Raw genomic sequence first — 288,358 nt, forward strand, 5'->3', positions numbered from 1 at the left:
AAAATATTCAGCCCTCGGAGTTAATTGGGGTCAGTGTTTCTTTCCAGTGTTTCCAGCTTAAAGATATTAGATATCATTCTTTTCAAGCCATGTATGTTTTTAAAGCTATTGCAGTAGTCCAGCCTTGAACCTGGTGCCTGACTCCACATGAATGATAGAGAAAGTGTGTACTCAGATTGAGAAAGCTGCCCGCTGGCTAGAGCTCCTGGGAAAATGGACAAATGTGCCTGTGAACTGTAATGGTAAAGTGCTGCCAGGGTACATTACATGACCTCCGAGGTTCTCTCTACCTGCTTATCTGCATCAGTACTTCACAGTACATTTATTGTTCCTTTCCTTTATGTCAACTGAAAATTCAGAGGTCTAATCCAGTTTCAATATATTACAGCGACCCTCTATTTTTAAACCCCTGCTCTTTCTGTCTTTGTGATATCAGTTTCATATCGGACACCTGTGAAAAAGCAGGGTTTCAAAAAGACTGGCTCAACAGTTTATCTCTGTAAAATGTGTCTGCTATAAATGCCTTTGAAAGGGGTGAGCACAGTGGTTATTGCTATTGCCTCACAGCTTTGTAGATCTGGGTTCAAGTTGCAGTTTGACCCTTGTCTGTGTGCAGTAGATATGTCTTTCTTTTCTTTGGCATGCTAAAAATTTGCAGAGCAAGTTCATTAGCTATGCTTTGGTGAATATGTTAGTACACTGCCATTCTGATCAGTGTTGGTTCATGTCTTTCCTTGTACCTAATGCCACTAGATTAAACATCAACGTTTTACCATCCTGTTTCTAAAAATGGATGTTTATTCCACATTCCCGTTCATACCAAGCCAAACTGATATACATTTCCAAGTGTTTGTCCCCTTCCAAATGAAGTAATTTTCTCAGGCATTGCCAGCCTAGTACTTTGGGCAGTAGGCTACATTGCCATTCTGCAAATACATACTGTAGCACATTTTATTAAAACGTTGTGGCATGGTGGTTAATGCTGCTGTCTTAAATCTCCATGGAATATGAGTGTGAACTGCACCCTATTTCAATATAACATAAAAACGGGTGGTATAGTGAAAAGTGCTGCAGCCTTACAGGACTGAAGTCTAAAATTTAACCTGAACATTTCTGATGAAATTGACACTCTCTCCGTTAATCTTCATATCTCCTCTACTTGCCATTAGGTTAACTGGTGCCTCTAAACGTACCTAATGTGAGTGTATCCAAGAAATTCAAGTGTATTCAAGAAAGTGATATATATTTTATTCCTTTTTAAATTGACATTTTGCTTTGAGCTCCATGTGGCCCGATTCGTCCCTTGCATTCTGTGCTGCCAGAATAGGCTCCAGCCACGACCCAGTGACTCTGAATTATACGGAGTGAGTTTCATACTTGAGTAGTTCTCTATGCAGCTCTTAAGTGTAGTTTCTCATACCTTCAGCCAAAAGTGTAACTTAGAGATAAATACTTGCTTTAAACACAAATTAGCTTGTTTGGTGAAAATACCCCCCTCCCTTTATGCAACCATTCAGCTGTGTGGGAATGAAACTAAGGAGCTGCTCAAGCAGTAGGTTTCTTCAAGCATTGTTGTAGGGTCCATAGCTTTATTCTTGCAATTTAATGAAAAAACACAGAACCATGGTGAAGGAAGAAGGAAGTAAGTTTGCATAAATTCTTACTGCTTCAGGGCTAAATATCCCCTTATCAAAACAAGGAAGACATGCTTGATATCAGGTCAAAGCAGCATATGAACACAACCTTACCCTAAAGCTGGAAATAAAATAGGGTCTTAAGCAGACATTTCCCAGAAGTTCATTTTGCATATCCTGGTGTTTCCAAAGGCTAAGTAAATAAAGAATTAGCCTGGACTAAAAGTGCCCATCCATGCCGATTTAAAAATTCAATCCCACTTTTGACTAAAAAAACCTATTCAGAAAGCAAAGACAAATAGCTCTTACATAAAAACTTGAGCTACTAAAGTGCTTGCATGCTTTAAGTTAAAATGTGTACTGCGGTTATGAAAAGCACATGTAACTGGACAATAGACACCAATATCAGATATAACTGGGTAATGCTGAAAGACTTATGCAAAACATAGCCCTTAAGTGGGCATTTATAGGTATTCATTGAAATCAACTGCCAAAACAGTCTTGCCTCAGTTACTGTGAAGTGAGGACAGTATTTGCACCCTTTGAACCATTTTGACTTTTCTACACATGGGGCAATACCTTTACCAAAGGCAACTTATAGATTCAGATACAGCTGTGACCTTCCACACATTAAACTGCAAACTAAACCCATTCATAATGTATAAAAGTATGAATTACAATGTTGAGGTTGTAGGCAATGGGAAACCAGATCTGCTCCATATTTCACCGCTTGCATTTGAACAAAACTGGGGGTTTATCTATTGGGTGAAAGATTGTGCAAATCCTGCCTTGCAAGAGAAGTTTTAGAGAAAAGAAAAAAAACTCCCAAGTCAAAAAATGGTGATAAAGAAATAAGGAAAAACTGTTTACTGAGCAAGGATCATTTACCCACAACCACAAATCAGTGGTTCTCAAGATGCAGCAGAGAGGCTTAACTATGTTTAAAGTGTGCCCTGTAGAGGTTAAAACATGTTTCACACAGTTGCAGACAGCGGTAATTGCACGTTTTTAATTGCTCAAAGTAACAAAAATTACACGAAGAAAGCAACCTTTGAAGATGGTCATTATGCATGACACTATTTACATGGGGGGAAAAAACACTTGCATAAACAGACAAACGAACATTGAACAGTTACACTAAAAATTAATAAATAGCTTTTTCTGACAGGATATTAGAAAAATACATCTGCTACCCTATAACCCTTTATAGCACAAGATGGTAACATTCAGTGGGTATTTAAGGAATTAAAGCCATTAGGTAGGGGCACCACTCCCTTTTCAGACTGACATTTACATATTGCATATAATACTTTTCTCTAAATAGGCCTAAACACTGATTAACTGGGGAAAAAGTTCATTGGCAAATGAATCATCCCAAGAGTGGTCTGAACACAAGGAAGGAGAAGTATCACTGAAGGGTGAAGGGGATCTCTCAATTCCAGAGTCACTGGCAGAATCCATTAAAAAACTAAAATAAGACTCTGCAGCATTGCATGACACCTGTGTTGCCAAAGTCAAGAAATCATCTACTCTTAGAGTTTGGACTTCCTCCTCATCCAAAGGTTCATCCTTCACACAGACAGACAGACTCTTCTCCTCCTTATCCTCCTCCTCAGTGTCCATAACAGCAAAGGTTGCTTCTTCAGGCTTCATTACTTTGGCAGATTCCTGACCCAGTTTCAAAGATGCATCTTCGGCCAGGGGCTTGGTGTATATGTGGTCAAAATGGATCAGTTCATTAGAGGCTTCCAGCTTAACTGGTGTGGACCCCAGAGACGCAGAGGTGGGGGTAGGTATGGGATCTGTTTCTCCAGCTTGAGGTTCTGTGACCTCAAGAATGTCAGGAGATGCATCCTTGAGTAATATTGTTGGGTCAAGGATGTCCAGAATACCAAATAGGAGATCAGACTGAAATGAAAACAAATACATATTTACTGTGACAGAAAGGGTATGTACTCTGATTGGACCTACAAATACATATTTACTGTGACAGAAAGGGTATGTACTCTGATTGGACCTAACTGTCAGGGGGGGGGGAGAAAAAAAAAAACTTGTCGTTAAACTGAAACCCTGCCTAACTAGCATCTTATTAAACAAGTACAGTAATTGCATATTAACCTTGTTACAGCACAAAAACAGATTACTTTCCTCAAATTCTGCCACTGAGGAGCATATAACATACAGTACCTAATTTGTGCCCAAGCCAAACTCTAGAATGTTTTTGCATACCACAACCTCCACTATACCACTTTCAATCTAATATAAAAAGTGGGCCTCATTGCACTATATAATACTGCAACCCAGTTATAACTGCTTACCCAAATCTTAACAGTCAGTTCCTAACTTGTACAATGCATTAACCAAGAACACTTACCTCAGAGTCTGAAGAGCAAGAGCTGTCAGTATCCATGTGGAACTGCTCAGTTTTGAAGACGTCTGGGCCTGCACCTTCTGCAGAGGCACACATAGTCTGAGTGCTGCGGACTCAGAAGACCCGGTCATCAGACTGATCACTTCTCCATGGCACTGCTCCACCTGTGGAATAAGAATTGTCAACGGTCACAAGAGCATTTGGGTCATTCTGGATAGACAAATTTTATTTTCACTGTTTTTGACAGCATATTCTCAGCCGACACTCTAGAGCTCCAGCACCTCACCTTACAAAAAAATTCAACCAGAAAGAACAGACAAAATGGGTTTGCAGAGTAATATGGACTTAGAACTGCCAGGTGGTCTAAATTAAATAGTTGCATTACCATCATACTTCCTTTAGCAACATTTGTTTGATCTCTTAAAACTCCATGTGATTTTAATGTCTAATCACTAGCTAAATGTTTAAATGTTTCCTGTGCTTTAGCAAAATCCCATATATAAACAGCCCACACTTAATTTTGCTACTCTTTAATTATTATGTCCCTGTTAATTATTAATTATAAGCATTGGTCCATTTTACAAACATCCATGTATTAAGACTTTTGCTCCAATCGGGACTATAGCTTATCCAGACATCATGATAGTTGCCCTAAATTCATGGTGTACACCAAACTGAGAAAGGCTAGAGGGCTTAAAATTCATCAACTATTAATGTGTAGAATCTGGTTAGCATAACAAACTTTATAGCCTCCATCAGAAAAACTATCACTTCTCTTTTTCCAGTACCCAGGGAACACAAACTCAACATAGCTCAATCAATACTAAGTGAAATCTGCACTGATTGAAACCGTTGTTAAAACAGAAAACTGGCCGAAGCCAGCTGCTGCATTCAAATTTGGGCAGACTTTTTTTTTTTTAATAAAAAAGGAAAATGCATACTGCCTGGAAGGCCAGCGATATCCATCTCACTCCCATCTGATTCCCAGACTAACCAAAAAAAAAAAAACTGCTTTCTAGAGACAATAGGACAAGATGCAAAACAATGAAAATTACCTTTTTCTCTTCAACTTCCAATGTGTCCAACCCCAGCCTTTGTCTCAATTCCTCATTCTCTGTCAAGAGACCATGCGTTTTTTCTCGTAGCAGCCGGTTTTCGATTTGAAGTTTCTGGTTCTGTGCAATACATAATTGAGGTTACTGATGTGTGGCCAAAGCAAAAATGCAATCAAGAAGCTGACGACAAGGAGACTAACTGTACCTCCATTTCCAGCTCTATCACTTGCTGTTCCAATTCACCCATTTTTGCTTTCTTTCGATCTCTTGCAGTCTGTGCTGCTACCCTGTTTTTCAGTTTCCTAATTAAAAAAAAAACACCCATAGAAATAATTTAGAGGCAGGCAATTTTAACAGGCGTTCAAGATTTACAGACTACAAAAAAAGTTTCCAATTGACATCACACAAGAGATGGAGTTGCCAGGGTTCCCTAATACATCAAAGTTGGACCCCACTGCCACACAGTTACCATTATCAGTGGTAGCAGTGGTCGGATGCAGTTAAAATCAACTAAATAATCAGCTGTCTAAAATGTCTTATGACGTGCTTTTACTTTGTCCTCTACATTTACCTCATAGGAAGATCTGGTACGACTAGTGGCCTTGTGAGACACACTAGCACAAAAAAGTTTGATTATGAAGTGGTTACTGAACTATAGATCACGATCCACTAGGGTGGGGAATTTTATGCTTGTCACACTTAATATTGGCAAGCTAATCTATTCTTTAATTACTACTTTAACATTTCTTTTCTGGGGAAAAAAATGCAGCTCTCATTAGTGCATTTAAACTAATACAACGTCACTTCAGATCCTATTAATGGAAGAAGCTAGGACAGCACAACGCTTGCCTCCTGTCCCACCCCTCCCGGCCATCTTGCCACGCAGGCAACGGCATATCCAATGTCTATCCGTGACGTTATTTGTCGGCGATGACTGTATGTCACCAGCCCGGTGTCAACACAGTACAATCGCTCTTTCATTTAGCGATACACGCACATAACCCACAATTTCACCTGACACAGCCCCGTCTCGACTCTCCTACCTCCGCAATGCCTTTTCTTCGGGGCTCAGGTGTGTAAGACGCTGCCGCTTGCGCACCGGCTGCCCGGATCCATTGGTGTCTGAATCCGAGGCCGCCTGAGGAGTGGCCGGTAACATCAAGGATACAGAACGGGTAAAGCCGCCCTGCTGTGACGGCGTTGTAGTCTGCTTTCCTGAGATGAGAAGAACTTTGTGGGCGCCGGCTGCGCCAGAAGAAATAACAACCATACTGCTTTTCTCTTCGGCGATTCCTTACACAGTCTGATGCGAGATTAGCAGCCCGAAATTTCTAAGGTCGTGTATCGCGGTGATTGGCCAGTGGATTGGCTGACGTCAGAGAGAGTAGTACCTATATTGGTCGAGCCGCTGATGTAATTTGCATGGGATGTGTCGTTAGTCGACAGACTCTGGACTTGTTTCTTTTCAATCTCCGCAACGTCACGGAGAGTTTTCTTATTGTTCTGTGAAATTTATTTTTTTTGTTTCAGTGGAATCACGTGAAAAAGTATATGAAAAAGAAACATACATTATAAAAAACGATGAATGATACTCCTTATTTGATCCAGTGATTTTCTAACTTGTTTAGCAAGTTCAAGTGTCACGGGGAGAATGTGCCCATCCAGGCGTCAATCCCTGAATAGGACGACAGTCCATCGCTGGACGCACACTCACACATACCAGTTTATTCTGTTTAATTATTATAATTATAATGCTAATTAGAAAAGGAGAGCAACATATAAAAAAATATTATGTCAAGCCTAGTTTTAGACGTTGCCTTTAATGGGTAGAACTATTCGCGGACACCGTACCTAACAAATGACTTTATTGTGTGTAACTGCTTAAGTAAACAAAGTTGGGGTTAATCCAAATAACATTTGATGCAAGCAAGAAGCAACTTTGAATAAAAAAAAACAGCATGACATACTGGCTCATTAATTTTATGTGTTTATTCCAGTATAGGATTGCACGAGTCTATCAAGTGGCATGTTTTGAAAGCATTTACCAAGTACTTTAATTAGGTTATTATTTTTTTATATTGCAGCATATACAGTAAGTGTCATTCAGGTTTATTTTTATGTAGTAAATTAAATTATTTGTATTTTATTTAACATGTTCTGTGTGGGATAACACAGCTGCAAAACAGGCTTTTTGATTTTCTGTTGTAGTGTATTCTGTATGAAATCTTTATGTTCTACCAGAATTTCTCCCACAGTTCAAAATGATGTAGCTAAGTTTAGCATTGGATAAATGAAAATGGGCTTTTGTGTCAAGACGTTCCTGACTTGAAATAACAGTGTAGCACTGGACTATAATTCATAAAATACTAGCTCAGTCTACAACAATGAGTGTCCCTATGCAAATCTTACATATAAACTGCAACTCTGTATTAGAGATAGTGTTATCCATAAAAGGGTACTGTATTAAATAAAGGTTGTTTTTATCTAATGCTGCCAGGTTAAGCTGCAGTTTCCCACAACCCTGTCCTGGACAAAACTGATTTATAAAATGGATGGATGTCCCATGCATTGCATATCCAATGAATATCATTTGCTTAAGATGTCAGTAGTGGGAATGGTATAGAAGACAGACTTGTTTTTATATGGCAAATGAACAAGCTTGTCTATCCTGTTCTCACAGTTTGTTCAGAATAATTTCCGAGTTGATATGTCAAGGTCCCCAAAGTCCTACTTGCTTCACTTTTATTTACTTGTGCCCTGCTTATGATGGCACAGTGCTGTCTTGTGGATCTAGCATCCCAGTTTCAAATCCCATACCTAGGTGTTTTGTATGTGGAGTTTGCCTATTCTCCCCATATCTGCATGGACTTTAATCCCGCATATACACACACATATATATATATACACACATATGTGTGTGTGTATATATACAGTATATATATTTACTGTATATGTATGTATGTGTGTGTGTGTGTGTATATATATATATATATATATATATATATATATATATATATGTATGTATATGTATGTGTGTGTGTTTAAGTGGCAACTTCAAATTGGATTTCTGTTTGTGTGCAAATTGGGCTCTGCAATGTTCTGTTGCCCCATCCAGTGTTGTTTCTTATGATGTGCCCATTGTTGTCATCATACTATCTGAAGCACCCTGACTGGGATCAAGTGGGTTTGAAAGGTTGTTACAATACTTGGAGAGTATCCCTTTTAATTTGACTCCAACCCCCACCGCCTATTTGGGAATCCTCACTTGATGTGGCAGGAGTCATCTTCAGGATGTGCAAAGCCACTGAATACCAGCAGCTGGCCAGGCTGACATTTAGATAGCACAGCAGATCTACCCACAAGGCAAATATTGACATGTCTGGCAATGGCAGGAAGCAGGATTCTGTGAACCCCTCAGAATCATTTTCACACCCATAGGACAGTGTTTGTTAAAGGGGACTTGACATATGCAGGTGTCCGCTTCCGCCCCTTACACACACACAGACACACACACACGCAAGCTCCTGAGCCTGCAATTTGATAACTTTTTTATATGTCACAGAATTAACACCTGCTGGTCTTTTTTATCTCCTAAGGTGCACTTTCAATTGGTCAGGCAATTTGCATTCTAAATCTAGCCCCTTTCATATGGAGCTTCATAATATGATACATTTGCAAATATGCATGAATACAGCTGATCACTTGTGTTTTTTTTGGTGTCCCAATCTCTAAGTCTATATCCCTTCTCCAAACAATGGCTCACTGTAAGGTGCACACCTTCACTAGTCACAATGAAGGGTTTGTTCATGTGTTACTTTTCTATCTAAACTATTTATTAAAAATAAATATGTTGTGTTATTAAAATGTAATGTTAATTTGGTGTACTGATTCTGCACTAATGGTTGACATCTCTGTTGCGATATTTCCTAAAATAGATCACACATGATTTAGTGTAAAACAGAATATTGCACGTAGTTTTAGAGTGTCGGGTCCAGACCTCAACCCTGAGTTCTGATCTGTGTGGAGTTTGTACATTTTCCCTGAGTCTGCCACATTACAATGATGTGCGTGTTTGGATATTTAGCACACCCCAGTATAACTGACCATGCCCTGCAATGGACTAACATGATTGGTGCCAGTACCTTACATTCTTGAATTTATGTGTGAATAAAAAAACAATTGAAGGATTTACAATGAAAGGACTTACTAAATGCATTGCAAATGTAGTGATTCTGTTTCTAAATTATTTTCACTTTAGGCCTTAATAAAATTTTTACTTGTGATTAATGAATTTTAACTCCTTCAGGATTTATCATATTTTTGATTGGACTGATTTTAATCTTTTAGTTATAAAAATTTGTGTTTGACGGCTGCATTATAACTCTTCTATAGTAATGCATTTACCTAACATTTAGTTGAAAACTGAAGGACTTAATGACAAAAATAGAGTAAAGGCTTCCGCAAAAAGACTCCATACCCCACACTTATTCCTAGATGGAATGCAAAGCATGATGGGTTATATGTTTCCCTTATGAGACAGTTGGGTGGAGCGAAGTAGACAGGAATTTTGCCCAGCAGCCTTTAATCAGGAGAAATAAAACAGAACACTCCCATTAACCTTTGGTCTTCAGACCCTTTGTTATTGCTGAGAGCTGAGGCCAGTGATAACAATGAAGCAATTGCTTCAGCTGATGTAAAGAGACACAGAAAAATACAAAATCTCTGTATATAAAATGATAATGTCTGTCTGTCTATCACACAATTACCCACAACCTAGTGGGGCTAAAAAATTCTTTATTGAAAGCTGAATAAGCTGATATGTTCTGGAAATTCTAAAAAATAGGTACTGGCAAACTGGTGGGTGGAAAAGATTTTGTAAATGAAGCACAGTACCTGCATTCCCATCCAGTGATAATCCCTGGATTATTAAGATCTTCTGTTTGTAAACACCTGGTGCAGAGGTTACTGTTGTTTATATCTAGATTTTTGTAACATTTAATTTTAGGACTGTAAGTCAGAGTGTTTCACTAGTAAAGAAATAAGAGGATGTTAACGTGATCATTCGTCCTTCCACTCTTTTTAATGTAATCTATCCATTAGAGTCCCAGAAGGCTACCTTTTTATGGCACCTTTCATATTCAGCTGAGTCTTTTATGAAATATATTTTATGTAGCACCATTTGTTGTGAGAAATATCACAAAGTGCAATGCAAGGCTAATTATTAGGGGGCAAACATTAATGTTTTTTTTTTTTGTCTGTATGTATTAATTTCATCTAGGACTTTTAAGCTGTGCCTTTGAGACTTAACCCATTGCTGTGTCCCAGTTATCATTCCTTCCAACATGCTTACTTTATTTATATTTTTTAACAGAGGTATTACGACCATAATTTGACCTAGCAGCATCAGGCATTAGGCATTAGGTAGAAACAAATCAAACGCAGAGTATTAGTCCACTGCAAAGTATGGAGGGTTTTTTTTTTGTTTTTTTTCAGGCTAGGAGGACTCATACATTTGAATCAATAGTCAAATCTTTAGGGATGTGAGAGGAAAAGCAATGTCCTTGATGAAAACCCATGCAGACATGGGGAAAACTTTCAAACTTCATACTGTTTCCAAACTGAGATTCAGGTGGCTGAAGATGTGAGGTAGCAGCATTCCCCTCCATCTTTTTTCCATATTTATTCTAATCTGATCATTAAAAGAATGTTGGTGGTTAAGAGCTGTACTCTAGCCTAATGTCAACGCAGTATCAACGTCATCTGTGTTATGAAAATGGTGTTAAATTTCTGCTTGGTAACCCTGTTCTACTCTGGCCTATATGTTAGTTTATAAGAAATATACGTCAGCAAGCCATGTAGGGCTAAGTGGCAGCGAGTGGTCACTGTGACATTAATGCATACATAATACAATTAAACAGAAGGAGATGAAGAAGGAACTTAAGTCTCACAAAATCATTCATCTAATTCACCCCACACTCTACATTCATTACACATTATACCTGCTTGTTATTCAGATTGCCAGACTAATGCTCCTTCTGCTTGAATGCACTGTTCCCGGGCATGTTGGGTTTTGCATTGATGATTAGGAACTTATTTACATTTCTGCCCCCAGCTTGTCTACTGTCTTTGTGCAAAAAAGTGCTGACTATAGACTTCTAAGCAGATAAGGCCTAGTTATTTCTTTGGTGTGTGAATGGGATCCCAAAGTTCCATGTTGAAACAGACATCCTTCTAGACGATAGTGCCTGGGCCAGGATTTCAATCGGTTAGTTTTTTCAAAATATGAACAGTAATTGCTAACTGCACAAGACACTGTAGAAAATATACATTGATAGTTACTTTATTCACTGTTAAAGGTGGTATATAAAATTAACTTAAGTAAAATGCATGTTATTTGAATGTCCTCCTTGTGCCTTTGTGAGTTGCTCTCTGTAGACCCTAATAAGATATACAAGTTAGATTCATTGATAACTGAGTGCATGAGTAATCCTTGCGAAAGACTGGCTTCCAATCCAGGGTTGGTTCCCATCTTACACTCAGTGCTCCTGGATAGGCATCCCTCAACCCTGCACGGAATGAAAATTAAATAGATGATGGCCTTGTGTATGCTCGACAGCAGGCTGTCATCCCATCTGGACGTGGTTCCTGTCTTTTACCCAGCACTTACCCTGTTGTGATCTTGAATAGGATGAATCATGTTAAGGCATAAACAAGTAGATGGCATTAGCCATTCCTAAGACTCCTATAGATCAATTTGAAAGAAATTTCATAGTCAAACATAAAATACTCTCCAGTTCAAAAAAGACTTTATGATAGTGTTAACAAAAGAAAAGTTATTTATCAAGCACTATGGTGGTGGATAGGGTACACAACAAAATGGTTAGCAACACTGACTTGCAACTTCAGGTACCTAACTTCAAAACCTAGGTCAGTCGCTGCCATGGAGATTTTTTTTTCTCCTTCTCTGTATGATTTTTCTCTAATTCTTATTTTTTATTTTCTCTCACATTTCAAAGATGTGTGTTTTGTGTGTCTGATATCCCATTCAGAATTGCTTCTTGCCTTGCAGTCAACGCTGCCAGCTATTGAAGAAACATAGGCTGTGCAGGTGAGGCGAATGTACCGGAGCTTATTGACTGACTTTTTTTGTTTCATTAGGCTTTTTTATTATTGAAAGGGTTCATGGTGTCATTATGTTCTCATCTCCATGTAGCTTATAGGCTTGATATATCTTATTGATTGTGGTCAGTTTTTAGTTGAATGTAATTGAATTAAACATTTCTATCTATTACAGGAAGCTAATTTATATTGTTTGCACCCGGACTGACCACATTCTAGTTATGGCAGCACTAGCTGCCAGGGTAAGCTCAGGCTTTCTGTGACTATCAAGTGGTCGAGGAGCTCTGAAATAAAATGTGATCATCATAATACTCTGTGTCGGAGTGGAATGTTGTCTATGGCATAGTGACTAGCACTGCTGCCTGAGAGACCTGTGATCAATAGTGGGCTTCTGCCTGTGAAAAGTGTTGCATACATAAAGTTTGACTGACTTGTTGTGTCATTTTCTTTGTTTGTCTAATCATTGTCGAAGGCAGTGGGGCTTATTATTTTGGAAACACAGTTCATCGTGAAAAGCATTACAAGATTGATTATGTAGTAAACCTCTTTATGGCACAAGGACTTTGTAAGGCACCATAGTGGTGCAGGGTTACTTCACATCCTGGTACTCTTACTAACTGTGTTGTCTCTGTGTTGGAGTGCTTGGTTTTCACTGGCTACTCTATTGTGTTCTCACATTCACAAAGACATTCATGTAAATGAATCAGTCTCTGTAACCTGTTCTAGTAGAAGTGAACATATCCTGTTTTGGAATGGCATTTATTCCAGATTTTATTCCGGTACTTTAAGAAAAGACTCTTCTGCTCCTTGATGGGCATAATTTAAGCCATTTCAGAAAGTGCTTGAATGGATGGCCTATCTTCACAACAAAAGGAGCTATATTAAAATCCACCCTGACTGCATTAAACACCTTGCTGCCATGTTCATCCCCTCTGTGAATTATGTAAAAACACGGACGGAGACGGACTGATCTCATTTGATGAACAAACTTTACCTGTTCTCTGCAGCTGTCATCTCCATTCACCAGTACCTTTCATCTTTTTTGCCGCAGCCTTAAAAGCTGCCTTGTTTCCATTTGGATTGCTTTCCCACAAACACAATGGCCCCGGTATTTCAGTTCTCTCCCCAGCCCCCACTTTAAAAGCTAGTAAAGCAGGTGTGTCTCCTTAACACCCCAGCCCCTAACACCACCATCTTCCACAGCCGTAACACAGCTGGCTTCAAGCCCAGGGTTGGTGGTGTGTTCATCTTGCTCACTGGCGAGATAAAGGCACATTGTCGAGACGGCATGCATGATGCACCACGTGCTGACCTCTATCTCCATTGTCTCTCACCAGTTTGCGGTAACCCCACTTTTGAAGTTTCACGTTAATAGTCGCGGTATATTGTGCAGCTGACTTGGGTGAAAAGTTAAGAGAGGCAGTAATAAAACATGCATTCAGTGTTAAATTTACTTTTTAGCGTTAAAGTAACTCTTCGAAGTGTGCATGGAAGGAGTGTTTTCATATATATTGCCTGAAGTGTCAATTGAGCACAGGTGATTTGCTGGGTACTGGACCTAGGTGGCACCTTGTTTCTTGCCCCCACCCTGCCCTCTAAGAAAAACGATTACAAAGGTTTCATACCTGCATGAAAAGGTAAACCAGATGCGCCGCCTCAGGAAAAGGCTGTGACCCATCACCTGTGATGACCTGGGCCATCTTCATTCATTCAGGTTCAGGTGATCACTGCCTGTATTTTTGTGGGCCCTCAATAGGTGTGTACTTCTTGATTTATTTATTTGTTTTTTGTATTGTATGTGTGTCATCTGTTCCCATGAGACATGCAAGTAAAACTTTCCTTGTACTTATGTGGACTTGAGAATACATTTGAACTAGGTAAATTGATTTTCTTAACTCAATTATTCCAATATAGGTGGCCTAGGGGCACAAGACAGGAATCAGCTGTAGACAGGTCATGCTGAGAGTCAGTGTAACTTAATGGCACATCTTTGGGATGTGGGAGGAAAGTCAGAGTGCCTAGAAGAAAACTGATACATCCACAGGTAGATAATGCAAACTCCACATAGGCAGTAGCCATCTGAGTACAGATCATTTGAGAACTAACCACTGCAGCCTGAAAATAAGTCTGTGTATCCACTTGGTAAAATCAATCTGGATAGAAACTGGCCTACACGATGTCTGACACTTTAGTGAGAAATCATTCCAAATGGAGAGCTATTGAGTGATTTAGTGGATCAGATTTAAGTTGTTAGTATTGCTTTAAGTGCCTATCAAGATTACAGAGAAGTTTTTTGCAGGTACTCCAGTATTCTCACGCATACCAAATTGTGTTTGTTAGACTGACTATTGCCTCTGAATTGGTCCACTGCTGTCCTATTCAAGAATGCTGCTATGATCTTGGCTTTACACGGCCTAGTGAGAGAGCAAGTAGGTTAAATAAAAGAATGTATTTAAATTTGAATAAGCAGGCAGTTAAACATGGTGTGAGTGTTCAGCTTCTAAACTTTATTCACTTTGTAACAGTAGTCAGTCTAGTGAGTTTTCTTTCTCATTTGCAACTTTCTTGCAAGCTGCAGCCTTCACCTATAAAAACATCTCATAAGGTTCAGAGTAGCATTATGACATGCCATGCTATCATATTTGGACCATGCCTTCACAACCCTGTCTCACATCCATTTTCCACCACTGGCACAATTTCATGGCAGCTGGCAGAAAAAAGAACACACCCTGCATTTCATAAGCGATTATTACAAAATAATTAACAGTCACATAGTCAAAAGGCAAAGAATGGGCAAAACTGGAAGTTGTTGTATAGCATATGTTAAGGTGTTGCATGTACATACAGTTAGTGATTTAAATAATAGCTTCTTTTAAATAAAGGCCTATTTACATTTCATCCCAAGTATTAATTTCCTCATGCCTTACAGCAGAAAAATGCTTCTTCAGAGGCACAAAGTGAGCAAGCTTGTGGTGTAGTGCTTTGGCCACTACACTATACTGCTGATAGACAGATGGATAGATAGATGGATAGACATGAAAGGCACTATATAATGGGTAATTGGTAGAAATAAGTACTTAGGAAAGACACTGAATAAGATAAATAGGTAAATGCTAAAAGTTAGATGGGTAGATTGATAGATGGGTAGACATTGAAACAATATTGACCAAATCCCAGCTCATCACAGTAAGCTTCCAAATCAGTTTTTCAGAACATTCTTCAAGGCTGTTTGAACATCATTACCAAAGCCTTCAATCTTTTCTGCTGCCACTGTGACAATGACATCACTGATGATCTCAAAGTTGACCTGAGGGATGTTTTGCTGCTTGGCATGACTTGCTACCAGACCCTTCACAATTTCCATACCCCTTTCTCTTGCAGGATTTCTGCCAGCTTTCAAAGCACAATTTCCCCATGGGCCTGGAGATCAGAATTGTTGTTCAGTTGCTCTTTGGAAAGGCCAGGAAACTTAGAGAATTGCTTCTGAATATCTGGATTGATCTTAAACAAGCGCTGGAGAACAATTTCCCAATAGCATTTGGGATTAGCCTCCACAGGAGCCCAGAAACTGAGCATGGTCTCAAAATCCTCAACACAAGCACACATTGTGGAGAGACGAATGAATAAATGAATTTGTTCTGTACTTGTTATATTATTATTGTAATATTGTACTATTCTACTGTATTAAGGATTACTTGTGTTCTGTTCTATGTATTGTATTGGATTAACATCCTTTTTTTGACAGCCACTGCATGCATAACCTACCTGGAAAGGGTCTCTCTCTGAATTACCTTTCCACATGTTTCTTCTATTTTGTTACCCACAAGGATTTTTTTGAGAGTTTTTTCTTGTCTTCTTAGACAGTCAAGGTTAGGGGGCTGTCAAAACACAGAGCCTGTTAAAGATCATTGTGGAACCCCTTGTGTGATTTATACAAACTTCTTGTGTATATCTATACAAAATAAATTTTAATTGTACATGAAAGGCACTCTTAATATAAGAGGATATAAAAAGACACCAAATAAAATGAATAATTATTAGATATTCTCAGATAACCCATTTATCCAAGGCAATTTGCAACACTGGTATTCATTACAGTTGTTCTCATACATTATTATAACCGGAGTGCATACTGTTTAAGTGACTTGCTCAGAGGCACACAGTGGGCAAAATTGTGATTTAGGGTCTATTTAGCCACTGCACCTCACTGATAGACAATGAAGGCAGATTTGAAAGGCACTATACAAGATAGACAGATTCTTAACATGTCCCTAACTTGTTGACCACCAACCCCTGGCTGTCCCATTTTCTAAAAGGATCAGTTCTCCTTTACGCTTCTCCGGAAGAAAGTAGTGATCTTCTGAGGGCAGGGTGGCGAGTAGAAAACCAGTATGATTACGAAACTTGTTTCAGTTTGGGCGTTGTGGTCAACCCCCCATAGAAAAGGGCGGGTAAAGGCAGAGTCAGATCTACGACAGGTTTGGGTGGGGGTGGTACTCATCAGAATGCAAAGCAGAACTTGCTTCATTCAGTAGTAGTTTCAAATTCAAAGGGCACTCCTTAAAGATCTATTACTTGAGTGTTTCTGTGGTTTCCGCTGGCACCACATAGAGAATCTTTGTGGCAAGTGGTGGTCTCACATCACATCGAAGGAAGACTGAGGGCTTTCATTTTAGTGATGGGGGCGTTTAGAGTTATTAAAGATGTTCCAGCAGATCTACCGATAGTGGTCGTGATATTAAAGTCCGCCTCGGGATACAGTTGGACTGAAGACTGTCGAGACTAGCATGTTTACTCTCGGCGTCATGACGTATCCACACCTGTAGCCCCGGCAGCCCTGCTCGTCTGTTTTGTACTCTGCATTTTAAATGGCATCAAGCAACTGCTGGCAGCCTCTTCGCCGACACATCCAGTAATATGTCAAATTACGCAACTTCGTTCCGGGAAGGTTTTTTTTTTTTTCAGATAACAGCGTTACGTTTTAACAATTTTCTTTTTGTATTTCTAAAAATATTTTTGATGATACCTACCATAAAGACCGAAATGCCATAAAGGAACTGAAATGGTAGTGGAGTTAGAAATATAAAGCATATTGTTTTAAATATTTTGGATTAAGCCTGTATGTGAATACGTCGTCCAGAATTATGCAATGTGGGAGGCACAAACACAGAAGGTCTGCCGAGTTTACGGAAATTGGTGTTAAGATTTGATCACCAGCAGTTCACAGAGTGTTCTCGTAACAGCTGCAAAAAGCGCGACTGTGCACACAAATTTACCGCCTTCTCTTTCTTCTCCTATAGCCTCCTGGGGCAGAGCTCCGGTTTTCCTGCCACATCCCAAAGATGAGTCTAAATTTGCCCTGCGTCGTCCAGCACTGCTTCCCAGATTGCGCCCGGTGTGCTGGGTTCAGGCCGTCCGCGATCCCTATTTGGACTTAGTGTGTTTGGTAATGGATGTAATGAAGGATTGTGCTAAAAGCGACTGATAAAACAATTCCTCTTCAATCCCATTTATTCAATGTGGAAGGAGGGAACCAACCCTGGACGAATAAATAATTACTTCGTTTATATAGTATCCGACATGGAAGATGTTTATATTTTATAGCATCCGTTATATAACATCAGACTTTAAGTATTATATACAGTGGTGTGAAAAACTATTTGCCCCCTTCCTGATTTCTTATTCTTTTGCATGTTTGTCACACAAAATGTTTCTGATCATCAAACACATTTAACCATTAGTCAAATATAACACAAGTAAACACAAAATGCAGTTTTTAAATTATGGTTTTTATTATTTTGGGGGAAAAAAATCCAAACCTACATGGCCCTGTGTGAAAAAGTAATTGCCCCCTGAACCTAATAACTGGTTGGGCCACCCTTGGCAGCAATAACTGCAATCAAGCGTTTGCGATAACTTGCAATGAGTCTTTTACAGCGCTCTGGAGGAATTTTGGCCCACTCATCTTTGCAGAATTGTTGTAATTCAGCTTTATTTGAGGGTTTTCTAGCATGAACCGCCTTTTTAAGGTCATGCCATAGCATCTCAATTGGATTCAGGTCAGGACTTTGACTAGGCCACTCCAAAGTCTTCATTTTGTTTTTCTTCAGCCATTCAGAGGTGGATTTGCTGGTGTGTTTTGGGTCATTGTCCTGTTGCAGCACCCAAGATCGCTTCAGCTTGAGTTGACGAACAGATGGACGGACATTCTCCTTCAGGATTTTTTGGTAGACAGTAGAATTCATGGTTCCATCTATCACAGCAAGCCTTCCAGGCCCTGAAGCAAAAACAACCCCAGACCATCACACTACCACCGCCATATTTTACTGTTGGTATGATGTTCTTTTTCTGAAATGCTGTGTTCCTTTTACGCCAGATGTAACGGACATTTGCCTTCCAAAAGTTCAACTTTTGTCTCATCAGTCCACAAGGTATTTTCCCAAAAGTCTTGGCAATCATTGAGATGTTTCTTAGCAAAATTGAGACGAGCCCTAATGTTCTTTTTGTTTAACAGTTATTTGCGTCTTGGAAATCTGCCATGCAGGCCGTTTTTGCCCAGTCTCTTTCTTATGGTGGAGTCGTGAACACTGACCTTAATTGAGGCAAGTGAGGCCTGCAGTTCTTTAGATGTTGTCCTGGGGTCTTTTGTGACCTCTCAGATGAGTTGTCTCTTGGGGTAATTTTGGTCGGCCGGCCACTCCTGGGAAGGTTCACCACTGTTACATGTTTTTGCCATTTGTGGATAATGGCTCTCACTGTGGTTCGCTGGAGTCCCAAAGCTTTAGAAATGGCTTTATAACCTTTACCAGACTGATAGATCTCAATTACTTCTGTTCTCATTTGTTCCTGAATTTCTTTGGATCTTGGCATGATGTCTAGCTTTTGAGGTGCTTTTGGTCTACTTCTCTGTGTCAGGCAGCTCCTATTTAAGTGATTTCCTGATTGAAACAGGTGTGGCAGTAATCAGGCCTGGGGGTGGCTACAGAAATTGAACTCAGGTGTGATACACCACGGTTAAGTTATTTTTAACAAGGGGGCAATTACTTTTTCACACAGGGCCATGTAGGTTTGGATTTTTTTTCCTCCCTAAATAATACAAACCATCATTTAAAAACTGCATTTTGTGTTTACTTGTGTTATATTTGACTAATGGTTAAATGTGTTTGATGATCAGAAACATTTTGTGTGACAAACATGCAAAAGAATAAGAAATCAGGAAGGGGGCAAATAGTTTTTCACACCACTGTATGCATAGAATTTCCCAAGTGGCTGTGGTAAATAAAAAATGAACGCATCGTGAATTGAGCAGAATTCCCCAAAACAAAACTTTGCGATCATATAGGTTTTAATCGATATGATGTTAATCGTGACATTTTGAAAAACACACGACCCAAACATCTTTTTTATATAATACGCTACCGTGGCTGTCCGTTTGTCTGTCCAGGATTTTAAATCACCTGTAGCTCGCAAACCGTTTGACCTATTGACCTGAAATTTGGAACACATATACAGTACTACGTGACGTCTACTATACGCTTTTGGGATGATGATTTTTATTTCTCATTTAATTTTAATTTTATTTTATTGTAGAACCAACACTCAGCAGTTCCCAGCAGGGCGGCCGTGTGGCGCATGTGTACGGGCACCGTTCTCATCCCTACCACCTTCTTCGTCACTTCTCATACCTCTTCATATCATAAATCATTCTTGAGGCAGATTGAAGTGAAAAATTAAGGAAACCGTAGGCCCTACTAAGTAATTGCAACACAAACACTGCCTTAATCCGTTTTAACGCGAAAAGATGCCAATCGAAGAAGAGAAGAAGCGGGCCGCTAGGGCAGAGAAAAGAAGAGCTGCTCAGGAAGTAGCAAGCACATCAACCTCTGAGCAAATGAATGCTGAACGTACAGAGAACGAATATGAAAACTATGAATACTCGAGGCAAGTGCATTCACTGTCGTTAATAAGTGTATTTTCGGGATCGAGTTAGCCGCTATAATTGTAACATTCATTCATACCCAAATATGTACCTTACCTATGTGTGTGTAAAGAATACTGATGAGATATGAAGCATAACCAGTAGTCAATGTGCATGCTGGCTGCCAATTGAATAGTGAATAAGCTACTCTTTTGGGTTCATATACAGGTATTTTTGAGTAGATTTAATATACTGCACTATTGAGTAAACTTAATTTTTTAATTTACTCAAATTTACCTAAAATAAATGAGTTTGATTAAATATAAGTAGTGGCAAAAATGGTTTAATTTTACTCCGATTTTCATTTTTATTACAGTACTCAAAAAAAGTGAGTATGTAACGCTGGACAGTAATGACTTTATAACAAATACATGCTAAAAATCCATATATCTTTATGTATTTGAACATACACAGATAGTCACAACAACAGAGCTATATTTTCAAAGGAAAATTAAATCAAATGTCTGAGGATATTTTTTACTGAATTACTGACATTCAAAGGTCAATGAAAATTTTCTTTTCTTTTTTTAAACTTTCTTCAAAAAGTATATCTCAATCAAATAATGTCTCAGGAATGAGTGGTAAACGGGAAGGAAACAGAGAGTGAAAGAGTGAAATCCTGCAGCAGGTGCCGCTCTTCAAACACTTTCTGCATTTATGCCAATATACAGTATCCTCTTAAGTGAATGTCCACCTTTTCACTACTTTTCAGTATGTGATAGCGAAAATCCTGAAATAAAATAGGACATAGGAAATCAAACATCGCTAAATGTTAAAAATTAACCAGAAAATACATGGCCTATGCAGAACACTAATTAAATAAGAGGTCAAATAATACCGTGACGGTTAGGCAAACGTCTTTATATGTTGTTTACAGGTCGTAGTTTAGGACAAACGCCTTATCGTTCTCTAACTTATCTCAAAGTGTCATTTTCTTTTTCAGTGTAAATTAAAAGTTTTAAACAATAAAAAAAAAACATATGAACATACGTAACTATCCGAGAAATGTGCTTGCTTTTTAAAGCAAACCAACGAGGTAAGTTGTTAGAAAGACGCTACCTTGCCCGCCATGTTTCCCCATGAAGGGAAAGGTTTCGTGAAAACAAATATAAAAAATGTTTACATATTAAGAAAAATAATAAGTTAACATTATTCTTTATTTTTTTAATGAATTAGAATTAAATAATCAAGAAAAAGGGTAAAACCCATTTTTATTAATTAAGGTAATGATTATTTTGCGCAGAGTTAGCTATTTTTTAATATTATTTTTCACACATGCAAGATTTATTTTTTACAGTGTGGACGGTTAAATAGGTAATTAAAGGTGTCTTAAAATTTTGGGAAAATAGAGGAACTTCAGATGTGATGAGGACGCATTATTCCCTTTCCAAATGAAAATATTAAAATTCCGCTACCTAGGAATTCACTGTAAGACACCTTTTCAGTATAAGTTCAAGTCTTAATTAGTTTGTCGGGATTAGACATAATTCAGGAAAATGTCTTAATTTTTTTTTGTGAAGAATGGCAAAATCCACCTTTAAAAACTCCACGCCCATGTGCTTTTTTCCTAAACCGCCCCCACCCCAAATTTTCTCTAGCCGGTCCACTTTGAATGTTCCAGGTTGCGGTATGTCGTTTCTCCTTATGTTGGTGTTACCGGTGTACCCAGAAGGAAGTGTTTCATCTCGCAGGGCAAACTTGCATCTAGAGGAGTCGCATCACATGGCTTGATGGCAACTCTGGTCTGTATCAGGAACTGAAAAGGACGGCTGCGAGGGCTCTGAAGGCAGATAAGGAGGCGTTTTTTGCTAGGGAAATCTGTGAGCAAGTGATACACCGTCTATGGTCTAGTGACCCATGGCCCACTTACAGAGGAATCGAAGCATTACGCACATTCGAAATTGTTCCTCGGAGAGTTGCAGTCAGGGCAGCTGATGGAACGCTTCTTACATATGACACTGCAGTTGTGACCCGCTGAGCTGGCTACTTTGAGCAGCTGTTTAAAACTGATCCTCAGGCTAGGATGTTGGATATCTATGGGTCCACAATTCTTGAGGCTGATCCTCCAATTAGCTGTGAACCACCCAGTCTCACCGAGATTGCACAGGTGGTGAACCAGCAGAGGGTAGGGAAGGCTGCAGGGATTTGTGGTATCTGAGGTGAACTTCTCCAGGCAGGTGGTAAGGCTGCCCACCTGACATTGCAAGCAATCTTTGCTTCCATTTGTGAGACTGGTGTTATCATAACTGACTGAAAAACGGGACTTTTCGTCTCTATCTGAATAGGGAAGGGTGATAGCCTGGATTGCGGCAAATACAGGAGGATAACACTGCTCTCGGTGCCAGGTAAGGTCCTTGCTAGGGTCGTCCTCAATAGGATCTGTGATCACTTGCTAACCTACCAGCGACTGGAGCAGTCTGGTTTTACGCCTAAGAAGTCTCCCATCAACAGCATCCTGGCACTGAGAGTTCTCATGGAGTGCAAACGTGAATATCAACAGAGGTTCTTTGCACCCTTTGTAGATTTTCATAAAGTGTTCGACTTAGTTGATCGAGCTGACGCATGGGACATCCTGAGATTCTGTGGGATCCCCTTAAGGTTGTTGGATAGCATGGCATGGCTGGCCTGTACACTGGTACTGTGAGTGCTAGGCAGAAAAGAGACAACCTCTGTGTTTTTTCCAAGTTCATTCTGGGGATTGTCAGGGGTGTGTTCTTGCTCCTATTTTGTTCAATGCTTCCATGGACTGGGTGTTGGGCAAGGTCACGGGGTCCAGCGGCTGTGGTGCATCTTTTGCCGAAGAATATTTACTGATCACTTTGCTGACTTCTTGGAGTCAATGGAGTCTCAGATCGGGGCTTTCAAGAGACTGAGCAAGGAGCCTGAATGTCTGGGCTTGCAAGTGTCCTGGATAAAAACCAAGATCCAGGCCTTTAATGATCTCTTGGGCACAGCCATCAGCAGTGTGTCTGTCTGCGGAGAGAGTGTTGACCTTGTCGAGAGGTTTACTTACCACGGTAGTGACATTCGTGTCTCTGGTGACTCTTCCTAAGAAGTTAGTAGATGGATTGGGAGAGAATGGGGGTCATGAGGTCGCTGGAAAGGGGTGTGTGGCACTTCAGTTATCTATGCAAAAGGATGAAGGTGCAAGTCTTTAGAGTCCTGGTGCTTCCTATTTTGCTTTATGATTGTAGGACATGGATGCTATCCAGTGACCTTAGATGAAGACTGGACTCCTTTGGTGCTGTGTCTCTTCAGAGAATTCTTGGGTATTGCTGGTTTGACTTTGTGTTGCTCATGGAGTCCCAAGTGAGGCACATTACCTGCATTGTGAGGGAGCGTCAGTTACGGCACACCGGCCATGTGGCGTGATTCCCAGAGGGCGATTCAGCTCGGTAGGATTTACGTTGTTGAGGACCCGAGTGGGTGGACCAGGCCAAGGGAACGCCCATGTAACACCTGGCTGTGGCAGATAGAGGGACATTTCCTGAAGTTTGAACTGGACCACGTGTCTGTCTGGGGGGTTGACAACTGGGATCCTGAGCTGTTTCATCGTGTGGTGTGTACGGCAACGTACTGTAGCAGTGCGTGCTCCCCAAATGACCTGACCTGATAAAATAACCAAGGATAGATGGGGAGAAAGCAAAAGAAACTGAAGAAAAGTCTTCAAACACAGAGAAAATACAAAACTGATATTGTTGTCATCCTCAAGCACGCCGTGTGGTGTAGTGATTAATAAGGCTTTGGACTTCCAGCCCAGAAGTAGTGAGTTCAAATTCTACGACTGACACTCTTTGATCACAAGTAAGTCAATTAACATGCTGTGCTCCAATTGGAAAAACAAAATAAATTAAACCAATTGTTGTTGTAAGTCACCTTGGACCAAGACATTAGCCAAATAATAACTAAAAATGTTTTTTGACTTTCGCATCACTATATTATATTATAACAGAAAAGAGTTTTTACAAACACAATACGGCGGCACGGTTTACCAGTACTGAAAAAGAACTGAAAAAACCCAAATTTTTAAATGGTACTCTACTAGCATTTTGGGATTTTGCTCTTTTCTGTTTAAATCACCATCTCTTCTTTGAGCTCTGCCTTCATGAGGTGTTTGATTGTATTAGAAGTATCACATTGAGTGAACTGCCACATTTATGTCAAATTCGCTCATGGTTGTCTCCACACTTATAGATTATATGAGTGTCTAGCTCTGATTCAGTTTTTAAGAGATAGCTGTGTTAGGGTGGCCCAATGCCACATGACTTCAAGTTGGAGAGCAGGTCAGCTATGACGTCTCATTGCCTCTGAGGGTGTAAGTCAAATTCTAAGACTAGAAGTGTTTATTGTATTTTTTGTATCTATGTCGTATTCCTATCGTGGCGTATGACCAGTGTCCTTGCCCGGCTGGGACACCTCTACGGTGGAAGGACCAGGGGAGAGAGCGTATCCAGAGCATTACCTCTCCCGGAGCTCTAGGTGGCAGCCCCCCTGGGTTGCAGCAGTGCCTCGGACTCCCACAGGGCTCCATGAGAACTGGAGTTTGGTGCAGCCAGCAGAAGGAGCCAGCAGCCACTACTCTGGGAGCCAGAGTTGGGTGGAAGAGGACGAAGTTTGCCAGGAGGAGTGGGGGCGGACAGAGAAGGAAAGAAAAGACAGTGTTTGGTTTAGTTTTGGACTTGTGCTGTGACTGCACTGTACATATGGGAAATGGAGGAAAGTGTTTCCTATGTGAAAAAGAAAAAAAAAATAATAATATGTGCCCTAAACTTGTATCCCATGTCTGCCTGTGTTGAGTTTGGGTGGTGGTGTGCCCCCTGCTGCTCCACACTATGTATACTGTACTTTTTAATTGTGGTTTTGGCAGCTGTTCAAGTAAAACTTTAATTGTACTGAGTACACAGGACAACAAACCTGACTTGACTTCAGCACAATTTCAATTAGACCTTTATTACAATGGGGTCGCCATCCAAAAGTAATGCATTATATAGTATTAGGGGTTTGCCAGCAGCTTTAGCCTCACACCACAGTGATATATCATTGAGCTTTCAAAATACATAAACTGTGCCTAAATTTAGGTAGGATGGTGTGGCTATATTAGCAATCACCATTCTGAATTGAAAAAAAATATATTTTTTTTCCAACAATTTGTTTTAACTCTATAAACATAAATGTTAGTTTGAAGAACCTGTGTGTCATTTATCCCATACAATTTGTATGAGCACAATGTTAGCAATCTTGTGTTAAGGTTTACACATTTGATGTAAAAGCCTGGCAATTTAGTTAAATTAGGGAGACAGTTAACACTTTTGTCTGTAAAGTGCCTTTTACACATTCAGTTTTAGTCACAATTTATGAGGATGTGTTATATATAAATATGAAGCATACTATTGGGAAAGTGACTTTGATGCTGTAATGGGATGCAAGTGTGATGGGGAAAATCTGCCAACACTGTTTTGACATTTATATATACAAGGAACTAAACTATCAAGCCACACACCAGTATCCTCATTCTTTGTGTGTGGTTACATTTTACTATAACTGACTTCTGAGGGCACTGGACTTTCCCCAAGTTTCTCTTGGCAAAAAAGTCATAGAATGGCTACAATCTTCAGTCACTTTTGACCGCTTTTTGACATGTCAATGACAGTGTATTTGCTGATGGAAACTGCGCCTTTTCTTGGCATTTGACATCATTAACAGGCAGTAAAATTATCAGGGACAGTTTGCAGAATGGAAACATCATTTAGCACAATGAGAAGTGTGAAAACTTGGCCAAGGTACAAGTATGTTACATGCACAAGGAATATGAACTATGAATTATTGGTTCATATTGAACTAAGATTCACAAGTTTAAAAATGAACCAACATTTGTGGTTCACAGAAATTTTTGCCCTTCTACAAAACATCCTGCAGACACCAATGCCCATGATAAATAATAAATAAATGTCCTGCTCCCTGTGTGGGCTAGCATAGAGTCAGATTAGATTAAGCCAGCTAGGGAATGTTAAATGTGTAACCAAATAGGTAAAAAAAATGTTCATCCACCCATTTTCTAATCTACATTTCCAGGTTGTGCTACAAGAGACAGATATGGTAGATACTGTATATAGGGTAGTCCAGATCTAATTATGCAATTTTTCACTACGCTATAACATATTAAGTTTATTACATAGAAAATCGCCCAAAAAATCCCGGACCATCGAGAAGTGTGTGAAATGACGACATGAAGAATCATCTTTGGACCGAACTGGAATCATCCCAACATAAATCAAAGTCATCCAGACGATCTAGATCTGCATAATTAGATCTGAACCACCCTGTACTGTAGAGTATTTGAAATGTATGATAGATAACTTGATAAGAAGGGCACTGTACGACAGATAGATTTGGAAGGATCTGTATTGCCCTGCCCACCTTTGTGACCTGTGCCATACCAAATCTGAGAAACTCTGTGTTGCTGATGGAATGTTGCACCTCACATGAAGGAGCCATTCTGTCACGGTTCAGCATACCTCCAGCCAGGTTGTGTTTTTTCCCCAGAAAGGCACTTCCTAAAAAATGACAGATTCATTTTCTGAAATGTTTTGTAATAGTATTCATTGTGGAGGGTAATACTGTATATTATATATTTTTGTTGGTTTAGAATGGAGCTTCTTATGGGGTCTGTAGTTTTTGAATACAAGAAGTAATCTGCTATGCCACACCAGTATAGGCCAACGGCTCCTCCATAGATATAAAGGCTCATAGAAGGTTTGGAGCAGCCTGTAGATAGTATTCAGGAATGTATCCCAGATGCGGTTGAAGTGAACAGTGGGTGCCTGGAATCGGGCCTGTCCAGTTGGAAAATGGCACCAGATGAGCTTACCACAAAAGATTATATGGTGGGTGAATGAATCTCCATGGTCTGTCTTTGTGCCGTCATGCTATCTGCAACAAGCTGTAGCCGCAAACAGCCACCATTTGTAGCCACTGTTTGGGTCTCATAATAAAAGATAACCCAGTGACACTCCATGGCATTCCAGGCTCTGCACACTTTGATAATAGCTTAAACACCATCTCTAACGGTCAGTGTAATGGATGTCATTAATGCAGGTCCATGTGTTTGAGTTCATGTGTGGTGATCCACGGGATGGCCTATCATTTAATCACATGATGTGGTGCTGTTTCAATGGAACTCCAAGATCCTTCCAGACAGAACTGAGAGCATCCAATACAGTAACTGTTGCTGCCATCATTCAATCCTTTATGATGAGCTCCCTCTGTTGGCGGTCATGAGCATAAGTACAGGCAAACTGACTGGAATGCCTTGCCAATTTGAAGTTTATTGCCAAATTAAACTAAACCTTTTTTTTGGCAAGATGCTTTTGTAAATATGTGTACAAGCAATGTTTTGATATGATTATCCTTCAAGGTATTATACTGTATAAAACCATATGGGCTGGTTTTGTACAACTCTTTTCCTAGAGCTCACTATTAAAAGCACTATATAAATGGAGGTTGTGTGAGGTATGGTGCAAAGCTCTCTTTTGATACAATCATTATTAAAGGGCTATAATGACAGGCTAGGTTACTTGGTGGTTCTAAATGAATCTAGCATGAGGCCAGGTCATGGATTCCCTTGTGAAAGTCGTAATGCATATAAAAATTGACAGGTGGGTTTTATTATCACTGTTTTTTTTAAAGGCAGCAATGTTTGTAATAAATAAGTGGTCCTGTAATCATCTGGGTCACCATTAAAGGTGTTATATTAATTAAAACTAATAGGTGGGATTTTGTGGTGAAAAAAATAACAGGAAGAAAGAGGACCTTGTGAACAATGAAAGGCACTTTATAAATTAGATTCAATGACACATTTTAGAGTAAAACCACGCTGCAATATTAAAGAGAATCCAGGTTTTATTGTGTTCCTCAAAAAAGCACATACACTTTAGCTTTGGTATTTAAAATTGGAGCAGTTGTTGACTGTTCCCAGGTGACTAAACTGGCTAAATTGGAGCATCAATTGATGGTATTGTAATAAAGAGAACAGACATTCTCCTACATCCAATATTTAAGGGCATCACCAATTTCAGATACAATCAAAATAAGATGATAAGAATAGACGAATCACATTTGAGACAGTTTCATTAAGCTTGGGCTGGCACCACACAGATCCTGTCTCTTAGATTTTAGTCTCACAGTTCATACATGTTTTCTTGTTTATTGGTGACTCTAAATTTGCCCTTTGTGTCTTTGTGTGAGAGTGGACAAAATTGCATGAGAATCCTTCCATGGCTACTTCCTTACTTACACCATCTGGTATCAGGCTTGAATCCCTTGAAAATTATGCTGGAGTTTGTTTTTTTATTGAGTAAATGTTGCTCTCTAGTGGATGAAATCAGTCACTACAGAAGTGGCTCATGTTTTCTTCCCTGAATCCTCTAGAACCAATTAAAAAAAAATATACGAAAGGTGGTGTGCAGAATAAACGCACTGTCAAATGAAGTCAAAATGTAGGACCATAAAGGAAACAAATCTAAATAAATAAGGTGATTAGCAGCTACAGTATGTTGAAGCTTCTTTAAAGGACGTAAACCAGCAGATTTGGTTGCAAGGTTGGAATTAACTTTGACCAGAGCAGGTTAGGGAAAATGCACTGGCCATTACAATGGCATGTTACTCAATACAAACTTGAGAAGTAGTAGTATATTTAGAAGTGATGCCAGTTTATTTTAGACAAAACTGATAACACATTCAGGACAATTAAGAGCCACCAATCATCATAACATGGGCCATGAGAATAAAACTGGAGTATCCAGACCACCACAAGCACACACACATAGAACATACAAATGGGGTTTAAACCCTGGGACTGTAAGGCAGCAGTGCTAACCACTGTGCTTAGTTTTTATCATTCTCCTTAAACACACACCCCAAACTGTCAAATCTGCTACATTGCTTTCGAGTTCAGTGTGGCTGTTGACTTTAAGATCACAAAGCTGTCTTCAAATCATTTATTTTTAGGAAGTGCTTCATAATAATGTAATTACTAATGTGCTCCTTGAATGGTAGATGTGAATAGACTCCATACATACTCCTATTGGAGTCACTGACAAGCATAGATGGATAGGTAGGAAGTGATTGCTAACAGATAGAGGGCCACAGGGCAGGAGTAGAGCCTTGAAAGGCCTAACCAGTTTAAGGGTGAAATTCATAAACAGTGGAGTTGCTGGAAGGTAGGCATCACTTGGGTGGTGGCCTGATTTCTGTTTGTAGTAGTACACCTAAAGGAGTTATAGGCAGGAAAATGGGTAAAGGAGAGAATTATATACAGTAAGTCCTTTGGGAAAACTGGGCAATATTGCTTCTGGACACTAGTGGAATGGTGATCTACCAGTCATGGACATCAGTAAAGGGGTCTGGTGAGACCATGGATGGTGGTCAATAGGGCAGAGTACATCCTGTCTGCTACAGTGCATCTCATTGTTTCATCTCAACAGAGGATTGACTGGAAGGTCTTTGTTTTCCTCAAGCCTGGTAGGTGGCAGCACACAGTTTCTGAGTGGAAGTGAGGAGGGGTCATCTGGGCATTTTAATGAACACAGCCCAGAGACTACCTATACAAATTGAGTCTTTAAAGGTTGTGTGTGGCCTGGGAAGTATAGTGTACCCAGGGCCGTCATAGGTCCCTGTGGCTTGGTGATCCCGAAATTTATAGATTCACCCCTGAGTTTTGATATGGTTCAAGGCCTGATTATAAGCTACCTTGTTATTCTGGGTGAGAAGGGCTGTTATAAGGTAGGTGGATGGGCTCCTAAGGAGAGATTTGAAAGGCACTAAATATTTGATAGATTAGCTGATTATGAAAAGTGTTATATAAGATATGTACATTGATAAACTATATAATATATAGACATGAAAGGCCCAATATAAAAGAGACATGACAGGTTGATAGATAGGTACGGTACAGTGTCACTCTGTCTTGGGGATCCCCTGTGCCTGCAGGTTTTTGCTCCAACCAGATTCCTAATCATGGACAACACCGGATAAAACTGAACTCATTTAATTAGCTGGTATTTTGTTTTTCTTATTTTACAGTCAGAAAAGCACAGCAGCATGATTTTTACATTTATAAGACATTTAGAAATATTTCTGCTTTTTCAATAGATATACGTAAATGCTTAACTCTTTTTTGTTAATTTCATTATGTTTTGCCCTTTCACTGTGTAGTTTTTCCGTTTTGTTGTATCTTATTAATGACAATTAAAAATGAGCAGAGAAGACACACTGGCAAACAGCAGTGAATAATCAAAGGCTTGCAACTACTTTAGCATCAGGCCCACTAATAAGTAAATAATGCATTATTTAAACAATTAGAACACCTTGAAAAGTAGAATGAAAATGAAAATGAAAAATACTGTTAAAAGAAAAAAAAACATAATTCCCATATAACTGCTTGGTACATTTTAATATATAAATAAACTTAGTTTTCTAATTTCTAATTTTATATTGTTCCCAAAACACAGAACTTGGTAAATAACACATCACTTAATTAGCCCAGGAGTTTGATTAAAAACAGAAGCTGGTTGGAACAAAAACCTGCAGCCACAGGGGGTCCCCAGGACCGAGTTTGGGAAACACTGGTACAGTACATAAGTAGAAAGACAGATATAAAGGATACTATATAAGAGATAATAAAGGCAATTTCATAGCATAGAAAAGATAGATAGCACTTTATAACAGATACAAACAGTGCTATAAAAGATGGATATGAAAGGCACTATTTAGTAGGTAAATTGGTTGTTATGAAATATTTTTAAGGTAGACCTTTCAAAGTACAGTATGATAGTGAGGTATGAAAGGAGCTAGATAACATGAATAGATAATTAAATACTGATTATATAAGAGTGGTAGAGAGATATGAAAGGTGCTATATAAGATGTAGGGAGATACAGGAAAGAAAGAACTATTTCTTTTATTGTGCCGTTCACTATTTTTAATTGATTTTATTTTTATTATACTACACAGTGAACCAGTTAGTAGCCCAAAACTCAAACAAATGTTGAAACATAATTCAGTCACAAAAAAGCACATCCCTACAGTATATACCAATGGTATGTAAATGTAAAGTTTAAATATTATAAATAGATAGATAGATACTTTATTAATCCCAAGGGGAAATTCACATAATCCAGCAGCAGCATACTGATACAAAAAACAATATTAAATTAAATAGTAATAAAAATGCATGTAAAAGCAGACAATAACTTTGAGTAATGTTAGCATTTACTCCCCTGGGTGGAATTGAAGAGTCGCATAGTGTGGGGGAGGAACAATCTCCCCAGTCTGTCAGTGGAGCGAGACAGTGAGAAAAGTCTGTCACTGAAGCTACTCCTCTGCCTGGAGATGACACTATGCAGTGGATTCTCCGTGATTGACAGGAGTTTGCTTAGTGCCCGTCGCTCTGTCCAGCTTTATTCCTACAATAGAGCCTGCCTTCTTAACAAGTTTATCCAGGCGTGAGACGACCTTCTTCTTTATACTGCCACCCCAGCACACCGCTACGTAGAAGAGGGCACTCGCCACAACCGTCTGGTAGAACATCTGCAGCATCTTATTGTAGATGTTGAAGGACGCAAACCTTCTAAGAAAGTATAGTGGACTATGACCTTTCTTACACAGAGCGTCAGTGTTGGCAGTCCAATCCAATTTATCATCCAGCTGCACTCCCAGGTATTTATAGGTCTGCACCCTCTGCACACAGTCACCTCTGATGATCACAGGGTCCATGAGGGGCCTAGGCCTCCTAAAATCCACCACCAGCTCCTTGGTCTTGCTGGTGTTCAGGTGTAAGTGGTTTGAGTCGCACCATTTAACAAAGTCTTTGATTTCCTTCCTGCACTCCTCCTCCTGCCTACTCCTGATGCAGCCCACAATAGCAGTGTCATCAGCGAACTTTTGCACGTGGCAGGACTCCGAATCATATTGGAATATAAGGAAAGGATAATCTAAAGTAGATTAATGTAGCAGTGAACTTAATAAAATTATTGTAGAAGCATTGTATTACCCTGTTCCAATATAAATGATTATACCCATGCTATCCTTCTTGACTCCACATTTATTTCCATGTACTGTATTTGCTTACGTACGCTTCACCTAAAAATGACCAGCAGAGGTCACTGTTGAGTAAGGGCTGGCGACCTGCCCTCCTTTCTAGGGCTTTAGTGACCTCATCTGGCTGTTCCTTCTAATGACAGTTTACTCTACTCAATCACCTAAACTTTCTACAATACAGAAACAATGTTAGATTTATTTTCTTTAAAAACATTACAGCTGTAAAAGGCTATTCTGGACCTCTTATTTAATTTATAATTTGTTTTTCTTTGCATGTAAGTAATTTAAAGGTACAGCTTTCGTATGAATGTGTGCAATAGAAATAAATGTTGTTGTTGTTGTTAAACTTTCTGTACCCATTACAGGGTTGTAGACCATTTTAGCCCATGCTGTATCATCATACTTATAGGTATAACTTGGGAGTTGGTGGCCAAGGCCATCTTAATAGCATTATAGGCCCCTGGGCAAAGCAGTGCACTGGGGCCCCTACCTATATAACCACTCAGCAAGTCACAACATATATAGATTAGCATGGGGGTCCTATGCTCGTGGGGCCCCCAGGCAAATGCCCAGCATGCCCATGCGTTAAGACAGCCCTGTTGGTGGCAGGTTTGGCACTCCAGGCACTGTAAAAAACCTTACACTGTTCCATTCCATTCAAACTAGTGTGGTGCTGAGGTGTCACCCATTGCACAGCTGCACTTGTTTCCTAATTTGGGATCTTAAGGTGGTTCATTTTGTGGTGGGTTTGGCAATGTGCTATTTTAGTGCATGCTCCCAACCTCTGTATCATCAAGTGCAAAGCTAGAGCCTTCCCAGACAGAATGTGAGTGCTTCACATGGCACAGCTACATTCACCCACAATAGATAATTTAATACACATATTATTCAAAGGAAACACGGGACAGAAATTAAAACTCCACACGAGCTGGGAGGCAGAAGCAACAGCACCAACCACTGCACCAGCATCCTGATAACCAGCGTAAATCATAGGAATAAAAAACTGACACCACCTTATGTTACCTCTGAGAATCATACACTGAGAGAAAGTCTGTTTTACTGTTTAAAGTCACTTTTGTGTTTGTGTATGTAAATGCTGCATGGTTTAGTCATTTCTTGTTAATACATTGTAAATATGTAAATATGTAACGGTAATCTGAGCATGTACACTGTAAAGAGAACTTTAGAAAAATGTTCCAGTTGTAACTAACAGTTTGTTGGGGTGAGCTCCTTAACATCATAGTGAATTATAGCCCAGACAAAATGTCCACATTTCTGAAGCCCTGCATGCTTGTGCAGATCAGCACTTGGTTTGATTATTAATTATAATTGGCTCTGGTTACCTGCAATTGAAAACCTATTGATAAGGTGGAAAGATGGATGAATGATATGATCAGTGATGGTACTATTTATATCTGTGCATTGCTAAAAAATAATAGAAACAAAGAAGCATTATAATGCAGTATGGTTATCATTATGCCAGCAATTTCCTATTGGCTGCAGGCCCTTTTCTCTAGAGCAGACTTTCTACTGTCCAGGCTTGAAGGCACAGAACTGTGGCTCATTAGTTCAGCCAACCAGTACCACTGGGGATGAAGACATGTGTGCCAGTGATGCCAAGCTGCCAGGCAGCATCCTTCTCCCAGGAATTACAAAGCAGATCACTCCCTCTGGAAAGCAGCAGGATGAGCTTGTAATGAGCTTTGGGCTAATTTGTGATCCCGGCAGTGGTGACAGTTGCTGTCAACTGGCACCACTTGGGGTGGTGTGACATTCCGTGTCTTGTGATCCCACTCTTCTTTCTTAGTTTCTTAGCTGCACTGAAGGTGAAACAGTGGCATGGGTGGGGGACAGGGTAAAGTAGCAGTTTCATGCCAGTAGGGTGCCATTTTGGAGGTTGTCTAGCTTTTGCACATTCTCTACTGTACTCCAGTGACTTCCTCTCACTGACATGAGTGTGGGTGTGTAGTGTGGGTGCAGACACCATTGGGGCACATTTCTGACAAATCTGCAGGGGTGCTAGTTATGGAAGCCTAATTAAAAAACAGCAGAATTACAGAGACCGAGTGTGTATTGAAAGAAATTATTATGAGTAAGAAAAGTAAAATATAGAACTAATGTATAGTATTCTGCTTTCAATAAAATGTATTGGAGAAACTAATATTTTGACTATGATGGGCACTATATAAATACAGGTAGATGGATTAGTTGGTAAATAAACTGTATAATGTAAATAAAGGCTGGTTAATGGAACTGTAAATATTTCAGTATATGTGCTATATGAATGAAAATGACACACTGTCTTGATAAACCCCTTTATAAATAAGGAGCAATATGAAGGATTTGACAAGTTAAAGGTGCTATAAATTAAAGATAGGTTGGCCTGATTTGTTAAAGTCTTTGGGAAAAAGTAAAAGTAAAGGAGCTTATTTTTGTACAGTTCTTTGGAGGAAAATGTACCACATCCAGCACTAAAAAAAACTTATTTTGTTTAATGATTCACCGTACAATCTTTTTGAGAAGTCCTTTGGGGTGGTTCCATGGACCTGGTCACTTTCTGAATGGAGATGCAGGCTCTGCTGGTGGTTGTGTACACCTTTGCCTTTAGATGTTCTGGTTTCCCACCACATCCTAAACCATATTGTATGTGTGAGGTTGGCTGGCAACTGTAAATTGGCACCGTATGAATGACTACAGGTGCCAGCATGCATGTGCCTTGTGTTGAGCTGGCATTTTCCTTTCACTCAGTTCTCTCATGGTAGGCACAACAACTTTGTTTCCTTATGAAAGGTTCTATATAAATTAAAATTAATTAAATCTATTTTTAGTAGAGCTTTCTGTACTATACATATAGGCATTAGGTGACACTCCCCACCTACCCCACCTGGATAAAAATTACTTTAGACATCACCAAATGGCTGTGTATTGTATAAATTGTGCCGACCAGCATTTCTTACATCAGTTAGTACTCAACTGAGCACTGAAATGGGCAAAATAAGTGACCTTGACTTTGAACCTGATGGTAGGACTCATCGTGGACAGTGCTGTATACACAACTAAAATGATGGATTAATGTAAATGATTCTATATAAAGACTGAATTTGTAATAACTTATGGTTACTATGGAAAGAATAAAAAACTTACTCTGTGCTCTGACCCCCATAGGTCACAAGAAATGGCAATTTCCCCATGGGAATTAACAAAATATATCAAATCAAAAAATTCAATAAAAACAAGAGCCCTAGTCTTATAAAGCTATTTGTACTAGCTTTCACTTTGATAGGTGTTACATTGGTCATAGGGGGGTCAGTTCCTCACTGTGGCATTCCTGTGGTTCAACTCTCAATCTTGGATTTTCTTTTGTCACTGCATTTTTGCTGAATATGTTTGGTGTCCTAAACTTTGGCTGTTTAGAATATTTTGATCACATATATTAGCTTTGTTGCTTTTATGTTTCCTTTTGAGGCACACTTGTTTGTTACTTTTTTTTAAGTTTGTTTTTCTTGAATTTTTGTAAAGCTAAGTTTAAATATAAACTAAATATAAAGTCTTGAAAGTTGTCCCACTACTATGACATCAGGGGGTCATGCACCTGATGTTCAAAAAAAAAAAAAAACAAACAAAACACATGGAGCATAATACACAGCCCTGGGATCTACATAATTAATATATACAATAATATAAGAAAGATTATAAAAAATTAACATAATAGGGAAATGATATACAATAAGAAAAAATGACTACTGACAAAACGTATTGTTTACAATACTGCAGGAAAATTCAATAAAAAGGAAACACACTTGAGCCAGGGATGAAGTCCTGACTATTCCCTAACTTTTCCAAAAACTAATATTCTCAAACAGCAAAATATTTTTCCTTTTTGTAAAGAATGTGACAGATGCAGCATTCGTGAGCTGTGAGAGTTTTCAGAGTTTACCACATGTAATGTCTCCTTTTCCTACTTCATTGCGTTCACATGAATTTCAGGTCACAGTTGTTGGAGACCCACTTGGGTCAAACAAAAGGTAATTTAAGGAGACTGTGTCTATTTTTTTCATGAATATAAAGAGAAAATCTAAACAAAAAGTGCCACTTCTGGCTAACCAGATTATTATTTGTTTTATATTATTGAAACCATTTTGGGTAGATCAGTAGATAAGCACCCTGTATTTGTGGGAAATACTATTTACTGACCTATCACAAATGACCATGAGCTTAAAGAATACACAGACACAACAATACTAAACACATTTTGATGGGTCAGTCCGGAAAAACAAACTTCTGCCTACACTGTGCCAGCATTCTAAACAACTGAAAAGTGATTTTATTAGATAACATACTTCTAAAGAATGATTAGACATGTTCAGCCCTTACTCACAGTTACAGTGTTTGTGGCTTAACTACCTTTGGGGAGGGAGAACAAGATTTTGACACAAAAGCAAATTCAAGTAAGAATAATAAGAAAGAGACAACACTGATAATGAAAGTTATTTCAAAGCCACATGTAAAGTATTTTTCGAACCAAACAAGAAAGGAGATCCATAAAATCTAAGTTGATTTGTGAATATTGCTTTAATAAGATAGTAGATACATTGTCAAATACAAGCATTTTGTGGATACATTTGAAACACAACTCCCTGTTTTGCTTCAATGCTTTCTGTTCCTAAGTCATTGGCCTCACCATCCTAACCCACATGACCTACGTTTTTTTTTTCCCCAATATATATAGTGTAATTTGTTTAAGGTGCTATATAAAATGACAAGTGTTTGTGGTAATGTTCATTCCAAAAAGGTACTTTATAAAAATAAAAGAAGCCACTTTTGTGTAACAAAACTTATTAGGACAGTAACAGTGTTTCCTGTGAAAGGTACAGGCTGTGTTACACACACATACACACTCCACCCCTGCTGTATCCCCTACTCAGTCTGTTTCTCTTGTATTTCACTTGACTGCCTTCCAGAAAGCCAATATACCTCTGCTTTGAAGAAATTACCTTTCACTACTATGTCTGTGTCAGTTGCCGCAGGGTATGTCTGTACAGCATCAGGATTACTGAGCAGCTCTTTTTAATGCTTCAGTTCATGTTTATTCTGTTCAATTCACAGGGTCAACTACAGGAATGCAATGTTAAAAAATGAGATGTTCTTTTTTTCACTCTGGCATGCGTAAGTGTGAGGAACTTATCATGCATGTGTGTAAATGTCTTGTATAAACCTACATATTCAAGTCATCCAATCTAGGTTTATGCTAAATTTTTATTCTTTTCAGAGTTAGCAAGGTGCTGAAATTTCTCCAGCAGCAATAATTCAAGGTACTGAATAGAATGTCAGCCCATCAAATACAGGGGTGTGTATCTACTGTGATGTGCTGTACAATGTAAAGGGAGGGAGGATCTTCAGAATGAGAGTACTAATCTACACACTCTGAAGAGGTAAATAGATAAAAGCACTGAAGTAGTTTCAGGAGAACCTCTCATGAATTTAGTGAGCATCTAGGGGCCTGAGCAACCTTAGTCTATTTTGCCCTGTATCAACCAGTAAAAGCCAATGGATAGATCAAGTAGAATAAACAGTTCCTAGTCATCATAATGTTCCCTCTTTCTGTGTAGACATGGTGGGATAACTAAGGTCGAGGGAATCTGGCTTTGGATGGCAATTTCACAATTTTGAATCATGAACCAAGTTACCTCCACCCAACCATTCATCCTCCCATTCTCTGTACAGTATCCTCTTTTTATATATCAAGTTTGCAGGGAAGCCAAGCCTGTCTCACAAGCATGTGACACAAACAATTAACAAATTAATAGCTGCATCTTGTCTGACCAGTAAGAGGTAGTCTAAGGATGCTGCAAATACTGTATGAGAGATGATTGACCATACATTTATGCTACCTAAACATTTATGTAAATTTTAGTTTCTGCTAGTTCAAAATTGTTTCTGTTTAATTGAATATGAATCATGGAACCTGTTTATTGCTATCTCAGCAACACACTCCAAACCATAAACAAATATATATATATATACTTGTCTTCATAGACTAGAATAAATTGCTCCCACCTGGTATGGCATGTCAGGCAGCATGTAGGGTTTCCTTTTTGAGCAACCTCCATATGTAAGGTGAAATTGTCTTAACCCAGAACGTGTGTTGTGAAGGACTGAAGGACTTTCTTTGCTGGGTGACCTCTAGTCTCCATCATTTTAGAGGAGAGAATAGTTCTTGAGGTATCAAAAACAATTGCACGTAATTCCAGAGGATCTTAATGGAAGAGGCCATGACAACTAATACAAAGGATACATGAAAAGGATACATAACATACATACAGTTAAATAAGATTTTATCAGCATACATACTACACATGTATATAGAGAGCAGTGATACTGTATATGTGGCAATATGATCTTTCAAATATATTTAAAAGTGTTGAATTTCTATACTGTGTGCTGCATAGCTTTAATGGCATCTCTGCACACACTCGATAAATGGCAGTAATGTCCAAATAGCTTTTAGCAAGGAAAACGAACAGAAAAAAAAGACTGCACTAAGTCTGACAAGCTTACAAGCTTTTCATCTAAATCTGACAAGTAGGTGGCTTTTTCCCCTTCCCAGAGCTTACTCTCCTTCTTTCTTCCCAACATTTGTGGCCAGTTGGAAATTGCTACATGTCCAACAAGGTGAAGACAGGAAACAGTCTGGGAGATAAGTAGAATGTATCTCAAAGGGGCAAGAGTAACGATTACCTAAAGGTCGGACCAGGGTCAAGTACCCATAAGGTGTTATTCACAATATAGAGAATAAAACAACAGGTCAAAATTTACAAAAGGTTGAGAAACGCCTAACAAAGATTTGTTTTGTGTGAACCACTCTTTATCTCTTTAAAAATCCAAAAATTTCAACAAAGTGAATTACGCATAAAAATGTAGCATTGTTATCACATGATGGCAACAGCCATAGTAATAAATAACAAGATGGCCATGCCCGTAAAGATGCCAAACAAAATGAAATCTTATTCAAAAGTCCTTAATGGGCCAGGTTTGCAAGGCATATTCAGGGTTTCCTGTTTGGTTCTGAGGGCAGAGACCTACCTTCCAATCTACCACCTATCAGAGCTGAAACAGTTTGTTGCCAGTCCCCCAAGCCCTCATTCTCTTAGCTTGTATCTGCTGGTGTACCTGTTCTGTAGAGTCCTGATGGAATGTTGCTGGCTTCTTGACAGGGTGACATCTTTGTCTCTCTTGGATGTGCTTCAGGAAGATTCCCTTGTAAGGTACACCTTTATAATGACAGGGATTATCCATGCTGCTAAGGAAAAGTGTTCATTGTTTGCCAGTATGAATTCACCTTTTTACTTGGCTGCACTTAAGAGAATGATTTTTGGGTGTACCTTCAGGTATGATCACGCCTACCCAACAAGGCACAGTAAACAGTTCTTTCTTGAGGTGGTCTTGTAGGATTCTCATACTATTGACCAACAGCTTTGAGTGGGCCTACCACCATTGAGTGCTAACATTGGCATGAAGTGATATAATAATCATTAGTGCGAGTTTCACTCTTTCTTTATGTCACTTTGGTCTTACCTGCCTCTCATCCTGTACCATCAGGGTGGCACCTTAGATGCTAGAATCACTTTGCCAGGTGTGCAGCACTGTAGAGCAGATAAAAGGAGAGATAGAATACACAGAATATGTAGAATATACTGTATGGAAAGATTTTAAGCACACATACAGTATTATCTATAAACTGATTCAGTACTTCTACTCTTTATGTGGAAAGTGTTTACAAATTTTTGCATTTCTGTTGTGTTATTTATTTACTGACATGTAGATACAGTACATTAACTTTTTAAGCAATGTAAAACAATATTATACTAAACAGTATTAGATGTACAGATTGTATTTATATTTTTCTGTTGATACTGTAAGCTGTATTTTCAAATTTGTGCCTTTTGTGTTTTTTTCACATGAATATTTATGATTTATTCAAACTGTACTATAATGGTATATAGTCAACTAAAAAGGATTTCAGATGGTTCCAAAAACAGAGTCTGGATCCCATTCCAGCCATTAGTTTGTGTGGGATATGAATGTTCTCTCCACACTGGCTTTTTTTCCAGGAGCTCAAGTTTCCTTCCACATTCCAAAGACATACAGGTCAGACTGACTGGTGACTCTAAATTATCCTCATGTGTGTATAGGGCCTTGCATGAATATGTCCTGTATTTGACTAACACTGCATCCAGGGTTGGTCTCTGTGAACCTAAAATTGGATAAAGTGGAGCAGAAAATGAATGGAAGGGTGTATGAATGAAAGAAAACATACATTAATTTGTTAGTATTTTACCTTAAGGCATCTCCTTCCCCCAGGTCTCTCTCTCTGTAGCTGCTTGCCAAAATATGAGTTTTCTCAAAGTTTTTCTCAATGAAACTACAAAATGTTTTCATCTAACATTTCTTGAAGTTATCTTTCATGTAATAGAGAATGATCCACATGACCTTTTTTCTCTCTCTCCATATTTGTCCTACTGTCTTATTAGTTGTTTTCCTCCATGTTCCTCGACATTCCCCATTCTAGTTGTTTTTTTCATTCTGTTCTCACCAATCTTGTGTCTGATCTGTTTAACTGTACACTCAACACTATCTCCTTGTTGTTGTTTTCGAGTTCTGTGATCATTTGAATAGCTTGTAGTCCTGCCCTTTTTTAGAATGTATTGAGGTCATTACACTTCTAGACTCAGTCTTGTTCCACTCCTGCCATTGTGTGGAAAAAACAAACTTAGGACCGACATACACCATGCAATTTTTAGACCATCTGCTAGCTCCTGAGTGATTTTCTAATCAGGACAAAATCAGAAGTAAGTAGTTGAAAATTGTGAACGTCACTACTCACAAGCCTGATTCCAAGCCTGATTTATTGGATTCCTAATTTTCCAAATAATTTGAGCTTGATTGACTTGAGTTTGTCAGGTGTGAGTAGCCGTGCAAGCAGATTATGTGCAAAATGGCTGGGCTAAGAAATGTCATGACTGAACCTTCAAAGAAGAAATACTGAGAAACATAAATTTGCACTGCACTGCATGTTTGACTTTTATCAGAGTTGTAACATAGTCTACTAGTCATAGGTTACAAGCTAATCAAGCTAATTTGATGACTAAATGTAGCTAGTTTAGCTTACTATCAAAACAAAGAAACACATCACATCATTCTTCACAGTGTGAAATTTTGCAGGTGATGTGAGTCTCACCCATTGGTTTTGCCATACAATCTTAAATAAAATTGTTCAGTCTGTAACCTTTTGTGAGCCCATTGTACAGCATATACCTACTTGTGAGCACCCAAAATATTGATGTCATAACATATAGAGCATGCCTACCCTTAAAGAAAATCTGTTTGACTTGGTTTAGCTTTTTTCAGGGTACTGTTATGGTTACCTCACGTCCATCTTTCTTCCATCCTACAACACTCTTTGTACATTTTATCTTCTTCTGATTAGGTTTCATGTTCTTCGCCCCACAATTTTCAACAGTTTTTGCTGGAAAAATAACAAACCAGAGAAGAGTAGCACTTACTTTAGATATGCAAGTGTTGTGACTGATAGTTGTTATGGTTGTTTTGAAAATAAACAAGTTGCAGGATATTACATTTGATGAAAAACTGATGAATTGTACTTTAAGGGCTAACATAAATTGCAGTGTAAGAACATACAGAAATTGATCCACTGAAATCTATATTAACTAGATAATCAGATCGAATTTCTAACTAAAATAGCCTGAAAGGCTTCATCAAAATTTACCTTAATGGTCATGGTACCTTCTTGTTTTTCAAGTGGGCTTTTGCTACAAAAGAACTCTTTTCCCTGTATTTCACAAAGATTAGATCAGTTTGTGTGTTACTACATAATTCCCGGTACAATTACATTACATGTTGCTTTTCCACTGGATCGTCAGACTAATAGCAGGAGTCACTGCTGGCAGCGCCATGGATTCCACCCAAGAAAATCTATAACATAGTAAATCAGGACATTCTAGAACCAAGAATAGTTAAACACACCCAACTATACCTGTAGTATTAATGTAGGAAAAAAATTAAACCACACAAGCCAGTACCTGTAGTAGTGAAATCCTAACAGAAAGACAAAGGAGTTTGATGAGCATACACTAAGTGTGATAGATCATTGAATTGGAAGACAGAGAGTTAAGAAATCAAATATGTATGCTAATATAGTGCATGACTACACTAACAGAGGAAGCAAACTAGCAAAATTGAACTGAACTTCTTTACAGTACAAGATGTTGGCCACACTGCCAATATGGCTTCTTCCTATTCAACATTGAGATGATCCAAGCAGTAAGTCTGGACTCCATAACTGCCCTTTACAGATTAGAAAAAACGTCAGATCTCTTTGTCCTGAAAGGTTTTACATGAACTCACAATCATGCAGCGACTGCATTTGTTGTTTTCTCATATGCATCTGTACCTGTGGTGTATGAGGTAAGCTTTTACAGTGGATGCCAAGAAGCATGAGTTGGCAGGTTCAAGAGTTGGCAGCCTAATTGTCTGGCTGCAGTTTTTTCATTAATTGCATGCACTCCCCCTATAACAACCAATTTTTCATGCTACCTGCCACTTTTTCTTTTGAAACTCAGAGACAGACTGACATGTTTTACCAGCATGCCACCTAAGCGTGATGTCACTGGGATATTCAGCTAAGTCAGCCAAAGGTCTGTAAAAGGAAGAATGGAAAACTGCTTGATGCAACCGATTGGTGTGCCTCTTCAGTTTGGTATACCGCGTTCTTGTGGAGAGCTGCCAGAAGGATGTGGTTCGTTATTCTTCAAGAAAAAGATGCGAAAATGATACCTTCCAGATAAATGGTGCCCTGGTGTGCAGTTGCTATGAATGTGGAGTAAAAAACAAAGAAGAAAATTAAAGAGTTTGTCTGCTCTCCCACAAAAAGAGGTCAGGGGTTCTTCCATATTAGACATTTCTGAAAATGGCCTGGGAGGAATGAATTCCATCATTTTCTTTCCACGCAACTGCCACATCAGAGACATTTTTCTGGTGTCACATGGTTTGGACGACTTTAGAAACACAGAAAGATGGCTGCTGGAGCCAGTGTGTCCTCTACTGCAACCTCCTAACTGTAATGCTCTTATGCTTGAGTTTTGCCTTTACTTTAGGTTGGAAAGCATTTTTTATTCTTATCAAGCTGTGTTAATGCTTTGTCATTTGTGTAATGAATGTTTTGGGAATTTTTTCCTTTGTTCCTTCAATCACAAGAGGCCATATTCAGTAAAGGTGACATACAGATATGCCTTTCTTAAACTGGGTTAGATGATAGATGGCCTTTGTAATAAGGATACACAGATTATCTGACTTGCAGTCACTACCCAAATGCATAGTAAAAAGTAAAACTATGGTGATATTAGGGAGACCTGGGGCCAGGGTTGCTCTTATGAATTTTGTTACCATTTGGATTGCCTTTTCTGACCCAATATTTTTGCCTGGCACAGGTCCTTCAAACTCTTATTTAGAGGGTCCATTCTGATCACATGTACCTTTCTGAGGGGTATACTGACTCTGTAGGTGTCATCTGAATGGTTCCTTCTGACCAAATATTTTACCAGGCTGGAACAACCATATCTGAATGTTCAGTTTTAACACAATGTGAATGGACCTATTTAAAATTAATCTTAACAGTTCTTTCTGCAGGGTTAACCCTTGCTGACCTGGCACAGGCCATTATGATTTTTTTTTGTAAGGTGTCATAAACAGAGACTTTAAAAGTTAAAAGGTTGGGGTCCCACCTTCATTTCCTCATTTATTAACGTACAAGAAATCAAGGAGTCAAAAGAAAAACTCAAAAGTAGAGACTGTCTGGACGGCGATCTGGCTTTGTCAACCCTCAAAAGTTTGCATCCCACAGGGAAGAGTGCTTCTTAAATAGTGGAAGGACCAGAAGGGACAGGACTTCCAGAGTCCAGGAAGAAGTGACGCCATGGGACTTCCAAGGTGTCATTCTGCTTTCTAAGGTTTCAGAGTAAAAAGATGTTAATGACTGTACAACACCATCACTATTACCCCCCTCATTTCTTACCTGAACCAAGCCTTCAAAGCGACAAAGGGCAAGTTGGATGACTCTTGAAACATAAAATGGCCATTTTTAAATGAAATCTGCTTAGCCCTTTTACAGTTTCTTTTCTACTGTGTTGGACGATGACTCTTTGAACACAGTTTAGATGACCTGCTTACCCAATACACCTAACTAGCTTGTTCCTTTCAATTGTTTTAACATTCGCACTACCTTAGAGGACTGCGGCTCATGGAAAACTTACTGGATGACCCACTCTAATTCCATGTGCTCAGCTTTGGGATACATTAACTTTTTAAATATAATTTAGATGTTCTGTTCTAATATCATATATTGTCCTTCCTAGCTTTATAGAAAATATTCTGGATAATCCTTTCATACTTGACCTCACTGGCCTGCTTGGGGTGATTCTGAATTTTTTGATGAATAATTTGGATGGGACCTTCTGATCTCATACTCCCCACTGGGTGGGTCTTTCTGTCTTTTTAATTTACATATAAACTGAATAGCCCTTCTGACTCATTAAAAAGAATTTGGATAGCTCTCCCTGACCTCATAATTCTTTCTGGGGAAGTTTATTTCTGATTCCCATGCGCCCTGCTGGGAAGGTTCTTGTGACTCTTTAATTTAAAAAAAGATCATTTGATTGGTACCTTAATTAACACCACTGCCTCACAATTCCAGAGCAGGGGTTCAGTTCCTAGTCCTAAGTCTTCTTTTTATGTGAACCTGGCATGTTCTTCCCACATTCACATAGGTTTTATTTCACATGCCAAATACGTATGTGTTAGGTAAACCAGTAGCTATTACATAGTCTGGTATGAGTGATTGTGCCCTGCATAGGACAAGCATCAGTTCCAGAGCAGATTACTGGCAGAACCTTGAAAGGCTCTGTCTCCCTAATCCTATGCACTAAAGAAGATTGAGCAAAAAATTGAAACATTGATGGAATTTGGTAGCCATATCTGATTTTAATGTTGTGTTTTCAATGCCTATCTCTGACAGAACGGACATTCAGCATTCTGGATTTACAAATACAGTCTGCATTGTCACACTGAATAAGAACTTGCTTGAGTACACCACTTGGCACCATTGTGATTCCTGCCATGCCTCATAGCCGTTTGCATCGGAGGTTGTAAATTATTCATGTTACTAATAATAATTTTTGCCCCACCATATAGCCTATTCTGCACCAATAAATCATTAATTTGCTCTGATTTTGCATTAGTTTCTTATTTGCCTGAGTCTTTGTAATATTTACACTGACAATGGTCAATTTATCTCTGTATTCCACCAGTTTGGAAGAGGTCAACTAAAACTTCTTTATAAGCTGTTTTCTGAACACCTTTTTGGACTAGTGCTGGGAACTTGGAGTAAACAATCATTGTGCCAGTTTTTTGTAAAAACCTCTTAATTCAAAGTTCAAGTGAGAAAACTGTAGAAAAGCAACACTGGGCCCTAAGTTCTCTGCAGGATATGTTGACTTGTGATGCTTAGACTTTACTTTCCATTCATCCACCCACCCATCTACCATGCTATATTATTGTCAATGTGGATCTGACTCTATGTCATCACACTCAGGCATTAGGCAGATACCAACTCTGGATGAGGTGTCAGTCCACTGTAAGCCACACCTATGTATACATCCACACTCACTCACACTGGGGCAATTTAGATTTCCCACTTAAAGCGCTATCCAACTGCAATGAATGCTGGAGTAAAAGTGACAACAGAGCTAAACAAGGTACTCATTATGCAGCTATCAATCTAGGTGACCCCGATTAAACATAACAAGACAACTAATTTTGTAGATGCTCCGACCATAATAAGAAGTAATGTGCTGGTTGTTAAAGTTGCTAAAAAGACACATCTGAGGAGATTTGTTTCAAGCCTGATGATTTTTTTTTTTTTGGGGGGTTACAATTGATTCCACTATGGGTTGTCTCCACTTGAACAAATAAAGCTGGGGGTTCAAAGTTTGTCAGGTGGTTAAGGTGTTTTAACACAGCACAAAAAAATGTTATATGCTTTAGTTTTATCTGAAAAAAGAAGTGAGGCTTGGACTTAAATAGTTATACAGAGTGCATCTACTATAAAGTTGGTTTTTGCATCTGAGGAACTTGCCACAAAGTGTATTGTGGGTTTTAACTAAACTTGGACCACAGTGAAGTGGATGTACAATGAAGTCTGGTTGTAATAAATTTTGAATTGTAGAGTATAGTAGTGAGGCTCAATGTGGTGAACCACTTCTTTGTAGTGAACCCTAATATAATGGTTCACCAGGTAATAGAGTGTTTACTAATATTTGGCTTCTGTGTGATGGACAGGAATTGCCTGATGAACCATTAATTCACATTTTTATTATTTTATTTTTATTTTATGTAGGGTGTGTGATGTTCAAGGTAGTCAAGATTTTGCTAATCTTGGGATTCTGTAAGTTGAAGTGGCACTTCTTTGCATAGCATTAAGTCAAGCTTTCATTGATTTTGGACCTGAAAATAGTATTGATAGTAGCTCAAAGTCTGCTTTTCACTAATCTTGCTGTAGAGATGCATGGTTACTGCAGAATGCATTACAAACTGTACTTTTGACTATTCTTATTCCTCATGAGTGCACTGAATTGGTAGTGGTTTATATGTTTTGCAGGGTCTGTCAATTTTGTCCTATTCTATTGTGAAATCTTCGACTTCTCCGACATTTAAGGGCTTCCTGGAGTAGTGCCGTCACCTGCAGGTGCATTATATATGCCGGTCTTGTTTTCTCTTGTCCCTGGCGTCCTCCCAGGTGTGACGACTGATGTAAACATGCACCAGCCAAGGGGCAGGTGTGCCAGCTGCAGCAACTTTGTTTGCTGCTATGCATCAACCCCCATTGGCCCACACACCTCGGATGGAATGGAAAGGATGGATGACTTTTGTCCGCATTTGGCCAAGTACAAACACAAAAGAAGGAAAAGGCAAAACATATTTGCCTTCTGTTTCTGTCTGTGACAACTGCACATACTCCCTTTTGCCAAATCAAAGGGAAAAAGCTATACCTGGCCATCGCCAAATGCATTCAACAATATAAATGTTAGGTTGTGAGAAGGAATTTCCTTGCCTTTCATTAGCTTTTGTATATTCAAGATTAAACATGTCTGTCAGGAATTGTGGGTAAAATAAACAGGCCTCCCAGAAAGAAAGAGAACATGTGACTAAAGAATAAACCTGGGAGAGGGAGGAGCAGGGAGAGCACCCCAGAAAGAATGATCCAGTAATGGAAAGAAGTGCTACGACTTAACACTGTAAGCGAATGAAGGGATGCATTAAATACATATTCAAATTGCATTGAAAGACTAAAAAGCAAAAAAAAAGCCATTTAGTTCTCTATAGCACTCTTCACAATAAGATAGTTCATAGTGCTGCAGACAATAAAATTAATTGGGTGAAAGTTTTAAATTCTGCTAGGTTATGACAATAATTAATTACTGCAGAGACTTAGTAACCACTCAGATGAATGTGACAGATAAACATATTGCTAGATAGAGGAACTTAAGGGGAAAAAAAGATTGGCGCTTGGTTGTCAAGGCATGATATCTACTAAAGCATACTATATTCCTTGTTATTAGAGGGCTTGTTACTGCTCCTTTTGTAGCATAGCCGATAGCCAAAGTGCCTGCATTTAAGAAAGCAATTGTGAAAAGATTTACTCATTATATGTACAGTGGGATGCAAAAGTTTGGGCAACCTTGTTAATAGTCATTATTTTCCTGTATAAATCGTTGGTTGTTACAACAAAAAATGTCAGTTAAATATATTATATAGGAGACACACACAGTGATATTTGAGAAGTGAAATGAAGTTTATTGGATTTACAGAAAGTGTGCAATAATTGTTCAAACAAAATCAGGCAGGTGCATAAATTTGGGCACCGTTGTCATTTTATTGATTCCAAAACTTTTAGAACTAATTATTGGAACTCAAATTGGCTTGGTAAGCTCAGTGACCCCTGACCTACATACACAGGTGAATCCTATAATGAGAAAGAGTATTTAAGGGGGTCAATAGTAAGTTTCCCTCTTCCTTTAATTTTCTGTGAAGAGTAGCAACATGGGGGTCACAAAACAACTCTCAAATGACCTGAAGACAAAGATTGTTCACCATCATGGTTTAGGAGAAGGATACAGAAAGCTGTCCCAGAGATTTAAGCTGTCTGTTTCCACAGTTAGGAACATATTGAGGAAATGGAAGACCACAGGCTCATTTCAAGTTAAGGCTCGAAGTGGCAGACCAAGAAAGATTTCGGATAGACAGAAGCGACGAATGGTGAGAACAGTCAGAGTCAACCCACAGACCAGCACCAAAGACCTACAACATCATCTTGCAGCAGATGGAGTCACTGTGCATCGTTCAACCATTCGCGCACTTTACACAAGGAGATGCTGTATGCGAGAGTGATGCAGAGGAAGCCTTTTCTCCGCCCACAGCACAAACAGAGCCGCTTGAGGTATGCTCAAGCACATTTGGACAAGCCAGCTTCATTTTGGAATAAGGTGCTGTGGACTGATGAAACTAAAATTGAGTTATTTGGGCATAACAAGGGCGTTATGCATGGAGGAAAAAGAACACAGCATTCCAAGAAAAACACCTGCTACCTACAGTAAAATATGGTGGTGGTTCCATCATGCTGTGGGGCTGTGTGGCCAGTGCAGGGACTGGGAATCTTGTCAAAGTTGAGGGACGCATGGATTCCACTCAGTATCAGCAGATTCTGGAGTCCAATGTCCAGGAATCAGTGACAAAGCTGAAGCCGGGGCTGGATCTTTCAACAAGACAATGATCCGAAACACTGCTCAAAATCCACTAAGGCATTCGTTGAAGAGGAACATGTACAACATTCTGGAATGGCCATCTCAGTCCCCAGACCTGAATATAATTGAAAATCTGTGGTGTGAGTTAAAGAGAGCTGTCCATGCTCGGAAGCCATCAAACCTGAATGAACTAGAGATGTTTTGTAAAGAGGAATGGTCCAAAATACCTTCAACCACAATCCAGACTCTCATTGGAACCTACAGGAAGCGTTTAGAGGCTGTAATTTCTGCAAAAGGCGGATCTACTAAATATTGATTTCATTTCTTTTTTGTGGTGCCCAAATTTATGCACCTGCCTGATTTTGTTCGAACAATTATTGCACACTTTCTGTAAATCCAATAAACTTCATTTCACTTCTCAAATATCACTGTGTGTGTCTCCTATATGATATATTTAACTGACATTTTTTATCGTAACAACCAACGATTTATACAGGAAAATAATGACTATTAACAAGGTTGCCCAAACTTTTGCATCCCACTGTATTTTGCCGGTGGCTGATATCTTGTTATAAAAAAAATCAGGTCTGTTGGGCCTTCCATCCATTTTTTTCTACATACTCTCTAAATACAGGGTTGGGATAAGCGGGTGCTTATCCTGGCTTAAGACAGAATAGGAGTTGCTAATGAATTACTGGTTTATACATACACAACAAGGAAAATCACAGTTGCCACATAAAGCTGGCAGCATGTTTTTGGATGATGGCATGAACTTAAAACATATATGCGTTTTCACACCAGCTTAGATCAGTTCAAGTCCAATAAGTGCCTGAGCCCATCTCAACAGTATCAGGCACAAGACAGTAACCAATGCTGGATGAGAAGCCAGACCACTGTTGAACAACAATATTTATTCATTCATAATAACCAATGAACATTGTCTTGTTAATCCGAAATGCTTGCCTTTCAGTTGTATTTCCCCAGACCACTTCAACTTGCTTCAATTGAAGTGGAGATGCAAAATTTTCAGTAGAAGGTCCTATTGTGTGTCTAAATTCTTCACCCTGTGACAGAGACCGAGCCCAGGAACCCTGAGCATAAATTTCATTTTGCCCACTTATACTTGCATTCAAATTTTTGTGCTTGTGACCAGAGGTCAGTATGAGGGTGAAAATACATTTTGAGACTGCCTTTTTATTGAGGATATTGACCAAATATGTCTCTGCTACTACACTGTCTGCAATGGATTGCTTATTTACTTTTCTGACATGTGTTGAGCATTAATTCCTTGAGGTATCTACACAGTAACCTATACCAGTATACAGTGGAATTACAAAATGCTTAGGTATTACACCCACCCAGAGGCTTGTGAGTATCACCAATTCCTTTCCAGGGGTCCTCCTCATACCACTCTAGACTGGGAAATCTGGTTTCAAATCCAGTGTTGTGTCTGACCATATTCAGCTGTTATTATTTTAGACTCCTACAGGAGTCGCAGCTCTGTCTTCATTAGAATTTTTTTTTCCCAAAAGGAAGTTTCCACTGCCAGTTTGTATGTCAGATCTGTCCCACTCTCACGTCACCTGACTAGAACTGCAATTTTAATTTTTCACCTTGTTAATCTTACAAATTGGCAGGACTAGTCTATCTATTGAATCTTAACCTTCCTATTATGTGAGTTATTATGTGGAGTAACATCTAAAGTTTCCAATTCAGCCTTGTTGCAATGTAACACATCTGTCCCATGACTGAAATACCTACTGTATATTGGTAGAAGTCTTCAGTTTATTTTCTTAAGATGCGGTGCACAACTGGTGTTTTCATTCATCTAACTGCTAATTTCTTTCTGACTCAAATACAGTCCAGTCCGATACTGTTACTGCTGGGATAGCCTTTTGACCTCCTGGGATTGATTTTAAAGCACAAGTCTGTTCATTCAGTTCGACCTCTGAATTATGGTGACTTCTTGAGCAAATGTATTAATTAACCTGCCTTATAAAAAATATTTGCATGGTTCTCTCTATGAAAAAAAAAACATAAAATAAAAATGTCTCTTAGTTTTCTGTTTGCAGATGTACACTGCCACAGAGCTCCTCTAACTCCTACATGTATTTGTCATTACACATATACATTTGTAAATTGCTTAGGCTAGAGAAGCTCTGCCTATTTCTGTGTTTGTTGTAAGAGAATCAAAAGACAATGATAAAGAGTTGGGGTACCAATCTGGTATCCCCGTATAATTGGATCACTGTAATTTAGAAAAGACCCCTCAACAGTTATTTGCTTATTTTTTCCTACTTTGCTGTGATCCAATTGTATATCCATTCAGGACAGAACTGACAAAGATGGAGGAGCTTCTGGTTTTCACCCCTCCTAGTAAGAAGAGGTGGGTACAAGTGGATAGGCACCAGAAGTAACATCAGCTGCATTATAACTGTCAGTCCTCAAGTGTGCAGAGGGAAGATGGAAGACAGAAAGGCATTAAGAAATTGCACCAACACCAAGTGTGGCTAGAATTACAGTCACTAGAGCCCTTCAGCTGTCCCCTATGCACGTGCACGTGACCCTATAAACTGGGTTAAATAACTTTGACAATGCTGTGCTGTGTTTTATTATACAGTGCATCCGGAAAGTATTCACAGCGCATCACTTTTTCCACATTTTGTTATGTTACAGCCTTATTCCAAAATGGATTAAATTCATTTTTTTCCTCAGAATTCTGCACACAACACCCCACAATGCTAACAGGAAAAAAGTTTACTTGAGGTTTTTGCAAATTTATTAAAAATAGAAAAATTGAGAAAGCACATGTACATAAGTATTCACAGCCTTTGCCATGAAGCTCAAAATTGAGCTCATGTGCATCCTGTTTCCCCTGATCATCTGTGAGATGTTTCTGCAGCTTAATTGGAGTCCACCTGTGGTACATTCAGTTGATTGAACATGATTTGGAAAGGCACACACCTGTCTATAGAAGGTCCCACAGTTGACAGTTCATGTCAGAGCACAAACCAAGCATGAAGTCAAAGGAATTGTCTGTAGACCCCCGAGACAGGATTGTCTCGAGGCACAAATCTGGGGAAGTTTGCAGAAAACTTTCTGCTGCTTTGAAGGTCCCAATGAGCACAGTGGCCTCCATCATCTGTAAGTGGAAGAAATTCTAAACCACCAGGACTCTTCCTAGAGCTGGCCGGCCATCCAAACTAAGTGATCGGGGGAGAAGGGCCTTAGTCAGGGAGGTGACCAAGAACCCGATGGTCACTCTGTCAGTGCTCCATAGGTCCTCTGTGGAGTGAGAAGAACCTTCCAGTAGGACAACCATCTCTGCAGCAATCCACCAATCAGGCCTGTATGGTAGAGTGGCCAGACGAAAGCCACTCCTTAGTAAAAGGCACATGGCAGCCCACCTGGAGTTTGCCAAAAGGCACCTGAAGGACTCTCAGACCATGAGAAACAAAATTCTCTGGTATAATGAGACAAAAATTGAACTCTTTGGTGTGACTGCCAGGCGTCACGTTTGGAGGAAACCAGGCACTGCTCATCACAAGGCCAATAACATCCCTACAGTGAAGCATGGTGGTGGCAGCATCATGCTGTGGGGATGTTTTTCAGCAGCAGGAACTGGGAGACTAGTCGGGATAAAGGGAAAGATGACTGCAGCAATGTACAGAGACATCCTGGATGAAAACCTGCTCCAGAGCGCTCTTAACCTCAGACTGGGTTGACGGTTCATCTTTTAGCAGGACAACGACCCTAAGCACACAGCCAAGATATCAAAGGAGTGGCTTCAGGACAACACTGTCCTTGAGTGGCCCTGCCAGAGCACAGACTTGAATCCGATTTGAACATCTCTGGAGAGATCTTAAAATGGCTGTGCACCGACACTTCCCATCCAACCTGATGGAGCTTGAGAGGTGCTGCAAAGAGGAATGGGTGAAACTGGCCAAGGATAGGTGTGCCAAGCTTGTGGCATCATATTTAAAAAGACTTGAGGCTGTAATTGTTGCCAAAGGTGCATCGACAAAGTATCAAGCAAAGGCTGTGAATATTTATGTACATGTGATTTCTCAGTTTTTTATTTTTAATAAATTTGCAAAAACCTCAAGTAAACTTTTTTCACGTTGTCATTATGGGGTGTTGTGTGTAGAATTCTGAGGAAAAAAATGAAATTAATCCATTTTGGAATAAGGCTGTAACATAACAAAATGTGGAAAAAGTGATGCGCTGTGAATACTTTCCAGATGCACTGTATATAAACAAACATGCACATTATCTTAATAGCATATATAAACAATTATATATATATATATATGTATATATATATATATACACACAGAGATACACATAAAGTTAAATACAAATGCACATAAGTGCTGAAACACTTCAATTGCAGTGAACAGTATATATTATAAAAATAGACATTACTCAAAGGTTATGAAATATTACCAAAAATCTTAAATGTTTTAAGTAACCCACATGTTAACCTAGTCCAGATGGTAAGCAGTATACTTGACAGCTGTCCTCATTCCAAGTGAAGGGCTATCAGTTGAAGGTTACTTTTATTTCACTTGGCAAAAAAGAGACCCAGTTACACCCTCTGCTGGCCAACACATATAATGTCATGTTCCATTCTTTAAAATTTCTTGGAACATAGCTAGATTTCACTGCGGTTGGCTGGCGCCCTGCCTGGGGATTTGTTCCTGCCTTGCGCCCTGTGTTGGCTGGGATTGGCTCCAGCAGACCCCCGTGACCCTGTATTAGGATGTAGCGGGCTGTATGATGGATAGATTTCATCCTGTCATACTTTAAGAATGCATTGAAGTTTAGATTTATTGCCACATGTACACTTGCCCTGCTCTGGGTACACAGGCTCATTGGATGGATGGACAGAGTGTAATAAATTGCATACTTGTATTTGTCACCAACATGCAATATATCACCAGTCTGCAACACCACAACCAGCAAGCATTAATAGTCATATACAGTAGTGCCTTTCACACCTACCTATGTATCTGTTATACATGTGATACAATAGAATACAGTCACATAAACAGTTTTCTCTGAAGTTCTGAAAGGACTCTAATGAATCTTAACTATGAAGAGAACACCGTTAATGCACTTATCCAACACACTTCAAATAAAGCCCGGCAGTGGTCATATTGTAAACTGATGCACTTCTCTCAACCAGGGTTTTCTATTACAGATTCATGAGAAGTCGGAGTCTGTCCTAGAAACTTCCAGTACAAGGCAGGAACAAACACTATAAGGTAAACGTCTACATTGCAAAGGCACACTTAATTACATATCCCAAAGACAGGGACTAAGCTGAGAATTTAACCATAGGCCCAGCACTTAAAGAAACAGAGTTAAAGTAACTACTGAAACTGTGCATCTCTTAAAATATATATATATATATATATATATATATATATATAAGCAAACTTATTTTTCTTATCTGTTATATTCTGTAGCAGCGCAAATAAATAGAATCTGGTCAAAGTAGCATAACCCCTTCCATTGTAATGGCATCATGCTGAGCTGGGATGAAGAAGGTGCAAGGCTGTTCTGCGAAATACTTGTTGTGGGGTAGAGGATTACACCATGGAATGCCAGCCTGACATGGCAGCCACACATGTATAGATAATTTCCAAACTCCCTTTCACTTTTGTACAGAGGTATTAAAAAAATAAATGTTTTTTACATGCCTTTTAGCAATCTTAACCAGAGATGTGTGGTATAGCGTGTCAAAGAAACAGTTGCCTGAGCTTTTATTTCTAAGCTGTAAATTCTCACACCCTAGAATACCTGTCGTCACTGCTTACCCTGTATAAGCCTGCTAGACATTGGAGATCATCTGCTGCCTGCCTTATAACTGTTCCAAAGTTCCACCACAGCTCCCTTTTAAACTGTATATAGAAGCCAGGTGCTGGGTGCGGCTGGATGAAATGGTCAACTTGTTCTTTAAAATGTCACTTCAATTATGGCCAAGCATATAATGCACTGGATCAAAAAGCACGAGGCCACTTTGTTATTTCCCACCACTAGCACTCTGCATGACAGTTGCCTGCTACGGCATCAGAATAGAAAAGGTTCTGCAAATAAAGCACATCCGGGTAGTGTTCACTATAGAAAAGTACTACAGTAAGTAAGGTTTCTTGTTTATATGTGTGAGATTCTTTGCTTCTATATTACATTAAAAAATACATGGTCTTAATGTGTGCTAGTAACTGACTGTGTTTATAGATTTTAATGGAAACACCACCACATTGCATTAAGTGTTATTGTATGTGATGAACATTTCATTTGGCTGTTAATTTTCAAAAACTTTTACACCACTGAATGTGTAGAATTATTTTATTGGTAATATAGATTTCACAACAAATTGTCCTTTTTTGTCAAACAATGAAAATGAGCAGCATGAAGTAAAACTGATGACTGTAGGCCAAACAAATACTGAAAGATTATGCAAGATTTCAGGAATACGCAAGCATGAAGTGAGGAGGACATATGGTACATATGTTTGTCTCTCTAATTTGGAAACAGATATACTAGATGTTAGACACCTAAAGAATTACATGGCTTTTTAATAACCTAAAGGTATGAATTTAGCAAACAAAGGTACATTCAGCTGACTCGTGAAAAGTCCAAAATATCTGTTGCATACTGAACAATTTGTTCACTTTCGAGTTGAATTTGAGACTTAAATTAGCTATTATTAGCAATGAGGGTATGTGTCTTATAGTTAAGGTGCTGGAGTATGACAGTTAAATGATTACCAGATCAGTCCCTAATACTATCTTTCTGTGTGAAAATCACTTAACCAGTCATTCCTTAGGTTGTGATAACAGAAAACAATTTGGGTATAACATTTCTAAAGAACCTTCATGTGTTTTACACTACATGGTTAAGGTTTTTTATTTTGTCATGCACAATATTTCTTCTGAGTTGCATCCTTATCGACAACAGCAAAACTGGTTAAAATTTCACAAATGTTGGACTTAGGAAGATTCACTACCCAAATAACATTTTCTGATGCACAAAATGAATGTGGGCGGCACAACGTTTAGCACATAACACCCGCAGATCTAGGAACCTGTTTGTGATGTTTTCCCAACACACATCCCCCAAAGTGCATAGGGATGTTCACTCTATTGTCAATCATATCCCAAAGACGTACAGTATGTTATGTTGACTGAAAATATTAAATAGTTCAGTGTGAGCTGATAAGCCCAGTAATGAACTGGTGGCTCATTGTCCAGAACTGAATCTTTTGCTGCTGTCACTGACTATTGTAATAGGTTAAATTGATTTGCAAGGTCACTGGGGGGAAGAAAACAAATATTTTACCACATAACATTTTGAAATAATGCCTTATTTTTTATACAATCAAGTTTAATCAGAAAATAGAAAACAATTTATTGAGCCAATGTAATAAAAATTAAGTTTTAAAGGGAGCCTCTGGAAAAATCAAATGTAAGGCATGAGCACTCCAATAATATAGCTATAAGGGCATTTCAGAGTTGGCAGTTCACTTAACCTCCATATTTTATGTATTTAGAAGCAAAAACAGAATACCCTGGAAACCCATACAGACACCAGAAGAGGACTACTGGGACTGAGATTTGTGCCAGCCATTGACATTACCTACTGTACCTCCATGCCACATATACACAGAATAGTGTATACACACTTAAAATTAGCAGTGGTATGGTGGGACAATGGGTATCATTGCTATCTCATAGCCCTGGGTTTTAATCCTTACCTGGCTAATGGTTGTTATTTCACAGAATTTAAGCACTCCCTCTACATCTTAATTACTTGAGAGTTTCTTTTAAGTACATCACAAGTGTGCATATTGCCTGTGGTAAATGGAACCCCATCCAGAGTTGGTTCATCCTTTCACTAGGGTAATGGATAAAAGAGATTAACCCAATCTTTTAATTAATATGGCAATTAAGAAACTAACAAATCTTCAAATACGTTTTCTTTAATTTACAACACCGCCTCGTTTCATATTTTGCTGCTTTGTGTGGTTCTTTTTGCGTTGCAGAACAACCTGTGATATTACTCGTGGAAGCTTCAGTCTAAGGGGTGGGGAGTTAAATATAGCACAAAACTAAAACGTGATAGTCACAAAAAGCAAAGTGGGCGCATCAAGTAGGCTTGTGTGTCAAAATCAATCACTGCAGGCATATCTGGTGATGGTGCAAATACAAGAGACACAACAACATAATATATGGAAAGTAAACGACAAAATTATGAGGCCAAAGATAGCCGCAGAAACCCACATAGTGTATCGAGTACGAGTTTTTCAAATTGATAGTATGACCTGTATGGCACAGAAAGAACGAACCTATGTACAATTCGAAGCGAGTGGTCAGTAGCAGGGCAAGTTCATGCCTACCCTGGAAACCCATACAGACACCAGAAGAGGGGAAGGGGGTTTCCGTTATTAACATGTTATGGGTTTTGACTGACTGATTATTTACATGTTATAGGTTTTGATTACGTTACCGACAACATGACAGCCCCAATACTCTCTGTTTTCAGGACACACGCGCCTTGCATCCGAGGCCCTCGCTCGCACACCGCGGACCGGCCACGCGCAGGCGCCCCTGTTGACGTCTGTGCGCGAGGCAGCGCGATCCTCCTTAATTACGCTGGCAGCTGACATTTGGGAGTGGAAAATGAGGGGTCATGAAGATTGGTGGGTGGGGATAACCCTTTTAGAAGAAAAAAAAAAAAAAAAAAACCTAAAGTGAATCACGTGTTCCCAGATCAAAGGAGATCCGCTTTGTGAAGCTGGAAAGAGGAAAAAAGCAATCGAGAGAGAGGGAGGGAGAAAGAAAGAAAGAAAGCGAGCGAAAAGGAGGGGGAGCGAGTGAGCAGCGCTGCTTGAGCGCCGACTGACAAGATTGCTGTTGCAATGGAGAACTAATGAAGTCCAGCGCGTGAGCGAGCCCACCTCAACTTTCTCCTTTGGGATTTTACTGTACTTCCACGCTCTGTGTTCCCCCAGAGAAAGACAAGAAACCCTCCTGGACAGTATGCCCCGATCGGCGCCGATCCTGCCGGCGAGATGATGGTGTCTGCGGCGCGGAGGCGAGGGGCGCAGTCGCTGTTGGCGCTGCTGCTACTGGCGGCCGCCGCCGCGGCTCTAGCTAAGGATACCGCCTTCGTGGAAGTGGTCCTGTTCGAGTCCAGCCCCAGCGGGGATTACACTACGTACACCACCGGGCTGCAGGGGCGCTTCTCCCGAGCAGGGGCCACCATCAGCGCAGAAGGAGAGATTGTGCAGGTAAGCTCGTACAAGTTCTCTCAACTTTCCTTGCAAATCGCCCGGCAGACCGCCGATAACTGGTCTAAACTTTCTTGTCTGTCTGTGGGCTAGGGTGAGTGGCGCGGGGGGTGATAGATCAGTGGGGCAGAGTACTTACAAGATGGCTTCTATCTTAGTACAGGAGTACGGGTGGACCTGGCCCTGCTGTTGGACTCTCGCACTGACCCTCGAACAGATGCGCTGGGGTGCGCGGCTTTGGCCTCAAAGTGAACGAGTTACACGAAGTTACACACGCGCGCCCCCGTACACTCACACACGAGAAACACTCGCACTCTTACAACTCTGCGTAGTCTTCACGTGGTGCGCGGCCGCGTGAGCGGCCAACTGTTTATTCTGCGTCATTGGGACCTTGCGGAACTCTGGTCGGACTGTTAACGGCAAGCTGATGCACCCAATATTAGGTTGTATCCGTGTATTCAATCATGATTTTCCAATTGTGCCTTTTTTCCAGATGAAATCCTGTTGGTAGCCTCCTAGGAGCGTGTGTACGAATAAATAAATCCGATTACTCTGCGCACCCCTGATAGGTAGGGTTTCACGTGGGGCGCAAATGTACACCTGGACGGATTTTCAAGTCGATTCGTTTAGTGCGTTTCCTAGAGTTTGGTTTTTCGTGGCACCCGTCCTTTGCTTCTGGATGAGTATCTCGTGTGTGTATCCTGTTTTCCTGACAACAAACACCTTCGTGCATTTGTGTTTATTTATAGATGCATGATGTTAGGTTCAATTTGACGCAGTCCATGCATCGTAGAAGTGATTTGGTCGCAAGTTCATTCCTTATTTGCATACTTAACGTATTGAACTGCTAATATTATTGTACCTTCATGTGTGGTATCCGAGTGTTTGTTTTATAATGCCTTGCATTTATGCATTTACAGATCCAAGTGTATTAAGCCGATTGGATTAATCTTGTTAGCAGTATTTGGTAAACATCTGCAGTCTTGCTGAATTTTATACATTGTTGCTTGGGTTTTTTTGTTTTGTTTGCGCAGCAACTGAACTTTACGAAAACTTTGTGATTTCACGTGTACTCAGTATTTGATACTGAATGTGTGTGCGCGTTTATAAACCACTTTTTAGCGATAAGCACTTCCCTCTCATTAACATAGATATTGTTTTTATGTGTTCTTTACACGTTTCTTTTTGTCACGCAAATTCCTTGCTTACCAAATATTACAATGAGGATGTTGTCTCCCAATAAAGTTCTGCGTGCAAGGACTTTTTCTTTATGTATTTGATTTTCTCCTCACTCTTTTATTGATTATATGTTTGAACTCCACAGCCTCCGAGCTGATTTCGGGCTTCCCTACACTTTTAACAAGGTTAAGCGGGCCCAGGCATTGCGGGTTTGGACAGATTGTGGTTATGTGCTTTTCGATCAGATGAATTTAAGCTATTTTACTCCCTTCTGGCTACAGTTTAATAAGCATCTTAGCGACCATAAAACGGCCTTCTTGCTGTTCCTTCAAAGGTTTTTAAAATAAATCCGGTTTGTCTAGACGAGCTGGGGAATAATCCTAATTCAAACATCAAAGATGTGCACACGTTGTGCTTAACTCTTCATTCTCCAGGTGTCCACTTCTTCTTCTCCTCCTCCTCCTCCTCCCCCCTTTTTCTTCTCACTCTCACTCTTTCCCTCCCTCCACCTGCCACCCAATCGCCCGCAAATACCATCGTGTGGCTGGAAAGGAATCGGTGGCTTTGAAAAGAGGGAATTTATTAGGGAAATGTGTGTCCTGAATGATTAAAAGCAGCGCCGGGAGGAACAATCTTTCACAAAAGCATTTGCCTCCAAGATAAAAGTTGAATTGTTAACCGGCAAACGTGCGCTGCATGAAGTTTGGGAGCTTAGGGGTTGAGATTTTCAAGGTCAGCTCGTTATCTGAACACTGGTAAGCGCCTCTGATGGGATCTGCTGCCTAAATAATCCCCTCCCTCCTCAGAGTTAATGTTTGAAGTTAACGCTCCTCACATTTCTCATCCATGGCCTCTTTATTTCCGCCTGAGTTTGTTTTTTTAGTTACGTTTGTGTAAAGGATTACTGTCATTTGAATAAGCAATACATTTTTTCTCCTCTCCTCCTAAGAATCGAATGCCCCACTTATATCCTTTCATTTGTACGGTCATCATGGAATCTTAGCACTGGAAGCACTGTATGCCCCACAGATGTCCCGATTCGGTCTGTTCCCTGGCACAATTGTTTCCCAGCGTGGAAAACAGCTCATCATAAGGGCCAGGCGGCTGGCTTCATATGTGCGTGCTCCGATTTAGGAGTCAATATTTAAGAACCCACTCCCTCCCTCTCAGTCGTCCCTTTCATTTCTACTTCAGAATGCCGCCTTATCAAGTTCATACCTTTCCATTAAAGGACTTGTCAGGTGAACAATCGCGAGGTAGAAATCTACACGCAGATGGTATTTTAATAGCTCTCTGTGTTTGAACAGTTATTAAAAGACCAGAATTCATGTTTATTTTTTCAGAGATCTGAGTAAACTCCAGACTTTTCGTTTCACTGCCTTTGGCGCACGCATCCACTGAGTCCATCCATGCAAAAGCCGAGTTTTTAATCTTCCTATTAAACTCTGCGTTCCAGTCTAACTTGAACTCTGCTTTTGTCGGGTGGGGGGCGTTGGTTGCAGGGTTCAGATAAATGCACGCGTAAATTAAAATAATCCCTCTTGACACCAAAGCTGGATGGGGCTCTCCAGTACAAATGGAAAGTGACGTCCAGATATGTTCTGCTTGCTGGTTCTTTGATCAAAGAGTTATTGACCTTTTTCCCCGCGGCTAATTACAAAGCTTTGTCATCTGGCCATGCTCCATCGGGGGCGTGTTTTTTCTTTTTCTTTTTGCTATAGAAGGTCTTTGCGCCAATGCTGCCAGATTAGGCTCCGGCTCCCCATGATCCTGAGTTGATTTAAGTAGGTTTGAGAATGTAAAAATCACGTACCTAAATACCATAAATCCAGAAAGCAGTCAGTCACTGATTTCTCTTCCGTACAGCACAATCCATTTTTTTCAGTCCCATTATTTTTTAATTTATAGCTTTCTAGGCTATAGGCCCACTGCTCTGGAAGTATTTTACAAAACTGATCATTTTAAGGGCCGTTACTTTACCAGGAAAGATCTAATAAGGCCAGTTTTCAAGATTAGGGGATTTAGTACTACCACGAGTCCAAACATTTGGGGGAAAAGCTTCCGCTGTTAACTTCATTAATTCGTTTGGAGGCGTTTGCTATATCCCGATCTGCTTTTTTTCAAACGGAGCAGAAGAGCGGTGACTTGCTTGTTACTTTCCATGTTCAAGACGCTTTGAGCTTTTCTGTCGATTCCTTGCAGAATGAACCGGTTCAGTTATCTGTATGGGGTTTGCATGCCCTCGCTCTGACTGTGTCGTTTTGTCAGGTCACTCCGTTTTCCCCCAACATCTCAAAGATCTGGTAACTGGTCACTTGAACCTGTCAAATTGGACTTAAACTGAGTTCTCCCCACTTTGCGCCCGACGGTCTGCACAGGCGCTATTCTCTTCATGAGATTAATGGGAGATAATGTACAACTGAGTTCACACGAGTAATTCTTGTTAGTGCAAGATTTAAATTTGCATTATGAGTGGCGCTATAATAGTAAAGGCTGAGTCTTTGATATTAAAAATGTCTTTTGCCTTACACAGTATTGTTGACGTGAGTGCTACATTTTAGTTGCAATCAGAAACTAATGCAACAATTATGTACGGTATTGGCTGTGTAAGGCACTATGTACACTTCTGATTATTGTTTCTTTTGAAAGGCTGTCGTACTCGATATTCTGATAATGAACACTGTTCACTACAGTGGGTAGATTACGATGTCGTGGACCCTTGTAATTTGGTTCTTTCGGAATGCAGCGGCTGAAGTTTACCGTTTATTCAGCAAGCCGCTTACATGCCAGCCTGCGCTACAGCCCTTTTTACTGTACTGCTCCCTGCTGGGATACTCCACTGCCCATTGTGGTTTTCAACGTGTTGTTTGGACAGTTCTGACAGGCAGCGTGAAGTTTCTAAATCTGAAGTGCCCAGATGGGGGTTGGAGATATTTGGGGGGCGAGGGGAGGTGATATTGTTTGGTTAACCTCACGTTTGTGGAGGTTTTGTCGGTCTACCATTTAGATCATACGATCCTTTATTATATTTGCGGTCGCGATTTGTTTTGGTTCTGAAATTTTCCAGGGAAAAGGAAGGTGTATTTTACATCGCCATAGTTTTTTTTTCTCTCATTTCGCCTTAGCATGTAAAGCCTACAGGGCAGACCAGCCAAAATAAATAAATGAATCTAATTCCCAGCTTGCTTCCCAATAGATGAAAGCAGCACGGCAAACGCAGCTTGGCGAGAATGCAAGACTTTTTTTTTTAAGTATTCCTTCTGAATGTTGCCATCAAGCGGAAGCATGGTGTATTTATTTATTTACTTATTGCTATTATTTTAACCATAACTCTAGGTGGGATAAAACGGCCAGTTTAGTTTAAAAACGGTGTTCTGGCATGATGGTACAATATTATTTAGCCAGGAATAGGCTTCTGTAAAGACCGTTCATGGAGTGTACCATCGGTAAAAACAAAACATACCATGCGCAAATAGCAATAAAATAAAACATTAAGTAAAACAAACGTTTACAGTGCCTTATATACACAAAATCAATGGAACATGTGATGAAGCATGTAACTTTGTGCATTTGGCTGACATCTTTATCCAAGACCACTTTAGAAAGATCAGGAATTTAGCAACTATTTATTTGTTTGTTTGTTTGTTTTTAATTCAAAACAAGTCACCTTAAGATGCTTGATCCTGGTTACAGAGTGAGGCATGAATGAGAAATGAAGGATAAGCCTAGTGACTTAGGGTCCAGTGCCTTAGAAACTACCAAGATTTTGATTAAACAGAACCTCTTACTGTGAAAATTATTACAGGGCTCTTTAACCTACAAATCAGTTTAGTAATACTAAGTAAACAGAAACTCCCATTCAAAGATTATCTGGTTAACAAGATCCCTAAATGATTAAAAAGTAATACAATACCATAAAGAAATTACTGATAGTAAAGAGAAGTTTAGTGGGATAATTTGAAGCATTCTTGAAAGTTGTCTTCTGTGAGGTCTGTTGGTACATAAGCTGCTGCTGCTGGGATGTTTTCAGTCCATCTATTTGATTCGATGACAGACTTCATAGACAAAATCAGATAGCAATGCAAGAAAAGTGAATCCCTAATTAAGACTGTAAAAATCAATCGTATGAAAAAGGTAGTATTTTATATAGATCCTTTCATCGTGTCTTTCGGGGTGATATATTAATAAGAGAGTCAAAAAGTGAGGCATGTGAAAATAACCAAATAAATTAAACACACAACAAGACATAAAGGTAAAAGCTGTTTATTGTATGCTGAGCCTTTCTTGTTAAACCTCAAAACAAGCAACATTATTAATTAAATAATAGTACAATAAGAGGTAACATTTATTACATGTGCAAATAACTATTAATCAAGCCTAACAACCATTTTATAGTGTCCAACCTGTTGAATGTTTTCATAAGGTGCTTTATTAATTGAATTACAGCACAGCAGTCTATTCATGTTCTGTGCATGCTTAGTCTTGGATTAATGGTGGGAGGGGGGCAAGGGTCGCAGGAGCCTGTTCTAGAGGAAGCAGATACAAAGCAGTAACTACCCATGCACTAGATTGACAGGTCATTGCTGAGTACACTTGTTCATACAGTGAGAATTTGAACTTACAAAATGACAGGAGGACAAAACTGTTTTGCATAGCACCTTTTTTACAAAATTTTACAGGGTGCTTTGTTAATGAAATAGTGATATAGTTCTTGATAAAACCTATCATATAATAGGCTGACCTACCATAAAGGTAAAACTATTTCTCTTACACGGCACATTTCATGGTTGTATGATCTAGCATACTGTAATATATAAGGTATAACTGTGTATTTTACATGGCACCTTTCATGGTGTGGGAGTCCAATCCAGGATTGATTACACATACTTTCTTTTGCTTGTTGCTGTTGACTAGGTTTTGGAACTCAATGACCCTATGATGGAATTAGCTGGATAAGAAAATTGAATTGATGTGTAGGACTTCATGATATACACCAATATCAAGGTGCTTTAGCAATCCATAACTAATGCTTTTACAAAATAAGTAAAACGTAGGTGAAAAAAGCCACTTGATTTTATACTGTGCTTTTTAATATGAAACTTTTAGAACAAATTGAATTATACATTACTAGAATTAAACTTGTCAATTCCAGGCATTCTGAACATATACTAGGAAATAAACAATATTTCATATAGCTTTTTTCTTAGTGAAACTCTGCGCAAGATACAATGCAAAACAAGAAACAAAGATACTGGAGTCAAAAATGTACTGTATATAATAACATTGAACAGCATGAAATATATATAAGAAATAATAATCATTATTTTATATCAATCTCTTTCATAGAGCTCATAATCTCAAAATAAGAGCTAATGTGTATCCAACATTTCCTGTCTCATGATTAGTTCATCCTAATGCTTACTAGGCCATCTGAAGTGCAATGGCACTTCATATACTATGGTGCATGTATGTACTGGCCATAGTACTGTCATGTGTGCAGTGCAGTCAGACAAAAAACTTTCAAGGACAAGCATGCCACTTCCCTGTGTTTTTTTTTTTTTTCTTCTCAAGATTAACTTGCTCAGTACTAGTTTTCTAATAATGGGACCTAGCTTGGATTGCCTGCTTATGGATACAGAGGATGGTGCAGTGGTTAGCCCTTCTGCCTTGCAGCCTTTTGGGACTCTGTATTCATTACACATTTTGCATGTTTTTCTCTTGTCAGTGTAGGTTTTTCCCAAAAGCTTCAGGTTGATCTTGCATCCCATAGATGCACATAAGGTGATTTTAAATTAATGTATGAGTTAGTGTGTCCTGCAATGGATTGATAGTATCAACAACTGCCTGGTACTCAACATTGCGAAAATGGACCCCAGCACCTATTTGATCCTGTATTAAACATGGATGACAGCACATTAGCTTTTGTGTCCATGTTCTACTGAAGTGTAAACTAAACAAGGTGTTTCATCTGAAACTCCATCACGGCCTTCTCTCCCAAGGTCTATTTTTGTGGATTTGAGTCTTGACCTGAACTTTGGGTGGGGGGTTGTGATGCTGTGTCAGCTTGATTTGTACTTTGACTAATAGCGTCTACGAGGAGACTAACATCATGAGGGAGTAAGCGGAAGATTGTTTGCTGGTAACATCTCTAAGAAAATGGTATTTTCATGATAGAAGCAGACAGTTAGTGTTGGAGTTTCTCAGTCTGTTGTTGTGATTCTTGTGTGGGATCCAAGGATGGGCTGCACACTTTTTTTGCTCACTTTTTACACTTTTTTTTCCTCTCAAAATCAATCTATAATTAACATTAGGTATGTTTCACTGAGCAACATTGTTTTTGCATTTGATTCTAGATTTCCATGAGATTTATGTTTTACCAAGCTGGTTTTAAAAGGAATTTCATAAAATAGGAAAGCAATTATTGGGGTCACTTTTCCTATTTTGGAATAAAGGATACAGTAGGCCTGTTCATATTTCAGTGTGTTTACTGAAATTTGTGTATTGCAAATTGCCCATTGTTGTCAATATTTGTACTTTGTATATCAGAAAAAAGTGTTTCTGATGAAGTTTGCTGGCATGGAAGAAATGTGTGTAAAGCATAGCTGGGCCTTTCCCACAATTTGCCTGCGGTTTGGAAGCAAAAAAATTGATAGTAAATTGTCAACTAACAATGGCAAATATTTTTATAAAGTTCTGTATTCAAGTAATTGTATTAAAAATAATATGTAGCCCGAAATCCTATTTTGTAAATGTAGTTATGAATAGTTTATAGGATGTGCACATATGAGACTAGATTAATGTGTTTATGGGTTTGATTTGATGAGTGTGACCTGTGATGGAACTGGCAAAGGCATTCAGGGCTGCTTACTACCCTGCATCTGTTGCATGGTAGGGACAGACCTAGAAAACATCTTTGTGTGCAATATATCCATCTATTCATTTTTCTAGCTTGCCCCCACAGTTCATAGATCCTTAGAATTTAAGAAAACTGGGTAAGCACCAACTATAAGGCTCAACTGTGTGTGTGTGTGTGTGTGTGTGTGTGTGTGTGTTTTTTACCAGACCAAATACAAACTTCTTTGTCTGACTATTGGAGCCACCCTGTCCCAAATATTGACTCTGTGTGTTAGTACCATGAAGAGGCATTTAAACCATATCCTGGCGTTAATTCTGGAATAAATTCCAGAGGGATGTCCAGTGTCTGAGGCACCCCATTAAAATTCCAAGTTTATTACAAGAATACATCTTGCCTGAAGAATGGGCCCGAGTTGCCTCGAAAGCTTGCATATTGCAATCTTTTTAGTTAGCCAATGAAAGGTGTCATTTTGCTTGGCTTTTCTCAAAATTTATTAGGGCAATCATGAGTCTGATCCATACCCTGTACTGGGTCTGTGGGACTCCTCCACTGTCATGTCTACTATAATCTCCCTCTCACTCTTGACTCGGCCTTCTTGAGGTACCCTTAAAAGGCTGTATAATTCATATCGCTAAACGGTTGTTCTAATGTGTGCTGACATGCCAAACATATATTAATCCAAAAAGTGAAGACTATGATGTATAGACCATATTTTAGTTCCTTTTTTAGAGGGCCAATTATGTGCATTTGCATTGAAGAACTTTCTGTTTTTTTGTCAGTTTATATTGGCTACCTGTTGTCACGTTTCAGAAAACTGGCTAACAGGTCAGGGATATCCCAACCAACCTTCACTCTACCTTGCCTGCTGAGGTGTAAACCATTAACAAACTGACTGAGGCGCTTCATCCAGTTTTTGCATGGTATGGGTACATGTACACATAACATAACGCATTTTTGTCAACATAAAAAGGCAATTTCACAGCAGTATCCAGTTTTCCTAGCATAAGTGGAGCAATTTACTGCACTCATATTTCAATAAGGGTACCTAGTGAGAATGTAGCTGCTTTTGTTAAGAATAAGCAGTGACATTCCATTAACACATAGATAACACAAGTCTTTTAATTTCACTCGCAAAACCCCAGCATATCATACTATAACTGACACTCAGCCTGTACTCAGTGTTGTAGTGCCTCATGGAGTACAATCTGCTCCCCCAGGCTTAGATTAAACAAACCTGGTATGTTTTTCACTTTCTCTCAGCCGTTAGCATTTTGGATTAGGAATACTCAACCTGTATCACTATTCAGGGCTTGAATTTCAATGCATGATTTTGGGAATCATACCTGTTGTTTAAAAATCCTGCATTGTTTAACTTAATACACATCTGTACTCTACTAAGCAAAAATGCTTTTTTATTGCCATTTTTATTTCATTATGGAGTTAGCTTAGAAATAACAATGCATGATTTGTCCATATTTTGAGCAGAATCCTATAAAATTGTATTGACATGCAAATGATGATAAATTGCTTTTTAACCTTAACACGCACACGTACTGGTCCCGGGACATAACCGCGTTTTAAAAACGTTACAGTAATGTGTGCATGCCCATCTGCCATGCATCTCGACATACTACCCATCAAATGAAACTTCAAAGTCTCGTCTTACCGATGATATAAACCATTTTGACACACAACAACCACAGCACTGACACTAAAGCCTTTTTTACAGAGAAGTACATACTTTTAAGAGTTGACTTTCCCTACCTTTGAAGACCCCCTGCAAGTCAAACATCAATATTTCCGAGCAGTATTGATCCCATTCTGTCCGTAAGGCTCCAGCGAATATAATCCAGTAAAACGATTAGGTTCAAAACACACGATATATCCTCAAAGGGACAAAAACTCCAGAAAATGTTTCATAACTTGAGACTAGCTACGCAATTTTTTTTCATTTCTATTGATCATATTAGACGTAATTTGTTTCTGTCGGCGATAACATGCTACAGCATGTAACACGGAAATGTTAGCTTCTGATTGACACCTAAGTTGGCCAATTACGACGGGTCTGGGGTTGACTGGCACCTCTCATAGCCAACGAGTGTCACAGACAGCTGAACGATGACGTACAACTCCAAACCCTGGTAGAATCTACCAGTTTAATTGGACACTGTGACTGACACTCAAAACTTACAGCCAATGAGCAGCCGAGCATTTTGATATGTAACTTGCCATACTAACTTGTAAACAAAACGATCGGAGCTGCGCGAAGGTGGCATTTGTGCCAGTCTGCAGAGTTGGTGTGTGGTTGTTTATTTTGATTTCGGCAAGTTTTTTCGCATTTTAAATATGAATAAACTTACCGATAAACGTAAATACACGCTCGATTAAATAATAGATGCATGTACGCGGCGTGAAAGTAATCAATCGGCCCAGGAGACGTCTAATGGCAGAGAGCGACATGTGACACGCCCTTGTGCTTTCTGCTTGCTAGTGATTGCTGCCATCAAGTGGCACATGGAAAAACGCTGAGCTGTGTTGTAACAGTTTGTAAAAGAAATGTATATAGTTTGTGTGTATTTTTATAACTAATAGAGTGACACTGTGTGTAGATATAGATTCCTTTAGGTGTACGCTTTCAGTAGAGCCCTCAATGATATATGTGGGTTGAAGCATTCAAAAGTTATTACACTTTTTCCATACGTTCCAAAATGTGGATAATGGTCCCTCTAAAAAGCACCTGGGCATGCCCACATAAAAACTGGCGTAAAAAATGTCATTTTTACAGGTATTCTTTTCAAATTTGAAATGTGAGTAGTCAACAAGTTATTCTGTTGGTACATAGTGTGTTTCTGTCCCCACCTACCTACTGCAGCTTTATTTTCCTTTATTTTCATAAAACAACTTGGGCGAGAACAAAAAAAAATGTTTTTTTTGTGAGTTCTAATGTGCATAACTTTTGATCAGTCACACTTACAGTGATTCTGACTACCAAGGGTGAAACTAGAGAATGTTACCTTTACAAAGAGACCAAACATGTGTCTATACTCCAGATAGTTCAATAACAGCAATGATTCTAATTTGGAGAGGTCGAATTACAAGCGATTTAGCAAAAATGACCCCGCTTGATAAGGGGTACAGCTGCTGTGTTCAGAGCCTTAATAAAGGAATTAATGCTACACTTCATACCCTGAATGTAATGAACAAGGATATTGTTTCTTGTCCAACCATCCATCCATTCATTTTCAGATTAGACATACAGTATCCACTTCACTTGTGCTTGCACATATTTTCACATTCTCCAAAAGAGTCATCGGATCAAACCTGCAGATTTAGGGATGTGACAGGAAGATCAGTGTCAACTGTAGCAAGATAAAATGGAGCAAAGTTTCAAACAAAGGACTATCACTGTACATAAAGTGATGTGAAGAGGTGCTCCATATGTTAACTCCTTGTAGTGCTTTAGAACTTCTAAATTGGCTAGTCATTTATGTACCTCCGCTACTAATGCAGTGAAGCCTGAGGAAAATGTCTAATGATACAGCATGTAACACATCCACAGAAATGCAAGACTGTGAAAATGCACAGTTAGCAGGGAAGCTAAAGCAACATAGTGTATTGCTAAATTCCGTGGGCTTTTGAAGCCAAAGAAATGCTCACCAGTACAAAGACTGAACTTAGACAAATGTAGTGACACACATTTAAGTATGAGGCCTTCAGTTAGAAGCTATTAATGTAGTTATGGCTGATCTAGTTCAATGGCAAGTTGTGGATTAGGCATAAAAATATCAAAGTCTGACCACTTATGTAAATTGTCTTCTGTACAATAGAACAAACACAAATTGACAGGATTATGAAATTAATTAATTTAAACTTAAATTGACAAAAGTGATTTCACAAAGGTAGTTTTAAAGTTAGGTTAAATGTTTAAAATTAAGAAAGAGATGGAAAATGGTAGAGTTAAATCATCAGGGGATTTGTTAACTTTGAAACTTGAATAAATTTGACCTGTCTGTTAAATGTAACTGTTCACTAAGTGTCAGTTTGTGACAACAGATCACCCAACTTGACAAAGTGATTTTTTTTAGATAACCTTATTTGAAAAGTGTGCTTTAAATAGTGTGGGTAAACAAAAATGTCCCAAATTACCTTAATTTTAACAATTCATGGTTAATGGATATACAGGTATATACACCCTTAATTTCGAAATGTTCATTTTAAGCATTATTTATTTTTCAGGTATTGGAAATAAAATGTCAATGAATTTAGTATGTGCAAACAGTTGGATAAGTCAGGTTGCCCAGATGGTAGCAGGCCCAGGAACGAAACCTGTAGCTGGCAGGTAGATGTGCCAACAGGTGTGAATGATAATCTGAATCCAAATTAAAGTAGAGTCCAGAATAGTTAAAGATGAAATAAACTAAAAGAGATGCAGTGTCTTCAGCCTTACATTAGAGTATGGTGGGTTTTTTTTTGTTATATTTAAATGATGGCAACACTCGGATTTTCAGTTCTTTTCTTTTTCAGGTAAGGGAGCAATAGGTGCTGCAGATGCTTATGGAGATTCATTCTCCTGCTTAAAAAGTTAAAAATCGGTATGTAATGGTGTGATGTTTGCCTGTAATTGGTTGCATCTGTGTTTCAGTTTGCCAAGTTACCATTGAGATAAAGATTTTGTTTTTCTTCACCTGCCTTATTTTGTTTAATAAGTTAAAAGCCAACCAGGTTGTGCTGTTCATATCCAGTCTTGGCATTAGTTTAAGCCATTTGGGTTATGAGAATGTTTTTGAACACTTAATACACTTTGTATGCAATGGGCAATTCAAGTCTACAACATTATAACCTTCTAGTTGAATGTCTCATATTCAAGGACCTGAGGAGCTGTTAGGTGTTTGTTTCTCAGACTATAGATTCTGATGTCTTTCTTCACTTATGCAGTTGTGCTCCTGGATATTTCCCCTCTATACTGCTTAGATAAAGTTTGCCATTTTCCCTCAAAAGACAGCTATAGACGGCTTTCTGTGAAACCTTCAGACTTGTGGCAATCTGTCACACGGAATAGCTTTCATTCTGCCAAAAAAAAAAAACCAATAGACTTGCATGTTTCTTGAGAAAGCTGTTTCATTTAGGAATGCCAGCACCTTGCAACCCAAGTGAATAGAATAGCAGGTCTCAGAGATACTAATGAAATTGCAAAGGTTTCTGTAATAAGCAACTAGCATGGAAACATGAGTGACTCATGATAGGTTAAGGAGTTTACCATCAGGACACTGAAGAAATGGCTGCTGAAAATAGGGCTTTGCAGCCATATGTGAGCAATAAATTAAAAATGAGTAATTACAGGCAGTAATAGCCATAAACACCAGTAATACCGTGCCTATATTTTAAATCAGTATGATGGTATTTTGATAAGAAAAGGTATACAGAACATTTCTGGTGACCCCAAACTTTTGAATGGTAGTGTTGTGGTTTTCTGGTAGCACGATGTCCACTTTGACAGTTATGATGGTAATTACGATAAGGAAATTATTATGTATAATCCCCCACAGCACTTAGAATGTGCTGTACACAGCCTCATAAAATTGAAAAGAGTGGTGGGTAGGGAATGAAGTGGTTATGTTTTCTGTGTTGTGCATTTTTCTGTGCAGCATGTCATATTTTTAACACAGTACCCCACCGAAATGAAATGAATGGCAGCTATAAAATAGCTGTGGACAATCTACGGTATGCGACTGCAAGGCCTAAATTGTGCTTCTGCCTTACTTGGTTTATTGCAAAGGTGTGAGATTATGAATCTTGCAGTGTCTTTTTGTACAGAAGCTTAGGATCTGGAGCATAGATTTATTTAACATTTTTATGTCACTGAAAAGTTTATTTTTTTCATTATTGTTACATTTTTAGATAATAATAAATAAAGCTCCAATCACCAATTCTGAAACTATATAAATAGAACATATTTGTGCAAAGAAAAAAAATTATTGAATTAATAAATGTCAATATTATTTGATTTCAGATAATTTCATACAATAACACACTTGCTTAGCAGTGTGCATCATTTATATTTTCTATTGGATGCTTACAATTGACCTGATTTAAAAAAACTGTAAATGAGACTTAACTTCCAATACAATTGATGGTTATGAATTTGGTTATCTATGCAGAGCAATGGGCCCGAATTATATGAACATGGACAAACAATTTTTGTTTCAATTTATGCACTGACAGTAAAAAAAATATCCTCCTCTGGATACAATCTTCTTATATAATACGCTACCATTGCTGTTTATTTGTCTGTCCAGGATTTAAAATCACCTGTCGCTCGCAAACCGTTTCACCTACACATATACTAGTGCCTGCTTAAGTGAAAAATTAAGGAAAACGTGCAACACAAAAACTAACTTAATCAGTTTTAACACAAAAAGATGCAGACGAAAGAAGAGAAGCAGTGGGCCGCTAGGGTGGAGAAAAGAAGAGCAAGCGCATCATCCTCTGAGCAAACGAATGCTAAACAGAGACAGAAGGAAAATGAAAACTAGGAATGCTCAAGTCAAGTGTATTCACTGCACGTTATCATGCAGTACGCTGTTACTGGTAACCATATATTTCTCTATGTAATCTATTTGCAGTAAGTACATGTTGCAGTGGTGAGTGTATGTGTAATATTGAATTTGTTTGTATGTGTCTTTGTGTTTCTTTTCTAAAGAAAACTGAAGTGAACAAGTTTTAATTTCATATTGGATTGATAATCAAAATAAGTATTAAGGTTCACAAGGACACTATGGTGTTGAATTTTGCCCATTGTCATTTTCATCCTCTTGCTTAGTACAGTCAACCAGTATCTGTTTCACAGGTCTTTTTAAAGGGCACAATAGTGTGACTGGAAGTGGGTGGAGAAGTGGGAAGGGTTCATCAGTGGGGTCACATATATTCTTCCGGGTTGGCGACTTTAGAACTGTAAAGTAAGTAGACTTGCATGCCACCTCTGTGGCCTTTCCTAAACCCCTCTCCTATGATCTGTTACTCTTAATCCTGATAGGTTCATTCAGGTAAAGACAATCTTGATCTTTTATATCCATCCACCCACTCACTGAACATGCTTAATCCTCCCCTACTCCCCTTGTTTTGTCCACTTTTTTTTTTGTCTGTGTCCTCCCCTGTGCTTAAGTTGGCGTAAGAAGTATTAATGAGGTTTCATTGCAGATTCATTGGCAATGCAAAGCATAAACACCACTTTCATGACAAACATTAAAAACCATTCATATGCTGAATAGCCTGTGCATTTAGTTCATAGATACTGTAGAAGATGTAAAAGTAAGAGATGTGATAAAAGTGGCAGTCAACATTTCTGAAAGTTGGCATTTGTACTGGAGATTGCCAAAAGTTTTTTGAGTCCTTATTGTTTGGCAGCATACTTGTAATTGGTCATCCCCTTCTCGCCATCCTTCTCTACTATTCTCAGCCCTATTCCCATTACAGTCTATTACGATCAGTATTTTTGTCCTTTTAAGTTAAAGGTTGTAAATGTCCTTTTTTATGTATCTTAATTAAATAAAAACTAGTTTAATGATTGCTAAAAACTGAACGACTGTTGGATTTCTGCACCACCCAGCTTGTCTGTCTTGCCCTACCCAGCAGCTAATTTAAACTGGGGTGTGGCCACGGGTCACTTGGGGTTGCCTGAAGGTGGACAGATGAAAGATCACTCTTAAGCTTTTGAAATGTGTAACCAGAGGCGAATCTGGGTGTGGCTGCACACAGTTTTTGAACAGCCTGATGAAAGATGGGCAGTAAAGAATTGAAGCTGAGAGAGGGCAGAAGGCAGAGAATGGGTTGTGGCATTTGTGACAGCCATGCCTCAGAGGTGCTTGGCTGTTCCAGTGACCTTCCCAGAATTAGCACTGTCAGTTTGAATAAGGTGATGATAATAATAATAATAAAAAAAGATGTCGACTTTAAACTTACACAAGTTCTGATGTGGAATAGCAAATTTTGAAATGCCACGTGCAGCTGCTTATCTAATCTATCTAATCTATCTATCCTAAAATGGCTCCCTGTTTAATGTATAATAGAAGCTCTCATTATGATAATGACAGAATTAAAAATGAGGTCTCTGCTTTTGAGATGTATCTGATCTAATTTTCTTTATACAACATCGGTTAAGATTCTTCTTAGAAACCGTATCATAAAATCCATCCATTTTATCCATTTTTGTATCCTGTTTTTTCATGACTGTTATGTGGGAAACTGCTCCTATCTTGTAGGTAACCCAAGACTGGGTATCAATACTTTGCACACAAATCCGCAGTCAGTTGTACTGTACAAATTTAGAGTCCCAAATATCCCTTTTCTTGCATGTCTATGCAAACTCCTGTCAGACTAAAATGTAATAGTTTCACGGCAGGCCATCAATATGATAGCTTCCTTTATGATCTACTGAAGATATAACTGTCAGACAAACAAACATACATGGCTTCTGTAGCAGGAGTGTCCAGTGCTGACAGAATGGGTCTTTTAAATTTGATATTTAATTTGAGACTATTAGGACATTTCACAAATTAAGTGAAAGAACAAGTGTATGCAGGCAGAATGGTAGCTCTTCTGGCAATGTGACTCCCTGTCAGTTAGTGAAACTGCATTTTCAGTAAAACAGTTTGGAGTGCCAGTCATACCTGAACACTAATAATATATAGTGTTGACTATATATTTTGTAGAAGAGTTTGTAGAAACTCTTCTAGGAGGCGCATACAGTCTTTGTATGCAAAATAAGACTGAAGTTCTTATTTCAATACAGGATCACTTGGTTCAGGTCTTCACCTGGTACAGGCTATAAGTAAAACTGCATGGCTTGCTAGCCCATTGCATGGGCAATCACATTCATAGAGGGCTATGCTGCTGTTGCTAGTCAGCATGTCTTTCACATATGGGAGGTAATCCAAGCAAGATTCAGATATTCCTCTGGGCAGGCAATGCATTTCCGGTTTGTGCTGTTGAAAAATGATATACTAAATAAATTTGTAATTTATATAGCTCTGTTTGTAGTAAGTGCTATCACAAGGCTTTAAGAAAAATCAATAATGTTTCCTTTTATACTGAGTTTTTGAATATGAAATCCAATTAAACTGCAATTTGCATCATTAAGCTAAATAAGGATTTTGACTGGTAAAAATGCACTCTGTTTTAATTAATGAAACTGATCACATGCATGATCAGTTGAAATTCTGGCCGAACTGTCAATGTCATTTGCTTTTGGGGTATGGCTGGGATATGGAAAAGAGGGTACTGTATGGACTGAGTTTGATTGTGCATACTGTGGGGGACTGACAGAGTAGCACCCACTGGATTTAACATTCCAAGGACCCTGTGGGTGCTAGCAGTTTAACTGAGGCAATGCAAACTACTGAATGTTTCGCTAATTTACCAGAAAGTTATAATCCCCTTAAATCAGTGATTCAGCTCAATTTTTTTTTCTTTTTCCATCATCCTTTCTGAGCCAAAGCCTGCCTTTCAACTCGTACCTGGAAGAGAAGCAAGTTGAAGCTGGTAGTGCTAGAGGCTGCTTTCACAATGTGTGACAGCGTTTTTAATTTAACAGGACAAGCTTTGATGTTTCTCAAATATTTATAGGCATCTCTCGCCTTCTGCTTTTTTTTTTTTTTAAATAATAAAAAAGAGAGAGCAGAGGGTCTCTGCTCACGCAAAGACAGATTTAGAATCTGGGGGGGCCCTCTTCTTTTAACTTGTATTGATTTATTGTCAGGTTAACTTAAAATAAAGCCAGCATCTTTTTGGCATGCTCTTCATAAGCCTGCTCTGGGCGAACAACTGTTTGCATCCCTTAACCCTTTCAGCCATTTGCAGTTGTGCAGACATGTGACCAGTTAGAATTAAAGCAGACAATTATTGTAGATGTTAAATTCAAAAAGTTTTCTCCTGCTTTCTTTATTTCTGTGCATCTGTTCTGTTTCAACTGATGCTGGTGATAGTATAAAGTTTGGTTGTCTCCCTTCATTGTTCAGTGTGGTAACGAATCAAATGATTAATTAAAATCTGTGTTTTCAGTTTAGATTATTTTATATGCTGCTGTTCCTTAAAAGTCTGCAGAACCTGTATATTTTTACCAATCCATTTCTCTGAATTAGTGAAGATAAGACAGCTTCTTGTATATAGTGGCACCTGTATCCTGAAAGCATGTTGTTGTTTTAGAACAAGCTCTTCACATTGTGAATATTTTGTTAATTTAAAGCTATTCCTGAGTATTAACTTAAGAAGCTGAGCTACAATCAGAGTGGCTATTATTAACAAATCGAGCTGTTAATTCTACCTTTAAAGCTGCCCAACATCTAATTAGTCTCCTCTCATTGCAATCTAAAATGAAGAAAAATAATTCCAATCTATACTGACCTTTGGTGGCCTTTGTAAAGAGGTAAATTAGTTGAATTCTGGTTTTAAGAAAAAAAAAATAGGCTGACTCAACACTTAGCTTCCAAATTTACCTTAATATACTGTCTTTAATTTATTTTTTGTTCTTTATTTCTTGTGTTAGGAATTTGTTAGTATTCGCATGCCCCTTGGGGTCAGAGTGCGGGGTCAGCCATTTTACAGTGCTCCTAGAGCAATTGCAGGTGAAGGGCCTTGCACAAGGGCACAGCAGAGTAGGATCACTTTTGGCAGTAAAAGGAATTTGAACCGATTCTAGCACAGATCCTTGGCCTCAGAGCCACGACTTGCACCCTAATTTTTATGTTTTTTTTTTTGTATTTGGTGTAATTTTCATTAGACCCTCATGCTTTTTCATTTTTGTTTTTTGCCCATGCATCATGTAGCCTCAGAATGAACTTACCTTCTGAAAGTTACAAGGGAAAAATAATCAAAATTCGCTGAAGAAGATTGGGAATTTTATAAAGGAGGATGCACCCAATATTTCGCTTATCTGGTAGTAAGTTAGTGCCTAAGCATTAGTAAATTGGTGTTATTAAAAACTATGGAGCAACCAATCACATTTTCAGTTTTAGAATATTAGAGATCTTTTAATATGCTAGTTTTTTTATTTTTAATTAGAATCTTTTCAATCTTTAAATCTTTACCATTTCTAATGTCTTCTCTAAAGCAAGCTCTGTTTCACATGCAAGTGCTACTTAGCCAAGCCACACAGAAAGGACAGTTTTTGTCTGTGAAAAGTTAGTCTAGCAGCCTTTGTTTGGTCTGTCTACCTGTTCATCCCAGAAATTGACTAAGTTACATACCTCAGACAAGCTTGTGGTTCTGGGTGAACGTTATAAAACAGTTTGTGAAATATAATTGAAACAAATTCTTGAAATTTTTGATGAGAATACATCACAAAGGAGGCGGCCCTGTTTCTAGTTTCTTAAATGAAACAGATGTTAAAGGTATCAGCATTTAGAAGAGAATCAAGTGTTTTTTCCAAAACTCAATGAGTGAAGACTTTCGGTCTGTTCAATTGGTAAGCTATGATTAGTGAATTTAGTTACTGAGTTTGACTGTTCATGCAGAAGCCATGGAAGGACAGCTGACTTGCACCTTGCAGTGAACACATTCTCATAAAAGTTTCAGGAGGAGAGCTTAATACAAATATGTATTTATTAGTTCCAATTTTAGTGTTGTAATCATGCATTTAGACCCCTGTGTCACCCTGTTAAGTGTTGAAGGGCCTGCAGCCTATTACATTATATTATGGAAAGTGTGTGTGGCTCGGACATCAGTCTTATGTCACATTGACTGAAATGGTTTGTTATTGCAGTGTTTGTTTCCAATATATCAGAACAACCAAATATTTAGTAAAATTAAAAAGGGAAAGCAGTAAAAAAAAAAAGGTATAGATGCTACATTGAACCCAGAGAAATGGTTAAATCTGCTCTTGAGACAACTAGCCAGTATATTGGTCTCCTTTACACCCATCGCCATGCCTTACAAAAATAATTTTCCTTTGAAGCATTCCGACACCCGGGGGCTGGGGCCAAAATGTGCAGATCTGAACGTTCCTTTCACCGGATCCTGGACTTGGCCAACATTGTCAGGATTCCATACTAAACAAATATTATTTTGAAGCTACACCACTTTGGTTTCTCAGCCTGACAGTGAAGTATCTCTATGTAGAGGAGAAATTAAGGCACATTTTGCCGCTGAAATCAACCTAAAATTGGGGTAGCATGGAATTGCAGTGCAACGATCTAGAATGAGTAGATTCAAAGTTGTGAAACTTCATTAGCATTTAACAGAAGGTATTAAAAATCTCTATTATTAATTTAATAGTATCTGTATATATGAGTTTGTATGCATCTGAAAATATCTGAGTTTATGTTGTGGTCCCCGGCCGGGGCTGGAGCCCGGCCCGGACAGCCAATGTATTGTTTGTGTATGTGCCTATCTTGGCAGCACTGAGTGAAAAGCAGGAATAAGCTAGTGCCAAATTGCCAGTCCTTCACAGGACCACGCACACATCTACATCCACACTTGCACAGTGGCCAGTTTATAATTGTCCGGTAACCTAACCTGTTTGTCGTTTGGGGATGGGAAAGGAAAGCCATATACGATATCTGAATGGAGGAAAGACCTGGGGAGTAAAAGGAAATTCCACATGGGCAGTATCAGAGTGTAAAATTAAAAACAAGAAACTAGGTTCATGAGATGGCAGCTTTAGTCACTAGACAACCATGCAAACTTTGTGTATGTATGTGCATTTATATAATGACCGCAATAACCCTATATATGCCTATATATACAGTCATGTGGCTGTGTATACAGTATATACAGCACATATGTTGTAAAGACAAGCAAAATAAAGGCTGGGAACCTCTGGGGTAAATTTTAACTAAAAATAAAATGTATGGCTCCACCATCTGGTATATTGCAGTCTAGGCTTGATTGGGTGCACTTCTGGGGGAAGATCTGTATCCTCCAAAGGTTGGTCCTTGAATAAACCTTAACTTTTGGGTTTGCCTGTTTCATATAAGCTGGCGGGGGATAAGGAGTTGGACTGAGCTGATCCTCCTACACCACCTCTTCTGTTCTACAGAGGGAAAAGAGAGAACACTTGAGCAACCCAATTAATCCTTTCCTCTCAGACTGTGTTTCTTACTTTGTGTACCTCTGAAGACACTCCCCTATCACACATGCTCTTTATATTTGAAATAGTGAGGTAGACTCCATAGTTGAGGGTTACCCAAGGTCCTTGTGGCTGAATATATTCCTTCTTATTAATTATGTACTTTAAAAAAAAAAAAATCTTCCCTTAATTGGATTTTTTGCTTACCATAATTTAGTCTTCTTATATTCTCATTCTCTTTCTGCAGAACCCAAAAGTGACCTAAGTATGGAATAACATTTTGAGAGGTGAATATTGCTATAGAATTTACCCAGGATTTTTTTTTATATATTTAAGCACTAATTTATTTTCATTCATCAAGTCTTTGTTTAAAGTGACCTTCAAATTAATGTTTTTTTAATACAGATGGCATTGAATTATGTGAATCTCTTGTCTTTGGCCCTTGTTCTAGGAATAGACTTCCTCATATTGTTACCCTTGGTGAGATAAATGGAAATGAAACCAGATGATTGGGTATTTTCCTTTAAATGTGACAAAGGACATAGCTCCCAAAACAGGGGTAGGGCATTCTTTGTAATGAAATGGCTATTTAAATAATTTCAGTTCTTGAGAGCAGCCAAGCCTGTCAATCTAAGTAAATATATTTAATCAAATTGTGGCACTAAACAGGACTTGGGTGCTCAATAAAGTACTGTTATTATTTTGTCATTTATCGTACCCTGAGAACTGGTTTGTATATTGTTGATGGAGCTCTCAACATGTTTTACCTGCTGCTCTTGCTCTTTTTAGGTTGCACCACCTGAAGCACCCTAACCATATTCTACCTACCTAAATTATTTTTATTAAGTATATTTTTTTTTAATAAGCTGTTGTCACATTTATGGCTACTTACTGCCTTACTCCCCATGTTGCATGTTCTCCATGATGCCTTAATGGAAAACTGTATTTTAAAAAATAATGGATGAAAAATAATGCATTAATTAAAAAAATGTTTTTATGTTAATTGCCTTATGCTGCTTCCCTTGTGTTGCTTCAAAGTTGATTATTAATTGTAACCTGGCCTAGTGCGTGTTTGGATGGGTTCTGAATTCCCCCCAGTGTTTCTGGTATAGGTTGTGCTGTGACTATAAATTGGACTAAGCAGGTTTGAGGATATTATGTTTTTAATTTAACCCTACTAAACATTTTATAGTTTATTTAATATATCATTGAATTATTTTCATTGGCTACTAATCTAAACTGTTTTCCAGTGAGTCAAATAGCACAAGATTTTTCAACCCTACACTTAAATCGTATGAGAAAATTTTTGAATATCTGCAAAATGTAAATGTTCACTGAACATGTTCAACAAATGTATACCCTACAATTATGTTTTGTCTCCGTTACCAAATTGTTAATGTGAAAAGATTAGTCTATTAATAGGTCAATGAAGCTTAACATTTATAAAGTATATCAAAGTAAATCAAACAACATATGAGAACAGTAGGAAAACCTTTTAATTTATTCAATTTAAAAACAACTTTATAATTAAAGCAAAAAATTCTTAGTATGTATTAACCTATTATTGCAACAAATATGCTGTCAGTTTACTGCATATAAAACTAATGTCTTGTATTTACATATTTGTGGTTATTTTCATTATTAAGTCTTAAAAATGTTTTTATCAACAATAATGATTCATTATTAAAATAAGACAATTGGAATACTGTATATTATTGCTATATTCATTGTTTTATATATTGTTAAAATGGCTTGTACTATAGCATGCAGACTGTTAAATACTTACAGTGGATGCCTAAATAAAACTCAGATTGCATCTGACAAAACATTTCAATAAAGAAAATGTGGATGTCAGGTTGCTTGTTTTGAAAAATAAATTCAGTCATAGATACTTGTGCACCAAACTGTGTTTCAGTGCTGCATTCTTAGGGCTCATTTATACTTCACGCGACGCATGCTGCAGCGGACGCTCCTGCTACGCAAGCGTTGTAGTGTTTATACTTGCGCGCGTTCTTTACGTAAATCTGGAGGAATCCACCAGGTGGCAGTGCGAGATATTATCGTGGTGAGAACATGTTCGGCTTCTCTGTGTTGTGAATTGCCTAGAACACCTATTAAATTCCGATAACACCTTACCGCAATATCTCTGAAAAGGATGTTTATTGATTAAATCCATAAATCCAGGGATGTATGTGTCCATTGCAGGAAGCATTGGGCACGAATGAGAAACAGTCCCTTGACGAGGCCTCAGCTCATCGCAAGGTGAATACAAGCACACACATACACTAGCGTCATTTTAGCGGCACCAAATCCCCAAATCTGCATATCTTTCGAAGGAAACCGGAGCACAGTGTGGAATACAAGCAGGAAATACCAGCAACATAACTCCCTGCGAGACAGCAGTGCTATCGCTCCGCCACCGTGACACCCCCATGTGTGTAATTATTCCCCCATGTGTGTATTTATTAACAGTATTCATTATTTAAACAAAATTATATGTAAAATGTAACATACACATTTTATTGCATTTCATCATGAAAGTGATATCAAGTATAAATCTAAAGATTCTAAATGTGCAGAGAGTTGGAATATTATACATTTAATTTGTTCTGTGTGGTGATCTATTGCTGCTTTCCGCTGCTGAAGCAAAATGCCGATATACAGATGCATTTGTGGTGCTTTTATATTCAAGCGTTGCATATTCCCGATCGTAATGACACGATGCATTTTAAAAGTCTCACATACCATCTTTTGTGCCATCTATTTTTTATTGTTTTACTTTACCTGCTGTCAGGTCCAAGAAGCTCGTAGCGATTAAAAACTGGGATGACGTTTGCGACCGTCTGCTTTAATGATAAAGTAAACTACGAGGTTAAAGTGGAAATTTCGAGATTAAAGCCGAAATTTCCACTTTAATCACAAAGTACACGTTTTCACCGTGTCCTTTATTTTTTTCTCAGTGGCTCAAATATAACGCTATACATTAGATAGATAGATACTTTATTATGTTGCTGTTGTTAAGTTGCAAAAATTAAAAAGTAAAAAAGACATATATAAATGACACGATACATTTTAAAAGTCTCACATACCATCTTTTGTGCCGTCTTTTTTTTTTTTGCAACTTCACATCGGCAACATAATGTATAGCGCTGTATTTGAGCCATTCATCAAACAGCAAAGTGCACACATCGATCCCCGAAGGATCTCCATAGAGGCTTGCTGTTACATTTAGATAGTAAACAGAGACTCTGACGTCACGTTCCGACTTTTAGCACACTCGCCCGACTTTTGCTGGTACTGCAACTCGCGCGACGCTGCGCTAATTTCTGAGGACCTGCTCAGAGGACGCGTGAAATGAACGCTGGGAACGCGTGGCAGCCATGATGCGGGCGCGTACGCGTTCTGAGCGTGAAGTATAAATGAGCCCTTAGGCTTGTCAAACCTCTTATTTTTTGTGATGTGGAAGGAATAACTTTGTGTCGGGTTGGATAAATTTGAGAAAAGACTTGGTAATTTGGACTGACAACATTGGCTTAGTCATCTGCTTTGGAAAATCCAAATATTCCATTGGGAAATTTTCAAGTGAATGCCATTTTAATTTGTTTGTGATAATGTAAAGGCAATTTGTGATGTCACCTTAATCTTGTATCTGCCTTCTCTTCCCATGGTACTTGAGCACAATGTGCATAGGCAGTTACAACGAAGATGTCTAAAAATGTTTTGCTGCATTCAAAAGCCATGGCATAGTTGGTAAATATGAGCTTCCTTTAGTCAAATTAACATGTGATTATCCTTTCATATGGAAGGTCCCAGTGGGGCAATTCAAAGGAGAAAAAAAAATGTTATCTGAATTAGCCCAGTTCTGACTTAATGGTGACCTCTCACCTCAATCAATTAAATCTGTTAAAAACAATAATAACCATGCCAGGCATAAGTGGCATGTTTGATCAGATTGCTCTTATCTTGTTATGATTTATTGAAAAGTACATGAAACTTAAGTAATAAAGTATTGAAAAGATCAGGTGGGCTGGGACCTATCCACTGTTAGGTTTTAATTTATGGATGACACTACAGATAGGGGCTTTACCTGATCATACAGTGAAAGACAGCTAGATTCCAATCAAGTAATTTTCCTGTGTCTAGACTACAAGCAGATATATAGATGGTATGCCAGTTCATGGTTCCAACAAATCCCTTATCCCAAGGTCCCATGTCAGAATTCTTTATATATATATATATATATATATATATATATATATATATATATATATATATATATATATATATATATATATATATATATATATATATATATATATATATGTGTATATATATATATATATATATATATGTGTATATATATATATATATATATATATGTGTATATATATATATATATATATATATATGTATATATATATATATATATATATATATGTGTATATATATATATATATATGTGTATATATATATATATATATATATATATGTATATATGTATGCTTATATGTATTGGAGAAGTGATGAGCAGTGCCTGGTTGTCTCCACACATACCGCTTAGAATTAAGGCCAAAAAGTTCTATCTTGGTCTCATCAGACCAGAGAATCTTATTTCTCACCATCTCAGAGTCCTTCAGGTGTCTTTTGGCAAACTCCATGCGGGCTGTCATGTGTCTTGCCTCTCCTCAGTGTGTGGAGACAACCAGGCACTGCTCATCACTTGTCCAATACAGTTCCCACAGTGAAGCATGGCGGTGGCAGCATCATGCTGTGGGGGTGTTTTTCAGCTGCAGGGACAGGACGACTGGTTGCAATCAAGGGAAAGATTAATGTGGCCAAGTACAGGGATATCCTGGACAAAAACCTTCTCCAGAGTGCTAAGGACCTCAGACTGGGCCGAAGGTTTACCTTCCAACAAGACAGTGATCCTAAACACACAGCTAAAATAACGAAGGAGTGGCTTCACAACAACTCTGTGACTGTTCTTGAATGGCCCAGCCAGAGCCCTGACTTAAACCCAATTGAGCATCTCTGGAGAGACCTAAAAATGGCTGTCCACCAACGTTTACCATCCAACCAATGTGTATATATATATATATATATATATATATATATATATGTGTATATATATATATATATATATATGTATATATATATATATATATATATATATATATATATAAATGTGTATATACACTACACATAAGGCAGCCACTTGTATTAGTTAGGGAACAAGTTTTGAACTTGTTCTCTACTTAAGACCCAGTTTTAATAACATCAGACAATTTAGGAGTCTGTACTTCTACAAAATCATAATCCTAACTGTAGGGAGCTTGACTGACACTCTTTCTCAGTAATCTATGCCATGGAGAGTAAGTATGTGAGAGAGAGAGAGTGAGAACGCGAGGAAATGGCTGAGGCTAAATAAAGAAAATGACAGCTCAGATGGGAAAAATGACATATTTTACTGTGTAAAGTGGCGTCTGAATTCACACAAGTGTATCTGAGGCAGCGCTTCATGAACAGACGCTGTCGTGGGGGAATTCAGCTGCACATAGCCCCCTTCATCTTTTGCCAGCCTCCCCTTCCTCTTGAGGATAAGATCTGAAACGCTACAGTAACTTGTAGGGGAGGGAAGACTGGAATGTGTAATTTTAAAAAGCAAAAAGGAGAACACTAAAGTCATGGAGTTATGCCAAATAATGAGCATGACGCAGTAGTCAATGACTTGGTTTGTGATGGCCCTGATGGATCTTAATAATCAAATCATAACTGACTGGAATAAGAGGCCCTAAGTATGCCTTACTGACTAAAGTGTATGAACTACAAAGTGTGAAAATGCTGCTTTAGTCTTCACTGCTAGCTGATTTAGAACAAGTTAATCAACTATCCGTGCCCAGATTTTGGAAATACAACACTGGCATCCTGTAGTGGTATATATGTCACAAATGTATAGGTTTTATTAGGCAGCATAGCATAGTGTGTAAGGTATTGATTGAGCTGTACAACATGAGGGTGCTGATTCAGTGCTTTACACTATCTCTACACTAAGTTTGACTAGAGAAAGCCAATGGTCACACAAAAAAAAAACTCATTCATCTATGGTTTTTAGTATGCAAGCACTCGTACAGGTGGTGGCTTAGAAGCTGGACTTTAAAAATATAAGAGAAATCCTGGCCTCACTTTTAAGACCTTGAATAATCTGCCTCCAGTTAGTGAAAAATAAATATATATAATAATATCCATAGGCCCGATCGAAAAACCTTAGACTTTGTACCATGGTGGATGGTTCGCTTAATTGTTCTCTCAGTTGCAAGAAGCAGATCATAGACATGTTATATAGTACCTGACAAATAATGCAGAGTATATGACATGTGTTACGCCCTAATTGGGGCTCATCAGGTGTACACACCTTTGGTTTCCATTGTGAAGATTGAACCTCTGATGTTACCCTATGGATGTAATACTCTACCCTGTCAAGTAAGCCAGCCACCGTGGCACAATGTCTGAGACTATGCCTCAGGCACTGATGTCCAAGGTTTGATCCCTGCAAGGCGAAGCAAAGGTGTGTACTCCTGGTGAGTTAGCTATAGTTTTCCTTTGTGGTTTGTGTGGGTAAAGGGGTGTAGGTCCCCCACAAATATTCAAATGTGTACATTTTTTTTGCTAAACTTTTATTAACATATACTTCCTGGAAAGGCTGTGTTCATAGTAAACAGGAAAAATGTAATTCTCACAATGTTGTGTGTTTGACTTGAAGATCTGTCTGTTCCCCCATCATTCATTGATTGAGAGTCTTGTCTTTAATTCAAATGCACAACATTGTTAGAATGACATCTTTCTTGTGTACTACTCGCAAAATAATTCCCATTTAATTATTGATGACAAACCTGCCAATCGAAAACCAATGAATCACAAGGGCTGACTGTGTGTGTGTGTGTGTGTGTGTGTACATGCACATGTTGCTTGCCTTAAAATAAAACCTAATGAGTGGAGGTATGGGATTAGGCCATTGTTGCTATGATTGTTAACAATCTTCGACCAAGAAGTGACTCCCTAAATTGGGGCAAGACTCCGAAGCCACAATGCTACCTTTAGCTGACTGAAGACCAGGTATTATCTCAAATTAGCATATTTGTTTTCGTTATGAGTGTTGGCAGTTAGTCTCGGAGAGCTTGACAATTAATGAACTCACAGAGAAAAAATATCACACCATTATGAGACAACAAAATAGCTGACCAAAATGAAAATAAAGTCTTTGGTGAATACTTTGCTAACCCATGTACTTTTTAATGTTGTCCTGGATTACAGACAGGACCATTATTGAATATACCTTTAAATCAGAGTTTCTCAACCTATTTTTATCACCACACTGTTCATTCCAATTGCTAGTTGCTGCAGAAGTAAAACCATGCTTGTGCATATTTGAATTTTTCATTTTTTCCAGCTTCTGCAAGATAGAATTTTCTAATATAAGAGTGTGAGATGGTCCTTATGAAATAAACTGTTTATAAAGTAACAGAGGTCTTGCACAGTACCACAAATTTTTTTTAAATTGCATTGTTAATTATTTGTATAAATTACTGTACTTTTAGCTCTTCTCTGCGACTAAGTAAAACTCCTTTCTGTGCCACCTGTATGTGTGTGTCACACTTGTTTACTCTTTAAAGTGTTGTCTTTGTTTTCTGACAAGATGTGCCTTCTCTGCCTGAGGCTGCAATTACAGTTAATTACATTATTCATCCATGAAGAAGATATCTATACTGTAAACTAAGGCTACTGGTTAGGCAGCCATAAGGCCAGGTATCCCAACTGTTGGGACCACTGTTGGGAGTCCTAAATAAAAGAAATACTGTGAGAGCCATAGCATTAAAAGCAAATGTTAATCTGCAGTTTGGCCTTTTAGTCTGCAGGTGCTACAGAGCCAGGCAGGCAAAAGGCCGAGAGCCAACAGTTGACATAAACCCGCATTCCAATGCTCGGCGGGATGCAGAGCCCAACTTCATTTCTCCCTCACTCTATATTCTGCTCAGCAGTCCAGTCTTCTGGACACATGTTGAGCCATTAGTCAGCGCATTCCTGGTTGAGAACAAAGCGTTCCTTCCCCTGACCTACTGCTCAAAGGCATTATTATTCCTAATCTGCTTTAATAACCGGCAGAGGGGGTGGGGTCAGTGCCTTTTAATTAAACACGATGACAGAAGTACCGAGGCACCACATGCCAGCCTCCCTCTCACTCCTTTCCTGTCTCATTATTCCCTTTATAACAATCAAAGTTGCTGCCGTGAAGATTGTGGGCAGTGTACGACTCGCTTGATCCTTACTGATGTACCTCCATAAGTGATGTGTGGTCTTGGGATTGGTGATGCTTTAAGCCCACCTGTAGATGAGGTGCATTCTGCCTTTGTCTGTATTCGCCTGTTAATTAAACCACTGTTTTAACATTTCTTATCTCTGCTAAAAATTTACAGTGCTTTTATTGGTTGGTTGGTTGGTTCATTCCTTGGTAGTTGAATCTTTGTTTCTAAAGCGTATGGCTTGTTTTACCTTGTCTTCACTTTTTAAAGTGTTGTTTGATAGTAATCTGTTTTATTTGCCAGGTGCCTTTAGATAACATCAGGGTAGGGTAAAAAAGTACAATCACTTGAATACCCAACCCCTGCACCCATTGTGGAGTTAAAACATCACGCAGTAATGAATCGTTTTTATTAATGAAGTAAACTGCACATTGCTTAACATCAGTATAAAAGAAAGACAATCATACATGCAAAAGTACTTTCTCTGTGCTGCCTAATCCAATTTTTATAGGATCTTTTAGGGTAGCTTGTATCACTATACATTTTATTCTTTAAGTACTGTTTTCAGAGAGATGCATATTTACAAGAAGTGATCAGAAAGTTTAGGCAACTCTGTTGTGAGCACTGAATTATAAGGTCCTTCAAGCACTAAGTCCCACTGCCATTATTGATTATGTTGTTTGAACGGTTATATACTACAAAAATGAGCTGATTTGTTTTCCTTTTTAAAAAATTTTACTTTTTGTTTTTGGATATGGCTTCTTCTCTCACTAAGTCATGTGGTATTTCTCACTTATGTACCCTTGATGTAAAATGGAGGGAAAAAAATTTCAACAAAAGCAAAAGTGGATGACACTGTTTGGGCTGATTCCCAGAGGCAGTTATGAAATGCTGAAGGCCGGACACTTGAATGGTTGTAAGAGTGCCAGATTGAGAGGCCCCAGGCTATTCCAGCTACAAAGCAAAAGGTAATCTCATCTGAAATTGGCCATCATTGTATGCTTACATTCTAGTTATGTCTGGATCATATTGAACTTTTCTTGCAGTTCTTGACAATTTGTACACCAAATAAAAACACCAGATAGAGTAAAGGTTTTATATTTAACTTGAAGGATATTTGTGTTGCAAACAACTATCCAGTTGAACCTGTAAGGCGTTATATTTTTTGTTTTCTTCTTTGCTTGCTTAGTTAAGAGTTAAGTGTTGCTGTTCAGGAGCTTAACATGCATGATTATAGAAAGTCTCATGATTTTCAGATGCCATGCTGTCATCAGCTTTAGTGTTTTTCTAATGGTCATTTAAAAACTTATCTTTATTATATTACTGTACATCTAACCTATAGCAATTGGTGATATTTACATGCACGGGCCTATAAATAATGAGCTTGTTAGTGTCCTGTGCAATATAATATATGGTACTCATGCACTATAAATGAAAACCTAGCACTTTGAGCAAAAGACCACATAAGTGTGATGCAACATGTCCCTCGTATATTATTTGACTTTTTTGCTTTTTTTTTATTTATTTCAAAATATACTTTTATGTTTAAATATTTTAAGGAAAACCTTAATGTCTACTCTTAATCATATATGCACTCTTCCTTTGTGAGCACCTTGTTGACGTGCTATGCAAAATAATCTGCTGTAAGTAGTCATCTAATTTTTTTTTTTTTTTTGTACAGTCCAGTATTTGGGGGATTGCCACCATGATCTCAGACACTTCTATTTACTGCATGTACAGTATGCAGTTAGGGTTGTCTAATTTCTTGTAATTTTATTTAGCTAGTCGAACATTTTAAAAAAATCAGACTTAAGAGTTATTTACTGCAACTTCTTCTATGCTATGATCACTCTCATTAGTAGTAATTAATTCTCCACTCTCAGTTTCCTAAGTTGACATAGTACATTACATATAATCGCAGCATAAACGTCCATGTTGAGAGAACGAAGATGTGTAGGATATTGCAGATTAGATATTTCAGATCTCCTCAACAGTGGTTTAATTCTTCTTGAGTTCTCAAAGCCATTGAGAAGTTAAGACATTTTCAACTGCTACTACTGTACATGTACCCATTTCATTTGAATATTTTGTTTTTCCATTAATACCTAATCTCAGTGTCCCAGAGAGCAAAGCTTTTTTCTGTGGTAAACATCAACAGATGAAAACACAGAAATAGTTGGAAACATCAAACATTTTTTTGAAATTTCTGCAAATGTCCAAAACATTTGCTTGTATTCGGTTGATCCATTCATGATTTTCAGGAATGCCTAAAACCTACAAATTGAACTTTTGAACACACTAGAATATTGTTCACTCAAAAAAGTAGATATGATAATTACTTATTGAACATAAATTTGCAGTGTGAAAGGAGCATATATTACAATATACAGCCACCTCCTAGACATTCTTCTTTACAAAGCTTTGAACATCACTAGGTTTAATCCATTATCTACCCTGCTTAAGACAAACGACTAATTAATCCAATATGCACACCTTTAGGATGTGGGTGAACCCTAAAACATAGGGAGGAACCTCCGCATGGATTGACTGAACTTGACTGTGGAGGCTTAAGTATGCATAGCAATACAAGCTTTTGGGGGGGATGCTTGTCATTTATTATTCATTGTGGATTTGTACTTTTTTTTTTAATGATCAATACTATTCCAATTCACATTAATAGTTTAATACAGATTAATTTCATCTGTGCTTTTAGAGTGTGAGGAGTGGCACTCAATTGCTTAGAGTAATTCAGTACATCAAAGTAAAGGATATTACCAGTAACCCTGTGGTGTACAGCCCAAAAGACCTAACTTGTGGATCACTGTATGCCCCCCTGGAGGAAAGGACATGAAAGCATAAGAAGTGGAATATTTGACTTGGCTGAAAGTTTGGTGTATGTTCGTCAGAGACACTGAAGACTTGTTACATTTTCTATAGTGTCATTTAAACTCTGTTGCATTTTTCCCAGGGTACAGCCCTAGGCACCTAGTATTACCCTCTGGGGTGTATTCACAAAAGACCTGCTATCCTTGGTCAATTAGAGGTAGTCTTTTATAGTGATAGTTATATTCCATTTTTTGTTCCTTTGTAAACTTTTTGCTAGATATTCTGCCCCTCACTTTGACAAAAGTTTAGATCATTGTCTGGGTGGAATTTGCATGATCTCTCCTTGTCCTCATGGGCTAACCTGTAATAGTGTGAAAATAGATGTGTGCATGAATGGGCACTTTGATAGAATGGTGTCTTGTCCAGGGCTGTTTCCTACATGGCACCCACTGCTGTCAGGATCAACTCTAGCTCCCCATGAACTTGAATAGTATTAAGTGAGTTTGTGAATGTTATGTTAAATATATGTGTGTGTATACGCTTCTGTATCACTTATGTATAATATATACTGTATGTACTGTGTAAACACATTAATATATATAGTATCTGTGTGAAACTATATTATGTGTATATAATGTATGGAACAGTTTCAGAAATTTGTGTGTGATATATATTATGTAATAAAGTGTGTGTATAGATGTGAAGCTTTCAGTAAGTCATAACCCAGGTGCCTCCTCACATTTTTTGTGACAGCCGCATATCGCAGAAATATATAACAATGCTGATGTTGATCCCAGTAGTGTGCAGAGACTGTGCAGTGAGTTGGAACGGTGAGTTTATAGACAACCTCTCGGCTACTAGACTGGCCTTGGGAATTTTAGTAGTGGACTTCTAGGGGTTAATGAGTTTGAATTCCAGGCTGCTGGAAAAGCAGGAGCAGTCAGTCAGTGTGTGATAACAGGGTTGCCCCTTGGGACCCATTAGCTTACCTCCATAAACAAACCCATTTACTGGGACTCTTTCAGAAAAGAACAACCATATTTGTTATAAGAAAAATTGCAGAAGTTTTATTTTTTAGAGATACAGATTGCACATTTTTCATAATCTGACTCAGTATTTTTATATATAAAACATATTTTTTAAATTCTGGGTTTGATTTGGAGAGGCTTTTACAAAAAGTCCAAATTTCCAAATTGAAGATATATGAAAATGGCTTGTTATCATTGCTTTGCTCTTTATAAGCTCTGTATGGAGTAGCCACATTATTGGGAGTCATGATTTGGTCTCTTACTCCAACCTACTTTTCTCATGCTAAGGATACTATATTGTGATCCTAGTTCATTTGAGTATAATTTAATATTTACTTCATCATCTTTCACTGTTTTATAAATGGGTTTTGGAGTTATGGCACACACACCAACCATCTGTGCAGTCAGGATCAAGCTTCTTTTAGACTAAGTGTCAATTATGCTTCAGTTTAGAAGAGACAGTTGCATGAGATTTAATGAAACCCTCCTGAGGACCATGGGCTTTTTGGATTGAGACATATGTGGCAAGACTTGTTAGCACTAAAATAAAAAAAAAAAATAGCTGCCAAACCTTGTTTTCATAAATATGCATGCTATAAACAAAAAAAGACACATCTGTTCTATGAATTGGCTGATATATTCTGTGTGACAACCGAAAAACAAAATAGCTGGAGAAACAGTATCAGACTGGTTGACAATAGTGCAACAGAAGCACTTAGAATAACTGGTCCTGCGTAAGGTAGCTGAAGGATGTGTGTCATGTTATGGTGATTAGGGGTGAGACAAAAAATTGTTGGCTTCATATGCCATCTTTTTTAATTGTAGTTAAAAAATTTCTGAAAGTGCCATTGGGCATTATCCAAGTGGTTTATGTAATAGTTATATATTTTTTGTGACTTTTGATTGTATGGGGACCCACATTGAATGACTTGATACAAAATTCTGAAAAACCAATTCAAATTACTTTCAGTTAATTAAATTGAAGCAGGCATGTCTGTGGGCATGCAGATTTCAGTTGAAATAACTAAAAAAATGTGGAATTTCTTCTTTTGGAAGAAGGAGGAAATAATGAGGTTCTTTGTACATGTTGTCACCCTCAAATGTGGAATCTCTTGGACTGTCATGGGAAATACTAACCCTTGGCCTCTCCAGATTAACCAATAAACCCAATATGTGTCTTTGGGACATGTAAAGCCAACCATACTTAGAACTTAGAAGTAGAAGTAACTTACTTAGTAAGTAACTTAGAAAACTAGAAGAGCAGTACTAAGGCTTGGAACTGAGGCAATGTAACACTCAATGTTTTTCTAATGTAATTAAAAAAATTGGGGAAGGTGAGAAAAACCATTGCAGGCTGATGGTTTGCTGTTCCCAACTGTTTATAAAGTTGTGTTTTTGCTGTTTTAAGTTCTATTCTATTTCAATTAAATTTTTTTTTCCAGTTGGAACCGTAGGGCTGGGACTGGTTATTTGCCCATGTGAAGGCTGTATTTTCGTCCTTTATTTGCCTGATTGTGTGTCCAGTACATGTCTTTTTGGTTAAATGTCCCCAACTTGGGCTATGCTGACTGAATAGTTTTGAGCTTCCTTCGAACCCATATTAGAAAATTCTTACTTCTTAACAAATGATTTTGTTTATGTATACTAAATGCAATAAAATATACAGTATACAGTATGTCTCGGGTCACAGCTTTGTTTAGTAATCTTAATTGAATGAACATTCTTGGTTTAAGAAATTGATTAATTAGATGCATGAAAATAATGTTTAATGGGTAGCTAATTTCATATAAATAAGGTTTAGTTTAGTGATGACTGAAAACAGTTAATTTAATCATAGAGGTGTTTAATAAACAGAGATGTGTTTGTTATGTCTACTTCTCATAATTTCTTTGGTGAGTACTTATCAATACATAGCATTAAAGCTTTTTTTGCCTTATATATTTCCAGGAAGTAAATGGATATATATCCATAAAAATAGATCTATATGCCTCCCTTGTGTTCTTTTATATATTAAAAAAAAATATTACTCTACTCTGCTTGTATTATGACTCCAGTTTTAAAAGTATGCTGCCAATTAGGGAAGGGCAGGGCTGGGCACAGTTAACTATGAATGGGTGCCGGCATATTGCCACAGGGCACCCCTTGAATCAGAAGCAGTACTAGATATTATCACCTTGGCCCCAGGCTGCGGAGCGCCAGAGATCAAAGGGAGCCGCAGCCGGCGAGCCTCTTCAAAGTAATAGTTGAGTAATGCATGATTGATATGGAAAGCTAAAAACTGTTGATGATGTAATCCTATCCTTTAAGTGAAACACGGCTGAAACAATGAAGGCCGCTGTTCAAGGAGTAAGTGGAGAAATCCATTTTAAATGTTTTTTTTTTTTTTAAACACACTTATTTGGCTTCATTTTAGATTTACAAATTGTTCTTTCCCTTATTTCTTTCGTCCACCACTGAGCAGTTTGTATGCATTTTTACTTATCGCCTAATATATTACAAAGTGGGGCCCAGAACATGTTTGCTGCTGACTTATAGTTCCAAACAGTTGGAGGGCAACCCCCAAAGGAAAATTCTGACACATTCTGCTTTAATTGGCTGAAAACCTCTTAAAGCCTCATTTTAGGCAGATCGTTTTACTCCACTGTAAAGGATAATCACCATCCCCACAACCTCCCATTCAGTTTTACTCCAGAGTGGTTATGGTTGCATTATTTATTTACAGATAGTAGTAAAGTGAATTGAAGTTGTTCTTTTTCCATTTTTTATTTAATACTGAGTCCGTGACTAGGGGTGATGAGTTGCCTTGCAGTAGCAGCTGCTTATCATTGTAGTCCCTGGGACCTACAAAGCAGGAGTTAACAGTAAGAGACTCCTGCCTCTGTTTTCATTTTTTTTTTTCTTTTGTCCATAACCCCCCTTTTCATTTTATTGTTTCATGCTTGCTTGTGCTCTTTTTCCTCACTGAAAACACTCTGTCTGCCTTATTATATGAGTTGCATGTGAAGACGGAAAGTGCTATTGGCATTCAAGGAATAGGCATATTTTCTTCTGGTTTAGCTTTAGGTTGAATGTATGAAGAGTTTGCAGTTATATATAACTGGAGTTCTGTTCAGAGGAGATTAATCCACTTTGTGTACCACATTGGACAAAAAGAAAAACTATTCCAGTGTGGTGCTGAGGTGTGCACTCTTGTTCCAATCCAGGTGTTTTGTTGTGTGGTGGGTATAGTAGCACTCTACATCTACCTGCTACTATAGCTATAGCATAGAGGTTATGTTGGTATGTGTTCTTTGATGGCTTAATATCAGCTTTCCTCATTTCCTATCAGAATAGGCAAGTTCACACAGAAGAACCGCTGTCAATTTAATATGAAAACTGTGCTGACAAGTTACAACTTTAAAATAGTATGAGAGTCAGTACCGAATCTTATTTGAGTAATTTTTAGCACTTTATGTTTATCTTACTTTGTATTATTTGTATTGTAACAAGTACAGCGTATAATTAAATATTTGTATGTCTGGCCCATGTCTTTTTTTTAGAGCCATAGTAAAATGAAATGGATTAAAGTTGGCTAATATGATCATTATCGTCACATTTCCAGAAACAACAAAATTCTTACTAATCAACATTCAATTTGTTGACATTCTTCAGATAGAGCTCACATTTATTTAATAAAAAAAAAAATCGTTTTATGTGAGGCACTCCTTACTCTTCGTTCTACACGATCTATAAAACCAATCAACTTGACTTATAAGCATACTATTTAACTGCCCCAGTCTACTAGTCACCTGCTGGGCATAGGGCTGGATGGCTAACTGGTTGGGTCAGGGTCTTGGATTTTTCCCTTTGAAGCTAGTTGAGTGATACCCTTCCCTTAAAATTTGAATATGGACCCTGCTCTGATAGCCATTTGAGTAGGAAGTTGTGACAATAATGACCCTATAAACCTGTATCACTTTTTTTTTTTTTGGTTTTGTTATGACATCATGACAGGTAGAGAGAAATCAAATACAAATGTCCTTTTCAATCTCTTCATTCATTAAAATTTCAATTTGTTGGCTACCTCTGATTTAATTAAAAAAGATGCTAATATATGTAAGGCTGCCCATTATATTCCATGTACATCATTTACTAAGTTTTGCCAACATCATTTTGAAATCCCAGTCTCCATGCAGAACAAAGAAAACTTAGGAGTCTTCTGAGAGTTAGAATAGGGAGAGCCAAAAAAAAGGCCTAAGGGAGTGAATTCATCTCTTCATGCAAGACCTCCTTCTGCGGTTATTGGAGAGAATCTGGGACGTGCCAATACCTATCGCAAATGAGCAGTCCCACCAGAAGGGTTCCTATGAATGTTTGCTGACAGTGCAGAGTAAACTGTGGGGCTTGAAACAAGCATGGAAAGTGGGCCTTTATAATACCACCTGACCTGCACAGCATGCAGTAGTAGTAGTAGTCAGTGATACTGTCACGTCTGCAGAGTACAAATTCTTATTTGCGTGCAACATTTCACCATTGTCCAGTGACATTGTAAACAAGATTGTATTAAAATATATAATATAATTTTATTGATTAGAAAACACAAATAAGCTTACTTGATGTGCTCCTTACTTTTGTCCATTTCTGAAACCTTGTTGAAGAAATCTGGAGAAATTCTCCATTATAATTAGCATTTATAAAAAGTGCGTTGTATGCAATATATGAGGAATAGATAAATAGATATGGAAGGCTTTGGTTGAGGTCAGAATATGGGGCAACTCTTGTAATGTATTTAGTTTTACATTTTATATAGAGTAGAGCAGCACAGTTGTCGCATGCCAGCCACCCAGATCCAGGTTGAAATCCCACTCTAGGTTATAGGTATGGAGTTTCAGAATTCTTCCCATGAATGTGTGGGCTTTCATTTGAGCATGTTGGTTTTCTTCCATTATCCTCAGAGATGCACATTTTATGCTAGCTGGCCCAGTGTGAGTATGTATTGGGGACCCTGTGCTGGAATGGCATGTTCACCCCTTCTTAACCCTACCTTGTGCACGGTATGTTGTGTGTTGGTATGAGTAATCCTGATTTGGATTCTGTAGAAAGTAACGTTTCTTTATATAATGTATGCATTAGTTTAACATTTATAATTTTTTTTTTTTGGTAGTTGGCCCTTTGTTAAGCTATCCTCATTCCTCTTCCTTTAGGAAGCATTATTGTTAGACTGGACTTAGAATTTGTATAAGAGTGTCCATGTTGGAGTATAAAGGATGATTTTGACATGTCTGGATTAATTTCAAACTTTTTTTACTTAAATTGAACACTTGATGAGAAGAGTTTTGTCCATTTCTCTGGTTTCCTTTTGGTTAAACCAGTTAATGTTACTCAACCCTAAATAGCATATACCAGCTTTCTTTCTTTTTTATTATATTCATTTTAATCTTTTCATCCAAATGAGTTAAACTAGTAGGGCTGGAAAGTTTTCATTTTAGTGGATCATCTGTACACTTCCGCCACACCTCACACTTTAGCGTATTTAACAGTTTTTCTATTAAACTACAAATGGTTTTCTTTGAAGAGCTAAGCAATTAGTGTAAGAAATCAAAACTTATCTCCCCATGTTCATGTGGATTGTCTTTGGGAATTTTCGTTTATTCCCATATCCCAAAGATATATAGATTTGGTTATTTAAAGATTTCCATTTGCTTCAGTATGACTTGCAAAAACAGGGTGTGGGCATCCCTGTTTAAGGTCTTTCCTGCTTTGCACCTAACCCTGCCAGACATTGGCTCTGGCTCTTAGCAACACTGTAATTGAGAAAGGTAGCTCACAAAATGCATAGGGATAGGATATGCTGTGTTAGTTTTGTTGTCTTGATGATTAGAGGCAACCCAAACATTGTTAGTGTTCTGTGCAGACTGTAAGGTTAAATTCACTTCCGCTTTATTTAAAGGACATCATTTTATGAAAGCCTTGCCTACTCAGTTTTCTGCCTGTCAGATGAAGGCTCATCAGTATACCAGTTGGAATTAGTAAATGAATGGGTGTACTTTTAGGGTCAAAAAGATTAAGGTTGTAACTCTACCAGACTTAGTGGGTGGTTGGAGTAATTAACTGTTTTGCTTTTTTTTTTTTTCTCTCGATCCCGCTTTTCCATTGAATGATGAGATCCCAGATCACAGTAGGGAAGGCCAGATGGCCCATGTGGCCTCCTGCAGGTTTGAACTGTCGTGTGCCAAAGCTGGATCAGGGTTATTTTTTGACTAGACAGAATGTTTTATCAGACGAATAAGCTGAAGGTTTGCTTTCTGGTCAAATGCAATTTTGAAGTCTAGTGCTTCCAGACATTGACCATCCCACTGTAAATACAAAATGGGTGACCTATACATTTTAGACAGCAACTCCAAAGGATTTTCATCAGCCTTCATCTGACTGCTATGTTTTTGACAGTGTTTACTTGCTTAAAAAGAAAAAATATTGAGCATTGCTGTCATTTCTCTAGTGCCTGGTCCTGGTGATTTATATCTCAGAAATATTTTATTCTTTGTAAAGTGACCCTTTGGTGACCGTAAGCAAAAAAAAAAACAAGTTTAAAATGTCCCTTCCTCAGTGCCATGGGTGAGGTAGCTGTGCTCTGGGAAATGGAAGCTCATGGCCATGACTATATATCTGATGGCTATCCTGTCCTCAAAATAACAGTTGCAGCTGTTGCAGAGACCAAGATCCTCTGCAAACTGGTGCCACATATCTCCAACACATCTGCACCTGTTTAGGTGACACGTTCCACAGTCTCTTTTGAGGACCATAAAGCCTAACATAGTAGTTTGCTTAGGGGTGAGCACTGAAGTAAGTTGTCACAGGAGTCTTGTGGAATAGATCTTATAGTCTGGTAGCACTTGATATTAAGGCTACATTTCTTTTTTTTTATTGTAGTATGATGAAATTCCTTATGAGAACTGACAACATGAAAATAGAGAAAATAAAATGAATAACTATTTTGTTTATTTTATTTTATTGTATTTTTTTACACACATCCATGATTGTGTGTTCTGGAAGTGTTCCTTATGTGAACAGTCCTGCTTATTGTGATGTAGTAATTAAAGTATATGGCAACTGTTTCTGCCCTTTTTCCATTGCTGCCAGAACAAGCAGCAGCTCCTTATTACAGTGAACCAGATAAGCAGATTGAAAAATGGACGGATTGTGCCATCAGTTCTCAGCCTTCACTGTAACTGTGGATTTTATAGAGTAATTATTCATTTGTTTTCACAGCAATTATTTGTGCAAATTTTTTTTTTTTTTAAGTATTTTGTCTTTGCAGTGTTAAAATGCAATTTGAAATAAATGAAATTAGCTGTATTACATAAATTTGAAGGCTGACGTAATTTACATCTCAGCCTGCTTTTAAGGAGTTAATATTGTTGAAAAATGTCTTGATGTTTTTTTATATACTGTAGCACCTTTCATTTTCAAAAGTTAATAGAATGAGTACAGTGGACAGTGCTGCAGCCTTTTTGACACACTGCACTGTTTTCATCCAAAGAATAGTGTGGCTCTCAGTAGGCAAGGTTGGGCAGTGCCCAGTAAACACAGAGATTTAATTACTTTTTTTTAGCTTGCTTTGACTATAAGTTGCCCTCACTGTAGTCTTTAGACATAACAATAATGACCCTATAAATGTTTAAATATCCTAATGTCCAAACCAGGATGACATCCTAGTAATACCACTGTAATGAACTGCCCGATGCAAACTGGCCTGTTGAAAGTGAATGAGTGTGTGTGTGTGAGTGGGACCTGTAATGGACTTTTTCTTGCCTTGTGCCCACTGCTGTTAGGATAGTATTTGGATTAAGCAGGTTTGAGAAATTTGTGTTTATATTCTGTAATATTTTGTTTTATCTTCTTTCCTTTCAATATGAATGTTTGTACAGAGCTATTGGGATCAAAATATCAGATCATTTTATATTTTGCAAAACGATTTAAAACCCGTAGCAAAGGAACTATATAACAATATACCATATGCATCTTGGTCAACAAGGTTCATCCCATATAAAAATGAAAGTAACCCTCAGTATGATAACATTAACAATACATTCTTTATATAAAAGATGAGCAGCATCAAATTATGATAAAGCAAGCCTGTGCATTAAACACAGAGAGGGTGTAAGCATAGGCACTATGATGGAACATGCTGAAGGATAAATGTTAAATGCTACAGGACAAAATGACCTTGTAAGAGTAAACCAGAAGATTTAAATATTCTGGATTCCGGTAGAAGAAGCTGATGATTTAAAATGATAGATCTCAAACTCCCTTTTTTCAACTGTGAAGCATATAAGGTCTTCTGGTGCAAGCCTTGGCTCCATCCTGGAATTCCAGTAGTCTATCCAAAGTGAACACTTATTCCACCACTCAGTAGATCATTTCATATTTACTTCAGTTCAAGATTGAAATCTTCAGTTGCATGGTTCAAGCACTATTCTGTCATTTTGGTTCACGGCACATCACTGTGTATTTCGCTGTTATGTACAGGAAATATATCCTTTGATTAATGCAGACAGTGTGCCTTGTTTTGAATTTTATCATTTGCTTTGTAAAGTGTTATGTGATAGACCTTGCTCTAGAAGGTGCTATTACTTTTTAATTTTTTATTTGTTGTGGAAAAACCCTAAAATATAAATCTCTATCACAATATGATACTGGTGAATTGCCTATTAGGTAGCGAGGGTTGACCTCTTAACTGTGTTCTTACCTTTATATCAATGTAGATTTCTTCCTGCAATCGAAACCTAAACTGACGACTTGATGAGAAGCTCTAAACTGGCTTTCTTTGAGGAGGGTGTCCTGGGATAGACTGGCACACTGTGTAGTGTTGGTTTGTGCTCACTGGTTCTGGTTTATCCTGCAGCTCTGCATAAACCTGTAATAAAAAAGGGTTTCAGGAATCTTTGCATTTTTGGTATTCTGACCTTAATTTCTGGTTATATTATTTAACTTCTTAGATTAGGAGAATGTTCTGTGGCTGTTTTTCTGCATGTCTGACTGGCATTAAAATGTGTTGGTGATTGTTAAGTGGCTCTCTGTTGGTGTGAACTGAACTGTCATCTCCAGTGGCCTGTGTTTGATTATAGGTCTGGTCACTCCTAGTTTGATGTTTGTACACTGTTTTAATAGTGGTTTTTTTTTTCCCCTGACACACCAGCCTCCTAACCTTTGGTTCAGTTGATTTTTGACTCTTCAATTGGCCAGACATGAGTGCTCTCAGTGATGGACAGGTGTTTTGTCACATGTTTATTTTTTATCTTGCACCCTTTGCTACTAGGATGGGCCTCATGCAGCCAACTCAAAGAAAAAGCAGGCACATTATATGGATGGATAATGTGAAAGGTGGCACAGTGTCAGTCACTGATGACTCATGGAGTCCTGGAAAACAGGCTTAGTTCCCATTTTGTTTACATGAATTTCCTCCATGCACGCCAGCTACCTCCCCGATGTCAAAGAGGCATAAAATGTATCAGTCAGTACCCCTAAGTTAGCCTGGTTTGGTTCAGTTTGGATATGAGGGCTGCAGTAACTTACTGTCCCCTGCTTTGTAATTGATACCGGCTAAGAGAGGCTCCAGTCCTCCACAAGCTTATAAAGGATAAATATGATTTACAATGAAAGGAATGTATTTTGCATTTCACCTGTGCTTTAACCTTTTAGCCCACCATGATTATTAAAGAGGCCACTGACTTAATCACGTTGTCATTGGCCAGGGCTTGGGGTCCAGATGTCTTTTAAACAACAAATAAATGTGAGGAAATGTATTTTTATTATTGCTTAAGATCTGCCCAACCAGAGATTTCCATATATTCAGCAGCACACACAGGGCAGTAGGAAATGATCCAAAATATTGCAATTTGATCTTCCTGCTCTAATCCACCTCCTCTGGAAACTGTACACGTGTGTTTAACACTCCTGCAAGGGATTTTGTTAACATAGCGAGAACCTTGAGGTGTAAAGCAGGACCTTTCCAGGACCCGCTTCTTCATTACATCGCCTGGAAACTGATCAGGAAATGTTAGAAGGAATGGAGCCTAAGACAGGAATGTGGGAATGGAAAGGGGATTTGAGTGTGGGTATGTTGGGAAGGCATGGATAAGAACATAAAAACAAAGAAACCACAGTCTAGCACTTGCATATGATTTTAGAGGTCTATCTTTATTCCACCAATTTTCATGACTTAATTAAAGGAGATCATACCACCAGTACCAGGTGCAAACAACGAATCAGCTCTCCATGGCAGATTGCACACTCCAGCATTCACACATATGAAGCCACTTAACTCATCCTGGATGTCCTTGAGATGTGGGGAGAAACCCCACATAAACAAAAAGAGAATATGCAGACAGGCTGTGATTGGACCAGGGGTCAGTGCTAGGGCCGCTGCTATTTTTAATATATATATAAATGATTTAGATAGAAATATAAGTAACAAGGTGGTTAAGTTGGCAGATGACACCAAGATAGGTGGATTAGCAAATAATTTGGAATCTGTGAATTATGAGGAAAGATTAAAAGAGTTGAGCCTTTACAGTTTAAGCAAAATAAGATTAAGAGGTGACATGATGGAAGTGTTTAAAAATATGAAGGGAATTAGTGCAGTGGATCGAGACTGTTATTTTAAAATGAGTTAATCAAGAACATGGGGACACAGTTAAATACTTATTAATGGTAAATTTCACACAAACATTAGCAAGTTTTTCTTTACACAAAGAATGACAGATACTTGGAATATGCTACCAAGTAGGGTGATTGACAGTAAGACTTTAGGGACTTCTAAAACTCGACTTGATGGGGTTTTTTTTTTGGAAGAAATAAGTGGACAGGACTGGTGAACTTTGTTGGGCTGAATGTCCTGTTCTTGTCTAGTTTGTTCTAATATTCTAATGTTCTAATGGAGACCATGGGCATAGCCCACACAATTTGTTTTATGTTAGTTTTAGGGCATTGTCAGTGATGGTTAAATGTTGGATTTTTGTAGGTGATGTTAGTCTTTCATGACACTTAGCTGCTGTATATTATTTTTTATTTTTTATAAAGCTTTTTAAGTTCCTGCATTCAGTCTACAGTTTGTCAGAAGTAGACGTTCCATGTGAAATTCCCTCTTTTTGAGGACAGATTGTTAATGAAACTGTTAACTGGTATAAGGATATATTTACACATATATTCACTTAAGCACAACAGTTTATTTTTTGGTTGCCACTTGGTACAGACTAACACCTTTGTCACCACATAAATGCAATTTGTATACCTCATGAAAGTCAGGGTTGCGTGAAGCTTGTGTCTCACGAACCTTACATACACCTTTGCGCGGTTGTACTCAGGATGTTTATAGATGCCAGTTGACATGACAGGAATGTGGGATCAACGGTAGACCCTGATAATTTTGTACAGAAAGGCACTCCAGAAGTGTGAGAGTAGCAGAATTACCTACTGTGCCACCTTGTCACTCAATTCAGCATACAAACATTTACAAGCTGATTTATGCAGTAAAAGGAAAAAAGTTAGCAAAAAAAGGTATGATTAGCACCACGTTGCCACATTTGCAAACAGGCATGCTGGAACCTTGCTTGTCCACTGGCCCCTGTCTGCCAGGCAGACTTTGCTCCTCACATTTCCCCTTATCTGTGTGGCCTTTATCAGAGCCCCTCACACATGTCCTGTGCTTAGAGACTGATGCTATCATGGTAAGGGAATTTGCCAGTGTGCACGCAGGCGCGGGCACATCAAAGACTAAAACCCCTCCCCCCAACCTGCCTCCTTGCCTGGCATCCCATCTCAGAGAGGGGTGCCAAGATTGCGTCCCTGTCCTGGGACTGTGTTCTGCATGATCGGAGAGCTCTCCAGTCTCTGGTTTGGCTTACTGCAAAAGCGTGAAACAAAGGCTCTTTTCAAAGCCGTTGTGTTGCTGCCCCTGCTTACAAAAATGCACACACACACGGTGAAGGGAACTAAAGAGATGGGGTGCTGCTGCAGTGGCTGCAATAAAGGGCCAAATGGAGGGGGCACTGGATGGCTGCTGTGCCAAACACTCTTTTCTTTGTCTTTGCCTGATGCACCCCAACTTGGTCCTCTGTAAGGAAAATTGAATGGATTTTATTTTTAGACTGGTTTCAACCGCTTTGCTGCTGATGTTTGTATGTATTTTTTTTTCTCTATCCTTTGTTATCTATGCCTAAATATCTTAGTGGATGAATCAGATATATTTAGATTTGTAGATTCCTCGCCTCTGGTAAGGTACTGCCAGGCCTTTCCCTTTTCGTGTGTATTAATTTGTGCCTTTTTGTGTGTTTTGTGTGTGTGTGTGCACTCATGCATATCTGAATATTGTAGTGGCCATGTTCAGGTATAGTTTTTTTTTTTTTTATATATATATATACATGTATTTATTTTAAAATGATCACTTCTGATTTTTTTTATTAATTTAAATCCAGCTCCTGAAGAAATTCCTAAAATGCTCAGATATATGGTCAGTACTATGTAATTGAGACAGATCAACTTTTTACACGCATTGAAGCCCCATTCATTTACTAAACCCTTTTTTATAGGACTCCATACTGGCATCACCAGATGTAAGACCAGAATCAAAAATGGCTGATTGTGGTGAGTCTCCAATCACCTTAGCAGACACATTTTCAGTTTAAGAAAGGAAATGAAATAGCTAAAGAAAACGTTTTTGAATCTGTGGACAGTATATTGTACCCAGATACCTGGTAGGGCCGGTTTATACTTCACGCTCAGAATGCGTATGCATCATGGCTGGCACATTTTCCCAGCATTTATTTGATGTGTCCTCTGAGAACATCCTCAGAAATTAACGTGATGTGTGCGCAGATTGCATTACCAGCATAAAGTCGGTGGGGCGCAGTGTGATCAAGTTGGAACATGATGTCAGAGTCTCTGTTTACTATCTACATGTGATAGAAAGCTGCTTTGCGGATCCTACAGGATCAATGTGTGTGTTTGTTTTTTTGAATGATTCGATGTGGTGAAGCAAAATGCTGACATCCAAATTCATTCATGGTGCTTTTATATTCAAGTGTCGCATATTCCCCAATGTATGACACAATGCATTTTAAAAGTCACACATAACCATTTTTTTGCACCTTCACAACAGCATCAGAATGTACAGCGGCATATTTGGGCCACAGAGAAAAAAAATAAGGACAGTGAAAAAGTCTATTTTGTGATTAAAGTGGAAATTTTGGCTTAAATCTCAAAATGTCCACTTTAATCTCATAGTTTATTTTATCATTAAAGTAGACCATCGTAAACTTCACCTTTAAACTGACCCAGCTGTTAATCGCTACGTGCTTCTTGACTTCCTCCTGAACTGACAGCAGTGGCAAGCAGCAATTGCCACACAGAACGCATTTAATTTATGATATTCAAGCTCTCTGCACATTTAGAATCCTTAGATATATACTTGATGTCACTTCCATGATGAAATGTGTTAAAGTATGTATATTACATTTTACAGATAAATCGTTAACTTAATTTAAATAATAAATACTGTTAATAATTACACATGTGGGTGTGGCACTGTGGTGGAGCAGTAGCGCTGCTGTCTCGCAGGGAGTCACATCCCTCGTGTTCCCTGCTTGGAGTTTGCATGTTTTCCTGGTGGGTTTCCATAGTGTGCTCCAGTTTCACACTTCACACAATGTGACATTCTACTTTGCAATGGTTTATGTGATTGTTTGTATGTGTACACAACCAAGGCCATTTTTGTTCGTAATAAGTGTGTGATTCCAGTATTACATGGTGATGTTTTAAAAGTTGACCTGGGAAGTGAAAGTAAAGTTGCTTTGAAGAAAGTTTAAAGACCGTTCTGCTCACTTGTATGAAATGTTGAATGAAGCTGAGATAGCTTTTATTGAGGCCTGCTTGATTCTTACCATCCCTGAGTATATTTTAGCGCAATACTTAATAACCTTAAGTTTGCAGATGTCAAGTTGCAGAAATAAGTAAAAAGAACTTGAACAGCTGATGAGTGTTTATGTGGTTCAAATATGAACATGTGTATGGTGAGGGCAAGCCTGTGATATCCAGTATTACATTACAGCTTTACACCTTACTGCCCTAGAGCAGATTGAATATGGATGAATTAATGCCATAGGATCAATGAAAATATAAACCTATGGAACCCTGTTTTAATGCCTTCTAGTCAAAAACTTGAATTGGATTGTTGTGTATACTTTTTTTTTTTTATTAAAAAAAAGCAACCATAAAATCAATGACAGTCTAAATACTGCTTCTTTTGTCCTCAAAAATGTCCTCACACAGACATGACTTTATTGCATGTATCTATGGTTCTCCAAGTAGTGTGGTGGAGAGAAGGACTTTAGGAACCTTCTAAACTTGATTTATTTTCGGTAAATTAGGCAAATAGGATTACAAAACTTGTTGGGCTCAATGGGGCCTGTTCTCAAAGTTGTTCTAATAGATATTATGCTGTCATTGTATTTCTCATACTAGAAAACAGTACACATTTGGAAATGTATACTCTGCCAGTCATTGTGTCCCATGACCAGTTGACATCTTCGACCTCAATGAAAGCAAATAAAAAATGTTGCCATCATGGAGAAAATCATAATGGAGAATCAAAATGTGATGATGTGTTGGATAGCAGATACTATAGGCATTAGTTATGGGTCACTTGAATCCATTCTTCATGAACAATTAAACAGGATTAAGGTCTGTGTCCACTGGGTGCCCAGAATGTTAACTGTTAAAATGAATCATCTCTCCTTTCAATGTTCCAAGATGAATGTTGGGTTAATGAATTTGGAATGGTAGAAATTTAAGAACAGTTTTGTAACTGTAAAATGAAACGTGGATATGACAGAATCCAAGCACCAAATGAAACAATGGAAACATGCTTGTTCTACACCTGGAAAAGTCAAGGTCATTGCCATATCACACGCTCAAGTTTTTATTCGATTCCTCAAAAGGTCTACATAACCAGTAACTTTTACAAGGTTTTGCCTTGTTATTGTGGCAATCAGTTGGGTAAAGCGGTGAGAAATGCTGGTTACTGGCCCCATTCTCCTTCATAAGAATACCCCTGGCCGTACTGCCTGGGTTGTAAAGGCTTATCTGTGAAACTGTGGATTTAAAAAGATACCATATTCTCCCTGCCTTCCAGACCTGGGTCCTCATTTATAAAGCTTGTGTATGATCAAAAAGAGGCATATGCAACCTCTTGGGCAAACTTCAGGTTTTATAAATGAAAACTAGATGGGGGAATATGTATGTTTACAATAACTATGACACATGTGTACGTAAGGTTTTGGAGGAACTGGAAAATGACACCCTTGATCAAGTAGCTAAGTGCAGCCAAACCAATTAAATGACAAGTCACACACATAATAATGCTATTCATTATAAAGTGTGTTGAATTGACAAATGTGTTAAACCTTGAAAGTACAGAATATCATGTAGAGATTGTATTTTACTTCCCTTTTAAGCGAGCCAATGCTGCCTATGCAAACTGAAGGACTTTTCTAGGTTTTCACCAGTTTATATCGCCAACCTTCACTCCATCATACCTTCTGTGCTGGAAGTAGTTAACTGCCCAGCAAGGCTCTACATCTAGGTTTTGTGTGGTGCAGGTGGACATATGTAAAACAATTTTTTGACAAAATATAAGGCAATTTGCAGCAGTGTCTGGTTCTTCAAATTTAATTGGAGCATTTTGTTACGCTCATATTTCAAAACAGGCACCTAGCGACGATGAAGTTACTTTTGTTAACTGTGAGCATTGACATTCCATTAATGCACAGGTCATCTGTGATGCCAAGATGAGACTGACAAATGTTTTGGCTCAGTGGCTTCAGTAAACCCATGATTAATTTATTTTGTACCAGCAACCATACCACATGAACTTCAAAACAGGTCATTCGTCTGAAGCTAAGGATGTTTGAGCTCAACAAGTAATTGGATGGGAGACCGTTTATGAAAAGCTTGGGTTAATGCTGGATCAGGTGTTGGTGAGGTCAGCAGGGGGAGCTTACCCTGTGGTCTGAATGTGAATCCCAATGCCCCAGTACAGTGATGGAGACACTGTGTTGTAAAAATGGTGCTGTCCTTTGGATGAGATGTGAAACCGAGGATTCCTGGGCATCCTTCTTAATGAGTAGGGTGTATCCTGATGTCGAGCCTAAATTGCCCACCTCAGCCTAGTCATCCTGGCCCATTATAATTCCCTATCTCTACCTGGCTATCTCTCTCTATCACCACTTCACCACCTAACAGCTAATGTGTGGGATAAGTGTACTGCCACAAAAATGGCTGCTGTTGCATCATCCAGGTGGATGCAGCACATGAGTGGTGGTTTTGAGTAGTGAGAAAATTGCTATAGAAATGTAAAGAATTCTTGACTGGCTTATTAGTAAGGTAACTGGCAGAACCCTCACTATTTCATATGGCCTGTATTGTTCATTATAATAGCAATCATGTCATTAAATTTGCCATGTAACAGCAGCTACCATCTATCTTTCCTTGACACCCTGAATGCAGAGGAGAGGTGCTGTAATGCCACACCTAATCTTGTACTATCTTTTATTAATTACAGTCAGATACTGAAGTTCTGTTCATTGCAGTAGCTTATGTATGAGGTCAATAAGCATGCTCCCTATGGATGTTTCATTGCAGTGTTCAGGCCACCTTCACATTTATAAGGTGATTGAGATTTATAAAAGGAAACATTCTGTACAAATGTCTATACTATATCATCATTCCAGATGTCCCTGGCGACTACCACCCATTTCCCAATCTGAAAGACTACCTTTGGCATTCTGAATATGTCAAGTTGGCTGCAGAGGAGTGGCCACATAAACAAGACTAAAATATTTTCCTTTGAGTTGCATAGAAAATCTTTCTGAATGTTCTGTTTATCGGAATTATGCTGAAAAATAAACCTTGTGTGGCTTTACTTGTTGTTGTCTTAATAGGTAAGGATCACTACTTTTTGATTATTCCTTATAGTTTATTTAAGTATATAAGTACATTTTTGTCTCTTTAATTGTGTTTTAATAATTATCTCTACACATTAGTCAAAATTTGAGGGGGAACACTGAAAAATATTTAAGAAATCTACAAGCATTCTTTCTGGTTATGTAACCAAAATCTCTCCTCATTTGGATTATTAGTGTTGAAGGCACTGTGGATTCTTTGGTGTGCTGCATTTTTTTTTAGAGCCTTTCATGTTTTAGGTGACCCTTTATTCAGTATTCAAGAATGAGGGGAGAGAGAGGAAGCTTCAATGTTTAAGAACATGTTTGGCTGCGATTGTGACCTGCTTTTAGTTTTATTCATGTGCCAAATGTCTGTGTAGAAAAAAAATGCTTAATTGTATTATGTGAGGAATACTACTTGGATGAATTGAGGTAATTAATTGTGCATTTTACTTGGATTATTTACTTCTCCTTTTTCTGATGTCAAAAGCTAGACTTTGAAAAGGTGCTATATAATAGCTGTCACTAACCGAAGATGCCTTTAACTAATGCTTCTTAAAACTAAGTCTGTTCTGTTGGTTTCTGTTGGTGAGAATCCTGGAGCACGGCTTTTCTTTTCATTGGTTTCTGCCAATTCTTCCAGTTTGTGAGTGAGTCTAGAACTGGTGGGATTCTACCAGCTTCGTACATTCAACTGTTCCAATACGTCTCACTTGGTCCCTCTTCATATAGCACATTTTATGGTGAACACAATTTCATGTACATGATTATATTCATAGTTTGCAATCTGATTTGGAAATAATCTCTGTGGTATGGGTTGAGGTTTACAGACATTTCATACATACATCCAGATTATTGTCCTAGAAATAAATCTGCAATGTTCTGTGTAGGAATTTCCCAGAACTAGCAATGGCTTGTGCGTGTTTAAGAAAGCAATTATCTGGGTAAAGTTTTCTGAATCTTTATATAAGGTGCTCAAATGTTAATGTAAGTGAGCCTAAGAGATTTCAGTGGTGATGTCTGTGAAAATAGTCCTAGAACATTGACCACCACTAAGAGCCAGGTGATTTTCGTTGATGCCAGTTGCCATGGACAGTTTATGCTATTTTTAGTATGCCTCCTCGTAACTTGGGATGGTATATGTAAATGTTTTTGACTAAGGGAAGCAGCGCAGTCATTGCAAAACTTCCAAAATAATTAACTGATAAATTTCATTACAGCAAACTCCCAGAAATGAAAATCAACATCCATGAACCTTCCAAAATCCAAGCAAGGGGTTGGCTAACCCAACTCCCTAATGCGAAAAATGCTTTTTTGCCCTCTAGTTGTATGGATCACCTTCCATTGTCTGTCTGTCTGTCTGTCTGTCTGCACCTAACCATAGCCTAAAATGTCAACAGTGTGGCATATGGACTGCAGCAATACCCTGCTCTTGGTACTTCATAGGTCTTGAAAGTAGAACACTCACCTTTTTCATTTATTTATTTGTTTGCTTTTCTAGGTAGGTCTCACTTTTAAAAGAAAAAAGCCTAATCAGCAGTACATAGAAAGCCACACCCCCTTTTGTTACTGATGTCTCACAAGGCTTGTCCTTCAGTTTTCACAATTCATTCTTGTTTAGGCAGAGCGTAGCGGGATTGGCATTGTTGTGCAGACTTTCTGAACAATGGATGCTGCTGTGGCTTTTTTAGCAAGCACTTTTGAGGTTTTTCTCGTGTGTGTTAGGTGATGAAGTTCCAGCAAGTGGGAGGTTAGTACCCTCCTTTTACTGCTGAATTCAAAACTCCTCATTCTAGTGGCCAGCTGCTTATGGTTTGCCTTTTATTGTCCAGTTTATGACCCCTTGGGGGCAATCAAACTGCACCTCTGTTAAGCTCCGCCAGCGGCCTGCTTCTTGATGTGGACATAGTTTTAATCCTGTTTCACTCTCACCCCGGCAACGGACTCCCTTTGTAACTTACCCCTGACTGTTTTGCTTGAAGCTGCTCTCTCTTGCCTCCGATATTATGGATGAGTTCTGCTGTTTGTCAGTTGTTGGCAGGCACCAAACAAGGTCAGTGGTTTCTTCTGAAGATGGTTCCAGTGCAGGGGGCTGCATTTGATCACGGTGGGGCACGTCGGCACAGCCGCTGTGGGGGGTTACGGGGGTTCAGGATTCATAGTCTCCATTACAGGCTACCATGCTTGAAGATGGCCCAAGTTCCCCCAGGGAAAGGTCAAGCTTTCACCAAATGAAGGTACAGGAAGCATGGTGCCAGTTCTGTTTCTCGCCATCAAACCTCTCAACTACTTCTTTACAGTCTCTCTTGATGTCTTTAATTGTCTTTAAGTTGTCTCTGTTTCTTGCAGAAGAAGGAGCTTTGTTAAGGTAGATTTTAGTAGCAGGTTGACCCATCCTCTTTCTGAAACTGCCACTCCATTGCTGTAGGCCGTAATGCACTCATTGACTCTTACCCATGCCTGGCTAGTTGAAAGGCTGTAGCAGTAACCACTGTGCTACTTGCTTTATTTATGCCTATCCACATTTTTCAGTATGTGATGGTGTAGGCTTTTATACGCCTGAACTTTAATTCACTCTTAAATCTGCTTGTTACTGTACATCATATACACTGTGGAGTATTCTGTTTCCTTTACCACATTCCATGAATATTTTGAAATGTATTTAGGAGAATATGTTGACTGAATGTTATCATGCCATGTAGAAAACTGCATTTGAAATTGTACTTCAGGATCAAAGTAATACAAAAAAAGATGGAAGGGATTGGTGACTGGACTTGGATGCTCAGTGGAACTGGAGGCACCTCATTAAGTTTAGATGCCATCAAACAAATCAGTCCTGGGCCTTTTTAATAGTTAAATACTTGAGAGATGCAACAAAAGTAAACATCATTTTTTATGTCGGGACATGAAAACGTTTTTTCAGAGTAAAGGGGACTTTCTCAATTATTGGCAAAACTTTGAGACATTGTTGCATTTAATGGGGAACCTATTTGAAATGTACTAGTTTACACATATGTTACACATATATACCATCAAAATGGGTGTTTTACACAGTGGGAGAGGCTGCATCTTTGTCAAGGTCCCTGAGAAACTATTAGACATTGCTAGTTTTCCTTGTAAAAGACATGCACACTGACAGTAGCAGGAGGTTTAATGACTTTAACTCATCTGGCTGCATGCCTACAGCACATCTAAGTATATATTTGTTTCTGACCTCGACAGTTGATCTGGTTTAATTTATAACTTCATTTGATGTTGTTTAAGTCAATGATATAAGGGGAGGATTCCATGATATCAGCCCAAATCCTATGCACAGTAATGTTGATCTAAAACTACTGTGTGTGTTTTTTTTTTTTTTTTTAGTTATATGCAGTATTACACATAATAAACTGTTATACATGTATATACAATTTACTATGTGTATGTGTGTATATACAGTGTTTGTGTGTATGTATATGTGTGTGTGTATATAGCATCTAATAGTTGTGAATGTAGTTGTTGATATATATTTACATTTTTGTGAATAATAGTTCATACATTTAAAATTATGAATTGAGCAGTTGTGTGTTTTTATTGTGGATAGATATGAGGGGAATATAGCATTAATGTTTTGCTAAATTGTTAGTAAATACCAATAGATTGTAAGTTAATTTTTCTGTTAAGTCTAGATTACATAAAAAAGGTAAGAAGGATAAAAATAAAGTACTGATAACTAGTTAGATAGAATATTTTCAAAGGAACTCTCGTCAGCACCCTCAGTAAATGTTGGGATCAAGGAAGCACTTCAGTGTCCACATGTGCAAGTTGGGCAATATTATTGTGACCACACAAAATATTTTTCCCATCTGCCTCTCTCCGCATTAGACGTTTTATTTTCAATTCATCCAGCCTACTTATTTTAATACAGACTTGTGTGGAACCAGAGCCGGCAATCTCAGGTTCGTGGCAGGGACTAGCACTTAATTGCACACTATTCTGTGTCAACAGTTAATTTCATTTCAGTTTATTCATGCATTGTTTATGACTATTTAAAAGTATTGATCACTTTGGCAAATATAACTATATAATCTAGTAATAATTAATATATATATATTTTTTTACTTTAGTACTTATGAATAAATAATTGATTTGTTGAGTAGCCATCCTTTTATGTCAACATTTGGTAGGGATATCATTGGAGAGAATGATAGAGCCAAAGTTGTTTGGAAGAAGACTCTACCAACTTTCTTTTACAATTCTTCAAATAGCTGTTGCTTATTCTCAGTCTGTTGGAGTCTGAGACACTCCACAGCATTGACATTTGTTCCTCTAGCTGCATGCCCTATCCCATTGTCCTTTTGGTGGATGAATATGCTCCGCAGGTCTCCTGCTATAAGTTTTTCCTTGAGTTCCCTTCTTTATTCAGAAGTCTTTCAACCCTAATGTAGACAAAAAGTCCCAGCCCAGAACTAACTTTAACCGTAATTCATAATACAGTTGAAAGGGTTTGGTTTCATATCACTTGGTCTTGGAGCTCCTTGTGGACCTCCATGACTTACCTTCTCTTTCAGATGATCAGTATTGCAGGATGCTTTGTTCTTGCAGCTTGGGTGATTTTTGGTTTCTTGCAGATTTTCTTCTTCTGTTTTTCTTCTATTGCTATATTTAATGAACCCTACCATGGATTTGATAGTTTTTGTCTGCTTGGTTTATGTTTTTGTTTGGAATCACACTGGCCGATTATGGAAAATAAAGGCAGCCTGTTTAATCTGGAATTAAGGGAGGCCCCATTCAGAATAGGGTATTGGTTACACCACCCATATTGGATTGTGTCATTTTACAATGGGACAGTTGACCACTGTGTGGAATTGATTGTTTTATGCTTTCATTTATTTATGTAAACTATCCCAATTAAACACTATTGATAAAGTATGAGTGAAAGTGTGGGTATGGGGATAGGGATAGGTATGCCCTGTGTATAACTGATACAATATCCAGGGCTGATTTCTGTCCTGTACACAGTACAACCAGGATAGGTACTGACATTTTGTGACCCTGAGCTGATATATAATTTTAAACAGGCAGATAAGATTCCATATTTTTACACAGCATAAGTGAAAAAATTACTGAATACTCCTTACAGCTGCTGATATATTATAACACACACACATACATACACATATCAGAAGCTTAAAATAAAGTGTGTAAAAGCATCATGGGTATGTATGTGGGTAGAGTCTTACTGCTTTGATCCAATAATAACTTGGGTTGGAGTCAACTCACCTTACAGTGTCCGTTAACTTGTGTTCAATGACATGAGTGGGTATAGAGGAGATTGTATAATGTGCAAAGGCGCGTGACATGAAAGTGATTCATCTGTTTCCAAAAATGCCTGGAGATTGAGAGGATCACCTCAATGACAGACTTCACTGGACTGCTTTTATTAAGATATTTCTGTCTTCCTTCTGGTGTCACCCAGTGTTTTCAGTTCTACTCTTACTCGCTTTCTCATTGGTGGTTGTTGTCAATGAAAAATTTTCTTATGATTCAACTGTCAGCACAAGGGGTAAACAATCTATTTAAAAATGCATTAGGAGTAGAGTGATCCTTAAAATTGAATTTAATGAGGGCCACTTTGACTTGTGATATCCTGCTACCTTTTGCTTCATGGTTATTTTATTCAATTCTGTTTTTTTTTTGATTGTTCTGCATGAGTGGATGTGTGCTGGAGTATACAATGTGATGGACTAATATTTCGTCCAGTCTTGTTCCAGAAATTGGTTGTATTCCTGGAACCCAAATATTGGATTAAGTGAGCTCTGGAAAATGATTGAATGTGCTGTAAAGACAGTCCAGTCAATTATTAGGCAGAATTTCATAATCTTTCCTGATATATAGTTTTGTCATGTAATTTTAGTCTTGGTGATCCTACAATTTGAATTTTAAGAGATGAATGATACATTTGTGGATAATGAGTTGGGAGATCTGTAAAATTAGGGATATTGGGTTGCTGAAATAAAAGCTTCACAGCTAATGAGATCTGGTATTAGAAGACCCCCCAAAACATGCATGAGATGGAATTCCAGTGACATACAGTATAAGGGCCTGGAATGTATCCCACTCAACTAGAATTTGTCCTGGAAATGGTGAAATTCCAGGTGATGAGGAGGTGAACTGAAAGAGGTGGATTTTGGGAATTCCTTGATTGGGATCTGAAGCTAGACCATGTCTTTCTGCCCCTTTTTAGAGTCTACTAATTATCTAAAACAGTTATTCCGTAAACTATCCTGTAAATTGGTGCTAACCCAAAAAAGAACTAGTTGCATGGTGTGAATCAAGTCTGGATGTTGGTTGAACATCATTTTTATTTATATTTCAATATTTACCCTGAAATTCTATGCATTTATTTTTTGCCTGCTTATAGTGACACAAGAGCCGGCTATTTCTGTATTTGCCTGCACAAGCATGATGTCCTATCTTTGAGAAGGTTTCACTCCAAGTTGCTGTCATATATGGATAAGGAGTATAAAAAAAACAGAAGAATGTGATTGAGGAAAGGATCAAAGGAAACAACCGCTTATTTGGAATGAAAAACTGTGGCAGACTAGTCCAGCAGAACAGGATGTGCGGTATGGTGGCTGCCCTGTGACCAGTTACGTGGCTCCTGGCAATCGTTGTTGTGCATAGACAGAAGCTGGCTTGTACCCTCTAATTAGTTTTGTCAGAGCACTGATGACATTCCTGCTGGGAATAGCTGTGGTTTTTGCATGTGACCTTTGCTTTGCTTAGGGCCGAGCTAGAAGGTACCAGAAGACAGGGGAGGTTAGTGAGGTCAGATGTTGAAAGACCTGGTAATACTTAGCTCAACACCGAAAAGGAACTGTGTACTTGCATGAAAGTATCAAAAAAACACTCCGATCCAAACAGGAATTTGTGGTGTGTAGAGGTTTCCACCCATAATTTTCCAGTTCCATTACTACTATGATGTTGTAGGATTCTAAAATAGTGGTTTCCTACACATGCAGCCCTCACAACTTTGACTTCAGAGTTGAATAATTCTGCCTGATTTACTTCTCAATTTTCTGAAATTGGCTAATTTAATTTCACTTATTTCAAACTTCTTCTTAGCAGGATCTATGTGTTCGTGGCACAATCCCACACGCATATTTACTTTTCCCCTGTTGGGACAATCTGCCTAATTCAGAAAGGAAGTGTGGTGTAGTTGAAATATAAAGCTGCCTCTATCTCATTGTCTCATCCCAAGCAAGTCACTTAATGTCCCTATGACCCAACTGTATGTAAACTTGTATAATGTATGTTGATCTTGAAAAGGTGTCAAACCCTTATTTAGTAGTGATAATAACTTGCATGTTTTTGGTATATAACTAACACTGGAGCATTGAGCGTGTGCAACTGCCACGCAGATAGTACCCAAGTTTTTGAAGCTGACCACCACACTATCATGATTCCCTTTATAAAAGGTTTAATGTAAAGGCAGGCTGAATCAGGTCAAGATATCCTGTTGAGGAGCTTGTATTTTGACTTCTGTTGGGTGAAACAATTTAGCACAAAAAATTGTTATGCAAGAAATAAGAGCACACTGACACAAGGCAAAGGTGATATATGGAGTTGTAAAGAACGGAGAAATGTGAGGAATTCAGAGGCCTCTGCTATGCCAAATTGTTACTTCTGATGATGGGATTGGTGAATAATGGGGATGTGGCAGAAGTAGTAGAAATAAACATCAAAACAAGTCTGACTATAAAATGGTTAAATTGACAAAGAGGATGTGACATGCAGAGGGTTGAATGAGTTCCCAATGAGAATGTACTACTAGATTAAGTAGGAGGCCTGGCTTGGTCAGAAGATGGTATACTAGCATGGTCTGCCTGCAGAAGCTGTACTTCATTTCTCTTCTGTGATGAGATCCTTTTGAAGTGTTCAAAAAATTGTCATGTGGATACATGTCATGAGCAACCCACAATCCCAGAGTTAGACTGTATCATACAGCATGGCTGAGCCATTAAACCTGTGGATGGCCAAACAATCAAACCCTGGATATCATCACAACACACAATATGAAGTTGTAACCATGCGGGAAGCCGGTTTTGCGCATGAGCTCATGTGTCTTCGGCAGCACAAAGGGAACATTGAGGGTCTTTGGATTCAGAGGCGTGCTTCACTGTAGGCCAGGGGTGTGAATAAATCTGCCCGATTGTGCGTCAGGGTTTTGTTTTTCAGAAGGTCAGGGCCTTGGCTTAGCTGTTCAGCGAAGGAAGCACAGTCTCTTCCAAGTTACTTATTCTGACAGGGAAAAACAAAACGAGTCAATAAAGTATTTGGAGCTGAAAGGAGCTCTGGAGCTAAAAGCTTTGCACAGCAGGTCTCACCCCGCCCCTCCTCCTCCTCCTCCTCCTCCTCCCAATGGCCATTGCCTTCCTGGATGGAAAGCACAATAGATGTTTGCTGCAAAATGTTGAAAGTACTCTCAAATCAATTCTGCCTTAATTAAAGGAATTCGGAAATTCAAGTTTTGAATCTGGCAAGGCAAAACCTAATGGGGGTTGGTAATGGAAGCTCTCCCAGTAGTGTCTCAGGAACGGTAGGAGCCAACTGTATGCAACTTAAGACCAACATAGTGCCAAGTCTTTAATATCTTGAGCAGAGGGTACTTTTTCCAGAACACTCTGCAAAGCAGATAAAATTGCATTTCAGACCATACCAGCCGTTTTAGACAGAGCATGACTAAACAAGACACCCATGTGGTCCAATTGAAGAGTGTCAGTGCCCATCCTAACAGAGTCATAGGTATGTCTGTCATTCCAGTATGGTTTTGTGACAAAGGCTGTAACCCCTAAAGATGATGGGTCTGTTTTAACTCAAAGCAATAGTCCCCAACTGTTTAGTCAAACATGCAAGTAAGAATGTCACTGTACTCTCCACATGAAACAATACTAATAATACCTTTGATTCACGGCATGACCCTGAATAAGCCATTTAACTAGCTTGTGCTACATTTAAGCAGTTGTACATTACCAAACAATGTTGGTTGGACTGTATTAATATATTACATCAGTTATTATAGTAAGCTGTTTTGTAAAATTGTACATAAAGCAATTACAAATGGAACATAAAGATCACACAGTCCTCATAACACTTTTCCTGATGAGCTTTCTTACAAATCACTTTAGCATAGCAATTAAGAAGATAAATTGATATTACTTTTATATAGCACTTTCCATAGTGACCTCAGCTAGATAGGATACTTGTTTTGTTTCATGGACAGCTTGAATTCTGGGCCTGCACCAAATTAACATTATTCTGGACAAAAATTTTTAATTACCTCTCAGACAGCCTTGGACTCCCAATCCCTCCTAACCCATTAACAGTTGTGTTTGGGGTTCTTCCAGAGGGGCTTAAAGTGGAGAAGGACAAACAAATTGTGATTGCATTCACTACACTGTTGGCACGCAGACTTATTCTGATAAACTGGAAGAACCCAAACTCTCCTCTTTTAAGTCAGTGGGAAACTGATGTGTTATACTATTTGAAATTGGAAAAAATCAAATACTCAGTTAGAGGATCTGTACAGACTTTTTTCAAAACATGGCAGGATCTAATCAGTAATATTTTAAAATAAGTTTATAAAGCACAGATAATTTATTAATTTAGGTATTTTTACAAGCCTTAAATTTTACACCGTTTGGCTTGCTCTCTCTCTCAGGGGTGGGGATCGATCTGTTCTTAACATAATTCTTTTTTTTTTTGTAAAAACTTGATTACTATGTATTGATTGTAATAAAATAAAAAAAAATACAAGAATTCTTTGAGGCATTGATTTAGCTGAATGCTTTAAACGTTTCTTAGGAACTTTTATAAATGCAGCTCGTGCAGATTTATTTATCCTTTTAACCTCTTCTTCTTTGCATTTCATTCCAACAGGTTTCTGTGCAGACTTTAGGGTAAACTGAAGCAAATATATTGTGGTGTATAGCGTTATCCATTTAAAAAAAGGGTAGACTGTGGCCATCAAGCAACACACTGATTCTGTGACATTCAAATAACACTCACTTGTTACTGTATTATAGACTGAATGTGTATCAATAAAATGTCCATCCTTCCATATTGTTACACATTGCCATCACCCGCCTATGATCATGGACATATAGTTGGTATGTATCCATGCATTCATAATTTTTCTAAATTTTTACTCTGTAATCTTCATGTCACACCGGAAAATTGAGATTTGTTGGACCGTGCAACATCTCCACCTTTGCCAATTCCAATAACTGATGGTCAATATATAATTATATGTTTATTTACTTCAGGTTTGAATGTTTTAGTTATGTTGAAAATGTGTTACGCATTATCAAAGAAACAACAGCAGCAAGTTAGACAGTGATGAACACTTCTTTTTTTGTTTATTAACTTGCTGACTTTTATGCATTGAATATATAAACAAAGAGGGAATGCATATTTTTGTGACATAATCAGGCATATCTCTCCATTACATTATAAAAAAAAAATCTTGGGAAGGAGACGAGACATGATCTTCTCGGAAGACAATTTGACGTCCCACAAGACAAGGCAGTGAGACAATATTTAAAACAAGTTCATGGACATCTAACCTAGCAGTTGTTGGAATGCTTTTGGCAAATACACTTCATGTGTTCCCAGCTCTTAAAACAACAATAGGCGACAAGCAGAACACACATCTCGCCAGCAGATGATCCAACCGCTTCTCCTTCGCTTGCTGTTAATAAGGACTTATGGTGTTGAAAACCTGACATAAAGTATAATGATTTTGGTCCAGTGATGGGCATTCGGTATAAAGGGTGATTCAGGTGCTCTTTTATGAACAGCAGCACAAGTTGTTCCACAAAGAAACACTTTGCACCGCATGCGTGCCATTAATATATTGAGATAGTGCTGTATATTTCAGGGTGATTTTGTTTTAAAGTAACAAATACATTTAAACTGGTTAAATCTTTTACAGTTTGGATGCAGGACACATGTATTTCACAAGGTACAAAACCTGAATCTACATATTTAGCATGCAGGCAAATCTGTTCCTACTTTTTATTAAGAGTTCCACTTTTTTTCCACAGCGACTCAACTGTCCAAAATGGAAAAACCTAAAAACTGTGCCAGTGCAACGACAGTCCGGAAAACATAAATTGTAAAAAGCTGATGAAAAGGACGAGACCATGCCTTTAACGTGTTTCTTTTAGTCTCTGCTAATGTTTGTGGAGCAGTTTCCTCCACTTAAGTTATGGAAGGTCCCAGCATATGGATATGGATGTGTGTAGCAATCACATCATATAATGCAGGCAGTGAGACATGTGCAAAGTATTGAGGTTCTAAATGGTGCAGTAGCCAACAAAGTCTCTTGTCTTCTGATCATTTCCATTATTTTTAGTAGTTTGGCCTTTAGTTCTGCCGCTGTCTTGAACAAAAGTCTTCAAGTTTTGAAGGGTTTGCTGTACGAGGCTACTGCTGGTGAGCCAGGTCACGTCTGATTTAAATTTTATTTTGGTTGCATTAGATGCTAGAAATTCTTTGAAAAAGTTTTTTTTGTGTAAGAAATGTGTGTGTGTGTGTGTGTGGATTAACCTCATAAAGTGGCCACTGAGTGTACAAACAAAAAACGACTGCTATAGGTGAGCTATAATTTATTTTATGCACTATCTTCTTGTCAAGCTTTGTCACAAAATGCTATCCATAGGAAATCAATTAAAATGACAGTACCAGATGTCAGTCTTTATTTTATAAGTGCCATCTTTAAGATTACTATACATAACAATTATCTGTTTGCAGATAATTGGTTCCACTTTTTTAATGACAGTCTCAACTTGACAATGTATCTAGAACAGATAGATTTTCTAAAGAGTTATTTTTAGTTTGAAAACACCAAGGTTTGATTGATCTAGGCCTTGGGGTCAGTCATTCTGCAGAGATAGTTTGATGGAGTGCAAGGTAAACTTGGAGGAAATAAGTAAGAGGGAACAGCACAGGTCTCCACTTGTTGTTCTCTCTACTAGGATGAAAGCACCTGCACGTGCTGACCTGGGGACACTCCCCTTGGTCTAGCAGGAATCAATCTGTGACCTTGGCAGAGGTTTTTCTATCAGACATGTGAAAGAGTTTGCTTGAAATGTACATTTTTCTGAAGGTATTACTGTGGTACCTTAGGAACCTCTATCCATGTTCTCAACCATATTATTAAACATTCAACTACCAGAGATGAAATTGTGGTGTGCAGATGGAGTTTATGACCAGTAATCATGGTGGATTATGGTAACACATTTTCTGTTGGGGTTCATGGTAGGACTTTTCTTTTATGTCAGGCTCTTAACGGTGCAATCGTTTCATGTGTCTGTTGTCTGCCCATGCATTTCAGTTCATGTTTTTGGTGCCTGCGACCTATCCAGTTAGCATCAGAGGGTATCGCAGAGTCTATCACAGGGTTCATGCATAGCAGGTAGTGGGCCAGTTTATATTGTCCAATTAAGGTAAAATGCATGTTTTTGTGAGAGAAGGAAGCTGGAGTACCAAGTTGAGAATATGCAGACTTTAAAGTGATGAAAGCAGGAGGGTATTTCAACCAGCTGCCTTGGCACCCCAAAATATATAATCTGATGCTGATCCTGCGGCCTAATTTAATTTGTAGAATTAATTCAGATGTAGTATTTTCACATATGCGGAGTACAGTGAAATTGTTACTTGCGTGTGTGACCAACATGCAATACGTGCAGTATACAGTAATCCCTCGCTATATCGCGTTTCAACTTTCGCGGCTTCACTCTATTGCAGATTTTATATGTAAGCATAACTAAATATATAATGCGGATTTTTCGCTGCTTTGCGGATTCTGCGGACAATGGGTCTTTTTACTTCCTGTACATGCTTCCTCAGTTGGTTTGCCCAGTTGATTTCATACAAGGGACGCTATTGGCGGATGACTGAGAAGCTAACCAATCAGAGCACACAGTTAAGTTCCTGTGTGCTGAATGCAGTGTTAACCATGAAGTCTCATCTCGCTCATTCAGCATCAACGTGTTTCGCTGTGTAAAGTGTTAACTTTTGTGCTCTTTTGTGTTTATCTTTGTGTATAGTCAAGCCCTTCATTATGGCTCCAAAACGATCTGCTACTGCTTCAGGGGCCGTGCCCAAGCGCCAACGGAAGATGTTAACGATTGCCGAAAAGGTAAACGTTTTGGATTTGTTAAAGGAAGGGAAAAGCTACACCGCTGTAGGATGCCATTACAGCATCAATGAGGCTATGATTCTTTTTATTTAAAAAGTAGGAAAGGAATATAAGATCTACGGCCGCAGTGTCCTTTTAACCAGGGTGCAAAACGAGTTGTAAGTGGATGTAATAAGGCAGTAGTCCGGATGGAATCTGCTTTAGAGATTTGGATTGAAGACTGCCAGAAGAAGAAGAACGGTGGTGCTACACAGTCGCCTGAAGAGGCTCCTTTAGAAGGGCCGTAACGCTCTCCTTTGTTGTGCAGTAAAATTAAACTCATCGTTATCGGACAAGTCATCGTGTCATTGTTGGTGAGTAACCATAATTAATTTTCTACTTACAGTACTTAGTACATGTACGTATGTTTAGTGTCACTGTACACACATTTACTGTATACACTTTTTCTTGCATTGTACGTATTTATTGCTGTTGGCCTGTCTATCGTAATGGCTGTAACATATGTGATATTGGAGATGCTCGATATCTTTAAAATAATATTTAGGTTTTACTGTATATAAACAGTGTGTTTACATACATAATTTCAATGAATCTTACCTAATATCTAAGAGTATACAAAGGGATTATGCTGTATAATTGTGCAGGGAATATTTATAAACAGTGTGGGAGAGTTTATAAGGGCTTAAAATATATAAAAATAACCATACAAACATATGGTTTCTACTGGCGGATTTTCACTTATTGCGGGGGGGGTCTGGAACGCAACCCCCGCGATCGAGGAGGGATTACTGTATATGTAGTCTGATTGTGCAGTGTAATCATTCTCACATTTACCTTGTAAAAAGGTTCTATATAAAAAAAAGCATATCTATTTTTATAAACAGATACAAATATAGGTAGTAGCTATCACAAGTACAGTGAAACTGTTCAGTGGCATATCCAACCAACATGCTGCAAATGTATGTATGTCTGTCTGATATATAGTTCTTTTAATTTCTATTCTTGAGTGTTTATTTATTATTGGAGAGAGAAAGAAGGATGTGTGTGTCTCTTTACTAGAACTCAACTTTTTTTGATTTAGACTTTCTTGTTTTTATGAGTTTCTTTGCTGAACTGTCCGCGTAATTATAATGTTAATGAAATTATATTGTCATGTTTTTATTTTAATCAAAGTGATATTTGATGTAGTACGTGTTCCGCTTAGCGTGATGATTTTTTCTTTGTAAGTGTTACATGGTTTAATTATTTCTGTTATTGAATTATAGCTGAGAACTTGCTGAAGTGCACTTGACTTGCAATCAGTGAAGGGCATCACACAAAATTAAGGCTATCGGTATAAGGCTGGCCGTAGACTTGCTTTCTAAATATCAGTTTGTTGCTTGTAGATCTTTGTGACTAAAAGTAAAATGTCCCCATCTGTTAGAAAGGTAATATTCCCAGTACGAATTGCAAAATGGTTGCCTGGCAGTTTTCTGCCAAGAACCACCCTGGGGACCTTGCAAGTCTCATCTTGACTTTGTCTTTGATATGCTGAGGTGTATTGGGCCATTTTCGGCACTATAATAAAGCCTCCTCACAGCTAGCACACCAGTACCATCTGCCATTATGCAGGCCTTATCTCACATCATGCATACAGTAAGGCCTTCCTTGTCAAAGTCTTGCAGCAGCTTGTGGGCTGGCGGCAGCTCCTGTAGACGAGTGCTTGACGGCACTTCCAGGTTTGAAGTACTTCCAGATAACTTCCGGAGCCCCAGGCGAGTCGTCCAAAAGTCTCCCTGAAGGGATATAAGCACTGCCCCCACATGCTCTAGCAGCCGCTAGGCTTCCCCGACACTGCAGCCTAATTCCAGGAAATAGTTTCACTGTTTGTTCACATTCTGATTTCCTGCTAAATATCATTAGTGAAAGCAGAGATCCAGGTCTTGTGCCGAGAGCAAGTGGCGGATGGAGGGCTTTCCAGGCAGGCTTAATAGGCTGCAATTGTAAGGCCTCTTTTGCAGGTGCTGCATTTTCTCATTATTGAAATACAATGGGAAGAGCTTTCTACAGCTTTCCTACTAGATTTGAGGAGAAATCAATTTAAAAAACAAAAAAAAAAGTTATTAAAAAGGGACACATTTTCAAGTGCAAGCAAGCAGGAGTAATAACCCACTACACCTGCCAATTTTAATATTTTAGCACATTTACTATGCAAGATTCAAGTATTCCTCCATTGCTCTTGCTCATTACTGGTTTACTTTGTCTGTCTAGCAAATTATTGTGTAGAGCTGCTAATATCAAGACATTTGTGTAACAATTGTGTAGTGATTATGTAGTAGCAATCCCTTTGAGTCTGACCTGGAAAAGACAACTACGCAAAATCAGTTTGATGTGACTGACTTGCTTGTTTCTTTGTTTTCACAAAGCTGCCAATATACTGCTTTTGAAAATTAATAGATTGATTCTTTGGTGCAAAAAAAAAATCTCACAAATGATGACATGTCTAGGACAGTGTTGCTCGATGTTCACATTGCTAAGGTATGCTAAGCTTTGAAGACCATGACATTGAAATGGCTAGGAGGTGTCATAGTGGTGTAGAAATGTCTGTGCCTGAGGTGTTTGATATCTTTATTTTTCAGCAACTGCTTTAGAGACTTAAGAGAACGAAGTGACATAGAGCTTCTTATCTGTGGTGATGTATTTATTAAATAATGTCAAAATTTTTTTTATTTAAATCTCAACTCTGGGAAGCATTCATTCATTACATATACTGAAAGGAAATAAAACAATTTTCAAAAATACCCTGTCAAAGTCTATACCTTTTGAGACTATGAACCATTTCTGTTTTTAGGTCTGAGACTTTCCCCCAGATGCCACAATATATACCTGTTTGTGAGAGTATGCATGTTTGTTTTTATGTACTGTATTTGTAGATACAAGTATATAATTGTTTGTATAGGTTATAACAGAAAGGTGTATAATTGTGTACAACTAATATTATGCAAAATGATATCTGCAATTGGAATATATATATGAAGAAATAAGTAGAATTATTTTATAATATTGTGTTATTTTTGATATGCCTAATGTGGTGTATACATGTACATTATAGATACTGTACATGCTTACGTTCATACATAATTTATACTATGTGTGTGTGTATGTATAAATAAAAACACATACTTCTAACGCATTTTATATATGTATGTGCATGTCTGTATGTATACTGTAGTGTATGTATATTTATATGTGTGGGTGTATATAAAATGTTCACACGTAGCCATACAAATATGCAAGCAAAATATATGAGATTGAATTGTCCAGAATATAATGCTATAGATAAAGCCCTAACTAAAAAGCAGCTTTTAATGTACTATATGGACATTGTCTCAGTAAGGAATAAAGTGGTAGCAATTGGTGTGCCACAAGCATGTGTAAGACCATGCTTCAGAGACACCGCTTTTTAATATGTTGGCAGGTGTCTCTGGAGAAGTCTTTGCTCTGTTGTTCTGCGCCTTCAGATCTTGACATGATCTTCAGAACCCCAGCTCTTCTTATCTTTCCCCTAATTGAAATGTGGTAAATTATCCAGAGCAAGACCAGCCGTTGACATGCACTCTGCCTGGCTTCCTGACGATTTTTAATTTCAGGTCTGGCCGCGTAACAGGATACAGCAAATTCTTTCCGCTAACATGCCGGGTGACCGATGCTTCAAAGACAACCGACATCTTTGATTCCAGCCGCCACTGTTCCCCTGTTCTTCATTTTCTGTTCTCCTGCTATTTCATGCATTTCCAGCCAAGACACTCTTTCCCCCTCCACTTCTGAAATACAATTTTGTCACACTGCACCCCAGCGTTGCATTCCAGCAATTTGGGGGCTTTCCAGGAGCAGTGTATAGCAGGGTTTGGATATAGTTCAGCATCAATGTTCAAAGGCAGGGGAAGACTTCAAAGGCGAACCAGTAAAGGAGGTGTTGATGACTACTGTCCTCCGGGGCACCACATTTAGCTTGGTCTGGGTTCATTTTGTCGCTCCTTCCCAGCCACTAGCTTCCTGTGGTATTACTCACATCCTTCTTGCTCAGGCGTTGTCATGTGTTGGAGGACAGGCTTTGTCTGTGGTGCTGTTTGCAATCTTTTTGTGATAGCTAGAATAGTATTAACATTAAAAAAAATAATTTTATGCATTAAAAGTGTGCTATTTCTATTTAAAAAAGGGACTTTATAAGAAAAAAACCCCCTGCCTTTATGTGGCTAACCTTAATATAGCAGGTATGCACAGTTTAAGAAGCACCTGTTTTAAAGTTTGGCAGCTGTTGTCACTTTGGGGCTTCTTGCTTTGCCCAGTCTTTGATCTTAGCCGCCTGGCTTCCTGGACTGATGGCAGGATCTTGACAGGTCAATGGCATTTCTTCTCAAGTATTTATGTTGCAGTGGTCTGAGCAATTTTTAGCTGAACTGATGTGCACTTTTCAAAGCTGGCAGCAGAAAAACCCTCCATTTTGTACCCTTGGCCCCACAGACACAGTTTACAAGCAATAAACAGTATTAGAAAGTAAGATTGACATTATGTTGTAAACAAGTGCAAAGTGAGCCTTTGAGTATTTTTAAGTTGATTCTATTGGTTTGTAAAGCTCAAAATTGGACTGCTCATTTTACTGCTCAGTAGAGAAAGTAGAATAATTTCATGGCTTACATCAAATTCTTTTACATTATATTAGCTGTGCTTCAGAAAAGCTAAGATTTTTTTTTTTTTATATTATAAATAACTTTATCACTATATCTAATAGGAGAGTTAATAGACAAAATCATAATAATTAGGTGTGGCTTAGATGTTTGGGGAAAAAAAAAACACGTTAAATAAACTGAAGGCAGGGCAGCATAGCTCTGACACGAATGGTAATGAGCAGCCTCATTGGCTTGGAGTAACGTATGCTATGTAAGTTGACAATGAGAGAGGGAGGGAAAAATGTGCCTTTGAATGTGGAAGGCGGTCCAGGCTGTCAAAGCTTAACATGGCACAGTTTGTTGAGGGTACATAGTTATGTTTTCAATATGTGTATTTTATTTTGTTTTTTATATAACTGTTGTTCAGCACTTTAACTTAGATATCAGTATCTTACAAAATTATGTAGCAGTTTGTTTTACAAATCTGCTAATAAAAAAATTTCAGATCTACTTATAGAGTACAGAATATTTGTAATGTAAAATATATTGATAAATTAATTGTTTTTAGTTACATAAATTTGATATTACATATTAACATTTAGGCAAATATTACTCTATTAGATTAAATACATTTGATTAATCACATGAGGAAATTTAAATACATAGCAGAAACATACAAAATAAGAATACAGACTCACAGGACAGATAATACCTCCATCTAATCAATAAATAAATAAATGATAAATAAAAATAAACTTAATGAGTATATCTGGTGGAAGCATTGAATTGCCTGATAGCAGTGGGCAGAAAAGATCCCCAGTGGTACTTCTTAACACACTGTGGTGGAATGAACCTGTGGCTAAAAGTGCTCCAAGAGAGCGTTTCCTGGAGAGGATTTTTCATGTTGACACCCAATTTTGCCATCATCTTCTTCCACAACACATGCAGGGTAGCACAGTTGTGTGGCAATTATTATTCTTGTTCCTTAATGCAGACACTATGAATTTGATTCCAGATCATTGTCTGTATGGAGTTGGTGCTTTTGACTTTCATTGTATGAGTTTTGTCCTAGCACATTCCAATTATGTGTGTCTTTAGGTCTATTGGTGACTCTAACTGGCTCCTGTCTTTGCTTTCAGGATTTACTTGCCCTACATCATTATCCTATAATGGAACAAGTAGGTACAGAAAGAATTTCATATGACATTAGAACACACTGGCAGAACAGAATTGGTAATTTTGGTCTTACAGCTGTGGAGAACATTGTAGTGGGTTAAAAAATATGTGGTTAATATTACTAATGTTTATCTCCTTTCATTTTTCCTTCTCAACTGCTTTTACTGATAATGGTCGCAGCCATTATATTAGTTTATTTTTATTTAAATATTTAAAAAAAAAAAAGTTTAATAATTTAAATATTTATACTTTATGTAGCATTTTCTAATTTGCATTATTTATATTTATATTTTTTAGCTCTGTATAGTGATAACTATAGTTAGCATATGTACTAACTACTATTCATACAATCGTAGTATGAGTAATACAAATATATTGTACTGAGTTGACAATTTGTTATGTCCATCTACTTAGCTGTGTGTTGCACCTTCTTTGGTCTTCAGAACAGTTTAAATTTCTCTGGGTATGGATCCCAAAAGACACTAGATACATTGTTCAGAAATTTTGTACCATACAGAAATGACTGCAACTATTCTGTATAATTGTGTGTATTTTACGACTTTTTATAACTGACATTATACACTAAGCATGAGTGTTTCATCACATTGTACACAGTTTCTACATACAGCATTATAACATAAAAAAAAAAAACTTCATTAAGTCTCATTATTCACGTGTAGCATACAAAAAGCACTTTAACTACTTAAACATTTGTTACATTGCAACTTGTTTTTCTTGCTGTGTTCTGTAGAGACCAACTTAGTCATGTTTGGAGTTGGGTGTCAAAATACACAAAGTTTGCCCCTTTGTTTCTGTTTTAGCAAAACAGATGTGCAAATGCTGTTTATTTATTTAGTGAGTTGAAAATGAGCCTTTTTATGGCAGTGAGCCAATGATAATAGAAATATTATAAATGGGACCAAGTGAGGTTAATCTGAATCCTGTTAATTTAAAGAAGTGCTTGGAAAAAATTTAACTACGTTAAAATATTACAGGCTTAAACCACCTTTTGTATATGTGTGTATGCATGTGCGTATATATGTAAATGTATGTTTATACGCTAATGGTTAAAAGTTTTATAACACCTCAGTTTTTCCAATTTTTCTTCAAATTTGATCAGTTGAACTGCAATAAATGACCTAAAATGGTGAAAAGGTAAGCAGTAAACTACCAGAAGTTTCAATTTAAAGTTTAGAATAGCAAAAGCTGAAAAAAATAAATTTCAGAATATTACAAAAGGGCCTTCCTGTTACTAATAACAACTAAAAGGGTAAAACCTACAGATGTTCTGCAGCCATTAAAGAAAATTAAGGCTTACAAGTTTATGCAAATAATTTGCTCAGTTGTCCCAACTTCTTTTGATAAATTAAAACCCTATCTCTGTCTTAAAGCAGAGTTGGAACAGACTGTGTTACTATACTCTGTAGAAAGTTGCAAATTCCATGACATTGACAAGAAAATAGCAATTAACAAATGCACTGACAGACCATTATTACCCTTAGACGTGTAGGCCTGTAATTTAGAGAAATTGCAAAAATAAACAAAGTGTCAGTTAATACAGTGGTGTCCTGCACAGTCTACAGTAATTGGAAACTGGAAGAAACTCTGCTAGGAAGAGATCCGGCAGAAGCAAAATCACAACCAAATAAGAAGACCTATTTCTTAGGATCACCAGATTGCATGATTACAGGTGCCTCACAGCACAACAGCTTCAAACACAGCTTAACAGTAGTTGAAAAAAATTCATCTTGGTTTCTACTGTGAAGAGGAGACCTTGTTCTGCAGATTTGACAGGGAGAGTGGTAGTAAGAAAGCCAATCCTTAAAGGACAAAATAGGGCCTTGAAATACCAGCTGTTGGACTACTACAGACTGAAAGAAAGTCTTATGGACCGATGAATCAAAATTTGAAATCTTTGGATCATCACCGAGGGTGTTTGTACGTAATCAAGTTGGTGAAAGGATGGTTCCTCTGTGTGTGACACCGTCAAACATGGAGGAGGAAGTATGATGGTCTGGGGTTCTTTTCCTGGAGGCAAAGTTTAGGATTTGAACAGTGAATGGCATTCTGAATCAAAATGGTTAACACAGTTTGGCTGTTATTTCAGCAAAAGGTGACTACTTTGATGAAGCAAAAATCTGAGTAAAATTCTTCACACTTAATAATTCCTTAACTTATTTTTTATTTGCCATTATTTATGTGTTCTATGCTTTGATTTCATGAAACATTTAAAATGTTAAATTGCATGCATTTCCATAAAAAACTGAAAAAACTGAGGTGTTCTAAAACATTTGACTGGGTGTAGAGTCCACCTGTTGTCGGTTCAGTTGTTTGAACCTATTTAGGAAGGGCACATATCTTTCTACAGAAGGTCCCACAGTTGAGCATAAACTAAGCTAAGTGGTTAAAGGATTTTTATTTGAGGCATAGGTCTGAAAGCTTAAAGGTTTTCAACAGCACATTGGCCTCCTTAATCCTTAAATGGAGTAAGTTTGGAACAGCCATGACTCTTCCTAGATGTGACTGCCCTCCAGACTGAGCAATTAGAGCAGAAGGGCCATGGTAAGAAAGGTGACCAAGAACACAATGGTCACTCTGGCTGAGCTACAAAAAACTTGTATAGAATTGGGAGAAACTTCCAGAAGGACAATCATCACTGAAACACTTTGACTAATCTGGGCTTTATGGTAGAGTATCCAGACAAAACTAGACACCTTGTAGTTTTCAAAAAGGCACCAGAAGGACTCAGACTGTGACATGTGTCATGTCTGGAGTAAACCAGGCACCACTCATTACCTGCAATACCATTTTCAATTGTGAAGCATGATGGTGGTAGCGTCTTGCTATGATGCTGTTATTCAGTGTCAGGGAATGCAGAGCAAGGTTATTATAGTTAACAAAAACTGAAACTATTATTAAAAAAACATTTTCATAAACAGAAATTAAATAACAAAACCAAAATGAAAAACTAAAACTAAACTGTTAAAGTAGCTGGAAAGACTAACTGAAATAAAATAATAATTTACTAAAATATTTTTAGTTTTCATTTTTGAATGAATATTCTTGCCGTTAGTCTTTAACCCTTATAAGTTTTAACTGTAAAACAGAAAGTCATCCACCACGAGCTGCCTGCATGTATTGAGCATATTGATTAAGCTGAATGCGGGCTTGTAAAGCTTGTGAAATAGAAAGTGAATTACGTGCCGCCTTTCTTTGAGCTTGTTGTATATCAAGATGTAATTCAAATGGCTGAAATCAGAATGTGCTGATCAACAAAACGTTTACCATATGGACAGACATATCACGAGTGAGTAACGTTTCAGTTTATTTCTTGGGTGAATGCTTTTTGTTGACAACAATTCACCTGCCACTTTGCACAGGAGAAATCAGTTTTACGAAGTATAGAGAAAGTATGGTAATCATAAAAACATTCAACATCAATATTTTGATGAATCTTGAAGTTATAGACCTCCTAGAGTCCAAAAATACAGTTTTTTGGAATTTGTGTGTGTGTGTGTGTGTGTGTAAACAGGATAAACGCAACTAGACAGATGGATGACATTTGGCATGTAATTGTTACACCAAAATTGTAAATCTTTATTAATTTTTGGGCCAAATCCATCACCTGCAAGTGGTACTTTACCTGAACACATACTTGATTTTTTTTTTGATTTTTTTTTGTTTTTAATTCATGCAGCTGCAGAGTCCAATTTGTTAAACTTTACTTTTATAATAATTGTTAAATATATTATTAATTTGATTTGTTGTCGATGGTTCCTTAATGTACATAATATAAAAATATAATCATTGTCTTAAGGTGTACTCCTTAAATATCCATCTGCATATCTGCGTATACAAGAAAGTCTAGGGGAGACCACTCCCGGTTTTTGAAAATAAAACTGCACTGATCGAGAGACTGACTAGGTCATAATGCAGATTAAGGTTTGAGCACCCTAACCCACTCTTAGCTTGGAGTACTTCACCCTCCACCTATCCTTCTGCTGATACCAGCATAGGAGAGACATTCCCACCCACAATTACAACAGCCCAGGTGAGCAGATAGCTGAGGAGACTTCGTGCCAGCAAAGCAGTGGGTCCAGATGGAGTATCGCCATGACTGCTGAAGGCCTGTGCGCTGGAACTGGAGAGTCCTCTTCAGCGCATCTTCAACCTGAGCCTGGAACATGGAAGAGTCCCGAGGCTTTGGAAAACATCTTGCATCACGCCAGTCCCAAAGGTATCGCTTCCTAGTGAGCTGAATGACTTCAGGCCTGACGCCCTGACGTCACATGTGATGAAGACCATGGAGAGGCTGCTGCTTCACCACCTGACTCCACAGGTCCGCCATGCCCTCAAACCTCTGCGTTTAGCATACCAGGAGAAGGTGGGAGCAGAGAATGCCATCGTCTACATGCTACACCAATCCCTCTCCCACTTGGACAGAGGCAGTGGTGTTGTAAGAATTATGTTTCTGGACTTCTCTAGCGCCTTCAATACCATCCAACCTCTGCTCCTTAGGCACAAGCTGACAGAGATGGGAGTAGATTCATACCTGGTGGCATGGATCGTGGACTATCTTACAGACAGACCTCAGTATGTGCGTCTCGGGAACTGCAGGTCTGACATTTGTGGTCAGCAACACAGGAGCGCCGCAGGGGACTGTACTTTCTCTGGTCCTGTTCAGCCTATATACATCGGACTTAAAATACAACTTGGTGTCCTGCCATGTGCAAAAGTTCGCTGACAACACTGTTATCATGGGCTGCATCAGGAGTGGGCAGGAGGAGGAGTATAGGAACCTAATCAAGGATTTTGTTAAACCAGAAAAACCAAGGAGCTGGTGGTGGATTTTAGGAGGCCTGGACCCCTTGATCATCAGAGTTGACTGTGTGCAGAGGGTATAGACCTATAAATACCTGGGAGTGCAGCTGGATGATAAATTGGACTGGACTGCCAGTATTGATGCTCTGTACAAGAGAGGACAGAGCTGACTATACTTCCTTAGAATGCTGGCGTCCTTCAACATCTGCAATAAGATGCTGCAGATGTTCTATCAGACGGTTGTGGCGAGTGCCGCCTTCTACGCGGTAGTGTGCTGGGTAGGCGTCCTAAAGAAGAAGGACACCTCACACCTGGACAAACTGGTGAGGAAGGCAGGCTCTATAAAATTGTGTAAAATTGTTCATATTCAGTATCTACAGTAGTTTTGATTATGCTTGTTTTTATCAGACAAAAACAAAACCAGATAGAAAACCATGCAGTGTAGTTAGCGTCCACTAACATTAAACTCATATCCAAATCTGTTAAGTGCTCAGTTCTGTCTGATTGTGACACAAAACTAAACTCCGTAGGAGCTCCATGCCATAATTACCAAAACTAAAACTGAAGAACTTATAGATATAAAAATAAAGTAGAAATGTCTTTGTGAAATAAAAACTAAACTAAAACTAAAAATACACGATGAAGGAAAAGTAAAACTAAACTGAATTTTCAAGTAAGGTCATAACAAATATAGAAATAAAAACTAATATAACAAGGCAAAACTATAATAATCTTGGTGCAGAGTAGTCGGTAAAAGCTAAACAGAGCAAAGGACAGAGATGTCCTTAATGAAAACCTACTCCAGAGAGCTGTGAACCTCAGGCTGGTTCTCCTTCCAATGGGACAGTGACTCTGAGCACAAAGAAAAAATAACTCGGCATTGGCTTAGGGTGCACTCTATGAATGTCCTTGAGTGGCTGACCCAGAACCAAGACTTGAACCCATTTGAACATCTCTGGAGAAACCTGAAAAAAGCTATCCTTTGACAGTCTCAATCAAACCTGACAGAGCTTAAAAGGATCTGCAGAGAAGAATAGCAGAAAATCACCACATTAATGTTTGTGCAACTTGTGATGTCAGATCTATGAAGACTCCAGGCTGGAACTGTTGCCAAAGATGATTTAACAAAGAATGTGTAAAAGTTTGGAATACTTGTAACAATTTGATATTTTCATTTTTCTTATTTTTAATGAATTAACAAAAAAATATAGCCCAAAGTTTTCACTTTGTTAATCTGGAATACTGTATTGTGTTCTGTACAATGAGGGGAAAAAAAATATTTTAAACAATTTTAGCTTAAAGCTGCAAATTAACAAAACATGTAAAAGTGAAGAGGTCTGAATACTTTTTGAAGGCACTGTGGCACTCATTAATCGATTAACACCCTCTCCAGCTTCTGATCCTTCAGTGCTCGTTCAGCCTGTAGATTTTTTCAATTTTATAAAAAGTGTCAACCCCTGGCCAAGCTGAGTTTCAGCTTCAGAATTGCAGGACTTTACTAACCGAACACCCTGAGCTGCAGTAATCACAGAAAGTTGGTACATACATCTGAACCTGTCAGATCAGAGACACTGGTCTGTACTGGCATACTTGTGCCATATTAAGTATCCTTTTCAGGGTGTCTTGTCGTACCAGTGAATTGCAACTGTGTTTGCTTATCATGTTTCCATGGACTCTTGTGGGGTTATCATTTCAAAGGCAATTGCAAGACACTAATCACAGGATTACTTTCTGAGCTTCTGGTTAGCTGGTGTTAAAATATATATTTATATACATTTTTTTCGGTGTAGTTTTCTAGACTGGCACATTATATGAATACTCATAATAAATAGCAGCACTAGGACAAATGCTCCTTTTCTTTATTAGCTGTTTAGGCACCTCATCCTTGCTGGTTGGACTGGGCCGGCGGTTTGTCAAACAGTCAGCTGCCCCATTATAAATCAGAAGGGAAATCTGACTGAACATGTGCTAACAGGAGGAAAAGACTTCTCAGTTTCTTGGGGGAAGAATTACAGTAAGTGGAGAAGTGATGGCACCAAGATTGTTTTCTTACATTTTTCCTTTTATGTAATGATGTTTTCATAGTGTTTGCTCCCCTAGTGGATTAAGAGTGACGCAGCCATATAAACTGGCTAGGTTGGCCGTAACTTTATGGTCAGCACATGGGTGACCAGTTGTTTTAAGTCAGGCTTTATTTTGCATAGCACATGTCATATTTAACCTGTGAACAGTCAAAGAAGTACATAGTGTTTGAAAGCATTAATATTTCATCCCTACAGAGAGGATTAGTTTCATGAAATATAAAACTTGTAATAATTACCAAGCCTAGGTTTTATAGTGATCTAAGCAGTTCATTTTACTTGGCATATGTTGGCAGATATTAGCCCATTTTGTGCTTTATTGAAGGATTTATCCATGTATTTTCTTATACCACTTTTTCATTGTAGATTAACAGGAAACTGGTTATCCTAGCTGAATCTGGCACACGCCCATATGCCTTCGGTGCATTAAATGTTGTTCCTGGATGCAGAGAGAACAGGCAAATCCACGTATATAGTTAGCACAGCACTGTGTCAGGATGTCACCCTTAATAAAATTCAAGTTGGATCTTCCTCATTATCAAAGTAAACATTTCTATACTGCCTTATTCAAAATAATAAATTAGTTTACTTATAAGATTCATAGTAAGGACTGCCAATCTAAATTTTTCAATGCAAATATTTTATCAAGCACTACTGGAAAATGTATTATTATATAAGCCTAGCCTTTGCACAAATCTTTCCATACAGGGCCTTTTTTAGTGAACATTTATTTTAGTTCTTCAGCAGAGGGACCTGGCTTCAGTGATCATTTTTGGGGATGGCTTTGTAATGACACTCTACTGGAGCTAATCGCTTAATGTGCCTAATAAACTGAAAGGGCAGAACCAGGGTCCCGTGGCGCACAGGTGACTGTTATTGTGAAGATCAGTGGCCCAATTGCAGCAGCAGAGGACCTGCAGCAAAATGCTTTTTACTTGTTATCCTATCTTTCCTGTTACAGAGACAAAAGACAGGAAGTTTTTAATCTTTTTGTTTTTCTCCTTTTTTTTTCTTTTTTAATCAACGGGACCTTTATGAGATAATATTACCACATAAATGTTCATTCCACCTGTGAGGATCCTCCAGTTGCTTTTATGTAACTAGAGCTGGGTCTGCTTAAGGCTGCCATTCTCTTTGAAGTTATTTCAGGCATTCAGGGAGAAGGCTGAAATTCAGTAACTGGGAACATCTGGCTCCACCCTCCCGCCACTGGACACTAACACAGAGTAAGTGAAAGAGAGCAAGAAAGGAAAAGGGTTGTGCTGCTGCCTACTGGTCTCTCCCTTGTTCTCAACATCAAACCACCTTTACCCCTAACCTGCCTGCTGACTAGTGCATTGCTGGGATTTTTTTAATTTTTATTTTATATTTTTACTTCTCATGAGGTATTTGTCCATTCTCTGTTGCTTACTTTTAAACAGAACTCTTAGTTATGCTGCAGCATTAATTTCCACAAATATCACCAAGACCCATGTACATGAAAATGAAGGGGTTTTAAAGGAAAGAAAAGTGTTTGGATTAGTAATGAGAAAGATGATGATTTTTACCTGAACACAACAAAAATAGGTGGTGAATCACATATAACCCTTTTAACAGCGAATCTGAAACTAACCAGATTTGTCCACCATCAGCCCTTGAGTCACAACTCTTGTACTAGGCCTTCATTAAGTGGAGGTCTTACAGATTCCTGTGCCAACTGTTGTGGCCTGGCATGCTGCTATCCATCCAACTTGTTTTGGAATACCCAGTAAACTTTAATTAGTTAAATTCATGCTGTCACATTTGTTTAGCTGAGTCAAAGTGAATTACATTTTTTTATTATTATAGACATAGCTGTGTGGTGTTATGGGTCCACAGCTCGTTGAGTAAAGGCCATTTTTAAATAAATAATCATTGTGCTCGCGGCTTAGTGAGGGGACGTTGGGCCATAGTGGGCCGCGGGACGATCCGTAGGGTGTGGGCGTTTCTCACCTAGTGCACAGGTGAGGAACTGCCCACATTCATGATTGTCCCGTGGCTAATGCTGCAGCTGCTGTGGCCCTCGTCATTTTAAAAAGAAGCGCGAGTCGGTTTTAAAGGGAGGGAAAAGAGAAACGATCGGAGAGTGAAAGGAAAGGAGAGGACGGAGGTTATCGGGAGCAGTAGAGGAAGCAGGTCGGTGAGAGAGAGCCGCGAAGAGCGAGCGGACGGGCGAGCGAATGAGCGCTCGTGGACAGCTGCGTGGAAGCTGGGTGTTAGGCCGACACCCAGACGTTTGTGTTGATGTCGCTCCCGCTGAGCGATCAGGTAGCGGGAGTGACCAGGGAAGGCGACTGGCCGCAGAGAGGCCATTGAAAGGCAGCGGAAGTCGGGAGACTTGGTGGTGGGAATCCCCAACGTGAGCGACCTGGCCGTTGTGGGAAACCAAGTTCTCGGGACTGGGATGAGTGCCATACCGGAGCCAGGGATCGGGAGGTCTCCAGTCTCGAGCGTGTGATGTAGGAGGGCAGCTGCAGAGAGCGTCTTGCCTGCTGCTAAGCCCATACGGGATAAGCAGGTGAGACGCATACAGAAAATAGGCACCGGATTTGTTATTGTTTTAAAGACTGCTTCCATAAGATTTAACCTCGCGTTTTAAAGGATTGTTTTTTTTATTGATTTTTAACCTCCACGTGTTCTTTTTATGGATTATTTATTTAATGAACTTTGAAGATCTGCACTATTTATTGGAACACTTGTTTTGTTGATTTTTAATAAAAGCATTACTCATTTTTGCACCACCCCTTGCTCAATTGTTTATTTGCCTCCACTGACTAGCTCACTCGGTAACATTATCGACGGTGTTGGGTTCAAGTGCTTCCAGTAGCAAAGGGAGTGTGGAGCCAGAACCCACATCGTCACAAGCTGTATATGTAAAATTCTGTCTAGTCTAGACTTATCAGATCCTTCTTATTTTCATTGTTTCTTTTAGAGTTTGCCATATTGACAGTGTAAGGTTTACTATTGAGTATTCCTTTTGTACATTTTTTTAAAACTTCAATAAAAATTTATAGTCATGAAAATGGTCAGAGCCCAAAACTCTGCACTTGTTAGAGTATAACAATGAGAATGAGCATGTACCCATTAGAAGTTACTGTGATTATCCCTTGGACCTCCTAGAGACTACTATAGAAATTCATCTGTCATTTGTAGTCTGCAAATGTGTCTGCACTTGTTAGAGACCACTACAGAAAAATCCATCTGTTCTTGTTAAACACTACTAATTGGATATCACGTGTACTTGTTTTAGAAAAGTATACAAATCCTTATGTGCTTATTACAGACAACATTAGAAATAAGTCTGCATTTGTTATAGATTACTATTATGGTCTGTCTGCATTTGGTAGGGACTACTAAAGAATAACTGTCTATGCTTTATAGAGACTACTACAGGTAATCTGTATGTCTGTGTTTGTTTATGGTTACTCCAGGAACCTGTGTGTCTGTTGCCTCTTGAGGCTGCGGCAGAGGTTTGCCTCTGTTAGTTGGAGATTATACAGAAAGCAGTCAGTCTTTGCCTGCTTGCTCTTAATACATAAGCCTATGTGTCTGCTCCTCTTGGTGGTTAATACAGGGCTCAGTCTGTCTGGCCTTGTTCTTTCCCATAAATTAGTATTATTAATTAAACTAAATAAAATTGGGACCTGTTTAAACTTTTTATCATACTACTTTTGTTAAATTCTTTAAAAAATGCATTTTATATGGATTGTTTTCAAGTTATATATACAGTATATATGTATTATCCTTTAACTACTTTAAATTAAAAAAAAGTCTTTAAAGAGTTTGACATCTGTCTGGATTATATTTCATATTACTTGATGAAAGGTACTAAAAGCATTGACTTTCAGGAACACAGTGGAAAGGTGCGGGGGTCCAGTTCTGCTTGGCTCTGTAAAGTTGTTATATCTTTTATCTTAGTCTATGTAGTAAACTAGTGGACAGCCTCCACTACCACCAGTATAAACAACCCACTAAGCAATCACTGTCAAAGTATTTAGCCAGGTGATATTATAAAGTATAACAGCATGAACTAGAGAAGCACTACTTAATTAACCACTGAAAATAATGAATTGGGCTTAATGAACATTGTCATTTCAGCCGCTTGTATTCGCGATCTCGTTCTTTCGGTCACTACCCATAGCTCGTGACCATAGGTGAGGGTAGGAGCGTAGATCGACTGGTAAATCGAGAGCTTTGCCTTACGGCTCAGCTCCTTTTTTGCCACGACAGACCGATGCAGAGCCCGCAACGATCCGCCTGTCGATCTCACGCTCCATTCTTCCCTCACTCGTGAACAAGACCCCGAGATACTTGAACTCCTCCACTTGGGGCAGGATCTCTCCCCCAACCCTGAGAGGGCACTCCACCCTTTTCCGGCTGAGGACCATGCTCTCGGATTTGGAGGTGCTGATTCTCATCCCAGCCGCTTCACACTCAGCTGCGAACCGATCCAGAGAGAGCTGAAGATCACGGCCTGATGAAGCAAACAGGACAACATCATCTGCAAAAAGCAGTGACCCAATCCTGAGTCCACCAAACCGACCCCTTCAACACCCTGGTGCGCCTAGAAATTCTGTCCATAAAAGTTCTGAACAGAATCGGTGACAAAGGGCAGCCCTGGCGGAGTCCAACTCTCACTGGAAACGGGCTCGACTTACTGCCGCAATGCGGACCAAGCTCTGACACCGTTGTACAGAGACCAACAGCTCTTATCAGGGGTCCGTACCCCATACTCCCGGAGCACCCCCACAGGATTCCCCGAGGGACACGGTCGAATGCCTTTTCCAAGTCCACAAAACACATGTAGACCGGTCGGGCAAACTCCCATGCACCCTCCAGGACTCTGCTAAGGGTGAAGAGCTGGTCCACTGTTCCGCGACCAGGACTAAAACCACACTGTTCCTCCTGAATCCGAGGTTCACTATCCGACGGACCCTCCTCTCCAGAACCCCGAATAGACTTTTCCAGGGAGGCTGAGGAGTGTGATCCCTCTATAGTTGGAACACACCCTCCGTCCCCTTTTAAAGAGGGGACCACCACCCCGGTCTGCCAATCCAGAGGCACTGTCCCGATGTCCATGCGATGTTGCAGAGACGTGTCAACCAAGACAGTCCTACAACATCCAGAGCCTTAAGGAACTCCGGCGATCTCATCCACCCCGGGCCCTGCCACCAAGGAGTTTTTGACCACCTCGGTGACTTCAGTCCCAGAGATGGGAGAGCCCACCTCAGAGTCCCCAGGCTCTGCTTCCTCATTGGAAGGCATGTTAGTGGGATTGAGGAGGTCTTCAAGTACTCCTCCCACCGACCCACACGCCCCGAAGTCGAGGTCAGCAGCGCACCATCCCCACCATATACGGTGTTGACACTGCACTGCTTCCCTCCTGAGACGCCGGACGGTGGACCAGAATCTCCTCGGCCGTCCAAAGTCGCTCTCCATGGCCTCTCCAAACTCCTCCCATGCCCGAAGTTTTGCCTCAGCAACAACCGGCCGCGTTCGCTTGGCCTGCCGGTACCTATCAGCTGCCTCCAGAGACCCACAGGACAAAAAGTCCTATAGGACTCCTTCTTCAGCTTGACGGCATCCCTCACGCGGTGTCCACCAACGGGTTCGGGATTGCCGCCACGACAGGCACCACCACCTTGCGGCCACAGCTCCGTCAGCCGCCTCAACAATAGAGGCACGGAACATGGCCCATTCGACTCAATGTCCCCACCTCCCTCGGGGCGGGTTGAAGTTCTGCCGGAGGTGGGAGTTGAAGCTACTTCTGACAGGGGACTCTGCCAGCCGCTCCCAGCAGACCCTCACAACACGCTTGGGCCTACCAGGTCTGACCGCATCTTCCCCACCATCGGCCAACTCACCACCAGGTGGTGATCAGTTGACAGCTCGCCCCTCTCTTCACCCGAGTGTCCAAGACATATGGCCGCAAGTCCGGCGACACGACCACAAAGTCGATCATCGACCTGAGGCCTAGGGTGTCCTGGTGCCAAGTGCACATATGAACACCCTTATGCTTGAACATGGTGTTCGTTATGGACAATCCGTGACAGCACAGAAGTCCAATAACAAAACACCGCCGGGTTCAGATCGGGGCCATTCCTCCCAATCACGCCCTTCCAGGTCTCACTGTCATTGCCCACGTGAGCATTGAAGTCTCCCAGCAAAACGAGGGAATCCCCAGAAGGTATGCCCTCTAGCAACCCTCCAGAGACTCCAAAAGGGTGGATACTCCAAACTGCTGTTCGGCGATACGCACAAACAACAGTCAGGACCCTTCCCCACCCGGGGAGGGAGGCCACCCTCTCGCCCACCGGGTAAACCCCAATGCACAGGCTCCAGTCGGGGCAATAAGTATGCCCACACCTGCTCGGCGCCTCTCACCGGGGGCAACTCCAGAGTGGTAGAGAGTCCAGCCCCTCTCAAGGAGATTGGTTCCAGAGTCCAAGCTGTGCGTCGAGGTGAGTCCGACTATATCTAGCCGGAACCTCTTGACCTCGCGCACTAGCTCAGGCTCCTTCCCTTCAGAGAGGTGACATTCCACGCCCCAAGAGCCAGTTTCTGTAGCCGAGGATCAGACCGCCAAGGTCCCGCCTCGCCACCACCCAACTCACATTGCACCCAACCTCCTTGGCCCCTCCCATAGGTGGTGAGCCCATGGGGAGGAGGACCCACGTTACCTCTTCGGCTGTGCCCGCCGAGCCCCATGGGTGCAGGCCCGCCACCAGGCGCCGCCATCGAGCCCCACCTCCAGGCCTGGCTCCAGAGGGGGCCCGTGACCCAGCGTCGGGCAAGGGAAAACGTCGTCCAAGTTTTTATTTTCATTGGAGGTTTATTGAACCGCTCTTTGTCTCATCCCTCACCTAGGACCAGTTTGCCTTGGTGGTTCTACCAGGCATAAAGCCCCGGACAACATAGCTCCTAGGATCATTGGGACACGCAAACCCCTCCACCACGATAAGGTGACGGTTCAAGGAGGATGGATGGATGGAACATTGTCATATAAAATAAAGAATCATTGGCCATAGTCATTTCTTCCTGTGGCATATCAGGTGGAATATTTAAGTCAAGACTGTTGGCCTTTGCTTTGTTGCACTGTTCATTAACTCCTTTAAAATGGACTCAACTTTTCCTTACTCTGCCACCACCCTTCTCATCTTAGTTGATTTATCTATTTTCCACCTCAGATTCTCCACCTCTTTTCAAAATCCCTTCAAGTGTCTTATTACTTATGTGCTGTTTTCGGCTTCATCCTATCTGTGAGTTTGACAAGCTTAATGTAGTCTTGTTTGCAATGTAAAGTATCCTTGTCATGGTACCTGTTGTGAATGGCAGTATATAAAATTAAACTGAATTACAGAAGTGAATACAGAATTACCAGAGATGGATCGGCACCCTCTCCAGAGCTAGCTTAAGTGTTATAATCACTGCTATAATTTTGTAAGATACATTTTGGTCAAACAATATTCACGGTCATGTGAAATTATAGATATAGGACAGAAACATGATGCAGTTTCTATCAAGATATGTCATCGCTATACTGAGGACAACTTTCATGATTTCTGTCCTTTAATTTTTGCACAATGTACAGTTAAAGGAATCTGCAACAGTACTAGTGTTTGCCATATGTTAACTGCCGAAATGAAATACCAAATAATTTGCTGGAACAAAATAAATCTTTTGTGCATTTGGGTTCATGTTGTTTTTTCACAATGTTAAATGAAGAAAAAGCTTCATATGAAATATACAATTGGCAGAACTTGCCATACTGAATTGCAGAACTGCCGCAAAATAAACTAGGACTGCTCTTCAACACTGGTTGACAAGAGTAACTGAAAGCTGATTCATGGTAAATTAGAGTTTACACTCTGATGAAACTGAAATGAAAATGGAGGAGAAAGAATTGAGGAAAACTCAGGTGATATTACTTGTCATAATGCCAAGTTCTTAAGGATGCTTGGTTTCCTTACATTCTGACTGGCTAAAGTTAATTTACACTTGAGCTAGAAGAGAAACTCCACTAGCAAATTAAAGGAGGTCAATGTCTATTTAAAAAAAAGGTGGATGCAAAGCATCACAGGAGATTTGTTTATGTAACTTATGATAAAGTTTATGCAGCCCCAAGAATTTTAAATTCATAGTTGTACACTGTAATTTGAGAGAATATTTTAATGTCCTAATCATATACCCTATTACAAACATAAGGACGCAATCTGAGACACATTCAGTATCAAGGTCAGATTTTGTACCAAATTGTGTATGTTATGTACTGCAACTGAATATTTCCAGATTTACGCAGGATCTGAGATATTTGAAATGTGCTTCCACTATTAAAAGAAATTATTTCATAATTCAAGTTTATGTCAAGACTTACTGATTAGGTTTAACAGGTTCACTTTAGGGATAGGGTTTCAAGTTAAATAAAAAAAAAAAAATTACAATATATAATTAAATCAATTAACAAAAGAAACAAAATCTCCACTCTGCTGGTTTAGATAGTTTGACAGCATGTGGAATTTTGTTTGCAGACTGCCACAATCTAGTGCGATTTCTTACATAAGTAACTCTGTTGACCCAATAGCAGTCAGGGTGATGTAAGAGTAAAATGATAGGAAAGGCCAAAAGGAGGTGCTTGTTGTGTTGCATTGGTTATCAAAGTGATAGAGTGCCTGTGAGGGTACCAGGCTTTGCAGCAAGGGTCAATTCTACATGACGCTCGCAATAATGGAGTGACCTCGAGAATTTGGAGAAGGCATGTTTTGATTTTATTAGAGGCTGAAATCAGGTTAATCCTTAGGCCAGCTTTTACTTTTTTCTCTCTGTCTCTTTGGCTTTCAGAAAAGAATTTTTGCAGGGTTTTGCCCCCTCTTCTTTTTCAGGTTTGCCAGCATTTCCCTGCAACTACTGCCAAGTCCAGCAAGCATCAGTAAGCTTTCTTCTGAATGTAACTTGGGTTCCACTCAAAATTGTGGATTTTATTGTTTTTGTTTTCACTCTGCTGCTTTCTAATGTGTTTCAACCTGCATTTCATCTCTTCTAATCCAAAGGAAATTCTCTCTAAAGGTATTTTGCTGCATCTGCTGTTCGTTTCATACAATTTTAATTCTTTCTTTTGAAAAGCTGGTTGCATTGTTTAGCTCTGCCCACCCCCTTTTAAATCCTTATTTAGGGCTCTAATCCTAGAGGTGTTCCCTTTTTTACCCACCACCACTCCATTTCTCCTGTCCTTTTTATATTTTACTTACCTGTGCGTGTCCTAATTATCAAGGACTTATTTATTTATTTTTTAAGAGTGGCGGGATGCCAGTGCATTCCCCCATAGCCTTTATCCTTTCTCCCTCTGTTTTTTTTCCTTGCTTCCATAATCCTTCTGCCATTTTGCATTATTCCCATGTGGCTCTGCATTTCTCTCTGCTTCCCTCCATTTATCTTTTCTGTCCTCCTTAAGCTCGCTCTGTTAGTCTCAGGGGCATCATCCATCTCTCCTCTTCTCCCTCACTTCTTTCTTGCACACTTCCACTTAATAATTTCCTTGTTTAGAATGTTAGATTGACTCAACACAAAACTTCATTCATCTAACAAGATGTTAAAAACAAGTAAACAGCCAATGAAAGTAATAACTGTTTTCCCTTTTGGTTCATGTTAGAAACCCTGACTCATGTCTGGTTCTCCATGCATATGAAACAGAAATTAAACCCTTTATTCCCATGCCCCATTTCTTATTCTGGCCTTGTTCTTTGTGATCATCTGACACCCATACTCTAGCACCTTACGTCTGTGGCACAGTAAGAATGCTTTCCCAGCTATTCAGAAAGGCCCACAGGAGCAAAAATACTGGAGAACTGCAATATTGCAAAAGCCCAACACAATGTCTGCTTTGCCACTTAACATTTACAGAAATGTGATGTCTTGCATGAATTCTTTTGAGGCATCAATCATTTCCATGTGCAGCCTCAATTTATCATTGTCTACTCAACATTATCAACTACTTAGACATGCCTTGGACTTGAGCAGCCCATGATACTATAGATTGACCTCTGACTATCTCTACTAATACGTTCAGTTTCTCACTGACGGCCACTAAGGTGGTTGTTGTTGGAGAAAACATGGTCTACGGTGCTTGTTGGTATAACACCAAGTTTGACCAAGCAATATTATAGCAAGGAGATGGTATCCTCCATTATATGCTCTTGATAGTGGACCTGTCTGATTCCAGTTCAAACCTATCTGATTCCAGAACTGTCCAATAGGACAGTGCCTAATTGCATAATGCTGCCAACTCATGAGATTGCCTTTGTAGCCATTCACATATGTACCCTAGTGGGAGACATTTTGGAATGGCAGCTTTGTTATGCTGTACAACCTCTGTAGACTGCTATCTCTTACAAGGAGCAGGTTGAACGAACCACCATTTTGACACCAGTATGACTCCATGCCATAACCCCCCTAGCCAATTGTATCACTGTCTTTACCAGATACCAATTGACCCTCACTTGCAACCCCTTTCTGAACTACTTGATTGCTTGATGTGTTTCCCCCTCTGGTTTTTCTGGAATATTTTTTAAACATTTCAAGTTACCTATTATGCACACCAGTTTCCATATAAATGTCTCCACTTCCTCTAGGTGTAGCCTTTTTTGGTCTTTAAGTGTATTAATTAGACTTGTATCCAAATCAGATATGTATCTATATCTTTGCTCTGTAAATTCCAAAACATTCTATTAGAATTTTCTTTTCCAATGGAAATTTGTTTATAGAACTGTGAATTTTCTGTAGATGTAAATATTGCTAATTTTATTTAGATTTCTAGGACATATGTCATATTAAAGCATATTCATATTTTAAGTGTTAGTGATGTATATAGTGTACATACTGTGCATGTTAACAGATATTTGTAAAACCAAGTGCACTACATTTAGGGGCAGTAAAAGTGGTTGTTGTGGGTCAATTGTCTGTGTGCAATTTTCTATTTACTGTGTTGTATCCCACACATTAGATGGAATTTCCACTATAGTGCTTTACAATAGTGTACATCATCCAGAATTGTTTATTATCTTTATTATAGAAATTCGTAAAGCCTGGGCATTGGTTGGTTAAGTATTTCACTCAAGTTGCATGTTGAATAAACCTTGGAGACTGAACCACAAATCAAGTGATGTTCCAGTGTACTACCTTGGTTACAAGTCCACACATCCTACTCTAATTCTCATTACTGTTTCTGGTTGTAAAATGACTAAATATCTAAAACTAGATGTCTTGGACACAGAGGAAAGGGTCTGATTTCCTCGGTAGATTGTCAGATGAATGGCACAGCCCTACAGTGAAAAAGTAAAATAAAAACCAAGAAATGAGGGATGCAAAAGCTCTGCAGTAATCATTTGAAGTAATTATGAGTGGAACTTGAATAAAGGCCAACCACCTCCACACACACACACACACACACACACACACACACACACACACACACACACACACACACACACACACACAATCTTCATTATTTCACATGAAAGCAATCGGACTTGCTGACTCGTCTTCTATAAAAGTGCTTTTGTCCACTCATCTCTCCTAGTGCTTTTCTGCTTGTGTGCCCTCTCAGCAGTTTGACCTCTTTGTTTGCTGACCCTTGGCTAATACATACAGTAGCTGCTCAGCTTCCTGCAAAGCATCTGTTGAAAATAAAGAGAAGAGAGCTTCAGCTGGGATTGCCCTCCATCACTCCAGGGCCAGCTGTATCAGTACAGCATTTCTATTAGAAATCTTTTAACCATTTGAAAGCCACACACTCTTATTATTTTAGACTTTTCAAGTTGAAATTGGGATTATTTTTACTTTGAACTTTTCATAGCTATTCACAATTATATCTGAATAAGGGACAGATCTATATATGTGTATATATGTATATGAGTATATATATGTATGTATGTATGTATGTATGTGTATATATATATATATATATATATATATGTATATGTATATATATATATATGAGTGGTGTGAAAAACTATTTGCCCCCTTCCTGATTTCTTATTCTTTTGCATGTTTGTCACACAAAATGTTTCTGATCATCAAACACATTTAACCATTAGTCAAATATAACACAAGTAAACACAAAATGCAGTTTTAAATGATGGTTTTATTATTTAGGGAAAAAAATCCAAACCTACATGGCCCTGTGTGAAAAAGTAATTGCCCCTGAACCTAATAACTGGTTGGGCCATCCTTAGCAGCAATAACTGCAATCAAGCGTTTGATAACTTGCAATGAGTCTCTTACAGCGCTCTGGAGGAATTTTGGCCCACTCATCTTTGCAGAATTGTTGTAATTCAGCTTTATTTGAGGGTTTTCTAGCATGAACTGCCTTTTTAAGGTCATGCCATAGCATCTCAATTGGATTCAGGTCAGGACTTTGACTAGGCCACTCCAAAGTCTTCATTTTGTTTCTCTTCAGCCATTCAGAGGTGGATTTGCAGGTGTGTTTTGGGTCATTGTCCTGTTGCAGCACCCAAGATCGCTTCAGCTTGAGTTGACGAACAGATGGCCGGACCTTCTCCTTCAGGATTTTTTGGTAGACAGTAGAATTCATGGTTCCATCTATCACAGCAAGCCTTCCAGGTCCTGAAGCAGCAAAACAACCCCAGACCATCACACTACCACCATGCTGTGTTCCTTTTACGCTAGATGCAACGGGACATTTGCCTTCCAAAAAGTTCAACTTTTGTCTCATCAGTCCACAAGGTATTTTCCCAAAAGGCTTGGCAATCATTGAGATGTTTCTTAGCAAAATTGAGACGAGCCCTAATGTTCTTTTTGCTTAACAGTGGTTTGCATCTTGGAAATCTGCCATGTAGGCCGTTTTTGCCCAGTCTCTTTCTTATGGTGGAGTTGTGAACACTGACCTTAATTGAGGCAAGTGAGGCCTGCAGTTCTTTAGACGTTGTCCTGGGGTCTTTGTGACCTCTCGGATGAGTCGCTCTGCGCTTGGGGTAATTTTGGTCGGCCGGCCACTCCTGGGAAGGTTCACCACTGTTACATGTTTTTGCCATTTGTGGATAATGGCTCTCACTGTGGTTCGCTGGAGTCCCAAAGCTTTAGAAATGGCTTTATAACCTTTACCAGACTGATAGATCTCAATTACTTCTGTTCTCATTTGTTCCTGAATTTCTTTGGATCTTGGCATGATGTCTAGCTTTTGAGGTGCTTTTGGTCTACTTCTCTGTGTCAGGCAGCTCCTATTTAAGTGATTTCCTGATTGAAACAGGTGTGGCAGTAATCAGGCCTGGGGGTGGCTACAGAAATTGAACTCAGGTGTGATACACCACAGTTAAGTTATTTTTTAACAAGGGGGCAATTACTTTTTCACACAGGGCCATGTAGGTTTGGATTTTTTTTCCTCCCTAAATAATACAAACCATAATTTAAAAACTGCATTTTGTGTTTACTTGTGTTATATTTGACTAATGGTTAAATGTGTTTGATGATCAGAAACATTTTGTGTGACAAACATGCAAAAGAATAAGAAATCAGGAAGGGGGCAAATAGTTTTTCACACCACTGTAAATACGTACAGTATGTGTTTGAATAGATAGATTTATAAATATGTGTGTGTAAATGGTCAAATGTGAGAGCTTGGTGACCAGCTTACATGGACCATTTTCTGTGAACATAAGGAGATTGGGGCGGAGGGAAGGTCTTCCATATCTGCCGCACTAACATGTTTGCTCCAGTTCTCAGCTAAAAGGAAGGTACAGCCTGTGGAATCCATGACATCATTTCTGCTCCTTCCAGGCTCCTCCTCTTCCAGTCCTCCTGTTATCAAACACCCTGACAATTAAATTCACTGTTACTCAAACTGATGATGTCTGATGGAGCACTGCAATCATGACCAAAGCCTAATTCTCCTAACAAATAGTCTTATACTTTTATTCGCCCCCACCACAAAAGTCCATAATTTTTACAAAAAATTGCCAAATTAAATGGGGAATTTCCAACAATTTTTTTTTTTTTGCATTTCTACTTTTTTTTTTTTTTTTGTAATATATAATATTTATTATGCACGTATACTATGTTATAAACTAAAATATAATACTATGTTATACAAGATTTTATTTTTAACTGCATAAGAGATTATACCTAAGAGGCCAACAGAAATTTGACTGATCAGAAGATGGAAAAACCAAATAGCTTTGGAGGGAGTTTCTTTTCAACCTGCATGCTACACAAGCCGAGTGTGTAGCTTCAAGATTTTTTCTTGTTGCCATTCTGATTTTGTGTTTAGGACCATAGGATTTGGCTGGTACGAGGCCCAGCATAGCAGTACTTGGGAAATCAATCATTTTCTTCATTTTTTTAATCTGGTCTGAAAAGGGGCTCCTTAGAAGCTTGTCATTGTAGTCCTTTTCTCTTGAGTATTAATATTGCAACTTTTTTTCCTTGAGAATTCACTACTATTGTTAGTGGAGATGTTTCTTTTAATAGAATCCACCCAGAGACAAAGCAAGATGACAGAGGAATGGTGTAGTCTGCCGCCAGGCGCTCTGAGGGAATTGGCTGTAGGTGCCACTCCCCTTCCGATCCTCATTGTGGACAGGAGACACCTAATATCTCCTGTCGTTATCAGGACCCTTTGGGAAAGGGCTGTTTGAATTTCATTTCTCTCTTGTGCTCTCTCCCTCTCTCCCTCCCTGCCTCCCTACTTTGGCTGGAAGGTGTGGAATGTAGTTGTTTCCCCTTTCATTGAAGTGAGCGGAAATTCTTGTTAGTTTTACAGGCATGCACTTTTACATGGGGCTAGCGATGGGGCTCCACTGATTAAAGGAAGAAGAAGCATCAAGTATGCCCTCATTTAGCTGGGTCAGAAGTAGATTAATGCTACATCTTTTTTGATAGGATGAAGACACATTTATTTATAAAATGAAATGGATGAATAACAGTGCAAATTCAAGTACCGGCCATGGTGTTTATACACTGTTCAATAACCTTGTGTTTCATTTAAACTGTCACCCTGTACTAAACTATAGAGGCTGTTATTGCACCATATAGCTTGTGCTGTCTGAGAAAAATAGGAGGGCAGCATGGTGGTTGAAAAGTGTTATATACAGCAAAATAACCTAGGTTTGCATGTCAGCTAAGTTGTTGGGTTTGTATCGATTTTCTACAATTACTTCAGTTTCATGTGTCTTCCCAAAGATCTGCAGGGTAGTCTTAGTGTGAGTGAGTGTGCACTGTGATTATTCAATATCCAAGTGTTGCCTCCTGTCATGTTTATTGATTTAGTGAAAGGCCACATTCTTACCCTTACACTGAACTAGATGAGTGGTTATAGGAAGTAGATGTAACATAACATACCTTTCTCTAACATTCTTAATCTACTTCGGGATCTTGAGGTGCTAATGATTATTCCAGCGGCATTTTTTATAATGCAGGAAATAACACAGAACAGTGTTAAGTAAATGAAAGGATATACTTAAAATGCAAAATAGTTTAGCAGAAGCGCAAGACACCAGAGAACAGGCACTGTGTATGTGTACATGCATATGAAAAGCTACAATTGAAAGATCTATTTACACAATGCTGCATTCACGTGTTATGGGTCTTTTTGGAGCTGCTGCATCTGACATTTCAATTTTGCAGTTGGTTCTGTTCACATGTAGTTCCAGTAGGAGATTTGGGAGAAACATGACACTGCTATTAATTTTGATTCCCTGATCAGAAGAAAAAGTACTGGAAATACATTAAAATAAAAATTATATTGCCCCTCTCCAAATATGCAGATTTGGCTGAGTAGATTATTATTTTTCTTTATATTTTGAAATAATGTGGGAAGTCTGAGTCGCATTACATCTGTTTAACAAAGTTCTCTCAATTGTCACTCTGGGTTTTTAAACTTGGGAGAAATTCACATGACGTTTCCAACATATACGTATTTGTACGTCCCTTATTTCTTATAGTATAGATGTAATTCTGAATACTGAATAAGGAAATACTCAAATAAATATGTCTTGTTAAGCATGCACAGTTGTCCAAACATGCTCATCATAGTGACATAATCAGTTTCTGGTGCAGTGTATGCATTTTGCATATTTTACTCTTTGTCCAGGATTTTCAGAGTAAAACTGCACTGCCCAACACTTTACCCAACACTTTGATTACCATTGAATTTAATTTGTGGGAGAAAATGGTTTGCAGGGTTACAGGTATACATGAAGGTTGTCAAAAATGCTTGAGTCTGACGTGATAGGAGAAACGCCAGTAATTTAAGTTTTTGTTTTATTTATTTATTTATTTATTTTTTAATACTCATTATAATAACTAATGCACTTGTTATTAAATTCACAAAGCTTTTCAGTGCTACTTAGAGCATTTTGTCTTTCTTAAGTAATCTTCTTAAGTTGACTTAATGTCTTCATTACTGGCATAGCATGTCCATGGAGGCAGCCCTTCAGACTGGTACTGATACAGGGTCAGGGTGGAGGTGCATTTCTTTGAATCCAGAGTCTTGCAGAGTAGCCATTGAAGCCAGTTCAGTGTGAGCATTTGCATTATCATGAAGCTTGAAGGAATTTGTCATCTGCATTCCTATTTTTTTCCTGCTTGATTGCCTTAATATTGACCAGTTATGTGGACATATAGAGCAATGTAATCAATTATACCCTTAATATAAAAAAAAACTGTTGTGTTTGACCTTGCCAGCACTGGGCTTGGATTTTAAATGTATTTGTTATTTGTAAATTACCATGCTTTCATTGTTTTGATTGTTATCTGACTTTGGGTCTACATGGTGTAATCAAGACTTATCACCACATTTTTAACACTTCAAAATTTCTCAAATTACAAATTTGTTAGCATGAGATACTCCTTGGAAAATTGAAATATTGTGATATTTTTGGAAAAAAAAAATAGTGATCAATCCTTGCACCTACTGTGCACAAAGCCAGCTCCTGTTTAATTGTTGATGACGAATGGATTCCACTGACACATAACTAATCTTTGTAGTGTCTAGTAACTCATGCTTCATCACTCTTTGATTCTCTGTTACTATTCATTCTACAGTGGCAATATTTATTTCTGCTGACCATAACATTAGGGTTTCTTCAAGAGACATCTTGCCACGGTCAAATTCCAGAGCACATCTCAACTGTGAAAATATGAAGGTGACCGATACTGGTATACATAGGCAAGACAAGAATAAACCTTGTGTCTTCAAAATTCTAAGCCGATGATAGCATAATAGTTGATATTTGAGGTTTTAGACACCTGTGCTGACTTGGTTTTCAGATAAGAAAGGAAAACTAATAAACCAAGAATGCTAGGAAATAGTAATTAAAATGTTTTAGTTCACACTTGCTAATTTCTGGACAAAATAATTACTGAATATATTGTAGAACTGACAGAAAAAAATGATTGTTAGAATCAAGATTCTTATTGTTGATGATTCAAAACTGTTTCATGAATTTCATAATTTTTTTATGTAAAGTTTCTGGCTCTCAATTTTCTCTTTTTTTAAATAATGTTGCATTAAGCTGGAACTGCAGCTTTTTTTCTATTTCTTATTCTTCTGTATTGTAAATATGGCTGAGAGAACTAAAGTTAGACACACACAGCAAATGAGGTTGAGCCCCAGAACCAGGTGTCTTTATTTCACCCACCTGTTTGCTTCAAGCTTAGTTCACCTGCAGTCCCCTTCATGTTGTTGAGGGCCACAGGAAATGCCTCAAAAATCACAATGTGAGCCAGAAAATATGAGGCTACTAGGAATGTCAAAAAAATTGATACTTTTGGTACAAGATTTTAAAGTATCTTTACTACCAAATGACAGTAGGTACTGCACTCATGCATAACTGGAAGTAGATATATTACTCTTGTAAGCATAATAAAGTGAACTACATTTAAAATGGCTGGTAATAATACAACCCCGCATCAACATATGTGAAAAAGAGAAACAACAGATGTCATTTTTAGAAACCCTTTCCTTTCAAGGCAGTAGAAATTATATGAGTGACTGCAGAAGTCATGCTTACTATTATTTAAGAAAAAAGTCAACATACATGCACTGGTCCCCATTATTATCCCATTACGAAATTAGTTTAATCCGTGGTTTGTGAGCATAATGATGGGACTGAACAAGTGTGAGTTTTTTATTTATTCAACTTGTACGATCATGAAGTTTTAAGGAACAAAATGATGGCATGGCACTTGTTAATATGTTGTCCTACGTAGTCCCTAAAACGGTAGGGGATCTTTGTATGAATTCTCTGATTGTGCCCAACATGTCCACAGATGTGCAATTAAGCATCCATTCATTTTATAACTCATTTATACAGTTTGCGTTTACAGAGGGAAGCGTTTCATGTACCATGCACTGTTATGCATACAGTATGTCTCTGTGCACTGACAGTGCTAACAACTGCTAGAGCAATTTAAAAATCAAGACAAGTTTCAGAGAAATTGGCTATTTGGCTTGCCTACTCTGAGAAATAAATGAAGTTGCACCATTTGTTAATACCAAAATAAAAATTAATTAGTTCTTCAAAGCACAAAACATTGTAAAACAACATGATTAATTGCTAAATACAGATATCCTAAAAAGAAATTTATGTCATTCATTTGGTTTTTGAAACCAAACTAATGTTCATTCATATAATTCCAAAAATGTGACAAACATAGTGAATGCGTATATGTCATATGCAATATTTGAAAGGTACGTTGATGAGTATACTGCAGTCAACCAATCAAACTAAAGGGCCAGTTACTGTTCTACTCCTGGACTAGTACATAGACTCATTAGTAATAAAGTCTGATCAATCATATAATAAACTTTTGAAAACAACACAGAGTGTTTTACAGGAGTTCTGTAATAGTGGATTAATTTAAAGTTGACAAGATTGATCTCACGCTTAAAATTCCTGTTTGTACAAACATGAAAAAGAAAAAGGGAGGGACAGATTTGGAAAACAGAAGCTCCAAGATTTTGTGACATATAAAAACATAATCAATTCGATTCATCCATTACTCTTTAGTAAATTTTTAACCAGAAAATGATGCAGATATTAGCAGATTGCTGATTCCTTTATTGTTGTCCTAGTAAGTATGTGTTTTGCTTGCATGTTACAAACCTAACATAATGAAAAACTAGATTTTAAAAGTGTGTTGTTGTGAAAATAGATTTAAAGAGTTTATTTAAATTAAAATATCCTGAAATATCTTGGAATTTACTAATTCATCAGTATAGTTAAATTTGTAATGTGCACATGGTAATATTAATCAGGTAGACCATAATAATATCATCTTTTATAAACCCTATGCTGAAATCCCCTTAATGTTATAAAATTTCCCCCATTTATTGTTACACTGAGGGATCCCTGCATTGTCTTTTGATGTTTTTGAATACCAAACTAGTTTACTTAAGTGATAGTTGGGTATCTTCTTGATGCATATACCAGTACTTTATTGCTTCTCTAGTGTGGCAGTGTGGTGTAGTGTTTGGCAGGCAGTATGGTGTAGTGGTTAAGGCTTTGAACTTTAAACCCTGAGGTTATGGATTCATATCCTGCTACTGACTCTGTGTGACAGTGATTAAATCATTCTATCTGCCTGTGCTCCAATTGGATAAACAAAAGGAATGGTACCAATTGAATCTCAGATGTAGTAAGTCGCTTTGGATAAAGGAATCAACTGAATAAATGTGATTATATTTGTATTTATAGGTTTATATTCTATTTCAGAAAAAAACACAATATTGACTTTAATGAAAAGATGTTGAATGAGTTTGAGTGTTGTGAGATCTCACTGGTGTTGATATTGAATACTAAAATTCTGGCGTTTTGATACCTCTAGAAGCTACATATTTTGCTGCATGTTCCTTTTTAAGAATCTGCACCCTTAACACAGCTGGTATACAGCAACTAGTCTCAGAGCTATCAACCGATGTCGACTTCCCTCTGTATTCTGTTGGTTGTTTGGGAATGAGATGGCTGTTTAGATCAGCTCACTTTATCCTAAGTCTTTTTTAGGGAGCATTTTGAAGCACAGCCATAAAGTTCAGTTGTTTGTGTTTATAACAGTTCCATAAATGCACAAAGGCGGTGGAAACCTTCTACCGTATTTCCCCGAAAATAAGACCAGGTCTTATATTAGTTTTTACTTCAAAAGATGCACTAGGGCTTATTTTCAGGGGATATCTTATATTTATTCATGTACAACAATATACATGTATCCAAATACAGTCATGTCATTTTCCTCTGTAATATCATTATAACTCTCCACATTCAAACCCTGAATTTCTTGCTACTCCATCTGCTTTTAGGATCCTCCAGGATCGATGTGCATGCTACGATGTTTGATGAATGGTTCGATTTGGTGAAGCAAAATGCCGACATACAAATGTATTCATGTTGCTTTTATATTCAAGTGATACATATTCCCCCAAGTAACGACACATATTTTTTTTTTTTTTTTGGCACCTTCACAATAGCATCAGAATGTATGTATGGCGGCATATTTGAGCCACAGAGAAATAAAAATTAAGGACATAATGAAAATGTCTCTTTTGTGATTAAAGTGGGGCTTCCTCCTGACCTGACAGCAGTGGCAAGCAGCAATAGATCATCACACAGGACACATGAAATTTGATATTCCAGCTCTCTGCACATTTAGAATCCTTAGATTTATACTTGATACCACTTTCATGATGAAATGCATTAAAGTATGTATGTTACATTTTACAGATAAATCATTAACTTTGTTTAAATAATGAATACTGTTAATAGTTACACATATTGGGGTGGCATGTGATCCCTGCCTGGAGTTTGCATGTTTTACTGGTAGGTTTCCACAGTGTGCTCAGTTTTCCATCTAAAGACATGAAGGTTTGGGGATTTGGTAAAGCAACAATGAAATTAGTGTATATATGTGTTTACTTTGTGATGAGCTGATGCCCCATCCAGGGATTTTGTTTCTGTCTTGCACCGATGCTGCTGGAATGGGTGCATCCCCGGATTGATGGATGTAATCATTAAACATCCTTTTTAGAGATATTGTGGCAGGGTGTCCTCGGAATTAATTTTTGGGCCGCACGCTTTGCATTACGTGAAGTATAAACCTGGCCTTAAATGCCTTACTTTTCAGCTGATGATCTTGACTAGGGCTTATTTTCGGTGTAGGTCTTATTTTCGGGGAAATACGGTAGGTTAGTACCATGTTTTATGCCACACTGCCTGAGAAGCATTTTGGTAGATTGTGTTGTGCAAATGGATGTTTATGTGTCTGTATGTATGTACTTGTACATTAGGGTGCTTTTTGTGCCTTACTATGTTGATACTTAAAATCTTTGGTTTAATATTGCTGATTCCTTTATTACTAGCCCAGTAAAGTATGTATTTTGCTTGAATAAATAATGTATAGTTTTATTTAAGTTGTCTCTTTGATAGAGCCTGCTTTGTGACCATTTGAACCCACTTTCATCTCCTAGCTCTACTCTCAAAATGGTGGTGGAGTAGGGTTTTCTTGGAGATACTAAAGTAATTGAAATATTTAGAGGAGTTGACTTTAGATAGATCTCACAAAATGAGTATTCAGCTTCTTTTACAGAGAAGTTTTTGGAAGATGCAGCCCCCACAATTCTGAAGGGAATAACAGTTAAGGATACCTGATACAAATCTGAATACTTAGTCACTTTACCCTGAAGGAGTAGACTGAACTGATGAGACTGTTTTATTCAATTGGAAATGTCCCTTTTTCTCTGGTTTAAGAAAGCAAAAGAAATCAGCTGAAATGAAAGCAGTTGTGGGTCAGAGATGGAAAGGGCATCTGAGGTCATCTTTAGCCCAGAGGCTCTTGTGTTGGGTTGGCGCCACAGCTCCAAAGTCAATCTATTGCAGGGCTTCAGGGAGAGGATTGTTTGGTCACTGGGCTAATAGGATCACTGGAAGACAGGTCAGTCTGAGACCCTGTTTTGCAAATGCGGCAACTTTTGTGTCCTTAAGCCAGTTAGAAGGAAGGATGAGCGCAGGGACTGCTGCTTTAGCCATTAATCTGCTTTGAAAATCTCTGAGGCTTTAATCCTGTTTGTACCGTCAGTGGATGAAATTGCCTGCTTTATAGCTATCTCCTTATATTGGTTGTTTTATGATGTCATCTTTATCAAATATGACCAGATATAAGAACTCTATATAGCAGCTGTCTTTTATCAAGAATGTTGTCAGTGGTTCAGCTAAAAGAATCCCAAGAGAAGTGTATCATACACATTTAATTTTTATTTGGTTCTCATGGCAGATCTTCTTGCTGTTTTGTGCCAATATGAAATGGGTGAGCTTTATGGTACTGCTGTCAGGTGTAAAATGCCACTGCTGACGGAATGTTCCCCTCTCTTTTTCAGATGCACCCTTTGGGACTCTGTAACAGCAATGATGAAGAGGACCTTTATGAGTATGGCTGGGTGGGAGTTGTCAAATTGGAGCAGCCTGAGCTAGACCCAAGTTGTCTAACTGTTCTGGGAAAGGTAAGCAACCTTAAATTTTATACACACTCCTTATTTTTTTTTCCCCAGGCTTGAAAATGATCATTATAGTGTTCCCTGATTTGTCTGTTAGAGTCATTGCAGTTGCTGCTTAGTAGCCTTGCAGGTATAAGTGCAGTTGGATAGCTTCAGCTGCCTTTTTTGGACCTGCTTGTCCTATTTTGTAATCTTTTGGTATAGCAAAAATATTTAAGTGCTAGAGTGTCTAGAATTGCAAACATGGAAAGTACGAGAGGCAATTCACACCACAGCTGGCATTAGTGCAGTGAGCCTGGGTGTCATTCATCTTGAAAGGAGAGCTGTCCTATAGAAAACCATGTGCTGCAGGTGGACAACAAATTTCCTTTCATTTACCATTTACTATCCTTTTAATAGCCTTTCCATCAAACTGCAGCTGCCCCTGGCTTCCTGTTGGAGTTTTGAAAAATGACAGCTTCTGAGCTAGTAAATCATTGTCCTTCTGCTTCTCTCCTGTTCTCTGTCAGGGCTGCAGCTTTCTGGATCAGCACTTTGTTATCATATATGCAAAAAACATTTTTGTGTGAATTGGGTTTTCAACAAATAATTGTCAAATTGGATTATATATGTTGATTCATTAAACTTTGGCCTTTGTTTTACACTTATTTAATCTTAATTTTAATTTTAATCTTAATTTAAGATCTTAGAAATGGATTGAACATCCAGGAGGAATACCTGCTCTAGTACTGGCATCACTTAGCGAGTTATTGAAGCAGTTATTGGCAGATTGTTAAGGTGGTGCAGTGGTTAGATACGATTCCTCACAAGTTTATCAAGCATTGTTTGAATTCTATAAGCAGTCACCATTTTCACTGTGTTGACTTGGTTTTTCCTTCAGTAACCTACAACACTGAATTGGATTAGATGGGTAACCAGATGTTAGGTTGTAATGATATTTGCATGACTTGTAAACAGAAGTGATCAATATCCAGGCAATGGCAGGCAATGTAACTTTTGGACTTGGATATAGCAGTGGTAAACCATTGTTTACAAATGTAAGAGAGTGTGAGCTGTGTTTTTTTATGTTTTTTTTTTTATATATATATATCTCTTTTTAAGTTAACTACTGTTTCTCAAAAAGAAAAAGCTGATAAAATCACAAGATATCATCACTCCTTGATCTTTCCTGGCAGCCCTACATGATGGTCACTGCTGTTTTAGGAAAGTGGCCTCTGCCTGACGGCTAGTTTACTACCAAACTCAAAAACTGAGCAAGTTCTTTCGGAATTGGAACTTTTGTTTCCAGAAGAAGTTTCATTTTACTACTTATTTACTAGGGAAAAACATGAACTCTGTCCCTAAATACTGTCAAACTGTCAGTTTGGTTTAAAGCTTTTAATATGTTTTGGAATTTGGCCACCTTAAGACAAAATAAAAGTGATTTATGAGTTTTATTGTAGTGTTTTGTATCAAAATCATGCATTTGTTTTCTGACCCTCACTCGTATCTCACAAATTACAAGGTCATCTGGCATAAGACAGGCACCAACCCTCAAGAGGAATTCCAGTCTGCCACAAACCACACTTGCTCACTCACAGTGAGCCAGTTTAGGAATTGCAAATACTCTGACATGCATGACTTTAAGATTTGGAAAGATATCAGTGTACTGTTAGAAAATTCACCAGGACAGAGAGAAAGGGCAAATAGAAAGTGACTAAATTGGAAATTGAACCAGTGCTGCTGAATCTACTTTAGATACATGAGTTGGCAGTTGACCTCAGATTTTGACACGCTGTGTAGCATTTAGGCCTCCAATTCACTACCTTAAATGTACTTCTCCACTGTCTCCATTGATGTCCTTAAGAATGTGATTTTTTTTTTTAATAATCTTTAGATGAGTTGTTTTTGTTTGTGTTGAATAAGTGAGGGGGATGTGTAAGGTCCTACAACTAATGTCTATCAGCTTCATGTCGACTGTGGATTTCTTTTGAGCACACAGTGGTTTCTGATGCTCTCCCTTATGTCTCATGAACAATGGTTGGTTTGTTTTAAGTGTGTAAATATATTGATGCAAAATGATGATGGTGAGATGCAATGCCTTGTACCATTTTTAGTAATTTCCCTGTTTTTGATGGCCATGTTCAGACTATGTCTAGAGATATCTGAAAATAATTGACAAATAAATGGTGTTCAATAAAGTAAGGACCAAGTGGGATGCTTGTGGATTGACTGGAAGAAGTATTTTGTTGGCACATGATGTGTTGTACTTCTTCTGATACACCAACAAATATGTTTGCTTAGAGATCCCCCTTCCTGCTTTAGACAGGCATAGCCTACAGGTTTATGAGAATAGCAACCTCTGACCTTGCTCTATTGAGCTAGCATCTAAGGCAGGAAGGATTTTCCCGTTCTTTGAAGGAAGAAGTGGCATTAATGGGCCTTAAAACAGAAAAGAAAAGCAGTACCATCCTGGTTTCCCGGCCTTTGTAGCAAGACAGGACGGACTGACCTCCAGATTTATTGATCTGATGGGGCTTTCTGAATAGGTCAGTAGGGGTACCCTCACAAAGGAGGTCGATGGCTGTGCAGCAAATGCAGAGGGAGCAAGCCATGCCCCTCCGGCGCTCTTTTCAAGTGTGTGCGGGCGTGCCAGCATTATCAGGCAGGATTTTCCTAGCAGGGTGTCATCCATTTTCTCACCGGGCTGCAGCTCTCCTCACGGGCTTGAGTTTCATCTGCTGGGCCCTTGTATTTGAAATCCTGGGTTTCCCAGGCTGGGAACCCACTGAGCATGTTGCCATGGTCACTGGGAAGCCCCCGATGTCATGTGCCTCAAAGTGAGCCGTCCTCTCAGTAGAATTACTCACTTTTCAATAGGAAGCACAATGGCTATTATTATACTTCACTGGCCAGGCCTCTATTGAAGAAGAAAAAAAAGAAGCCATGGGGATTTAAAAAAAAAAAAAAAAAAGGATGGATGAATGAAAGAAAGAAGAACTACAGCACACTGCAGCTGAGGTGAACTTTAAAGATCAAAAAAAAAAAAGTATTTCCTCTTGGTGGGTAGAAAGCATTTCTTTTTTAGCAATCCTAATTTTTCACACTATTACGCACATGAACACTCCATGGCTTTGTTTTATTTATTTCAAGAGCAAATGTTTTTTTGGGATTTGTAAGAGGAGTCTCTAAAGATACTTCCCAGGCAAAAGAAAAGCTGCCACATTTTTTTTTTTTCATTTTCTTTTTTCCTTTAGCACATCCTCTTGGCAGCACATGAAGCAAGATTCAGCCTTGAGGCACAACGAGTGCTTTGCGCGTGTGCGTGAGCTGCTGCCTTTTAATGGATGATGAAATTCAAAAATGGCTTTGATATCATCATGCACATGCTGGGGCTCAGATTTTTTGGGGGTTGGGTGAAGGGAGATAAATAGTGGCTGGAAGTGAGATGTAAGCAGACTTACTTTTGGTATTTTCAATGTGAGCTGGGGGATCAGTCACCTGTCCCCATTATTGTATTACCCAAACCTTCCCTTCCCCCCAAACCATGCCACCACACTGAGAAACATCTCTCAATTTCATAAGATGCGTACTTGAAAAAGACAAGTGTTTTCCCTTGGGCTTCCCAGTTGGCAACTTTCCGCTTGGAAGGTTCAAAACCATTGCAGTAAATCGTGTGCTGGTGTGTTAAAATATGCTTGTTACACAAGCGTAGGACAATCTAAGAGTTCATAAGACATACTAGTAATGATAATGACGCAACCTCAAAATTTTTTTTGCAAATAAATGTATTTCCTTAAGTGAAATTCTTCTCATACTCGTCACTCTCCAACAAGCCATTGTCTCAACCTTTCAATGATGAGGTGAGCAGAAATCATAGTGTACAACATATAAGGACCAAAAAGATCTGTTGGACTGATGCAGGGGTCGAAACAATAAAATGGAAACTTTTCTTTATTATAGACAAAGTACAAATGTCTTTTAGCCTAAAAGGGCTGGCCAGTTTGACATTGTGTGCCACATAGTATATGGTTCATTTGCTTTTTGCTTGTAGCACGTAGTATAAAACCAACTGGCACATACAATAGTGAAGACTGTGATGCTAATGATTTAAAAAATGTAAATAGAACAAAAATATTGAAAATATCATTTATTATATCTTGACATCTGTGCCTTTTCTTTGTATGGCCTTTCTTGGTAATCTCCATGTAATAATATTTTATTGTAAAATTTTTACACATATTCCTGTTCTTAAAAGTGGCATCCTGGTTAAGTGCTTTTATTAGGAAAATGCACACCATGAGGACATGGTCTGTATGGTCCAGCACCTGAACCACTAGGCCATATTGCACACTCTTGCCACATTTGATCATTCAATGTGCCATGTGCCATCAGCCATGACAAGAATCTTTTCTTCGACTAGTCCATCTGACACTGTGAGTTGCAGTGCCACCCAAAGGAGAAAAAAAAGGTTTTACCTTGATAAGAGTTATTCATCACCATAAGCTGGATCAAGGCTGTTGCATGGAAAATGTCAGAGGGGACATGCTCGGGGATTATGTGAAAGAGTGCTACCAGCTAGGGAATGGAAACTTTACTTAATTGTTGTGCCCTACATAAGCATTTTCTATGCACACAACAAATCCCAAATATTCACAGCCTTCTGGAAAAAAATATACTCCATTCCACTTTATCTATATTGTGTGTTAATAGTTAAATCCATGCTGTACCCCATTGATACACAGAGCTTTAATATCCTTTATACTATACCCAGAACTGATGTATAAAAGCTGTACAATACCCTTCATTATGTACAGTAATTCAGTTAATAAAACTGGGCCCTCTTCACATTCCCCAAACCATATCTTACCATACAATTCTCAAAGAAGCTTAATTCAATATGGGGTAAAGGGAAACAGGGTGATCTTAGCATTCTACTCAGGACCAACTCATATTCCCATTGGGTCAGTTTAGCATCAATGGTTAACCTAAACTTGCATTTTTGCTCTGTTAGAGAAATACCATAAAGTAATAAGGAGAATGTGCAAATCCCAAACAACAACAACATTTATTTCTATAGCACATTTTCATACAAACAGTAGCTCAAAGTGCTTTACATAATAAAGAATAGAAAAATAAAAGACACAATAAGAAAACAAAATAATTCAACATTAATTAACATCGAATAAGAGTAAGGTTCAATGGCCAGGGGGGACAGAAAAAACAAAACTCCAGACGGCTGGAGAAAAAATAATAAAAACTAAAATGAAATAAAATAAACAGACAATGACTGTGCACACGACTCAAATTCGGAGCACAGGATCTGTTAGGCTGCAGCGCTAATCATTGTGCCTCTTTTCCAACTTACTTCAGAGTCTTATTAGCAAAATATTTTCCAGGACTAGTAATGATAAATTTTCTTTTTGATAAATATCTTTCATGTGCTCTAATGATATAATACATCATATTAATAAAATATGCACCCTACTCCCCAGTGATGTAAACTGTTAAAAAGAAAAAAAGGGAAACAAACACTTCCAAATCCCTCCCCCTCAATAATTTAAAATGCCTTGTTAGTAAAATTCATCCAATACCCCAATGATGTATGTTACCCTTAATAGTAAAATGTGTTCTATAGCCTAATATTATGCATTAAATGAAATTCTTATATTAATAAAATGGGTCCCTTGGTCCTGGTGATAGATTATGAATAACATTCTGCTCCATAACCCAGTGGCATAAAGCAAGTGTCTTTATTAATTAATTTATTTATTAATAAAATGTGTTCTGTCTAAAGTGGAAATAATTGTAAACAGCTTTAAAGTATACAAGGCTTGTAAGTCACCTTGGGTTAACGTTTTAGCCATTTGTACAATAAAAATAGATGAATAGAATGTGCTTCATACCCTAGTGTCTTAAAATATCATTACTAATATAATGTATTTGTAGGCCAAATGTGTGTTTTAAAATAAAAATGCCTATAAACAGTTGAAATGAATAATGATCTCGTATGTTGCCTTCAATTAAGGAATAAGCCAAACATAAATTAAAAGAGTCGCATCCCATATTCCAGCAGCTAAATATGTTTAAGTAGTCTGTACTATTCCCCTACTAATTTCCTTCATTGCCACCTTCTGACATGCTTTTCAGTGCCACCTTAGTCTTGTAAACCATAAAGGTGAAATGGGTTCTCTAGCATGTGTAAATCAAAAATATCTGTAAAGATGTATCCTGATCCTTTAAGTCACCTTAGATAAAAGTCTTAACCTAATTAAAAAACATTTTGTTTATTGATGAAATGTCATCAATACACCAGTGACAAAGTATCTCTATTAATACAAATGTGCTCAGTAACCCATAAGAATGCTAAAAGCAAAAATAGCCTTAACCAATGCATCAGTTTGAGGTGTCAGTCAAACATATAAAATAGAAGGATTCATCCCAAGTTCCCGAGAGTAAACTGCCTTGTTTATAAAATCTTTAACATACCTCTATTGATGATGTCCATTACTATCTTGTTCTCCAATGATATCTGGGGCTTTATTAATCCTATAACCCCACTGTTGTACTGTACTGTGTTAATAACAGATGTTCTGTAGCCCATGTGTATGCATAAAGAAAAATGAAGAGCCTGTAGTATTAAAATCTGACTTTTAGTCCTTGGGATAAATCATAAATAAAATTTGTCCTATACCGTAAATGATATAGAGCTAATACCCATTACTGCCATGTTCTGCAGAGATGTACTGTGCCATAATCAGTACCCCATAGTCCAATGTTGTACAGTAAGGTGCCTGTATTAATAAAATGTGTTTGGTGCTAAATAGTAGACATGCAGTAAAATATAGTGTTTACATTAATAAAATCTGACCCATAGCCCTAGTGATAGATTATCAGTCTAGTCTACCTGAAACTTCCATACTCCACCTTCTCAAGTTTTTTTTAAGACTTTTTTTTTCCTTTCTCTTAAAAGTCACAAAATAAGTTTCTGTTTGATGGAAGCTGAGGATCAGGCTTATTCAACAAGTAAATCTGTCTTGTGCAGGCATTTAAAAGCCCTGTAATTGTCTTGCAGGAGCTCAGAAGGAACAAGGAGGGCTGTGTGAATGTAAGAGGGGATTCGTCTTACGGTTTTATTTTCATGCACTGCATGAAAGGACCTCTCTGCACAAACGGGACATGAAAGAGACACAAAACCTGTTTTTTTTTTTTTTTTAAACTTGTTGGAAAGAAAGTGAGTAAAGGAAAATGGGGGTTGAGAGAGTTTAAATGTGAGTGTTCAAACTGCATAATTATTGAGGCAATTTGAAGCCCCTAATTAAAGGGGGGGATCCATCCTGCCGCCTTCTTTTTCTAATCTTATCCCCCGAAGCAGACACAGGGGCTCTGCCTTTGCTTGCATCAAAGAGGTTCACTCTCCCTTTGTAATGGAATCTGCTTTTTGGAAAGGAAAGATTCTCCCTAGGCGAGCTCATGAGCGGATCTGGGCGCTGCCTGGAAAAGCGCAAGCATTCTCAGTTGGGGCCGATTATTAACTGTTTACAGGCCAGTTAGGTAAGTGGTAGTTTTACGGGGTGTCTGGCTGATGTAGAAATAGGGGGAATGTAAATATTAGTGCTGTTTTGGTATTGAAATGGATTGATGAAGTAGTCCATTTATCTACCTAGTTTCTAACTCATCTATCTGATTCAGGGTGGTATTTAGCCTTTGCCTAACCAGGCAGCACTGCACAGTGTGTCAGGCAATTTATGGGTATACCTGTAGTAGTGTCCTTAGTATAATTGGATAAGCCAGCTTCTTTGGCACCAGGAATACTGGAAGTACTCTTTTGATCCCCTTACACCCCCGCTATAATTGGGCTCCTTTTTTGCTCTTACTTTTCTCCAGCTTCTCATCTGAGGTGTCTTGAGCCAACAAAGCCATACATGTGCAAATCATTCACCCTGGGAGTCTTTCAGCCAATAAGCAATTACACTTGAGTGACTGAAGGAATTGCTTGTTGCTGTTCTTGTTGACTAAACGAGGAAGAGGGTTTTGCCTGTGAACACTTTCACTTGCCTCAGAATGCAGATGCTGAATCCCTCCTTGTTTTCCTAGTGTGTACTAGTGTAAGCTGAAAGTCTAGGGAGCTGCCAGTTTTAGAAATGTGCGGCAAACAAGAAAGTGAGAGACTACTTGCCTTGTGTTTTTAAGAGATTTTTTTTTTTCTCAGAGACTCTCTAGTCTTCTCCTTTATTATGTCAACTTTTTCTCTCTTATGCTCCTTTTATGCCCTTTTGTCTCGGTATCTCTTTCTTAGTTTCTATTTTTCTGTTGCCTCAATGGTATCCTAACAGTACTTACTTCCTTGCACCCAAGGCCCACTGGTATCCTAACTATTTCATATAAGCTCTGTCCTAGCCATATTTTACCCCCAGTTTTAGTAATGGTGTCCAGCTTCAAACTTATCCCTCCAGCAGTTCTGATTTCATATGACATCTCTTGTATTCCAAAAGCAGTACGTAGAAAGCCTGTTCTTAACATTGTCCCCCAAATGTTCTGATTGGGCATAACTTCCTGTAATCCTCTAGCCATTTTTACATTTATTGTACATGCAGTATTTACAAGGCCTATAATCAGTGATGTCACCCAACAGTAGTGTAGGAAACAACATCTTGCATGTTACCAACACTACTTGCATGGCCTGGACCTAATGGCATTCCTTCTTCATGTTCTGATTGGGTCAAAATATGCTGTTGCACTGATGGTGTACAGCTTTCCAGTTATGCCCCAAGCATTACTGATTAGACTTGACATCAGTGATATCCCAAAAGTAGTAATTGTCTGAGACTACTGCAACCCCCTAGAAGTTTTGGTTAGGTGCAACTTTCCTGTTCTTTTTCAACTGTACCGACTGAATCCAGATTCAATTTTATAACTGTACACATGCGCTATTTGCTAGGCCTGACTTTACTGATATGAGCCCAGCAGTGCTGATTGAACTTCTCTTCATGACACTTAGCATGTTAAAGACCTAATGATATTCCCAATTAACTCTGACTGTGTTTAGCTTAACTGATATTCCTTTGAAAAATATGCACTGTCATTGGTTTTCCCATATCCAGTACCTATAAAGATGGTTTCTATTGGCTTCACTGGTAATCATTTCATTCCACCCACACCCTTAAGCCTCTCTGTGGTTACTAAATCATGGTCTTGCTTGTATCTGTGCTGATTGGATGAGACATTAATAGCATTCCCGTAGCTATGCTGTTAGTCCCTGGTATCCACTAATTTTCCACTACTCGTATTTTCAAGGTCTATTCTTGCCTGTATTCCACTATAACTAATTAGCACAGGACCATCTACCACTAGTATACTAGCAGTAGTACGTAATGAATCATCCATTACTGGAGTTTCAGCAGCAGCTTTTAGATTGTTCTGTCAACATGCAGTGTACAGTATATCAAGCATGGGCTTCATTGATATCCCCCAAAATTGTCTATGTTAAAAAGACTCTTAAAGAATGTTTTGAAGGTATTTATATTGAAGGAGTTTCTGTATGTCAGTATGTGTAACTTTGATGTGTACCAGCAGGCCCTGATTTGATACAGCTTTTGAAATGTCCCTTAACTAGCTTTTTTACAACATGTCTCCATTGGTATCATCTGTGATTTTCATCACCAGTAGTGCTGGGTATGGTGTCTACTATATCCCCACCCATACTACTTACCTAACTTTACTCCAGCAGTTCTCAAAAAGCTTGCTCTCACTAGAAATCACGCCTGCAGGTCATCCCATGCTTGGCCTTTCTAGTATACCCCAGGTATACTTATTGGGTATTGTCTCGCCACTTTGTTTTCATTGTTTTCAGTGTTCAGCGTTTCTCTTGGAGTTTTCCAGCAGGAATAAGGTGGTGTATGGTTGATCACAACTGAATGCACTAAATATGACATGGCAGTTTAACGCCCCTTCAGCATTTTGACGGTTACAAAGCCCAAGCTGTGGACGAGTGTGGCAACGTTACTCTGCTGTTATTGAATGCATGTTTGGTACACTCTGTTTCCGGCGCTTCTGCTTTAATCATTCAGTTGGTCTTGCATTAAAAGTTGTGAATTCCTAGCAGAAACATGTTGACTGTAGGCCCTGATCTTTAAGAATGTTGGCAAAATCAGTGGCACTTCTACATAAAGATGTAAGTGCTGCCTTATCCTTTGCCCTTTTATTCTGAGTGCAAGTGTGGTCACTTAACCCACCAGAGTTACTAATTAGTGTGTGAGGAATTGATGACCATATTGAAGTAATATCATAAGGAATTTTCATTTCATATGTCAAAGATTATTTTTCCTGGCTATGTAAGAGAGAAAACTTTTTCCACTTTTGAGATGTGTTTATAGCCAATGGCATATACTTGAACCCTCTGCAGGATAAGTGCTTATTTATCTTCTCTGCTGTGGTATCATTTTGTTCATCCAAGCCTGTCACCACCGGTTGGAGTGTCGTTTTTCTGATTTGTGTCAGCCTTTTCTAATCTCGATAGCCCTGCAGGTGATGCCAATTTGGCCATTAGCATAAGAATCAAGTACAGGAAGAGCCCTCCATTTCCTCTTTCCAAACAAAAGGACCTCAAAGGTGGTACTGATGGCATGTAAGTACATTTTTAATTAGACGTCTCATTTCCATTGGGCAGGCGCTCTGCACAGACTGATTAGCACTTGTTTTGGGATTTTTTTTTGATTAACGGATGCAAAACAACATACAAGTTGAAGACGTGCTTCTCTTCAGAACACCCGGAAAGATGGAAAAAGTCAAACATCTATTAATAACTAGGAGTAAAAATGTACAATTAAAAGCACTGCTTTGTCACGCCATGGAGGGACAAGTGAATAAGACACATTTTTTACATTTTTAGCTCAATTCAGGCCACCTTTTATGGACAAGGGTAACAGTTTCCACAACAGTGATCATGTTGTTGGCCAGAGGCTGGGTTTAGTTGGCCAGCTTTGACAGTGGGAGGGAAAAGCTCAATATGGTCACAAATCGCCAAGCATATTGATTTTCTTTTAAAACATAAGAAAAACTACTTATTTCATTTAAAGCCTATAGAGCCATGTACCTTCTAGCCAGAGAACTTCATTTACAAGTGCTTGAATTTTTCTGACTATAAAACTAAAATTCCTTGCTTCCTTGGTATTTTCAAATTTTAGTTTATTTCTACTATAAAGCGTTGCTTGATTACTTTATTCTTGCATTCTTGTTAGTATGATGTTAGACTTTGTTTAATGGCACTAGGATGATACAGTATAATGTAAGTAAAAATTCAGTTCTAGTTAATTACTTATTTTGAATATGGCAGTAGGACAATGAATTGTATTGCAGGTAAAAAGCATAAAAATAGCATATTTAGTTTTTTATTTGATACAAGTTGCTAGGACTATGCACTGTAATGTTCATATAATTTTAGATTTGTTTATTTATTTGCACTGTGGCATTTGGACAATGCAGGTTAGTGCAGCTAAAATTTGAGTTGCTTTATTCAGTGTATGGTTCCAGGATGATACAGTTTATTTCATGGAAAAAATTAGTTGCTTTATTTCATGCATGTCACATAAACATCAGCATTCAAAATAATCATAAACAAACATCGTTGATCATCATCTTGATTGATGCCACCATCTTAAATTACCAGTGTACGTTGTTATCCCTTCCATTTTCAGAACACCAATATTGCATATCCCTCCAGTTGGCTGAAAACCTGAATAGCACTGGTCAGGGTGGAAGTGCCTGGCCAAACTTCCAGTATAGCTTTGTGCAGCTTTCATGTGTGGACAAAGGGACACTCATTCATGGACAAAATGCATGTAATTTTGACATAAATGCATTTGGTATAAATGATAGATATTTTATTAATCCCAAGGGGAAATTCACATACTCCAGCAGCAGCATACTGATAAAAAACAATATTAAATTAAAGAGTGATAAAAATGCAGGTAAAACGGACAATAACTTTGTTTAATATTAATATTTAGCCTGGGGTGGAATTGAAGAGTCGCATAGTGTGGGGAGGAACGATCTCCTCAGTCTGTCAGTGGAGCAGGGCACTGACAGTTTCTCCTACCACGCTCTTCCTGGGATCTTTACCAAGTTTGTTTTTGCAGACTTGTCCACATCGAATATTGATATGTTAAAAGTGACACAACAATGCTTTCAAGTAGCAGTCAAAACACTTATTTGGAAAATGTAACACATTAGTATTAAGGAACGAACATTAAAGAACAAATGTCCACTGACGTATGTGGAAGACCTAAAAAAAGATGGAGTTTTTCTGATTATCATTAGCCTTACCTGTAGCATGATGCTGTGCAGTTGCAAATGTTTAATATTGTATTGTGGCAATTACTTTTAGACCTGCTAACAACAATGGCACACAGTAAATGTATAGTAAATAAGATGCTCACCATAGAAGGTTCTGCACAAAATCCACATTTTTTTATGCTTTTGCCTCTAAAATATAATTCTGATTATTATTCTGGTTATTAGATATGATCCCATTTGACCAATAGGATCTAACAGAAAGATTTAAAGCCCATCTCCTATAAATCGTTAGCAATGTGCATTGCTGCTAAGAATTCAAAAAGTTCACCAGTATCTGTGTCTGTTGGATATCGACTAATTCTGGTGTCCTTGGTGCATTCCCATTACTTTGTAAACAATAATAGATACACTGCTGTTATTTGACAGATAAATAAATTGTGCTGTTGTTCAATGCAATGCCAAGCTGTGCTTCTAACCCATACATGACAGCTACTTGTCTAGATCAAGGTTATTTTAGTTTTACCTTTTTATATTAGTTTTTATTTCTATATTTTTTCTGACCTTGCTTGGAAATTCAGTTTAGTTTTAGTTTTCCTTCATTGTATACTTTTTAGTTTTAATTTAGTTTTTATTTCTCAAAGACATGTCTATTTTAGTTTTAAATATATTAGTTTCAGTTTTAGTTTTATTAATTATGGTATGGTTAAAGATCTACTATGAAGTTTAGTTTTGTGTCACAAAACACAGACAGAACTGTACACTTAACGGGTTTGGATATAATATAAGTTTAATGTTTGTTGGAAGCTTACTACGGTACACGGTTTACTATCTGATTTTGTTTTTGTCTGATTAAAAACAAGCATAATCAAAACCAGATATGAACAATTTTATAATTTTTTTAAATATTTTCTGTCATTTGTGCTGAGTAAATGTGTGCTGACTGTTGACACTTATTATCTTTTCCTTTTATTGCCTGGAATGGGCCAATCTGTAATGTAATTTAGGTGAATTTTAAGGTTTGAAGTTTTTACTCTAAATGTGTACAGCACACAACATATCCCACTCTAAGACAATGTGCTTATAATGCATGCCTTCAATATTGCATTCAAAAATCTCCCATACTGGGCTTTGCTATTTTCCACCAGCCATATTGATCTCTGATTCTGTCTCAGGCACATACAATTTATAGACAATTTTGCTACCTGCAGGCCTGAAAGATATCAAAAATCATACATTAGATTCTACTGTGTTCTGACAGGTATGATCATGATAATCATGGAGGCTTAGGTAGAACAGGAGCTGTTAGGCTTGAATTGGTGTGCAGACCCCACCTAGCTGTATTGAGGGCAACAAAGAAATGCAAGCATGTAGTGTGAAGGTGAGTGAGGCAGTGAGACTTGAATAGACCATGCATTCTTCTTCTTCTTCTTTTGGCTGCTCCTGTTAGGGGTTGCCACAGCGGATCATCTTCTTCCATATTGTCCTGTCTTCTGCATCTTGCTCTGTTACACCCACCACCTGCATATCTCTCTCACCACATCCATAAACCTTCTCTTAGGCCTTCCTCTTTTCCTCTTCCCTGTCAGCTCAATCGTTGACATCCTTTTCCCAATATGCTCAGCATCTCTCCCCTGCACATGTCCAAACCAATTCAATCTCGCTTCTCTGACTTTATCACTCAACCTTCCTACTTTAGCTGACCCTCTGATATACTCATTTCTAATCCTGTCCATCCTCGCCGCACCAAATGCAAATCTTAACATCTTTAACTCTGTCACATCCAGCGCTGTCTCCTGCTTTCTGGTCAGTGCCACCATCTCCAACCCATATAATATAACTGGTCTCACTACTGTCCTATAGACCTTCTGCATTCCCCTTATTGTTAAAAATCGGTACCAGTACACTTTTTCTGCACTCCACAGTCATCTCACTTTCCAAGATTCCATTGAACAATCTGGTTAAAAACTCCACTGCCATCTCTCCTAAACATTTCCATGCTTCCACAGGTATATCATCTGAATCAACGGCTTTTCTATTCTTCATCCTTTTTATAACTGTCCTTACTTCTTCATTGCTAATCCATTGCATTTCCTGATTTACTATCTCCATATCATCTAACCTTCTCTCTCTCTCTCATTCTCTTCATTCATCAGCCTCTCAAAGTACTCTTTCCATCTGCTCAACACACTCTCCTCGCTTGTGAGTATGTTTCCATCTTTATCCTTTATTACCCTAACCTGCTGCACATCTTCCCCAGCTCGGTCCCTCTGTCTAGCCAGTCAGTACAGGTCCTTTTCACCAGCCTCTCATACAACTCATCATACGCCTTTTCTTTGGCCTTCACCACCTCTCTATTCACCTTGTGCCTTATCTCCTTGTACTCTTGTCTACTTTCTGCATCTCTCCGACTATCCCACTTCTTCTTTGCTATCCTCTTCCTCTGTATACTCTTCTGTACTTTCCCATTCCACCACCAGGTTTCCTTTTTCTCATTCCTCTGTCCAGATGTCACATAAAGCACCCTTCTTGCTGTCACTCTTATTACTTCTGCTGCAGTTGCCCAGCATCTTCCTCCACTCTTGCACGTAACCCTATGTTCCTCCCTCTTTTTAAAATACATATTCTCCACAGCCATGCCCATCCTTTTTGTAAAATCCACTATACTCTGACCTTCTTCATTCCTCTGCTTGACACCATACCTGCCCAACACCTCCTCATCTCCTCTGTTCCCTTCACCAACTTGTCCATTGAAATCCACTCCAATCAGGGGTGGGGGTTGGGTTGATTTGTTTTCAATCCAATTTTTTATAAAAATTGATCTATCTGTATGGAACGATTACAATAAAATCAATAAAATTAAAAAAAAAAAAAAGAAAAATCCGCTCCAATCACCACTTTCTGTCCGTTGGGTACACTGTCCATCACCTCATCCAACTCACTCCAGAAATCATCTTTGTCATCCATTGAATGCCCAACTTGCGGTGTATATGTACTAACAACAGTCATCATCACACCTTCAGTTTCCAGCTTTATAATCATTATTCTGTCTGACACTCTTTTCACCGCCAAAACACTCTTGACATACTGTTCCTTCAGAATAACTCCTACCCCATTTCTCCTCACATCCACATCATGATATAACAATTTGAATCCACCTCTGATCCACCTGGCCTTACTCCCTTTCCATTTAGTCTCTTGTATGCACAATATTATATTAACCTTCCTTCTCTGCATCATATCGGCTAACTCTCTTCCCTTACCAGTCATATTGCCAACATTCCAAGTTCCTACCCTCAGTTCCACTCTCTTTACCTTCCTCCTGTCCTCGTGTGTCAGGACACGTCTCTCCCCTCTTCTTCTCCTTCTTCAGCCAACAGTACCCAATTTCCGCCAGCACCCTGTCGGCTAACAAATACTGGTGGTGGCCGTTATTAAACCGGGCATCGACCAATCCGGTATGGAGATTGTATCGTCCACATATTGAACTGGCAAAATTTTACACCGGATGCCCTACCTGACATAACCCTACCCATTTATCTGGCCTTGGGACAAGCACGAAGAAACATACTGGTTTGTGCATCCCCTTTGGCTGGATTTCTTGAATAGGCCATGCATAAGAACAGTAAACCAATAAAGAGCAGAAGAAGAGTATGCAATAGGTGCATGGAGGAGCACAAAATGACGTTTGAATTACATTCTGATATATAACAATCACAAAGAAAGGTGGCACAGTAAATCGCTTTCTATTTCACACGCTTTATCTGCCCATATTCTGCTTGTTCTGTCACTGCAAATGCTGTGTGAACACCAACCTTCCTTCACCAGCCGCCATTCACTGGATGAATTTAGACTAACGGCAAGAATATTCATTCAAAAATGAAAGCTAACAATATTTTTAGTAAATTATTTTATTTCAGTTAGTCTTTCCAGCTACTTTATATAATAGTTTTGTTTAGTTTTATTTTTTCATTTTGGTTTTATTTTTTTATTTCATTTTAAAAAAATGTTTTTTTAATAATAGTTTCAGTTTTGATTTTAGTTTTTGTTACCTATAATGACCTTGGTCCAGACTAATATAAAATCTTACTTGAAATATCCGTCAGGGGCTCACTCTTGATTTAACCTTTGCTTCCATTGCTGAGACTGTTGCCAGCTAGCCTGGCCAATTCTGAAGATCTGAGAGACCCCCTTCATATGCTGTTATACCTTCCCAACATGTAGGCATTCCTAAAACAACATGGCTTCTTTGAAAAACGGCTGACCTCAAAAATTCACAGATAATAGTTGCTTGGGCTAAGCTGAACATTTTTGGTGTGTTTTTTTTAATTACAGGGTACAGCCATATACTGTGCAGCAGGCTTATCATATCACACTTTATCTGGGTTTAACAGCCTTCAAGCTTCCTCTTAAAATAGATGTCATTTATTCATATAATATTGTTTATTTGTAGGTGACCCCATTAGATGCTCTATATACAATGCATGCCCATTTGACCAAACTCAAGGGGAGAAGTGGGACTTATATGGGCAGCACTGGGCGCAAGGAGGGAGCCAACCCTGGGTGCAGGATTCAGAAGTCTCACAGTTCTGGAGATCCTGGGTTTACTGCCCTTGTGAACTTTACTTTTCTCCTCATTTATATTTTGGGGTTGGGGACTTGGTTCTTGGGGTTCTACTTTTTCCATTCATGTCCCAAAGATGTTTGAATACAGCATGGGAGGATGTATTAAGAAGGACTGGTTGGCGTCTCATCTAGCGCTAGCATTGTGTCTGATAATGCTGGAATGTACTCCACCTCTGTCATGATCACATGATCATAAAATGTAGTAATTGAGTTTATAAAATGGACATATTGACTGAGGGCTTCAGATTAGGGACATGTGAAGTGTTGGGAAATCTTTACCTGCCCAAATCAGAACACTCTAAGTGTAGTTTAGTTACATTTAGGGAATGTAAATAACATCTTGGTACATTTTTGTTAAGCCAAAAGTAAAGCTTATAACCGTGTCAAAGTTTTTCTTTCTTTCTTTCTTTCTTTCTTTCTTTCTTTCTTTCTTTCTTTCTTTCTTTCTTTCTTAATTTCAAGTGCCAGGAGGCAGTAAAAATTGTGCTTTAATGGCAGAGGGCAACCTTCTAAAAGTATAATTGCCATAATTATACAAGACAGAAGAGAAAGAGTTTTGACTTTCAGAGCAGCCTTTTTTCTTTTTTTTTTTTTTTGTTCACTGGTGTGGTTGATGGGATGTGGGGTGGAGTGTCTCATTACTGCGGAATGAAAAACCTTAGCAAATGGCGCCTCCCCATCCCTCTCAGCTCTGCCCTTTTCGCAGGTGTGTTTGTGCAGGTAGACTTTCTGTGATGAGAGTCTTAAATGCCATGCCGACACACTTCAACTGAAGGTGAATGTGGAGCTGAGGTTGTGGTGGCATATGGTTGTCTTGAGTGTTGTGTCAGTGAGTCTGGTTGGTCACACTTACACTAAGTGGGAGTCATGGATATGTTAACTGAATTATCCTTTGTCAGACTATTTGGTGTCACACTTGTAATTTGTGTATTAGCAGTGTTTTCACCTCCTTGCCTGAAAGTTAACATAAATATTATGCATTGAAATGCTTAGAACACACAGTCTGATTGGAGCCATCAGAACAGCAACCATACTCTGCTGTGCCATCTAAATCTGCCTCCTGTCTGAGTATTGCAAAGCATATCATCTGTTGAAGACTAAATATGTGTATGTAATGCTGATGCCTATTTATTAGTTGATATATGGTTTTATGTATATTTATGTGAATATAGCTGCTCGTGCTCTCCCATTTCACATTTGTCCATATTTCCAATTGTAACTTTTTGTGAGAAGGTGGTTGATGAATACAGTATACCCAGCAAGTGGTGACTATCTATTGCAGAGTATAAAGGACAGGTGATCTGTGCCAGCACAACAGAAAAAACAAGTTTTACGTTCAAAGAGATCAGACTGAACATTTTCAGGCAGATATCGCAACAACATTACAACAAAGCAAAAGGAAAACTAGCACTCAGTCAGAAAACAAAAGGAGAATAAATGCCACCAAAGAATCCCAACTATAATTTTTGTTATAAGTTGCTAATTTATACTCGGATGAGTCTTTGTTTTCAGACGCTCATATTGTTGTGCAGCAGTTTTTTATTAGGGTGTGTAATGACCTTAGGCAGTTCTTGTCACAAATATCACGGATATGCCAGAGAATGAAGAATAAGGCAAAACATCTTGGTCTACAATATTATGACAAAAATATCAATGCCAAAGAAATATGAGTAAATATTGTTCAGCGAAAAAACAAACCGTGGTAGTAGAAGATACATACCTATGCTATGTACCCCTTGTTCATACAATTTATGTTAACCTTATAATTTAATTTCCTCATCTTTTGGGTGCATATCTGGAGAAAAAATTCATTTTCACAGAGAGAATAAATCAAGGCAGTAATGTGAACTTCTTCATCTCAAGCTGTTCTTACAGGTAGGGTGAACAACTTGTTCAGCATCACATAACAAAACATTTTTCCTAATGCATATTCTTTAGTTTGGACAAAGTAAATATTAAAACTTTTTTTTAAACTTCTTGCCTTTGCATAGTTGGAGAGTATAAAGTGCACAGCTTGTTTTCCTGCGGCACATGAGTGTGGAGGCAGCTGAAAGGTCAGGCTACAGGTACAAGTTGCTGCGTGAACAAAATCAAACTATTGGCAGTGTTACTGTGGTCTTATTTCATGAAACAACTCTTGTCTGTTTTCAGTTCTTGCATCTTGAGCTTATTGAAGCGCTTTTAGATTTAGCTTTTTTTATTTAGAGGGGTTTGGGGTTAAAAATATCCATTTTTTTCTACTGTTTTCCTTGCAGTAGGGTGTCTCAGAGTGTGATAGCAAATAATGCAGAGGTTATCAATAAATATACAAATCCTATATTGTCACGGACAAGCAAATATGGAACATACTGAATTTCAGGGGTAGAAAACTCACTGAGGGCTTCAGTGTGTGGTGTCTGATGTAATGAAAGTGAACCTCAGTGTGTGGCTGGGAGAGTTTAATCCTTACAGAATGTGAAATTCCCAGTAATCAGCCAGGTTGTTTACCATGGCACTGTTTGCTCCACTATGGACAACGGTAGTACTCCGCTTCTGTTTATTAAGCCAGTGTCACATTACATGGCTTCTAGTCATTGGGTATGTCAGACTTGCCAGCTGCAGCAGCTGATCTTGTTGCTGAACCATGTCATCTTTTGCTGAGCATTTCACATTTAGTCATTGTGTACTGACCTTCCAGCATAGTCCTTTTTTGTGACGGCTAATTATGGAGTTAGTGCTATACAAGGGGTTAACTAGTACAGTTCGTTTAGTCTCAATCTCTGTCCTTTTTTCATTCTTTAGAGGTACATGAAACATGAGACATCAGACAGACAAGCTTCTGATGAGCTCCAAAACACCCATGTTTCTTATTCCTTGTCACTCCGTTTATATGAATTATACTTCCATATTAGCATTCATTGATTGTCAGAGCCCATCCCTACAACTAAAGACAAAATCATCAAATATTTGATTTTGTTATAGCGAATCATGAGATAGTTAGAGTAAAACACTGCACACATCACTTTAGTTGGCTGGCTTCACGGTAGTGTGCCACTGACTGCCTCCAGCTCACCAACATTATGTAAATGAAGGCTATAACTAAAAATCACTGGAAAAGCCTTCTAATTTGGCATGACCTTTAGAATGTGATGCCATGCACAGAATTATTGAAATACAAATAACTCAATCTGAGTGAAGCTTGGCATATTTATTAGCACTGTCAGATGTTAGAAGTCTTGATTTTGAGCAAAATCTCTCCAGCAGATTCTGCTCTAGAGAGATAAAGACTAGTGTCCCAACTGCAGCACAAATGGCCTAAAACAATATACATTTATATTAAAAAAATAAAAAATGTTTCTTTTCAATCCACATAATGAAACACTGACATTCAATTATTATACTGCTAAAATTACATTCTTTGTAGAAAGGTCCACAGCTGGCCATCTTTTGTGTGTGTGTCTGTGTCTGTGCACACATTCTTAACCACATTTTCAGTTGTTTTATGGATCTCATTATCAACCATCCAGTTTCACTCTTGTATTTGTTTGACAGTATCAACATATCCATCATCTCTCCATTTCGTGTTTTTCACACAATCTTTGCTTAATTTCACTTGAGATTGTTGTGCCTATGGTTTACTGACAATCCTCCATACTTGTACTCATGGACCCAGATAAAGCGAAGGAGTGTGTATATGCAGGGGATGAAAACCAACCATGAAGTGTCTGTTAGCTATCCAGGTCATGACAATTTGAATGTTGAATACAGTAGCTAACCGCAATATTTTAGACAGTGAAAGTACAGCAGTCATTTAGATGATGTTCATTAGCCACTATAGGGCAAGAATTCTTCCCACTCATTTCATACCACTAAGTACAAGAGGGCACTCCTCATTTGCTAGGCAATCTTACCAAAGCTCTGGTCTAAGCTTTAATACTTACAGCAAGATAAAGGGAACTGAATTTGGGAGGAGGATTAAGAAATCCCTTTAAAATTTACCTGGAAGCCAGGGTAGAGACTTGAGCAATGTAGTGAGTGGATGAGCATTTCAAATTTTCATGAACCTTGCTATTACATTTTTCATTTTTGGCATCCAAATAGTGAAGGACTCTTTAGTTTTTCTTAAGCAGTGACTCATTGTGTGTGTGTGTGTGTTCAATTTAAATGAAGAGGGTGGGGTTGATTTAGCAAATTATTGAGTACACAAATGAGTCATAAAAATTTTTTTAAACATGGGTTACTAAAAATTCTGGATATTTTTGTCAGTTTTTTTTCCCTCTCTCTCACTTTTCTCCTCACAAAAAAAAAACCTTTCCCGCCTTTACTCCACCCTTTTTCCTAAAATCCCCTGGTTTTAAGAGTGTTGTAAGCAATGGGTGGCCTCGGATGTGCCTGAAGGGAAGTTTGAGCTCTTTGGCAGGCAAGTCCCTGCATTGGACTGGGTTGCTCAAATGTGGATCTTGACAGTTCATTCTAAGCCCCCTTTCCCTTCCCCTCCTTTCCCACCTCTCTAGTGAAGCTCTTTAACCAAGAGCTATTAATTATTAACTAGAATAACAGAAGACATCAAAGAGGCAGATGAAAGTAGGGCTTGCCGTGGTAACAGATGCTGGCATGTTGAGTTGTGGGCAGAGGGGGTTGGGCAGGCAGAGGTCTGCACCTCACCTACAAATAGTGGGATGTGGGCAGTATGTACTATTTTTAGGACATTTGTGTGACATTTTTTTCTCACAAGTAAATCTCAATATTCCTGTCTGTTAATTCATTATCATTTTTCACCATTGTAAAGTGAGTTGCAGATTTCCTCAATGGAAATTTGACTAGGATACCAGACCATCAAAGAGCCTGTGACACAGAGCCAGTTTAGAGTTGTTCATTGTCATACCCAGAAAGCGGGTGACCAAAGTTACCAAGGGAAAATCCATTCACATGCACACTGTGCTCAAATAGTGATATCTGGGTGCATGTTTTCTGGTCAAAATAAGTTGTGGGTCAGCTTTGGAATTTTCAAGCTTCATAAACAGCCTGTAGGAATAAAAGTTTAAACAGAACACATAGAACAAAGCATTGCTTGAAATCTCCATACTTGTAAAGATAGCGTTTTCAGTTGGGTTTGAAAAACAATTTTTTTCCAACCTGCCAGCATAATGACATAATGACTTCATAAGAGAGATGTCTTTAGTGTAACGAATCCATTACAATGTGGCCTCTCTTTTCTTACACTTTTGACTGCCCCACTAAACATATCCTGTCTCAATTAGAGCACATCACCAGGAACTCTTTCATCTTAAAGAACTGTTTTTTCCCCTGTTGCCAATAAATTGGATAGAGCTTCAGTTGTAGAAGCATAAAAAACAGAGATATTTGATTCATGGTACAAATAAAACAATCAATTAATTGATAAATAAAAAATAAATGTATATTGTGCAAAACATTCTAAATGAACTTGGAGTATAAGCATTTAGTTTGGGATGTTGGGAGGAAGCAATGGATTGCCTTATAGGAGCAGGCAAGTAGTCACACTATTGTGGAATGTAAATGTTCCAAGAGACCTCCTCTTTGAGGTGATGGACGGGATTTTTCATGATGGCAGCCAATTACACTAACATCCTCTTTTTCCACAGCATATAGAAGATAAGTTGTCACAGAGGACACCTACCTGTAAAGAAACATTTTCTTAGCCCAAATTATTCCTTTAAGGTTGTCCATCTCCTTTTTTTACCCTAAACCATTTTGCTGGGACAGGACACTTAACTTTTCACCTTGGATAAATTTGCAGCAAGAAAATGGCAGGTCATTGGTCTTTAAAAGGATAGATGGCTTCACCCTAAAGTGTTTGCCTGCAGAATTTGAGAGCCATGATTTTTTTTTTATACTGGTCAGCCACGTGCTAAACATACATTTTGTTATATGATTGCTTTTAGCTACTGAGTGGCAATGTGAGCAAAATATTGTCATTGTCTTCTAAGGGTGGGCTTAGTTAGCACAGTTGTTTTTGTCCATGACTTGTCTAGGCTTCAGCTTGCATAATGCACTTAATGTCCATTTAAGAAGTTCTCAGGTGTGTATGATGGGTTCTACACTCCGGACTCTTTATGACTAAAAAGAAAGGAAATGGTGACCTCTAGTGGTCATTGAGGGTGAATCCTTACAATGTTACGCTACATCACCTGTTTCTTTTCTTACAGGCTAAACGGGCAGTTCAGAGAGGAGCCACAGCAGTCATCTTTGATGTCTCTGAGAACCCGGATGCTATAGACCAGGTGAGGCAGCCATCATTTTCTTTGGCCACTTGCTGAATAATGTAAACCAGCAGCATTAAAACGCAAGTTTCTTGCTTGCAAGCCAATGCATGACTATGTTGTTGTATTGTTTCCTCAGACCTATAAATGTCTGTGGATGTCATGACATTCCTGAAATCCAAGGGTAAAGCAGACAAAATGGAGAACACACATTGATGCTGACTAACAATTCTTTGGTTAAGATATTTGTGGAAACCACATCCAACCATTTTGTCACTTGCAACCATGCTGGGAATGCTGACTTTCACAGCTGATACCTTGGTCACTGTATGGCATTAAGATTATGAAGTGCTGCTCTCTACCTTATTACCAACAAACACCTTTTTATTGGTGTGCCATTGGTGCTGCCTTTCTTTATTGTCCATGGTAGACCCTTTATTCAGTCTTATGTTGACCTTTCTCTTACAGCAAAAACCCTGACCCACTTATGGAATTTTCACTTATACTTTTTTAAAAATGTAATTATGGTCCATGCCAAGGCATGGCAGTTGTTTAAAAAATGCTTTAGAGGAGCTATTAATTAAACTTCTAAGGGCAACATTATTAAAAGATTTATGCTTTCCTCCCCTCACAGACTCCCAATAACACAATGAGAAATGTAATTAACTGTCTGAGGCTAGTGTTTAAAGTTGGGAAGGTAGAGATGTGAATCCTTCGATTCTCAGGAACTTTCTCCTTTTTTTGGGTGGAGCACAAAGGGGTTTGCCCCTGTCAGGCTAAACTAAGAGCAGATCTTTGTTTTGTGCTTAACGTTCCTTACCCTAGAATGGACTTGGCTGAGCAGTTGACAGCCCCATTTCACACTCCTGGAAAATCATTTGGGTCTTTTTTTTTGGGGGTTAGAGCCTTAATATATATTTTCTGTAGTGGTGGGACAGATGGATGCATATTTAAATAGTCAGATTCCCAAAGTAAACTGTGTTTTCTAAAGCCATTTTGAAGCAAACAAAATATAAAAGCCAAAAGATGGAGTTGCTATCATAAAGTGAAATCCTGACCAAATATGTAAGGAAAAGAAAGAGCTAAAGTACAAACTTACTCACTGGCTTGTACTTTGATTTTATCAAAGATGTTCAAGTATGCTTCATAAAGAACAATACGGCAAGGAAAGAACAATCGGTCCATCTGACCCATTTAGTTTGCTAATAGCTGAATTTTCCTGATATGTTTAGATATGTTTTTCAAATTTATCAGAATCTGTGCTACTTCAATTACTATTATTGCTACTTCATATATACTGTATGTATTTACACACACACGGTCTCCAATTTAAGTAGGTGCAGAATTCCTGTGCATGTATTAGATTTGCATATGTGATCCTAATATAATAATGTGTTTAGTAGAATGATACAGAATACACACTGTTTGCAAACCTCAGTTCATTCTTCTGGTGGGCATCCCACTTCTGCCTTGATATGCTATATACATTCTTCTTGGCACCCTGAATATGGTGATTAAGGTCATGACCCTTGATTGTACAAGTCATAGCTAGAAAGCTATGCCATATCTGTTGACAATATTCCCTTTAAACTTTGGTATATTAGGATTTTTTTACATCATCTTTATCTTTAATGAAGGCACCTACAGTGAAACTTAATGTACCTGACAACATATGTGTTCAGTCTTCCACTAGGGTTCAGTTCCAGGTGGAAGGATGAGCCAAAGCACATACAAAGCAGTGTAAATCTGATCTTAATTACAGCAAAGTAGACACCATGGGAGATAATAGTGTGTCTCTCCCCCCCCTTTTTCTTTATTACATTATGTACTTACTTGACATCAATATGAGAAAAGTAGTTATCTGTTAGAAAATACAGTTTTCTGGTAAAATATACATTTTGGAAACACTTAATTTTACTTGCTAATGAAATTATACAAAATGACTCAAACCAATGGTATTCATGTCTGACAAGTGGCTGAAATGAGTTCCTTGATTTCCCAGGGCTACTAGCAGCATTGAGTATCATTAAATTTAAAAGAGTTTTGTTCCAAGTGACAATTCTGTTCTCTCTTTCACAGCTGAACCAGGGATCCGAAGACCCACTCAAGAGGCCAGTAGTCTATGTAAAGGGGGCAGATGCCGTTAAGCTGATGAATATCGTCAACAAGCAAAAGGTAGCCCGAGCTAGGATTCAGCACCGGCCTCCACGGGTATGTACACTGATCCTCCACACAAAACCTGTCTCCACAGCCAAAACCAATACATTTGAGCTTGATTTGTGATCAGTTTTTGGTGTTGTGTATAAAGCACATTGCATCGTGTGGTTTTAAGGTCATAGTTGACCATTTCACACTAACCTTACCAGACCCTGGCCTGGCATACCTTTAACAAGCATTATCTTTATCCTGGTCTCCTTTTGTTTAGTGCTTACATCAGGTAAATGCAGACTCCAGCTCAAATAGTTGCTTTCACCTCTGGTCACTGATTTATATTGTTTAAGTTTGCAGCACTGAGATTGAATGTCATGGCTCAGATATTATTCTTTACCACTAGCTACTAACGTGACATGACCATTTGAAAAGTATTTGACATTCTTTTATTTTTAAATTTCTATTGCTTGCTTTTGGCAACCCTGCCTTTCTTAACCTACAGGCACTGATTTTTTTTTTTTTTTTGAAAGAATGCTTGGCTTTTCGCTTGATGGTATATGCCTATTGCATAGGTCTTGGAATGTTGCTTTCAGCTACCGCACTCTGATTTAATATAAGAAAGTAGACTTTTACAAGTGCTGTATTTCTGTAGTGTACACGAACATCCAGGAAGCCAAAACATCACACAGTGAGCCCAACATGTTCCTGTGCACTTCACTGTACAGTATCACACGTGGGTTGGTGTAAACTTTACAGTACTTGACTCCTGAACTGCTGGCCCAAAATAACCGAAGATTCTTATTGGGGAACACATTGAAATCCTTCTAGCACCCTCACTCTGGTATGAAAGAAGAAAAAAAAAATATCTGGCCTGGGGCTAGTGTGAATGGAGGGTTTATCTTAATTATTATCAGAGCATGTCAATAAGTCCAGTCTTGGCCATAATGACATTTGTTAAAGAAATTGCCCATTACAATTATGAAACAAAATAAAAGGACCGGAGTAATTATAGAGATTCAAATTTCATTGTCAAGAATTGGTTTTATCAGTGACACAGCAGTCAGTTTATAAATTAACATTTTGATGACCTAACGTTCAATATTCTCATCAAAACTTTTGCAGCAGGAAGAGAAAAAAATGTCAAAACAAATGTTAAATTATTCATTTGATATATTCCACTTTCTCAGTATACAAATTAGGGACACATTTGAATTACCAATAAATCAATGAATTGCATATGCCTCAAATGTTGCATACAAAATGAGGAATCTGTGCTTGCTGTGAGCTTGCTGGCTGACAGTCATCCATATTCTCATGATGTACAAAAAACTTTTGCTTATTGATTTGGACATCTCAGTCTCAGTCTTGCGGGGCTCTACTGGTTTCTAGGTATTCGTTCTAATCAATTTCTTAATTAGTAGCTAATCCTTGCTTTTTAGTTAGTTAACTGTGTAGTTTGTTACAGCTTTCATTCTGTCATGTGAGATATTTCTAATAATTTTTGAAAGCCCTGACCTGATGATGAACACACTTGTGTGAATGGGACTCAGTGGGCTAGTGAGCTGTTGTTTGCCTAGTTAATTATGTTTAAGTAAGTGATAGAAGGTCAAGAAAACACAAGCAATTGAAAATTAAGGCAGCTGTTTAAAGAAAATAAGTCAGCAAGTGAATAAAAATAAAGCTCCAAAAACAATATGCTCTAGTTAAGAAATTTTCTCTAATAAAGCCTGCAGCTGCCACATGCATGCTTTATTTACACCCAGTGGTTGCACATCTTCTGTCACTATAAGATTTTATTTCTCAATGATTCTGTTATAAAGTGCTTGGGAATGTGTCCAATAATGAGTGTATTAATTTTCTTAACTTCCCTACTCCATATATGGAATAGCAGGTGTCTGAGGATCGTCTAGGTTGTTGTACCAGTTAACCCATCATAGGACACACTTACTGGTCTACGCTTGTACCTGGCCAGTTTGGAGCTCCATGTCGGCCAAAATCATTAGTTGTTATTTTATGAGTAGGAACCATGGTTCTGTGGCCTACGTACTGGACTTTCACCCTGCCTCTACTTCTATGCGACCTTGACCAAATGAATTTACCAGCCTGTGCTTACTGCAAATAATATCCATAAAACAGTTGTCGGTTAAAATATATAGTAATGGAATTTATACAAAATGTAATTAATATTTATGAGCAGTTACAAGCTAAGATTATTGCACATATTTATAAATTGTTAATAAAACATGAAAAATTAAGATTTAGGGCATTACTGAAAGTGTGCCCTTTGACAAACTGGTATTTTGGCCATAGTTCCTGCCGAAACTGTTTCTGCAGAACCCTGATTTGGATTAAGCAATTTATGTTGTTATTTAAGTTATTTCTCATTACACTCTATAGCTCCTCTGTGTTATCTGTAACAAACATCCTTCTCCCGTTTTCTGACCATGTATTGTAACAGCACACTTAGCAATTCCTCCATTTTTTTTTTTTTTTATATATATTTCAGCACTTGTAATTCCCATACAACAGGCTGAACATATATATTTTTTTCTCTCTCTTCTTTTCCCAGCAACCCACAGAGTATTTTGACATGGGGATTTTCCTGGCATTTTTTGTGGTGGTGTCCCTGGTGTGCCTTGTACTTCTCATCAAGATAAAACTGAAGCAGCGGAGGAGCCAGGTAAGTCTTTTCCCAGTTTTTTTGTTCTGGCATGGCAAACCTTAGTATTGCTATAATGATTTCATCACTTTAACTTCTATTGGTTCACAAACTGTGAATGTACATGTGTTTCAGGTATTTTTTGTGCTTTAAGGTCATTTCTTAATGTGATCAGTACAGTGCGGTGCCTTCTGCATGCACTGTGTGTATCCCAATCACCCCTTTTTTATAAGGATTTCCTCCGATAGATACATTGTGAGGGATTTTGGCTACCCTAATTTGACATGGATTGACCAGGTCTGATTAAGTGAGTCCAGTCTTGAGTTCACTTTGTGCCTGATGGTAGCATATTTGTCTCCACCCCACTGTATTTCTGCAGTATACAAGGCATGGATAACAATGTCGACATCCTAGTGAAAACACCTTTAGTCGTTTTTTTTAATATTAGTTACTTTGCTGATATAAAGAGTCAGACTGTTCAGCATAAATGTTATCACTTTCTTCTTACCGGTAGCTGACCACAGTCAATTAGACCTAGTTCACTGTAGTTAAATGAACCTGGACATTGTATGAGGAGCTTCTGAACTCATGCTGTTTGTGGGGGTCAGTAGAGGGGTGTATTATTAAAAAGTCATTCAATATCACAAATTGCCTTGACTCAATTGGAAACAAACATCTGTGTGGAGAAAACCTAATGGCCACCCCAATGATGAAAACCAAACTTGACTTCTGGTTACACAGGCATTATGCATTTATTACATATAGGAATTGTAGGGTGGTACAGCTGTACAGTGAGTAACGGCTCCACTTTAATGTTCCATTGTCTGGAGTTTAAATCTTGGCCCCATTATTGTCCATGTGGAATTTACACATTCTATTCCAGTCTTTGTGTTTTTACCCCCAAGTCTACAAGAACATGAAGATTTATTGTTAATTCCAAATTGGCTCTGTGTGTGTGTGTGTTGTGAATGGAACACATGCAGCAAACCTACTTATCGCCAACAGGGTCATCTGTCAGATGACTGTGGGGCCGTATCATCAAAATACCACTGGGGAGAGGGGAGCAGGGTGCAAGACAGCAATTTTGTTTTGGCTTCTCTAAGTTAGTAAAGATGAGAAAGGGATCTATCTGGGCTTCATATACTTTTATGTGTGATATGTCCAGGACCCTGGAAATGAATTCTGTGGTTTCTGGCTAAGGACCTGCCTTGCCTTTAAAAAGCTGAGCTTGATGTTGAGAAGGAAGCACAGCCACAGACAAATGCTCTTCTGACAAGAGGAAGGAGACTAGAAATGTGGCAAGTGAGCAGGGCACACTCGAAGAGTGTTGTGGGTAAGAGGAGCAGTTCCCAATATGGTTTAAAGGGCTGCCTGTTTGCACAGGTAGGCCTTGCGGATCATTAGATCTTTGTTATTTTTACCACTGTGTAAAAATACACAGAATGTATTTTGCTGACCTTTCCTTATTTACTTATTTTTATTTTATATCTTTTTACATTTATAGTCTCCTGGGTTTTGTTTGAGTTCACCTACTTGTTACCACTCCTAACAATGGATTGTGATGTGCTGGCACCCTTCCAAGGGTTGGCTCCTTCCTTACACCCACAAAACTGCTAGAATAGGCTGCAGCACCCCATGACCCTGAATTGCATTATGCAGGTTGCAAATAGTATGATGCGCTGTGTTATAGTAAGAGTATCCTCATGCATCATACTCGGAGCTTAGTTCCTGCTCATAAAAGTGGTAATGATGTAGGAATGGGAGATAAGTTTAGGCATAACTTCCAAAGTCTTAAATATGCTTAAATCATATAAGTGAAGGAGGGCTACATACATTCCAATCATTCACTTATTAACATGTTACTCATTTTGTAAAACAGAGTTCCTTGAACAGAATGGCAGTCCAGGCTCTTGAGAAGATGGAAACAAGAAAGTTTAAATCCAAGAATAAAGGCTACAGAGAGGGTGGTCCTGCACCTTCGGATACCCTGAGCAGCAGCTCAACGTCTGACTGTGCTATCTGCCTGGAGAAGTACATTGATGGGGAGGTAAGTTCAACTCCCAAGAGCAGCTAGATTAGAGAGTGTGAATGAAGGATAAAACCGTTCATGGCTTTAATTTTCCATCCACCCATCTTAATTCTCTCACCACTCAGACTCTGATGTTGCTTCTGCTGCTGTCAGTCTGATTTTCATTTTTAGGTTAAGAAGTGTTCTTTGCATTTAGCAGCCACAGATTGCAGGGTTTCTTTTTGAGTTTTTCAGTTGCCATATAAAGGTGGGAAACGGGGTGTTGTAGTAGATCAAAAGAAAATACGGCAAAGGAGGAGAGGAAAGCAAGTATAAAAAGATGAATGTCATCAAAGAACTAAAAAAGAAAAAAAAACAGGAAGATCCGATGAGCCACATTCATTGTGTGGGTTTTCAGGCTTGGTGAGCCCTCTTGGTTAGGATTTAAATGCTTGAGCGCACTGCTCTTCTGGCTTTGTGCCGTCTTTATCAGCTCCATGCCCATCTAAAGAACTGTCCTTTTGCAATACAATTCATTTCCTCTCCATTGCAATTGGTAGGAGGGGGAGGCCAGAGAACCCAGTAAAGAGATTTAGAGGCTTACAGGTCCACATAGTAAGCTTTTCCAATTCCTTTGTGATTTGTTGTAAACATGTGTTTTTTCCCCTCACCAAGTCTCTCAATTATTTATTTTTGTCTTTGTGAACCAAGAGAGCCACCAAAGTGCAAACTTATCCATGAGATAGATGCCCAAGTTTGAACCAAAAACCAGAACCTGTTTATAATCTACATTAGTTTCTCACTGGGAAAACCAGTCCTTCCCTACAGAGAGTTGTATTGGCAACAGTAAATTAGCTGCTTGTGTGTCAGCCACAGCATAATCTGGTATTCCATCAAGAGCTAGTTCCTGTTTTATGTCATTTACTGCTGACATACAGTATATTTCATTTCCCCAGAATACGGTTTCTTGGCCAAGTAGGTAGAAAAGAAGGTTGGATGAATGTTTCCAGCACCAAAACTCTCTGTACCAAAGCTGCAACTGACTGTCACGTTTTTCTTGGTTATCTGATGATCTTCACAATTCAAGAGTAATAACTTATTTCCTTTAACTACAAATTTTGCAGTGCTCCCACACACCTTAACTGTATTAAGTGGATTAGATGGATAAATTACTCTTTGGACTGATATCCAAGAGTCCAGCCTTTCACAACACTATGATTTTTCTCACCATGTGCTATGAAGTGAACTTCTACTTTATTTTGTTGCACTGCCATCTATTGTTTTTTCAGGGTACTACACAGCAGTCTGGCTAATGCACTTTGCATAGTACTGCTAACTGGGTTGGCTGTGTCTGTTTTTTAAAAGCACTTTCAATAGAGTTGAATTTCACCTGCATATTATTGGAGAAATGCCACAAGAGCTTCAAATTGATGATATGATTAAACCTGGAATGGAAAAGTGACATTTTTCTTAGTCAGTCTGATGTTCATAGGGTAAATATTGTCACATGTACAGAATACAGTGAAATTCTTACTTGCATGTTGTAAGCAACATGTCATTATGATCAGTGTCTATTACTGCCTTCCCTTGTGCTTATCTAATCCATAATTTTTGGACCTGGAACTCCCATATAGCTATTGTTCTTGTGTGTCTCCCTAGTCATTAGTCTTTTTCTGTATCATTCTGTCAGTCCCCTATAATACTGGTGCTTCAATATTTGTTTGTTCAGATAAAGTGAGTGACAAACAAGGTTGAAATTTGCAGCCTTAAGCTTTTCAGTCCTGTGTATTAACCACTAGATTCCACTGCCTTCACTTTCTTACTTGTAGACCAGTCTTTTTGCTTACATGATCTCATTTCTCTGCTGTTGGTATTTCATCAGAATTAACCAACAGGTCATGTTTTGCTATTACATGATGAGATCGCTGGGTGTAATTGTTTTGTGCAAACAGGCAGCAAGGACATAATATAGGCTGTTGGTCCCAACGTGTCTGTTAAATAACTAAAATGTCAAAAGAGCAATCTGGAAAATATGAGCGACGAAATCCGATTTGGTTACCCTTCAGCTGGAGCAGGCTGCTCCGCATGAGTATGTTAGACCCCAAGAGTAGACAGGCGCTCTATTGCCGGTGTGGGGCCAATCATTCTGTCTGTCAGTCAAACGATACTGTCCATGAGCCACGCAATTCTGTACACATGGATGGGAAACTGATCTTCAGAAGGTTGTTTGTCTTTATAGATTAACAAATTGGTTTCTGTACTTCTGAATTAATTTATTTTCCCCAGAAGTTAATTGTGAAGACTAAATTTTTTTTTGTTTATTTTTATGGTAATCTGTAGGAACTCCGTGTGATCCCGTGTGCTCATCGCTTCCATAAGAAATGCGTGGATCCATGGTTGCTGCAGCATCACACGTGTCCACACTGCAGACACAATATCATTGGTGAGTTGGGTTCCTTAGCTGTGAAAGTCAGCTGTCTGGTAGGCTGATTGTGTGAAAGAGGGTGGATAAAACATCTGGATTCCCAAAAATCTATAGATGAGGATCCTTTAAAAATGTCCAGTTGATTCATAATGGAAAATATCAATTTGAGCTGTCCAACAAGCTCTGGCCACTAGGTGGCTTGAGTATCACTAAGGATAGTGACAATTTGTTTCTTTTTACAGAGCAAAAGAAAGGGACCACTGGGCCCATCTGCATGGAGACAGGTAATGCTTCTCTTGGCCGACAGCAGCGCGTTGTGCTTCCTGTTCATTACCCAGGACGTGTGCACCGAGCCAGCCAGATGACTGCCTACCCAACCCGTACAAGCATGGATCCTCATGGCAATCCCATTACAGTTCTGACTGTGGACCAGCATGGAGATCGGAATCTCTACCCACCTCAATCTGCTGCCTTTGTTAGGAGTTACCCCCCCATCCACCTAGACCACTCTTTGAATCCTCACCACTGTGGCCTGGAGCACAGGGCTGCTTATGCCTTGCCACCTAACTTCAGACGGCCCAAGATTAATGGACGCAACTTTTCCAGGGCGGCATGCTTCTCCCAATACGAGACAATGTACCAGCATTATTTCTTCCAAGGCTTGAGCTACCCGCAGCCAGAGGGCCAGGCCAACATTGGACCTCACAAAGGTCAAGCTCGAGCTTTTCAGCAAGGCCTCCTCTTCCCAACAGTGGTGCACATGGCACCTACTGCTTCCTCTCGCCATGGGGAGAGTGGAAGTTCTTCCAGCTTCAGCTGCTACCATGGCCACCGGTCAGTTTGTAGTGGCTACCTGGCAGACTGTCCTGGCAGTGACAGCAGCAGCAGTAGTTCTGGTCAGTGCCACTGTTCCTCCAGTGACTCTATGTTGGACTGCACAGAGGTGAGCAATCAAGGAGTATATGGGAGTTGTTCCACTTTCCGTAGCTCTCTGAGCAGTGACTATGACCCTTACATCTACCGGAGCCGGAGCCCTTGCCGGGGGGCAACACTGGAGCCTGGAACTAGCTGTCCACCTGTATCCCAGGATGACTCTGCTGCAGCACCCAGTCATGAGTGCCACCGGCCCCCACCCAGGGCCTCTGTCTTCTCAGGGGACCAGCTGTCTAGCTGTAGCCTGGAACCCAACTACAGCAGTCATTCTTCATTAGAACCCAGGGAAACTAGTACCACTACCTCAGACGGAGCCCTGGAAGGGGCTACACCAGACCTTGCAAGCTGGGAGAAGGGGGCAGAGGTGAGTGAGCAGGGAGCAGCCTGTAGCTGCTGCTTTGAAATCCCTCCCACTGCTGCCTTGGATGGCCGAGGAGCTGAGGTGGGCGGCACTCTGCTAGTGGGAGCTGCCCACTGTGGTCGGGGCCTGGAGCCAAGGACCTCTTTAGGCACTGGCCCTCAGTACTTGTACAGTGTTAACATGGACCACTTGTGCCGGACAGAGCCAGGGAATTCTGAAGGTCTGCCCTGCTGCTTCTATGAGGAGAGAAATGTCCCACGAAGCAGTGGGAATTTTTACTCGGAGGACTACGCCGTCAGTGTGCAGTACATGCAGACGGACACAGACGTGCCTGCTCTGCAGGACCAGAGAATCCCCATCATCCCGGAAGACTTAGACTGTGAGCCAGGAGCACCGGCAGTTGGAAGCTTGCTTTCGGCACAAGATGGGCATAGTGAACTTTTTGTCCCAGCTGGGCCATTCCGGGGCCGCCTGCATCCCCTTCAAGAAGGAGCTAGGGCCTTGTTTCATGGAAATGGCCCCTGTTTTCATGAAGCGATGGGAAACGGCAACAAGGCAGGTGAGTCATCATCTGAGTACCTTTGTTCTTTTTGAAGAAGTCATTATAAAGTAACAGTTAGGATTTACTGTACTAATTCCTTTCGTAATGCTTTGATCATGTCACCTGTTAATATCTGTTTGATGAAACTGAAAAGGATCCGCTCCTTCAATCTCTCCTCTAAGTTCATACCTCCTAGTCCTAATCAGTCTGTTTGCTCTTATCTGGAATTTCTGTAGCACTGCTATGTCTTCGTGTAATATGGTGACCAAAACTGTACATAGTACTGCATGTGTGTGTAGTATAACTTAAGCATAACCTCCATTGACTTGTACTCCACACATTGTGATATATATAACCAAACATCTTATTAGACTTCTTGATCACTTCAGTACACAGGTGTAATAGTGGACTCTTCACTGTTTAAATCCAAAGTCCTTCTCATAAGGGGTACTTTCAACTTTCAGACCTGCCATTGTGTTTTTAAACATCGCATTTTCACTTCCTACATGTAATACTTTACATTTACTCAAATTAAATTACATCTGCTAGTAGTCTTCCAAAGCCGGTATGCTGTCCAGATCCCCCTCTAACAATTTAGCTGATTCTGCATTATCTGCCTTCCCACTTATTTTGGTTTAATCTGCAAACATACCCACCTTGTTGTTTATAATTTTACTAATTGTGCTGCCTGTTTTAAGATGGTTTAAAATCTAAGTACTCATTGTAGACTAGAGCATATTCATTGTCAATATTTGCAGTGCACTATCTATTGGAATGCATTTTGTAATGCGTGGAATATTAAAATGAATTGCATTGTTTATTCCAACAGATTTAGCATCACAAACATTACAACTTCTTTTATGAATAACATACCAAATGGCACATAACAGTGACATATCCTCAGATGGACACATAGATACATTAACTTAACACTTGTACCTTTATTAAAGTGGATGAAGGTCATTTATATATTAAAAATATCAGCAGCCTTAGCACTGCACCTTGAGACACACCACTTTTACATCACCCAATTCTAAAAAAGTCTTCACATCATAATCCTTTCTTCCAGGTGTTTGAACCAACTTTTCACCCATTCCCATGCTGTGCTTTGAGTATCCACTTCTTATAGTCTGACATGGGACCTCATCAACAGCTTTTCATAAATTAAGACGAATATCAGACTATTATAGTACCCAGCTAAAGAAGTGTTTCTGTTGATCCGTCAGACTTTTTTTTAAATTTTTTTTTTTTTTAACACTTTATACTTTACCTGTCAAATGGTGCTATATCAAAACTCCCAACATAAATGACAATGATAGCAGCGATTGTGTTCGCTGGGCCATTTGAACTTTTTTCTGTATTACCTGGATTTTTCTGTCTCAGGTGGGTGACATCACACATGGTCACCAGAAATTAAAACCCTTTGCCAACAAACTCTTCTGCTGAATCTGAAGCCTTCACACTGCAAGACCTTTTCCATGTAGGAGACACAAGAAAGTGAAGTGCAAGGCTGCTATTCACATGCAGTATTCCTAATTTATTGTCACCTCTCCTCCAGTAAGGCAGGCCGTAAATTTGAAGGGGCCAAGAAGGTGGATGTGTGCCCTTCTAGCTGAGGCAGCCCCTAAAGTCAAGACTTTACTTTAGATTGGAAGACTGGTAAGGCGGAGGCGTTGGGGGTGTAAGGTAGCAGCTCGGCACCAGTGGTCTGTTTTGTCATATAGTGCCTTGTGTATTGATTGTACAGTGCCATATCTGTCTATTTCAGACTGTGCCCTATCTAATACACATCTTTATCTATCTGTTTTATGTTAAATTCTGTACTCTGTCTCTTAATTGTATAGTGCCATTTTTGTATATAAATTAATTTATCTCTCTATCTTTCTTTATTTCCTTCCATGTCATCTATTGATCTACTGTAGTGCCTTCTGTGTACCTGTCTTATTGTATATAGTGCCATTTCTCTCTTTCTGTCTCACATAGCGCCTTTCATATTTATTGCATACGGTGCATTTGGCTTAGGATTTGACAGATTTCAAAAGCATTTTCAATTTTATTTTGTATATAATGCCTTTGCTATTTATCCATTTTCATTGTTAATGCTTTTTATTTTTTATTTGTCTTATCAAAACTAGAAGTGTAATTTTATGCTGACCAAGTAAAAACCTTACAATGGCAGCAATTTCTTCTTCATGCAGGTGCATACCTCTGATTGTTCCTGTCTGTCATTATAGCACCTTTTGTCTGTCCACTTATCTTTGTGGTTTTTTTGTTTTTTTTTATTTTATTTTTATTTTCTGCCCTTGCAGGGTCAGCAGGACCACCTCACTTGGCGGACAAAGACTGCACAGCTGACCAGAGCCTCTGACTTTTATTTTATTTTTTATTTTTTTCTTCTTCTCAAGTTCGGCCATACGGGAAGCAGCTTTGTTTTTTTTTTCCACTTTTTTGTTTTTCTTATGTTTAAAACATTTTTTAGCTTTGAAAAACACCCAGAAGTGGTAATATGGAGAAAACCCAGCACACCTCTTTCCTGCACACTTTTTTTTTTGGTTTCTGTTATTTATTTGTTTTTTGTTTTTCTTTTTCTTTTTATTATTATTGTTTTTTTATGAAATCCAAGTTGTGCAGGTGCCATCAGCTCAGTCTTTTTTTTTTTTTCTTCTTTTCCTTCCCCTCAAGCACTCAGGGCCACCGTTGCCTTAGTCATCACCAGCTGGTGATGGAAGTCAAACCATTTGTAAAGCGAACTGACAGTATGAGCATGGAACATGGTACACATTGGTGGGGATTGGGGGAGTTACAGTAGGCCTCAATTTGTTTGTTCTGCAGACTTACTACTGTTTCTGTGAAATATGATCTTTCTGCAAAGTGACAACCAGAATAATTAAAAGAAAAAAAAAATTATTTATGCAAGGTTAGAATGGAGTGCTGCGGCGTCACAGTGTGGGGTACTTGAGGCACTAAGTCATTTGTATTGTGTGGAGCACTTAAAACAGACAGAAATGAGGACTGTATGCAAACGAGTAAGAGTCTAAACAAGGTGTAAAATTTAGAATTTTCTCCGTCATTACCATTTGAAAATGTTTTTAAAAAGCTAGAAAATCAATCTGTGTATATTTCTGTATATGTATAGCAGCACATTTCATTTATGGAAATATGTTCTCTGAATATTTATTTACTAATATATTTATCTTTAAGCCATGTCTTATGATGAGTGTATGGATTCGATGGATTTTTTTTTTTGAGAATCACTAACATGAGACTTTGTAAATACATGATAATTGCACACAAAGATTAAATATTCTCTGACCAAAAACTGAATTTTAAATTTTAGTACTATACAGTTTTGTAACAAAGTGTACAAAGGTCTGTAAAAAATACAATTTTATTCAAGTAAAATGCTGCCCTCCTGGTGTTTTTCTTTAACCTGATGTTTTGGAAGCAAGTCCTTAGTGGCCTGAGCTAATGTCATACCTAGCGCTCCATGTAATCAAATAAATACAGAAGCAGTTCAAAATCTCTACTATATCTATCAGTCTTGTATAGTGCCTTTTCTGTATGCATGTCTGTAATGTAGCACCTGCTGTGTTTTATTTTTGTATAGTGCTTTTCAAAACTGTCACATAGCACCTTCTAATAGCAGTCTGTTTATCTCTACTATATAATTCTTTTCTTTTATTGTTTTATACAGCACTTTTGTTAGTTATTATATAGTACCATTCATAACTGTGTACTATATAGTGATTGTCAAATACAACATCATTTATCTAGTACCTAGTAACCTTCTTATTTCTGCATATTTGTATCTATCATCTAGTGTCTTTTATTCTCTACTAGTGTTATTTACATCTAATATTGTACACTTCTTTATCTATTATATAGTACCTTTCTTATCTATGTGTATATTTATGAATTTTATAAGGTGCCTTTCATTTCTGTCCTATTGCATGTACCTTTCATATTTGTTTATATTTGAGCTTTAGATCTATTTTACATAGTTTCTTTCATATATACAAAACAGTTCCTTTTGTATCTAATTATATAATACCTATCTTATCTGCTATATGCTACCTTTCTTATTTTTATATTGATGTATGTATCTTGCAGAGTGCCTATCTATTATTCAGCATCTTTCTTCATCAATAATATACAGTAGTACCCTTACCAAATATAGCACTTTTTATATTTACAGTATGCATATATTTAATATAGTGCCTTTCATACCTGTTGCACAGTGCTTTTCACATTTATTATATTGTGCCTTTTATCATTATATGCATGTCATACATTTTTATTTACTTTACAATATTATTCATACCTAATATAGTCACCTTGTCTGTTGCATAGTACCTTTCTTATCCAGGTACTGTATTTATGTATGGATCTTATATAGTGCCATTTATATCTGCCTGTGTATCTATTCTATCGTATCTTATGTACATATAAATGCACCTATCATATAGAGCATTTCACATCTGTGGTGAGATTCATCAACTTTGTCTAATATAGCGCCCTTCTTCATGTGTCTGTCTTTTACCATGATGTGAGTTTGGTTTTCTACTAGAGGCTGTGACCTTTCTGGTGTTATTTGCATGTTCTCTCTGTGTGCTTGTGGATATTCCAAAGGCGTGCACCTTCAACCTGGCATCTCGAAATTAGCAAATGTCTCCAGTCCAGGAAGAGTTCTAATAGCATGAAGCTGGAGGGGAAACTTTAATGTGTGGTAGAGCTCTGTGACTAAGGTTTGGTATTAATTTGGTTGAAGCAAGATAATTGTTTTTAATTTTAAAATCTGGATGTTTCATGTCAGTACTTGGAATGAATGCTCACTTATTTCTGCCCCGGAGGACCCAATTGGAGATATTAGAGAAGAAAGGGGTGAGCTTCCACCACATTGACAGAGGACAATGAAGTCCTCCAGCCCTGAAAAGCCCCCATCGGTGGTTTCCTATCTTCAGGTGCTCTCCCAATATTCAACAGTAGATTCCCCTAAAGTGTCTCCACACTCTTGGAAGCCACCATCACAACTTTAGATAGAAAAGGGCTGTGCCTCCATAGTTATCTCCATTCCATCACATGTCCCTTGAAGACATTACAATGAACCTTGGTACAACTTTACACTATTTTCTCCAACAATAATAGCATGCACAGGGAGCAGGGCCAATTACTCTAGCAGATCTCCCCAAAGAACTGAATCAAATGTTATGGGATGAGAAGGATGAATAAATGACCTACTGGGCAAGGATGTGTCCTTATCTGTTTGAGAACTGAGCACTAGTGTCCCCAAGATCCAACCAGACATAGATGAGTGGTTGCTCCAGGAATAGTCAGTTACCTGTATTTTTATGAGGCTTTGTCTATATTGTAGATGCTCACGACCCCCATTAGTAAGTGCTGCGCTTTTGGACACTCCGAGAACTGCATATGAGCATTATGGATTTTAATTTATCTTGGAGGTGTGGTTATAACTTGTATCCCATCATCCAGGGTGCGTACCATTTGAGGCCCAGAATGGCTACCAGCCCTCTCAGATGTGAGCTGGACACATTTATTATGTTACTGACTCTCCTAAAATCTGCCACAAACACTTTGGGAACTATTGGGATATTTGCAGGTAACCCCAAATGCTCAGTAGCTTTTCATAAGATTTACAGTCTGCTCTCCTTTCATGAGTGTATTTTTCTTGAAGGTATTTTATTACAGCTCTTTTGTTTGGGTTCTTCTCTGTCGCAACAGGTTGTTTTCTCCTTACTTCTCCTTTCATTAGTTTGTGACCTCTTTGTGTATTGGAGGACTGCACTCTGCACAGCATACCAGTCTGTATCACACTACCCAGTTTCCTGGAAATCCAGAGATTTCTGCTTCTGTGCATTTTAATATGAATGCCCACACACCCTCAAGTTAAGGAAAAAAAAGCTACAATTAAAATTTAAAAAGGTGTGGATGGAGGACAGGGGAATTACACCCTTGAAAGTAGGTTGGCTTTGGGTGCTACAATGAAACAATGCAACCCTATTTTAAAATCCAATACAAGTTTCCCACTAGGGACAAATACTATAAAGGTCTATCTTCCTGTCTATATAGTACCATTGGCAATATGCCTGCGTAATGCCTCACCATGACTAACTGCCAAGTCAGAAATTTTTTAGTCTGTCTATCTGTTTTTCTTATCTATCTAATCTCCCTTCCTATCTATCTACAGCTGTGGCCAAAAGTTTTGAGAATGACACAAATATTATTTTTCACAAAGTTTGCAGCCTCAGTTTTTATGATGCCAATGTGTGTTTGCTCCAGAATGTTAGGAAGAGTGATCAGATGAATTGCAATTAATTTTAAAATCCCTCTTTGCCATGAAAATGAACTTAGTCCCAAAAAACCATTTCCACTGCCTCAAGCCCCATCCCTTCCAGCTCTGATGGTTTTTAAGATGCCACTCCTAATGTTGATTCAGCCTGCAAGATCGGGGCACCACCAGTGCAGAGCTTGCTCAGGAATGGCAGCAGGCAGGTGTGAGTGCATCTGCATGCACAGTGAAGCAAAGACATTTGGAGGATGGCCAGGTGTTAAGAAGTGCAACAAAGAAGCCACTTCTTTCCAAGAAAAACATCAGGGACAGATACTGCAGACTGATACTCTGCAAAAGGTATAGGGATTGGACTGCTGAAGACTGGGGTAAGGTAATTTTCTCTGATGAATCCCCTTTCCGATTGTTTGAGTCCTCTGGGGAAAAAAGGTTGTCAAAATTTTGGGTCCATGGCCAGGAAACTCCCCAGACCTTAATCCCATTGAGAACTTGTGGTAAATCCTCAAGAAATGGGTGGGCATACAAAAATCCACAAATTCTGACAAACTCCAAGCATTGATTATGCAAGAATGGGCTGCCATCAGTCAGGATTTTGCCCATAAGTTGATTGACACCATGCCAGGGCAAATTGCAGAGGTCTTGGAGAAGAAAGGCCAACACTTCAAATATTGACTCTTTGCATAAACTTAATGTAATTGTCAATAAAAGCCTTTGAAACTTATGAAATCTTGTAATTATACTTCAGCATACCACAGAAACATCTGACAAAAAGATCTAAAAACACTGAAGCACCAATTTGTTTGAAAACCAATACTTGTGCCATTCTCAGAGGTTTTGGCAACGACTTTAGTCTATAAAATAAAATATGAATACGAATAAATAGTTTAAATAAATTTTTCTTTGGAGAGGTTTTTTTTTTTTCACCCAACATCAATGCAGTTTTTCACAAACACTGGGTGGCACTGTTGGCACATCACATTCATTCGTTTTATTTTTTTTAGGCATCCCTGAACATGATTTGTCTGTTTTTGCAGTGATATGTGTGCCTGTTTTGTATGTTAAAATAATTCAGAAAAGAGTAGCTGAATCTGAACGACCCTTGGCCATATCATTAGTGCTGTAATATAATAAGAGTTTTTTAATTTTTTACCAAAATCTCTCCAAAGATTTGTGCTCCGTAGATATGAGCTTATATTATTTTTGCACTATTTAAAGCACAGGCTCATGCCGGACTGCATCTGACGTCTTTACCCTCAGAATGGTTATGAAGATTGGCTGCACCCCTGCTGGGACAGAAGCATTGCAAGGAACAACAAAAGAAATGAAATCGCATATTGATACAACACCATGTGTCTAACATGCTACAGAGCTTTTTTTTCTGTGTTTGGACTGCCAAGTCTACCATTCATTTAGATTTGTGTTGTTTTCCTCTAAACCTGTTTAATCGTCTTGGTTCAAACTATTCAAAGATCTGCACCTCCTTTGTCCCCGAGGCAGGATATTCTAGTTGATTTTGTGAGCCTTGTGCCTAACTCCATTGCCCAAGGCCTGACCCTGTCTGGAGAGGTCAGTGCAAATGCTCTGGTACCACTTCTGGCTACTCTTAAACTTCCTAGTGAAACCAGAAACTCCAGCCATTTTGCACTTCCTTGTGTTTGGCTATATGTTGGTGCTGAGAGATGATGTGCTCTGAGCTCCTCTTTGGTCTCCAGTTTCCCTTTCAAGAACATGAGGATGATTGATTCCTGATATTCTGAGTGAGGAATGCCATGGCATCTCTCTTCACCAGCAAAGACCAAGTTCCCATAGTCCCAGGTATGTGTGGCAGCAGGGAAGAGGCTGCATGTGGTGATATGTTGTCAATGCAAGGCAGTGTGTTTGCTGACCAGCTGGAATCCTTTCTGGGTTCTTAGCATTGGATAGTTCAGAGCCTCCATTTTAGCATCAATCTATGGGGGCACACCTGTGTTTCTAATAACACTAGAATTAACTCTTTTTATTGAGTGCTACAGGATGGTCAAAAAATGTGAAAGAGTACCAGGATTCCAGGAAAGTGAAATCATTGAGGCCGATGGCTGGCAGAGTGGCACTGGAGTAACTTTAGGGATCCACAGAGAGGAATCCAGGTTTGTATGGTAAACTATTAAGGGAGTCTGATGTTCCAGAATTCTGAAAGGGTGACTTTGTTTTTCATCAGATGGGGCGACTGAGAGGCCATGTGACATCAGTTACTTTTGAATTTTGGTTTTAATGCGCCAAAATAATGAAGGCAAAGGACATGTCTGTCTCAGTGTGCCAGTTATGGTTATCTCTTTTCTGGGCATTGCTAGCAAGTCCTCAGATAGGCCTTGATATTCTGTTTTGGCATATCTCATTGAAATGAAAAGTCTGCCAACTCTGAAAACCTCAGAAATGTCTGTAATCTTAAAAAAGCAATTTTTTTTATTTTTTTTTTTAACGGAGGCAGCTGTTGAAACGCAGCGAGAAATAATGAAATTCAGATGGTTTACAAGGCGTGGAGGTTGAAAAATCTACTAGGAGATTTCCACATACAAGTGTTTCCGTTTAGAGCCTGGCCTTTCAGCGATTTGGCTCCTCAGACCGGCCCGTGTGTGGGAGGTGGGGTGGAATGTTTTCATCTCTGCACTGCTGGATTCTGCACTGGATCACATTTTATCTTTTTATATTGATCTACTGGCTTCCCATGCCATGTAAAGTAAATCTGCTCCTGAAAAATCCATGTGTAATATAATATTGCATATCATGAACACCTAATTAAGAGTAATTTAAATGGAAAATATTACAAGCGTTCCCTGGCTCCAATAAATAACCTCCATTTACGCTCATGTAAAACCAGAATACATGAAATGGGCACAGTGTTGCCTAATATTGACACTTGTCATTGAAACAAATATTAAGACATTCTCCTTTCGTTACTTACTATTTCACTAGCTACACTTAACCTTTCAAAGACGGATAAGAGAATAAATGTAAAAATAACATTCCTCCTGCACCTCTCTTTGATATCTTTTCATGTTTTAAACTCTCTTGCCTTACATGTACCTGCAGCAGTCCTCCTACACCTCTGCTTGGTATCAATATGTGTGTCAACCACTCTTGCCCAGAACATCCTCTCTTGATCGCGTTCCGGTAAAAAACTGCATTTCAGACACTTTCATTTCAAAACATAACAGACTCTGTGGGGCGAGTTATCTGTGCTTGTAGACAAATGTGAAGGTCGATCTTAGAGTTTCACGTCAATGTAAGAGAAGGAGGCGTGTGCCCTGTGCATGCTTAATATTTAGTTACGTGGCGGGATGACAGTAGAATCAAACCTTGAAGGAGCCTGACGAAAAACAGAGGAGATTCTATGAAAAATAATAACGAAAGATTTATTACTCTTTACAAGAAATTTCTGTGTTTTTGTTATAATCAAAAGTGCACCTTCTGCACGACAGAGAGTCAGTGGTTTCAATCATGACACTCCACTTAAAAGACTTACATTTTTCTCTGACTTCTGACTACGATTTAGGCATTTCTGCTTTGTTTTGATGAACTATGAGTGCATGTCTCTGACTGACTTCCTTCTTTGATCTCACAGAGGCAAGGTGGTGTGGTTGGTGGCACTACTGCCACACAGCTCAGGTCATATTTTTTGGCCACAATAATGAAACCTATAAAGAATAAATGAGTTATCATCTGCTTGTGAAGTTGTAATGTATTATAATAAACAGTATCCAACGTGCTTGGCTAAACCACTGCATGAAGCAGGTCCACCTACTTTTTTTAGTTGCAGCTGAGATCTTTGATTTGCCAGCTGTCAACATGGCTTGTGAGAAACTGTGAAGATGGTTTTAAAAAGGCCAGAGATTGTCAAATACCAGACAGTATAAGCGTCCAATTGAGAAATGTTAAAAGCCATTACCAAATAAATTACCAGAACCAAGACATTAACCATAAAGTTTGTTCAAGGTTTTTCACCAATATGTAGGTCAATCTTTGAGTGCCATGTCAGTAAAAGAGAAGGAGGAGCGTGCCTTATGCATACATAATAATTAACTATGTGGAGATAAAAACCAAACCTTGAAGGAGACTGACACCCCCCCACCCCCAAACACAGAAGACTCTATATAATAATAATAATCATAATAATGGAAGGTTCATTACTATTTACAAGACATTACTATCTTTTTGATAGAAGAAAAAGTGCAAAGCATCCACACAGACAGTTTGGACAGCCTTCAGCGTGACTTCAAAAAACAGAACGAACCAGTGGCTTCAATCAGGAAAAGCCACTATGAATTTTCTGCCTTTAAAATATCTCCATCTTTTCTGACTTTTGAGTTTGATTTCCGAATTTCGTCTTTGTTTTGGAGAAATCTATAATTGCGTGTCTTTGAATGCAATTATTTTTTCTTTGATATCAAGGAGGTGTGGTGGTTGGTACTGTTGCCGCACAGCTCTGGTCACCTTTTTGGTCACAATTACCGGTCCATTATAGTTTGCAGACATTATCCTTATCTGTCAGGGACACTTTAAAGATGACTGCACCATTATAATCCAGTCAGATCTAGTTCAGTTAGTCCTTCCCCATTGAATTTAATGCAGTTTGCCAAGTTCAGTGAATATCGTGACCATTTCTGTGATTTCAGGGAACTTGCGGTGAAGCAAACTCGGCAGTATTCGCTCATCACTAATAAACAGAATACGAAAACATGGAAATTAAAAAAACACAGTATTTATTTTTTCAGTTGCTGTAGTGGCAATACCGCACAGAAAAGGTGGGGCTAAGACACATTACCAGGAAGCAGAGACAGGGTCTGCATGGCTGACTGAAGCTCTCCATTTAGCTCACACTGTAAAGTGCTTATCTCTGAGCCCAACGCTCTGGGTTTGAGACTTGCCACCAGCAGTTATGTAGACCTTTGTTGCTTTGTAACAGGCCTAGATAAAATAGATATAGAGTGGTGATGCTAACCTAACCTGACATCTTTGCTAGATACAGATAGATACTTTATTAATCCCCAAGGGGAAATTCACATACTCCAGCAGCAGCGTACTGATAAAAACAATATTAATTAAATAAAAATGCAGTGCAAGTTAAAAAAATGCAAGGCAGAGAGTGCAAGACAGGTATAACAGACAAAAACTTTGTATAATGTTAACGTTTACCCCCCCGGGTGGAATTGAAGAGTCGTATAGTGTGGGATCTCCTCAGTCTGTCAGTGGAGCAGGACAGTGACAGCATTCTGTCGCTGAAGCTGATCCTCTATCTGGAGATGATACTGTTTAGTGGATGCAGTGGATTCCCCATGACTGACAGGAGCCTGCTCAGCGTCCGGCGCTCTGCCACAGATGTCAAACTCTCCAGCTTCATTCCTACAATAGAGCCTGCCTTCCTCACCAGTTTGTCCAGGTGTGAGGTGTCCTCCTTCTTTATGCTGCCTTCCCAGCACACCACCGCGTAGAAGAGGGTGCTTGCCATAACCGTCTGATAAAACATCTGCAGCATCTTATTGCAGATGTTGAAGGATGCCAGCCTTCTAAGAAAGTATAGTCGGCTCTGTCCTCTCTTGCACAGAGCATCATTATTGGCAATCCAGTCCAATTTATCATCCAGCTGCACTCCCAGGTACTTATAGGTCTGCACCCTCTGCACAGAGTCACCTCTGATGATCACGGGGTCCATGAGGGGCCTGGGCCTCCTAAAATCCACCATCAGCTCCTTGGTTTTGTTGGTGTTCAGTTCTAGGTGGTTTGAGTCGCACCATTTAACAAAGTCTTTGATTAAGTTCCTATACTCCTCCTCCTCACTCCCACTCCTGATGCAGCCCATGATAGCAGTGTCATCAGTGAACTTTTGCATGTGGTAGGACTCTGAGTTGTATTGGAAGTCCGATATATATAGGCTGAACAGGACTGGAGAAAGCACAGCCCCCCTTTGTTGAACTGCAGTCAGACCAATTCTACTAGTATACTAGTGTATAGATGAGTGGGTTGACCATTTCTAGTAATAAAAGCCACATTCATTTTGTTAGGCATATGACATCATTAAAGAGGTACCAGCATAACAGTTCAATTTTCATTTTAGGATTGGTACACAAAGAAAGAAAACAAGGCATGCCAATGAAGGCCACCTGGTGACATATGAAACATGCATATTTATTTGACACTTGGACCACATTAAATAGAACTACAATTTAACTTATTTATAAAAAGATAACAGAAATCTCATTCACATCCAAAATAACTGAATAATTTAGTGTATAAATTAATACTCTCACCATTATTATATACAATTTGGATGAAAAAAATCCAGAATATCTTATTATGAAGTCAAGTGTGCGTTGTTTTATTTACTTATTTATTTTGTTGATCCCAAATCAGAAGGCGTCTCATTCTGGCAAAGACAAGAAATGCATAGTCTGAGAACTGACGAAAGACTGGCAAGTAGTGGGTGCTGGCTGGCTAGTGGGCTTCTGACCCTGGTCACATTTCTGGGATGATGTCACACTGTCAAACTTTTTGAATCCAAGTCATGGTCATGGAGGCTGGAAGTATCGGTCTGTCTCTGGGGCAATTTACATAAGGCCAGCTTGTACCAGTCACTTAACCTAAAGAAGAGGAGTCCATGAAGGCCTTTAGAGGCCATGCACATTCCATACCAGGTTGACGAGGAGTTGTGTGTTTTTCAATTTTTAAGTCCTGACTTGGAAGTAATAGCTGGCATACCATGGGCATGATGTAATATACAGAGATGTATCAAATGGAGAAATCCAGCTGGCCAATCTGTCTCCCATTTTATGGCTTTAACTGCATTTATAAAATAACCAACGAAATATAATGCTTCTGTTTAATGTGTCATTTTCATATATTCCGTAACTTTGTGTTGCTGCCCAAGGGTTTCAGCCATGTTGTTTTTGGTTGTTATTGACAAACTCTACTGAGATGCTCACAAATATCCTAATTTTGGAATAAACAAGTCAAACAGATTAACTTTTTTTTTTTTTTTTAAACCCTTCATTTTGTTATTAAGTTTTTTGAATATATAACATTTGCCATTTGTTTTAATTTTGGATTTTGTTGACTGGCTCTTTATGATTTATTAGTAATGAATCTGGATTGTTTTGTTCTGATTTCTCTTTTGTCTCAGCCCCATTACACTTCTTTACTGACTGCAGTTTTGCCTTCACTATATATGCTGCTGCAACTTAGCCTTGTCTTTCAGTAGCATAAATTTCCTTTGTTTTGCTAAAGATACCACTTATATCCTTTTAGCATATCTTATGATGCTCAGTAGGCTTGCAGATCTGATTATATTGCTGACAAAAAAAATGGATGTCTTATTTCTTAAAGTGAAATGGACATGAAACAGATACTTTGTTGATATGGATCAGGATGGGTTAGGGTTTTGTTTTCTATTTCATTTTAATGTTTTTCTCCTGCCGTGGGCTGGTGCCCTGCCCAGGGTTTGTTTCCTGCCTTGTGCCCTGTGTTGGCTGGGATTGGCTCCAGCAGACCCCCGTGACCCTGTATTCGGATTCAGCGGGTTAGAAAATGGATGGATGGATTTATATAACGCTTATTTTAGGAAATGATATTTACGTAAGAGATGTAAAATGTTTGGGACATTTTTGTCCACTATTTTGTATTTTAATTATCAGTGCCACCTTTGGGGTTCTTGTCATTAGGACCACTTCATGTGTTGTTAGGGGCATGTCCTCGGAGGTTATGACCTTTGGGTAACAATACGGCAGGATAAAAGGTCACCCAGAATGTTCCTTCTTGATCTAAATTGCGGATTCAATACCCCTTTTGAAATAGCTATTTCAAGAAACCCTATCCAGAGGAGATTAGTTTTACACAAGGAGATGGAGTAAAGTCATTATTACTGGAGGACCTCTGTAATTTTAGTTCTGAATTTTACTGATTTGTCTTTTTTGCACGGTACTATTTTAAGCTGGGGTAATGTTTTGTGGACTCTTTATAGAAGGTAGAAGGGTTTGTAATGTTTACTGAAATGTGAGCGTGCATTTCGTGAGAGGTTACTGACATAAGTGGTTCGGATGGGACTAAAATTACAGGGGTCCTCTGGTAATAATTCCACCCTAATAGGGATTCATAGTCCCTGGTTTTTGTCTTTTGATTTTAAATATTTGACCAAAATTTATACCTCTTATTTTGGTTTTGAGATTTTTATTTTTGATTTGATCTTTTTCTGCTTACTTGTATATTTATATCCTGGTCCACTCTCAAACACTGTCTGTGCTCAGACATAACAGGTTGCCAGACAGTTTCAGGCTGTGCTAGGGACCTTGGCTATTAGTATTCAATGACATGACTGAACATTGTAGCATAGTCCTGTTTTTATTATCTTAGACTCATAGCTATAGTGAGATTTGTGTTATAGTTTGAGGATACAGAACATAAATGTGTCTACTGTACTGTATATAGTTATTAGAATACTTTGTTTTCTTGTCTAAATCCTCAAACTTAGACTTCATTTCAGCTAGATCAGAATTATGCTGCTAAACATTCTTTATTTTTTTAGTAAGTAAGTTTTTGTTTTAAATTATCAATTGTGTATTTTGCTTGAAAGGTGCAATAAAAATAAAGCAGACAGATTTAAAGGCCAATATATCAAGTACTGTTCAAGTGTTCATAATATAATTAATAAGTGACTGAGAGATTTTTTTGGATTATTGCAACATTTCATAGTGTTTGGTTCATCTATATTTTCTCCTCTTTATTGTAATGTTTCAATTAGTTATTTATGTTCTCTATCATTGACTTGCATTGAATCCATAAATATTGTGGAAACAAGTTTTTGTTTGATGTACTTTCTTAGCAGAATTTTAGTTTATAATATATAAATATTGCGTTTTCATCCTGAATTTAATTATTAGTAGGCATTAGAGACTAACAGTTTGACTGTACCAGTTGTCCCATTGCAGAATAGTTAGAACATAACCAAGTGCACATATTAGCTGAGGGGGCAGCAAAGAACCAGCTTTAATTTAAGTTTAATATCAAATTTGCTGGGAATTAAAAGAACCAAGATTTATTTAGTATATAGTTCTTCTTTACATGAGTTTTTCTGATTAAATCAGATTTGTTTTTGTGGTGGAGAATATCTAGGCCATTGCAGTATGCACCAGGCTAACAGTTACTCTGTGATATTCACCACATTCTCAGTACCAAAGACAGTGGAAAATTCAACTTGTACTTTATGTGAATAATGGGGTGTTGATTTGTTTACTGACATGTAACCTAACTCTCTGCAAGGCACTATACACAAACTGATTGCTTAAATATGGAGGCTCCATAATCATTTCAAACCTATAGTTTGAATTGACCACTAATGATTAAAGACATGTGGGAGAACATGCCTGAACTAAGGCCTGGGATCTGTCCAGTGACGTTGCAAAGGGCAGAGAGGCTGCAGCTGTGTAATATGACACTCCTGATAACTGCAGTTAGAAGTCAAAGGGGACTTTTGTTATAGCTCAACCTTAAATGCTGATATATTCTAACTCCTTGCGGCCAGCTTCTCCAGACTGAAGAGTAACCCTGAGCAATTTTTCATCAGCGACAGCAGAACACAATTGCATTAAATGCAACACGAAAGACTTCAGTTCCTTTCCTCGTCCGTTTAATTCTTTAGTTTCTTTCCTTGTTGTTTTGTTCTTTGGTCACAGAAGGATGACCATGTAAAATTCTTCTAGAGTTTTCCTTTGTATTTTCTTTAGAAACTCAGCCTTTTGGCTTGGACCCTATTAACAGCACTTAGTCAGACAGAATAAAGTTTACTGCTATGTTGCTGGATGTTTTAAAAATGAAGGGGAGGTCCTTTCATGACAGACATTTTTGTAATGAATGTGTCACCAGTGACGCCATCCTCGGGCTATGCACCCCCAAGTCTTGGAATAGTTTTCAGCACATACAGTAGGTACCAAATGACAGGCTGCCAGCTGTTGTGCTCAGGAGAAGGAAGATGACCAATGTAGCACCTTTGTCACTTGGATTCCAACAGCTGTTAAGGATTTTGATGAACCAGTCTACACACATCTTCTTGGTGGGTGGGGTTATACCATTGACTGACTGCAATTTGTATAACATTTTATAAATCACCATGCTCTGGTAACCTTTTCTGTGGGTGCCTGTTAAATAGCTAGCCTGTCTGTTCAGCCAGCTGAAACCCACTTTGTGTATATGAACTATCCTTTATAAGGCACTTGAAACATTTTAACCTTGACCCAAGCTAATGCCCTCATATACATTTTCACATTAATATGATAAAGGCAAAGCCACAACACACATTCCGATTACATCCAACAAAGTTAGTGAAGGGCTACGCCAGTGCACCTCAGTGAAAGAATGTGGCGTATTCCTACTGGATTCCAAATCCACATCTAGATGCCATTTTCACAATGGGCAGCTCATGTCATCACTTCTCAGGTGGCACATATCAGGGACACTGCCAAAGCCACAACAGCTAAATGGGGATTTCACAGAAAAGAAGGCTGCTACCCAAACAGGTAAGTTTTTAGCAACCTGGAGCTTCCCTGACCAAAATCTTCTTGCAGGCCATCTGCCGTTGTGTTTTTGCACTCTTTGGGTTCCTAATTTCTTGCAAGATGCTTTGTGATGCCTGGTGTCTCTCTATCCATCTTCTGCACGTAGTTACTGATTTTTGGTATTTGCCAGGTTACACAAATCTCCTTGGAGCAATTTGTTGAACATCAGCCGCTGTGTCTGCACCCAAAGAGTTTTAAATTAAGTGCTTCAGATTACGTTGCTTTGGGGAAAACTTGAAAATTTAAATAAAAACAACATCAGCTTTCCCAGGTTTAAGGCACCAAAGCTTCGAAAGGCAACTCCATCACAAAAAAACAGTTACTTTTTTATTTTTGGCCTCCTCTACGGTTGCACCCACTGTGGCTCAGCTGACGGCCTTCCCTGGCGTGATACAGCATTGCAAAGCCTTTGGGTAAGGTTGAAGTGCAGTGGATGTGCTTGCAAAGTCTGAACATGGTTGCCCAGCGCTGTCCGGTGTCTCTGTGAAGAACACTCTTTTGTAGTGCATGATGCTCTTAATGGCTAACCAAGGGACTGAGGTCACCGTGGCGATTTTTCAGCTTCTTCTTAAAGAATGAGATGGTGGAGGGCCGGTAGAAGATTATCCATGGCTCTGTGGAAGGATTCTGGTTGCAACTTTCTGAGCCACTGATGGTGGGGATTCTTGGAGATCTGAAAGCAGAAAAGGCACTGTACTTATTCATGCAGGCTGGCAGGACAGTTGTGTTTTTAGGGTGGGTGAATTATGTGTTGTAGTGCAAAGGGCACTGGGAGAAATGGAAGTGTTGCATATTTTACATGAAACAACAGTATCTTGCAAATCTTGGATTACATGCTGACCTTCCTAACACCTGTCTGTTGTGGTGATGAACATGTTGACTTTCAGATTGTTTTCTATACAATGTTGGCAACAATCTTTGAGGTACAGATGGTTTTGGTGTGTTGCTCAAAAATCTAGAAATACACCACTTTGACGCCATGTGGACAGTGAGTGTGTGTTCTGATTACTGCAACATGGTGTACTTTTTTATTTTTGGTTTCTATAGGGCGACCCACATAGCCCTGTCAGGCAAAGACCAAAAAAGCTACTGTATGTCAGAGCCTCCATGTGAAGAATGAGGGGTCAATGCCGGTTGGACAACAGAAAACGGCTGGACAGGTTTAGGCATACTAGATCCTGGCAATGGAAATGGGCTCTAAGGAAATGTAATGTAATCTGAAAACTCTTATTGATGCCAAGAAAATACAAGTACCTGAATGGCCACTAAATGCAAATTGTCACTGTAAGATTTCAGTTTATACATATTGTTTTCTGTGCAGAGTTTGGTATATGTTACAGTTTTATTAAACACCATGTTTAGTATAATATTACGAAAGTTAAGATTGGTAATAGAGACAGTATTAATATTAATTGGCATATATTCTGTAAAATCTTTCACAGCTGTGTTAAAAACCTTTAAGGACATTGCAACAAACCAGGCCACTTACTTGACTGTTAGGTGTAGCAGAACCTTTGCCACCATAGCTATAACAGTCAGGGTCAGAAGAGCTGCCAATGCATAGATTGTCCACACTGCAAAGACAAATATGGCAAGAGCAGAGGTGATGTTAGTAAAAAGACACTTTCGCACATGTCCTACACTCGGAGCTGCACCACAGAACATTTGAAGACACGAGGCTTTCTTGCAAAAGGAAGAGCAACTTAAAATGACTATGCATGCTGTCTGGTTTGTCTGCCCTGTACCAACTTTTAGAGCACTACATTTCCTGTCCTTTTATATTTTATTCAGTATACCTTTTACAGTCACAGTAGGGGTCTGTACTCCCATGGATTTCAACATAAAACCATGAAATGTGACCGATCACTGACTAAGTAGCAGTTGTGTAGAGAACAGGCTTTGGAAAACTTGTTTGATTTATTGTAAAGCACTACATTATTTAATAACATTAGCTCTTCTAATACAACATATTCAATAGCTACATAACAAGAAATTAGGATGCCAAACACACAGTTTACTTTTTAGTTTTTCTTCTAATAAAGTGAGCATACATTTCCCGATTTTTAAAGCAGAGGTGGACTCTTGCTATTTTGAATACTTCATCTTTGAGCTGTGGTGTTCATATGTGACTCTTATTTAGTGACTCATCTGTAAGCTGAAATATGTGACCAACATGCAAACCATTACCACTCTCCAGCACCATGATAACAAGGATGTATAAAAATAGATGAAAATTAAATATATATAAAGTACTCCTTAACCCTGTTTCCATACTACTTGTTTCTGGTTTCTAAAACCTTGTATTAATGTAAATTATAGAACTGCAGTTCTGTACTACTATGGTGATTGTACTCACTATAAAATGACACCCTGTATGTACTCCTGGTTGCCAGTATTTGCACTTAATCACACTAGTGGGTGATGCATTTGAGTATATAGCATCTTATTGTAACTACTAAACTGTCATTCACCAGTAAAACATCTCATCTTCAACACTACTTCATTCTTTATATATATATATATATATATATATATATATATATATATATATATATATATATATATATATATATATATATATATATATACATACTTATATAATGGGAACAAAAAGCATCATAGGATGCTTCAGACCAGTTTTTTACAAATTTTAAACAAATTAACTTTCATCCCTTTTGCTCCCTGAGCTTTACTGCAGCTCACTCAGAAATAAATGCTAGCTAGTCAAGTCAGGATATAACTGAACTGAACTCTGATCTTTGTGCTCACAGCTGGAATGCAGACCAGACATAAAAGTGGTTAGACTAACTGTGCTGTATAATGCATTCAGCACTGACAGCTAGTATTGCTGTCATCTGTCGGGGTACTGTCAGCACTGCATTGTAACCTACCTGCAAGTTGCAGCATAGAAGCTTTAAATTCAGCTACACACAAACATCTAGTTAAGGTCTTGTTATTCATTACTCTACTATCCTATTTTATGTCCTTATTCTCTAAGATTGAAAAAAAAATTTGAATTGGGGAAAAACAAATCGAATTATTGCCACGAAAGCTTGCATATTTCATACATGTTAGCATGATAGTGATTGCTTATCTTTTTGTGTCTGTGCAGTTTGTCTTTAGTACAGTAACTAAGATGTTAAAGCAGTCTTGTACTATGTATTGTGAAACTGTGCATCCAGGCTGGCATTTCTGGGTTATCACCCTGCTTGGAGTGCCACGGAGAAAGGAGCTAATTATAACTGTTACCACTGACCTGGCATGTTATGAGTAGGTTTACTGGGGCTTGAGGTGATCACATAAAAAATCTGAGGTGACCGTGCAGCATTTAATGTGAGGTTGGCTTTTTCAGTATTTGATGGAGATTCCGCTTCAGTCTGGTTGTTCTTTTCTTCAAGGTAAACCACACTGGGATCCTGTTTCCTCAGAGCTGCAAACGAAAACCGCAATAAGAAAGGAGTAAGAAAGAATGTGTCTGCTTATATACAAAGAGGTGCGATGGACACCCATTCATCATTGCCTTCACTTGTACTTAATAATCTTTGCAGTGAAATGTGCTAAACATCCTCTTACAGAATGAGATCCATGACCTGGAAACTAAATGCTCAGTAGGAGAGAAGACATTCAGATCTATCAAGCTTTTTAAACTGAGATCTTCTCCTTTACTCCATGTGTAGATTTCTGCACTGACATATCGCTGTCCCAAACAAAATGCAAGAACAATACTGAAACTTGCACCAGTGCTTCACAGGGCCACAATCCAGTTCAGAGCCACACTGTAGCCAAGGAAAGGGACGGGCAACAAGGAAAATCTAAATTACAAAAATAATTGTATTATAATGTGCCATCCACATTAGAGCTTGTTATAAAACTGAGCCTGGATTGATGGTTGTAATTAGATACATTTTATTTAAATAAATGAAAGAGAGCATAGAGTAACCTTGTTTTTCCTAAATTACACAAATTATCATATCTGTCAACAGTTAAAGCATGCACATGTTCAAGTAAATGCTTAACATACAGCTCTGTGAAAACATGCAGAAAAAGACTAATTTAATGTGCCAAATTGTCCTAATTAGAGAGCAAGTCTGATATTTTCTTCAAAGCATGTTAAATATTTAAGTTAATTACACCAAGTACTAATGTTGCCTTGTATTATCTGTGATTAATCCTGGCAGGCAAATACCAGAGCTAGAAGCAGAGCACTTACGTTTTTTAAATATTTATATGAAAAATAAATTACAACCTCTCAAAATCAAAAGCACCTACCCAGGCGCCATCTGTTCTGAAATGTAAAAAAAAAAAAAAAATCAGACTAAGATGGACTGATCTCTATCCAGCATATCCCATTTCTCAAAAACTTGGCCTGGAGGACAAATGGTCATTTCTTTTTCATATGTACAAACGTTCTATTAAGGTAAAGATGCATCACTATGATCCCATTCTATTTGTAAACTACTTAGAGTGGTAAGTCGTAAATTCATCAAATACCCCAAGCGTTCAAATAGGACAGATTACAGAGCCTTTTTTTTCCTAGTAGGTGTATCTTCATACTCAAACAGGGAACTATTACTTCCATTTATCTTTTTAAAGGAAGACAAAAGCAGATGGAAGTTCCTCTCCTCAGTTAATGAGTGTTTCTATTGTCTTCTTTTACCAAACCTAAAATAAATACAGTAAGTGGGTGGGATCTTGAGATACCACAAAAATATAAATTGTGAATACCTCCTGTCTCACCATCATATTGAAATAAATGTCCATAAAACTAAGCTGTGCTCATCAGAATTGGTGGTAGTCACACAATTAAACTCAATAGGTTTGCTGTTTCTCCCAGCACAGTCTCAAGGGCATGGAGGAGATTCCAGGAGATAGGCAGTTACTCTAGGAGAGCTGGACAGGGCCCCTCGTACAAGGTCCTTAACCCATCAGCAAGACCAGTATCTGCTTCTTTGCATAAGTAGGAACAGGATGAGCACTGCTAGAGCCCTACAAAATGATCTCCAGCAGGCCACTGGTGTGAATGTCTGTGAGCAAACAATCAGAAACAGATTTAATGAGGGTGGACCGAGGGACCGAAGTCCTCTAGTGGGCTCTGTGCTCACTGCCCGGCACTGTGGAGCTCAATTGGCATTTGCCACAGAATACCAGAATTGGTAGGTCCACCACTGGCACTCTGTGCTTTTCACAGATGAGAGCAGGAGCAGAGAAGCCATGGAGAACGTTGTGCTGCCTGTAACATCGTTCATCATGACCGCTTTGGTGGTGGGTCAGTGCTGGTCTGGGGAGGCATATTCATGGAGGGACACACAGATATATATAGGCTAGATAACGCCATTAGGTAACAGGATTAAATCCTTGGACCCATTGTCAGACCCTATGCTGGTGCAGTAGGTCCTGGGTTCCTCCTGGTGCATGACAATGCCCGGCCTCATGCGGCGAGAGTCTGCAGGCAGTTCCTGGAGGAAGAAGGAATTGACACCATTGACCCTCCTCCACGCTCGCCTGACCTAAATCCAATACAACACTTTTGGGACATTATGTTTCAGTCCATCCATTTACAATACTAAAGAATAACATTTCTTAGCTGGTCCACAATAACCTACATGCATTTTAGTTTTTTTTTTGTTTTGTTTTTTTTTAATTTGTGTGTGTTTGTGCATTGGAATCTTAGATTTTTGTTTGTTATATTACATTTCACAGCACTTTAGTTAGTGAAAGGTGCTATAAAAATAAATTGGTATTGAGGTTGGAATTTATTTTATATTAGTTTATTGTCTGGAAGCATAATAACATTTTTTGATTTCCTGTGCATTTTTCATTGCCATTTTCAGAATGGTGTAATTTAAACTGATTACATTTCCAATGTTAAGGAATTAAGAGACGTTGCCATGACTTTCTCTTTCTGTATCATGCCTTGCTGTTTATTAGTTTACATGTATGCCTTGATTCTGCCTAAATATCTCATTAGTATTCTTTAACTCTCTCTGTTACTATATATACAATCATGATAAGTGTGATTTCAATTCCGCAAAAAAAAAAAAAAAGTTTGTACAATTCTTGCCTGAATTACAACTAATACGCCTTTAAAATCCCAGAGTGCACACTATAGTACTGTAACTGTTTACAGCACACAGGTAGCAAAAACAGCTCACTGATCCGACATTTGTTTATTACCAGCTGTGTGGTAAAGAAATTAAGGACATGTTTTGTCCTGTCATCTATCAGTTTATTTCACTAATTCAGTTCACTTTTAATAGTTAAAACCGATCAGAAGAGATCGCTCTTTAAAGAGTTTTTATTAGCTCTTTATTCACCAGTGACCAAACGTTTTATCCAGAAGTCTAGTTTCCTTAAAAACACTGTGCAAGTGTTGAATGTGCACACCAAAGATGTCTTGCAGACTTTTTTTGTTTATTTTTGCACCTGTTTGTGTGGATGCATAGAAAATAAAGATGTCTAAAATATTCATTTACCATGTATAAGAATATACTCTAACTAAAAATGAGTAGTTGGTTACAGTCTTTTCAGCCATAACAAGGCTACTGATACACTTTTAAACAGTGTTACATGTTGTCAGTATTGGCAGGTGGCATCATTGTAACATCATTTTCCAGCAGAAGTCTTTCACTTTCACGGAGCGGGGGTAACACTTTAATCTCTTTCCAAAGACCAGTTTATGTTTTCTTTGCAAGTGTTCACCCAGAATCAGCTTGAAATATGGCAGGTTTCTAATAGTATAAATTGCAATCTAAGAATTATCCATCTTGCAGTGGCAGAATGCTCTTTTGATAATGTTTTAAATACTTATTTATTGTTTATAAATCTTTTTAAACTATACAAGGGGTTTTAATAGAGAGAGTATGATAATAATATTGGATATTGTAGAAGTACTATTAGTAGTATTGTCATGGGTACAAAGTTCAGGGAAATTCTTATGTGCATGTCCAACCAATGTGTAATAAATTTAACATTCTGCAGCGCCATGATAAACAAAAATGGATTTAAATGCATGAGTTCAGTTATTTAATAGAAAACACAAATCAAATTATGTTTTTATATTACAATAATAAAATAGACTATAGCACTACAGGATGGTTCCAGAATAAAACAAGAAGCAATACTGTAATTTATATTTATTTTTCTTTTTTGTGATTTGTTAGCCAAGCACCAAGCATTCATTCTAATAAACAATATGGCAAACAGGTCCTGTAATCTATGAAATATTAAGAGACAGTTTGGTGTTCTGGATTAAATGACATTAAGCAAGAATTCTAAAATATATTTTTTTCATTAAGCTGGTGGGTGTTGGTTTCAGGACATTCAATCATTGCTAGTGAACAGACGTACAAAGACACGTTTGACAAGCTTTAGTTTTAAAATCTTTTACTGCAGGAAGAGTGCATTAATGTACTGTATATTACGCAATGTGCCAGTAATGCACAAATAATTAATTATATGTGTTAAGGAATTTATGTATTTTGTTCTTTGTTTGGATTTATTTAATTATTTAATCATATATTCATTTCAAAGACACTACATGCAACAGGAAACAAACCTTCAAATTTCAACTGCTATTTTCACCCATCAAAGATGCAGACTGCTGAGTGGTTGCTGAATCACAAATCTCTTGAGTTAGAGTAGCTACATCCTGTTGTAATTCTGGCCAATTAACATGCACTCTTTTGGGATATGGGAGTTGGCCAGAGGGAAAATATATAACAAAAATATGGGAAGCATACACAGACTACATAGACAACTGAATCTGTGGGGCAACAGCAGAAACCACTGTATCACCATGCTGCCCTAAAATGCCACTGAATATTTCTTCTATATTTGACCTGAAAATTTTCCATACTTAAATAGTATTGTTCAGTTAACTGACAAGTATAAAATGATCCACTGAATGGATGTGACTTGTTTAACACGGACAACTGGTCTATGGCTGCTTGCTGCTTTGTACCCAATAATGTTAGACCAGGTTTGGGCTACCTTAACTATAAAATTGGGTTTAGAAAATAAATGATGTCATAAGAAAAATGAAAGGCATGAAAACTATGTTTGCATACACAAATTAACAGGTTCTCTCGCCTATACCTCCTGACCGAGAATTAGAAAATACTTGGTAATGTAAGTTGAAGGCAGGCTGAAAAGCATGTTAGTTTCCTTAAAAGTAGCTCACCTTTGTAAACAACAGCAAATCCTTGAGCTTGATTATTCCGATCAGAATAGAAGTATAAAATTGCAAAGTCAGCAGAGATGTTGACCAGGCCCTGGGGTTGGTTCCTGCCATCAAATCTGGAGATGACCTGATTTGTATAACCATCCAGTAGCTCCACTATGTCAGTAGCATCTCTTATGTCAAAGAAGGTGAAATTGAACAGGAGGAAGGAGGATCCAGGGACTTGGATAGTCCAGTAGCAAACCCGGTTACTGCCATAATTATCTGGGAAATCCGGTGAATAAATGACAGCTGTTGGAGCTGTATAGTTGCCACCACAAGCACCGACTAATGCTGTAAAAAGAAGGCAGGCAGCCACTCAGTATCTATGCCATTGAAACCCATTCTCACACTTTGTTTATTTTTTTTAATGATCTCTTTCACTTATAGTTCCCTTAAAAAGAATAAAATAGGAAGTAAAAATAAACAGCATCATCTCTGCTTTAATACAGCTTTATGTAAATAAACAGAATGCAATAATTTGCATCTCTCATCAACCCATATTTTAATTACAATAGAACAAAAAACATATCAAATGTTGAAAGTGAGACATTTTACTGTTTCATGAGAAATATTAGCTCATTTTCAATATCATGGTAGCAACATCTCTCAGGCAGAGTCTCTCAGAAGTAAAGACGGGCAGAGGTTCACCAATTTGCAAAGAAAACTGCTAACAAATTGTGAAACAATTTCAGAATAATGTTCCTCAATGTAAAATTGCGGAGACTTTGAATATCTCATAATCGACAGTACATAATATCAAAAGATTGTGAAAATCAGGAGAAATCTCTGTACTCAAGAGACAAGCGCAAATTAGTATTGGATGTCTGTGGTCTTCGGGCCCTCAGGAGGAACTGCATTAAAAACGGGCCTGATTCTGTCATGGAAATCAATGTATGGGCTCAGGAACACTTCCATAAATCATTGTCCATGAACAAAGCTCACCATGCCATTCATAAATGCAGATTAAATCTCTATCATGCAAAAAAGACGCCATATGTGAACACAATCCAAAAATGTTGCCATCTTCTCTGAGCTAAAGCTCATTTAACATGGACTGAGGCAAAGAGGAAAACTGTGGTCAGACAAATTGAATTTTGAAATTTCGTTTCTGGAAAACATGAACACCACGTCATCTGGACTAAAGAGGACAGGGATTGCTCAGTTCAAAGCCTGCATCTCTGAGGGAATGGGGAGCATTCGTGCTTATGGAATTGGCAGCTTGCACATCTGGAAAGGCACCATCATTGCTGAAAGGTGAATATAACTTTTAGAGCAACATGTACTCTCATTTAGATTACATCTTTTTCAGGGAAGGTCTTGCATATTTCAACAAGACAAAGCTAAATTGCAAACTGCATCTATTACAACAGCATGACTTCATAGAAGAAGAGTCTGTGTGCTGAACTGGCCTGCCTACTGTACAGACTTTTCATCAGTCATTGAAAACATTTGGCACATCATGAAATGAAAAATATGACAAAGAAGACCCAGGACTGTTCATCAGCTAGAATCCTATATCAGACATGAATGTAACAATGTTCCTTTTCGAAAAGTCCAACAACTGGTCTCCTCCATTCCAAGACATTTACAGACTGTTGTTAAAAGAAAAGGGAGTGCTGCACAGTGGTAAACATGGCTCTGTCCCACTGTTTTGAGACATGTTGCTGCCATCAAATTCAAAATGACCTTATTCTTTTTTTTTAATGTTACTTTTTCTCAGTTTAAACATTTGCTATATTTTCTATATTCTATTGTCGATAAAATAAGGGTTTATTAAATTTGCAAATTGTTGCATTCTGTTTTTAATCACATTTTACACAGCATCCCAAAATTTTTGGAATTGGGGTTTTATTACAATAATATCAGACTTCCTCAGCTAGTATCTGTATGTGGATAATTCTAAACCCTTTTGATCCTTGAAACAAGTCTACAGACTTGATGTAATGGTGCACATTTATGGACTACTATAGTAGGAAATGGGCATATCCAATAAAAAAGGCAAAAGAGAGTACTTAATGATCCAATTTTAAAGGCCATTATCTCCAGCTTAATGTGCACCAGGGTTTCAGAACATTAAAACAACCAAAAAATTTAAAACATAGTTCATACATATATTAATATTTGTTTACAGATCATACACTAAACTGTGTATTTAACCTTACATAGCTAAATAATTAAATCTGATTTTGCATAGTATGATGCTTCCAAAGACAAACATGTCCACATTTACAAATTCCAATTTCATTACTAGAGAAGACCTTTAGCAGTGGTCAGTTAATTTAAAGTAGTACGAGGGTATAAGAAAATGGTAGGAATTCTGTTTCAGGAATCTGATTTAAATTGTTTGGTTTAGTCTAATGAAATGATCCAGATCCCCTGGCTTATTGACACATTCATTATAAAGACTAACACAAGTAGTTTCCAATCATTACCATAAGCAAATTCCACCACTCCCCAAAAACTGAAACAAACAATCTACACTGTATGTTATTAACATGAATGTGGTTGACTGGGGCGCTTTCCAGAGATTGTTCCTGCCTTGCACCCTGCACTTTCTGGGATGGGTTCCAGCTTCACCACAACCCTGTTCAGGACAAAGCAGGTTTGGAAGATGGATGGATTGATTAGTAACAAGAAATACAAAGCATATTTTTAAACATTTGAGTATGAAACCAAATACTTATTCTTTCTCTCAGCCATTTTTTCACTTCAGCAGTTTACTGCTTCAGATAGTTTAAAGCCAGACTGCACCTTTGCACTCCCAGATAGATATTTTACCAGAAAATGTAAGATTATGATGACTGACTATACATTTGGTTTTTATTTCCTTTATTACTAAAGCTTAATCATTAATGAGTATCATTTGTCCCATCAAATTATAGTTTATATGTAGAAATGGACTAGCTAAAATAATAACCAAATACATGAAGCTACTGACATGAAGGTGAATCATTCACGACACATTCACTTTTAGGAGCAAGATGTGTGGGTGATCATCTTTCTTTTTTGGAAGATTGCAAAGAATACTGTATAACCTCAGAGTTTGTATTTGGGTAAATTTTCATCACGATCCAATAATATGGCAGCAAATACACAAGTGACTCAGTAAATCTGTAACAGATACTGATAATTTACTGTTTAATTCTTAATACACATTAACTGTTTTCTGGCTAAAGTTGTGGTGAATGTTTACATTTATTAATTTTAACAATGTTAAATTGTTTATTGCATGCGTTGTTGTGGTCTAGGTTGAAGTGAGATTGAAAGTCAGATGACAGTTTTATGTATGTGATACTGAAGAGATTCAGTTAGTACAGTTCACCAATTACTTGTTCCCACAGAACAAAACCTAATTTAAATAAAAAAAATGTTGTGCAAGAGTTGATTTCTTGGTCTATGGAAAAGGCACACCAAAAGTGGTTCCTTGCAGATTTCAAATTTTAAAGAAGTAGTCAACTGTATCAACACTGTCATAAACTAAACTAATGACACTTTAGAAGCATTTCATAAAGCTACATTTATTTTTGTATGAAAAGTGATCTAATAAAGAAAATTCTGAACTCACTGCTAAAGATGATGAGGCGTCCATCTCCTCCACATGGTTGGGTGTGATCCCCAAAACAAACATGATTGCATTCTGTGCTGACAGCTTCTCCTTGTCTCCTGTAATCTGGATCATTCCCACAAAAACAGGCATATCCTGATTCCATTCCTGCAAGCTGCAGTAGAGAAAGAAGTTAATGATTTTTGTAAAAGAGTATTATAAACTGGCTCTGCATGGCAAACACTCAGTAGAATGGTTTTGTATTGTCTAGAATTTAGCTATTCAGAGAGAGGCACATTAAAATAGACTACCTTCACCAACCACATAACTCCATAAAAAGGAGCAGAACAGTGAGACACATTTTCTACAAATATTTTCAGAAAAAAAAATGTGTAATCAAAAGAGGTCCAGTAAAACGGAATACTCTTAGCTGGCAAAAAAGAACTTATGGACAAATGCATGTACAAATAAGTAATAAAGTCTAGTAAGTGAGATAGCATTGCAGATGGGGTGTCACACACCACTTTGATTCAAGTGTCGGTGGCCAAATTTCCCAGAGGACAAATAAAGGCCTATCTGTCTATTTACAGTATCTGTCTGTCTGTCTATGATTATAATACAAAAATAGTAACTGTATTTACATAGAACTTTTCTGTGAAAGTACTTCACATGGAACATAGAAAGCACAAAATAGGTATACATTATAATTATATATATATATATATATATATATATATATATATATATATATATTTATTGATATATATATCTACCACTGTGATAACTTACCTTGTATCTGCGACTTCGGCAAAAACTAATGCAGCTTTGAATGGTCAGTTTGTTGGATGTCTCACTGCTGCCAGATAGCGTGGGAGGATCTCCGCTATCTCTGAAGCATCCTAGGTTTCCTGGCACTAAAATGAAAAGACACTTCCTATTAGCAGATGTTCAGTATTAAATCCAAGTCTGAATAAAATGCTGCCATGCTGCAGTTCAGTTCACATACTGTAAACAGTTGCAATGTAAAAGATTGAATTCACTGAGTCCCAATCTAAAAATATAAACATTTTATTAAGTCATACTTTTTTCACCTTTTTTGAATGCTAGATTTATTACACCAGTACTAAACTTTGGAATGTCCTCAAAAGATGTAATCAAGCATTACTTCATTACACCTGATATTGTCCACTTTAATACAATTTTGAAATGTATTTTTTATGTTGTTAAGTAATTACTGCTATTATTTGCAATGTACTTTTAGCTAAATAATCTTTTTAAAGCTGATTTATGATGAAGGCTACTGGGGAATCAATAAGTTAAAAACAAAAAAAAAAAATTGTCTCCACATTTTATATCCAGTATTTGTAGGTATGTATGTACAGTCAGGCACTGGCTTCCAGCTCCACTCTGAACCAGTCATTTGGCCGTATGTTGGTCAGAAACTATTCCAGTCATTGTGATCTTGGCCCTGTGAGTCAGGTGTGGGTTACTGATGTGGAATAGCAATAAACCAATATTTGAGTCTCGACTGCCTTTTTTCAAGGTGACATTCAGCGCTTTTGAACTGTCACTTAGCAGTTATCATGCCACTCACTCTTCCTGATGCACAGCAATATGGAAGTGCCACACAGCTGTGCTCCCAAAATTCCACAAGGAGTCGTTCATCTTTCATGTGTCAGTGCTTCACAGCAATTAATCGAATGTTGATGGGGGACTGGTCTTATCTTTATATATTCATACTTTTACTTTTTATGATTCATATTTAGGCATACTAAGAACCTTATTTTTAAGAACTAAATGGAAATATTAATTTATTTGTGCAAACATTAGAGTTTGGGTGGAATAGATAAAGTAGCACCTTGTGATATTTCATGGTGAGCAACCATTAATTCAATTTAACAAGTACCAGCATTTTTTATACAGTTTTCACTTTCTTCCATAAACCTCAGTCCCGTAATTTGATGGTAATTTAGTGGAAATGACTGTACTGAGCCACTGCTACAGAAATTCCTATACCAAATGCTTTCTCCAGATTTAAGTTGAAAGTTTGGGTACTTTTTTTTTTTTTTTAATGTTACAGAAAAGAAAGTGCTTAATATGACAACTGCCACTTAAAACTATTGCCACATTAAAATCTAGAATTCTGGAACACCCCAAACATGTACTGTCTTTCCAATGCACTTCACAAAAGTGCTCGAAAGCTGATTGATACTGAATTGAGGATAGGCAGACTTATGTAAGCAAAAAGAAAGTAGATTCATAAGAAACTGTAGCTGAAATTGTTGTCATTGCTCCTTTTCTAAATAGCCAAAGTTAATCTCCGTGTGAGAATCCTCTTGAGAAAAAGAAAAAGCTAAATAAATTTCAAAATGTTTTGTTTGTGTATGAAAGCTTAATAATTTATTATAGAAATGCCAGGTTAGCATACCTAATGGCAATGGAAAAATGTATGTAGGCTTAAGTATTAAATTTTAAAAAAAGCATTGAGTTTTAGTTGGAAGGCCTACTACAAATATATGGGTTTATCGCACAATAACTTGCCTCAAGGTAAATTTAGTCAATGTACCAATTTGTGCGCTAGGAGTATTCCCCGTCTTACTGTGAAAACTTCTTGAAAACTGATAATTGTAATGGTTTATGCTAATACATAGTAATACTATTATCATAATGTGGAGTCCCTAGCAACTTGCTCTAATGTGGTGTTATGAGGTGACATTTAACGGGTTTTATGGTAAAAGGAAAAGACCAGAAGATTAAAATGTAATCTAGAAAACAATGAGCTGTTGAAATAAAATTCACTGTGATAATATCACATTTGATCTAATTATTTCATATGGGGTTGTGATTCAAAATGTAAGTAATATTCCATTAAATGAAATTATCTCTGATCACTAATATTAACTTGTTCTTGCCATTACCTATACAATCACATATTAAACAAAGACTGTGCGACATCTGGATTGTAACTCTGTATGAAAATTTGTGCATACTGTATTTTGATAAACTCAAACTTAATTATGGAGAATAATCAATTGATCAACTGACATATTATGTATCCCTGAGAGAGGCCTTGATTACAGTAGGCTCCTTAAAACTAAATTCATTAAAACACATAGAAACTCGCCCAGGTTTAATGATAGCGCTTACACTATGAAGTCAGAATGCTGAAAATTAGGTGGAGAACAACAGAACTACAAGTTGTCTGAAATGCATGGACATAGAGTTTTAAAACGTGTAAATAAGCTCTTTTTGGGGTCTGCTTTGCTTACTATTGCAGATTATTAGATGAAAATATAGATAATCGGTATGTATTGTTTAGAACAGTTGCTAATCCAACAAATGCGAATTATGAACTGCCACGCAAAATACCAACATACATTAGCAGTGCAGACTTAATGAATATCTTTCATGATAAAACTGGTAATACGTGATTCCAGATTTCAGTGTCCTCTCACTGTTTAAATATTTTGGTGTAAAACCTTTTCTGTTCTTGCAAACACCACTGTAGTCATTTTAACTTTATAGCAGACCAAGAAGTCTTAAAACCTAAATAAAATCTACCATCTGTCCTTTCAAATGATGCAGACTGCAACCATATTCTGTTTTTGAGTTTAAATAACTCAAAACACACATTGAAACACCATTTAAAACCATACAAATATAAAATTAATATGGTTTGTAAATATGGAGGATGCAGAGAAATTAATGAATTAATTTATTCCATTGACTACTGCAATGGGTTATTCTAGGGCTGTTCAAACAGTTCTATGTGTAGCTTTCAGTTTATTGAAAATGCTGCTCAAGAATCCTTACAACAATGATAAAATACAACCATATACCTCTAGTTCTTAAGTCTTAACGCTGGCCTCCATTTAAGTTTGTGAGCTGAATTTAAAATTCTCCTCCTTGTATATTCCCATATTGTATGCATTTCTGTTCTGTGGCCTTATTATATCTAATAATTACTTTTGAAGCTAATTGTATGTTTAAATATTCATGGCAGTTTAATTCTGACAAGTAAGAATTTTACTGCAATCTTTACGTGTTAAAATAAGCTTGAACTTGAATTAGTATAATTATTAAAATAAAAAAAAAACACTGACAATTTAAAAATATATGTATGGATATAAAATACAAAGATATAATAGGAAGATGTATTTTGTTTGTTTTTAAATGACATTTTCTGTGCTCTGGTTTTCTTTATGGTAACACAATTATTGTTATTGTATTGTTGTTGGGCTTTTGTCCAAAATCACAAACCTGTGTATTAGGCTAACTAGAACCTTGGCATTTGCCTGATATAAATAGAATGATACTGGCAGGGTGGGCTTTAGACTCCCTCAATCCAGCAGTGGAGAAAGCAGATTTTGCAAAGTGAATGGAAAGTTTATTTTATTCTGCTATTATGTATTACACTATGTAGAATGGGAATTGGTGTGTGTATATATATATATATATATATATATATGTATATATATGTATATATATGTATATATATATATATATATATATATATATATATATATATATATATATATGTATATGTATATATATAAATAGAGAGAGAATATCTCATATAAAAGACAGAGATATGGTAGAAATAGATACATTTTTAACTGATGTTATTTTAAACAACATGCCACCAGTCAAAGCTGCTTTCAACTTTCTAGTCTTTTATGTGTGTTTATTTATAGCTGAGCTCCGTCATTCTTGACAGGACTGCTCATTTCTCATGGTGCACCTGAGACAAAACACTTCATAGTTTGGCCCAGAACAAAACAACCGATATGAATTTAAAACAGCTCACAGTCCAAGATGCTGAAGCACGCTGCCAGGGCACAAAGGTGTCCCACTGCCTGCGGCACAAATTTCTCACATTCTCCAGGTCTGTGCCTACAGCAGCTGAAACCACCCATGAACCAGGAAGATGTGAGTGAGACAGGGCTGTGGTATGCAATGTGTTTCTGGCAAAGACTGTTCAGATGAAAGCCATGGTAAGGTGGAGAAGCAGCACCACTAGACTAAGCTGAGGTTAGTTGGAGTAAACAAAAAAAAAAAAAAGCTGAACTCTACACAGAAGATATGATCATGAATAGGGACAGTCACTTACACCAGCAATATCCTGGCTATAGAAAGACAGTTGGCTCACTGAGAGTCTGTGCTTGGTAGGATTACAGCCATGTATGCAACTTGGCTTGGCTACCAAACTTGACTCTAAACCATAAAGGTGCAGGTTCAATTGCTACCTCCATCTCATACACATCATAAAGCAGTAGTTGTGCTCCAGTTGTAAATATTTAAACTACCAGTATTTGCAAGTTGCCTTTGGACTGGGTTCTCTATAGTGACAGTCATTTTAATTTATTTTTATTTATTTTTTTTTTTGTAACATGATGCTGGGTAGGCACTAATGGAAAAAACAGATATGGAAGATGAAATGATAGCGTTTTGAATTGCAGTTTACCAGTTATTGGTTTGCTTTTAAAGCATTTTATGGTTTTGCTTGTGATAAATAGTGCTCTCACTCAGGAACCATTACTTCTAATACTAATCTCTCATAAAAATTAAAACTCATAAAGCAAACATTTATTTTAATTGTTTTATATGTTTGCCATGCATTGTCCTGGAGTTTGCCTAGAATGAACTGCCTATGCTACAAACATGACACCTTCAGCTGTAAACTTAGGGCTGTGATCTTAGGCTGTTTTAGTAACAACTTTCTTGTAGGCAACTGCAACCTAAAATCTTGACCAAGGTCACACCTAAATGAGACGTGTTATGTATCCAATGCTACCACATCATGGCAACATTTATAGCCAGTCGCACCTGCAACCTCAAAGAAGATAACCAGTTATAAAGCACTAAACATTTAAAAAAAAAAAAAAAAAGTGTGTCCCTTTGTTGACCTTACTATGGAAAGTGCCGTCAGCAGCAGCTTAAAAATGTCTGCGATGGTGACCCATTCAAGCACTGAGCTGCAGAAGAGATGTACAAATTCCTGTTATGACTGACAGCCACATGTACTAGAACGCCGCCACAAAGAACTTGCTGTTCTCTTGAAGGGTGAGAAACCTGTACTCAGCCTGCACATGCCAGTTGGCATCTGTTTTAAAAAATCCGGAGTGCCCAAGAACAAAGGGGAATATATATATATATATATATATATATATAGGAGGTAAGACTTTTAAAACTGATTGTTAACATAAACTATAACTCACTAAAGATTCATATTTATTGAACGTGGGTCTCCAACATGGGCTGTAAAGTGTTTTGTAACACTTTTTCATTTAAAATTGCTATTGCTTACAAACCTGTAAAGCAGTCAAGATAATCCAGTCCTTTGTTTAGTTACATACTGTTATGGAATAGTAGCACAAAACTAATCTTGGTTCTAGACATTATATACCGCAGTGCAACTACAGGCTGTGTGGACGGGCCGTTATGCTGGAAGCTTGCCAGGATTACATTTTGGCCGTGTTGCAAGGCTTTATTTATCAGCATGCTTTCCTTCTTGACATTAGAATGAAATCTTTAATGGTGTTATCCATAAAGAATATTTCTGAACATTTATGTAGCCTATATGCTTGATGTGCTTCATTGATGGTGGTAATTTTCTTTGGTACACTGTATTAAGGATAAATTGTCTTTTCACTTGACCTTTGGAGGTCAGAGCGCAGGGTCAGCCATTTTGCAGCGCCCCAGAGCAATTTTCAAGTTAAGGGCCTTGCTCAAGGGCCCAACAGAGTAGGATCTGTTCTGGCAGTAATGGGATTTGAACCAGCAACATTCCAGATACCATGGTAAATGGATTTAGACATTGTTAATTATGCTTCCATGTTTTCTTCAGTTTAGAAGTACTTGTAAAGTGTGGAAGAGACTCGATATTCGGATTTATTTATTTCAAGCAGATTTTAATATTAAAATGTTTTGCTGCTAGCCCATTCAAATCTTTCATTGATCTACTACTCTACAGTTAATTCAGAGCAAGAGATCAGAACTAGTAAGTGTAATGGTATAACTCCAGTTTTTATAAACAGATTTGCCTTCAGTAAAATTTTTAGAACAGTCATTTTGACATATAAAGGTGTAAATTCTTTAGTCACCTCCTGAACCTATTAATGTATCCAGAGCTACCACTAACTTTTCAAAATAATGGCCTGTTAAAAGTTCCAAGGAGAAATAAAAGTGGAACCACAGAATGTGAAAGGTCAAGTTTTTTTGCCATGTACACATTATAAGAATCAATCTCGTAAGAAAAGAAAGAAATTCCATTGCAAGGTGAATCTTATATATAAACATCTACGCATGGAAGTGTTTGCGTCGGTCCAGCACGGAAGTGAGAGGTGGAGTCAGGGTAAGGGCTCCGCCTCAGAGGAAACAGAAAACTTGCTTAGCCGCAAATAACGTAAAACGAGGTGAGCATTTCAGCAAAATGAAACCTCCAAAGAAAGACAAAGTTGCTTAGCTGCTAACATCAGCAAAATGATATGTCTTTTACTTTTCCTCCCGTCGCTAATACACAAGCAATGCAGGTACGTCGGCAAAACAAATTCTTCTAGGCGAGAGATGCCCAGAATAGTTCTTTTCTGCTGAGAAATCAACAGCAGAAACACGAAACGCAGTTTATAGCATTCCATGCAGTTCTTGCCCAGCAGTATACATTGGACAAACATCAAAAAGAATCGCAACACGTATACAGGAACATCGCAACGCAGTCAGAAGGAAGGACTCACGATCACTTATCTATACACATACAAAATCAACAGGACATACACTTAACTGGGACAATGTACAAGAAAGATTTAAAGCCAGTACTACAAGTGCCAGAGAGCTGGCTGAATCTTGGCTATCAGACGATAACACCATTAATAGACATTTGGACATGAACCCAGCATATGCAAACTTAAGAACATATTCATAATAAATAAAACTTTACGACCAAAACTACTTTATGATACATGATTTATTTTCTTACTTTGTGGATATCCAGCTGCAAATATGCAAACCGTACCACAGACCTTCGCTTCCATATATATATATATATATATATATATATATATATATATATACACACACACATAATCCAGGCCCAAAGCAAAATACAGTAAACCAAAAGCCTCCTATAAGGAGTTAATTACATTAATCAACAATTGGGCTACTGTTGGCCGAAGGAGAAGAAGAGGGGCGAGATGTGTCCGGCGGCAGGAGGAGAGGAGCAAGTTAAAGAGAGTGGAACTGAGGGTAGGAACTTTGAATGTTGGCAGTATGACTGGTAAGGGGACAGAGTTAGCAAATATGTTGGAGAGGAGGAAGGTTGATATATTGTGTGTGCAAGAGACTAAATGGAAGGGGAGTAAGGCCAGGTGGATTGGAGGTAGATTCAAATTGTTCTATCATGGTGTGGATGGGAGGAGAAATTGGGTAGGACTTATTCTGCAGAAACAGTATGTCAAGAGTGTTTTGGAGGTGAAAAGAGTGTCAGACAGAATAATGATTATGAAGCTAGAAATTGGAAGTGTGATGATGAATGTTGTTAGTGCATATGCACCGCAAGTTAGGTGTGCAATGGGTGAGAGAGAAGATTTTTGGAGTGAGTTGGATGAAGTGATGAACAGTGTACCCAAGGGACAGAAAGTGGCGATTGGAGCAGGTTTCATTGGGCATGTTGGTGAAGGGAACAGTGGAGACGAGGAGGTGATGGGTAGGTATGGTGTCAAGGAGAGGAATGGAGAAGGTCAGAAGATAGAGGATTTTACCGAAAGGATGGACATGGCTGTGGTGAATTTGTATTTTAAGAAGAGGTAGGAACACTGGGTTACGTACAAGAGTGGAGAAAGATGCACACAGGTAGATTACATCCTTTGCAGAAGAGTTGATCTGAAGGAGATTGAATACTGCAATGTGGTGGCAGGGGAAAGTGTAGTTAAGCAGCATAGGATGGTGGTCTGCAGGATGACGTTGGAGATCAAGAAGAGGAAGAGAGTGAGAACAGAGCCAAGGATCAAATGGTGGTAGTTGAAAAAGAAAGACTGCAAGGTTGAGTTTAGGGAGGAGGTGAGACAGGCACTGGGTAGCAGTGAAGAATTACCAGACAGTTGGGAAACTACAAAAGATGTAGTAAGGGTGACAGCAAGAAGAGTGTGTGACATTTGGAAAGAGGAAGGAGGAAAAGGAAACCTGGTGGTGGAATGAGGAAATACAGGAGAGTATACAGAGGAAGAGGATAGCAAAGAAGAAGTGGGATAGTCGGAGAGATGCAGAAAGTAGACAAGAGTACAAGGAGATAAGGCACAAGGTGAAGAGAGAGGTGGTGAAGGCTAAAGAAAAGACGTATGATGAGTTGTATGAGAGGTTGGACACTAAGAAGGAAGAAAAGGACCGGTGGGCTACACAGAGGGACCGAGATGGGAAAGATGTCCAGCAGGTTAGGGTGATAAAGGATGAAGATGGAAACGTACTCACAAGCGAGTAGAGTGTGTTGAGCAGATGGAAAGAGTACTTTGAGAGGCTGATGAATGAAGAGAATGAGAGAGAGAAGAGGTTGGATGATGTGGAGACAGTGAATCAGTTCACTGGGGGAAGTAAGGACAGCTATGAAGAGGATAAAAAATGGAAAGGCCGTTGGTCCAGATGACATATGTATGGAAGCATGGAGGTGTTTAGGAGAGATGGTAGTGGAGTTTTTAACCAGATTGTTAAATGGAATCTTGGAAATTGGATGTCTGAGGAGTGGAGAAGACATGTACTGGTGCTGATATTTAAGAATAAGGGGGATGTGCAGGACTGTAGTAACTACAGGGGAATAAAATTAATGAGCCACAGCATGAAGTTATGGGAAAAAGTAGTGGGAACTAGGTTAAGAAGTGAGGTGATGATTAGTGAGCAGCAGTATGGTTTGATGCCAAGAAATAGCACCACAGATGCAATGTTTGCTCTGAGGATGATGATGGAGAAGTTTAGAGAAGGCCAGAAGGAGTTGCATTGCCTCTTTGTGGACCTGGAGAAAGCATATGACAGGGTGTCTTGAGAGAAGCTGTGGTATTGTATGAGGAAGTCAGGAATGGCAGAGAAGTACATAAGAGTTGTACAGGATATGTACGAGGAAAGTGTGACAGAGGTGAGGTCTGCAGTAGGAGTGATGGATGCATTCAAGTTGGAGGTGGGATTACAACAGGGATCGACTCTGAGTCCTTTCTTATTTGCAGTGGTGATGGACAGGCTGACAGATGAGATTAGACAGGAGTCCCCATGGACTATGATATTTGCTAAAGACACTGTAATATGTAGCAATAGTAAGGAGCAGGTTGAGAAGACCCTGGAGAGGTGGAGATATGCTCTAGAGAGGAGAGGAATGAAGGTCAGTAGGAACAAGACAGAATACATGTGTGTAAATGAGAGTGAGGTCAGTGGAATGTTGAGGAAGCAGGGAGTAGAGTTGACGAAGGTGGATGAGTTTAAATACTTGTGATCAACAGTACAGAGTAATGGGGATTGTGGAAGAGAGGTAAAAAAGAGAGTGCAGGCATGGTGGAATGGGTGGAGAAGAGTGTCAGGAGTAATTTGTGACAGATGGGTATCAGCAAGAGTGAAAGGGAAGGTCTACAAGACGGTAGTGAGACCAGCTATGTGAGCTGAAGGTGGCAGAGTTAAAGATGCTAAGATTTGCATTGGGTGTGACAAGGATGGATAGGATTAGAAATGAGTACATTAGAGGGTCAGCTCAAGTTGGACGGTTTGGAGACAAAGTCAAAGAGGCGAGATTGCGTTGGTTTGGACATGTGCAGAGGAGAAATGCTGGGTATATTGGGAGAAGGATACTAAGGATAGAGCTGCCAGGGAAAAGGAAAAGAGGAAGGCCTAAGCGAAGGTTTATGGATATGTTGAGAGGGGACATGCAGGTGATGGGTGTATCAGAACAAGATGATCCACTGTGGCAACCCCTAAAGGGAGCAGCTGAAAGAAAAAGAAGAATCAAGACTTTAAAATATAATGCACTGGAAAAGTAAAAGTGAAGGCAGAATGTCAGTCGAATCTTAATAATTAGAAATGTCCTATGCCTAACCAAAGAAAGCACAATAGTGTGAAACATTCTTAGCTGGTACATAGATATAGTATCTAACTTAAGCTTGCTTAAAATAAAACGTACATTTAGTTCCTAGGCTTGGCCATATTGTTTAAAGGAGATATAAAATGTTAAAGACAGAATGATGCAGATTAAACAGATACAAAATCAGTAAAGCTAAATGTTTTTGTAGTTCGATACTATAAAATATGACGGTTAGGAGCATGCACTGATACAGTGCATTGCCGCACCCACCACACGACAAACCAAATCAGGATCCCAGATTAGGACCTGAGTGTAGCCATGCAACGGGTGATACCTCAGCACCACACTAGTTCAGATGGAGTGGAACAGTGTGAGGTTTTTTGGAGTGCCAATTCTGCCACCCAACACCCAAGTGTTTCCCTGCAGGTTGGAGGGCCTTCATACCCAGGACGGAGCAATTGCAGGTTAAGGGCTTTGCTCAAGGGCCCAACAGAGCAGAGTCCCTTTTGGCATTTTACGGGATTCGAACCGGCAACCTTCTGATTGTCAGTGCAGATCCCTAGCCTCAGAGCCACCACTCCGCCATAAAATATGAGGCAATTCAGAAATTAGGTTTGTATGTTCAGTTAATTGTTATCACATGTACAGTGAAGCACTTACTTTCATATGCTAATCAACATTTTTATTACATTCCATATGATTTCCTTTTCTGATCATTAAAGGATATCTAATTATTACTCCAGTCACAGGCCAAGCATATTTAGGGCAGCTACAAGAAGTCAGAAACAACTGAGGTGGTTCTTACCTGCTTTAAAAGAATTAGGAAAGTACAGTGCCCAAATGAAAAGGTTCAAAATAAAAGTTCATATTCAATAGAATAATTGGGAAGATGAAAAAGAAAATGCTGTGAATTACATTTGAAAAATTGTTAAGAGATTTCTTTGCAGCTTGTTTATTGCTTATATGCTATAATTTGTTGAGAAATGTATTTTGCAGAATATATAGTAGAGCTGGTTAGCATGCTGGCCTAGAAGATGGTAGATCTTTGCATCTCCCACAAGATAGTGTCTTCATCTTTAGCCCACAGTGTGTGTTCTTTTTTTAGGTCTGCATTCACTGCCCAACAAGCCCATCTAATGGAGATAGGAAATGTAAAGATAAAAGGATATAATTTCATCCATTTCAGATATAATTTTTAGACTAGCCCCTTTTAATGTTCATTTCTTTCTTGCAAGAATTGTATATCCCAAACAAATGATATCAACAGTACAGGAAAAATCAGATAGTGTAATGCGGCGCAAAACTGGCAGCAAACATACTATTTAGTTTGAAGTGAGCTGTGACACTCGGTTGACCTTCCAAGAAGAGCAGTCCACAAATGTTTTCTCTCCGTCACGTAGGAGACACCTTTAATTAAAAGCCTTGTTCTGTATGCTTGTCAAAGCAAAACATAATATTAATATATATATATATATATATATATATATATATATATATATATATATATATATATATATTGTGGCTGTAGGGGGCGCTAATGCTCCCTTGAACCCTCAGGGATGACTCCAAACACCAGGTAAAAGTCCAAGACTCTTTATTTTCACTCAAAGTGCACCAAGCACCTTCCACACTACTCATACGTTATTAAATCACTATTAATAAACACAATAACAAAACACTCCTCCTCGCCCAGACACTTTGCTCCTCTACCTCCCAGCTCAGCTCAGTGTCTGGACTGAGGCACTGTCCTTTTATAGCCCCTGACCCGGAGGTGTTCCTGTCCCAGCAGTCCACAGTTCCTTATTCCTTCCGGGTCAGGGCAATCAGTCTTTTATTTCACCCCGGGAACACGCCATTCCTTCCCATCACGTGACCGTGACGTACTCCCGGGTCATAAGGCACAACAGAGCCCATAAGTCCCCCCACAGCAACTCCTGGTGGTCCCCAAGGTATCCAGCAGGGCTGTGTATAAACAGTACAGAGTCCATAAGGCCCTGCTGGATCTCGGGGCACGATCCTGCTGTCGGGAGAGCTCCTCCTGGCGGCCTTGGGGTGCGGACCGGCCTGGGAAGCCGGCAGTCCTCCACAATATATATATATTTAATTAAAACTTATACACAGGATTAGGGGTCATGCCCTTTACCAAAGGCTGAATAAAACATTTACAAAAAGAAAAATCACTGGTACAAAGCATAAAACCTGCTCCATGCAAACCAGAAGCCAAACCAGGATAGCAGTCCTCAACACATCAAAGAGGCATCTTGGCAAGTGGGTTGGTGCTTTTGGCAACATCCCTGGGCTGACATGTCTGAAGTCAGAGTTCTCTCTGTATTATTAAAAAAGGTAATTACAGACATAAATTGCTATGACATCTGGAGAGATTTTTGTGGAAGATTGTGGGTGTTTCGTTTTCAAAATACATTTCTCTAAGCGGGCAACTGCGCAGTCACACCCAGACTGAATCTGCCAGACTGAGAAAAAGAATTAAGAAAGAAAGAGAAAAAAAAAATGCCAGACCAATGCTACATAACTTTAGAGCTGTCTGCTTATTTCTCCAAAAATGGCATTTCTGACCAACAGACCATAATTTATACATAAAATGTGTTACATTTCACTACCCCAATTATCTAAGCTGGGATGCATGATTTGACATTGGGAATACAACTTGTGATCTTCTATAGTCCACTAAACTAATTGCAAATAATTACTGTCAGTAGCTTTGCATAGCACAGGTATTACTGGTGTAAAAAATAATCCAACCATGTTGGATTAAATGTGACATTGTATGTCTGACTGCATTGCAGTTCATTCATTATAATGCCACAACAAAATAAGTCCAGGAATAGGACTTAACTAGTGCATATGCACTATTGCTAAACCAATTTACAACTAAACCAGCCATGTCATATGCAATGCATTGGCAATAAGATGCAACAGCTGGTGGAAGAATTAGGAAAGCAGATGAAGTTCTCAAGGTACAGATCAAAAATAATTATATCATAAATTCTGGAGCCACACTAACCTGATAATGGGCAGCAGCATCATAGCAGCTAGAGTATAGAATGGTGATCCATGTGAAAACACAAAATAGTGATAAACAACTTCCAAACTGCTTTAAATCAACAATACCAAAACAAAAAACATATCTAAAAATCAAAGTAAAATGAATTTTCCTACAGATTCTAAATTAAAATAAAAAATTAACAAACATCAAATAAAAATTTATTGAGCTTAAAAATAAATTGACAAAATGACCACAGTTTATGATCTTTGCTTCAGAAATCCAAAGAGGAAAATAGTTTGCCCAGAATTTACTATCTCACTATTATTTTCTTATTTTAAGAAATATCTGTTAGACAGCATGGATTTATCAGTAATGACATCATCAGCACAGGAGATAAATGACATAGATTTAAATTTGAACTGTAATTGTGGAGATTTGTGACTGGACAACACATAGAATCAAATGAATAAATGGTGAATAAACAGCAGATTAAGTTGGTTGGAGGTAAATATTTTTAAAAATATAACTTAAGCAATATTCATTTACAAAAGAAAGGTGAAAATTGCAAGGTCCAGACAAGCTTGACAACACAAAATAAGTAAAGTAGCTCTGTAAATTAACTAAGTGCCAAATCCAGAGCCAGGAGGCTGTTTCAATTTAAGATTAAATATTACTACTGATAAACACCTTTTGAGACTACAGAGTAATTACCATCTACAGGCAATGATAAGTGGGAGGATGGATATGAAAAAAAAACATATTAGCTATAATTTTATAGCATGTAGCTTAAAGCGAAAAACCAAACCTTGTGAAATATATCAGTAAAAAGGCAAATGGAAAGTTGCATTTTATGGTGTGTGGGGTGTGGAATAAAAATCAAAACACTGGTGAAAAAATTGTGTAGGGTCTTGCAACTTTCTGTTCCTCATCCTTGCTTTTAGAAGCCTCCAAGTCAGAAGCAGGTCATTATCCATCTTTGTTACAGGGAACTCCCTAAACTCAGTTGAGCTAGCAAACTAGTGTTCTACTGCAACGTGGAGGATATCATATTCTATAGCAACAGGCACAAACACAATTACACAGCACCTCTCTCAGCCTTGCTGGTTCCACCCTATAGGCACATCTCCTCGTGAGTAATCCTTGAAGAGTCCCCAAATTTTGCTGATCTGGAATCACTTAGGGTCTAATCTGTCTCTGTATCACATCATCACACAGAGAATTTGGCTGTGAACTGAGGGCATCCAAGTCAGAACTAGCTGCTTATTCCCGGCACTACTACATGTCCTCCATAAGATGTCAGGAGTAGTGTTGAATGAACTCAGAACTTTTGATTTTATATAGCAGTTTTGATGTGAAACTGCCCCAAGAAGTTTTTTCTTTAGCATAGCACACAAAATATAGTGACACTGCCATCTCAGGGTGGATAGTAACTGTGACAGGAGAGTGTCACTCTCAGCAAATCCCTGAGTAGAAACAACCCATCAGTGGAGCCAGGCCCAGTACAAGAGGAGTAAGAAATAAAGCTTGGGGGTCATGGTATAAGTGGTGCACCTGAAGCACCTGGTTGATTATTAAAATACAGTGTCATACAAATGAATCCTGATCCATTAAGTTTGATATGGAGGTAGATGATAGATAAGTACCTTTTGCAAATCTATGTTTTTCACTAAAACTGACATCGTCCAAGACTAGGATTTTAATGGTAAAATGACATAGTGATATTTTAAAGTCAAAAAGAGAGGGGCTGCCGTCATAGATATTCATATTGCTGTGTTCAGATTAGATTTAGTTCTCATGTGACAAAAGATACACGGTAATTATCTTACTTCTTCCCTCTGCCTTGCACCATTAAAGTCATATTTATGGATAAAAAGTCCAAGTCGCTGTAGATTCACACATTGCAGATGCATACTGTATTTGAAGTATGAACAAAACAGGAAAGAAAGCATTGCTACTACAATCAGACAAAAACAAAGCAATGTTTTGTCTTTTGTAGTTGCAGCCATATTTTAATAATTTTTATAAAATGCACTTTTGTATAACTGAGGGGAGAAAGTCAGGGAGCACATTTAATACACAGGTCGATAGGAGTCTTCTACAAACCAGTCAGTCATATAGTTGAACAGCAATCATTCAGAACATGTCTGGCTGTGGTGGACTGAGATAAATCCTATTTTTAAATTTGCATCTTGTTATACTGACACATCTTAAGACCAAAATGCACATTATCAAATGAAGATTGTATAATGTTCAAGATTTAGAGAGTGTCGTGTAAAGAATTGATTTAGTGATACTGAAATTGAAAGCAAGTTTATACTTCAGTAATTAGAAAGAGAGGCAGCACAGGAAAAGTACAACAATGAAAATGCAATATGAGCTGTAGTATGTATTTGCAGTGAGTAGAAATATGACAATAAATTTCACATGTTCACTACATAAATATATTCAAAAAGAAACATGGATATTCCCAGACGGAAGAACTGAAAAGGGTCATATGATGATAGATGGAGGATATGCAAAAGACATGTTGGGAGCATGAAGCTATTAACAGATGTATTTCAAAATGGCTAAGTACTAGCTTTATATGGTGTACAAAAAGTATATCAAAGAATGTACTGTATAGGAAAAAACAAAAGAAGTACAGGTTATATATTCTTGTTTGCTAAGAATGCAAGCAATTAACACTCTTTTTATGGGAAAAAATTAGCAGTTGTGTCACAGTTAAACAGCCTTGATGTTTCTCAGCATTTTAATTTTAAAAGCATCTATTATCCAAACACCGATTCATAAATTCTACATTTTATTTTGAATTTCATCTTCTATTCCTTTAGTTTCAAACTTAACTGCAGCAAAAACCTTAGTGTTAAATACCCACTAAATTGTTCTTACCTCAGCTTATGCTTTTTGTATTGATGACTGTGGATACTTGAAAGGTCGCATTAGGGTAGAAATATTCTAATATTATACACAAGTAACTTTTTAAAAGAAATATACAATTCTAATATTATACACAAGTAACTTTTTAAAAGAAATATACAATCATTTGTCTGTCCTATCATGTAACGTGTACAAAAGTAAAATGAGTAACACATTAAAAACAGCTTGCCTTAATGCTAGAGAGTGAGTTGGAGTTGTATGTAGCGGAGCATAATTATATTATAGCAATAACAGAAACCTGGCTAAATAACAAAGATGGGTAGGAGTATAACCTAGAGTGATACATATTTTTCAGAAGAACAGACAGAACAAAAAAGGAGGTGGGTTACTGTTCATGTCAAAAAGAATTTAAACGGATGTCCTCTTCAGTTGGACGATGAGCCCCATCTTAGTAAGAACATGTGGCCTTGTTTGGAAAGCATTAGGGAGAGAGGCCTTACTTTTGGAGTGTGTTATAGACCGCCCAATGCAGACAATAATTTCACTGCATATTTTTTTAGTAATATTAAAATGGAAGGTTTACAGAAGGATATTATAGTCAGAGCAGACTTTAACTACTGAAATATTAACTGGGATAACCATGCAAATATTATATTTGTGAATTACCCCTTGGGATTAATAAAGTATCTATCTATCTAATAGCACAATGAACAGGAATTTTTAGAAGTAGTGACTGTTTTGTTTAACACAGTATGTTTAAGCACTAACATGGCATGAGAAAGATTGTGGATGCTAAGACTAAAACTGTTAAGTTCAACTTTGGTAGGGCAGATTTTGAGCAAATGTGGCAAAGTCTAAGGAGGATAGACTAAGATAAGCTTTTAAAACTAGAATCCCTGAAGCCTATGATAAAACTTGTAATTGTGGCCCAGGATTGATAGCATTTTATTGTTTAGTCTGCCTAATTTATACTTTATTGTAATCTCGTTTTTTTTTTGGTGCCATTGTTATAGATAAGGGAAATAATGGCAGCTTTTATTGTGTTATTAAACTGCATATGTGCCAGTTAGCAAGCCTTACTAGGAGCATGAAAAAACATTACATCAGCCAGTTTCTTGAACCATCCCCCTGGAACATTCTGCTGGTTTACGTGACCACTTCAGAGGTCTCTTTATGACATTTTAAAAACAAATGCTAATACATTTCAGTGTGCCTTGCAAACCAAAATACTTAATTTCTGTTATCTCTAAATTATTCTATCACATTTTTACTACGGAATTCAAATTTTAAGATCTTACCCTTGATGCTTACAGGGTTTTAGAAATGCTTTGGTTAAAGTGACATTCAGGGAAGACAGGACGACTGACATAAATTAAAGTGGTTTTCTCAACTGTTGTCTCTCTGACAAGACTGCTTCTTAATTTTGTCCACCAGAGATAATAATAATAATACATTTTATTTATATAGCGCCTTTCCCATGCTCAAGAGATGGGCTATTAACAATTTATATGCAGATATACTTTCATGGTAACAGTCTTGCAATTGTTTAGCTGCTTATATTTAAAACAATGAGGCTTTTTTTTTTTTTTGCTAAAAACCATGCATGTTAATGAATTTGCCATTATGGACACTCGTCTTAACAGGATTACAAGTAGCAATGCCCTCTTTCTAAACAGAACATATGAAGCAGTAAGCTGCTAACAAACTCACTTTTCCCATTTTTTTTTTGCTTGTAATACTCCGATCTACACCCTGTCAAATAAGTGAACCAGCCGCCATAGCACAATGTCTGAGGTTCAATCCCCGCAAGGGGAAGCAAAAGTATGTACACCCAATGAACCCCAAATAGGAAAAAACACGTGTTGTGTACAATTTGTATTATTTGGCAGGTACTATTTTTTATTTTTTTTTTATTACCTGCAGGTCCCTGTTCTCAATATGAAAATAAACACAATGGTGTGAAGTGAAAATGGAAACGAGCAGACTCATCCAGAAGCAGTATAACAGTGCTCTGAACAAAATATCACTGATTGGTAGTGTGAACAGGGATCAAAGAAGCCTGTTTATTGTGCTAATGACATATTGGCAATGGAAGAAACAGGGTAGTAAGGTGTTAAAAGTGAGAGAAAGTAATTTACAGTGGACAAGGCCACACAAAACTGCCTGTGAAACTTCAGTGTTGACATTTTTGAAGTTAAGACCTCAGCTCTCTGCACTAATTGGTTAACACTGTGGAAAGTGAGGAAGGAGGTTCACTTGAAATTACACATATCAAGATGGTGACCTATTTGTCATCCATTTTGGCCCACAAAAATTAAAAAAAAAAAAGTTTTAATGGTGAGCTTTTGGGCGGACTTTAAAAGAAAATGTTGTAAATAAGTGAAAGAATGGACACTACAGGACACCCAACTAAGCACAACACAATTATTTTTGTTTTAACTTAAAAAACTTAACTCAAAATAATAAATGTTTTTAAACTTATACAAGAAAAGGACGAGGAGGTCAAAGTGCTAAACAAAAACATCATGGTGTATCCTCTGCTGGGCAGAATAGGTTCTTAAACTGGCCAAAAGTCCTAGGGTTGCCAGGAAATTCCACTTCATGAAATGGCTAAAGAAATATAAGTTAAAAATATAACAGTGATTTAATCATACTATTAGCAAGGGTTGCATTTCACCATTTACAGACCTTTTCCCTTTATACTAAACAAAAATGGCATGGAGCTGCAGGTATCCTTAAAATTGTGCTGGCACACAGTAAGGCAAGTATCTTTGACGTAGGAGTTAGGATTTCCCTGATATTAGTACTAAGGGCAAATATATAGCAGATGGAGCATAATATAAATTTACCTAAGGCAAAAATACAAGCACTTTAACACATTAAAAGCTATCATTTTGTTTACCTGCCACTGATGGTTTTAACCACCTCAGTGTCCCTTTTCTAATTCATAAGCACTTCCTATTTAAAGGCATAGAACAATTGTTTTTTCAGACTGGAGAATCTCAAGAATATGTAGCTAGATTCCCAAAATTCTGATGCTTTAGAGTTAATCTTCATCTCATATGGCTTTTTAAATCATGAAGATAAAAGACCCCCACAAACGCACCATAAAGATATTGTGGGACTGGCGACTTCCTACTTTGTGGTTCAGACGCAAGGTCTCCAAAGTGACGTAAAAACAGAGCAGTCAAAACAATGCTTCTAGTGTTCTGGCACCATAAAACGCCATTCTACACTCTGTGGTACAGTAGTGCTGCAAAATACTGCCACGGGATTCCCTTCACATCCCTCTGGCAGGATAGTCACTTGAGCAGACCACATACGACAAGCAGCTTTATTCCCTCATTTTATAAAGCAGTAGGCCTGAAGCAGAAGAAAGAGATAATGGGAAGAAATTGAGCAGCTCTGTTTATATGATGCTTCTTCATTCTCTGTGCTGAAATCTAAACTGAAGCCAATCATGTTTTGTACAGTATTAAAAAAAATGTCCTTTTGAATCTTAAATCTGTGCGTGACAGTGGGTTATCAGCAACAGAGGGTTGATGTCAGACCAAACAAACTGACAATAATATCGTTTTGTTTACTCTGTTAACACTACACTAAAGAAAAATTTTAAAACACAAATATTTAAATGCTGAGATATTCTAGAAGTCCAGGGCATTCTTTTTCCCTCATTGGAGACAGAAACAAAAACACATCCAACTGGAGTAGATGCAGACTTTAAATGGGGTTAAATGATTAAAACACTAAACTAATTTCTAGATCTAAGATCTATAAATACAGACACACAATAATCAATAAAAATGTTCACAAAAAATAAACATCATACAGTGATCCCTCACTATATCACGCTTCAACTTTCGCGGCTTCACTCGATTGTGGATTTTAAATGTAAGCATATCTAAATATATATCACAGATTTTTTGCTGGTTCACGGATTTCTGCAGACAATGGGTCTTTTTACTTCCTGTACATGTTTCCTCAGTTGGTTTGCCCAGTTGATTTCATACAAGGGATGGTATTGGCGGATGGCTGAGAAGCTACCCAATCAGAGCATGTATTACGTATTAAATAAAACTCCTCAATGATATACAATATGCTTCCCGCGCAGTGCTTCGCATACTTAAAAGCCCGAACAGCACGTATTGATTTTTGATTGTTTGCTTTTCTCTCTCTCTCTCTCACTCTCTCTGACATTCTCTGCTCCTGACCGAGAGGGTATGAGCAGAGGGGCTGTTCGCACGCTGGCCCAGAGGATACGGATGCTCCTCTAAAAATGCTGAAAGACTACCTGCACATTGCTCCCTTCCTTGCAGCTGCTTTGTCTGGCGGTGGTTCGCATACTTAAAAGCCCAAACAGCCCTATTGATTGTTGATTGTTTGCTTTTCTCTCTCTCTGTCTCTCTCTCTCTCTCTCTCTCTGACATTCTCTGCTCCTGATGCACACTCCTTTGAAGAGGAAGATATGTTTGCATTCTTTTAATTGTGAGACGGAACTGTCATCTCTGTCTTGTCATGGAGCACAGTTTAAACTTTTGACTAAAGGGTGTTATTTCATGTCTAGAGGGCTCTAATAATGTTAAAAAAACGTATTTAGAAGGTCGTAAACAGATTTTCTACGATCTAACTGCGAAAATATTCGATTTATAAATAAAGAGTCCTACTTCGTGGAAATTCACCGCAATAAACGAGTGTTTACTGTATTTAAATAGATATGCAAACACCCAAACTGCATATCCCATGACTCTATCTATCTATCTAAGAAATATTTTTGGCCTGCTATTCAACTACAGGCTTCTGGAACTAAGGAACTGGAAAATGGGTTATAAAAAACAATGGGAAGAAAACTTAATGTGTTATCATTTGTTTATGCAGGTAAAATTCCATTACAACGAAATTTTCATTACAACGAAGTATTTTTATGGCCCAGACAGTTTCCCCATATGACGCGAGTTCATTACAACGAAGTGCCCAAAAGACCTTGAAATGCCTGAATGAATCATCCGCAGAGCAGTTAATTCTGTGGCCACAGCTCAGTTGTGCACAACAATCCCCAAACATAAACATTGTCATTTTTTTTTTCTTTCTTCGAACTTAACTTGTACTGTTTGAAAAACATCCATTGGAATTTAACTCGTTGTCACCCTCCTATAGAAATGGCAGACACGAAAAAACAATAACAGTTCATATTAGAAAAAAAAAAACTTTACATTTTTGCAGCTCTCGATTGTGGCAAAAAGTAAAAAGACATTGCCAGTGAAACCGAGCAAAAAAAGAAAAAAAAAATCTCAGGTTGCAAACGTACGTAAACAGCTGCATTTGAAGACGTCAAAAAAGCAGTTTTTATGTGGTTCAGTGATGCTTGTTCAAGAAACATTCCTATTAATGCGGCACTCATTCAAGAAAATGTGAGGTTTGTAAACTCTCTTGGGACCTCCCCTAACTGGATGACATGCCAAAGAGCGTCCGGAAGTGCGATCTCCGCGTCAATGAAAGACTGTTTATCTGTTGCCGGGGCAACAGCAGGCTCAAAACTATGGTGTGTCTCCTTGCCAAAGCATATAGAAAAGATATCGATGGGTAACGCAAGGAACATTGTAAGTGCAGTTAACAGGACTACTTGGTCACTGATCTGGCCACAACCCTGTTTGACTGCTGTGTCTGTGTATAGCAGAGTGGCAGATCCTGCTACAATAAATAAGTGTGCCATTACTGTTTCAAGCTGAATAAAGCTGGTTTTGCTAAATTACTGAGACTCAGCCTCGTATTTTGGGTTGCAAGACAGGGACTTATAGCACGACCCCAATCTTTTATGATTTGCTTCTGTGTCGCTTCACTGCAGTGCTACAAGCCTGTTTTTGCCATGCCCCAGCAACAGACAGACAATCTCCCACAGACGCTGCAATTGCACTTCGGGACGCACTTCAGCATGTCGTTTCCGTTGGGTGGGAGGGGGGTTTGGTGGTGTGGGGTCTCAAAAGAGTTCAGAAACCTCACAATATGAAGAAGAAAAGAATGATTCGGCTCCTGATTGATAACTGTGCTACCCACAACATGCTTTCACATTTAGATAATGTTCGCATTGAATTCTTCCCACCCAATTGCGCAGCAGTGCTTAAGCCATTGAATTTGGCCATCATTCGCATATTGAAAGTGTATTATCACAAGGAAATGCTGAGAAAAATTCTCATCAGCATAACTTGTAGGCAGGAGGAGATTAAAATTAACGCGAAAGAAGCCATTCAAATGATTGCAAACGCCTGGGCGCAAGTTAAAGAAAGCACTATAGTAACAAATATAGAATTTCATTATAATAAAATTTTTATTACAACTAAATATTTTTTAGGTCCCTGGGAGTTCGTTGTAACGGAATTTTACCTGTATTTTAATATAACCTTTGCTTAGTTTGACTGTTTAGCAAAAAAGATGTAAAAACATAATTCATACTGTTTATACACTGTTTTTCTAACTTAAAGATTCACCAAATAAATACAAAAATAACTACAAATGACAATATTCCCAAAAAATAAAAATAAGTTTAACAGCTCTCCTTTGTGAAGAGATCTAGATCTGTGTTACACTGTGAGATGTAAGCTTAGATCTTACAAAGTTCTTGTCATGTTTAAACACCAGTCTGTTGTTCAGCTGTTCCAATTCCAATAACATTTTTATATTTCTGTGTTTTTCAGTTCTACAATACTACTTCTAATTACTTTGTGCCATTTTGTATTTAAATCTCTTAACTAAGCTACTATGAATGTCATTCTAAAAATTAAACTGATTTTAATTCAGCCAAGTAAACAATTTTATTACCAGAAACACTCGAAATCTATACATCCACACATCCACTTGCTGTGCTCATGTTACTATGCAGTAATTATAAGTAATAATATTTTATGTTTAATTATTTGAATTAGAAAATCATACATTGTGGTGGCTATATGCACAATGCATCCCCATTGAATATATTTGCAAAGACAATTCCATAAAGTTATTATGTTTGTTTTAGAAAAGCATGTTGATTTTCTTTTGGTTGCAAACAATTCAAAGTACCACTCAACTTCTCTTTGCTTCAAATTAATTTAACTTAATTGTAGTAAGTTCTAGTACAATCTAGTTAACAGGCTGTCATGCTAACAGCCCAACATCTGACAAAATAAACATATAGGGGTCATTATTGTCACTGACAAAATGAAAGAACATTAGAACAATTGTGACAATAACAGGTCATTCGGTCTTTAGGTACACCAATCCTGTTCACAGTATCTCCAAAGTAACATTAAGTCGAGATTTGAAGGTCTCTAAAGTGTACTATAAGTAAGCAAGGAACCACTATGGTAGAATGGGGAAGTTAATATAAATGTTACCTGTGGAGCAGCTCAATCATGGTAAAATAGTAAGGCTGAGAAGTGTCGCGTTCTTTCCCACATAAAGTCACAATCTTCAGTGAATACCTAACACCAATGTTGCAGCAATCTGTTTTACTCTCCCACCTGACACATCCCTATAATAGGATTACATAATGGCTGAAGTTTTTTTTTATAATCCAAGACACACTGGTTTTGTTCTCGTACTTTATTCACTTTTTCCTAGCATGGTTAAATAATTTTATTTCCTTTAAATATGCCTGGTCCTGTATTTATCAAGTAACAAAGCATTTTTTTCTTATTATATATTAAAGTACTCAGTTTTAAACAGTAACATTTGTGTGATAATTTTTGGCACAAGGAAAAGTTGTGTCACAATGCTGTCCTAAAAAGTGAAACAGCAGAACACTCAAAGCTACAATTCACTGAGGCAGAACTTTTCCAGTAAATCATTACATTAAAAATCCATCATGTAAATTATAGCACAAATGAGCAGATGGTGCCTATTGCTTCAGATACGAGTCAAGGATGCCAGCCAAAAGACACAAACCACTCACTCAGAATTTCAAATAACAAATCACATGCAACATTCCATTGTCAAGGGTCTGCACACTTGGGCAAACATAACTATGAAAGTTTAAACTAATATTATTAATTATCTTTCCTATAAATTGCCCATTTGTTGTTCATTTTCATATTGATGATGGTGGAAGCATGGTAGAGCAGTTGAGAAAGCGAGATTGTTTATTTGCTTTTTGTACAGAGGTGCACAGGAATTCTTGATCTGTTCAGTCAGGTACATGACACGTACTACAGATCACCCATATACAATACAACAAAACAAGTACAAGACGATAAAAAATACACAGCAGAACACTTACGTTACTAGGCAGCATGTTATTGTATGTTTATTGTATGTTAAAGTACAGTTTCACGTTATTGAAAAAATGCCTTGCAGAGGTTTGAAAACTGTTCTTGAATCAAGACTTCCTAGGTTTTATAATGTGTTATAGTAGAAGCTGAGGAGAAGGCTACATTAAAGGAGTGCACCGGCCTCAAGTTTTTAAAGACTGTTTCTACCCATGTTTTAACCTTGTTTTAATGCCTGTATTTATTCGGTTTTTAACCTCCACAACACTTTGTTTTATAGATTATTTACTTATTTATGGAACTTCACACTGCACAATTTTCTGGACATTTTTGTTAGCATTGAGCACTGTTTCACCTTCCTCTTGCTTTATGTGGTGTCTTCATTTGCTCAGCTCATTGCTTGGAAACATTATCAGCAGTGGTGGGTTCCAGAGGCTCATGTTGGGACCTGGTAGCATGGGCCCGACCTGTATTGTCAAAGATGCTAGCATACCTCACAGCCTGACCTCAGTTGTGCTCAAGGTGAGCAGGGCCACACACAAAATGCATCGGTCCTGTTTCTGCAGCGTTTGGTGTATATGGACTCCATTGTGGGAGGAACAGAGCCAGTGATACACCATGTCTACCTCACTATCCTTTGTAGTGATCTCTTTTCCTGGGCTGTGGTGTTCCTAGACTGTGAACCGTCCTGGTTTCTTTCAATATATTGTCAAAAGTACTGCATTAGAAGTTTACAAGTGTTAGTTTCCGCATACCACACTTCCTCAAGTATCTGGGGAAGTGAAGGCGCTGCTGCGCTTTTGTAAAGATGGCAGTGACCATGTGTCCAGATTAGTTTCTCTGAGATGTGGAGAAACAGAAATTTGTAACTGTCCACGCTCTCCATCACTACACCTTCAATGCAAACTGATGAGTGGGTTCAGCTGTCCACTACTGATGTCTAGAATCATTTCTTTAGTTTTGTTTATGTTCAAGGTGAGGTTGTTGATTTGACACCATTTAGCCAGACTATTTATCTCCTGAAAGTATGTAGTCTCAACATCATTCGTAATTAGACCAATGACTGTGGTGTCATCAGCAAATTTAATTATATGATTAGTGTCAAATCTGGCTGAGCAGTCAAGAGTGAATAACAAGTACAGCTTTGGCCTCAGTGACAGCAGTCTTGTGGAGTGCCATTGTCCACCATCAGTGGTGATAATGTTCTGTTGCCAGTCCCAACTACCTAATTTCTGTCTGTTAAAATGTCTAATATCTAGTTACAGATGAAATTAGGCAGGCACAGGTCTCTTGGTGCAACCAATTTGGAAGGGATAATTGTTTTAAAAGCTGAGCTGTAGACAATAAACAGAATCCTAACATACATATTGTGACTATCCAGGAGATGAAAAGCAGTGTGGAAGATATGTAATAGAGCATCATCCACAGATCTGCTTGGCTGGTAAGCTACCTGCAGGGGGTCCAGAGTCATGCTGCTAATGTATGACTTCACAGGTTTTTCTAGAGATTTCATGGCCACTGAGGTGTGGACAATGGAGTGCTTAACATTCTGACATGTAACTCTGGGTAATTTGAGCATGAGAACAATGATGATCTTTTTGAAAATCTGTAAGATGGTTGCCTGTTCTAGGGATGAGTTGAAGATTTCAGTGAAAACTCCAGACAACTCTAATGCAGAAATATTTAGCACCCCTGGTTACCATCTGTCTGGTCCTGAAGCTTTGCTAGAGAGAGAGTTAACCCTATTCAATGCTCTTGCTGAGTAACTTGGAGAGTATACCAGAGCCTTTATCAGCACTATTGTACTGGTGCTTGGTTTTAACATTATAGACCCTATTAGCCTACCTAATAAGTTTTTCCAGTACATATTTTGACGATTTGTACAGTTCTGTGTCAGCAGAGATAAAGGCCTCTCTTAGTCTGTCACATATACTATATCTCTGTTGAATCCTGGTTTTTGGTTGGGAAAAACCCATAGTAGTTTAGTTGACACACTGTTATTTGTGCACAATGTGATACTGTCTGTCACACCCTCCATGTACTCATTAATGTCTGTAACTGCTTCCTTAAGACAAATCCCAGTTTGTAGTTTCAAAGCAGTTGTTAGCAGTGCTACAGAGTTTGTTATTTGATTGTTGTCTGTGTGCTGTTTGCTTTTTCCAACAGTGTCTGCTGCACACTTTAATTCTGGGTACTCATTTTATCCTGCCACCCAAAAATATGTACACTCACCTAAAGGATTATTAGGAACACCATACTAATACGGTGTTTGACCCCTTTTCGCCTTCAGAACTTCCTTAATTCTACGTGGCATTGATTCAACAAGGTGCTGAAAGCATTCTTTAGAAATGTTGGCCCATATTGATAGGATAGCATCTTGCAGTTGATGGAGATTTGTGGGATGCACATCCAGGGCACGAAGCTCCCGTTCCCCCACATCCCAAAGATGCTCTATTGGGTTGAGATCTGGTGACTGTGGGGGCCATTTTGGTACAGTGAACTCATTGTCATGTTCAAGAAACCAATTTGAAATGATTCGAGCTTTGTGACATGGTGCATTATCCTGCTGGAAGTAGCCATCAGAGGATGGGTACATGGTGGTCATGAAGGGATGGACATGGTCAGAAACAATGCTCAGGTAGCCCATGGCATTTAAACGATGCCCAATTGGCACTAAGGGGCCTAAAGTGTGCCAAGAAAACATCCCCCACACCATTACACCACCACCACCAGCCTGCACAGTGGTAACAAGGCATGATGGATCCATGTTCTCATTCTGTTTATGCCAAATTCTGACTCTTCCATTTGAATGTCTCAACAGAAATCGAGACTCATCAGACCAGGCAACATTCTTCCAGTCTTTAACTGTCCAATTTTGGTGAGCTTGTGCAAATTGTAGACTCTTTTTCCTATTTGTAGTGGTGATGAGTGGTACCCGGTGAGGTCTTCTGCTGTTGTAGCCCATCCGCCTCAAGGTTGTGTGTGTTGTGGCTTCACAAATGCTTTGCTGCATACCTCGGTTGTAACAAGTGGTTATTTCAGTCAAAGTTGCTCTTCTATCAGCTTGAATCAGTCGGCCCATTCTCCTCTGACCTCTAGCATCAACAAGGCATTTTCGCCCACAGGACTGCCGCATACTGGATGTTTTTCCCTTTTCACACCATTCTTTGTAAACCCTAGAAATGGTTGTGCGTGAAAATCCCAGTAACTGAGCAGGTTGTGAAATACTCAGACCGGCCCGTCTGGCACCAACAACCATGCCACGCTCAAAATTGCTTAAATCACCTTTCTTTCCCATTCTGACATTCAGTTTGGAGTTCAGGAGATTGTCTTGACCAGGACCACACCCCTAAATGCATTGAAGCAACTGCCATGTGATTGGTTGATTAGATAATTACATTCATGAGAAATTGAACAGGTGATCCTAATAATCCTTTAGGTGAGTGTGTGTTAGGTGAATAAGTGAGAATGTTTTTGAGTTTGCCCCACAATGGACTTGTGCTCGTTTCTCGATTAAACATGAATGATAACAGATTTTTTTTTTTTTTTATTATTTTATTGATTTTATTGTAATCATTCCATACAAATAGCTACATTTTTACAAAAAATAGGATTGAAAATAAATCAACCCCCACCCCTGAGAAAGAGAGTATGGCCAACAGAATAAAACTTAAAGCTAGTAAAATAAATAAATTGATGAGTTTAATAGGTGGATAAAGATAAATGAAGAAGAAAAGAAATGGTAAGAGAATCTGCTTCCTCAGTGCTTTAAGAGATACTTCTAAAATATTATTGATTTGATCCTGCCAGGTTTTGAAAAAGTTCTGCACAGATCCTCTAAGTGAGAATTAGATTTTTTCCAATTTCAAATAGCATAAAACAATCAAGTTACCCACTGACTTAAAAGGGGATAGTTAGGATTCTTCCAGTTTAACAAAATAAGTCTACATGCCAATAGCATAGTAAAGGCAATCACAGTTTGTTTGTCCTTCTCCTCTTTAAGCCCATCTGGAAGAACACCAAACACAGCTGTTAATGGGTTAGGAGGGATTGTGACACCAAGGCTGTCTGAAAGGCACTTAAAATTTTTTGTCCAGAATGGTGTTAATTTGGTGCAGGCTGAAAACATGTGACCCAGTGAGGCTGGGACTTGATTGCAGCATTCGCAAGTTGGATCCTGCCCTGGAAACATTTTGGACAACTTTAAGCGAGACAGATGTGCTCGGTATATAATTTTGAGTTGAATAATTGTTTGCTTTGCCCATATGGAGCTCGAGTGAATTCTCTGCATTGCTACCTTCCACACATTTTCTGAGATGTTGAGTGATAGATCTTTTTCCCATTGTCCTCTTGGATCTTTGAAAGGGAGGAATTGTAAAATATTTTTATATATTGCAGAAATGCTGTCTGAGTCCTCAAGACTGAGCAATATCTTTTCCAGCAAAGAGTAAGGTGGAAGATGGGGAAAATCAGGCAGGTTCTGTTTAACAAAGTTTCTAATTTGAGGATAGTGAAAGAAATGTGTTGCTGGAAAGTTAAATTTGGAATGTAATTGTTCATAGGATGCAAAGATGTTGTCTATATAAAGATCTCTAAGCAATTTAATCCCAAATGTTTTCCAGATATTAAAAACTGCATATGTTTGTGAGGGTTGAAAAAGGTGGTTCACATGCAGGGGTGCCACAGATAAGATTCTCCATCTTAAAATGCTTTCTACATTGGTTCCATGTTCTGAGTGAGTGAAGCACAATTGGGTTATTAGTATACTGCCGATAACTTGTATTTATTGGGGCACAATGCAGGGAATATAAAGAAGTACTGCAAGATTTTACTTCTATTGTGGACCAGGCCTGTGTATTGCAAAAAAACTCGATTCATTTATAAGTCGAGCAAATATTAGGATTCCTGTCTACAGGAAAAGCCTGTCAGTTCAGATCTGAACAACTTGGCCACAAAATGAGGAATAGTTTAATCAATAAATATGACTTAAAACAATAGACTTAACCCTAACCAAAGGGACCCCCTGACCCACATCTTTTATCATAATTAAAATTTGTAGGGGCAAGCACATCTGATTGAAGGTCATGCTGCAGCAGTAAACAGTGGAAGGTAGATGTCAGAATGCTAAATGTCAATATATTGATATACTCAGGAAAAAGCTGACACATCATACAGCATGCATTCACGTGTTTTACAGGGGATAACTTAGCAAAAAAATACCACCTATCTTGAGTACCGAACTGAAAAGGCCATCTGTGGGAAGTAGGTCATTGTCAGTCTAATTAAAAATTAAAATGGCACACAATATGTGCAGGCTCTCACTAACGACTGGGCAGCTCTGCAGCTGCCAGCTGGGACAGTGCCGAATTGCAGATGACAATTGCTGAGGGATAGATGATCAGATCACTGTGTCCAGCTTTTGAAACCTACCCAACCCAAACCTTTTCTAGTGGCAGCATATAAGGATTGACTTTTGGAAACTGGTGCTATTTTTTTGTTGGAATAATAATTCTATATGTTAATAAACTTTGAAAAATGAGCTCTCTGTAGAGATGGCTGAGTGGAATTCTTTAAAGTACACGCTTCAAGCAAGGCTGACTCCCTATGATATATATGCCAAGCAGACTCTTTTCAAGGTATGGATGATTCTTGACAGCCCATGTGTACTTTTGCAGACTACTTGGAAATAAAGACCTCTTGATAGCACTGCCACAGGTTCATCAAAATAATGTTTTTTTTTTTGTTGAGCAACAGCACATCCTAAAGAGCCTAATGACACTGATGAACTTCACTTTCCTGTTTTTACAGGTCATGAGAAATGTGTACTAGGATTACGACATGACTAGCCTTATTCTGTTCCCAATGCAAACACTGCCAGTATCATGGTATCAGCAATCACCATCACAATCTTTAACATCACTGAGGTGATGCACCACACATGAAAAGAGTAAAAGCCTGGGTGGGGCTCTAAATTTATTTGATTCCTATAAAAGTCTCCAAGGTCCCCTTCATTGCCACTCAAGCATCTCAATCTGTCCAGCCTTTGAGGTGCTTGCAGACAGTTGCCTTCCATTCTACAATCAGCTACCTTATTTTCTCACCAATTCTGCAATTGGCAATGGGTGATTTCTGACACTATAACATGTCTGTAGAAGGTTTTTGAGATACTCCCATAATTTAGATTTTTCAGGGTGTCCATTGAGTTAATTAGGAGTTCCCATATCTGACTGGGACTTCCTGTATTTTGCACCTACCTTTCCATTCAGTGTCTTTAGGGAGTAATATCACTCCAATTAACTGAGATTAAACAGACGATAACAATGACAGGACTAACCTTTAATTCCCAAACCCTGAAGGAGGAAAATTACTATCTCTAAGTGTTTATAAAGGCCAGGATAAATATATTTCTGTTTACAAATTCAGAAGCTCAGCTTCTTTGCTATGGACCACCTAATGGACTAATAAGGATGAATTCAGAAACTCCACCCTTCCTGATGAAACATTTTTGAAGTCTGGCACATTAACACATGATTGCTATAATTAAAAATATATTTATGTGTGTGCACTCACTTTGGCAGGTAGGAATATCACAGTACTTCCAGTAAACTCCATCATCATGGTCAGCAATATAACACCAAGGCCTTACGTCCCCATCTGGGTTCCTGTTTTTTTAAAAAAAAAAAAAAAGCCACACTTAAAAACAGGTCAGAAATCAAGCCTTTCATTTGCTAGAAACAGGACATTCTGTGGAACATTTTACTGGTTCTTGGAAGGGCAGCCAGCCATGTCCAGGCTTGGGAAGAGTGGCTCACTGAAAAGGCTGGCGTAACTCAAGCTGGGATCTGTTTTGTTACCAGTGTTGGCAGGGGTTGGATTACAATGAGAACCTCAAAGGCTCTTTTCAGGTGTCTAGTGTCTGTAGGTCTCATACTGACCGCTCTCAGGCGGACTCTTGTCAGCAGGGTACATCAGGAAATAAGACATTTCAAAAGGCAGAAATTACAATAGGATAGAGCAGGCCTACTATGTAACTGACACATCAATACTGGGATGTTAGACCCCAGAGGCTTAAAATCACTCCACCAGAACCAGCAGGTTAGGGACATGACGCCAGTGCTCGGGAGAAATCATGTTGCTTTGTAGCTTCCCAAGCTGAGAAACCATTAAAACCCATCTCTTGTAACATGTAATAGGAAGACTCTGTCATGCTAAATGAATGCTTTATAACAAAGCAAGTTGTTACAAAGATATTAATTCACTCATCTGCAAAAACATTTTTAATTAGTTATAAAATGCTCGGTGCAATGCAGTGATACTGATGTTACATTTTTTTTCTCGGCAGCATGAGACTGGTTTGCAGTTTTATCCCAGTTATCGACTGCATGGAGTTAGTATGTTCTGTGTATCTGTGGACTTTTCCAACACATACCACATCTTTCACCCAACATCCTAAAATACATTCATGTTAGAGTAATTTGTGAATCTAAACTGGCCAGTATGTGCAAGTGTGGATGTGTTAATGAGTTTATCTTGGAATGGAGTAGCACCTTGTCATAAGAGGATCAGAAAATGAATAGATGGACATATGAATTGCTGAGTTGATTTCTTTTCAAATACTAATGCTTTGAAAAAGAGATGAAAATGCAAAACAACATTTTTCTATTTTATTCCTTAAGGCAAATGGGAAAATTATTTTTCAGGAGGGAGTTATTCTTGTTGGATCTGGAATATTCAAACAATAGATTGCAATATGGAATACTGTATAAGGCAAAAGACAAAAATCCAAGTGAAGGTGATTTTTATATGTTAAGGACATGTATCTTGAAGTTGCTTGTTAATTAATAACATTCATCATTTTTTGGGAAACACAGCCCTGGCTGTGATAGTACCTTCTTATCATTTGTCACATCTGCCTAAACTCCAAACCTTTAGAGTCAATTAGCTTGATCAGCTGCCTTGCCATGTCTTGTTTAACAACACACCTTGTATGGATTGCTCACAGGTGTAAACACTGATATGCTTTTGTCCATTAGCGACAATTTCTCTTCTCAAAAAGGGTAGCTACTTCATCTAAATTTGTATGATTCCTCCACCTAAACAAAGGACATTTTTGGCACAGATTCCTCCAAGTTCTTATGCTAATTATGTTTATGTGCTAACTGGCCTAAAAGAGTTAGTATTTCTGAATTATTGAAACCACTTCTGAAACACATTTGCACTAAATGTGATGAACACCATTTTCAGTTATTTTCTCCTGTTTATACAGGTCACAAGGTTATGGAACTTGTGATTACATTTAATCTTGACATTTTGACCTTAATCACAATATTACCAACAAGATTAAAGTCAAAATCTGATTTTAATCATGAAATACATGTGTTTTTCTTTACAGTTGAGCAAGCCAAGATGGTGCGGTGGCAGTGATAAATAAGGTACCCGAATAGGTTGATCATTTAAAAATGATCATAATAATAATACATTTTATTTAATTATGCCTTTCTAGACACTCAAGGAAACACGTATCCCATCAAATGTAATACCAAACAGAGCTAACAAATGTTATACTAAAGAAGAAGAGGGATTATTTTGACCCCAGGACTGTCTGATCAATAAGTCAAGACATGACATAATTTAGTCGGAGAACGGAACATACCCGCTGTATGTGATCCAGTGAGGCAAGTGCTTGTCAAACAGGATTTTAACTGAGATATATTTTAGATAATCTGAATCAATTGAGTATGATGTTGTTAACCGAAAGAGTCTGTATTATCTGGTGATATCAATCATTCATTTTTTGTCTAATTTAATCTTGAGATGCACTTTTGTTAAAACACTGATATAGTCTGAAGATACCACCCACATATTTAATGAAGCTAGAAAAATAAAATGTATAATGTGCAGTACATAATGAATAAAGGTTACAACTGCTTTCTTTTTATCCAAGTCTGAAACTTTCATGTAGTAAAATAAATGTTTTCAGGAAAGGCTACATCTGAGGCACAACTGTTCAAGTGAAGCAGAACATTTAGATAGTTTTCAGACCATTTCACTTTCTGCACAATATTGGTTGATGTAATTCTAAATGGATAAATTTCCCATTTTTTCCCATGAATCAACAATCAATAACCCAAAGTAAAGACATGTTTTCAGAAAGGTTTACAAATTTGGGAGGATATATACTTTAAAAAAATAATTTCTTCACCTAATATCAGATAAAGACAGGACTAACTGACAAGATCCTGTTTTAACATATTCTAAAACAATGATAGAGTTAAATTTGAACAGCTCTTTAAATGGTTGTGTAATCATGATTCTAAGATGAACTGTTGTGAGAAACTTAAGAAAACTAATCAAGTTTAAGCTGACATGCAAGGCAATTCAGAGTAAATAAGAGCTTATTCAAATAAAGTTTTCATCCTGAGATTTTTTAGAACACCACTACATTTCATATATATAGAAATGATGTGTAGGCTTCAGTCATATAAGAAACCTGTTATTTACATAATGAGATATGATTTACTCAAAAGATTGCTTTATAATTTTCAAATTTTCAATTATACAATTAGGTGATGGAATATGGTATAAAGGCAATCAAACTGGCAATAAAGAAAACTACTGTCTGGTTCCACATTCTAAAACAAAGAAATTAGAATTTGATGATATTTACATAAACTGAAGCTTCTAGGTTGGAGTATAATAGTTTAATTAAACCTGATGTTGACTGCATACTGCTGTGAATAAGTAAACCCTTTCTATTCTAACAACAAAGGCTTTTTCTGCATGCAATGACTGCAAAAACTGGCGAAGCTCCTTTGTTGCAGTGATATTTATCAGTTTGATGAAATTCTGGAGATTTGATAGTACTGCCACTGACTGCCTTTAATAAATTAATTTTACTCTTGTTTAATAAAAAAGGAAATCACTCTGTTCATGCTCCATGTTCTCTTTAAAATACATTTACTTTTACTAGTGGTAAAAATTTAGGGGACTTGCATTCTTGAATGTTTTTATTTTTCTTGTCTGGCACAATGTTTTTGGTAGAATTTTCTCCTCTACAGTAGATTACAGTAGAGATTTAATAGTATAGAAGACTTTGGCAAACATTAAAAGATTTATTCACCTAATTTTTGTACGATGACTGGAACGGTGGTGTTTCTCTTTTATTAAAAATATTCCATTAAAACCTAATTCCATAACATACTGATTGGTATAACATCCTATAATGGTCTTTAAATAGTGAGCATATCTCTGTGTATACAATAACTTTGTTGCATTCAGCATTGTTAATTCCTGCAATAGTTTTCCAAACCTATTTCTTATCTGCCTGGTAGGCTGGCATCTCATTAGCTTGTTCTCCATTTTTTTGCGTAAGAAAAATGCACTTTAGATAACCGTTGCTGCATTCCATTTGTGGTAAGTAACTTCAGTTCTTTTTGTGGAGCTCAGTGTTCAGAGATATTTGGTTTCAGAAATTTATTCTGTTGCTCCTACAATTTATTTTCATGTGAAACATAAAAAAATATTTGTCCCAAGATATGCTTTACCTGCTCCCCAAGTGTTCTTGCAGGTATTTCTGTAAATACATTGGTTTCAAAATATATATGAATATGTGCAGAGATAAAAATAAAAGAATCTTCATCTGCAAGCAACAATGGATATAATCCCCAGTTTTGTGTTGAATTAATAGAGCTTGATACTGTAACTTCATGGATACATGAAGTATAGTCAGAAATAACAATGGTATTATAATTGCAAAATCTGACAGAGTACCAAATATTTATTTAATAAAGAGATAATCCATTTGTTACTATGAAGAGGAAAAATAAATATTACCATGAATATTGTTAAAGAACTCTGCATGAGTTTATAATTATAAAAAAAAGGTTCATTTGCTGAGTCTGTTTTAGATGATATGGTTGTAAATCAAGAGAAGTAATGCAATGTAGAATTTAATACACCATCAAACTGGAAAGGTGTCTAAAGGATCTCGGCTGGTAACTGACAGTGATCTAAGGAATGCTACTCTGTTGGGCCCTAGAGCAAGGCCCTTAACCTGCAATTGCACCGGGGGCACTGTACAAATAGCTGACCCTGTGTTCTGACCCTAAAACACTCTGGAGAGTTAGTTGGGGTATGCAAAAAATGACAAATTCCTAATAGAGGAAATTGTTATGGCAAATAAAGGATTAAAAATCACTAAAAAAGCATTCCATTATAAGTTTGTTATTGTACTTTTTGGGCAATAAGTAATTTATATTATTTTTTACATATTGATGTAATGATTACTTTGTGGGAGTTGCAAAGTCAAACTACCCACTCACTGATTCTACCCAATTGACTAATTCTATGCAGTACCATTTAAAGCCTATCCCAGAAGCATCAAGGACATCCATCCATCGCACCTAATCTGCATGTCTTTGGACTGTGGGAGGAAACTGGAGCACCCGGAGGAAACCTACGCAGACACGGGGATAACATGCAAACTCCATGCAGGGAGGACCCAGGAAGCGAACCCGGGCCTCCTAACTGCGAGGCAGCAGCGTTACCCACTATGCCACCTTGCTGCCCAGCATCAAGGACAATCTAGGTGAATTGGATGGACAAACTTGTTGGGCTGAAAGGCCTGTTCTCATCACAACTGTTCTACTGTTCTAACAACAAGGTAGAAGCAACCTTGGATGGGATACAAGTCCACACTTAATTATGCCAGGGTAAATGTGAGTCACAAATCAAACTAAACTGCATGCCTTTAGGTTGTGGAAGTAAACTAGAATACTTGGAGAAATCCCACATGTACACCTAAGAATGTGCGGGTCTAGATGGGATTAAAACATTTTTTTAACAGATGAAATGCAATGTAATATTATTAATAAAAAAGTACTAAGATAAATAGAACATGCTAAATGGCTGATTCAGAAAGCTACAAACTGTATATGATTAAATGTTCAAGACAAGCTAAGAAATCAAAGGTTAGAATACAAAATTGAATCCTAACCTCTGGCTAAGCAAAATAAACATGGGACGCATTTGAGAGTGTTAATATTATATACCGGCTTCATATAGAAAACAAGAATATTTATGCACTAGAAGTTAATTCAGCTATGAATCTCACTGGAATAAACACAAATTAAGGAGGCAAAAGGGGTAAAACAAATTACAAGGCAGTTTTAAAGCATTACAAAGTAGCTGTTCCTTTTTTAAAAGGGATATAAATGGTTTCTTATTATGGTAACAAGTTTAACAAGCCAGTGGGCAGGGAACTATGCAAATGACAAATAAATCAGAATGCTATTATTCCAATAGTGCCCTGTGAATCTCTTTTGCTTGTGGAATTGACCCAGTTCTAGCTGTCTTATATTTCAGAGACTTTAAGCTGCCAAAGGATAATCATTTTTCATAACAGTGTAATATTTCCTCTAGTTTTTAAATTAACTTATACTCGTCCTCCCCTCCAACATGTATAATTTGATTTTGCAGGCTGGAATAAGTGAAACAGTGGAGAATTCAAAATGAGCGAGACCTAGTACAATATTAGGAACACATTTCTTTTTAATTTTGTTTGCCTGTCTTGTTTCTGTTGTTTTTCTTACACATCGCTTATTGCTTTCAGTACTCAATGACCAAAAAGCAAACATGTTACATTAAAAATGACATCTCCATCCTAGGAATGAAGCAACAAAAAAGCAAATCAGCCAAGATGTGAAAGCCTGTCCCTGAGGGTCCTTTTCCAAATGTATGACGCCAAACACATTGCCTCCTGAACTGCACACACATTCAAACTTTTAGCTTTTTTTTTTTTTTTTTGCTTGTGGGAAAATGTATTTATATACAGCTAATGATGCAACAATTCTCCACCTCAAAAGTAAAAAATTAAGTTCAGCATGCTGTCATTTTATGTAGATGAAAAGTAATGAAATTTCACCCATCCATTTTTGCAACTGATCTCTAGCTGGGTCATGGGGAAGCTGAGCCTATCCCAGCAAGCATCAGGCTAAAGGCAAAAACATTCCCTGGACAGGGAGCCAGACCTTTGCAAGGTGAAAACACATACACACAACAGGGGTTAATTTAGCACTACCAATCAAGCAAACCTGCCTGTCTATAGACTGGGAGGAAGCCCACATGGATACGGGAAGAGTGTGTTGAGTCGACCTTTAATTAAACATGTTTCTGTAATCTTTCTTCAGAGGTTCCTGATTTATATAAAAAGTTCTATAAAATATAGGACTGGCCTTACATCCACCAATGTCTTATGCAGTTGTCTGTTCAAGACCACCAAATCTCGCACTCGGTATCGCCACATCCATTCATCCATTTTCCAACCCGTTGAATCCAAACACAGGGTCACGGGGGTCTGCTGGAGCCAATCCCAGCCAACACAGGGCACAAGGCAGGAACCAATCCTGGGCAGGGTGCCAACCCACCGCAGGACACACACAAACACACCAAGCACACACCAAGCACAGACTAGGGCCACAGCTTATCCCATTCTTGGTCAACTGATTAAAACCACAACCCCATTATTTTTTTAGTTCTTTCCCCAATACTAGAAATGTTCATATTGTACTTAACAAAAATGGTTCAGAATTATTAAAAAAGTTATTAGTACGCACTTGGATAGAAATTACCAGAAAGTACAGAAGATGGCAATCTAGAGTGGATTTATTGGAACTAGTGTCTGTATTAGGGATGATTTGGCTTGATGCCTGTAGTTGTATATACTGTATCCAAAATTAGGAGAATGAATCTTATCTTAAATATATTTCATTGAATTGTACATAGTTCTGATTATATTGGTTTACAATGTCAGGAATTTGTGAAATAATCATAAAAAACCTTAAGTACCTTTAATATTGTTCAGATGTTTCATCTTTCTGTTTCTGCTGTGGCCCAACATGCAACACAGTCTCTAAGATAAAGTCTTGCATGCACGGTCATATATGACATGGACAGAAAGAAATTCTAATAGTAGTAGTGGTAATAGTAGCATTGTTGTGTGAACAAAGAACAGTGAAATTCTTACTTGCACATCTGATCAAAATGTAACATATTGTCATTCACTGGTGCCATGATAGGTAAGAAAAAAATTTCTTGAAAAAAAACTTGAATAAATTAACAATACAAAAACATTCTTTAAAGCATTTTGTGATATCATTTAGAATTCTGTCTACCTTTGCATAATTTACCTTCCACTAGAATTTTGAACTGCAACTCATAGGACTTCAGTAGCTGGATCATTGTTTCTGATATAACTGAGTCTAGAATGTACCTTTTTTGAATACATACAGTACTCACACTTGAACAAGTTTGCCATTTGCTGTGCTTTACATAATAATCTCTATCCTGAATCTGAAGTACTGTCTTAATAATAAATTAAATTAACATTTTTTGCACCAAAATCTTTTCATTACCTTTTATCTTTTTCTGTCTCTTTCATATTTTTCTGCAGCACCCATTCTTATTTATAACACGTGTTGGGTTACAATTATAAAGTTGTACAGTACGTGTGTGGGATAAGCTGGTAGGTATAATTTTACTATTCTAGAAACTTTACCAAATAGCTTTTCACGCATAGGTAACCAGAATATAAGAACAAAAGAACACAAGCCAAAGAAAAATACTCTATCCCTCAAACTATTACTTTATCAAATAAAGAGAATTAATGGTCTCTTTTATGTTTGAAAAATGTTGTCTTGTTTTTTAACCTGATTTTCAAAAGATAATTCCCTTGTTAGATGAAGTACAGGCAGCTGTAAAACTTCAGCAGTAAATTCTCCCCAGATTTTTGTGGTGGTGGATGTCCGTGTACTGTGCATCAAATATAATAAATAATTAACACATCACAATGATTTCTGTTTTAAATGATTTTGTAGAACTATATGTGATTTTATTTCCTCCTTAGTCTGTATTTTACACATACTCGTATATATAGCAGAAGTATATATAATTCATATATATGAGTTTAGCTTTTATTGGGAATATGAAACAATACATAAGGTACAGAACAAGACCCATTTGATATGTAAAAATATCAAGAGAAAATAATATTAGAGGCAAAGGCTTGAAATTTCCAGAATTTTTGGTTGTAGAATTAAAGAGTATAAAGAAAGGTTATACAGTATATGGACCTGTGTCATTTATCGTGCAAATGTTATAAATAATATTTGAATGGGGCAACTATCACATACTCTTGCTGCTCTCTTTTTATTTTTTAAAGTTGATTTCATTTTAAAAACAAATTCCATACAATCATGTCAAACTGAACAAACAATAATTCAGGCCCCACTCAAGAGAAAGACATGACAACATTTATATAAAAAAAAAACCGCAAAAATAGAAGAATGTTCTTTTCCCTGATATAAATACTTATTCTAAGATTTGATTAATTACATCTTGCCATATTTTTAAAAAGTTCTGAACAGATCCTTAGAGTGTAAGGGAGAATTTCATTTTTTTCCAGTTTTAAATGATATACTGTAGAACATCAGTTTAACAGATTTGCTGGGATTCTTCCAGTTAAGCAGGGTAAGTCTACAAGCTAGTAGTGTGTGTATAAGCGTTTACAATCAATTTGTCCTTCTCCACATTAAGCCCATCTGCTGTATACCAAATGTGGTTGTTAATGGGTTAGGAGTGGCATTGACACCAAGGCTGTCTGATAGGCATTCAAAGATTTTTGTTCAGAATGTTGTTAATTTACCACATGCCCAAAACATAGGCCCAGTGAGTCTGGAGCTAAACTGCAGCATTCACATACTGAATCTTGCCCTGGATACATTTCAGAGAATTTTAAATAAGACGCATGTGCTTGATTAAAGATTTTAAGTTGCATGATTGAATTCTTTGTGCATATGAAGGTGAAGTATTTTCTATGCATGACTGCCTTCCATGCCTTTTCAGAGATGTTAAGTGAAAGATCTGAATCTTCTAGACTGACCAGTATAGCCTCTGGAATAGAAATGGGTGGGAAGTGAGGAAGATTGGGCAGGTTCCTTTTAGCAAAGTTTCTAAATTGAAAGTTTTTTGAAAAAATTGGGTCAATAGTTAAACTTGAAGAGCAAATTTGAAGAGTAATTGCTCTTAAGATCCAAAGACATCATCTATATGCATATCTCTTACTGTGTTAATCCTGGACATTTTCCAAAGATTAATTACTGTGTAGGTTTGAGGTTGAAAAAGGTGATTATCATGTTGAGGTGGAACAGGTAAGAGCTTCTCTAGCTTAAACTACTTCCTACATTGGTTCTATATTCTGAGTGATTGATTAGATTATAAGTATATTAATGATAATTTTTATTTGCTAAGGCACAAAGTAGGGTATATAAAGAAGTGCAGCAAGACTTTATTTATATTGCAGACCAAGCTTGTGTTTATGCATCAATTTGTGTCAATGTCCAGGTCTTTATAGCTTGTATATTTGCCAGCCAGTAATAAAATTGAAAGTTAGGTAGAGCCGTGCCCCCTTATGCTTTAGGTCGTTGTAGAGTTGTCCTTTCAATGTGTGGATGTCTCAAATTCCAAATAAATGAGTTTATAATAGAATCTAATTTCTTGAAAAATAATTTGTTAATGTATATCAAAATGCTGAAATAGAAGTTTGGGAAGGATGCTCCTCTTAACAGTATTGATTCTCCCTGCTAGTGTGAGATGGAGGGGTAACCCACCTGTTCACATCTTGTTTAATTTTTTCCATGTAGATAGCAAATTTAGCTGAAAAGGTTATTATATTTACTTGTGATGTTTACCCGTAGGTGTTTTAACTGATTTGTTAAAATAAATGGGAAGGCATCCAGTCTAAGATTGTGTGCTAGAGAGTTCAATGAAAAAAAGCACACTTGTAATCAAATTAACTCTGTGTCCAGGTATCTTTTGAAATTCTGCTAGTGTACTGAGGACTGATGGTATGGAAGTTCGTGGGTCTGATATATACAGTACCACATCATCTGCTTACAGTAATGTTTTCCATTCAAGCCCTTGTGTGGTAATCCCCTTTATTTCTGATACATTTCGAAAGTGAATGGCCAATCGCTCAATGGTTATTACAAAGAGCAATGGTGATAGGGGACATCCTTATCGAGTAGCACATTCTAGTTTGAAGTAGTTTGAAATAATGCTGTTAATACAAACAGAGGCCTCTGGACTGGTATTGAGTAGTTTAATCTATGAACATACATTTGGATTTGTTGAGCTAAGATTAGATATTAGACTTCTCTCAATCTTCATAGTATTAAAGTTGCAATTTAAAGATGAGCTGTTCCATTTTCTTTGTTGTCAAGAGGTTAAATTCTAATTGCAAATTTTGTCTTTTCCTATAAAGTACCTCATTTGGAGGTTTGGCATATTCTTGATCAGTTCTGCTAATTTCATTGATTAGTTCTGACTCCATGGTTTACAATTTATGTTTGTGGGAAAGATAAAAAATAATCTGTCATCTTAAAACAACATCAGAGTCTCTTATAGTATCCCTGCAGAGACCTCTGAGGATACCTTTGTCTCTAAAAAGAAAAATAATCGGTTTGCTTGGAGATGAATTCTGTACAGTTCTCATCAACTAAAGAAAGGTGGTTAAGACATCAGCTATGAGATGTGTGTAGGGCATAGTGATTTTAGCTCCACGATCAGAGGGGTGTGGTCGGAGAGAGCATCGTACAGTATATGATACTGGGCAATAATTTATCATCAATAAAAAAATAATTCTTGAATAAGAAGAGAAGGAATATGCTCTTAAGTTTGGACTAAAAAATCTCCATGTGTCTGATAAGTTATGATGCATTAGAAAGTGTGATTATTTTTGCAGTGTTACATGTTATCGCCACTATCCGTGTCTGGATTTAAAACACAATTAAAGTCTCTGGCCATTATAAATTTATGAGTGTTCACATAGATAGATAGGAATAAATGCAAATACATTTTGGATAAAATTTCTATCATCCACATTAGGTGTGTAGATATTTATCACATTTTTTTTTTAGACTGAAATAAACTACCTATCACCATGACATATTAGATACTATGTCTGATGCTACAAATGAGATTGCTTTATGTATTAAGATTCCAACATCTCTAGTTTTCTTTGTATAGTTTGTCGAAATGGACAATCAGGCTTCTTGGTTTTGAGTCATTTGATCCATGTATGCAGTAAGCTATTGACATCTGTCTGATTTGAAGAAGTCCTCTTCAATATTTTTAGAGAATAGTCTAGCTATGAATTACACTGGGTTTGGACTTTCACAGTTTTCAGGTAGACCATTAATTCTGATGTTGTTCTTTCTATATCTATCTTCCAGGACAGCTAGTTTGTCACTGAGCACTTTGCATTCAGATTCTACAGCAGTTGCTTTTTTGTCAGTGATGGATGTCAGTTGTTCAGCTTCTTCAATACAATGTTTGTTTTAAATTCTTCAAGCTGAACATCAAGTACTCTAATTTTATTCTCAAAGTTACTCAAATTTTCCTATATTTTTTCAGAGGTTCTACCTAGAATTTCTTTAAGCTTATAGCAAAGTTATTACTTAAACATACCTCCTGGTCTTTTATGTCCTGAAACAGTCAAGTCTGTTGTCAATTTTGTCATTTCTCTTGTGTATATCCTTCTTTATCTCCTTTATGTCATTCTTTATATCATTTATATTCCCCCCAAGTGAGGTAATCATTACCTTGAGCTCAGACAGTTTGTTTCCTTCTTATCTGTGCTCCAAAGGCAGAGCTGCGAGCCTGCTTGGAGTTGATGCTGTTAACTCAATTGGGGTATTGGTAGTAGTTGACAGTGGGGATAGAGAGGCCATGCTCATTTCCGATAATTCGCCTGAGACTGGCAAATTCTCATTGCTTTCCACACTCACAGTTTTGCTCCAACTTTCTCTCTCTACTGGAGCCAATGCTGCAGCATGAGATTCCGGCAGATTGTTTCCTTTGTCTGTCTCTTCCAAGTCAATCTCTGGCAGGCCGTATCATGAACTTGACTGGTTTAGACTTTGATGAAGCTTTAGCTGACTTTTCCTTCTCTTTCTGAACCCTTGGTCTGCTGCTCATGCTTTAAATATACTTGTATATACCTGTAATTAAATCCTCTTGAGTTAATTAAATACAGGATTACCTCAGTAAAATAAAAAAAAAAAAAGTTAAATAACACCACTGCCAGTCCATTTCTTACAACAGATGTGACCAAGTTCCACTCTTGCTATTGTCTATTAGACAATATCTTTGCGCCATCTTCAAAGTCACTGAGCTATTCAAGCTTTGGGACTTTTCTCCAAACTAAGCCATCTGGACACAGCTGGAGATAAAAAATCTGAACCTTGGACAAAAAAAATTGGCCTTTTTCCTGTTGTACGAGAGACTATTGTTTGATGATTTTGATGTGCTGCCTTCACAGCTGTCTGATATAAGAAATAAAAGCAGAAGTGCTATTTTTTTTCTTCAATAGTTTATGTCTCTTCCACCACATGTTTAAGGTGTGTTTTTAGACTAGCATTATGCTGAAAGATAAAATAACCTAATTTTCAGGGATTGTAAAGCAAAATCGATTCTGTTTGTAGTGTCACATCTCACATTGCTCATTTGATTATTGATAGATAGATAGATAGATAGATAATTAATCCCAAGGGGAAATTCACAATTTGATAATAATATTGCTACCTACATAATGGATGGATGGATGATGCATTTCTGTGTATCATCCAGGAAATGACATGGGTAACCACAAAATGTAGACACATCAAAATGATCGCATTCTGTTTGGTTGGCTCATTAGAAACCATCACAATTTGCACTACTCTTTAAGTGTAAAAGTAAGGGAATTTAGCTGAAGGTGATTTGACAATAATTATATGATCTGCAAAATGAATAACAGCCATTTACAATGAAAGGTTTTAGAATTATCAACCAGCTCCACTTCTGGGTCTTGACAGGGAATTAATTTGGACCAAATATTCTCATTCAGCAACTGCTACCAAGCATCTGGATTATAAACGTAGCTGGAAGTTCAAGAAATTATGGCATATGCAGAGGATAATGAACTCTTGAACCTCCTCTTTTTGACTCAGCTAAAAAAAATACAAGATGGGCAACTCAAGCCCTAGTAATCAAGTGTGGCTAGGCTGGCAGCCTTTATTCCCCGAGCAAACTGATGAAATGCTAAATACATTCAGACTCAAATTACCACAAAAATGAAAATATTTGAAAAAATAAGAATAAATATTTACCACTGTTTCCATTACAATGGTCTTGTTTCTGTAATACATTACTATACTGTATATCACATTGAAAAGGAAAAAGAAACGCTTTTGAAAAAGAGTACATGAACTCTGGTAAGGTGAGAACAAAATACCATAACCCACTGTGATGACGCTACTGGTCAGTACTTACCGTGATCTGAAAAAGTCCTTTCAGTCTGTGTTTGCAGATAAAGTGTAACTGCTTGTAATGATATTAATAATTAAGGATACTACTTAACAAAACAAGTGTGATTTTATTCAAAAATATAACTGAAGAAAAAGAAATTATTCAATTTACATGTTGCTGTCAATACGTAAAAACCAAAGCTCAAATATCTGTCAACATAAAGGAGAAATGTCTGCTTGGCTGGTGTAGAGATAAGAACTGCCAAGAGGTTGCAGGTTCGAACCTGGGTCATCCCCACATGTCCTAGTGTTAACTGACAACCATACAGTCAGGATTTCAGCCTAAGCATAGCACAGAGACAAATTCTAAACAAACAACTCCTTAATGCTGAGACTCCATCTTTCTGTGATATCCTGATATCATATAGCTTAACATAACACTTTTCCAAAATTATCTAAAGAACTGTGTTGCACTGCTGAACATTTAAGAAAACCAAATATTTTGTGTCTTGATTCCAGAAAGATTTACATGAAATTATCAACTTTGCAAGCATGCAAGCACTGGCATTTTCAGAAAAAAATGAATGAAATAAAATCTCTGCTCCAATTAAAACTTCTTTCTACCACAAAAACACTACTGGAGTTTGGCCCTATGCTCCTGTGATACTCCTAAGTATATTAGTGTAATCCCACTTTAAAATCGTCTCTCACCACAAACTGAATATATTAATAAGTTCAATATTTTCCTGCCAGTGTCCTGACATGGACCAAAATTAAAAAAAACACTTCAGCCCTCAGCTGGTTTGACTACTTCAGCTTCTTGAACAATTCTGTTATCATCAAAACTCTGCTATTAATTTAAAACATATTAATTTTAACACTGCATACTAACAACTGAGATCCAAGCTTTTTTAGCTTGCCTGGGGTCAAATAATTCTCAAATACTTAACTTTTACTTCTTGTATTTTAGTTAAATATATTTTATTCACCAGCTCTACTCATCTTAATTCTAGTTTACTGTCGCCCAACATCAGTCCATGTTTACTTGGTTAGGGCCTTCAAAGTTTTAATTCTTATTAACTTATTGTGTAGCAAGTGTTCTTGTACTGTAAATTAATTGGTTTCTTTTAAACAGTTTGTTGATTACTTTGTAAAATGCCATATGATGGCGTGATGTGTTAAGGGCAGAAATAATAATAGACTGGGGGAATTCATGCTGTCATATTTTAGCACACAAAGCAAGAGTCAAGACCAGGGGCCTCCTGTATAAACGGTGCGTACACACAGAAATGTTGCGTAAGAACGTTTTCATGTTCAAATCGTGATGTATAAAACCTAAACTTGGCGTAAAGCCACACACTTTTCCACAGCACCTCATACCTTGGTAATACGCAGGTTCTACGCTCGGTTTTGCAGACTGGCAGCACCCAGCGTCAAAGCACTGCTACTGTTCCTGTGTGGTTATTCTTTGTTTCTTAGATGCACATTCCTGACGCGGCTTTATAAATACACTGAAACTAACTGCATATTGTTTATTAGTGTAATGCATCTGATTGTAATTAACCTGTAACAATATAATGGTCCAAGGAATAGCCATAGTATTCCAAATACCATAACTGCTTTAGCACTGTTACTCTCACTGCACCTTCTTTTTCTGCTTTCAGCTGCTCCCTTTAAGGGTTGCCACAGTGGATCATCTTTTTCCATATTACTCTCACTGCACCACTTGGAGTATTTATATGACTGTATCTGAGTAGGGAATCACAGCAGCAGCTGATCGGAAAGAGAATTATCAGGATACAGCATCAAGCACATGCTGCCTCAGCCACGGCAAAAAGCTTCACAGTCTTTCCTGTACGGACCTCGCGGTTCAGAAACAGTTTAATCCCCAAGAACTATAAATGCACTCAATCAATTGCTCCTTGTAGAACTGTTTGTACTTATAAGTACAATTGCCTCACTGTAAACTTGCACTACAGTTATAATATTGCACAACCTGCGCCACTTTATAAAGCGTGTATTTACATATGATGACGATATAATTTTTTAGATGAAATGCAGCAAAATATGTTGCTTATATTATACAGATAAAACTAACTTCATTTAAATAATCTGTATTGTTAATAATTAAACATGTGAGGACACGGTGCCACAGTGCTGGCTAGTTCAGATTTATCCTGATTGATTGCTGTATGCTGGAAGGATAGATGGATAGAATAATTAAACATGTACTACGAAGATATTTCAATGTTCCTTAAAAGTTTTGAAGAATCGTTGTTGTAAGCTTACAGATGGCTTAACGTCTATTATAGAGCTGATTGTTTGGCGATTGGGTATTTGGAGAAAGAAAAGGAAGGACAGGAATTGGGGGTTAGTACGTTTGAAAGAGACAGTATCGCCACCGTGTTCCCATGTTTAATAACATGCTTTCATTCCTATCATCATGAAAAAGATATCACATATACATCTCAGTATTTTAATTATTCATACAGCTGTAATATCACAAATGTAATGGATTCTGTGTCCTGTCGGAGGAAGAGAAAGCCAGTTTAAGAAGCATGTAGTGATTCACACATAGAGCACAAAGACGATCAAAACAAACCATTTAACGTGGTACTTTAGTTACGATGGGATTTGAGAAACTAGTAAATTAATCGATTTTAAGATGAAGTTTATGATGTTCTACTTTAATGACAAAATAAACTATGTGATTAAAGTGGGAAAATTTGAGATTAAAGTTGACATTTCCTGCTTTTTTCCCCACTGTGTGCCTATTTTCTTCTCTGTACCCTAATAAGCTTTCATACAACACTCAGACGTTGGGCTACAACTTGCCTTTTCACGGCGACTTGGATATCTGACAACTTTTTTATTTATGGTACTGTGTGACTTTGTGGACTTGAGCTTTCGAGTTTCTCCGACTCTCTGTCACTTGATCAACTTCCTTTTGTTGTTTATACCACTGTTTAAACCAACAAATAGTACGTTTTTCCTTGCCTCCACTTGGTATTTGCTGAAATTTTTATATTTTCCCCCGTGCTTTTCTCATTGTCTTTTCACAGAAGGCTGAGCTTAAGGTCTATTTATATTAATTTGCATATTCATAGAACCAAAATTCTGGGAGGAGTTGGGGCGGGACAGAAGGCGCGTGCACGTACGTTACTTTTCACTCTGACCGGGATTTATGTAGCGGAAGAACATGGAAGTTGGAGTACGCACAGATTCCTGCATCAGTATTTTTCTGTGCGTAAGCACATTTCGGCTTTTGTGCTTACGTCGTGTTATAGTGTGAATTCTACGCACACCATTATGCATGAGGCCCCAGGTCTTTTGAATTCATTTGCAGAAATGAGTTTTCATTTTCAGCTATTATCAAAAAAAGAAAAAGAAATCAGAAACCCGACATATTTCCATTAAAATAGGAACATTGCCTTAAATGGCTGAAACAACACTTAAAATGCATTGAGAATTGTGACACTGATCTCCTGTTGGCTGAATAAGGTTTGGTGAACAGGTGTATTTTCTGCATGTAATAAATCAAAGTGAAATCACACCTGTCTAGTGAAAGTTTACATTTCTGATGACCACTCTTAATCCAGCAACACCATCTTCATTGTAGCACAAAACAAGTGAAGTTAACATTATACAGATGTTTGAATCCTAAATGTATTTGCCAAGTTAGATCTTTGAGCCAGTAGAAGCACAAAAGCAACTAACAAATTGAATCATAAATCTTAAATATTTGGGTATATAATTTTACCTGCACTGCTTATATATAGTTTCAAGATACCATTTCTGACAGGCACACTATTCCCTGGCTATTCCAGAGACATCCAAGCAGACAACTGATGTCAATGGTTATACTTCAGTTGGGTCACTTAAAAAATCTCAATTTTGGTGCTGGACAAATAGGTCATGTTAAGACTGAATTAAAGAATTTATTCGGGCTCAAGACAGTCCAGCCTTTCCATACCGTAAGATATCATTTGGCATATTCTCTAAGCTGTCATCTACACATTTTATTATTTATTTCTTGGGCAAGTACCTGTTCAAATATATGAATACAAGCTGTGATGCCCGTCTTAGATGGGTTGAAATTTAAGTGATCAACATAGGCCTCATTTGTTTTTATTTGAAACATGGTTTGTTCATTTTGTCTGGTAGTATAATAATACAAATCCAATCCCTTTCCCTTATGGCAGCCTTTTTTTCTTTAGACAGAGCTGTCCATTTTTGCCACCTCCACTGTTTGCTGGAAAAATTTAGTGCTGGTCCATTACTGCATTGACCTGGTTTAATGACTGTAGCCTAGTCCTGTCAGTGCTTTGGTTTTCTGACATGCTTTTCCATTTATCATTATTTTCATTCATACATTGTCCATCACACAGTGTTATTTCGGTTTTAGTATTATAGCCATAAACTAAATTTACAAGGCCCAAGTGACTGTAAGAAAGACGGTATCACAATGCTGTTGATGGTATATAACTTTAGGTAAGAGAACAGTTTTCTTATTTTTAGAACTTTATTTTGTACTTTAGTCATTTTTAATTTTTTATACCCTTTTACATGTTTTGCCTATTTTAAAAATTTTCTTCCTAACCCTACCAACTGACAGACACACAGATTCACTGACACACACAGACACTTTTATTAAACTGGATAAGCTGAATTCTGTCCGTCTGGCAGCTGGTCACTGTTTGTCATATTCAGTGTTAACATTTGCAGTGTACCATCTATTGAAATGTATATTGTAATGCATGTAGTAAGAAAATGCATGGCATTTTTCATTCAAACAAATGGAATATCACAAACTTAAGTATGGCTTTTATGAATTCCATACCAAATGGCACATAATGGAGAAACGACAACTGAACTGACACATACTTCTATTTTCAATGGAATGTGGATTTGTATATCAGCTTTCCTACAAATAAGCAGTGCTAACTAAAGATATGTCTTAGATACAAAGAAACACTTTCACCCCAAAGATGTAGATGTACCTGCAGTAATTGTGCCTCCCCAGGCCGCCTTCTCCATTTGGATATTTCACAGTGTTGTATGGGTGTTGAAAGGTCTCGTTCCAGTAAAGACATGGTTTCCCCCCTTGCAGACATGTCTGGTTTTGCTGCCCTCTGTAATCTTCTCCATTGGCAGTGTAGCATTCTGTAAATTAAAGAAAACATGGCCTTGAACATGGGCTACATTTGTGCAGAGAAAGGAATATGTCAAGGGCTATGCAAAAGAGTCTTCACAAACTTCAATTCAGCGCCCATCTACTTTGATCAATAATCCATTCAATAAGATCTAAAAACTCAACAATGAAAACTTTTGGGTGAAGTTACAGAGACAAAGTAGATGAGGGAGGAAATAAAAGCTCTTAACTATTTTTATATTTAAAAAGCCTCTGTCCACCACACTGAAGCATACCCACAGGCCTCACGCGGACACATTTGACTTTAATTAACTCTTCTACTTGTTCACTCTCTTTCCCAAGTTTTGTTCTCATTTTTTTTCACCCCCCACACCCACAATTCAAAGCACTCCCATCTATAATTAAATCAGCATGCCATTCAAACGTGAAACTGTCAAAACTAAAACAAAGCAAAACACATGTAGAGTGGAGTCTGAAAAATTTCAGCTGGAGCCTTTTGTAGGAAAGACGAACATTCTGGGAATAACTCATTGCATTGTGACTGTACAGTACAACAAAAGGCACATTGCAGTGTGTTCAAAGAAACAGAGAGCAATGTCAAAACTCTGTTCATTATGGATGGTCACAGAAGAGCCTTAATTAAGCTCCTCCTCACTGAATCTTGTAGGAATGTCAAGAAAACAAGAGCTGTGCGTTTCAGATTCCTTTCCACCTTGTAATGTAAAGCATCTTCTAGCAAATTAGAAACAGTTTTCCCCCATACCCCATGATGTTTTATTTAATAATCTCAGGTTATTATTGTGAATGCCATGAAAACAGACAGCTTCACTCAGGACTGCTGGACAGATGCAAACAATGGGTTGCAAGAGGGAAGAGAGCATGAAGAAGGAGCTGCTAGTGTGCCTAATCTCATTTATTGATATTATCAAATAACTAAACTGCAAAGGAAGGAATTCTAGTTTTTTGGGGAACAGACTCCAGCAGACTCTTACTTGATTCTTGTTTTCTTCACCCACATCTCACATGCTGCTGAAGGGGAGTACACAGCACAAGTCCTTAATTTAGTAGTGGTGTGTTGTTCAAGTTTCAAAGCTGATAAACAACCCAATGCTCTTTTGTCAGAAGGAGTAATGGAGTGACCATGTGTGATATCTCATCACTATGGAGGAAATTCTAACAAGCATATGGCCAATGTGCCAAGGGTCTTGAACTTACTTGTAACTATCTTCCTAGTATAAAAGGATGAGAGGCCAAGCAACATTACACTTACAAATCCATTAAGAATGTTAGTGGAACTTTTTGGTAGAACCTAATTTATGCAATGACAAAAGAAAATTATAAAGGCAAAAATGTTCCGTATGTATAGACTAAAGACTCAGATTTCAGTAACTTTCTAGCCATATATACATGCTAAAAAGCATTGATAAGAGCAAACCTTAGGACATTACAAACTGTAATTTTCAAAACTGTTAGAATTAGGTACCTCATGATTATTAAACTGCAAGAAGAAACTATTTGGGTGGACAGATGGCTCCAGTGGTGGCATAAACACTGACACCAAGGAGTTGAAAGAAATAGCTTACTTTACTTCCAAATGTATTTTAACGATTTTCATGTATTAAAAAGTGTGACTGTACAACTGCAGTTTTGACTCAGTTGTAGAGGTGAGCAGCATTCTGTAGGGCAAGCACTAAAAAGGTAGGTTTTATTAATTTACATTCAGTGACCTTATTGTTTACAAAGTGCTAAATTTAGAATAGTGACTTCAGACATGATTAGGATTAGTCCATATATACAGCTAAATAATCAAAACCAACTGTAATTACTGGTTGACCACCAATTTTAATGAGAACTTTTGAAAGATGAATGTGCTATTTCATTAACATATGAAAATCTGCATAAAAGGGAGGTTCTGAAAAGAGACTGTGATGCCATTTTTACGTTTACATAATTGATGAGAAGTTTATTTGTTTTGTTTGCCAACGCATTACAGTAGACTTGGGGTCAAGCCCCCCGCAACCCAGACTTGGCATAAGATTAATTGAGAATGTTATGTTACTGTTATATTGAACCATTACACTGTTTTATTGAAATATTTAAAATAGCTGTTTTGTGGCTTACCTTTAGAATTAGAAGTAACATTTTTGCAATTTAAAATTCTTGCAGTTTTTTAAAGTGTATGAAATGGAAAGTAAACAACATTAACATTCTCTTAATCCAATTCAGGATGACAGGGAGCTGGAACCTATCCTGACAGCACTGGACAAAGACTGGAGCCAACCCTGGACAGGTAATTCAGTCAGTTTCTAAGCCTGTATTGGTTACATATCTCAGGTTTGAATTCCTGTTGTTCATGCAGTGTTTGCAAAATCTTTTCATGGGTTCCCTGTGAATACTCCTCAAATGCCTAAGATTGGGTATATTATATTAATTGGTGATTTTAAATTGACCCAGTATGAACAAGTGTGGCAATTTGAGTGTTTTCGACTTGTGATGGACTGGAACCCTCATGCAGGTACACAGGTGGAGTTTGTGTCCCTAGAACTCTAGATTTGGATTAGCTACGTTCAGTGAATAAGAACAGCTAACTATTCAAGGATTTTCAAAAATGTAAAGGACACTATGGCATTTCTACAATGTGCTAATAAATAGCTAAATCTTTGAACATAATGTCAATGAAGGACTCATTGCTTTATGCTTTAAGGATCTCCTGCAGATTTTAATGTGTTTTGTGATTTATGTTTTTACTATTTCGTGGATCAGTAAGTGTCCTTTACATTTAAAAAAAAAGGCCCTTCCATTTAAATTTTGAGATTGAATCCTCCAGTGATTTCCAAGCTTTTACAAGAATGTTACAAAATGCTCCCTTTTGGTAAAGGGGAGCTAAAGAAATCAGTCTCCATATGGGTGCCAGTATTGTGCCTAACTGGATTTCCCAATGTTGCAAACTGTAAGTAGCAAAAGCAGGTCAATAAAAACATGTGGAGCTTTCATTTATGTATGCAAAATTATGTGTCCTTAGGGTAAGTTATGTATTTATTTATTTTAATACCTCTTCCAAAATAATTTTTCGTTTACTTCATTTGTATTTGGTAATGTTTTAAATATTGAATCAAACTTTTAAGTTCTCAATGTTGAAATCATTGTGACAAGGCAAGATCAGCGCAACACCATATATACATTTTCTGTCTTCCAACCAAATCACTGTCAAATTAGTGATGGCGGAACTGTTTATAGCAGCCAAACATTCTAAGCACTTTAAGTTACATGTACTTTAATTGATTCTACCCCTTAGTACTTTTCATCTAAGCCTCTTTACATTATAAACATTTAAGATCTGAAGTTTTTTAGCTGGACATATTTTAAGTGAATGACTTATTAAACTCCGTAACACATCTATAACAAAATATAACAATCACTTAACAATTTGATAACAGATCATAAACATATTGAGTCCTATGGTCTTGCTGGCACACTATTAGCTTTTAGGAAGTACGTAATAAATAAATAATTAAATGTAAGCAAACATCTGCCAACAAGATGTTAACTAATATCTTCTTTTTTATTATAATTAATAGTGGACAAGCTATAGACTTTAGGAATTAATAACAGACTTATAAAAAGTAACAACTGTTTTTTTATTTGTTAATACAATTAATAGGCTTTTAAGATAACACACGGCTAATTTGGCAAGGATGTACATTTTGAATGGGCATGCAGAATAGTGATTACAATGGATATATCTGGATATATGATACTTGCAAATATGTTGCAAATAAGTCTTGTTGGAAGTGCACAGCTTTATATTGGGGGAAAAAAGAAAACCAGTAGATATAATTATAGGGTAGCGAACTTAAAAGTAAAACAAATACCATCATGAGCCTCACCAATATTTACATTAATTTGGTTCTTCCAGATTGACCCTGTGTCAATGTGCATGTGGGGGCTCTTTGATGGACTGGCATCCAATTCCAGCTTTGCCTCTTGTTGTGGCAGGATAGCCACCCCCAGTTCGTGACAACAAAATTTTATATGTAATGTGTGGTGAACTCAGACGCTCTTTGCACTCACAGAAGAGTCACAATGCTATAAATGACTTGAAATGTCTGCAAGCAGCATTTGAGCTCATATGTTGCTACAGGCTACTAAAGCTACATTATGTTCAGACTTCAGATAATAGTAAGTCAATTCTGATTTTAGGCTCATATCTAATTTTTTTGTTTGAGTGTTTAAAATAACTTTATTAGCCATTCATATCCATTACGACTATGTACCAATATCTATTCTGAATTAGCAAAATTTTATAAAAATGTATTTAGAGAAATGTAACCTAATAGACGACCATAAATACCAGCTCATGTAGGATGTCAGTGGATTTGTTTCTCACAATGGCAAGTGCTCAAAGATGCTTTGAGTGGAATCACCACTGCTCGAATTTGCATGTAGAAATCTATGGACATGAAAGAGAAGGCACTTAGCAAGATGTCTCAGAAAAATATGCGCATAGCAATTTGGCTGTATTGGCAGGCTTTCTCTCATTTTTGCATTTCACATTTCCTAAGAAGTTTGAATCGTTGTCACACGAGTCAAAAATGTTATTACTATCTAACATCATTATAAACAAATATTACAAATGGCAGCTTCCTGTTTATCTCGCCAGCCTAACAGGTAAATCACACTGATGGCAACATCAAAATCATAATCTTGCCACATACCCCCGTAAACATATAAAATAAATGTAGTTCTCTGAAATAAACTAGCCTTATATAATTACCAAAGTCAATGACATCTAAGTATAACAATTATGTTTAAACATGTATATATTCTTTCTGTTTACTGCATCCTAGTCTACGTAGACAAAAATATCATCATCCATCAGTGCATAATATCAAAGGTTTTTCCAACAAGAGACCAATTATGGAGAACTTTTTTTTTCATGCCAGGTGTGAATATGAAGAGTGTTATCCATCCAATCATAGGTGGTGGTAAACAGCCTTTAGCAAGGCATTCAAGTTGCAGTTCAATTGCTATGTTGATTGTTAAGTTTAATTTTGCCATGTTTGTGTCTCATCACTTTATGGATTATTATTATTGTTGTTATTATTATTGTTAAATTATTGTTTATTTTGTAGCCTATAATTTCTTGCCTTTCCCTGATATTTGACAAGCCCCACGGTGATGAATAAATCTAAGACATTTTTACTAAAATGATAGAATACATCTGGCATATGGCATCATGAATATTAAGAATTAACATTTTAAACCAAATCTGGTCAGAGAGAGTAAAACAGGTAGGATTTTGATGATTACAAATTGTATAAAGCAGTAAGGGCATTATGGGCTGAATATGGGAATCACTTTATTGTTTAGCGTGTGCCATTACAGTTATATTTCCCTCTTCTCATATTAAAAAGTATTAAACTACAACACAGATTAAAATGTGAAAAGAGGGATTTTTTAGATAAATGCTTTATTTCTTTTACTCTAAAAGTGGTATGGAAACAAGGGTAAGCCAATTAGGGTTTTCTATTAAATAAAATATTGTTATGTATTTCATTATGCCCTTGTTTATCATGACAATATTACTAAAGTACGCTGATTTTACTTGACATCAGTGCATCTTGGGTCTGCGTTAGCTGCATCTACACTAAACGTCAGCTATGATAAGTCACTAGAAATACTGACAAACAAATAACACATTCTATGTGGTGTGCTCTGAAAAAGTGTGATGGTTCATTTGAGCTATTGGACAAGTTCTGTTTAATGTAATTAAACTACACTCACCAAATTCTATTTTACTGACAAGGCCCCCTATATTATGTACCATATATCTTAAGCAGTTTATGTAGAATACCTTACCTAGATCACAACCTACAAAATACACCATAAATGGAGGTGTATTTTGGAAAGGTTCATGTCATTAATATATATTAATCTTTTCTCCTATAGCAAACACATTTTTGTATGGGTGAGGATAAATCTGTGTCTAATTATGTTATGAAAAACTTGGGATGAGGAAAAAATAATAAAGGCAGGAAGAAAGATCAAGAATTCTCTATTATTTATACAAAAAATAAATGCCACAAATCATCTTTATCCAGGGTTCCATTTCAAAATGAGTGTCATTGTGTCATATTTGTCAGTAGATTCATCTTTGAAGCTAAACTTATAAGATTAAATAAATACACAGTGGAAAAAGAACATCAGGGAAAACAAAAAATGTGTGTGTTTGTGTTCTGTGTGAGCAAAAATAACAGCAGTGGTAAACTGTAGCTGTTTCATTTGCATACAGAGAGGTGTTTTCAAGCTCTGCTTGTAATAACGGCCTCTGATTATTCCCTTCTGTCATAATGTGATGGCTTTATTGTGGTTTTTATCAGAGGTCTTGATTGAAAACAGAACCATTACCGCATGAAAGACTAAAGACCTTCTGATGAATTTATAACTACAAATAGAAAAAAGTAAAAAATAGCACTTCAAAAGCACAAGTGGCCAGTCATGGGCTTTTGTCAGATTCCTCTAAACCTATCAAATAAAAATTACGAAGGCTATTCCTTTGCATCAGTTCATCTTTAATTATTTCCATGGGATTGTTACTAATTATTCCCATATTAAAGATTTTAGTTTGCTTGTTGTGCAAGGCCCCATAAAGCCATCCTGGCGACAATGAAACAAACAAACAGTCGAAAGAAATTGTAGAAAAGGTCTGGAGGGACTTGCGACCCACGCTGAACCACAATCAACAGCATTCTTCAAAAGGGAACTGCCTACTTGTGGCTAGCAAGCCCAAGTCAAGAATGCTCTGATCACTCTGTCCTGTGATGACAAAGGAAGACGGAGGGCCAATGAGAAAACTTCTGTGGACTCTGGATTTACAGAAGTTGGACCCAAATGTGTCTTTCAGGACTGCCCCCTCAAGGCCTAAGTTTGCTTTTAGAAATAACTTTATAATAGTCCAGCATACCCATATTTGAGGGGAAACATACAGTAAGTACATACTATAGACTCTACATGCACTAGTATAAACCCAACATAAAAATCTAAGCATAATTTAGATAAATACCAACAGAAAAGTCTATAAATATACTGAACATCCAGTAATACCAATGCCATTGCCCAAGTGTATTTCAAAATCAAAATTTTCTGTCAACCAAAGGGAAAATATAAATAAATTAAAGAACTTGTTTATTTATCAAGTTAAATTATAAACCACAATTTTTGTAAGGTAAGGTTGGAAGCATGTGATGATAGCATGGAACATTGTGAGGTTTTTTATGGTGGTGGGAGTGCCATCCTGCACCCAATCCCCAAATTTAGCCTGCAAGTTGGAGGACCTGTTTGTAGGGCTGGATGAAGATTAATGTCATACCCAGCACAAATCAATATCAGGTTAAGGGCCTTATGAATCATATCAAATTCACCAATTCAATCTAAAATATTAAATTATTAATTTCAGATAAAACAACTCACATACTGTATAAGAAGCATACAAAAGAAAAGCACACATTCCATTAGTCTGGTCCCAATTAATTGAGTTTTTGTCCCTCAGCTTTATTTATGTTCATTGTAAAGATTCATTTTATTGGGAACTATAGCCTTTCAAATTGAAATGGAAAATCTGTTGGTATAAAAAGGATCCTATCCTGTAGTTGTCACAGTTTCCTCAAAACAAATTTGTAGATATTTTTACTGATTAATTTTGTGCAGGCATAAATTAATGGGAAATTAAATATGTACTAGGGCAGCATGATGGCCCAGTAGTACTGCTGCTGTGCCGAGTGTGTATGTTGTCCCCATCTCCATATGGGTTTTTTCCAGTTGCTCTCTTGTTTCCACCCACAGTCCAAAGACATGCAGGTAATGTGGATTGGTGATGCAAAATTGGCCCATGGTTAGTGTGTGTGTGTTGAGTGGGGGTGACAGGGAACCTGTGCCTATTCTAATAATACTGTACACAAGATGGCAATCAGCCCCATCACAAAGCAGACTGATATAAGAATTTCACATAGGATGGCATTATAAGAGTACAGCAACATTAGAGGAAAATGTACACTTATGCAGTATTGGTTATTTGTCTTATGATAAGAAATAATTTTCATGTAAAGACAAGATGCTTAATCCTAATGATTGACAACTATTTGAAAAATTAAACTTGCATAGCTTGGGTGAATCCCACAAAAATCAGAACTCATTTCTTTCAGGAACTGCTGCAGTATATAAAGTATGAAGGGCTATTTGTTTTTAATTGTTTTCAATTCAGTATCAACACATTTTTATGCCCACGCATATACAAATGGAGTCAAGGAAGCTGTTCTTTTATTTCACCTAACTTACAGACATGCATTGTGAGCATGAATAAAGTAATGTATTTCTAATACAAAGTGTAAAGCACGGAAGTATTCTAACATTAAAAATTATAAGGATAAAAGTAGAGCAAGGAGTGGGTCCATGGTGGAGTTTACCTATACATGTCCGGGTAGGAAGGAGGCCACAGTATAGATGTGTACAAAAAAAGTTGTTAAAAGCACAGTGACATTAGATGCTGGGGGTTCAATTACTACATTGGACATAGGCTGTCAGAAAATGTGGACCAGGTGTTCATCTGTCACTGTCTGTGGAAGGTTCTGTCAGAACTTAAAGTGCCTGTGAACATTAGAGGATTTCCAAAATTCATTAAACTATAAAGAAGAGAAAAAATATTGTAAGCCAGCAGTCTGGAATGATCAACTTTAAAAAGGCATCCAATTCCTTGTTTGATGTGAGGCATGAATGAAATGCAGTAGTAAGCAAAAAACTGCCTACTTCAGTTTAGGCACACAAAAAGTAAGCATAATATAGGCTTGGGGCTAAATTGCAGGTCCCAAGAGTAGCATACTCTTCACAATCTACTTCTCAGCCTATAAACGTCAAACCTTACTTACCATAACACTTAGGGATCTTAATTCCAGTACGATGTTCCTTTCTAGATTTAGTCATCCAGCTTCTAAGGATCTAGTCCCCCAACATGCTCATATTCAACAGCCATCCATGAATCTTATCTGAATTGTTCTCATACTTCAGCAGTTTCAGTAGTGAAGCTTTCCCATCCTAAACAGCTATCAAGTCTCACTTACTCCAACATTAGGACCTCAGAAAGTGTGGTTTTTACTTTAGTCACAATTTAGATCCACTACATCTAGTTTTCCACCCCTGCTCTATCTGCCAACACACACCTCAGCTACAGAAGAACATACATACTGCACATGTAGAGCAGATGGAAGGGTCCTGCCATATTTAGTGATTGCACTGAAAAATATAATCCTGGGGACATCTGTACATCTCAGTGACAAAAGGAAAAAACAGAGCAATTAGAAGAACATGTAAGCTGATTTCAGCAGTGAAAGGTATGAGCTGGTTATGAAAAGTTGAACCTTTTCAGTTTAAACAAATTAATGAGGTGACAAAATTGAAGGTTTTAAAATTTTGACGTGAACTAGTACTGTGGATTCTAACCATTACATTACAATTAATTTTCCAACAACAACACAGTAACACTGATTGAAACTTGTTGGAGGCAAATTTTGTACAAATAATTTTCCTCACAAAGGATCCATTAATACATGATATACTTAAAAAAAATATGGCAGAAAGCAGGACTTTAGGGACCTTCAAAACTTAACCCAATGTTATTTTTCAAAAATTATGTGAAGAGGATTGGATGAATGTCTCTTCTTGTCAAAATGTTTGTAATGCTCGAATTAATGAGAGTTTCCACGGACAGATTAAAGGAATAAAATAAAAGGAGATGTCTTCACATAGATTTCTAAGTGTATAAAAATATTTTATGAATTTCAAGGATTAAAGAAAGAAGAAAACTAAGAGCACACTAACTCTACATGTCCCAACAACTGACACGCACTGCTGTCATTTGACAAAAGTAACCCCCATGAAATGTTTTTCCTTTTTTAACATAGGTGGATATATCAAGATTTGATCTTCATTTGAACAGTATTTATAGATAAAGTTGATGCAATTGGAAAAGAAAGCAATGGAAATTATATTTTGCATTAATTTATTCAAAGAAAATTTAACTGATGCCATTTCTGTAAATGGAAAAGAAAGTTGTCTCTTCACTCTAATAACTGGTTTTGCTCCATCGAGTAGGCATTTTTTATAACTGTCCAGCAGTCGTGGACATCAACTGAGTGGAATAATTTTTTCCAACTCCCCAGTGCAGAATTCCTTCAACTGTGTGATGTTTGAGGGGTGTTTTGTGGGCACAGTTCTTTTCCAATCCCCCTGCAGCATCTCGGTCGTATTCAGATCCAGGCTTTGACTTGGCCAATCCAGAGCCCTCTATTTCTTTCCTTGGTTGATTTACCACTACTATGTTGTCATGCTGCAAGGTCCACTTTTGGTTGACTTTCGATTTTCCGATAAATGTTCTCACATTTCCCAAGCACTCTCTGACATATTGAATAATTCATAGTGGATTCTGTAATGGTAAGCTGCCCAGGGACTGATGTAGCAAAGCCATTACATTTCAACCACCATGCTTTACATTTGATATCAGATTCTGCTGGTCAATTGCTGTGTTTGGTTTTTGCCAAACATGTCTTCTGGCATTATAGCCAAATAACTCTTATCAGATTTAATGTTTTGCGCATGCACAAAAAGAGGCCCAAAATGTGTGTGTACAACTTACCGTGCAAAAGTCAGGATTTATAAAAGAAACCTTGATGGGAGAAGTTGTATATATTTATGGCAACTCTGACCCCTTCATACTCAACATTTTAGAGAAACTTTGAAATGATGACTCCCTTAATCAAGAAGGGGAAATGCAGCCAAACCAGTTTAATGACAGCTCAGACATATAATATTTCATATCACTGAGACATTATTATCATATTAAACCTTAAAAGTGATGAATATGGTGTACAGACTCTATTTTAATTTCCTTGTAAGAGGGCCAATTCTGCACATTTGCACTGAAGAACAGTTTTGTTCCTTTTCTCAGTTTATATTGGCTAGCAGTTGTCACTTTGCAAGGAACGGGCCAACAGGTCAGGGATACCTCAGCAAAGCTTCACTCCATCATACCTGCTTTGTTGGAAGTCATGAACTGACTGGTCAGGTGCTATATTAAATTTTCGTATGATGTGGGTGTACAAACATAAAACATAAAATGTTTTTGACAACATAAAAATGCATTTTGCAACACTGGCATTGCAATAAGGACTCAATGCAAGAGGAGGGAGGCTGCTCTACCAGCAGCACTGTGACTGCATATGTACAAGGTTTACTGGCATAATTTAAACATGGTTGCTTTGGAGGTGCAACCAGATGGTAGTGCCACTTATTGCATGCATCAAGGTTAAGACAGAATGAGAAAATAAGCTCAACAGCCATGATGCAGTGACAGACAACAGGCAGTGCTCTTCTCTTAAATATATACTTTGTCACAAGAAAAGATCATCAGCACAGACCAGTGTCTACACAGACCGAATTTCTTCATCAGTATTGTCTATTCAGTTATGTTACTACTTTGCAAAATGCTAACTACCATTTTCCTTAGCTTTCAGTAAAGTTCTCTTGCATATTCGCCAAGTGGTCCAGCTTCCAAAGGGATGGCAGTGAATAGAGTTTCATATGGAGGAGATCTTAACTAAAGTCTCTGAAGGCCTTAATGCTAAATACCAAATTCCACCTTAAGACAAAGATAGATATGAGTTCAGGCATAGGAGTGTATTTAATCAAAGCATCAGAATGCTTCTTTAAAAATTAAAATTATGACACAAAACTAAGATTACTTGGTTAAATTTTGGTAGCAAGTACACTTTTCAAGTAATTATCAGATAAAGGGCAGTCTGGAGGATGCATGTGTCATCCAGCTTTTCTTTTGGAGAGCTCTTGTGTCTTTAATAAGTACAGTTTGAAAGCGGAAACAGCACAGACAACTCAGTAAAGTGGCTGCTTTATACCCCAGTGCAAAACACATTTTTATGTTGTGTGGTGGCTGAAACAGACAACTGTTTAAAAGGCTGTCTTTGATGATTAAAATGAATTTCATAGGTATTCCATACATTGCACTGTGGAGAACACCTGAGACTACCTTGGTGAAAACCAAATTCAATTTTTCTCTCATAAATTGATTGTAAGAAATGATTCTGTGCTGGAGAAACACTAAAAATGATCAGTAAAAAAATCTCAGTCAAGCTCCACAACCCTTTGGCATCTTATTACTTAGCATCAGGTTGCCAGATTTGTGGTGGTACAGAAGTACAGGGAGCTGCTGTGCAATTAAAGAAATACTTGAATTCCTGGGGAACAATCAAAGTTAAAAGTGGCTAGTTAATGTGTAATTTGAATCTTAGACAGCTGCATCCATCATGCGTTCAGGGATGTCGGTAAGCTGGAACATGAACATATTGTTTGGTCAGAAATGACAAACCTAATTAACAGTGAGGGTGTGCCTTCAAGTTAATTGAAAATGGGCATCAAATAAACTGAAGTTTTCTCCTTGTATTCCACTGTTTTCTCTAATCCAAGAGGTTAGGTCAGATAGGAGAACAACAACAGGGTCATACTCCATATTTTCAACTTTCCTTCAGGTGTGGAAGAAGTTGAAGCTATTCCATTTCACACCAGGAAACACTGACTGCCTGTCTGACCTGGCACACCATCAAGTAAGGATCAGAAGGGTAGCATGAACCTTTCATTAACGAGGTGTACAGAACATATAGATTAGACCTAAGATTAGCCTGTGCATTGAGGTTCTTTGATATAATTACAAGCAATTTACTGTAATACATGTAGGTAAACTTATCAACTAATGGTGTGATAGCATTTGCCTACATTTCATTATAGCAAAGCATCTCATACGCTTATGTAGATGCGAGACCTAGTCACTCTTGCACATAATAAAAGTCAGACTATGTTTTGTTTTATAATGCTAACTTATTACTGCAAAGTAAATTGGAAAGAAAAGATTGGCCAATTAACATTTGCTTTATAGTGAGATGTGTGAAAAGGTATCTGATTTTTGTCTTTTTTTCTGTTTGCCAGATGGTGTTACTGTCTGTCAGTATGGTTACTACACTGAGGCTACCTACCTGTGATCATACCACTTTGCATTTAATCATGCAAACCTTTCAAGCAGTTGTTCTCAAAAATTCATTGAGGTCTTTTATCAACTGAGATGTGTAAGGTGATTTTAAAAGGTAACAATTACTTGCAGACAAACCACTGGGAATTGAACAGATCTGTGGAAATATGAATGTTGACAGAAAAATTACTATGTATAAGCATACTGTAAAAAAGGTAGCAGAAATATTTGAACATTTCATTCCATGGAGAGAAAGTAACTTCATTTACTGTGCATTACTGACGCACACTGCATGTGTCTTATGATAAACTCTTCCATGGACAAAAATGTGGCAATTGGGACACAGGCATAGTAAATATAGGCTGAAAAGGTGTTCTGAATCCATATTGTAAATTTTTATCCAGTCAGTGGTTGAGACTCTCTATTAAGGAATCCATCTAGCTAGCTGAGCAGCATGTAAACATATAGTAAAAATGTGATATACATTTTGAATTAAAAAAAACACTGCTGATATTCATTCAGTGATAGTTTCAGTTTTGAACTAGCAAAATTATTACATTTGCAGTACATCATGAGAAAAGAGGGGCATCCATAGTTTAGTGGTCCACAATTTAAACCACTGCTGCCCCTAGAGACCAGTCAATTGCTAACCAACTATGTTCTAAGCAGCAGTTGGAAAATGATAACTGGTCTTTTACACTAATGAAGAGTTTCATCAGGATCAAAACTCCTTCCTGCCTCTGCACCCATAGGCGAACACTACATCTCAAACTGGCAAACACACATTTTTGAATCTGAAAACCTTTCTTTTTTATTTTTGCAAAATCTTTGATTATCACAATCAAGGAAGGAGGTTAAGGTATGTGAACTGAAAACAGGAATGTAATCTCCTCTAACTTTTATGGTTACTACATTAGTTACATCGCCCTTTGAAAAAAAAAAAAAAAATACAGTTAAATGCACACATGCAATCAGCAGACAATTGACATCAACCAAGGCCACTCAACTGGCAGCAGCTTTGCAGTGCATCCCATAAATGTAAAAAAGACTGGAGGCTTATGCATCAAATTAAGGCTCTGAGTCAGCAAAACTGAGAAAAAAAGAAAGAGGAACACAAAAAGGTAATTATGAATGCTGGTTTATTGGTTGACTGTAAAATGCCTGTAAGTCATTAGGTGGATGTTTGTTAAACAAATACTGTATTATTCTTCATTTTGTTTAGTCTAGCTTGATATTGGATATGTATAGATTTCAATCAAAGGCCTAATGCTTGCCTATCTGCAATCATATGCATTCCATGGCCATACTATTTTGGCCCCATTTGCAAGAATATTATTTTATGTATGCTCTTTCTGCAGTGACAGAAGTGAAACACTCTAGTTACGAGTTCCACTGCCTAGAGATCACCAGAGTGGCAGGGAGTTCTTTTTATTGCACTTCTTTTGTTTCAGATAGTTTTTCTGCTTTATGGTATATTGCACTTTTTTCAATCACTAGAATTGGGCTTATGTGTATAGGATATGTTTTTTTCTGTAGTTATTGACCTAACATAATTTTCTTTTTTTCCCCACAGTTACAATCTAGTATTGCCTATACATGCACAACTTCATCAAATGTGTTGGATATGTGTAGTATTGTATACGTTTTGTTTATAAATTAAAAAAATATATATTTTATTTAGTTGTGGCATTCAGGAGCCTGAGGCATATTTTGTGGTAATGCAACGAACATCATATGAATTGTGTGAAAACAGCAGCCCACATTTAAAACTGGCTAAGTGACCAGAACAAAATAAATAAATAAACAAAATGGCTGGGGACAAGTATAATCAGTTGGCTTCAGAACATCATCATTGCTCCAGCCCCTCAATAAACAAGAGCCTTTTCAGGTTTCATCTTTCAGCTACAATACATTACTGTCTACCAAGGGGCTTGGAGAAAGGAAGGGGTGGAAATGACATACAGAACTGAGTCATTCTTTAAATGCAAAATAGACAAGGAGTGTCAGTGGATGGTGGGATGAAACTGTATTTAGAAACATTTTACAATTAACTGTAACTTTAGTGGCGGAGTGTTAGCTCTGAGGCTAAGGGTCTGTGCTGGTATTCAGAAGGTTGCCAGTTCAAATCCCCGTCACTGTCAAAAGAGATCCTACTCTGCTGGGCCCTTGAGCAAGGCCCTAAACCGGCAATTGCTCCAGGGGCGCTATACAATGGCTGACACTGCGCTCTGACCCCAAGGGGTATGCGAAAACTAACAAAATCCTAATACAAGACATTGTATAAGGTGAAATAAAGAACAAAAAAAAAAAAAACCTGCATCAAATGCTAGGATATCCTTAAGTTTCTGACTACAAGTAGGATACTTGTGCCTAATTCCAAATATACATATCTATCAGTTATACAAAGCCTTTTGAAATTATATATACTGCTCAAAAGAATTAAAGGAACACTTTTTAATCAGAGTTTAGCATAAAGTCAATGAAACTTATGGGATATTAATCTGGTCAGTTAAGTAGCAGAGGGGGTTGTTAATCAGTTTCAGCTGCTGTGGTGTTAATGAAATTAACAACAGATGCACTAGAGGGGCAACAATGAGATGACCCCCAAAACAGGAATGGTTTAACAGGTGGAGGCCACTGACATTTTTCCCTCCTCATCTTTTCTGACTGTTTCTTCACTAGTTTTGCATTTGGCTACAGTCAGTGTCACTACTGGTAGCATGACGCGATACCTGGACCCTACAGAGGTTGCACAGGTAGTCCAACTTCTCCAGGATGGCACATCAATACGTGTCATTGCCAGAAGGTTTGCTGTGTCTCCCTGCACAGTCTCAAGGGCATGGAGGAGATTCTAGGAGACAAGCAGTTACTCTAGGAGAGCTGGAGAGGGCCATAGAAGGTCCATAACCCATCAGCAGGTCCAGTATCTGCTCCTTTGGGCAAGGAGGAACAGGATGAGCACTGCCAGAGCCCTACAAAATGACCTCCAGCAGGCAACTGGTGTGAATGTCTCTGACCAAACAACCAGAAAGACTTCATGAGGGTGACCCAAGGGCCCCATGTCCTCTAATGGGCCCTGAGCTCACTGCCCAGCAGCATGCAGCTCAATTGGCATTCGCCATAGAATACCAGAATTGGCAGATGCACCACTGGTGCCCTGTGCTTTTTACAGATGAGAGCAGGTTCACCCTGAGCACGTGACAGAAGTGAAAGGGTCTAGAGAAGCCATGGAGAACATTATGCTGCCTGTAACATCATTCAGCATGAGCAGTTTGGTGGTGGGTTAATGATTGTCTAGGGAGGCACATCCATGGAGGGTCACACAGACTGCTACAGGCTTGACAAAGGCACCTTGGCTGCCATTAGGTATCAGGATGAAATCCTTGGACCCATTGTCAGACCCTATGCTGGTACAGTGGCTCCTGGTGCATGACAATTCCTGGCCTCATGTGGTTAGAGTATGTAGGCAGTTCCTGGAGGATGAAGGAATTGATACCACTGACTGGCCACCACACTTTCCTGACCTAAATCCAATAGAACACCTCTGGGACATTATGTTTTGGTCCATCCAATGCCACCAGGTTGCACCTCAGACTGTCCAGGAGCTCAGTGACGCCCTGGTCCAGATCTGGGAGGAGATCCCCCACAACACCATCTGTCATCTCATTAGAAGCATGAGCCGATGTTGTCAGGCATGTATACAAGAACACATGGGCCATACAAAGTGCTGCGTACAATTTTGAGTTGCTGCAATTAAATTTTGGCAAAATGGACTAGCCTGCCACATAATTTTTCACTCTGATTTTTGGGGCGTTTTTGAATTCAGGGCTCTGTAGGTTGATCGTTTTCATTTCCATCAAATGATGTGGCATCCTTTCGTTCCTAACACATTACCCAGTCTATATTAGTATAGATATCCAGGAGGATTTCTTTTTCCCATTGAGATCTGATGTGTTTTCAAAGTGTTCCTTTAATTTTTGAGCAGTTTATATATATATATATATATATTATATATATATATATATATATATATATATTTGCATTATTTGACAGTAAAAAACTATTTTAACTATTCTATGATCTGCTTCTCGCAACTGAAAGTGGGCACCGTGGCGGATGTTAACCAACTTGCTGACCAACCACAAGCGTTACCTGGTAGGTAACCACCCATACAATCAGATTGTGATTCAGACTACGAATGCCATGAATGTAATTACCCCGATCTACATACTGTCAAATAAATGAACCACACGCCGTGGCGCAATTTAAGAGGCTTCGCCTCCGACGCTGTCGTCCGAGGTTCGATTCCCGAGAGGGGGTGCAGTGAATGTGTACATCTGATGAGCCCAGAATTAGGGCGAAACATGTGTCGCGTACTCTTTCCATTATATGACAGTAAAAACTATTTCAACCATTCCATTCAACCAAGCATGATCTGCTTCTCACAACTAAAAGAGGGCACTGTGGTGGATGTTAGCCGACTTGCTGACCAACCACAAGTGTTACCTGGTAGGTAACCACCCCTACAATCAGATTGTGATTCAGACTACGAATGCCATGAATATATATATACTGTATATTGTGGTGGGCTGGCGCCCTGCCCAGGGTTTGTTGCCTGCCTTGTTCCCTGTGATGGCTGGGATTGGCTCCAGCAGACCCCCATGACCCTGTAGTTAGGATATAGTGGGTTGGATAATG

The 288,358-nt window shown here is 38.1% G+C and overlaps 3 protein-coding genes across 4 annotated transcripts in view; 1 reads left to right on the plus strand and 2 right to left on the minus strand.

The window, feature by feature from the left end:
• Nucleotides 1-2,621: 2,621 nt before the first annotated feature.
• xbp1 (X-box binding protein 1) lies at nucleotides 2,622-6,402 on the minus strand. The gene is given in 6 exon segments (XM_039771409.1): nucleotides 2,622-3,542; nucleotides 4,009-4,083; nucleotides 4,086-4,169; nucleotides 5,061-5,180; nucleotides 5,266-5,362; nucleotides 6,104-6,402. Coding segments are annotated over 6 exon segments (1,185 nt in total). The 5' UTR covers nucleotides 6,331-6,402; the 3' UTR covers nucleotides 2,622-2,960.
• Nucleotides 6,403-57,797: 51,395 nt separating this feature from the next.
• On the plus strand, nucleotides 57,798-194,670 carry znrf3 (zinc and ring finger 3). Of its 2 annotated transcripts, none has more exons than XM_039771414.1 (9): nucleotides 57,798-58,425; nucleotides 156,957-157,079; nucleotides 180,137-180,211; nucleotides 182,270-182,401; nucleotides 184,911-185,021; nucleotides 186,880-187,047; nucleotides 189,349-189,451; nucleotides 189,676-191,286; nucleotides 193,578-194,670. In XM_039771414.1, the coding sequence occupies exons 1-9, from the start codon at nucleotides 58,207-58,209 to the stop codon at nucleotides 193,634-193,636; spliced, it is 2,601 nt and encodes an 866-aa protein (XP_039627348.1). In that variant the 5' UTR covers nucleotides 57,798-58,206; the 3' UTR covers nucleotides 193,637-194,670. The 2 variants fall into 2 exon arrangements, with proteins under 2 accessions (XP_039627348.1, XP_039627349.1); XM_039771415.1 differs by lacking the exon at nucleotides 57,798-58,425 and adding an exon at nucleotides 103,810-103,829.
• A 10,856-nt stretch (nucleotides 194,671-205,526) lies between these two features.
• The window catches only part of kremen1 (kringle containing transmembrane protein 1), a 134,270-nt gene continuing 51,438 nt past the window's right edge, over nucleotides 205,527-288,358 (minus strand). Inside the window, exons 2-9 of the mRNA XM_039771416.1 lie at nucleotides 270,425-270,587; nucleotides 251,653-251,744; nucleotides 220,707-220,831; nucleotides 219,939-220,092; nucleotides 216,332-216,664; nucleotides 211,409-211,582; nucleotides 209,642-209,726; nucleotides 205,527-208,825 (exon numbers count right to left, since the gene is read on the minus strand). Of these exons, the coding sequence (XP_039627350.1) occupies nucleotides 208,669-208,825; nucleotides 209,642-209,726; nucleotides 211,409-211,582; nucleotides 216,332-216,664; nucleotides 219,939-220,092; nucleotides 220,707-220,831; nucleotides 251,653-251,744; nucleotides 270,425-270,587 (1,283 nt within the window). The 3' untranslated portion in view covers nucleotides 205,527-208,668. The remainder of the gene's footprint in view (nucleotides 208,826-209,641; nucleotides 209,727-211,408; nucleotides 211,583-216,331; nucleotides 216,665-219,938; nucleotides 220,093-220,706; nucleotides 220,832-251,652; nucleotides 251,745-270,424; nucleotides 270,588-288,358) is intronic.

This window comes from Polypterus senegalus, chromosome 12 (genome assembly GCF_016835505.1).
Source record: "Polypterus senegalus isolate Bchr_013 chromosome 12, ASM1683550v1, whole genome shotgun sequence".
In the NCBI taxonomy this organism is placed as follows: domain Eukaryota; kingdom Metazoa; phylum Chordata; class Cladistia; order Polypteriformes; family Polypteridae; genus Polypterus; species Polypterus senegalus.

Bases quoted from the DNA above. Each gene is read 5' to 3' on its own strand.
- znrf3 (XM_039771414.1), top strand. From the start codon at position 58,207: ATGATGGTGTCTGCGGCGCGGAGGCGAGGGGCGCAGTCGCTGTTGGCG. The intron at 157,080-180,136 runs GTAAGCAACCTT...CTTTTCTTACAG, and splicing joins GTCTAACTGTTCTGGGAAAG to GCTAAACGGGCAGTTCAGAG. The intron at 187,048-189,348 runs GTAAGTTCAACT...GGTAATCTGTAG, and splicing joins AGAAGTACATTGATGGGGAG to GAACTCCGTGTGATCCCGTG.